Source organism: Ochotona princeps, chromosome 17 (assembly GCF_030435755.1).
Source record: "Ochotona princeps isolate mOchPri1 chromosome 17, mOchPri1.hap1, whole genome shotgun sequence".
Taxonomy (NCBI): Eukaryota; Metazoa; Chordata; class Mammalia; order Lagomorpha; family Ochotonidae; genus Ochotona; species Ochotona princeps.
The window spans coordinates 4832805-5115854 of record NC_080848.1 but is presented as its reverse complement, the minus strand read 5'-3'; the positions used below and the strand labels follow the sequence as shown (position 1 = coordinate 5115854).

The window sequence follows — 283050 nt, the reverse complement described above, 5'->3', positions numbered from 1 at the left end:
ACCCCCTTCCCCGGTGTCTACCTCCTCTTCCTCCTCCGCACAGCCCTCCCCAGCGAGCGCCTTTTTCACAGGGCTGGATGAGAGGCTCTTGGGCAGTTTGCCAGAGCCCTTCTCAGCTGCCTCCTTCTCATTGAGCTGGGGCAGGGACATGGCGTTCTTGACGAAGAGGGCTGAGTCCCGCAGGGAGCCCAGCATGTCCCTCTGCTCCCGGTCTCCTCGGGTCACCGACTGGGACCGCTTGCTGCCACGGAATTTCCGCGACAGGAGGCTGCGCTTGGAAGACGTCGAGGAGGAGGAGGCCTGTTCGTCCAGGGACTCCCCATCTGGCTCACCCGTCTTGCTGTTGAGGAAGGAGGTATCACCAAAGGCGTCCCCAGCCCGGCCCACGTGCATGGTGTGGCGGAAGTCGCCCAGTGGGGCGCTGATCATCTCAGCCGTGAGGTCCACGCGGGAGCGGCGCTTGGAGTGCACGGAGCTCGACACCAGCTGCTTGAGGATGGGCATCTTGCTGCACGGGAAGGGAGGCGGTCCTCCCCAGCGAGCAGATGGGTCCGGGGTCAGCAATCGCGTGGGCTCACGGGGCTGCAATCAGAAAACAAGGACCAGGGGGTCAGCGTGAGCTGTCTGCACTGCACGAAAGTGTAAGGACTGAGCACTGAGCTAAGAGTCCATTTCCTCACAGCCCACAGCTTGACTCTCAGACTCTCAGCAGGGGTGGGAAGAGGGGGGAAGATTTTGCACACCTGGTCAGGACTCCAGGAGCCACAGACACGCACTTCTGTCCCAGACAGAAAGGCTCCTTCTTGTAACTGACAGGGCTTCTTCAGACTCCACACCCTAGGATGCTGTTGCAACAAACAGGAAGGTGCAATGCCAGGGAGCAAGAGGGGACAGAGGCTGTAAGTTCTTCTTGCTGTCTAACCTCGATCCTTATAGACTTAGTGGCCACCTCAATCCGAGCGGCAGTCCTCAGAAAGAAAAGGGCAGACAGGACGTGGGCACTGGGAAGACGAGGATGCTGTTGGGCTCCTCCACAGGTGGAGGCTGTCCAGCTTTCCCTCTCTGAATCAGAGCTGGGATGTGGCTGCTGGGACCCACAGAACCAGCTCCCCAGCCTTGCAGCTCTGCAGAGTGTCCCACATACAGGGATTCCAACTGTGACACCTCTCCATCACGAGGCTCCAAGCTGTTTGTTGGAGGACCCACCCGCTCTAGGGAGGAGGTTGCGACAGTCCTCCCTGTAGACCCCGGGAGTCCAGGAGAGCCTCAAGGTGCCACCCACGCAGCAGCAACCAGCAAGGATCAAGCTCAAGGTCAGTGCTGGGAGTCAAACCAGAGAGGATTTCATCAAGAATGGGTGAGGGTGGCCCTGGGGGTACCCTCCCCATCCCTAGCCCATACCCCCGTGGCTAGCTGCTGCCCCAAGTTAGGCTACCATGTGCCACCTGACCCCTTGAGATATCCCTAAGATCTCTCTGCCCTCACCCTCCACCTCCAAGTTAAGCCCCTGCCTCCCTCCTCACTGCTCCCTGTCCCACTGACGCCCAGCCACCTGCCCTCTTCCTCCGCTGCACCCCAGCATCCTCGGGACCCATTGGCACACTGCTCCCAAGAAGCTCCACAGCCAGGGCGTCTTCCCAGCCACCTTCCCTTCCCCGCCCCATCCCCGGCCCATTGGGCTGTTGCCTCTGCCTACAGGTACCAGCTATATTGTTCTATCCCTGCATTCTAACAATGAATGGCATAATTGGCCTTCAAACACCCCCAAAAGCCAAACCCTCCCTGCTCTTCTGTCCTCCCCTTTTGCCTTCATCTTGCACAGAGCTCAGCTCCAGGGCTCCACTGCCCCAGTTCCGTCCACTCCTGACCACCCCCACACAAAACAAGTGCCGCCCCTCCCAGTCAGACAGCTTTTTCTCCCATCAAGTGCCTCCCTCCCCAGGCCATCCAACAATATTCTCAGGCAGGTGCAGGCATCTGCTGCACAGGTGACATGGGCTGGCCCAGAGCCGGGCGGCACTCTCCAGGGAGGCCTTGAACTGATCCTGCCCTGGTACAATCTGTCCCTCTTCCCTCACTAACCGCTCGGGGGAGTTAACTTCCCCTAACCCTAACTGTTCAGGCACCTCCCTGGTTCCTCCCCATTCTCTCCCAAACAACCTGACATTGAACTGGCCTGGCCAGGGGTCGGCAAGGGCTAGAGAGCAAATCTTCTAAGCTTTGCAGCCAACAGGTACTTTGCCACAGTGCCTTGATTCTCTCCTTAGCATGAGAACACTGGCTGGGCTATGCACACTACTGGACATGGCTGCATTTCAATAAACTCCTTTTAAAAAAAAAGATTTATTTTATTTTTATTACACAGAGGAGGAGAGACAGAGAGGAAGATTCCAATAAACTCTTGACTGAGAGCTTCCAGGGAGGTGCACCTGTCCCCTACCCCTGTACCTCTTCTCCTTGGCTGTGGCCTATTTATAACACACCAAAGGAAAACATCACCTTTCTTTACACCAACAGAGGACAGGCTGGACTTGGACCCAGAGCTGCACCTGCAGAGCCCTGAACAGCAGCCTATATGGCCTTCTGGACCAGCTGTGGGTTCCCAGGACAAAAAAAAACCAAGGAAGGAAGGAAGACAGGCAGGCAGGCAAGCAGGGCTCAGCCATGCTGGGCTCGGAAGGAAGTGAAATGGCACAGTCCCGGCCATGTCCTCTGATTTATGCTGTCCCCACAGTGCACAGTGAGGCAGGAAGGAGGGCCATGATTTCTGCCTGCCTGTGACCGGCTCCTGGCTCTGCTCAGAACGTGCCAGAACGCACACCTACTGCTGCGCCACGCCCAGCTTATAACCCAGAGGACAACTCTGGCCTAGAAACCGACACCCTGGCCCGGGTCCTTTGCCGACCTTGCCTGGGGGGCAGTGCTGCTCAGTGGACATCACTAACGTGTGGCTCCTTGTCCTTCTCTGCCCCACTCCTGCTGCCACTCTTGGCCAAGGCACAAGGCTGTTGCTCCCAGACAGCTCTTGCTGGAAGCCAGTCTGAGTCCCACCTGCTCCACTTCCCATCCAGCTTCCTGCTCCTGCCCCTGGGAAGGCAACAGAAGATGGTCCCAAGTGCTGGGAGACCAGAATGGAGATCCTGGCTGCTGGTTTTGACCTAGCTTAGATCCAGCTGCTGTAGCCATGTGGGAAGTAAACCAGCAGACAGAACATGTCTGTCTCTCCCTCTCTCGGTCAAATAATAAATTGTAAAACAAATAGAACAACAAGAACAATAGCAGAGCAGATTCCAGTGCCCGCTGAGGCTGCTGGTCAGGTCATCTTTATCACAGGAAGCTTAGCAGCACCCCTGGCCTCGACCCACTGTACCTCAGTGCCCCAAGTCATGACAAACAACACGGTCTGGAGCACATAGTCCAATGTCCCCCAGGAGGCAAAGCCCAAGGGAGAACTCCCCAGGTGACTACAAAGCATATAAACCCACCACGGAAGCAGAAAGAGGCAGTAGGGCGGGGGGCAGGTTAGGAGGGGTGGGGTGGGAGAGCCATCAAGCGACGGCGACCTCCTGCACCTCCCTTCCGCCAGGATTCCCCCACTGGGAGATGCTGCGCTCTGTGGAGTGGTGAGCAGAAACAAGCTTTGGAAAACCACAGACCCAGTGGCCCAGTACCCCTGCCTGGGTGCACCCAGGGGAGAGGGGTCCCCACCACCCTAGGGCCCCCTCTCTCCTGACAGCCTTGCAATCTAAAGTCCCCAGGGGGCACTGCGGTGCTCATCCACTGCCACCTTGGCCAGCCCCCTGGCCATGTGCTTCTTCCTGCGGTCTGGTTCCCTGGGGCCTGGGAGACCCCACCCTCAGCGTCCAGCTGAGAGGGGGTTGCAGTAACCGGCAGGGCTGGCCCTCTGGGGTCTCAGAGTCCCAGCTCAGACTGGACAGATACAAGAGGCAGGCTCAGGGCTGCTGACCCCTTACCTTTGGGGTGCTGGGTCCCCGGTCTTGTGGCTTCTAACAGAGAATGATTGGGGGTGAGGATACAGAACAACCTTATAGCAAACAAGTTTGGTGGGGAGGGACTCGCTCTGGCCAGAAGCCTGGGATGCTCCAGGGAGCAGCTGCATGTTCTGGGAGACCTTGAGCGCCCACCCAGAAGGGAATCCTGCCATCGGGAGCTATGGCTTTGGGAGGAGTGTTACAGGTGGCCACACCCACAGCCTATCCCGGACGTGACCCCCCCACACCACACCATGCCATGCTACCCCACCCCGGAAGCCACATCCTACTTTCCCAGCAGGGCAAGGGACAATGGAGCCGGCTCTCCCAGGGACCCCTGAGCTCTGGAGGGCTAGACAACTCTATCCTCTCTCAGCCTCATGCCTGGGACAATAAGGGGACACTGCTGGCCTGGACCCCACAGCCAGCCTTTCTGGCAAGATACACAGACCACAGGACAGACTGGACCAATGCAGGCCACTCGAAATGCCCAGGCAGTAGCCTGGCATAACGGCCAGCCTAGCCCAAGGCAGATGCCAGCCCCAAGCTCTCCTGGAGCAGTTACACAGGACTGCCATCCTGCAGCTGATCCGCAGCTCACCCCGGAACACAGAGTGCCCACTGCCATGGGCAGCCAGCCTCTCACTCCATCAGCCCTGCCCCATCCACCTGAGCCCAACTCCAGGCTCCCGGGCTGGACAGTAGGCGCCCTATGGTGCAGGATGACTCGTCGTGGTCTGGGCTGGCTACAAGAGGCTCTGCTTACTGGCCAGTCACTCACTGACTCATGGATGGCATTAGAGGCTGACTTCCTGTGAACCCATCACTACTCATACTTAGCTGGTACTCACAGCCATGTGGTCTGTACCCACAGATTCTACTATAGCCTTAAGATATTAGGGCGAGTGGGGGACCCTACGTCTGCACTGATCAGAGATGCACACTTTTTTTTCTGCCACTATTCCGTAAACGAAAACAATGAAACAACTATTTGCATGGCATCTGTGTTGTGTTAGGTGCTGTAAGTCATCTACAGTATTCTAGCTAGGGGCCGGTGCCATGATGTAGCACATTAAACCTCCATCTGTGGCCCTGGCATCCCATGTGGGAGCTGATTCAAGTCCTGGCTGCCCCACTTTCAATCCAGCTCCCTGCTAAAGTGCCTGGGAAAGCAGCAATAGATGGCCCAAGCAGCCACTCAGGAAACCTGGAAGAAGCTCCTGGCTCCTGACCAGCCCAGCTCTGGCCATTATGACCAATTGGGGAGTAAATCGGTAGATGGAAGATACCTCTGTCTCTCGCCTTCTCTCTCTCTCACTCTCTCCAATGAAACTAAACAGATCTTCTAAAAAGATGGAGTATCATATCTAAAGTCTATGGGGTGGGCATTTGGCTTAGCAGCTAAGGTACTAGTTAAAATGTCCTTGACCCACATCAGAAGGCTTGGGCTTGAATCCCAGTCCCTGCTCCAAACTACAGCTTTCTGTTAATGCACACGCTGAAGGTAGTGGTGACGGCTGAAGTCCCTGGATCCCTACTACCTACGTGGGAGATGGCACTCCGCTCCCAGTGCTGACCCTGGTCCAACTCTGGACTTTGCAAGCATTTGGAGAGCGAACAAACGAAGGGGAGCGTCCCTTTCTTTCTCCCTTTTAAATTAATGCATAACTTCTAGCAATTTTTTGAAAGCATATAGGGGAGGATACATTTAGGTTAAGCAAATACTAGGCCCTTTTATTTGAGGAAGTTAAGCAAAGTGGATCTTAGATGTCTGTTTACTCAGGGCACAGCTGCAGTGCCAGGGTGGGTAGAGGGGGACCTGAGCCTGCATCCCAACAGCACATGCAGTTCTCAGCATAATAAGGGCAATGGGACCATGTGGGTGTGGGAGAGAAGGCGCTGGGTGCTATTCTCCCGGGAAGGGACATCACGAGCTGAGTACAGGCTGGGGCTGGGGAAGGGAGCTAGCCTGTCAAGCACAGCCCATGCAACAGGCCAGCTTGTGGCATTCAAGGAACAGGGGCCAGGGCCTGGGCCCCACAGGAGCCCACTCCCTCCCTGCCAGCCCAGGCAGGAGACTGGATGGATGGCACTCGCAGCACACAAGGAGACCTCGCCCACTCATTGGCAGGCATGTGACTCAATCCACCCATTGGGAAGCTCCTGGCAGGGGAGGCCTGGCCAAAGGGACCCGGCAGTTCGGTGTGGACGCTGTTGTAGGCTTTGGATAAAGAGAGGAGCTATGGTGTGAGTGAGGCAAGGGAGGAAGGGACACATCCAGGTTTGCACTGGAGGCAGAAGCACCCAGGGCTGACGAGGGCCCAGGTGCAGGTTAGGGAAAAGCGGGTACCAGGCCTTCCAGAGGTGGCTTTGAGCCTGGACCTCCCTTTTTCTTTTACGACTCATTTCTTTAAAAGGCAGAATGACCCAAAGAGAGAGGAGAGACAGATATTCCATCCACTGGTTCATTCCCCAAATGGCTGCAAATGGCGAGCGCTGGGTCCAGGTAGTCGGGAACCTCATCTGGGTCTCCCATCTCAGTGGCAGGGGTTCAAACACTCGGGCCGTCTTCCACTGCTTTCTCAGACACACTAGCAGGGAGCTGGATCAGAAGTGGACTAGCCAGGACCGAACCGGTGGCCCTATGGGGTGCCAGCATCGCAGGCAGCAGCACATGCAGAGTCCCATCAAGTCTCCCTTCGTGTAGGTTGGTCTGACCTGGGTTAGGCGAGGCCACACTCCACCCACAGGCAGCTCTGCAGAGATGGGGAGCCCCGAGAAACAGTGATGTCCTGAACTCTCATCAGCCTTGTCCTACAAAGATAAGCCACTCTTCTGCAGCCCGACAGAGAGGAGCTGATGAATGGGAGAGAACTGGGTGTCTCCCAAACATTGTTACATATTCCAAGCGGAAGTTAGACAGAGCTGCGGTGAACTTTTCACTGACTTTAGCACCACTCTGAGTATTTTAGTTCCTTCACACGTTCTGCCAAAAAAGCCCTCCCATTTGAAAGTGTGCTGTTTGTACAAAGAGGTAAAGGGGCATTTCTGAAAATATTCTCAGCCTCAATAACCACAGCGTTGTTTTTTCTCTTTAAAAAAGCTTAATTTATTTATTTGAAAGGCGGAGTTACAGAGAGAGGGGGGGACAGAGAGAGACACACAGAGCTCCTGCAGTCACTGGTTCACTCCTGCAACAGCCACAATGGCCAGGAATGGGCTAGACAGAAGCCAGGGGCTTCTTCCCGATCTTCCACGTGGGTTCAGGGATCCAGGTACTTCCCAGGCCTGCTAAGGGGAGCTAGATCAGAGGTGGAGAAGTGGATCCAAACCAGTGTCCAAATGGGATGCCAGCGTCCATTACAGCTTTACCCAATGATGCCTCAATATCAGCTCCCTCAATCAAGATGGGCATTTGGCTTCAGGGCCTAGGTCCCACATCTGAGTCTCTTGGTTTGATTTTCCAGCCTTAGACACACTCTGGGAAGCAGCAATGTGGCTCGAGCAGTCCCCATACAGAGCCCCGGACTGAGTTTCCTGTTCCCAGCTGTGGGCTGGCCCAGCCACAGGCCATTCGTTGCAAGCATCTTGGGGTATGAACTCACAGATGACAGCCTTCTTTGTAACTGCCTCTCAAATAAACAAAATTCATATTTCAAAACGTCCAGGATAGAAGTGTATTACACCACTAGCAGTACAACTCATCCCAGATAAGTATTTGGGTACCTACCTCCTTAAAACTGAATGTGCTGGGCCTGACACAGTAGCCTAGTGGTGAAAGTCCTCACCTGGCATGCACAGGCATCCCATATGGTTGCTGGTTAGTATTACAGTTGCCCTGCTTCCCATCCAGCTCCCTGCCTGAGGCCTGGGAAAGCAGTCGAGGATGGGCCAAAGCTTTGGGACCCTGTACCCGCATGGGAGACCCAAAAGAAGCCCCTGGCTCCTGGCTTCGGATCAGCTCAACTCCAGCTGTTGTAGCCGCTTGGGGAGTGAACCAGTGGATGAAGATTCTTCTCTCTGTCTCTCCTCTCTCTGTAAATCTGACTTTTCAAGAAAAATAAAAGAATCTTATCTATAAAAATAAAACCCTGAGTGTGCCCAGGTCATACTTTCAGAACAGAAAGACCAAACGAAAGGACTTGACCTTGGACATGGAGTGAAACCAGAGCCCACCTTTCAGGAATCCATCCATGAAACGAGAACCCCCATCAATAGTGTGAGGGTTTCACATACAAACACAATGTAACATATGGTTTATGCATGCATTTTTACAGATCATATATACACCTGTTGCATGCCATCTTAATAAGCTTTAGTAAGAATCTGTGGCCTAGCAAATAAGGCCACTGCCTGCAGGGCCAGTATCCCCTGTGAGTGCCGGTTCAAGTCCTGGCTGCTCCATTTCCAATCCAGCTCCCTGCTAATGCATCTGGCAAAGCAGCAGATGGCCCAACAAGGGAGACGCAGAGGAAGCTTCTGCCTCTTGGATCCAATGGGCCCATCCCCGTCCACTGCAGCCATCTGGGGAGTAAAACAGCAGAGGCGATCTCTCCATCTAGTCCTCTCCACAACTCTGTTTCTCAAAGAAGTAACAAATAAATCTTTTAAAAAACACATATCAACAGCAGTCCTGGTGGGCCCTTTGCACATCCCGGGGATTTCCTTGCATGCTCGTGGGGGGAGTGGTCCACAGTGTCCCGGCTTCCACTGACAGCACAAGACGGAACCCAGAGGCCTTGTTTAGGCTGCGAAGCCAAGGAAGTCGCTAAAGGAGGTGGGGGGGCGGGGGAGTCCTGTGAGCGACCCAGGCGGTCCTGGAGCCAAGGCTCTCACACCCCTTCCCCGGTAACACCTGCACCAAGCATCGCCAGGCATCCGGCATCTAATTGCCCAGCCGGCCAAATGAGGCTGGGAAAGGTCTGGGGGGTGCGGGGTGGGGGTGAGTTCCCTCCCAGTGAGCCAGAGGGAACTGGGAACCACCAAGGAGGGAGGAAGCTCTCCAGACCCCAGAGCTGCTCAGAATCAAATGTTCCTGCACACCTGCCTGCCATGGCAATATTTCCCAAACAAGGCTCGCAACAAGCCTACGCCCGTGACGGCGCATCTGAAAGGGGCCACACGTCCAAAACGTAGTCCCATGAAAGAAGTCCAAGTCACAGCCACAGATAAACATCCGTGGGGTACATTCAAACACGGGGGGGGGGGGGGGCGGTGCATATTCACAACGGGGCGGGATTGCTCAACCAGCAGGGAGCCCTGAGACAATAAGGAGCCATTTGCCTAAAGGCTTATCACCCAGCAAGACGGCAGCCAGCACCCTGCAGGAAGGGGGGGGAGCAAACAGGCTTGGGTGCTCACAGTGGGTGCACCCTTCATGAATGTGAAGGCCCAGTGGGCACACAGAGACAGGAACGAGCTTTGCTGGGCTTGAGGGGAACACTGACTTTTTCTTTCAATGTGGCAATGCCGTTTTATTTATAATGAATGAATTTCAGAGTAAAGGCTTAAGGAAAAGACTAACTTCCACCCTCCACAGCTCCAGCCCACTGGATGGATGGGAACTCATTGGGGATGGAGTGAAAATGGGTCCCGGTCCCAGTCATTCATGCAGCCGTGTGTGTGTGTGTGTGTGTGTGTGTGTGTGTGTGTGTGTGCGTGCATCCGCTCCTCTTGCTTGTCTCTCCCTGACACCTCCTCTCTTGCTCACCCGCATGACTCGCAGGGTGGCTGTGTTCCTCAGGTCCTTGGTTTATTCTGAGCTGTCCAGGTAGAGAAAGTGGGCAAACATCTAGCAATCTAGTATCAGAGGCTAACAGACCAGACCCTCCTCCCGCTCCTCCCTCTCCAGCAGCTGCTTCCTGAGGCTCACGCCTCCTCAGCCGAGCAGGAGAGGGGTGATAAGCATCACTCCCACCCTGCCGGAGACTGGCCTGCGTCCAGGGACACTGGAGCTCCGAGCCGGGGGCCAGCCTCCCACGCTACCCACAGCAGGATCCTCTCAGATACAGCCTGGCCGGGTGGATGGCTGGCTCCTGCCCCTTCTCCAGCTCCAGCCCAGCTTGCCAGGTCACTGCAAGGGAGCCGACAACACAGAAGGGGCAGAGGTCATCCAAGGGCAACCAGTTCCCAGCTGGCCAAGGATGAGAAAGATTGGCATTCAAAGCTTTTCCGCTCCCTTCTCATCCACATCCCATTCCCACCCTGAGAAGCCTCCTGGTGCCCTGCTGGCATGGCATGTAGCAGATGAGGAGGATCCCCCAGAAGCAGGACGGATATGGGCACAGTGCTGCTCTAGCTCCCAGAAACCCTGCTCTAAGAAGCCCAGGCTGAGCACCCATGCCACCCTCCCTGCTGGCCAGTCCACCCAGGGCACAGCCCATCTCTTCCCAGAGGCATCCTGTGCTATGGTGAGCCTTTCCTAGCAAGGACAATAAAAAGGAAAACGCAGAGGTTGGCATTGTGGTGTGGCGGGTGAGTGACAGATAACAGTTCCGGTTACTCCACTTCCCATCCAGCTCCCTGCTGGTGCGCTTAGAAGACTGTGGATGAAGGCCTCAGTGCTCGGGCTCCTCCCATCGCAGTGGAGACCCAGATGGAGTGTGGATTCCTGGTTTCAGCCTGGTGCAACCCCAGCAGCTTTGCCATTTTACTAGTCAATCAGTGGGGCCTGGCGCGATAGCATAGGGGTTAAGGTCCTTGCCTTGAACGTGCCGGGATCCCATATGGATGCCGGTTCTAATCCTGGCAGCCCTGCTTCCCATCCAGCTCCCTGCTTGTGGCCTGGGAAAGCAGTCGAGGATGGACCAGAGCATTGGGACCCTGCTCCTGCATGAGAGACCCGGAAAGAAGTTCCTGGCTCCTGGCTTTGGATCGGCGCAGCACCGGCCATTGCAGTCACTTGGGGAGTGAATCATTAGACGGAAGATCTTCCTCTCTGTCTCTCTTCCTCTCTGTATATCTGACTTTCCAATAAAATAAACAAAATCTTACAAAAAAAAGAAGTCAATTAGTAGACGAGGGATTCTTTCACTGCCTTTTACAAAATATGTTAAAAATAGAGAATGCAAACGGTCTGAATACTTTTATATTAAATAGACTCAGTTAAACATTTCACTCTTCAAAAATGTTTTCTTCTATGCCAGAGTTAATTTATCTTTGACTCTATTTTTTCCTGCATTTTGGAAGTATTCTTGCATAAACACTTTCTGTCACAGATGGAGAAAGACAGCCACTGTTCATATTTGGGTTGAAATATTTACATGGTAATAAATTATGCTACACTGTTTTAAATTAAGTCCTCACAATCTAACATTTTACAATCAGCCCCTGCTACATCTAAGTTGTTTTAATCTTGGTTTGAGACTTCCTAACTGGCCTTCGGGCAGAACATGCCCACGTCCTTAACTGTTTCCAGAAGATGCATTCTTAGTAGGAAGTTGGTTTCTTGTTGTTACCTTCTTGCAGACCCCGCAAAGGGAGGAGGGTGGCATCAAACACTAGATACTGGATATGCTTTTCTGGTTTTTTGGGGGGTTTTTTTTGTTTTTAAAGATTTATTTATTTTATTACAAAGTCAGATATACAGAGAGGAGGAGAGACAGAGAGGAAGATCTTCCATCTGATGATTCACTCCCCAAGTGAGCCGCAACGGGCCGATGCACGCCGATCTGAAGCTGGGAACCTGGAACCTCTTCCAGGTCTCCCACGTGGGTGCAGGGTCCCAATGCATTGGGCTGTCCTCAACTGCTTTCCCAGGCCACAAGCAGGGAGCTGGATGGGAAGTGGAGCTGCCGGGATTAGAACCGGTGCCCATATGGGATCCCGGGGCGTTCAAGGCAAGGACTTTAGCCACTAGGCCACACCGTTGGGTCCAAAATAAATAGGTCTTAAAAACAAAAAAGCAGGACCTTAACTGCTATGCTATCGTGCTGGGCCCGATACTGGATATTCTTTCACTGACTTGAAAACAACAAAAACACCACCACCACTACACTCAACAAACTTGTAAACAACATTTTTTGGATTACTAAGGAAGGTTAGCATTTAAAAGCAAAAAATGTACCGTTGGCACATTTCTTAAATCTTAGGAATTGCTGGGGGAAATCTTTGCCTGTTTTCATACTCGAGACATTCACTTATTCCAATGGCTTGGTATCTGTGAATCCTTCCCATGTTAAAGGGTATTTGGGGCAGTGTTCTGTGTTCACTTGTGATGCCAGCTCTGAATCCGAGCACAGGTTGGAGACTCCACTGCTTGGCTTCTCCCTCCTAATGGCCTGGGAAGAGCAGGGCTTGAGCCTCTGGACCCGTGTGCAACACGGTGAGGAAGCCCCTGGCACTGGCCTGGCCCGGGGCCAGTTACTGTGGCCATCTGGGGAATGAACCAGCAAGTAGAAGGTCTCTCTTCTCTCTCCATAACTCTCTCAAGACACATAGAAAAAAAATAGAAAATAAATATATATAATTTTAGTTACCAATTCCTTACAGAATTGAGTTTTATTTCCAGAAGTAAGCCAATCATGAAATATTACCTCTACCAAAGATTAGATTCTGGACTGATCCGAACTTCCTTTCCCGGTCTCAAGTCTGTGTTATTTCTCACCTAGATCTCCCAAGGTCACTGCATCTGACATAGTTTGAATAATTGACAGGGTCATATCCCAATTTTTTTTTTTCCAATATCCCAACTTTTTAAAAACATTTTCTTGGGCCCGGCGGCGTGGCCTAGTGGCTAAAGTCCTTGCCTTGAAAGCCCCGGGATCCCATATGGGCACCGGTTCTAATCCCGGCAGCTCCACTTCCCATCCAGTTCCCTGCTTGTGGCCTGGGAAAGCAGTTGAGGATGGCCCAAGGCTTTGGGACCCTGCACCCGCGTGGGAGACCCGGAAGAGTTTCCTGGTTCCCAGACTTGGATCGGCGTGCACCGGCCCGTTGTGGCTCACTTGGGGAGTGCTTCATCAGATGGAAGATCTTCCTCTCTGTCTCCCCTCCTCTCTGTATATCCGGCTTTCCAATAATAATGAAATCTTAAAAAAAATAAATAAATAAAATAAAAAAAAATAAAAACATTTTCTTGGCTTTTCTGATCAGATAGACTAAAGAAATATTTGATATAGTTCCAAAAAAAAAATTCCTTGGAATGATACTGGAATTGAAATAAAAAAATTAACAACTTTGGGAAGCAATGAGTTTATACAACATTAACTTTTCACAACCATGCAAGTCTTTTAGATGCCCATCACATTTTGTGCCTTTTCTATTAATCTGACCTCTCTTGTCATGTGTATTCTGGGCTGTTTCACAGTCTCTTGTTGCTATGAACAGACTTTATACCCACTTTCCTCCCCACGGCATAAAAATGACTGACTTCTCTCTTTGGGTGGCAGAGTGACACAGAGAGAAACTGACAGACACTCCTTAGAAGTGTAACCGGGGCCTGGCGTGGTGGTCCAGCAGCTAAAGGCCTCATTTTGCAGGCACCAGCATCCCATATGGGCGCCAGTTCTAATCCCAGCAGCCCCGCTTCCCATCCAGCTCCCTGCTTGTGGCCTGGGAAAGCAGTCAAGGATGGCCTAAAGCCTTGGGATGCTGCACCCGCATGGGAGACCCAGAAGAGGCTCCAGAATCCTGGCTTTGGATTGGCGCAGCACTGGCCATTGCAGCCACCTGGGGAGTGAATCATCAGCTGGAAGATCTTCCTCTCTGTCTCTCCTCTTCTCTTAGTATATCTGGAAGGTATATTTTCTGCTTTAACTTTGGATTAACATGTAACACACTTTTATGATGTATGCTTTTCTATTTTCTGATTTTTAAATGCCACTCCACTAAACCCAGGCTGCTCCACACAGTAGTCAACTTGATTATGAAGTATTTTGGGCTCCACAAGAAGACAAGCCTACAATCTGTCACTGTGCTCATTTGGCCTCCTCCATTCCTCACTGGTATCTGCTGCAGCTGCTACAGTGTTTCACACTACTACTGAAAGGAAACATCGCTGGGCTGCTTCACAGATAGGGATATTCTGAGCAGAGGACTGGTTAGTGGCTAAAATTTGTTAGTATGGCTGGGGAGCTGTGGCTTTTATTTGAGAGGCAGAGAAAGAAAGAGTTGCCCAGTCCTGGTAGGCGAACTTGGAGAACTCTCCTGACGGGCTGTACCTCCTGTTGGTGAGCTAGGGGCAGGGCAGGCCAGACTGCACAGTGCTAGAGTATTAATATGGGACAGGACTGGGGATGGGGCAGACTGGGCCAGTCCATGGCACACATTGACACAGTGAGAGGATGGGTCATAGGCCAGGCTGGGTTGGATACCAACAGTCGCCAGTTCACATGAGAGTGAGGGCTGGGGCTGCGGCTGAGCCAGGCTGGGCTATGTTGCTGCACCTGCTGGCAAGTGCTAGGACTGGGTATGAGTCATGTCAGGTTGACCACAGTGCCCCCTGGCAGGCACAAGGTCTGGGCTTAGAGCAGGCTTGATAGGGAAAACGTAAGAGCTGCCTGCTGGTGAGCGTAAGAGCCAGGGCTGGGAGCGGGCCAGGCTAGTCAAGGCCACAGCACCCATTGGCCTAAGTAGGGGCCAGGTCTGTGAGCAGGTTAGACTGAGCTAAGCTGCAGCACTCATGGGAGTACATGAGAGCCAGATGGCTTGCAGGATGGACCGGGCTAGACCTCAGCACACTCCAGCATACGCAAAGACTGGGGCTCAGGACAGGCCTGGTCAGGGTTACTGGGGGTTGCCTGTCTAGGCCCTGCAACCCACTGGTATGCGTGAAAACTGGGTCTGTGGTAGCAGCACTCATCAGTTAGTGTGAGAAATGGGGCTGAGGGTGAAACTGACCAGGTACCTGCACCCACTGGTGCAGGTGATGGACTGAACCCTGCCCTGTACTGGCTGGCACATACTGAAGTCAAGTCTGAGGTTACGCCAGGTGAGATTCTTTGGGGTTCCCCCACAACTAAATAGCCGGACTTAAACCCTGCCCACAAGGAAAATTACAAGATGTGTAGTCCAACCTTGGAGTCCATGTTATCAGAACTGGGCCTCCTCAGTTCCTGAGGATTGTGTGGTAGACAGCATGTCCAAATGCACACAGAGGACATGACAGTCAGCTCACCTCGGCCAGCAAAGGATGTCAAGTGTCTCGTCAGAGGATGAAAAACAGAACAGGTTGGACTGTCCTGGCCAAACTTGGCAACATGTTCCTGGGCCTGTGGATATCCTAAAGTGGACTTGGACGCCAATACACCTTGGGAAGATTTTCTCAACCCTAGAGCAATGAAGCCAACAACATCTCAGAACTGTCAAAACCACTCAAATAACACCCTCGGAACATTCTTTCTCACATTGGGGTCTCTGAATTCATTATCAAATGACTACCCCCCATTCCCAGGTACTGGCAACAACCCCCCTACACACATGGAAAAAAAAATAATTGAAACATTTGTCCCACCCACCTTCTTCCTGCTTCAACCCTATTTGAAGACACACATGGGTATGTATCCCTCTCGATTACATAAACAATATTTTAAAAAATCAAAAGAAAAAATAGGAAGAGAGTGAATTCCCATCTGCTGGTTCCCCTCCATCTCCTGCAGGGACGAGGCGGGAGCGGGCGAGAGGTGCAGGCCAGATGGGGCTGGGAACCAGGAACTCAACCTACATCTCCCAGCCGGGTGACGTGCAATGCCGAGGAGCTGGGGTCGGCAGCATCCAAACCCAGGCACTCGGATGTGAACTCAAATCTAATGCTAGCCCCACATCCAGCCTGGAATATTTTTTTTTTTAATTCATTTGTCGGGCCCGGCATGGTGGCCTAGCAGCTTAAGTCCTCACCTTGAACATGCCGGGATCCCATGTGGGCGCCGGTTCTAATCCCAGCGGCTCACTTCCCATCCAGTTCCCTGCCTGTGGCCTGGGAAAGCAGCGGAGGACGGCCCAAGGCTTTGGGACCTTGCACCCGCGTGGGAGACCCGGAAGAAGCTCCTGGCTCCTGGCTTCGGATTGGCTCAGCTCCAGCCATTGCGGCCACTTGGGGAGTGAACCTTGGATGGAAGATCTTCCTCTCTGTCTTTTCTCCTCTCTGTCTTTCCAATAAAAATAAATAAATCTTAAAAAATACACTGGGGGTGGGGGCAGCACTGTGGCACAGCAGGCAGACATTGCAGCACTGGTATCCCAGATGGGTGTTCGCTCATTTCCGGCTGCTCCACTTCCCACCCAGCTCCCCACTAACGTGCATGGGCAGGCAGCAGGGGATGCCATGCACCCCCCACCCAAGTGGGAGACCCATAGGAAGCGCCAGGCTCCTGGCTTCACACCAGCCCAGCTCTAGTCATGTGGCCATGTGGAGAGCAAACCAGAAGATGGAAAATCTCCCTCCCTCTATATCTCTGTCTTTCAAATGAATAAACATGTCTTTTTTAAAAAAAACTTTTTTTAAACATTTATTTATTTTTATTGAAAAGTCAGATATACAAAGAGGAGGAGAGAGAGAGGAAGATCTTCTATCTGATGATTCACTCCGTAAGCGGCCACAATAGCCAGAGCTGAGCCAATTTGAAGCCAGGAGCCCAGAGGCTCTTCTGGGTCTCCCATATGGGTACAGGGTCCCAAGGCTCTGGGCCGTCCCCGACTGCTTTCCCAGGCCATAAGCAGGGAGCTGGATGGGAAACGGGGCCACCAGGATTAGAACTGGAGCTCATATGGGATCCTGGTGCATGCAAGATGAGGACTTTTGCCACTAGGCTATCATGCCGGTCCCTGTATATACAGCTGAAAAAAAAATACACTGGGGCAAGTGTTGTGACTCAGTGGGTTAAGATGCTGTCTGCAATGCTGATCCCATATTGAAATGCCAGTTGGTGACCTGGCTGCTACACTTCTGATCCAGCTTCCTGCTAACGAGCCTGGGAAAGCAAAGGCGGATGACCCATGTGCTCAACCCTGATGGGAGTTCCAGGCTCCTGGATCGCAGCCCAGGGCCAGCCATTGTAGCTATCTGGGGAGTGAACAAGCAAATAGACAATCTCTCCTTCTGTCCATAACTTGAACTTCCAAATAAACAACTCTTTAAAAAATAAATAAATACAACTGTTCACCTCTCTCAAGCTTTAAAACAGGCTACTGGGAAACTGGACCACGTGACCTGTGCTATTTGTATCCCGCCTGACAGAGCAGTCCCGCAGCCCCCGCATTACTCATCAGTCAGCACTGGATTCCTGCAGGTGTTCTCCGCTGGGAAGGAATGCACACTCCTTGCAGCCTGCAGGAGGACCAGGCAAGCCTGTGCATCGTGGCCAAGCGCTAGCTCCTCCATACTTTTACCCTTCAGTTGCTGGCAGACGGAAGTGCGAGGCCAACGCACACTGTGACTTGTCAAGTAGTAGCTAAGGCTGCTGCCTACAACGTGAGCAACCCATATGGGCACCGGTTCAAGTCCCAGCTGTTCTACTTCCAACCCAAGCTCCCTGCTAACGTGTCCAGGAAAGCAGTAGAGAACGGCCCAAGTATCTGAGGCCCTGCCACCCCCACAGGATACCTGGAAGAAGCTCCCAGATCCAGTCTTTAGCGTGGCCCAGCTCTGGCCATTACAGCCACCTGGAGAGTAAGCCAGTGGGTGGAAGATCTTTCTCTTTTTCAAATAAATCTTTTAAAAAGTGAAGACAGCTCTATCATGCTGTCTCCCAGTGTGTGCCGGGACAGTTATGGTGTGCAATGCAGCCCAGTCTGAAAATGCTACTGTGGCCCTACCTGTCTCCAGCCTCAGGCATGGGCCCTTTAGGAAACAGGCTAATTCTTGGCTCACAGGTCACAGAGCAAGTATGAGAGAGAGAGAAAAAAAAAAGTCCACATGCTTAAACGGCTTCTTAAAAACAAAAATTGACAGCAATAGAAAACCTTATCTCACGCATTACTGGCTCCATTTCACAGATAAGAAAACTGAAGCCAAAGGTGGTCAATGACTCACCCAAGTCACACCAGGAGTGAGTACAGAGAAGCTAGAAAAATCCAGACCTGCCGGATTCTACACTCTGGGCCCTTGGGATCCTGAGCTAGCCCGGAGGCTGCAGGGCAGGCACCAGGATCTCTGGCTGGAACCTTGCTAGCTCCCGTACCCAGAGCAGCACCTGCCAGGAAAAACACAAATGAACTCCAGGAAGCCCAGGCTCCCGTCCCAGCCTCGGGGGCCTCGGAGGGAGTCGTTGGCCTGGCTTCCTCACCTCTGCTGTGCCAACTTCCCTCCTCACCCAAGCCCTACAGCTCAAGGCCTTGGAATTACAGGCTAAGACTCTCCTGGTACAAGGCCTTTTGAAAGCCATGAAGAGTTTTCCAGAAGTGCGTCTTCCAAGAACTCGCTGGACATCCTCTTGGGTCCTGGGCCAAAGGAAGGAAGGAGGGCAAAGGAGAAAGCTCATCTTGGGAATCAGGACAGCACACAGGAAGGAAGAGAAAGGGACCAGGATCGGGGAGTGACAGGAAGTGCGAATCAAGACGATGATGGGGCGCCCGTGACTCAAGGACGTCCACTTCCGGAGCTTTGCTTGCCTTTGGAGGGCCTTCCTGGAAAAGTGCGCTTCCTGGCGCTGCTCAGGAACCCTCCAGCAGGGAGCACAGCCCCATGCAGGGGAGGGGCCTCGCCCGACTCCGCCCAAGGTCGGCTGCTAGAAATGAGATCTGTTCAGCCTGTTTGCTTTCACTTGGTTTCTCCAGGGAGCCCAGCCACAGGAAGACACAGGCTCCAGAGGTCTTTGCTGGAGGCAGCAGCAGGGCTCCCCCGCTCCACAGCAAGCTGGCAAATCTTCCATTTTAGGTCTGCCCAGAGCTTGGGGTTCAAGTGCTGAACCCCGTGGAGTGTGGTCACAAGAGGCCCACCACACTGGGCAATTTGCCGATGCCTGGGCTTCAAGATAGCTGATAACATTATACACCTCCCAGCATCACCATGAGGATGGATGAACCAAGAAACATAAAGCACTCAGCCCAGGATGCTGGAACTGTGTGGCTGAGTGGGTGGAGTACTGCCTGTTGTGCCGGCATTCTGGTTCCAGTCCTGGCTGTTCCACTTCCAATCCAGCTCCCACTAAGGCACCTTGGGAAGGCAGTGGAGCATGGCCCAGGTCCCCGGGACCCTAGACCCACACTGGGGACCTGCAGGAAGCTCCTGGCTCCTTATCTGCCTAGCTCCAAACTGTAGTCATCTGGGGAGTGAAACAATGGATGGAGGAATCTCTCTCTGTGTATCTCTCCCTCCCTCTCTCTGTAACTCTTGTCTTTTAAACAGAATAAATAATACATCTTTTAAAAATCAATAAAGCAAGCCCGGTGCGGTAGCCAAGTCCTCACCTTGAATGCACCAGGATCCCATATGGGAGCCAGTTCTAATCCAGACAGCCCTGCTTCCCATCCAGCTCCCTGCTTGTGGCCTGGGAGAGCGGTAGAGGACAGCTCAAAACCTTGGGACCCTGCACCCGTGTGGGAGACCTGGACGGAGGAGGCTCCGGGCTCCTGGCTTTGGTTCAGCTCAGCTCTGGCCGTTTGGCCGCCTGGGGAGTGAATCATTAGACGGAGGATCTTCCTTTCTGTCTCTCCTCCTCTCTGTATATCCAACTTTCCAATAATAATAATTTTAAAAAATCAACAAAGCATTCAGCCCAGCCCTCATACTTTCCAAGGATGCCAGCAGGTGCCCTGCATGTTGGGAGGACTGAGGACACCTCCAGCATAGTCAGGGAGCACTGCCCCTGGCCACTGTCAGTCTTGCAACCTTAAACAGGACATCTCAGGCTGACGCACGTAACTGAGGGGCCCCCGTCCCTTGCAAAGTCTCAAGGGCTCTGGGTGGCGGGGGTGTTGAAGGAGCCCCCAGCTGCTGCCCCCTCTGCAGTCCCTTCTGGCACGGGGGCGGGGGCGCACAGCCATCAGATCTTATCTCCTGCTTGATCTGACCTCCTCCCACCTCCTCACCTTGGAACCTCCAATGACGCAGGATGGAGGAGCCTGGCTTTTCTCAGACAGGACTTAAGCTCCTTTGATCTCAGTTCTAGCAGGATGGGGAGGAGGAGGTAGGAAGAGACAGGCTCCCTCATTCCTGGTGCCATCAGTAGCAGCTTCACCGAGGTTACCCCCAACAACGACAGCCTGCACTTCCACATACAACTACATGCACAGCTGGCCCCCAAACTCCTCGGGGATCGGGGCTCTCCCTTCTTCCATTTCAAACGTTAAGCCCTTTCCCAGGAGGTGGGGGCAGACCTCTTTCTGAAACTGCAGGGCCAGGGGCATCCATGTAAGGGAGGCAGACCATGCCACCCCCAGTGGGGACCCAAGGCAAGAAGCCTGCATGGCAGAGGCAGAAGAGACAGGAAGAGAAGCTGGCATGTGTCTCCAAAGTTGGGCACTGGGAAGATGAGAGCCCAGGAACCCAGGCAGGGAGGCTGAAGGCTGCCCCAGCTGACCTCATGGCCATGGTGGCAGAAGTGACAGCGGTTCAGCACCAAGATGCCCAGATCCATGGCATTTCTGATGCCTCCTGCCCTGAGGATGAAGGCAGGATGGCATACGGGGTGTGCGCAGTGGCTTCTTGCAGGCTGGGATGAAGGAAACCCTTGGGTATGAGATGATGGAGAGAGGCTTGCAGCTCACTTCTTCCTGGCAAGGGAGGATATTGGATGCCAGTGCTGCCATGGTGGCACACAGCCCGCAGCTGCCAGCTGGCAGTGCCCGGGGGAGACTCCAGGGCCCGCTAGCTGGAAGGAAGCCACAGCAGAGTGTAGTCCCAACTTTCAGGAGCCGTGAGCAGCAAGGTGGGAGACTGAAGGCTCAACTTCTTTCATAGTATGTGGCTACCTGAGGTCAAACTCCAAGTCTTCCCAGCTCCGCCACGCAGTCCTGCTCAGAGGGCTGGCCTAGGTTGGCCTTCCGGGAGCATCCTGGGGACACTGGATGGAGCTGGCCCTACAGACACTCTGCCATTCACCACCCCCCCAGACACACACACAAACACACAGTTTCCCTGGCTCCAGACTTCAGTCTCCCCTCCCCCAGCCACCCAAAGTTTTTCAGAAGATCCCAGTTAAGAGCAGGTCCCGCCTCCCAGCTCCTAGGTTGCTCAACCCCTCACCCTTCGGTCTCCAGCCCCAAGCCTTATCTCTGTTTCAGCCCTGCTCCCAACTCCTCCAGGGGCCCCTCTCACCCCCTCCCCCAGCAGCAGCCAGGGAAAACCCACAGGGCTGTCTTGCAAGCTGTCCTGGACGTTGGCTCATTCTTGACCCCTCCACTCACTCCGCTTCACCTGAAGGCACTGGGGAGCTGGCATGGGGAGCAGGAAGGCAGAGAGAAGGGAGAAGCCAAAAGCAAACACCTTGCTGGCCACACCTGGGCACAGGCCCGCCCCGCCTCAGAAATCAGCCAATTTCTCAAGGGTCGGAGTTCGGAATGCCTGGGCCAACAGCCAACTCCAGGCCCCTCTAGACAAACCATGGAAAAAAGCACAACCCGGATTTCCCCTCCCAGGGCCACCTATGCCCACCCCCTGCCCCACTAATGACCCCCCCATTTGCTTGCGACTCCCCAGTCTCCAGTCCCTAGCAGCTGGGGCTGCTGGCTGGTCAGAGGCAGCAGCCACAGTAGCCTGGGTGTTATTCATCAGACTGGGACGAGCACTGCTGGGTGGGCCCCGGCAGGATGACTCAATTGGCTAATCCTCCTGCAGGCGCCAGAATCCCATATGGATGTCTGGTTGGAGTCCTGGCTTCTCCACTTCCCATCCAGCTCCCTGCTGGTGGCCTGGGAAAGCAGCAGATGACGGTCCAAAGCCTTGGGACCCTGCACCCGCATGGAAGGCCTGGAGGAAGCTCCTGGCTCCGGATCAGCTCTGGCTGTTGCGGCCACTTGGGGAGTGAACCAGCAGATGGAAGGTCTTTCTCTGTCTCTCCTCTCTGTAAATCTGCTTTTCCAATCAAAATAAATAAATCTTAAAAGAGAGGAGGGGGTGAAAAAGGGCAGAAGCACCCCCATTCCCTGGTCTCCACCGGAAAAACACAAAAATAGAAGAAATGCTCAAGAATAGCGGAAGCTGAGCAACGGGGCGCTCAGCGAGTGGGGATTCCACAAACTCAAGGAGGGAGCAGGGTCGGCTATGACTCACCGCCAAGCGCCCCCCTCACTCGGAAGGAACCTCCTCCCACGGCCCCCTCTTGGTCCCTGCAGGGACCACCAGACCCAGGGAGGAGCTCACTGGTGTCTCAGCCCTTGAACTTCCCCCTCGGTGGGAAGCAGCAGCTGTTCTCAGGGATGGGACAGGCGAAGTCCAAGTTCAGAGGAGATAAGCCACGCTAATCAGTCACCTGGGGGGTGACAGCCCACACAGCACCCCATACTCAGCAACCGCACGTCTCCCCGACACCCAGTAGGGATGGGGGCCTCCCTGGATGGCGGTGGCTGCCCCTAGACTGCCGGAAGCCTGCTTGGGCCTGGCTTGGCTCCAGCCAAGTCCCCATTTCTGCGAGAAATCCACAGCTCCACTCCCCCTTCCTTTGTGCCCTGTTCTTTGTTTCTCTTAAAATTCAGTCCATCCTGCCGGTGGTCCCCTCCTCCATCCTGCTCAGACAGGGGGCGGGGGCTCCGGGGAGTTATTAGAAACCCAGGCCACGCAGAAGTTGCCTAGCGGAGGGAGGCCCTGCTGGCTCACATTCTCCCCCACCCCCTGACGGAGGAGAGAGCCCGCTCTGGGCAGGACTCCTCCATCGGGTTCGGGATGGGGAGAGTCTCCCCTCCAGCAAGCCAGCTCCCTATGTCCTACTAGACAAAGTCCACACCAAGGAACTCCTCCCGAAGTGGCTTCCCAGGATCCGGGACAAGGGTGGACTCCATGGATCTCCAGGAGGGAGGCGCGGGGACGCGTTGATCAGATGGCAAGGGGCAGAGCCCAAGAGGACAAGTTCCCGGACAACAGGGCAAGGAAAATCGCCGTGTTCCTGCGGCTCCTCGGCAGGCACCAGGGACCTGGTGTGGGTTAGGAGCGCGCCCCTCCCCCCAGGCAGTCCCACACAGTGACACACATACGCACAGTCCCACACTGTCCTCTCCCGGCCCTACCAGCCTGCGTCCCCGGTTCCCTCCAAGCACTCGGCCCTGGCGGGTGGGCGCACTCACCCGCGGCGGCCAGGGTCCCCCAGCAAGCAGGAGAGCAGCTCCTGCGGACGCACCCGGGGTCTGCGGGGCAGTTCGGTAGCTCTGGCTGGGGGGCGCTCCAGGGAGGGGGTGGAGCCGGCCGATCCCCAAGCCCCGCGGGCCCGAGCGGGCGGTTAAACCATTAAGCGGCCGCTCCCAGCCGGACACCGGGAACGCTTCGCTGGGGCGCAAGCCGGTGCGCGGGTTCCGGAGGGCGAGAAGCCGGCTGCGAAGGGGCCACGGCGCGCCCCGCCCCGCCAAGAGGAGCCTGGGCCTCTCCCGGCCTTGGCCTCCAAGTCTTCCGAGCAAGGCGGGCGGGGCGGGCGCCCGGCAAGGGAGGGAAGGGCTGGCGGGGAGGAGAAGGGGGGCGGAGAGTGTCGGTTCCCTGGGCCATTCCCTTCCAGACAACCCGGTCGCTCCTTTCTCCACGATGGGGCCACACTCGGCGGCGTGTGCCACGGCGCGTGGACGAGGGAGGGCGTGCGCGGCCGCCACGATTCTGGTCTTATTCACCGGGACTCAGGGCGCACACGCCCCCCTCGGGGAGGCCACACCGCCACACACCCCGATTCCTGTGCCGGGGAAAGGGGGTGTTGCCCGAGAAGAGGGTGCCCGGGGCAGAGCCAGAACCCTGAGTCCCGCGACGCTGAGCTGGGGTGTGTCTCCCTCTTCTCCCCAAAGCGCGCTCTACTGGTACGCGCGGTGCGTGGTCCCGGGTCCCAGGCACGCGAGCCTCCCCGGGGCGGCGTGGAGACGTCCTGCGCCCTTCTCCCCGCCCGACGCCCCCCCCCCCACTCACGGCTTCCTCAAGCCCCTTAAGCGGGGCTCGAGCCCTTTGGTGCCTCGCAGGGCGCAGGCGGCCAGGGCGGCTGGCGAGTCGCCTACCTCGGTTCCCGGAGACCCGAGCGCGGGGCGACTGCGCTGTCCGGTCCGTGGGCTCGGCGCGGCGGCGGGGCTGGCGGCCCATGTCAGCGCCGGCGCTGCTTTCCCTCTCGGCCCGGGGCTGTCCGGGCTGGAGCCGCTCGGACACTCCCCTTCCAGGCTCCTCCCGCGCTCCCGCCCGCGCCCTCCGCGCTGATGTCACGGGGCTGCCGCAGCCAATGGCCGACCGGCCGCCCGGCCTCCCCCGTTCAAATCAGAAGCCAGAGACTCTTGGAGCTTCAAGCGGGGCAACCCAAGATCGGAGGGAAGGGGGTGCAGGGAGCACCCGCACCCCGCGCCACCTGGCTTCCCCAGCATCGAGAGCGGCTCTCTTTCCGAGGGCCCAGCGCGAGGTCCCTTTAAGGCTCTGCCCCAAGGCCGGCGCCGACCCGAAACCTGAACGCCCCGCCCGCTCCACCCGCCCCGCGCCGGGCCCCAGGACCCACGGGAGACCCCAGCGGGAGGGCGGGCGCCGCCAGGTTTACGGGTTCTTCCCGGCTCCCACCGCAGGCGGCAAGGGCTGGCCGCGGTGGCAGGAGATGGGGGCTGCGGGGCGACTGTCTCCGACTGGCCTGCTCCCCCAAACAGGACCCGCTGAGGCCGCGGGGCTCCTTGGCAAGCCCTAAAGGGGATTAACGCCGAGTTCCCTGGACTCTGTTCTTGGAATAGTTTCGGCTTGTGAGACGAGAGCGTTACCAAAGTAATAAATGTGGGCGGTGCACCGGTCAACAAAACGAAAGTGGACGCTGCGCAAAGCGCAAAGTTCCCTGGCAAAGGCAAAGGCTTGGGGGTGCAGACATGCCACGCCCCCAGATCCCTCCCAGCGCTGCACCTCTGCTTGGGGCCCCAAGGGCCCACGGAGATCTGAACCCCGCAAGCTCGCCCCTCCTATCTGGCCCTTCTGTGCCCAAGGAGCATGAACGCATCAAGAAGTGCAGATGTGAAGGGGGTTTAAAGACAGTCAGGAGCTTGTGGCATGGTCCAGTAACACACAGCTTGTAATTGCTGGTATCCCATATCTGAGCACCTGGTATGTCTCCCTGCTCCTGCACCTTGTCAGGCCAGCAGAAGATGGCCTGTTTGCTTGGGCCACTGTCACCCTGTTGGAAGTTCCTGGCTCCTGGCTTCAGACCTGACAGTTGCAGCCATTCAGGAGAGTGAACCCACAGATGGAAGATATGGCCAGCACTGGGCCAGGCTGAAGGCAGAAACCAGGAGCTTCATTGGGACAGCCCACACGTGTAGCAGGACCCCCAGCACTACAGCCATCTTCCACTGCTTCTCCCAGACCACGAGCAGGGAGTCAGATCAGAAATGCAGCAGGGGCGGGCACTAGGACTCCACTGGCTAATCATCCGCCTCCAGATGCCAGCATCTCCTAGGGCACTAGTCTTGGCTGCTCCAGGAAGGAAGAAATGGAGCAGCCAGGACACAAACCAGCGTCCTTATTGGATGTTCATATTGCAGGCAATGGCTGGACTCAACTATGGCACAGCACCAATCAGCCTTTACAAAAAGCAATGTGCAAACTGGAGTAGGCGGCGGTCATTATGACCTGGGGAGGGGCAGGGGCAGAACTCAGGAAAGGACGGGTTGGAGGAGGTTTTCAGGCACCTCTGGTTTGGAATTCCAGTTCTGCCCCCTGGAAGTTGACAGAATGTCCACCAGCTGCCCATGTGTAATATGGGAAAAGCAGTCCCTGGCTGGGCCACGGACGCTCCAGTGCCTGCCCCCAGGCGGACGGACCTCGGAGTCCTGAGCTACCAAGTACCTTCTCCTCCAGAGGTCCCAGCTTAAGTCTTACCAATTCCCCGAAGACTTTTCTGATGTTTCTAGAAACGCCTTCTCCCCTGCGTCTTTTCTTTTTTTTTTTTTTAAGATTTATTTATTTTTTATTACAAAGTCAGATATACAGAGAGGAAGAGGGACAGAGAGGAAGATCTTCCGCAACGGGCCGGTACGCGCCGATCCGAAGCCAGGAACCTGGAACCTCTTCCGGGTTTCCCGCATGGGTGCAGGGTCCCAATGCATTGGGCCATCCTCGACTGCTTTCCCAGGCCACAAGCAGGGAGCTGGATGGGAAGTGGAACTACCGGGATTAGAACCAGCGCCCATATGGGATTCCAGCGCATTCAAGGCAAGGACTTGAGCCGCTAGGCCACACCGCCGGGCCCCCCTGCGTCTTTTCTTCTTGGGGACTATGTATTAGTCGTTTCTTTTCCTTTTGACGAGTTTCTTGAGTTTGGTCTACATTAGATTCTTTCTCCCAAAAGCATACCCCCAGGACAAACACTTTAGGTCCCTTTGTCATTCTGCTGCCCCTTATTCAAATTCAGGCTCCTTTGGCCAATGCTGAACGGTCGGTGGAAGTTTGTCATTGGGGACAGAGAAACTCGAGAAGTCCCAGCTCTGGGCCCTGGGAGGCCTGCCACCCTTTAGGAAGAAGCTGGGGCCTGCAGCTGCCCCTGGCCCCGCATCCTAGAATCCTGGGGGACCGGCTGAGAGGGACAAGCTGTTCATCTTCCCTGGTGCGTGGACTCCCACTCCTGTGAAGCGCTCAAGAAGTTTCCAGGTAAGGTTCTGCTCCAACCTTTTAGGCCAGAGCTGCCCGTGGCTAATCAGAATAAATTAGTCAAATGGAAAAAAACAAAGAAAGAAAGAAAAAAAAACCCAAGGAGGCTTGGATATCTACCTTGAATTTTCTGGGCAAGCTTCAGACTTTGGGGATGGATTTGAAGTCTTAGCTGAACCTGGGGTGTAACTTGACCTACAAGCCTTTAGGCCTGGGCGTGTGTCTCTGCCTGTCTGGGGAAGCCTGGACCTGCCTCTCAGCCCTGGGGTGCCTGTTATCCTGGCAATTCTGTTGGGCCTCCCCTGCTGATGTGGCCCCTCCCCTTCCAGGATGACCCCGCCCCTCTCAATGGGGCCCCTCTCCTTCCATTGTGCCCCTTCTGTCAATGCTTTCTTCCTGGGGTTGGTTCACACTAGTTTCTGGGCACTTTTGTTCTCATTCTTCTGTCCTAGCCGTAAGGAGATTGAGTTGGCAACCCCAGTCCTGCTCTGCTCCTAGCCTCCAAGTGTGACCCTGGGCAGGTCACGTGATCTCCAAGGGCCCTCTCCATTCCTGTCCCCAGTCCCCTACCGAAGTGGACACACGAGAGAGATGCAATGGACACTTCAAGGTATGAGCAGAACCTCCAGACAGCAGGGTTTGGTCACTGGAAACTTACTCTGCAAGCTTGAAGGTGGAACTCTGGAAGGTGGTTCGTATTAAATGAGGTTCCCAGGGCGGTGCCCACTGTGATGTTAGTGGCTTTATGGGAAGAAGAGAGAAGCAAGCTGGCGGCGGCAGCCTGCTCTGTATCCTGTGTGACGGCTGCACAGTCCCACCCTGCCAGCCAGAAGCCCCTCCCCACATGCAGCCCCTTGACCTTGGACCCTCAGCACCTAGAGCTGAATGAACCCTTACTCTGTCAGTCACCCAGATGTCGGGTCAGTTTCAACAATAGCAGATGGAGGAGCGGCCTATCCCTCGCCTGCCGACCTGGCCTCGGGCTAGCTACTCCCAGTCTCCCTCTGTGCTGCCCAGCTCTTGGAGACCATCTGAGGTCCTTCCCTGGGGCTGGGCCAATCTCTGGTGAGCATCTGGAAAAATCCCAAGAAGATCTTGGCGCTCAGGAGCAGACCCATTGCACCACCCTGGTGGAAAAGTACCCCCATCTGGGGACTCATGGCCCAGGCTTCAGGTGCATGGATGCAGCCACAGAGACACTCTTTACCTGCCTGGGAATTCTCTGGGGATGGGAAGTGGGAGACGATGGAGAAGATGGATGAGTGGGCTGTGGCAGAGCAGAGAGACCACGGATGCTCATCAGAAATAGAAGGGTCCAGCACGGTAACCTAGTGGCTAAAGTCCTCACCTTGCATGTGCCTGAAGGCCATATGAGCACTGGTTTGTGTCCTGAATGCTCCACTTCCCTTCCACCTCCCTGCTGGTGACCTGGGAAAGCAGTAAAGGATGGTCCAAAGCCTTGGGACCCTGCATCAGCATGGAAGATCCAGAGGAAGCTCCTGGCTTCGAATCAGCTCAGCTCTGGCCATTGTGGCCACTTGAGGATTGAACCAACGGATGGAAGATCTTCCTCTCTGTCTCCTTCCCTGTAAATCTGATGTTCCAATAAAAATAAATAAATCCCCCCCCCCAAAAAAAGGACAGAACACCTGGGGGTCCTGCCTAGCGTGTCACCTTAGGGGAGTCTAGATCATGCTGCTTTCCCGGGCACATTGGCAGACAGCTGAAGCGGAAGTGGAACAGCCAAGACTGAAACCAGTGTCCCAATGGGATGCCAGTGTGGCAAGCTTTACCCGCTATACCACACCACAGCACTGGTCCCTCTCGCTCCTGTTGTCATTCGGGTATTGCCAGGTCGAGCTCTCAGCTCCTGGTTGCCATGGTTCCCTCTGTCTCTCCTCCAGGAAAAGGACAGATGGCTGAGACAGTCATGCCTCTCACTGTGGCCCCTACACCCCAGTTCATGACAGACTGCCCCTTTTTCTCTCACTTCTTAGAACCCAGAGCTTCCCTGACCAGCAGCCCTGTGAGGAGTGGCAGAGGTCAGCGTGGCCCTGGGTGCTCCAAAGGCCTACGGGGCTGGGTCAGGAGCACAGGCCCTGTGGCCAGACAATGGATTCGAATTCTGACCCTCACTGTGTGACCCAAGTCACTCGTGTTCCCCTGGGCTTGGTTTTCTCATGTGTACATTGGAGACCACACGGGTCCCCACCTCATGGCGTTTGGCATGACGTTGCTAGATAAGGTGCACCCAGCTCAGTGGAACTGGGGCCACAGGGACAGCTCACTGTGCCAGCCGGCCAGCCGGCCCTGAGCAGCCACCCTCACACAGAACAGGCCTGTCCCTGCTGGTGGTTCCCAGAATTTAACCAACAGAAAAAAAAAAATGACCAGCATTATCTGCAAAAGGCTGTCTGGGGTTTCCGATAAAGGACTTTTGTCAGGCTCTGGGTGGGGCAGGGAGGGGGGCTTACCCAGAGGGGCCACGCCTGAGTCATTGTCCCAGCAGGGAGAGAATGCACAGGTCGAGCTCTGCTGGGTCTTCCCCAGGCATGCCAGAATCCCTGCTGCGCTCCCAGAGGAACGGAGGGGACAAAAGGAGGTGAGTGGGGTGCACTTCTGTGTGCCTCCAGTCCCAGCCTTTCTCCTCCCAGCTGGGTGGCCAGTGTGGCTTATCTGCAAGGTAGAGTGACAGGGGCGGGGAGAGAGACAGGAGAGAGATTGTCCATCCACCGATTTGCTCCCCAAATGGCTGCAACATCCGGGGCTGGGAAGCAGGCACCCATGCCCTGAGCCAGTGTGGCTGCCTCCAGGGTCTGCTCTCGGGCAAGCTGGAGTCAGGATTGGAACTAGATATTGAAGCTGACCGCTCTAGTTTGGGCTGTGGGCAGAGTCACCGCTGAACTGAACACCGGCCTGCTAGGGAACTGTTTGAAGAGGCCATTGTTCTCCTCCTACTTCTCTGATAAATACCCTCAAATTACATAGTTGCTCGCTCAAGGTTCCACACAAGTCTGGACTCTGGGACAGAGAAAACCAGGCAGCTGGGCCCTCCAGGCCAGCTCAGCCTGGACAGTGAGCCACGGTGGACATGAGCAGCTCCAGTGGGCAGATGGCTTTCTGCCCAGGGAGCCTCTCCGTTATTTCCAGGAGGACGAGCTTGCCCTCCTTGAGGGTGATGGTAATGATTCAAACCCCTCCACATTCCCTCTTACCCTTGTGCCCCCCAAGCCTCTGCGCACACTTCATTAAGTCCCTTCCTTGAAGCTCAGTGCGTGGCCCAAGGGTGAAGAGCAGGAAGATGGGAACTGCAGGTGTCACTCAGCATCCTCTGGATCCAAATGTGACGTGACACCTCAGCCCAGATGTTCCATGTGCTTAAAGCGACAGCCTCCTCAAAGCAGGGGGCTCCCATGCCTGGGCCTTCTCTTTGGGGTGTGCCTACCTTCTCCCTCCCTTGGTATAGAGTCCCCATCCACCCAGCATCTGGGCCCTGGCAAGAACCTCTGCCCCTAGGGTTCCCCCTGCACCTTCCTAAAGCACCTGACATGGAAAGGGAGGCCCCTCTGGAAGAAAGGGGCTTCTAGAAACCTCTGTCTTGCCTCCCTGGCTATACAAATCTTTCCCCTGAACTCAAGCCAATGAGTCTGCGCTGTGAGTAGCTGCCCTGAGGGGCGAGGCGAGAAGGGGCCGGCAGCTCCGTGGCCCTTCATGGTGGCGAGAGCAGGGGAGAGGTTCCAAAAGGTGCTCGGAGGCACAGCTTGCTATGGTGGCTACAGGGTTTGTTCATTTCAGTTTCTCAGTTTTCTAAGCGTTGATGTGTGTGTGTGTGTGTGTGTGTGTGTGTGTGTGTGTGTGTATGCGCGTGCACGCTCGTATGCATGCACACACTTTTGTCCCAGGAAGCCTTCGAGTCATAATAATAACTCAACCTCGTATGATGTCAAGGCCAATTCACACTTCCCATCATGATGGCTCGATCCTGCAGGACACTGTCCCTGTCCGCTCCCTGAGTCCTCTGTCACCTGTAGTTGTTCCCCAGAATGTAGCTGTAGTTGAAGGGAAGTGACGCAGGAGGCAGGCTAAGGGAGCAGATGGCCCCAGGGCCTAGGCTCCCAGCCCAAACCACAGTATTTCTCTGAGTTGCCAGTGAAATTCCCAAGAATCTTCCAGCAAAGCAAAACTTGGCTCATCCCAGGTCACTGAGAGCAATCAGGGAGCCAGAGCGAGGAGGAAGATGCTGAGAGGGGACAGGAAAAACTGCAACAGAAGGCATTTCCCCTTTGGCTTTGAGCAGGTTGTGTGGCTACTATAAGCAGAATGATACAAGGTGAGCGATCGCCCACCCGAACAGAAAAGTCCAGAGAAGTGAAATGATTTGTCCAAGGGCACACAGCCAACAGCTGGCTGGATCTGGGAGGAGACGGCTAACTGGGGTAGTTCTCCAACCTGGGTGGTCTCCACACTTTCTGCTTGTGGAAGTAGGGGGTCCTACCCCCGACTCTGCTGCGCAAGGTGGTGCTGCTGAGTTTGGGGTTAAGGGAGAGGCTGGCAACCCCGTCAGCTCTGTGCCCTGGAGACCCTGGGGAAGTCACGGTGCTAGCTGAAGCGTGAGGGAGGCCCCAGTTCCTGGCAGCTTCGCTAAGAGGTGGGGTACTGATAGTTGTACCTATGGGAGCTCACTGGGGTCCCCAGAAAACCTGTGAGATCCACACCAGTGGCGAGTTCTCTCTGCTCGCCATCACACACTTCAGTCGCCACATGACCTTCTCTCGCCGCGTCCCATTGCCTTGTGTCTGTGCACATCCACCTCTGCCACAGGTGTAGGAGCCATCCAACAACCCTATTTTTCTTTCTTTTTTTAAAAAAAATTTTTTTTATTTTTATTGAAAAGTCAGATTTACAGAGAGAAGGAGAGACAGAAAGATCTTCCATCCAGTGATTCACTCCCCAAGTGGCCACAATGGCTGGAACTGAGCCAATCTGAAGCCAGGAGCCAGAAGTCTTTTCTGGGTCTCCCTCATGAGTGCAAGGTCCCAAGGCTTTGGGCCATCCTCCATTGCTTTCTCAGGTCACAAGCAGAAAGCTAGATGGAAAGTGGAGCTGCCGGGATTAGAACCGATGCACATATGGGATTCTGGCGCATACAAGGTGAGGACTTTAGCCGCTAGGCTACTATGATGGGCCCCAGCAACTCATCTTAACCTGATCATCTAACCACCCCTCCCCCAATCCAATTAGCATTATATTCACAGATACGGGATTGGGAACTCAACCTCTCTCTTGGTTTTTTTTGTTTGTTTGTTCGTTTTTTTAAGTGGGAGACAATTCAACTCGTGATGGTGACCTTGCCTTGAGACTCACAGAGCTCACTTCGTGGACCACCCTGGGGGTGCAAGGGGAAGGGACACAGACCTAGCGTGGATGGGAAGAGAGCAGAGGACAAGATGGGAGGTGCTACTGCAGCCACTTTGAGAAGCTCCAATCTGCCTCAACCCTGCTTTCAGGTGAATTGCTGGCATTGAAGCATAGGGGAATTTACCTAAATTTGACTCTGGTGCTTGAAACATGGCTAGAGGCTAACTCGTTTCCCATGAGAGCTGCCTGTTTAGAAGGCTGGCAGGGTCTCCAGCCGAGCCACATCCTGGGTCTCCCTCTTCCAGAGCCACTTGTCTATGGCCATCCCGTCACCATGAGGAGTGCTGGTCTCCCATGTGCGCAGCCTGCTTCTCTCCTGCAGGTCCTAGTCGCTGGCTCCCTGAGCATCTGAGGATGACTCCCCCAGGCTGGGGAAGCTCTCTGGGGCAGAACCCCAGGAACTCCCCCTCAGGTGAGTTCATCCTGTCTGGACCAGAACAAGCCTGCCCGGGGAAGCCACAGGAGACAGCAGCCATGAGGCCTGCTTCCCTCTGATTCACAGCCAAGTGTCTCCAGGACTGGTCCAGGCAGGAGCCAGAGGCCGGACAAGCACAGGCAGCTGGCTGATTACAGAGCGAAGGACTGGGCAGGAGTGGGGAGGCTGCCTGGAGCCTGCAAACAGATGTGGTCATCACATCCACGCGTGTGCCGCCCGTCCCACCCCCGAAGGTCTCCTTCCAAGACATGACATCAGGGGCTACTCCAGAGGAGATTCCCTGCAGCTGCCATTGGCCTCCACCCACAGCTTCTAGCAGCTTCCCGGGTCTTCCCTGCTATTGGCCAAATCCCTTTGTGATGAACGCCCCACAGTAGGTGAGGCCCTGATGACTTCCATGTCACCTCATGAGCCATGATGGAGAGCAGTCCTCCTTCCCCACCGTGGAGCCCGCCTGGCCTTCAAGAGTGTGGGAAGTCCCCTGGGCCCCAGGAGCCACAGCTTCTTCCAGCTCAGACCTACGCAGTGGTGGCCCTCGGGCTGGAACAGTCCCCAGGGGGTGGGGATTTTGTGGGAGATCCCAGCTCTGCCCCCTTGGGCAGGTCACTTGCCCTCTCTATGCACCTCCCTCCCACGTCTGTGACAAAGGCCTTGGGTCATGCATGCAAAGTGCTTACAGGTGAGCTCTGGCTCATATTTGCATGTGCCCTGGGGGTGTCCAGGGTTGCCCCTCTAGTGCTGAACTCAGGGGGCTCCCACTGAGGTTGGTGGACTTGGAACCTGGCTGCAGAGCAGTGTGCCATTGGTGAGGACAGAAGCCTGACCTGCCCCAGGCCAGGCTGGGATGGCATAGGACCTGCCTCTCCTGCTGCAGCCTGGCTACGCCCTCCCTGCTCCCCATTATCAGTGCACCTAGTATGTCCCTGGTCCCCAACCTGCACGCAGAGAGCAGCACGAAGGACGCGAGGTCCCAGCCCTCCAGCCTCAGTAATTAGTGGTAGACCAGAAGGGCCTTTATGGAACATAGGAAAGGCCCATCATTTGCTTCTTGGTGAGGAGTGCAAGCAATTTATCAAGTGGGGCTGTTAGCAGAGAAACAGGAAAGCCAGCGTCCCGTGGTCGCCAAGTTGATTCTGTGAGGGCTGGCTGCCTACAGAAAGCCGACATGGCTAGGGGCGAGGGCGGAAGAGAGGCAGTGCTACGCCTTCCGTGGCGTGCGTGTGTGTGTGTGTGCGCCTGCCTGTCCCTGCTGGGGTGTGTTTATGTGTGGCGGGTGTCTGACCCTGGGATGCTACTGGGCTCTGCGAGTTTATCATCCATCCAGCGATGCAGGACGCACATCGGGGCTGCTACTCACTTCGAGACCTACCTCCACACTTCACAGGGCTGGTGGCTTGGACACTCCGGTCCTGGTGGCCAGAAGTCCACTGCCCAGGTCTGGGGGAGTGGCCTTCCTCCCCTCCTCCAGTTCCTAAGCTGGCATCAACATCACTCCAGGCCCCGCCTGTGTCTTCTCACGGCCTCTCCCCTCTGTGGGTGGCTTTGTGTTCTCTAAGTTTCCTAGAAAAACACCCGTCTTTGCACTTGGCCTCCACCTTCCCCCCAGCGCAATGTGGCTTCATGTTAAGTAATGTCACCTGCAAAGGTGCCGTTTCCCAATCAGGTCACGGGCTGAGGTTCTGGGTGAGTGTGAACTTTTGTGAGGGTGTGGTTCAGCCTACATCACTATACGTGACTTCCTGATCTGAGGTCGCTGCTGAATCCCACAAGGGTGCACTTGACCCCCAAGGCACTTTAGACCAGGGGTGAGCAAGCGCCTGGCCTGCTGGTTTCTGCCATGGCCGCATGAGCTGAGGCAGTTGTCAGTGTTTGAAATGGTTCATGAAAATTTAAAAACCAGAATGTCGTGTTCCATGACATACAACTCTGGTTTCAGTGTCTATAAATATGATTTGTCAGGCGCATTGCATTTATGCCCTGTCTGGCTGCTGCCATGTTAGGGAGACGGGGGTGCCATGCCAGAGTCAGACATATTTATTCTTTCACCCTTAAGGAAACGCGGCTGACCCCTGAGGACATTGCTAACTGTGTTTTACACCTGGGTCAGCCACCTGCCCAGAGAGTTTGTTTATTTATTTATTATTTAAAATATTTATTATTTTTATAATTTTAAAATATTTATTTATTTTTATTAGAAAGGCGGATATACAGAGAGGAGGAGAGACAGAGAGGAAGATCTTCCGTCCAATGGTTCACTCCCCAAGTGGCCGCAATGGCCGGAGCTGAGCCATCTGAAGCCAGGATCCAGGAGCCTCTTCTGGGTCTCCCATGCAGGTGTAGGGTCCCAAGGCTTTGGGCCGTCCTCAACTGCTTGATTGAATGCGTCCCTGAGATCCCTGTTGGGAAAATTTGCCTGGGGGATGGCACAAACCCTTAAGTTGCATGACCCAAGCTTTGAAGAAACCTCAAGAGGGTGGCCACCCTGTGACCTTGGACTCACCCTACAGGAGAAACAGCACTGGGGAAAATGGACTCACACCTCTTCCCTGCCAGCCCCTCACCCCAAATCCCAGATGCATCCAGGAACTGCTAGCTGGTCCTCTCTCAACACCCCAGTGTCACAGGCCCCAGCGTTTGGCTGTGGGAGGAACATAATGCTGGGCTGGCAGCCTGCTCAGGCTCACAGGAGGAAGAGATAGTTTGTGGATCCATGGGCAAGGGAGCTTATGAATAATTACAGTGGGACAGTAGCTTGGTGCTCGGTGAAGGCACGCAGCAGTCAAGGTGCGTGGTGCCTGCTGGACCTGCTGAGCTGATCCCGAACCGAAGAGCCGCCTGGCGGTGCGGTGCTGCAGGCAGGTGGAGGGGCGGGTGCAACTGGCCCAGCCCCCTGCGGAGCCGGTCCTCTGCTTCCCAAGGACCATCATTCAATGAATGAGGGGCATCATTCCGTTGTCTTCTGAGTCATGCTAATGCCAGCTCAGGCACACAGCTGTGTGCGTGTACCCAAACCCCAGGGCAGATTTCAGGGCTTGACAGCCAAAGATATCAGTTTTCTCAGATCTCTCTGGAGCAATGGGTGACTAACATTCTCTGGACCTCGACTCCCCATGCCCGGTGCAGCCTGCAATTCTGGTAGGGTATTATTAATAAAACCTGAACCCAGAGGGCCTGGCAGTCAATTCTGAGAGTTGTCTAGCTATTTCCAATCTGGTTTCCTGGAATCCAGCTCAACTTTCAAGCAACTGACTCTATGCAGCCCAAAGAGTCTCTAAATGGGAGGTGAGAACACTCCTGGACAGCCATGCATGGGGGGCTGCAGAGCATGTCAGGAGCCTGGGTGCAGGTGCTGGGAGCAGCCCTGCTCGGGTCTGCTAGAGCCACACAGGCCTGAGAAGCTTGCAGCCCACTGCTTGAATCCCCTTGGGAGCCCCCTCTAGCTTGTGCCTTAACAAGCCTCTACCCATAACCTACAACTGTAGCTTCAGCGTCTCCGCCTTGCAAGAGCTGAGCCGTCAGAGAGACAGAGAACAATCCTTGACCATCAAAGTGTGAAGGAAGACAGAAGGAAGCTCTGGTGGTTTGGGGTTTGTCCTTCCACACACCAGACAGGGGGCGAAGGTCAGCTCTGTCTAGAACGCAGATACCAGGCCACAGGGAGGGTCATGGAGGCTGGAGGAGTTGACTGCTAGCTCAAAAGGAAGCCCAAGGTGTGGGGTGGGGTGGGCAGCAGCATCGTGGAGTAATAAGCTAAGCCTCCATCCTATATGGACACTGGTTCCAGTCCCGGCTGCTCCACTTGATCCAGCTTCCTGCTGGTGTACCTGCAGGGAGCAGCAGAGGATGGCCCCAAATCCCTGGGCTCCCACACCCCCAAGGGAGACCCAGAGAAAGCTCTTGGCTCCTGGCTGTGGGCCAGCCCAGTTCCGGACATTTCAGCCATTTGGGAAATTAACTGGCAGATGAAAGATTTCTCTTTCAGTCTCTCCTCACTCTGTAATTTTGCCTTTCAAATAAAAATAAATAAATCAGAAGAAGAGGAGGAGGAAGAAGAAACCTAGAACTAGTGGGGTCCACAGTGTGTCAACCTGAGGCTATGTTTGGTGATCAAAGTTACATGAAATTGTGTTTCCCAGGTAGCAACTCTGAGAGCTTTGAGAAGCTCCGTGCATTCTGGAAGAACTCCCTGATGTCTTCCGGGGAGGGCAGCTTCTGTGAGAGGAGGGGGTCGCGCGGTGTTCTCCAACCATCCAGCCCAGGGTGCTGTCTCCACGCCGATCTCTGCATCTCCTCAGATCTGCCTCTCTCTCTCTCTTTCTCTCTCTTTCCCTCTGTGCATTGCCTGTTGCCCCATGCCTTGCCCACCCTGCAGTGTAACTGACCGTGGCAAAAAAGGCTGTAGGTGGCTAAGGTCCATGCATATGGGGGCTTCGACTGGGGAGGGGCCCGGCCTGGGATTCGAACATGAATTTGGAAGGAGGCGGCAATTCAGAAGGCTTCTCCTGGTCTAGAACAAAAGTGCTTTGTGTGCGCTGCCTCTTGGAGGGTCCAAAAGCCTTTCTGGCAAATTCTGTGCTTGTCATTGATGTTTGCCTCGGCCACCAGCGCCAGATCCAGATCACTTTCTTCCCCTGGGGACACCACAGGGCACTCTGTTGTCTCCCTTTGACAAGGGACCATTCTAGAATCAGAGGCCAGGCCCAGAACGGCTTCCTAGTTATTTTCTTTGAAATAAACATCTCCCAGGGCATTGGACCCGGAGTGACTTCTAATGAAGGCGTGGGATTCCAAATTATGTGTAAGATAAAAATGACTCTTGAAAACCCCTTAATCAACTTGACAATTGTTGACCAAGTACAGTGCATATGGTTTGTACTGTAATGTGGACAGAAGTTCTCTGAACTGACCTCCAGTTAACCGCCCGGTCATGGTGACTGATGCCCCATGTTCCTCCTCTGGTCTCGGGATACCCTAAAAGCCGGTGGTAGGAGGCTGCTTCTCCTCAGCCTGAGCACCTCCGCTCCTAGGGAACCACACTGCGTGTTTACCAAGTTATCCCAAACTTGTTTATGCCAGTTGGACTTTTTCTAGTAATTGCATGATTTTGTAAACTATGATGTAAGTGGATAAGTGTGGGGAAGCAGAATCGCTATTCCTCTCAAAATTATGGTGAATTCTTTGGAAGAGGAATGCTTGGGTAAAGGAAAGTTGCAAAAAATTAAAGACTGTGGAAGAGTCGGGGGGCAAGAGCTGAGAAATACAGGGGAAAAAAGAAAATGCAGGATTTGTTTTTCTGGAATCTGAAATTCTGATATATGCTCGTTTTATTTTAGAGGATCTGGGATGAGCTGGCGATGCATTACAAGTGTGATTTATGCAAAGCAGATGGTAATTCTTGGAACCAATCTTTGAAAAAAAAGAAGAAATGCATAGTGCCAGGGACCCATGTCAAGGCCTTGGTGAATTAACACTTGCTTCGGAGGTGAAAATGGGGCATTTCATAGATGTGTAAATACCTCTGCTTTGTATTGGCTGAGCAGTCTGTGTGGATGGCATCCGCCCGGCACTAAACAACAGTGCAGAGTATGTTGCACAAATGGACTCATGAGTGGCACCACATACACTATTCAACTGTTTTTTTCCTTTCCTCCTCTTCCTTGAGTAATGCATGCAAGATACACGTAGTAGCACACAACATCTCACTAGTGTAAGCCCCAGCTCTATCCTAGAGGAACGGCCAGGGTTAGGTGCACCTGATAACACCGCCTTTCTTGGCTTTGGAACTCACTGGGGCTCCAAGGGGCAGGGGCTTGCCTGGGTGTCTGGAACCAGATTGCTTTGGGAGGAAATCGCAGCCGCCCACCCTACCCCAGGGCTAGTCTTACACTCTCACTGCACAGCCAGGTGCTGTGCCCTGGGGCTGTTGCAAGGAAGGCAGCAGTCATAGGGCTGGGAATGTGTGTCAGGGGAGGCTGCTGCTACTGTTATCACGGACCATCACTACCACTTCCTTGATGCAGACTCTGATCAGGGCAAAGTTTACAATAAACAAGACCACAGAGCTCACCTGGAAGCACAGGTGTCCACCCATCTGTGAATAAGGGCCGATAGGCCAGCCCTTCAGCTTTCCCTGTCAAAAGTGTGATGTGGCTAGAAATAGGTGTTTAGGGAGCGGATGGGTTGGGTGTGCCACGGGGACAGGGATGTCTGTCTGCCTTTGCAGAGTGAAACAATGACTCCTGCTTCAGAACTTCCAAAAAAAAAAAAAAGTTTATTTATAAAATACTGACAGTTCAACAGGACACGGGACTTCTCATTGTATATATTTCAAATCAATTTCTCACCTTTCATTTAAAAAATAAACCTGCTAACAAGCTATAGGACATATATATATATATATTTTTTCTCACAGATCAGACACCTGCCATAACGAATTCTCTCTCCATAATTTTTTATTATATATCTTTTAAATCAAAAAAATAAACATTTGTGTCGAGAGTCTCTTCTTTTTGGAGTCTCTGCGGGTGACAAAAAGGTAACTCACTGCAATACTTTTGGTTTTTCTCATGGAAATGGACATGGGGTCCCCAGCCTGTGCCCAGGTTTCCCTGGGGGCATGCCTGGGGGTGCACCGGGTAGGACAGCACAGAAGCACTCAGAAGCTGGCAGAGCTGCTCCGAAGGCCTCCCCTCCACCCTCCCGCCCTTTAGATGGGTACATCAGGGAGGCAGGAGGCGCCCTGGCCTATGCGAGGCCCTGGCACCTTTAGAAGCACCACCCAGGGAGGCACGGGCAGTGGCGAAATGCCTCAAGGAGCATGCGCCAGATGGGGCGGTCCTGCTGTGCCCCTCTGAGTCACGGCAGTGTCTGGTTTAGGGTTGGGGAAGGGAGGGAGGGCGGAAGGGGGAGCGGTTCAAGCCGGCTAAACCCACGGGGCCCCGGGAGGAATATATTTCTGGAAGCCACAGCATGTTTTTGGTTCGTCGGCCGTCTGGGTGTGGAGCGCCTGGGAACGCAGGGGGCATAAGCAGGCAGGCGGTGAAAGGCCAGCCCCAGAGTGCCAAGTGTGGGTTCCTGAGCATGATGCCAGGAGCTGTCCCCAGGGCAAAGCCAGTCCACACCCAATGGGCCAGGTATGTCCCTGTGTGACCCCTCTCCCTGTGGGGTCACCGGAGCAGGAGCCCTAACAGGTGCAGGAGCTTCCTGTCTCCCATGGGCAGTGCCTGTCATGCCCTTCAAGTGTGGCCAGGAGTCTGGCAGGAGGGCTGGGCACCTCCACTGCCCCAGGATATGTAAACAAGGACAGGGAGATGTCTTCTTAAAGAAGCCAGGTTCCACAACCGGGTGCCGGGGCTTCCAGGCGTGGCTGGGATCGTGATCCAGATGGGCAAGTATTGATGAAGGGCGAGGTGGGCCCAGCCTGGCCTCCTGGGCTCATCTAGGGATTGGCACAGTGTCCTCCTTGCCTTAGACAGCAGACGCCAGCTACACCCCAGGTGCAAGTCAGCCAGGTCACCTGTGCCTTACAAGGCAGCAGCGTAGGCCCAGAGGGGCTGCAGGAGCCTGTTGCTACACATACACACACGGATGTGCTCCTGTGCATATGTGTGCATGCCCATGTGTGCGTGGGTCAGCTTGAGTGTGCATGAGCAGGGCGGGTGGGGCAGCGCGGGGGCGAGCTCAGTGCACCCCGTGACTCACAGAACATGGGTCCCTTGTGTAGTACATACAGATGACTCCCAGGCCGGGTCTGCTCAGCCCTGCTTCCTTCTGCAAAAACCCCAATGGGCTGGACTTCAGTAATCCCCCCCATGCAAACTGAGAACTTCCTTAAATGGTGAAATAGCAGAGAGGAAAGGATGAAGCTGTTACCAGAAAAAGACAAACAAAAAGCAAAGCAAACAAAACCAAGAAGGTGAGAAGGGAGGGAACAGCACAGCGGCAGGCCCTGCGGCAGCCAGATGTGCAGCCGGGCAGGGGGAGGGAGTCTGCAGAGGGCCCAGCATCCTGCTTCCTGCGGGCTCCACCTCAGCCCAGTGTTCTCTCAAGGGGAGGGATGGTGGTGCTTCCTTCCAACACCCCCTTGGTAGGGTCCCCACCATTCCTAGGGGTGCTGGGGCAGCCTGCCTGCTGAGCCACCTTCCATCTTCCCCCTTGACATTTCCCAGGGGTTAACAGCATGGCAAGGAATCCTGGTCCTGACATCCCCCCATCCCCATAACCAGAGTTAAGGACTGTGGCAGGTGTGGAGTGGAGTACAGCCTCAAATTCCCTAACTCTTCTCCTCACCCCCAAAGTAGGGTATCGCCTTCCTGCTGGTAGGACCACTAAGGGCTCCACAAAGGGCACCCCCATCCCCAGCTCTCTGCACTGGAGGGAGGTACCTGGCCACCCCAGAGTCGGGTGTGGTCTCAGGGAGGTGGTCTCAGGGAGGTTTCTCAGGGCTGACTGGGGTCCCCAGGGGGTTACAAAGGCCTCTTCTGAAACCTCTGCCCTGGTAATCCCAAGCTAATGGCAAGGCCAAGGTCATCCAAAGCAGCTTTTTCCACATCAGTCTTCGTGGCTGCCCCCCTCCTGGCCGTGAGTAGATTTGGGTGGCATCTTCCCATAGGCTGAACCTGGCTCGGAAAACACTACAGGAGTCACAGGTGCCCTGGGCTCTAGACAGAGGGGCCGCCCGCCCATCTGGGCTGCGAGAGGCAGGGGCTGGGATGGGCAGGGGGTGCAGCCAGGTTCTCTCTAGGAGGACAGGAGCCATAGACCCCTTTCTTGCAAATTTACAGGAGGCGTGCATGTGTTAGGAGCAAGCAGGTGCTACCTGGATTGGAAGAGAATAAAGCTTTGTTCTTTCACACTCGATTTCCCGCTAAGCCTCAGCGCTTAGCACCCACCCAGCGCCTGTGCTCCAGGACGGGCCTCTCCTTGTCTGTGCTTGCGAAAATGGCTTCCAACACAGGGGGTGGCGGGGCTCCCAGGCTGGGGGGCCTCTTCCTTGCATTCCTAATCAAAAAAATACGCAGGAACAAGGAAGTTGCCAAGCAAATTCTCACCCTATAGGTTTTTTCCCCCTCTTCTTCTGTTTTCCTTTCTTTCTAAATGAACCAAATGTCTGGTGGGGTGGTGGAGAGGTTGAGCAAGAGGGTGGGCTGTGGATGTGGGCGAGGCTGGGCAGGGGCTGGGCAAGGGCTTCATCAGGGGCAAGGGGATGGTGGGCACCCTCTGGGCCGGGGATCCTACATGTGTGGGAAGAGGACAGTCCTCTAGACATCTAGAAGCTTCCCAGCAAGCTCCAGGCTGGGAAATTAGGCCCCCACACATCCCTTCAGCACCTGCCTCTCCTCCTGGACACCCAGCTTGGCTGGCCCTGGGATCCCTGGAAAAATAAACTAGGGAGGTGAAAAGTCGACTTGGGTTCTTGGTTGATTTTGCTTTCCGGCAGGTGCTGCAGGAAGCAGTCGGTCCCAGGGTTGCTTCTCCTTCGTTCCTCTGCCGACGTCAAACAAACGATGAAAAGCCCGCGATGGGAGCCCGGGAGCCGGGGGCCAGGCTGCTCGGGGGGCGGTAGAGGGTGCTCTGCTGACTCGGGGGGTTCGGGGCGTTCTGGGGCGTTGGAGTCCGGCTGCCCTTGGGCCGGAAGAGGCTGCCCTGTGGGCCAGCGCTGTTGCTGTTGGCGACAGCGGGGTGGTCGGGTTCGCCGGAGTCGCTCTCGGTGTAGCTGTAGGCCTGGGCCCGTGAGATGTCCTTCCGCTGGCGCCTCCACGAGTTGTAATAGGTGGGGTCACTGATGTAGTGGTTGACGAAGGAGTGGGCCTTCTGGGGGTTCTGGTCGACCTCGTACTCACTGTCACTTCCCTGGGGAGAGATCCGGGGGTGGGGCAGGTTAGCAGAATGCTTGGGACAGGAGCCCCAATGTGTTGGGTAGCTTACCATCTGACCAGGTCCTGTCCACTTCCTGCAGAGGGAATCCTGAGGGTGGAGGGTCTACCATAGCTTTGGAAAAGACCCTGAAGACACGGCAGGCCCCTTGCCCATGGGGGACTCCCCCCAGACCTCCAGGGGATGTGTGAGCCTGCTCAAGGCATCAAGCCCACCCGAAGCATCTGGTGTTACTCCCTTAGGATAAAGTGTAACATCTAGACCAGGCAGAGGAAGGGAAAGTGGTAACAAGGAAAGAGAAACTGGCACCGAGTATTCCGAGGTACTGTGTTGGTGGTTACAGGAATGTGGGCTCTCCATTTATTTCAGGCATTTTCCATCTAATCCTTTTAACGGTGTGGTGACTTCAGGTAATGGAAGGTGGAGGAGGGCTAGCAGAGTTGATATGGCAGATGCTGTCCCCAGGGCTCGGGCCCTTGCCATCTGGAGCCCCTGGCTTCAGTTCAGCCCCACCTAGGCCGTGTGGCCCTTGGGGCATGAAGCGGCCAATGGAAGAGCTCTCTAGCTGGGTCTCTCCCAGTCACTCTGCCTTTCAAACAGCTAAAATCAATATTAAAACTTTCTGGAGGCTAAAGCCAATGAAATGGTTCTGCTGGCTAATCCTCTGCCTCCGAGTGCCAGGATCCCACATGGGCACCGGTCTGTGTCCCAGCAGCTCCACTTCCCATCCAGCTCCCTGCCTGTGGCCTGGGAAAGTGGTCGAGGACGGCCCAAAGCCTTGGGACCCTGCACCCATGTGGGAGACCTAGAAGAAACTCCGGGCTCCTAACTTTAGATTGGCTTAGCTCTCTCTGCAAATTTGTCTTTCCAATAAAAATGTGAATAAATATTTATTAAAAAAAAAAAACTTTTGGCAGGGATGATGCTGTGGTGTAGTGGGTAAAGCCACTACCCGAGACTCCAGCATCCTGGATTAGCGTTGGCTTGTGTCCCAGCTGCTCCAGTTCTGATCCAGCTCCCTGCTAATGCGACCGGGAAAGCAGTGGAAGACGGCCCAAGGGGTCCCTGCACCCACGTGGGAAACTGGTATTAGATTGGCCCAGGTCCTGTGGCTGTAGCCTTTGCGGGGATGGAAGATTTTTTCCCCTGCCCCGTTTCCCTGCCTCCCTCCCCCCAAAAAGACATTCTGCTGAGTTCTTCAGGGTCCTGGGCACACTCTTCCTCCGCCTGCGGGGCAATCAGCCAGAATCTGTTCACCCTGAAAGTTGAAACCTGCATCTAAAAATAGCATGAACCCCTCCCCCAGCCAGGCTCCCAGCTCTGTTTAGAGAGGGAGTTAAAGATACCAGATGGGAACTTTCTGGAAGACTCTGTGCTCTGATCTGAGTGGAAAGAAAACTTCTGCATGACCCTCCCCAGGCTTCCTGCCCGGCTCATGTAGGGGGCCAGCATTACTTGCAAGAGCCCTGGGAGCTCCAGGTGCGAGAGCCTGGGGAGGGGCGTTGGTGCGAGGTGACCTTGACCAAAAGGCCAACAGTGGGCTCACAGAGAGGTGAGAGCAGAGTGGGAAAGGCCCCTGGCAGAGTGTGAAGCGCTGGTTTGCAAGGCTGCCCAACGAGAGCTCGCAGGCCTGCCTGTGCACCCCAGGAACGCAAAGGGAAGGAGGTGGCTGGGCCTGGTCGGCTCACCCCAGGCCCAGGGACTCAGCACTTTCTGGCTCCTGCCCACCTGCTCCTCTCCCCAGTGCACACCCACCTCCCAGGACCTCACCCCTCCTCTTGCAGGGCAGGGCAGGGCAGGGCAAGGCCACCCAAGACAATGGAAAGTCCCTGGGCCAGGTCTCCCATTATGTAACGCAGCACAATGCCAGCCCCTTTTGCGGCCTGCTGCCCAGCTGTCAGTTGGCCGGCCTCAGCACACAGGGGACTTACGGCGGGTGGGCGGGTTCCATCTGCCGAGAGCTGGGCACCCGGCGGAAGCAGCCACATTAAGGACCAGGAGGTAGGAGCTGGGTCCTCCCCTCCTGGGACCTAGGGACGCCCCAAGGTTTTCCCTAAAGGATTAGTCTCTCTGGCCACTCCCACAAACTGGCTTTAATAGCTGCTGGCAGCATCTCCAGGGGTTCGAGAATTTCTGCCCAGCCCCTCCCCCCAGGACTTGGACCCAAAGTCTCTGGGGGTCCCTCGGTGAGTGAACCAGTCTTGGGGTGAAAGGGGATGGAGGCCCAGGCTGGTGCTGAGGTTGGAGGGGGGCAATTTAAGAGCCTCTCTCAGTCTCAGCATCCTGGTCCGTGAACTGCGCAGAGTCCCAGGGGTCACAGGGGAGACGCGTTAATAGAGTGAATGCTGTAAAAGGTATTAACAGGGGAAGACAGGGCTCAGCCTATGTCCCCTAACTCCTCACCCAGGAGAGGGGCGTGGGGGGTGCCTGACTCTCCTCCCACTAAATGCAGCTCCTCCTGGGGGTCCTCTTCCGGCCCTCCTCTGGCTGCTAGGCTGGCCGCCCCTCCCCCACTGGCCCTAGCCAAGGTGGTGGTGAAGGAGGGGCTGGAGGATCTCTCCACTGGGGTTCCCGCCTCCCTCTCCCTGAACATCTGTTTCTTTTCGGGATGGGGGTGGGGTGAGAAGAAAGCCAGCAAGGGGGGCCCAGGGGCTCCTATTGCAGCTTTCAACTCTCCCGCGGCCTGGGTAATTGAATGCAGCTTCCCAGGGCTGGGCCCAGCACAAAGCGGCCCTTTCAGGGACTGCTGGGCAGGTCGGCCAGCGGCTGCCTGCGCTGCTCAAAGCCACTCAGTCAGCAATTAACGGGGACCAGGCAGGGGAAGCACAGCCTGCAGGTTTGACGGCGGGCATGGGGAGGGAGCAGCAGGACCAACCCCCATCTCCAGGAGACAGCAACAAGGGGCAGGAGCAAACAAAGCCAAGGCTTTTTGGGTCACAGCCTGTCCCAGCTGGTAACTACACCGAGGACAAGGGGTCCTTATCTTGCTAGATCTCCCAAAGCTGTTGCCACAGATGGCAGGAAAGCCACCCTGGGCAGCCTCCTCGAGCCTGGAACCTGGGTGGGAGGCCCATCCCACATGTGTGGCCCCAGGGGCTCCAGCCTGGAGTCCTGTGTGCCTGAGCCTGGTTCCCCTGTGCCAGGTGGGATGTGGGTGATGCATCTCTGAACAACCTGGCTTGCTGTCCCTGGGCTGGGGTGGAGGGCACAGGGGCCCTGACTTGGCACTCCCTGGGCTGGGACAGCTGGAAATCGCTCAGCTCAGGCACAGTTTCATTGTGGCACTACCGGAGCCCAGGTAGTGTGACTGTGCCCTCCCCTCGGCTGTGGGAGGCATCTAGGTGGGGCTGTGGTCAGCCTCTCCCATCCACCTCTGCCCGCTGCGGGAGGCCAAACCTACACCTGAACCTGAACCCCAGTCCTCCTGAGGGCTCCTGTGAGCCTCAGTTTTCCAAGCTGTTAAATGGAAATTATCCTGAGCTTCTATCTGGGTGTGTGGGTAAAACCACCGCCTGTCATGCTTGTATTCCATAGGGACACTGGTTTGAGTCCTGGCTCCTCTACTTCCAGTCCAGCTGGCTGCTACTGCACTTGCAGAAGCAGCAGAAGCTGGCCCAAGTGAGAGACCAGATAAAGTACCTGGCTTTGGGCCTGGCACAGCCCTGGCTGTTACAGCCATCTGGGGGGTGGGAGCAGGTGCCCAGTGTGGATCTCTGCCTCCCACCCCCAGACTCTGTGCTCTGCCCTCCCCGTCTCTCACTCAGCACAGCCTGGGTAGCCAGGATCCCTGTGGGCCAGGCTCAGGAGAAGGAGATGGGCACCCTGGCTCAGCCTGCAAGAACGAAGCAGAGGATAAAAGCCCAGAGACAACAGGAGGACACACAGCACAGGATCTTCCCTGTAGCCAGCTCTGTGCAGAACCCTATCCTGCCTACTGTCAGCTAAACGCCACCTCCCCCAGGCAGCCCTCTCAGCCTCCGGGGTGGGGGGTGGCCGGGCTTTCCTGAAGACTTCTCCCAATGTTTTCTCTGCCCCAGTGCCACAAGATGCAAAACAAAACCACGTGCTGACCCACTGCCACATGGCCTGACACACTGCAGTGTCACCGTGGGAAGGGTCTGTCCCTGCTGGAGCCACAGCATGCAAACGGGGTCTGTTACCACTGCTTAGCTGGCGCACAACGAATGGCGGTGGAACCTGCTGAACCAACACTCCAAGGAATGAACAAATGAGCCCTAGAGTTGGGGGACAGACCTAATGCTCACACTCCCAAGTGCCCTACAAGGCCTGCCCATGCATGGCACCTAGAAGGTTGCAGGATGTGCGTGACGGGGGGAGGGTGTTGCAGGTGGCTCTGTCATTCACTCTTCCTTGTCATCAGTCTGAGAAGGGTCATGACAGCCCCAGTGCCTCAAACACTGCCACTCACAAACACTCCTGGGGGTCCGCCCTGGCTTGTTGTTGACTGGTGATGGATACGTCAGTGGGCGCCATACGCTTTGTCCCCTCTCATCTTCTGCTGCAGGCTGAATTCCAATGAGCTGCGAGGGGCCCCACATACGACGCTGCCAAGGGCTGAGTATGGAGAAGATCTACATGCTGCGTACATTTATTCCCCTTCCAAACTCGCACTCTTATTTTGCAAGTGGAATCTACAGGCAGCCACACTGCATGTCTGCAAGGTCCATCCCTTAGGCCGCGGACTCGCTGCCTCTCCCGTCTCTTCCTCGCCTCTGTCGGCAGCCCCCTTCCCCACTGTCCCTCCAGCAGCCCTGCTATGGCCTGTCTCCTACGGTGTGCCGTGCGTGTTTGTTTTGAAGTTAGATGGGCTGTGTTTACAGCCACCACACAGGAAAACAGCTGCAGACGGAGTGAGCTTTGGGTGGTCTGACTTGCAACATAAAGCAGGCGACATAGGCAACCCTCACTCTTGGGAAATCTGGAGTGTGGGGTGGGAGGGCGCCCCTGCAGGGGCAGGGCCCTGGCTTTGGGGAGCTGCTGGCTTCCAGGGACACTTCGTGCAGATGCTTGGTCGCCCCCACATATGCTTTGTTGCAGGCTTGACCACGTGTGTCACAGGGGCATCGGAGGGACAGCCAGGCTTGTCTCTTCCAGCCCTGGGGAACTCCTGGGGAACAGAATCCCTTCTCTGTCACCTCTGGGAACTCAGTACACTTAAGAAATGAGCATTGTTGGGCCCGGTGCGTAGCCCAGTAGCTAAATCTTAGCCTTGCAAGCACTGGGATCCCAAGAGAGCGCTGGTTCATGTCCTTTCTGCCTCACTTCCCATCCAGCTCCCTATTTGTGGCCTGGGAAAGCAGTTAAGGACAGCAGAAAGCCTTGGGACCCTGCACCCATGTGGGAGACCCAGAAGAGGCTCCTGGATCCTGGCTTCAGATCAGCTCTGGCCGTTGTGGCCACTTGTGGAGTGAACCAGCGGATAGAAAATCTTCCTCTGTATCTCCTTCTCTGTAAATCTGCCTTTCCAATAAAAATAAATAAATCTTTAAAAGGGGGAAAAATAAGCCCTGTGGAGGGCCAGTGTGGTGGCCTGACATGTTAATCCTCTACCTACAACACCAGCATCCCATACAGGCACTGGTTCAAGTCCTGGCTGCTCCAATTCCCTGCTAATGGCTTAGGAAAACAGCAGAGGATGGCTTGAATCTTTGGGCCCCTGCATCCACATGGGTGACATGGAAAAAAGCTCTTGGCTCCTAGCTATGGACTGACCCAACTCCAGCCACCTGCAGTCATTTGGGGAGTAAACCAGTGGTTAGGAGATTCTTTCTCTCTCTCTGTACCTCCAACTTTCAAGTAAAAATAAATATATCTTTCAAAAAACAAAGAAGTTTGGAGGAACCAGCATCTGTCCCTCCCCCCCTGCACCTTAGGAAGACGTCCAGGCCCTGTGAGCTGTTAAGGCACAAATTCACATCTATTGCCAGAAGCCCAGGGCAAACATGTCCAGCTGCAGCGATGTCCCCAGGTACCCCTTACAGGGCTGGGCAGAGCCCCAAAGTTGCTGGATGGTGGCGCAAGCTACCCGGGATCCTCTTGGTGACACTTGAGGACTCAGGGTTGGGCTATCTGTCAACAGATATATGCAAGCGATATACCCTTTGGACAGTGGCTTCCAAATGACAGTGCCCTGGGGTTGGAGGATGGGGTGGCCAATGCCATACCTATAAGCTGATGCTGTCCCAAATAGCCTCCCGGGACCAACAGCCCCAACTTACCCTAGAGGCTCCTCTGCATGGCACCCCACTTAATGCACTGCTCAGATAGCCCTTGGCACAGACGGGCTGGTGTGGAGAAAGGACTGGCAAGGCCCTTAGGGCCTGGGGCAGAGCTGAGATACAAACCCAAGCCTCTTGCCCCAACTCACAGCCACCCACTGCTGTGCCAATGGTGTCTCCCAGTCCAAGCAGCCCTGTGAAGATGGTGGTGATCACCCCAGGGACTCACACATAGCTGTTTGGGGTGGGCTGGGGAGGTCTTCAGGAACAACTTCACTGCCAGTATCACTGTCCTCCGAGTGTCTTTCTCTGCTCTTTGAACCAACCCCCACCCTTCTGGGCAGAGCTTGTCCTGCTGGGATGGTCAGTGACCCCAGCAAGGAGCAGGTGCTGCCAGGAGTGCAGGTTCCAAGTTGGTATGGAAACAGTCTCTGAGGGATGGACTCCCTCCCATTACACCAGACCCTATGGCTCAGCCAGGTTCCTTGCCCTGGGGAGTAACTTCAGAAATAGGAGGATCTTGCCCAGTGGGGTTCCTTTTCAAGGCTAGGAGGCTCTGGCACGGCCTCATGGCCATAGGACAACTCTGGGTGCTCCCCACCCCCTGCCCCTGCAAGGATCCAGATTCACAGGGGAGCGGTAACATGGGGTTCCCTGGAGGATCCAGATGAGAAGGAGGCCCAAGGAGCCTATGCCACAGCCTGGTGGGGAACCCGGACCTCTGCTGTCTATGCTGAGTGGTACCTGCACGCTGTTACTGGCCATCTTGGGGAGGAAGAGGCATGCTTCTGGAAAGGTCCCCAATGGCCATGGGCCTGCACCATGGACCCCACGTCACGGTGGTGCTGAGGGCCACATGCCCGGAACAAGGGGCCAGTAGTGAATCCTAAGAAGCCGAGGCAGCTGTGTCCCACACCAAGCCCCTGGATAAGCCAGGTGAGGGGCTCTGCACATGCCAATTTAGGGCCACAGAGAGTTGGGGCAAGGCTGTCTGGCTCTGTCATGCCCAGCAGTGACTCTGCAGCTGAGCCAAACCTTAGCCAGCCAAGTCCCTCAGTCCACAGGGCCCATAACCAGCTCTCTGGCTTCCTGACACCTGCTGCCCACCTCAGCAGCCCCACTCCCTGCTGGCACCTCTTCCCTTCCTCTCCCAGGGCATGGACACAGTTCCCTTTCATGGTCCCCTTCTTCAGCGACAACGGTCCGGCCAGGGCCGAGGGCGTGGTAACACTGTCTCACTAGAAAGTTCTCAGGCCCTCCCATTTGTGACCGGGGACAGTGTCCTGCCTGAGCCACCCACGGCCACTCTCTCACGCTCTGTCTTCCTGAGGCCTTAGCCCGGCTCGCACTAGGAAAGCTGACGTTTGCAGATGGGTTGCAGCACGCCTGGCCCTCGGCTCAGCCTCCGTGGACCTGACCTCCGAGAGCTGCTTCCACAGCCCCAGCGCCAAGCCTGCTGGTGCTACAGAGACACCGAGGTGCCTGAGACCACACATACCCAGGACACCCCGGCTCCCAGGTAGCAACGCCGGATGGGCCCAGGACTTGCTTGTGGGGTCCCATCCTTGGGGGTCCGAGGAGCTCAGCCCTCCATCTCTGCAGCGTGTTCTGATCCCATGTAGCCCTCTGCACAAGGTTGTTCAGGCCTTGGCCTCTGATTCTTGGGGGTCCCCCAGTTTTTGGGTGCCTCCCCCTGCAGGTGCAGCTGCTGGGCGGCTGAGCATATAAGGGTGGCTCCTGCAGGCTCCCGGGGCCTCAGTCATCCAGTATACACTCTGAGCTGAACAAGGCAGGTGGCCCCAGGGCCCTGTGATGCTGGGGGTTTGGGCATACCCCCTGAATCTTCAGGGCCCCAGGAAGGTAAGGCAGGGAGGAACGCTGTGTGATGCAGCCGCCCCCCCTACCCCAGTAGGCCCATGATCAGCTCGGGAGCCATGGTCTCCTCTGCCTTCCTCAGGGCCAGGCCAGCTCCCCGCCCTGCTCTCCTCTCCTGCTCACACCTCACCTGAGAGTCGGAGATTTCCGAGGGCTTCTCGGTCAGGCTGCTGCTCTCAGCCGGGATGAGGTCATTGTACTTGGTGACGTCTTCATCGGAGTAGTGGAGGCTGCCAGGGCTGGGCCTGGGAGGGGACCTGTGGGCAGTGGAGGAAACAGGTCGAAGCAGGTCAGGGGGCCGGGGTCGGGGGGACCCTGACTGGGGAGGCCACAGCGAGACAGGGAGAAGCACCGCTCACAGCATCTCTCCAGCCTGTCTTCCTCCTCCTTCCTGCTTCTGCTCTGGAAGGCCTGGGCCCTGCACAGAGGGGCTTGGAGGAGGAGGAAGGGGAGCAGAGGCAGGAACAGGGGCTGGAGGGCCACGGAGGGGGCCCTGCGGCAGTGCCTGGGCCCGGGGCTATGGACCCACACGAGAAATTTCTTTTGGCATAGGGTGTTTGCACAATCCACACATAGTTTTCCTCAACATACATTTTCCATGAACTTGTGGAAACCTCCTGGTACATGGGGAGACACACAGGAGCCGTGTGCATATGCGTGTGTGTGTACACGCACGCGCACACAAGCATGTGGAACAGGGTAGGTGAGGTCATACTGCCCTCTTGTTCCATGAGGCATGGGCCCTGGAGCCAGCCTGGCGGGGCTGTTGTGACCATGCTGGGCCCAGCTGGCTCTGCCACTGCTGTCTCAAACGGCTCTTTCTTTCCAGGCTGGATTTGGCGGGGGATGAGAGCAAGCGCCTGCCCCTCACTCCTCACCCCTCCCATGAACACACACGTAGCTTCCTCCCTCCCTGACCAGACAGAGGGCAGCTTTGTGAGTTACCAGCGGAGGCTCTGCTAGCTGGGAATGTTAATCGGGCTCAGGCTGGAGACGGGAGCCCCTCTGGCTGCTGTCCCCCTGGGCCTTTACTTACTTCGGCTGCATCCCACTGCCACCTCTGATCAGCCAGGGCTGGGAGGTCCCGACAACTGCCCCGGGTCCTTGGAGGTGGGCAGCCTAGTGGCCACAGGGAAGGGGCCCTTAGCAGGGGTGGGAAAGTGGGGGCTAGGCTAGGAGAGAAGCCAGGAGCAAACACAGAGGCAAGCACCCACCAGCTCCAGCCTTCCCTGGCAGGCTGCCTTTGAGAATGACCATGGCTGAGCTTGTCCCTGTTGAGTATAAACAAGGACCGCGGTGGCTGGGCACTTCCTGTACACACAGGATGTAGGGAAGACACAGCAGCCACCGGCGAGCACTTGGCCATCTGTCCTTGGTCCTGGACTGCAAAGTAGCCATATTCTGTCCTTGCAGGGACACCCAGGACCCACCTCTCAGTGAATTTCTCCTCATGGTGGTCGGATCTGGCGCGACCCAACCCAAGCAACCCCTGGGCTGTGCCACCTGGCCCTGCCCTGTCTTCTCCAGGACAGCTGAAGGCCAGGTGGCATTGCTAGGAGCACCCCAGGACCCCCCACTTCTGGCCGCCGTGCACAGGGCCCTCTGCTACCTGGTGTACAGGCCGTTCTTCCGGCAGAAGGAGTTCTTGACAGACAGGCGTCGGTTGTTGAGTTCCAGAGCAGGGAAACTGCTTTCATCCAAGCTCATCATCTCCCCATGGCCCAGGGCTCCAGACTTGGCACTGTTCCCTGGCAGCAGGGCGAAGGGAGGACTCAATCATACCTTTAGACCACATGGCCACTCCTGCTGGCCTCCCAATTCCTTCCTTCCTGCCCCCAACCCTGCTGGACTCTCTCCATCTCTCTTATTAGAGTTGAGACCAGGTTAAGAGGTGGAGACTCTGTAGGTCTCCTAGGCCGGCCCACATGCCTGTGTGTAGGTACCCTAGGCCGGCCCACTTGTCAGAACAGGTACATTGCAAGAAACATTCCCTGGCCAGCAGGGAGGCAGGCAGTAGGACTAGGGGCCAGTTCACTCACCTGAGTCCGTCTTCTTGGAGTACTTCTTGCTCTGGCCACGGATGATGAGCACGAAGACGAGAAGCAGGATGAAGATAAGGCCCACGAGGGCGATGACCACCAGGAACCACCACTCCTCGTAGAAGGGGTTAGCTTTCTGGGCTGAGGCACACAGGCAGGTGTCAGAGCCAGGAGCTCAGCCCCTCCCTGCCTCACCCCTAGGTCCCCCTTGCCTAGAGGCATCCTAGGCAGGTGGGGCCAGAATAAAGGTGCTTTTCTGGCCTCCAGTGGCCTGAGAAAGCCTTCTCCCCAGGGTCTGCTTGGATTGAACCTTGGTGATAGGATGCAGGGGCAGCTGGGAGGAAAGCTGTGTCATTAGAAGGCCTCCCCTCTTTCAAGCCCCCCACTGCTGGGCTTTCTACACCCAGCACAGCTAAGCCACATGGTTGGCTCTTCCACATCGGTGCTGTTTGGGCCCATGAATCTGGGCACGGGGTGGGTAGGGGGTAGGGAAGGGACCTGTTCAATGGAGCAGCTGTTTTAGAGTTGCACCTGTGCCTTGGTGGTGGGGTTCCAGCAGGCAGAGTAGTTAGTCATGGGATTTGGGGTCCAGGGGTTAGAGAATTGAAGCCTCTGAGGTATCAGGAGTCCCGGAAGGGATACCCCAAAGATCTGAGGTCCCCAACTGGCTCTGGTCCCAACCTCAACACTCATTGCTTCTGAGCATCGGGAGACACTGCATTGGTGCTCCAATGTCTCAACTGCTCCAGGGCCACTCCTCTACCCCCTCCCCAGAGGCTGGTATACCTGGCACGGACTGGGAGGGGCTGCTGGGGGTGCCAAAGCCGTAGTCGTTGACCGCGATGACCCGGAAGTCGTAGCTCACCCCCGGCTTCAGGATGTCCATGCTGAACGTGTAGGAGCTCACCTCCTTGGGGATGTCTTTGATGAGGATGTCCCACAGGCCTTCATCTGTCAGGTCATAGAAGTGGGGTCTCGAGTCCCACCCCAAGCTTGCAGTTCCCCGAGGGCAGGGCTGCTCAGGTCTGCCCGGCGGGACACCTAAACGCTCACTAAGCCTCAGTTCCAAAGTCAACACCTCTGTATGGTCCACTTGAAGCTTTTTAAAAATGAATACCTGTGTTGTATTTAAAAATATTCACCGTGCAGAAGATGCTATAATCGCCAGCCCAGTCAAGGCTGAGCCTGTCTAGCCTAAACGTCTGAAAGGACCACACTGCCAAACCCATGAAGCCACCAACAGCAAACGCCACGCCGAGAAACCAATTCCTACACTGTGCGAGTAACAGCTGATGACCCAGTGCTGTGTCCCCTCGCCGAGACCTCTCACCACGCCTGCGGACATACTCCACAGTCCCAAAGACTCTGGAATTTCAGTCACTTTTGGACATGTCGGGATGTGTCACCTGTCCACCGCCCAGGGCAGCTGACTCAACGCTTGAGCTAGGCGTGGCCAGCTTGGTGCGTTCCGCTGCCTCCTGGTGTCACTGAGAACGAATGGGAGGCTAAGTGGCTGCCTGAGGTTCTATCACAGGGGCAGGCCCTCTTGTCGCCTCACCCAGGCCTCTGTCTTACTCTTTTTTTGTACTCAAAACATACCGAGCAGTAGCATCAGCTCAAAACAACGGGTCTTCTCCCATCTCTTTTGTAAAGTAAGAATTTCAAATTGGTCAAACTCCCTGGATTTGGTGGGGCCATTGTCAGCTCCTTCCTCTCAGAGGAGTGTGGGGGCCCCTCTTGTGTGTTCTCGCCTTCACCCCCACTTCCCCAGACCCCATCTGTGGAACTCAGAGCTTCCCTTCAGCCCCCTCCCCTCCTTGTCCATCCCTAGATCTCTGGACCTTGTCTGGGGGTGGGGTGTTGCCTGTGCAAGAGAAGATGTAGCATCGTCATCAGGGTACAGTAGTGTTGCCATGGTGACAGGGAGGCTGAGGGACCCTCACCAGGTGCTCCAGGAGGATCCTGAAGAGCCCAGCCCTGGACCCTGAGAGGGGGTGGGACTTTCTGTTGGTGCTCGTGGAGTTTAGGGTCAGCCACCCTGGGCCTGGGTCCAGTGTCTTCTTGATGGGTTCCAGGAGACAGAGTCCCATGGGGACTGCCCCCTCATCACCATGGAGGTCCTTTCCATGGGCTGCTACTACCAGGGAACAGAAAGTCCCTACCACCCTGCAGGATATACCTTCCCACCCCTTCCCCCATACGAGCCCTGGTTTGAGTCCTGGCTGCTCTACTTCCAATCAAGCTCTCTGCTAATAGCCCGAGGAAGCAATGGGGGATAGCCCAAGTGATTGGGCCCCTGCACCCACACAGAAGACCTGGAAGAGCTCCTGGCTTCAGACAGACCCAGCTCTGGCTGTTGCAGTCACTTGGGAAATAAAGCAGTGGATGGAAGACTGCCTGCTCTGTCTGTAACTCTGCCTTTCAAATAAATAAATATCTGTTTTTGTATGTACAATACACCTATTTATTAAATATACAGTGAAAGCAGGTGTTTCAAGTCAAGGATCTTTCCAGAACGAAATGACTCCAGGCCCAAAAAGAAAATCGTTCAGAGGGATGTTTAGCTCCAAAGGGCAGGAACATGAATGGTTTAATAAATATCTTTTAAAATGTATTATACTGACCTTGCAAAAACAGTTGTTTAAGAAAAAAAGGAGGAATTACTGTCCCCTCTTACAGATGAGAAAGCCAAGGTCCTGAGAGCACCTAATGTCTTCCCAGGCTCGCACTGCTCCAAGGGGCAGAGCCGGCGTTTCCAAGTAAGGCTGGCTGGCTCTCTGAACTCTCCCTGAGTGCCTGGTCCAGTGCTGTGTACAACTGGGAGCTGAACTGGAATTTCCCAGATGGGCTCAGCCCATTGAAGACCCTGCTGCTACTTTCCAGAAGCTGGGACTTCCTGCCTGCTGTTTAACAAACACCTCCCTGCTCCCACACACCACCCACACTCATTCCACCCCACACAAAGGGTGAAGCTGGGGCAACAGCAGGGCTAGGCCAGAAGCTGCTGGAATGCCCTGCTGGGGCCCTGGGGTTAGCTGATGTGTGGGACAGTTTTCATGGACCTGCAAATCCCAGGCAGATCCCTGGCTGCGCCCCAGAGGGCATGTTGAGTTTGCTTCACGCAGCACCAAGCACAAACAACGCAGGACACAGAGCTGGACAAGAGCTCCTCACCCAGACATGAGGCTGTGCAGCCATGGGGATGGGAGGGGCACAAAGGAAGCAGTGGGGGCCCAGAGGGGATGGCCCACAGGCCCACCGACCTCTCCTCACTGCCTTCCTTCCCCTGTCCTTGTCGCTAACTCCTGGCCCTTCCTGGCTTGGTCCTTCCTTCTATGCTGTCTTGATCCCGCCTGTGTAGACCAAGCCATGGTTCCCAAGCTTGTTGGCACACACTTGTTGGTCTCACGTGGTGGTGTGGGCAGGGTGGGGGAGAACTGGGAAAAAAAATCAAGAGTGCTATGGTCTGAGGCCAACATTCCACAGCCTGCCACCTGCTCGGCCAGCTCGGAGCACGGGCCTGGCTGGGAGAAGCATACGGTGGTCTCCTGGCCAACTGGGCAGCCGGGCCTGGGAGGCTGGGCAGTGACCATCTGGAGAAGGCGCATGCCAGCCCTGCCCACAAACCTCCGGCCGCAAGGCACTAGGTGGATGAGGGATTTGCAATGGTAGGGGTTAGAGCAAGGTGCCAGCAATGGCCACCAGGAGTGACTACAGCCATGAACTGCCATGGCGACAAGCAGTCCAGCCCCCCCAGAGAATCAAGCTGACACACAAGGGGGGCGTTGGCATTTTCTCCATCAGAACCATGAGCCACTCACTGCTTCCCATTACCATTATGATTTGTTACTGGGATTAGAGACAAAGTCTTCATTTATCCCCCAACTACATCTCAATTGCCTAACCACAGAGCTGTGGAATACACGGACCACGCCTCCAGCTCCTTGCTGGCGGAGTAAGCAGAGCTGGAGAACAGGTGTCAGGAAGATGGGCTGGGGTGTGGGAGCAGGAGTGGAGAGTGGCCTCCGAGTGACTTATCGGTCACCCGACTCCTAATGACCTTGGATCTCTAGTGATTAGATCCCAGCTGTGACAGGGAAGGTGGGTACAGTTATGGGAACTGTGCGGACAGCATGAAGGCAGCTTGAGGCCTAAAGAGGTGGCTGAGAGTGCTGGCTGCTTCGGGCATCTTGAGCTGTGCCCCCACAGCGGATGTGGTGCTCCACTGGAGTGTACCACCCCGGGCATTCCCTCTGGCTTCTGGAGTATCCTCCACTCCAGCTGGCCCTCACCTGGCCCCTCCGGGAGCCTTGTGGGGGTGCCTTGACCCAGACAGCATCCCGGCCCTGTTTCTCACTGCCTACTGGGGCCACCTCCTGTTCCATCTGCAGTGTCACAGGCTTGCTGAGGCACCATGCTCCATCCTTCCCCACTCCCACGTGAGGACTTGGGAAGCAGTGGGGGCTTGGGGTGGGGAGTGACCAGGGGGAGTTGCTGCTTTGCCAGGGTGGGGCACACGCACCTGAGGGCCGGGCCTCTATGACGTAGCGGGTGATGGGCCCCTTGCCGGGGTCTCCGCTGGACCAGTGGATGGCAATGGCAGAGCTGTACCGCACGATGATGGGCACTCCTGGAGGTCCTGGGGCCCCTGCACACATGGGACACGGTGGGCAAGGCATGGGTAGGGATCCAGGAAGTCCATGCCGTCAGTCAGCCTGTTCCTGACACGCCCAGAAGTGAGTCTCAATGGAGTATGCCTGGATCTGGCTGTTGCTTTCTCCGGGTCAATCAACAGTCTCCAAGTCCCAGGGTGATGGCTCCAGGATGAAGTCTGGGTGAGCCAGGGGACCTGGAGCCATTAGACCTGGTGCTCCATGCATGGGGACTTCTAGTACCTCAGTGTCCCCATCTGGGAGGCACACTGGGATGGCAGGGCTTGAAGGATGCACCACAGGGCAGTGAGGTGGCTGTGAGGATAGCAGATGGGCCCACAGATGCGGGACATATTATAGGGGCTTCTGAAGGGTCCCCCCAATCTCTCTCCTGTCTCAACTGCAAAGATGAGAGCAGGGCTCAGGCCCCGAGAGCCTCACGGGAGCACAGGGAGGCAGGACTGGGCTTCGGGCCAGCCAGGTCAGTGGGTATGGAAGCACGGGCAGGTAGTAGCCTGGGCAGCGGGCCAGCAGAGGAGCTGGGCACCACAAGGGGGCAGCAGAGGAAGTAGTGAAGCATTAGCCAGGTTCCAATTTACACAGGGACCTGGTCCCTTCTAGTTTATGGTGGTACCTGGCCAGTGCCAGCCTGGCACTCCCTCCCCCACCCTGGACCCTTGCTGCCCCCAGAGCTGCACCTGCATGCCATCTCCCACTGTTCCTGCTTCCCAGAACACAGCAGACATTCCCACGGCCCAGCACAGCAAGTGCTTCTGGAGCCAGTCGCCAGGGAGCAGGCAGCCAAGGTGCCTTCTGGGAAGACAGCCGGGTCCAGCACCCCCTCTGAAGCCCCTCTGGGCTCATGGCCTTGGGAGGGCCTCAACCTCTTTCCTTTCTTCTCTCAAGAATCCTGCCCACAGGCTTGGGGCAAAGGAGAGGTTGGGTAGACAGGGAAGCCTGGAGGGGGAGGGGAGGCCCATTGTACCCTGGACAAGACTCAGAGCTGGGGGAGGGGGTAGCTGCCATCCCCTCCTGGACCGGAAGCCTCCATGGTGTCCAGCTGCTGTAGACCCCGCCTGGCTACACTTGAATGCCCGCTACTTCCTCTTCCATGCTTCCTGCCCCCCTCTCTCCTTCCTCCCTCATCGCTTCCAGCCCAGCCTGGGGCACTGCCAGTCTGGAGTGAGAACAGCTTGTCCCCTGGCAACCCTCTCCTGTGCCCCTAAGCGCTGCCAAGGGCCAGCCCTCTCTTCCTGCTTTTGTCTCACAGGGAAGTCAGCTCAGGTGAATGGCGCAGGGGCAGGTGCAAGGCAGGCCCAAGGCAAGCTTCCCAGGCATTGTTTCTGTGGCTTCTGTGCCCAACCAGAGGCTGGCAACAGAAAGTGACCAGAAAGGGAAAGTGAGGTGTGGCCAGTCTGGCAGCAGGTGGAGGCAAGGAGAGGCATTTGAACCAGAGCTGAGGGGGCGTGCCCTGAGCCACAGGGAGAACCAGGACTGGGGAGGCAGAGGGAGGGGTGAGCTGGGCACATTCCCACCCACACTGTGCCCTCAGGGTCCACGGCTGCTCTGGATGCCTAGGCCATGCTCCCGACTCACAGCGCCCCCTACCTTCTCCTGGGCCCGTGGTGACGTTGGCCTCGACTTCCGGCCCGTAGGTGAAGGTCTTGGCCCTGATGCGGAACCTGTAGGTCATGCCCTCTGCCAGGTCCTTCACCTTCAGCCACAGAGGGCCGCTTCCCTTCACGTCCACTGTCACGATCTTGCTGACCCCTGGGGCAAACACAGCGAGGGGGTCCGTAAGGGAGGGGTCCTGGGGGAGGGGCCTCCCTGCAGGAGCCCACATAGCTGAGCTGTCCACACCGAGTGCAGAATGGGGTCCCAGAAGCTGTTCGCAGGGACTGCTGGTTATAGGCTAAGATGAGCTGTACCCTGGGCACTGTCTCCCCTCCAGCTGCCCCTTTGCCCTGCATGACCAGGCTTACGCAGGCAAAGTGGGGAGAACCCCAACACCCAGCGAGAGGGGATTACCTGGAGGGCTTCCAGGAGGTGGAGCTTGCACTGCGCCTCAGGATCCCAACCCATCCTACCACAACCTGCCCTGGGACCGGGATTTGAGTCCCCTGTCTGCAGGGTGCACGCGCCACCAGGAGAGGTACAATCAGGCTTTGAGGGTGGGGTCAGGGGTGCCGAGGGTTCTGGATCCCAGGGGGCTTCAAGCACGGCTCTTCCTTCACCTGCTGGCAGGTGGCAGGAGCAAGGGCACGGGTGACAGCTGCTGCAGAGGCAGGGTGCCTGGGCAACAGGGACTCTGGGCACCTGCTCCTTTCTGTCTCGTCTCTCAAGGCAGGGAGGTGTCCAGAACTCTGCCTTGCCCAGTGTCCCTGTGACCTTGGGCCGAGGCCCTGGACCTGTCCGCTCCCTCTCAGCATGGGGAACTGAGGGTCATTGCTTCCTTGGCTGGCCCAGAACGGTGGCCAGGACCACCTCCCTGGGACTCTGCCCCTGCTCTTGGGGGCAGGCTGAGGAGAGGAGGTCCTGTCCCCAAGGTCGGGTCATCTCTTACTCTCAGGGCACCCCTTGGGGACTGGCTGCACCCCAGTGCCTACAGCAGTTCATAACCAGCAGCTATGGCTGGGCAGCCCTTTGGGGTAGAAAGATGGGGAAGGCCTGATGTCCCAGGCTGGGAGCCTGGACGTGGTGATGGCCTGGAGGAAGGGGTGAGGAAGAGGGCTCAAGGAAGGGAAGCCCACTTGCAGAGCATCCTGCTTGAGAGCTTTGTAGCACAGTGAATTATGCCAACTCACCGTCCACGGGGGTGCACGGCTCATATACCAGCCTGTAGCCCTCCAGGATGCCATTGGGGAACTGCGGGGCCTCCCAGGACACGTTCACGGATGTGGTGGTCAGCTCGCTGAACTTGACTGAGCTGGGAGCACTCGGGGCTGCAGAAACAGTGAGGGATTTTTGTTTGTCTCTCAAAGAAAGGCTTGGGTTCTGCTCCAAGGAGCCAGCAGGAGTGTCCGGGCCTAGGCCCAGAATGAACAAGAGAGCAGATTTTCCTACAAGAAGAGGCCAGTGGGAGGGGGTCACTGCAGTCATGGGGGGCCATTCTCCCACTCCCTTGGGGTCAGCACACTCATCATGCCACAGTCTGTAGAGCCAGGAGGCAAGGATGTGGCATTTCTCCATGAGCTGCAGGATTCAGACTTCCTACTGCTCAGTGGCCCTGGCTGGTGGGACAAGCTCTAATACCCCCAGGGTCACAGTAGGTCAAGGCCATTTCCTGGCTACGCTGGAGTCCATCTTTTGGCTCCCCTGTGTGGGCAGGGGGAAGGCAGGAGGTGTCTGGACCGCGGAATGTCAGGTGGGCACACAAGGAGTTGCAGGGAACATGGCCCACATGGGAGCCACAGTCACAGGCAGCCAGAACCTGCTGGATGGTGTGGGGAGAGAGGGCCCTGACACGTGGGACATGGGGCAGCACCCCTCCTAGGGGTCCCACTGAGAGTAAGGGGAGGCAGCGGCCTCTGGCAGAGAGGCTGGCCTATTCCTGCCCAGTTTTGCCTCTTTGCGGGGACAAAGGCGATCTAGACCCGCTTCCGGCTCCAGCCTGGGGGCAGTGTTAGCTGACTTTGAAGGCCCAGGGAAGTGGGGGGCAGGGGGCGGTTTCTAGGGACGTGGGACAGAACACACTGTCCTGTTGCCACAGTGACAGAAACTTTCAGACCCCCAGGGGCTCACGTCCAGGCGCAGACGTTGCTGGAGCGGGCTCCCGCCAGCCCCAGCAGGACCCTGGTGGGTGGGTGGGCTCCCGCCAGCCCCAGCAGGACCCTGGTGGGTGGGTGGGCTCCCGCCAGCCCCAGCAGAACCCTGGTGGGTGGGTGGGTGGGTTCCCGCCAGCCCCAGCAGAACCCTGGTGGGCTCCCGCCAGCCCCAGCAGGACCTGGTGGGTGGGTGGGTGGGTTTCCGTTAGCCCCAGCAGGAGCCTGGTGGGTGTGTGGCCCAGGAAGCAGGGCTTGCTCGGAGCCCCTCCTCTGTCCATCCCTCTCCCCTCCTGCTCCGTCTTCTGCCACCAGATCCTGCTACTCGGTCACTCACATTCCGTTTAACCCCAGGCCCTCGGTGGCCCGATTTCCTGTCCCACTTCCTTGCAAGCCCCCCTGGCCTCAACTGGCCTCTCTAAGCTCCTCTGGCATCCAGGCCTTGGGCACCTCTTGGTCCCGGCTGCCCAGAACACTCCCCTACCTGCATGTCATTTTAGAACTTTCCACAGCCAGCCTCTCCTCCTCACTTAAACCTCAGCTCTGAAATCGTGGTCTTGATGGGGTCTTTGTGGGTAAATCTACCCGGAGCCACCCTCCGCCCCCTCCGCCCCACTCTCTCCCCCTTCTCCGACCGACCCCCACGCCCTCACCGTCTGCACATTCCGTACAGTGGGATGTTCTTCAGTGCTCTGTCCCCAGCGTGAAGCTGGGTGGGCTCTCAGAGGACCCTCAGGAGGGTCCTGAATAGTCAGGGAGGAGAGGTGGGCTGGCGGGCGGGCAGGGGGCTGGTGTGGCTGGCCTGCTTGGGTGCTTTCACGCACTTGGCCGTCCTGCCAGCTGCACTGTCCCTCTCCTGGGGTCTCTGGTGTGTGGAGGGGTGAGGGGACGGGGACCCAGCCCTCTTCAGCACCCCGCCCTCCTCAGCACCCCGCCCTCCTCAGCACCCCTACCGCACCTGCTTGCTGGGTCTGTCCCCGGGCAGGGGCGCTCAGCGGCCCGTCCCCCGCAGCATTGAAGGCTGCCACGCTGACCATGTAGGTTGTGTAGCCGGTCAGATTCTTGAGCTTGATGCTGTTCTCGGCTAGGAAGAGTGTCTTCACCCGCTCTGTGAGGTTCCGCCGCTCGGCCTCCCAGAAGTAAATCTGTGGGGGCAGAGGGCATGGGGGTGAGTGGCAAGGAGACACCCTGTCCATTCCCTCTTCCCTCCTGCCTCTGTGCAGGCTGGGTCTCGGAGTCATCGCTGCTGTGAGGTTTACAAGCCCTTCCAGAAACTTCCTTCCCCCAGCAAAGGCCATGGGGCGATGCCCGTGGGTCAGCACAGTATGGGGGCCATCAGCCCTCACCCCAGAGCTCCTGGGGGAACCCACAGGTCCTGTCCCATTGGGCTCTTAACACAAGAAATGAAACCTGTTGGTCCCAGACCCGGTAGGGGAATGGGAGGTCATTTGGCGCCATCTGCTGGCCGTGGAGGTTTCTGCACATTACTTGCTTTTCAGTTTCTTGGAAGATAACCTGGGTGAGAAGTGATGAAGTGGCCTGGCAGGTGTAATCCACCTTGCTTTCTCTCACTAACCCTGTTAATGACAGACGGCTCCTGTGCGTAGGTGAGAGCTGGGGGTAACTCACTCGTTTCCTCCCTTGGCTTTGGTGCACAGGAGCAAGGTCAAGGCCAACCCAAAATCTGGTGGTTGAGGGTGTGCAGTGGTATCTGGTGAGTGTATTCATTGAAGCTGAAGAGGGTGTCGAGGGTGGAATCCTGGGATCTTCAGCGTGATGGGGTGGAGGGAGGAGGGAGACCCATGTGTCAAACACTGTCTCAGGTCAGCGGGATGGGGCCTGGCACCGGATGGTGGGCAGGCAAAGGGGAACTGATGACCTGGGCAGAGGCGGCTTCTTGGGTCGGGTTTGAGAAGAGGAGGACGGAACTGGAGGTGGTGAGCACAGAGTCTGTTGAGAACCGACCACAGACAAGGGGACAACGCGAGGATGGGTTAAGTGACAAGGCTTCTCTGCTATGCTCATGAGAGGGATCCTCTACCAGGCAGGGGCGTGGTAAGGGCCTGGGACCCAGGCAGAAGGTACATGAGCAAGATGCTGTTAGCAGGTGCATCCTGACTGCCCCGAGTCCAGGAGGCCTTTGTGAGATGGTGATCAACAGTTCGGGGTTCTGTGCCAAGTGTACGGAGGGGCTGAGCCCAGACCCCAAGCTGCCAGGGCCCTGCAGCGTGGACACCCGCCTGGCACACTGTTGGTGCTGAAGAACTGAGCATTTGCTGGGAGAATGGATGTCCTGCATAGCATTACAATCACTACGTGGCATCCACTGCGGTCCACCCGCTGCCCTTCTTCCAGGACTCCCATGCGGGTGCAGGGTCCCAAGCACTTGGGCCACCCCCCACTGCTGTCCCAGGAGCATCAGCAGGGGGCTGCATCATTAGTGGAGTGGCTAGGACTTGAACCTGTGTCCACATGGGTTTCCAGCATCTCATTTGGTGGCTTAACCTGCTGCACCACAGCGCTGGCCCCTATGAGGTTTAACTGACTGATCTTGTCCATTTAAGACACACCCCTTGGTGTTTCTGACATACACGGGCACCACGAAATGACAGCCACCATCAAGGCCCTGGGCACATCTACCCCCTCATTTTGTGGGCGTGTGGGATGAGAACATTCAAGGTCCATTCCCTCCTCAGCAAGAGTCCAGGCACAGCGCCCGCTTGGTCACCACACTGGCCGGCAAGCTTCAGACACGCTTATCTGGTGTGAACAAACCGCAGCCCCCTTTAGTCCCCATCTCCCCCAGCCCCCCAGGCCCCAGCAACCACCCTTTCTGCTCTCTTCGAGTCTCACTAGTTTAGCCTTCATATGTACGTGATGTCATCCCCCAGCTGCCTCTCTGGGTCATGGAGTAGGGGAGGGGCTGGTGGGGGTGCATTGCTCAGACATGGCCAGGTCTCTGTATCCAACAGCCCACCTTGGAGAGGCAGGGGTGAGGAGGGGGGGCAGTGTGGCTACAGGTACAGTCCTTCTGTGCCTTGTGTTCCAGCAGCGAAGCCCGAGTGGCTACCTCTCCCGCCCATCACCCACGGGTTCCACAGCTGCCGAGCGCCCCTACTGAACCCCTCATACCTTATACCCCTGGATGTCTCCATTCTGGTTTTCCAGTGGTGGTGGCTCCCACGTCACATCTAACTGTGTGGCCGTGGCACTGTGGACAGCCACGCTGCGGGGTGCTGCCGTGGGGACTGGAGGGTAGAAGGGTGACAGGTGACTGAGGGACCCAGGAGAGAGGTAGGAGAGGGGGCGGGAGGGTGACCTGAACAAGCCTCTTTCCTGCAGGACTCACCGGCTTCCCCGACAAAGACCTCCTGGGGAGGACTGAGGGGTCCCTCGCCCACCGCGTTGTACACACTCATCCGGATCTCATAGCGCTGGTGTTTGTTCAGGTCTGTGGGTGACAGCGGGCACACACAGGTTACTGTCTCAGCCTGCTCAGGTGTGAGTGACAGTGGGGGGGTACACACACAGATCACTGTCCATGCTGGGCAGAGCCACCTGGGAGGGCAGACGTATTTGCTAAGCTTGGGCACACGCATAAGGACGCTTGGCAAGACGTTGGAGTGGGCAGCTGCATGCCCTGGACGGGAAGGTGGCGAGGTCCCTTCCATCTCTGCTCGCCTCTCTGGGGGCCTCTTCCTGCTGCTTCCCCTGGCAGGAGGGAGCCCCAACTAGGGGGTGGGGAGTCCCACCCCAGCTTATTCAGAAGGCATGTGCAGGAGGCCAAATGAGATCCAGCCAGTACAGCTTCTATCTGCGCACAGGGCCACATCTGGGAGCCAGGAGAGCTATGTCTCATAAGAACTGGCACCAGATGCCCTGGGACAGCCAGGCTGCCAAAATGGGGAGCCAGAGCCGGGCTGTGGCCCGCCCACCTGCCCTGTGGCACCGCCCCTCTGCTGTCACCATCCCCAGTGACCGACCCTAGCACAAGGCTGCACTCCCACACTCAGGACGCTGGTCACCACCTGCTTCTTCATGCCACTGGGCAAAGTCCCATGGGTTAAGGGTGGCTGCGTTCTCTGGGCACCCTGGGGTGAGGACAGCAGGGCAAGAGGGGCGGGGCTTAGGTGTCCCGGTGCCCTCTCTCCATCCCTACAGTGGCGGGGACCTGGGCCGCCATGCAAGGAGACTTACTGTCCAACTCGTACTGGGTGAGGCCAGGTCGGCTCAGGTTCCGCGTGGAGTACAGGGCTAAGGGGGCAGGGAGGCGGAGGGGCCGGGAGACAGCAGACAGAGGAGGTTAGTGTGACACCCTCCCTGGCCCCCCAACAAAGACCCCCCAAGCAAGGGGGAGGGGCAGGCAGAGGGAGGCCTGGGCAGGAGCAGAGAAGGGCAGGTTATGGGTGTCTGGAGGCCCTGGGGAGCCTGGCATCATTGGGGCCAGCTCTGGAGGCCACTTGTTTTGAGTGGCACTCCTGGAAAAAGCCACCATGAAACACCAGGGTCGTGAACATCCTCCAAGAAGTTAGAAACCACAAGGAGATAGTACAGCTGGCTGCACGACTCACAGGCGGCAGGAAGCCACCAGCATGAGCAGGTGTTGTAACGACGCGGCCTGTGGACCACTCCCACAGCTGGTCCTACAAGCCCATTTCGCATCCCTGCTCTCCTGGCTGCCTGCCGGGAAACCAGGCCCAGGAGGCCAGGGGTGGCCAGGGAGGAGGCGTCAAGGGTACAGGAACGACTGACTCCCTCTCGTCCCTGGGCACCCAACCTTCCGGACCCTCCCTCCATCCTGCCTGCTACCCTCTCTCCTCCACAAACCAGGACTATGCCCCCTCCTCTCATTCCCCCTGACTGCCCTGCAGCCATGTCACCTGTCACCCTTGCCCAAGTGGCCCTCCTGACCCTGAGTCACTGACTCCGCTGTGCAGCCTAACCCCAGGGCCTCCTCACCCTTAGCCTTGGTAGCACTGAGGCCAATGCCAAGGCCACAGAGGCCTGTCTTGACTCTGGTCTAGACTGCACTACATCTCCTTTCTCTCCCGCTGCCTAATGCCATGGGGGTCTGTCCATATATTTCAGGGTCCAAGAGGGCAGGCAGGGGTCCTTGGGTCCCTCAGTGACTTGGGGAACAAGGGCGGCGCTCTGGCAGCAGCACCCAATGGAGAGAGGTACATACAGGAGCAGGGGTTCAGGTTAGAGGATTCCAGCAAGCCGGCAGGAGGGGGGGCAAGAGATTTCAGAGTAGGGAGGGGAGAGTGTCTGTCCCCGCCCTAAGCCCATCCTCTCCCCCAGATGTCACTCACAGGTGAGCTCCGCCCACTTGGCTGCCGGGTTGTTGATGCCTCGAAGTGTGAAGCCCCTGAGACCTTCGTAGAGCAGCTCCCTATACCGGATCCGGAAGCCCAGGAGGATGCCGTTGATCTTGTCCTCAGCTGGTGGCTGTGGGAGAAGCGGCAGGGACTGGCGAGGGGTCCTGGCCTCAGCCCCTCTCCATCCCTGCATGCCTCCAGCACAGAGCTGTGTTTCACGGCAAGAACAGGAACCACCATAACGGAGGCATTTGCAAAGTACGTGCAGCGAGTGTTTCATCCGTGCAGTGGGCGTGAGGCCGGGAAGGGCAGAAGCCCCCAAGGCCATCGCCCTGTACCGGGGGCTCAGAGAGGTTAAGGACCCTGTGCGAGGTCACAGAGCCCTGTGGAGGCCTGAAGCCCCATCAGGACGCTCAGTAGTCCCAGGAGGTGTCCTCCCCACACCTGCCTCCTTGCCCGGGATCTCTCCACAGGCCCTACAATGGCAAGTGCATCTGTTGGGGGGGCTGCTGTTCCCAGCGCCCTCATCACTTTGCCCTTGGCTTCTGCTCACATCCCCGGCTGAGCGGGAGAGCTGACTGGCTCTTTTACAGCTCTGCAGGACCAGCGTAGCCCTGGATGAGCTCTGACCGCTGCCAGTGGCACCTCCTTGCCAGCCTGGCCCTGATCTGCCCACAGCGCCTGGGGCATTTTCATAGCCTGGGGGGGAGGGCGGGAAACTAAGTGACTAAAGGCACGTGCTTACCCCTGGACCCCCAAAAATTCAGACATGGATAGGGTGGCCTGCTGAAGCCCAGGCTAGACTTTGGTGAGCACAGAAGGGTGTTGAAAGTCAAGACAAGGGACAGCCTGGCCTCTGAGGGTCCCCTGTGAGGGTCCCAGGGCCACAGCAGAACAGCTGGAGGTGCAGTGGCGAGCGGCTGTTTTCTCTGTGCCAGGAAGTGGTATGGCTCCTGGTGAAGAGTACACTGACTTTATGGGAGTCCCAAAAACCCTGGAGGCCCCACACAGCAGATCAGAAGTTAATAAACTCGCCCTGCGGCCGGTGCTGTGGCTCAACATTCTAATTCTCCACCATCAATATCAGCATCCCACGTGGGTGCCAGTTCACATCCTGGCTGTTCCAGCTCCCTGCCTGTGGCCTGGAAAAGCAGTAGAGGACGGCCCAGAGTATTGGGACCCTGTCTCCTTGTGGGAGACCCGAAAGAGGCTCCTGGCTCCTGGCTTTGGATCTGCTCAGCTCCGGCTGTTGTGGCTACTTGGGGAGTAAACCAGCACATGGAAGACCTTTCTCTGTCTCTCCTTCTCTCTGCAAATCTGCCTTTCCAATAATAAGTAGGTCTTAAAAAAACAAAAGATAAACTAGACCGTGGCGCTCACAAGCTGTGTGGCCACTCCTGGGGCTCGGGCCTCCTCTGCAGCAAGTGGCCCCTGGTCAGTGGGATGAGGGGTGAGCATGTGTGTGCCTAGAATGTTCTGTGACAAGCACATGCCTGGAGCCCCTGCTCTGTCCCAGGTGCTTCTGGGGGCAGAGGCAGACCTGGGGGAGGCAGGCGGCCTTGCCCCCAGCGTGAAGCTTATTGGGGGGCCTGTGGGAGTCGGATCATACCTGCCAGCGGATTAGCACAGAGGTGGTGGTGTGCGGCATCACCGAGAGGATGGTGGGGGCTTCGTCGGGAGCTGCGGAGAGAGGCAGGCAGGTGGGCTCCAGGATGCCGGGGAGCCCACGGGCACGGAGCCTGCAGACTCTGGAAGGCAGGGCAGGTGCCGCCTAAGCCCCCCTCCACACAGACTGTCCCCCTTCTGCAGGCCCCAGGGCTCCGACCTGACCCAAGCCAAACCCAAGGACTAGAGTCCCCACAGCTGTCCCCAGAGCTGCAGGCCTGCTCAACTGCCGTGGCCCCGCCACAGCCCCGTTCACTTGTGTGGTCTCAGCATGGAGGGGACTCTGGTGCCTGGGCCCTGTGCTAGATCCTTCTTCTGACCCAGCCTCCCCTCCCTACTCCCAGGATGCTGCCCGGGGAGCCAGAGGTGCCTGCAGGCTGGGTGCTCCCTCTGAAGAGAACGCCCAGGGGCCCAGGAAAGAGCTCCAGGGTGTGAGGGACTGACCGGCCTGCAGGGTGGTCAGAGACTCAGACTCCTCGCTGAACTCGCTGTCCCCAATGTCGTTGGTGGCCTTCACTCGGAACTTGTAGGAAGTGAAGGGCTTGAGCCTGGGTGTGGAGAGGACGGCAGTGGGAGGAGGGTTAAGAACCGAGTGTCCCCCGAGGACCTCTCCCCGTGCCTCCACCACAGGGCCTCACAGTCCAGGTCCCTCCTTGTGTCGGGAGAGAGACAAGGTGCCAACCCAACACACAGACAGGAAGATGGAGGCTCAGACAGAAACTCTGCAATGAAGGGGGCCATCTGGGACTCTATCCCCGGGAGGTGCTTACAGATGGTCCATCTCAGAGGGCCGAGCAGGCATTCAAAGCTCCAGCCTGCCCCTCTCCCAGCACGCCCCTAGCTGCTGGTCCTTGCCATCCCTGCCTCCTCCTTTTTGATTTGCTGGAGGCAGGGGTGGGGACAGAGAACAAGGTCACAACCACAATGGACAGGGCCACAAGATTCTTAGCCAGCCCCGCTGTCCTGTACAAGACGGCAAGGACGGTGCCACCTGCTGGCTGGACTCTTGAGGGACAGCAGAACGCGTGCTGCTCTCAGGGGGCCGTCGGGGTCCCAGAAACAGGTAAACAGAGGCGGCCCTGACAGAGTTCCAGAGGGAGAGAAGGTAGGAGTGACAGAGCTGGAAGGGACCAGTGAACAGGCGCCTCTTGCGCAGCGCCAGCTCTGGAAGACCGCTCTGGGGTGGGCTGTTCTCTGTCCCCCTCCCCCGGCACCCACCTGGGACCCCTCGATGGAGCTGCCCAAGCTGCGAGGGGCCGGGTGAGGGGCTGGTGCAGACCTGCCTCACCTGTCCACGAGGAAGGTGGAGGCGTTGTGGCTCACGGAGGCCGAGTGCAGTGCCCACGGGCCGCTGGGCAGCTCCCGCGTCTGGACGGTGTAGTAGCGCACAGGAGACAGCCCGTCGCTGCCCGGCTCCCATGACAGCAGCACGCTGCGCGCCCGGACGTCCTCCTGCTGCACCACGGGCTTGCTAGGAGGTTGCGGCCGGTCTAGAGGGGTGGCGGCAGGAGAAGGGGAGTCAGGCCCCTCCCTTCCAGGGCGAGGAAGGATTTGGGGAGCGGTGCTGGGGGGCGGGGCGGGGCTGGGCTGGGCTGGGCGCTGCACTTGCTCAAGAAGCAAGACGTGCTGTGGGCCCAGGCCTGGTGCCTCCTGTCTGCCCTGATCCCATGCTGCTTGGAGGCTCAACCTGGCACTTCACCGAGGGGTGCAGACACCAGGGCGCCAGTGCTGCTGCACAGGTGTGGCCCAGCCTTGATGGAGTGGCTGGCACCTCTGCTTTCCTCTGTGGGCAGTCTCTACTTCACCCAACTCCACCCCCGCGTTTTGTCTCTCATCATTTTCCATCTGCTCTCCTGCAGGTTTCCCAAACTCAGCCACTCTGGGCCTGTTGGGGTGAAGTCCCCGTTATGGCCTTGACCTCTGGTGTCAGCGGCACCACCCCGTCTCCCTGCTGGTCGCTCTGTGCTGGGTGCAGGTTCTCAGAAATCACTTGCACACCTGTCTGTTGGATAGAGTCAGACAGCGGGTTGCTCTGGGGCCAGAGGATTGGTCAAGGGCTGGTGGGGTGGGGAAAACCAGAGTGGATGAGGGTCCTTAGGAGGGTCAGCTCGGCTCTGCCGGTCCACTTGACCCCTTGCTGCTGTGACTTCAAGAGTGGATGCCACCCAGGCAATGTGCCTTGTGGCTACTGTTCTCCCACACCTGTCATGCCTGGTTGCCTTGGGGTGCCCCTGCCCTGCCCCTCGCCCCCTCCCTGTGGCAGGCAGTCACCTCTCTTTTCCGTGGTCACCACCAGAGCCTCGGCGGCTTCCCCCCAGCCCTTGCGGGTCTGGGCCGTGATGCGGAACAGGTACACAGACTCAGGCTTGAGGCCGGTGGCTGTGTACTGGCGGGCACTGGGTGCTAGCACTTCCACCGTGGCAGTGTTGGCCGTGGTGGTGTTGAGCCGGTGTGTGATTTGGTAAGCTGTGGGGAGGGGAAGCAGACAGGTGTGCTGGAGGGCAGGGCAGGTTGCCCCCAGCATTCCGAGAGGGGGTCACTCATCCCTCGGCCCACATGGTACCTGGGCCATCTTAGCTGCTCCAACCCTCTTGGTCACTCCCCAGACCTCAGCTGCCATAAGGCACTGAGGCCCAAGGGATCCCACTACTAGCCCCATGTGGGGAAACTGAGGCAGGGAGAGGTCCAGGTTTCCCTGGTCGTAAGGTCTTGTCCTTCCCAGCTTCGCTGTGTCTTGGGCTGCATGGTTGTTTGGGGTAGGTGGTGGATGCAGGCACATGGGTGGCCTGGAACTAGCAAATTGTCCAAGCCCCCATTTTCAAGGTCAGGGGGCTGAGGCCATGCGGGACACAGACTTGCTCAAGTTCATGCAGCTGCTGTGGACCCTGGATGTGACAGGCAGCTTCCCTGTTCTGATGTCCAGCAGTGAGCACAGCTGTGCTGAGCCGGCTCATGCGCCCTCACTTGGCCACACTGAGAACAGCAGCGGACAGCTACCACGTGGCTGTTTGGTAAGTACAAAGCCAATCATGGGTCCTTGGGGGACCCAAACCCTCCCTGGGCCTACTGTGCCTCTTGCTGACACTGCATTTGCCTCGTTCACACCCTCCTGCAGCCAGGCCACGGGAGCAGGTGCAGGCTTACCAAGAATGATGCCGTTGGGCGCTGCTGGGGGCTGCCAGATCAACCTCACCGATGTGGTCCTCACCTCGGGGAACAGGATGCCCATGGGGGGTCCTGGGACTGGAGGGGGACAGAGGAGAAGGAGCCGGTGGTGAGGTTGCCACGTGGCCATGAGCCAGGGCAGCCCAGTGGGTGAGGAGGAGGATGGAGCCAGGCAGCTCAGGGAGTGAGCGTGCAGGACCCAGCACCAGGCTGGGTACCAGGGATGAGAAAATGCGATCCATGAGGTTCCTATTTTCAAACGGTGTCTTCTGGCATTAACAGAAAGCGGAATGAGTTGTCAACCTCAAAGCAAGTGTCACTAGCAGAGCTCTCCTTGGTGCGGTGTCTGTGGGCTCTGGGTCTGTTCTGGGGAAGCTCCCGGCTTCCTCTGCCTAGGGGATGAGGAGCTGCCAGGCAACAGAAAGGACACCCGGAGGAGTTCCCCTGACATCCTGGAGGCTCCTTTCTGGAGCCACCTTTCCAAGGACAGGATAGGCCAAGGGATAGCTGTTGTGCAGGTGTGGGGCAGAGGATGGGACGGGGTGGGGATGACTCTGTGTGTGTGTGTGTGTGTGTGTGTGTGTGTAGGGCGAATGCTGGGACCAAATGCTTAGAAACCTTGAGATTTCTGAACTTGAACTCGGTCTTACAGGCCATGGTGGGGGCTACTTGTCCAAGCAGGAGGAAGGAATGTATTTAGCTCCATTAGATCGGTTTCTAACTGGAGGAGGTACAGAACATGGTATGTGGTGGGCAGAGGATGGATTGGGTAGCTCTGGGTAGGGAGCTTCACAGCAGGGGTGGGGGCTGGGCCTGGATGGTGTCTCTGGCGCCTGCAATCAGGGCCAGGAGGCTCTGGGGAACAGCAAGACCTCTTTCTAGAAGTTTGCTCAGAACACCCTGGGCCAAATGGGAACCAGAGTCCCACTCACTCGGACTAAGAGCAGGATAACAGATTGGAATCCTGTGGCCCTCAAGAGTCACTTCCCCCTCGGGGATACCCGGGCGTGACTAGCATCCTGGGCAGAGGGGTCTAGAGTGCCCCCCACCTCAGGGCCAGCTGAGGCCATGGCTGGCCTTGCAGCGAGTGCACCCCGGGGAGAGTGAGGCTGGGTGGGCGGGAGCAGGGAGCACCCCCAGAGGTGCGGACTCACCGTCATCCAGTGTGCGCTCCAGGATCGGGGGGTGGCTGGGGCTGCCGTCGCCGATGCGCGTGAAGGCCAGCACCTGCACCTGGTACAGCACGTACTTGCCCAGGCCTGTGAGCTGTGCGCTGCGTGACGAATTGCCTTCCACCAGCCAGAACCGGGGCTGTGAGTCCGAGTCCTTCTCCTTATACATCACCTGCCGGCACAGGTGAGGGCTGTGGGCAGGATTGGGTCTCTGGGGGCCAGCACAGGTGAGGGCTGTGGGCAGGATTGGGTCTCTGGGGGCCAGCACAGGTGAGGGCTGTGGGCAGGATTGGGTCTCTGGGGGCCAGCACAGGTGAGGGCTGTGGGCAGGATTGGGTCTCTGGGGGTCAATGCAGGTGAAGGCTGTGGCCCTGGGCCTCTTCGTCCCCAAGGGCAGGCAGGCAGGAATGGGATGGGTGGACCTGGGCTCCTGGGAGTGGCTTGGCCCCCAACGGGACACAGGGCAATGAACACAGCTCATGTTCCCCAGGACTGGGCACCATAAAGATGGACTTGATCTCAGAACAGGAAGGGTCCTTAGAGAGGACAGGCCAAGTGAGGGACTGTGGCTTGCTCTGGGCCACACAGCTAGGAATGACAGAGATCAACCTAATTCCTGGCAGTGAGGCAATGTTTAAAAGAAAAATTCTTTGGGCCAGCATATTGGCTCAACTGGCTAATCCTCCACCTCCAAGTATCAGTATCCCATCCAGCTCCCTGCTTGTGGCCTGGGAAAGCAGTCGAGGACGGCCCAAAGCCTTGGGACCCTGCACCCGCATGGGAGACCTGGGTGAAACCCTTGACTCCTGGCTTTGGATTGATTCATCTCCGGTCATTGTGGCCATTTGGGGAGTGAACCAGCAGATGGAAGATCTTTTTCTCTATCTCCTCTCTGTAAGTCTGCCTTTCTAATAAAAATAAATAAATAAAGTATATATTAAAAAAAAAAAGAAAAAAGAGAGAGGGCCCGGCATAGTAGCTTAGCAGCTGAAGTCCTCGCTTTGCAAGCGCTGGGATCCCATGTGGATGCTGGTTCTAATTTCAGCAGCCCCACTTCCCATCCAGTGTGGGGAGCGCAGTGCCGAAGCAGCTCCAAGGAACAGCAAAGGCTGTTGCAGCATGGCGGCTGGCCCAGGGCCAGGAGGCGGGGTTGGTCTCGCCAGCAGGTAAACAGGAAGTCACAGGGATAGGCTAATGCCCTCGCTGCGATTATGTCATTGCTAGTGGCCTATCAGGTGGCGCCAAGTGGACCCACGGGGAGAAGTGATTGGTGGAGAGCGGTATAAAAGCGGCCGGTAAAAGCAATAAGAGGGAGAGGAGGAGAAAGATGGGGAGAAGAATGACGGACGAACGAGAAGACCGGGGCAGCAGAGAGGGGTAGAAAAGCTAAGGCGTATGGGGAGAAAAAGCGGAGAGGGGTACAAAAGCAATAATACCTACGGGGACAAGGATGGGGAGAAAAGCAGCGGAGAGAGGGGATATAAGGCAAACAGGGAGAAGAACGGGGAAAAGCGGCAGAGAGGGGTACAAAAGCAATAAGGCCTACGGGGAGAAGGATGGGGAGAAAAGTAGCGGAGAGAGGGCTAGAGAAGCAGGGAGAAAAACTAAGACCAACGGGGGAAAAGGCAGCGGAGAGAAGGGTATAAGCGCAGCAGCTTTTGGCAATAAGGGGTCCAGTTGTGGTTCCAGCTTTTCCCAGACCCTTAAGAGTGTGCCTTGTAGGTAGTATCGCTGCGGGTCGGTGACAATCCAGCTCCCTGCCTGTGGCCTGGGAAAACAGTCGAGGATGACCCAAAGCCTTGGGACCCTACGCCTGTGTGGGAGACCTGGAAGGCGCTCTGGGCTCCTGGCTTCGGATTGGTGCAGCTCCGGCCGTTGTGGCCACTTAGGGAGTGAATCATCTGATGGAAGATATTCCTGTCTCTCTTCCTGTCTGTATATCTGACTTTCCAACAAAAGTAAGTCTTAGGGAGGGAGACAGAAATTCCAGGAGCTAATGGAAACCCCAACTGTGAGTTTGGGGTCACCTAGGTGGTCTCCTGGGAGAGGACCCTGGGACTGCCGGACACCTCTCCACTGGAGGAAGAGGAGGCTCCCTGGTTGCCAAGGTGACTGATAGGAAGTGAGGGAGACACTGAGGGGGTGACAAAAACAGGGTGCCAGGGGTGGACAAGGCAGTAGTCTTACCTTGTAGCCCAACACCAGCCCATTGCGGTCAGCCTCTGGGACTTGGTTCCAGCGCACCAGCATGCTGCTGGACGTGGTGGCCAGCGCAGACACATTGGTGGGGCCAGACGATGGGACTGGGGTGGAGGAGGGGAGAGAAGGCACTCGGGATCTGATGTCAACCCCGCGGGGAAAACACATGGCAAGTTATCCTGCATGGTACCCCTGATTTTGGAAGTTGGTACATATGCTGTTTCTGGCGTCAGGGTTGTTAGCATGGCAAAGGGAGTGGGATGAGAAGGGGGCCCCAGGGAGGTCTCAGAAGGCTGGCTATCCTTTAAAAGGTAGCGGATCACGTGTGAATGACAAGGGTTTCCTACCAGCCAGGGTTCCTGTTCTGTGTGCAACCCTCTTTGCCAAGCCCTGGGAAGCTTGTTGACTGTGTGTCTAGAATGTTCCTAAAGCTAACTCCTTCCCTGAGCCCCCACTGCAGGCGCTCTCAGGGTTCCAGCATCAAAGCTGAGGGCAGGGGCCTGGCCATTCGGGACAGCTGAGCCTGCTTAGCCCTCCCACCGTGACGGGATCCCGGGGTCACCCACTGCCCCAGTCACAGGGTAGGGCAGGTGCTGGGAGAGGGATGAGGTAATGTGGCAGGTGCACTGTGATGAGGCTGAGCGCAGATAGGACGGTGGCCCCAGCCTGCTGCGGGCAGGGTACCTGACTCCCGGGTCCGGCCCAGCACCGGCTGGCTCCAGGGCCCGCTCCCGATGGCGTTGAAGGCCTGCACCTGCACGCGGTACTCGGTCCACTCCTCTAGGCCCTCGATGGTGTACTCCCGCTCCACGCGGTCCTGCACCATGTGGCTCAGTGTCTTGCCATGGCCATCCGACCTGCTGTACTTGATCTTGTAGCCCACGGAATCGGCGTTCCCATTGTATTCCATCTCTGGGAGGGGCTGTGGCAAGGCAGGGGCAGGCCAGGCTGCTGTGAGGCAGAAGAACCACGTCCTCTTCCAGAGAGCCCACCATCCAAGCTCTGGGTGCCCACCCCTGGTTGTGGCCTTGCCTGTCTCTACGTCTGAGGGTCCCCATGCCCCTGTGCATTCATTCCAGGCCCTGAGGAGGAGCAGTGGCCATTCTTGTTGGCGTACCTGCTCTGCTGGGGACCCGCCAAGACTCTATGGCCAATCCGCCCATGCACGTGGCCATCGCTGGCTCTGATTATATGTCTTGCTCAGTGACATCCCACGCTCCATTTAACTGCCACTCCTGATCTTGGCTCATGCCTGCCCTTGGGGAAGCGAGCAGGAGGACGGATGGGGCCGCGTCTCCTGTCTGCAGACCTCGGTCTCTCCTGCTGCAGTCCCCAGACTCCCACTTCCTCTCTGGTCTTCGCTGAAAAGACAGATTTCTTTCCTGCGCCTTAGGACTAGGCTGGTGGGGCTGTGTGTGCTGGTTCAAGGTTGTTCGGATGAACTTAACTGGCAAGGAAAGTGGGGGCAGCTGGTGTTGGAAGCAGCTGTGAGCAGGGCCCTTTTGATTCCTTTCGTGAGGGGGGCGGCGCAGCTATGGCCCCCACCTCCCTGAGTCTGCCTCTCACGTGCGGCCCACAGTCCACAGCTGACCACAAGTGATCCACTGCCGTCGGCTTCTCTTGAGCTCAGTGCATGCCCCCACCTTCCGCGGGCATGCAGCAAAAAAGCAGGCCAGAAGCTATTACGGGATCTGACACAGGTCCCTCGCCTGCTAAGCGAGGTAGCCGGCTATGCACCATGAAGCAGGTCAGAGAGAGGCGTTGGGGCCCCTCCTGGCCTGGTCACTGCCTTCCCATGTCCTTCTGCAGTCCCACTGGACACTGCGTGTGGCCCTGCCTGGCCTGGCCACTTCCTTCCCCCTTCACTCTGTAGTCCCTCTGGACACGGTCCTCTAACCTTTCTGGTTTGGAACCTTAAGATGTGATGTGCGAGGGAGGAGGCAACACAGGGACTGAAGGTTACTGGCCATGGGGCCCTGGGCTGGAGAAGGCTGCAGGGAAGACAGCTCTGTGTTGGTCCCGGCCTCTCTGGGAGGGGAGTCATAAATAGCCACCAAAGTATACACAGGGCTGACAGTGTCATATGTTTTTAAGGCAGGAAGGGACTTGCTTGTGGGGGACAGTTTGCAAGGTGCATTTGGCGCTAAGTTTCTGCCAGGCAAAGGAAGGAGGTGAAAGGGTGAGCAGGCCTAGGGAAGTGTTGGAGCTAGCGTTTTCTGCCACCCATGAGGTGTGCAGGGCTGCTTCCCAGAAGGTGCTTGGGTAAGAATTCAAGCTTGCTCCATGCTTTCCTCAGTTTGCTACCTGTGGCACCTGCACTGGGAAATAGCACCCGGGGAGGGTGGGCTTCTCAACTCCCCAGAGGGGCCAGTGTGCTCAGCGGTAAGGGTGGATTTGAGGGTAGGTGGGAGCGGAAGATTTGGGGAGTCCTGGGCACACTACCTGAGCTCTCTGTGCACTCTCTTATTGGGCAAACAGGGAGCAGGGGGGTTCCAGACCATGGCTTTGAGAGCGTGCAGGTTTGATGCATGCAGGAAAACCTCAGACGCGAGCCAGGTGGGACACTCAACCAATCATGGCTGGAAAGTTTTCGGTGGGAAAAACTGTGTGCTAAGCAGGGCTGGGCCTCTTACAGGTCCCTATTCATCAAGCACTACAATACTGCAGCTGTGTACACAGCACTTTGATGGGATTAGGTCTTGCAAAGCACTTGTGTCCAGGAGAGCGTACAGACATTATGTGCAACACCATGGTGTCTCATAAAAGGGACGGGAGCATCCGGGGATTTGGGTTTCAGCGGGTGGGGGGGGCGCGTAGGATGTCTGGAGGGAGGATGGCTTACAACCCTGACCTGTGGGGCAGGACCTGGAGGCCAACAGACCCCTCCCTTGCCTCCTAGCTGGTCCCTGAATCCTGCCAGTGAGCCACGGGGCCAGGGGCAAGCTCCTAAGCTGTGAATTGGCACGAAGATGAGTCCTCTGAGGTTACCCAGAGGATGAAACGGGATATGAGAGTCAAATGCCTGCTGCTGCCGCCTCCCTGGCTGCTCCCTAGCCCCCTCAGCAGCTCAGCACAGAGCAGGACTTCAAGAGGGATGTGCCGTCATACTCTAAGATGAGCCCTGGGGAGGCTTACCATCCAGCGGAGCCATAAGCTGGTCTCACTGGCTGTGCGCAGCGTCACGTTGGCCGGGGCCATGTCGGGGGGCGCCTGCAGAGTCTGGATCTTTCTAGAAGGCTGGCTGGGCGGGCTGGTGCCAACAATGTTGACCTGGCGCATGCGGAAGCTGGGGGTGGGGAAGAAGAGCATGAGTGAGACGGTGAGGGGCTGCGCCCCTCCCCCGAGCTCAAGCGGCATCGCCCACCCCGAGCCCGTCTGGTTACCTGTAATAGGTGAAGGGGTTCAGGTCGGGCACCTCCATGGAACGGGCATCAGGCTCGTTGGCGAGCTGGTGGATCAGGAGCCACTCCTCTCCCTCCCCAATCACGCCCACCTGGGAAAGGGAGGCACCCTTGGGCTCAAGCCCTTGCACAACTCCCACGGCTCCTGCAAGGCGCCCAAGGGGGCCACCATCCATCCTGGCTCTTGACCTTGGCTCCAGGGAAGATTTGCAGACGGCTTGTGTTAGAATGCCACCTGAAGCCCCTGGCCCTACCCTAGACCCCAATGAGCTGAATAGTGGGGGTGGTGCCGAGCAGTGGGGTTCTTCCAGTGAGGCTCATGAACACCCCGGGGTGTGGCTAACGCCCCCTGCTGGCACCCAAATCAGCAAAGCACCAATAGGCACTGTGGGTGGCTAGGCTGCCCTCAGCATCCAGGGTGCAGGCACAGCTTAGAACCAGGGCTTGCAAAGGGCTGTAGGCAGGCCCGGTTCTGGGGCAGCCACTCTCCCCCCAGGCTCAGGAAGGCACGAGTGAGGGGTGGGACCCCCACGCACAGGAGAAGTGTAGGGGAGCGGGCATTGCAGACACAGCTGGTCCCCAGCTTCCAGTGTGTCTAATCAAAGGACTTCTCAGAGACTGCGAAAGTGATATGCACTTGGATTTGATGCCTTTTTAATATTGACACTCCCCACTCCCCAGCAATGCTATCTTGAGATGTTCAGTGTAGGCCAGTGTGCATATTCTGAGCACAGCTAAGGCAGGTGAGGCTGGGCTAGCTTGCTTGACAGGTTGGGTGTCCTAACGTGTTTTAGGTTTATGATATTTTCGACTTATACGAGTCGTTTTTTTAACCAAGTGGCCTGCATGTACTCGGCTCACCTGCACTCGGCCATCGATAGTTGTGTGTGGAAATGCAAACTTCAACATGCATGGGGCTCTGCCTTGGAGAATTTGGGGCTGTCCAAGGCCAGGCTAGCGGGCATGTGAGTCATAGGGCACCTGCCGGCCCCCTCGCTGCCCTCCAGCGGGGTCTTACCTGGGCTTCCACCAGCCAGCGGGAGATGGAGGTTTTCCCATCGTAGCCGGGCCTGAACTGCAAGGTCACAGAACGAGGACCGATGTTGGAAATGCCCAGGTTGGTGGGGGCTCCTGGGAGTTCTGGAAGAGGAGAGGGTGGAATAAGAGGTCGGGGGGGAGTTCAGGTGAGAGCAGGGGTTGGTGAGAATGTCTTCCCCTACTATCAGTTGCAAAAGAATGCCTATAAACAATAGAGGCCCGAGGGACGTGGAGCTAGAGAGGACCTCAAGGGCCAAGTAATGGGCCCTGATTTCCTTGGGACAGGTGGGGACCTGTGTAGGTCTCTCCTGACAGAGCAGGCTGCTCCAAACCAAGTAGGGCTCAGTGACCTGGGTGGGATTCAATCCCCCCTTCCCTCAGCACAGCCCCCCATGCTGCTCCCCTGCCCACCAGAATTCAATACCCCCTTCCCTGAGCACAGCCCCCCACGCTGTTCCTCTGCCCACCAAGGCTGAGGGAGGCCATGGTGGGCAGCGACAGGGAACAGTTCTTGCTTGCCAACCAGCAACTTGGGGCTCCTGAAGGCAAGGCGAGCAGAAAGAGCCGAGATTCTGGGCTCAGTCAGGCCCTGTCCTGCCTTTCTCTGTAGCTCCAAACTTCTGAACTTCCACACCACAGTGTCCTCCTTGGAGATGGACATGGCAGTGACCACACCTGCCTCGGGCTGGTAGTGAGGCCTCATGAGTCCCTGTGCGCGAGGCACTCAGCTCCAGGCCTGGTGGGCACGACAGCAACTTGAGAAGTTTCTAGAAAGTTTCTAGAAAGTGTGAATTGGGAATAAAGGATGTGCGGATTTGAAATCTTTCCAACCAAGTAAACCTTTTTTTCCCTAATTATTTTCATCTTATTTGAAAGGGAGGGCAGGTGAGAAAAGCTAGTGGTGTGGTGTAGTAAGTAAACCCACTGCTTGAAATGTCAGTGTCTCACGGATACCGGTTCCAGTCCTGGCTGCTCTTTTTCTTTTGTAAAGATTTATGTATTTTTATTGCAAAGTCAGATATACAGAGAAAAAGAGAGGAAGATCCTCCATCCGTTGATTCACTCCCCAAGCAGCTGCAACAGCAGGAGCTGAGCCAATCCAGAGCCAGGAGCCTCTTCTGGGTCTCCCATGCGGGCACAGAGTCCCAAGGCTTTGGGCTGTTTCTGACTGCTTCCCCGGGCCACAGGCAGGGAGCTGGATGGGAAGCAGGGCCACTGAGATTAGAACCGGCTCCTATATGAGATCCTGGCACCTGCAAGGTGAGGACTTCAGCCACTAGGCTACCATGCTGGGCTGTGCTCCACTTTTGATCCAGCTCCCTGCTAATGGTCCTGGGAAAGCAGTTGAGGATGGTTGGGCCATTGCATCTACATGCGAGGCCCAGCAGAAGCTCCTGGTTTTGGTTTGGCCCGGTCTTGGCCATTGTGATCATCTGTAGAGTGAACCAGCAGATGGACGATCTTTCTCTGTCTCTAACCACTGTTCAAATAAAGCTTGAGATGGGAGAGAGGAAGAATTCTCTCACACCCCACATTCCTGGGATAGCTGGGGCTGGATCAGGACGAAGTCACGAGCCTGGGATTCAAGCCTGGTCTCTCACATGGGAGACAGGGACCCTAGCACTTGAGCCCTCAAAGCTGGAACTGGGAGTAGAATATGGGGGTCTTAAGTGGGAATTTAGCCCATATGAAAAGCGCCTGCCCTCACACTTCGGACTTTGAACACTTTCTTAAGTCTCCCCGTGTTTATCCTGTGATGGACTGGTCAAGCTCAGGGTCCCGAACCGTCTCGAAGGCAGGAGGAGGGAAGCTGGCCAGTACCCTCTCGGGAGCACAGCCTGAACAGGGCTACATGGCTATCCAATGCAACTCCCCACAGGTGTCGACGGGGAAATGGAGACCCTATTCTTGTCTGAGGTCGCGGAGCCTGACAGGAGCACAGCTAGGCCAGGAGCCCCGTTCTGAGAGGGTCACGCACCTGGAGGCACCCCCGAGGAGATGGTGGAGGCGGACACCTGGCCCTGGCCTTTGGATGTCATGGCGGCCACCTCGATGGTGTATGTGGTGAGCGCCGTGAGGCCGGTGACGCGGTACTCCAGGGTCACGTTGGGCAGGTAGTGGGTCACGCGGGTGTTGGTTCTGTTGTACTCTTCCCAGGAAATCCGGTACCCTGGTGAGAGGCACCCCCACCCCCGGAAGTGGCATGAGCTTGGCTGGGATCACGAGCTGGCCTTGACCCTTGCTCTACTTCTTACCTTTTCACCAAGGCAACAGGTGAGCACAGGGAGCCAGTGGCCAGGGGAAGTGGGACCTGCAGGTCCTGCCAGGGCTGCAGGTGTAACCTCTGTGTGATACCGCCCTCCCGTGGGCATCCCGGCTAGAGACCCAGGGACGCGGCTCAGAGCACAGGTGCCACTGGCGCCCCCACAAGGTGCCTAAGAAGTAGGGGTTGTTGAGGGGTTGGGATGACACTCGCTGGAAGGCAGGGGAATGGGCCTTCCTGTTCTCGCCCTGTCCCACCCTTGGTTGGGAGCAACACCGCGGGCCTGCCTACCTGGGAGGGTGCCCACCTGTGAGGATGCCGTTCTTCTCGCCCGGCTCCTGCCAGCTGACCTTCAGCGAGGTGTCCAGGATGTCACTGAAGCTCAGGTGTCCCACTGGCCCAGGCACTGTACCCCAAAAGGGCCCCACCCAACACCAGTTAGAGCCTCAGACAAAGACCACTGTCCACAAGGCAGCTTGGGGTGATCCTGGGATGACTGGGTGTGGGAACCAAGCCCAGGGCTGCCCTATGCCTGCAGCATCCAGCGGGCCAGGGGCAGGTGGGGCGGGGAGCTGCTTACCGTCCTCGTGGGTGCGCACCAGCTGGGGGGTGCTGCGGGGCCCGTCTCCCGGGGTGGTGAAGCAGAGCACAGAGGTGAAGTAGTCGGTGAACTTCTTCAGGCCGGACATGAAGCCCACGTGGATGCTGTCTTGGAAGTTGGGCCTGGCGGTCACCATGGTGGCCTCCTCTTCCTGTTCCGGCTCCCAGGCAATCAGCTAGAGGGAGGTCGGCAGTTCAGGTAGCGCAGTGAGAAAGTTCCAGGAGAGGTCACACTGCTTTCTGCTGGACCAGTGGGCAGACTCCTCCCGGGGAGAGGGGAGGCAGTGCAGGTGACGCAGAGTCCCTCCTGCAGACCCTCTGGTGTGTGCCACGAACTGGGCACTGTCCCGATTTCCACAGTGACCCCAGGACTGGCTACAACCTGGCAAACCCAGTGCAATATTTATTAAGGATGACAAGAGATGTGCATTTGAGCAAGCCTGGGACCCATCGGAGTCCCTGGGTGAGGGCCCAAGCTGTGAGGGAGTCAGCATGCTGGCCCTGTATTTGACAAATCGGAAACTGCGGCTCAGGGAGGCCGAGCCACCTCTGTCACACAGCTAAGGGGAGGGCGACCTCAGCCTTTGTACTTGTCTCCCTAGGGATGGGGCAGCTTCCTAAAGATCACTTCCTGTCTGCGTGGGAAGTTGCATCTGTGTACACAGGGTGTGAGTTAGCGTTCCCGGCTCAAACATCACCTCATGGTGGGTATGGGCAGGAAACGCCCACCTGGAAACTCGCTCCTTCTTCACGCTCACCTCTGCATGCTGCTCCTGCCTGGTGGTCTAAACCCCGCTTCCCCCCAGTGGAGTCTTCCTCCTCCTATTTCCTGGGCCCATCATGTGTCTCCAACAATGACAGCTGGTCATGGCGATTTCCTCATTTATTTGAAGTTGATTAAATAGCAATTAATGGTGAAAAGCAACACTTGATGAGTTTTAATAAGCACGGATATTTATAGCTATAAAACAATGGCACGCCAATGTTCCCTGATTAACTCAGTCCCTAACAATGCTTAATCTTCTATTTCTCACGGCCGGGTGTTTATAACGGATGTTTTGAAATTTAATTGGTATTGTGAAAAGATAGCCTATAGCAAGTTAATTAGGCACTAATTAGACCCTCAAAAATACTAATCAGAAATACTAAGTGGTATTTAATAAGTATGTTAAATATCCTCCTTATTTTGGTTATCTTGTTTCACAGCAATTAAATTACCCAACTTCTTTGCAGTAGATTAAGAAACAAGTTTCATGTTTTCATTTTGTTTAATTAATGTAAATTTGAATTAATTATGCTGTTAGAATTAATTGTGTGGTGTGTTCCCCAGCAAGTGTAAAAATCTGGGTAAATATTAGTGGTGCTTGGCTTAGGCCAATGACAATTGCTACTTTGGTTTTTTTGTTGTTGTTGTTAAAGATTTATTTATTTTTATTACAAAGATGTACAGAGGAGGAGAGACAGAGAGGAACACCTTCTGTCTGACGATTCACTCCCCAAGTGAGTGCAACGGCTGGTGCTGCACCAATCCGAAGCTGGGAACCAGGAACCTCTTCCAGGTCTCCCATGCGGGTGCAGGGTCCCAAGGTGTTGGGCCGTCCTTAACTGCTTTCCCAGGCCACAAGCAGGGAGCTGGATGGGAAGTGAAGCTGCCAGGATTAAAACCGGCACCCATATGGGATTCCGGCGCATTCAAGGCGAGGACTTTAGCCGCTAGGCCACGGCGCCAGACCTGCTAATTTGTTTTCAAAAAATACGGAGAAAAGGTATCTTGGCAGGTAAAACAATGTCACTAGAGTTTGCTGAGACAGTGAGAGAGAGATGAGAGAAGGCCCCAACAGCTTACAATGCCTAGGTGGGCACACACAGGACTCTGGCCATGTCAGGTGCAAGTGCTGGCCAAGCCCCTCCGGGCCACGCCCACGGCTTGCTGCAGTGAGCACCGGCTAGCAGTTGCTGCCTTGTGATCTAACCAGGAGGGAAGCTGAGCTCTGCAAGGTGGGGCATTTCTGCACGTGCCTGCCAGCAGCCTGCTCTAGCTCCATGCCGATGCCCTTGGCTCCCCCTGAATGGTACTGACAGCATGGTGTGCCCCCTGTTTGAGGTCACCTTTGCAAGTCTCTGTCTTGGATTCTAAGCATCATGGGGGCTGAGGTTTGAGGGTCAGCTCCCCTGCGGACAGCACAGGGAGGTAGATGACAGCAAGTGACCCTGGGAAAGTCGCCAGGCCTCAGGCTGTCACCAGGAGCAGCAACAGCAGCCTGGCTGGACAGAGGTAGCGATGTGCCTCTTGCTTCCAGCGCAGGTAGCACTCCCAGAGCTGCAAAGGATGTGTGTGGCTACAAAGCCTCTGGTTACGGCAGAGAAAAACCGCACCGGAATTGGGAGGACCTCCTCCCTCACCGGCTTCTCTCTGCCCATGGGGCTGGGGGACGGAGGTGGAGTGCAGGCCGTTACTGCTGCACAGTTATTTACTTACTACATGGTTCTGCTCTTGACTCACGTATATACACTTTCTCTTTAAACCTAAATAAATGGGGAGAATGTATCTCTCGGGATTTGGCAATGTATAAAAATTATATATACACATCAATCCTTTGACCCAAGAATGCCATGGCTAAGCAACATCTACTCCAAACTGTGATGGTGAAAATACAGAAAAGATGCACGAGCCACTTCCTAAACAAGACTGGAAGAATGGCAAAGGGGGTTGCCTGGCGATATGACGGGAGACCCCCCAAAGTGAATCATGACATGGACTGCAAACACACCCACTGCTCTCCAGAGCTGTTAAATAAGAGCGAGATGGAGACGGTGCAGAAGGTCCGTGCCATTTCACGTGTCAAAGGAGAGGGGCTGCTTACCGACACGCACGAGCTGGCTTGCGGAAGAGACATGGCAGGGAAAAGCAGTACCCCAGAAAGCTACTGGGGCTGCAAGGGGAGTGGAAGGGAGCGGAGGGGAGTGGGATGGAGGGGAAGTTTTCTTTATTTTTTTTGGAATTTGCTTTGCAGATTTGGAGCTGTGTAAATAGTCTATGTAATTACAAGCCAAAATTAAATTAAAAAAATCAATCCCTAAAAATTGAAAGCAGAATAAAGAAAATGAACCTAATTGTGCATTGAGCTGTGGCGAAATAACACCAAGAGAAAATCTTTCAAGGACTTCGGAACCCGGTCATTGGCAGTTCAGCCCCAGCGGGACAGACCCGCTGGAATAAAACCAACTGCAAGCAAGCCACAGTGGCTGCCGGCGACTGTCTATTGACGCCACCACCCCCAAACCGGTGTGCGGCTTGGTGGGACAAAGTCAACGGGTGAATTTGGAGGATACAGAAAACAGACCAAAAGACCAAGGAACCGTGGAGGAACTTGCAGGCTTGAATAGCAAGTATCAATCCATTGTTTGTCTTCAGGAATAGTATTTCTGGGGCTGGCGATGTGGTTAGCAGGCTGGACTGCTCCTGCGACACCAGCATCCCCTTGTAGATGCTGGTTCAAGTCCCACCTGCTCCGAATCTGAGCCAGCTCCTTGCTCATGTGCCTGGGAGAGCTTGGGCTCCTGCACCCATGTGGGAGTCTGAGAAAGCTCCTGGCTCCTGGCTTTAGCTTGGCCAAGCCCTAGCCATGGTAGCCATCTGGGGAGTAAACTAGCAAATGGAAGATCTGTCTCTATCACTCTCCCTTCCAAATAAATAAAAAAAAATCATTAAAAATGAGAATAATACTTCGGAGCTGTCCATTGGGGCCTGGAAACACCCGCTATTCCTGGAGTAAGGAGCTCTCTCCCTGAGGCCAGGTTGGGCAGTTGATCTGTCACTTCTGACGAGAAGGAGCAAGGACTCCTTCAGGGAATGGCTGATCCAGGTGCCACAAGGGAAAGAGGCCCAGCCTGGGACATCTGGTCACTCCGATGGTCAGGAAGCTACCGAGCACTGCTGAGCCATGTTAGTAAGAAACGTGGAGCAGTGGGTTAAGCTGCTGCCTTCAAGGCTGGCACCCCATAGGAGTGTTGGTTTGCGTCTTGGCTGCTCTGTTTCTGATCCAGCTCCCTGCTAATGCGCCTGGGAAAGCAGTGCTTGGGCCCTCTTACCCACACTGGTGACCTAGCTGAAGCTCCTGGTGCCTGGCTATGGCATAGTTCAGTCCTGGCTGTTGCAGCCGTTTGGGAAGTGAACCTGTACATGGAAGATTGTTTCTCTGACTGTAACTCTGCCTTTCAAGTAAATATATCTTTAAAAATACAAGGAACTTGAAACTTACCAGACATATTAATAAATCCTTAAGTACATGGTGTAATACTAGGAAAACCCAACCAAAATCAACCCACATCACTGGACCTCCAACCTCCACTGAGCTCCTCAGGTATGACAGCAGGTGTGTGGAGGCCAGCACTGTGGCTCAACAAGCTAATCCTCCATCTTCAAACGCCGGCATCCCATATGGGTTTTCGAGTCCCAGCTGTTCCACTTCCCATCCAGCTCCCTGCTTGTGGTCTGGGAAAGCAGTAGAGCATGAGCCAAAGTCTTGGGCCTCTGAACCCATGAGGGGGACCTGAAAGAGGCTCCTGGCTCCTGGTTTTAGACTGGCCCAGCTCCAGGGTCATTAAAGTGATTTGGGCAGTGAACCAGCGGATGGAAGATCTCTAACTCTGCCTTTCAAATAATGAAATAAATCTAAAAAAAAAAAGGTGCTGAAGAACCAATTCTTTAGACTAAAAATTGCCAAGCCATGGGAAAGAACTCAGCATTTACCTCACATTTCCTGGATAAACTGGAGTGTCAGGTGACACAAAGATTGACATAAACATTTTTTCAAAGCACCTCAGCTAATCAAGGTGGAATGAAGGTGTTCAGCCACCACCATTTCCACGTCCTGTGGCGACAACAGCACACACAAGGATTGCTGGTGGCACCTTGGGAAGTGTGACAGCCAGACCCGGCGCCTTCTGATGGAAAACCATAGCCCCATCCAGGAAGTGATCTTTTGAGAAGAAGAAGAAGAAAAAAAAAGACCAGAGTCTGAGCGGCCTCCAGTGCCAGGTTCTAATTCACTGCAAAGGCAAGTGTGAGCGGCGTTCATGAATAGCAGAATGACCCCACGGGTGTGCAGTCAGAAAAGGCAGACGGTGCAACGGCCTGTGGGAGGAATGCTGCTACTGCTTCACAGGAGAGAAAGGGAGGAAGGGGCCAGAGAAGCTGCAGCTCAGCTGAGACCTCACACAGCCCTGACGGCGGCAGGCGTGGGGACTTCATCCAGATCCTGGGGCAGACACACCCCCAGCAGAGGCAAACACTCAGCGAGTCAGACTGAAAACTGAGGGGTGCCAGGAGGGGCTGTTGGGAGAGAGAGAGAGAGATCTCCCATTTGCTAGTTTACTCCCCAGATGGCTGCCATGGCCAGGGCTTGGCCAAGCTAAAGCCAGAAGCCAGGAGCTTTCTCTTAGTGTCCCACGTGAGTGCAGGAGCCCAAGCTCTCCCAGGCACATGAGCAAGGAGCTGGCTTTGGTTTACAGAAACATGTACAGGATCAGCTATAGAATGTTCCATGGGAGAGACAGAGGGCTGGGGATGGATGGACGCATCCTTGCTGGCAGCTGACGACGAAGTTGGTGCTCGTCACTGTCCTCCCTCCATTTCGACAGACAACTGAACATCCTCACAGTTTAAACAGGAAGAGGCAGGTATTGTAGGACAGTGCATTAAGGAGCGTCCCATAGGAGCATGGGTTTGAACCCTGGCTGCTCCATTTCTGATCCAGCTCCTTACTGATGCACTTGGAAAACCAGTAGAAAATGCTTGGGCCCTAGGCACCCACATGGGAGATGTGGGTGGGTTTCACGTTCCTGGAACCCAGGTACTCTGTGAGGGTCGGCATGTGGGTATCTGCACTGCTAGGCTAACACCTGCTCTTGTTTCTCTGCATGCAAGAAGCAACGCAGTCCTGTTTACTGACCTCCCTCCAGTGCCTCAGTTTCGCCACTGTAAGACGGGGTGGTGACGGGGTTTGTGTGCAGGCTGCAAGAGGCACTTCATGTGCTGCCTGGCACTTGCAAAGAGTTCCACCCCTCCCTCCCACCTGCTGTCGCGAACAGCATCTACACAGCCCTTTCCCCGCAGACCTGTGTGGGGATTTGGGGGACCCTCCACAGCCTCCTGGTGCTCTGGGTCCCATGGGCCATTGTTCTAGCTGTCCTGGACACTGACTGGCTTTCCGTTCCCCTGCCCCCAAGCCGGGGGAGGACTGACTGCGTTTGAAGTACAGAGCGTAGTGCTTCCCCAGGCAGGACATAGAATTGCAGCAGGCAGCTAACTGGTCCTGGCTCAGCTCTGCTCCTCAGCCAGGCTGGCGTCCTGCAGTCCTCTCCGGCCTCCCCACAGAGACCCCATTAGGAGATTTTCCTAGGCAACCAGTCAGCTGTAGCCTGCCCTCATCATATCCCTCCCATCCTCTCCGGGGAAAGCTTAGCTGGCCTTGGCTTCTCGGCTGTGGTCAGGGTGGAGCTGGCCTGGACCACCACCCCCTCCTTTGCTTACAACATCAGCAGGATTATTCCCTGTGCCCGGGCAATCTCAGCCCCTTCCGGTCCAGCCTCCCGCACTGTGCAGGAATTGGGGTGAAGGCTGTTAGCTCTAGAACTCACTCAGTGGCGCAGGCGCAGAGCAGAGGATACGTGAGAACCCTGCTGGTTGTGTCAGTAAGCGTCTCAAGATTACCAGACGCCCAGACTGAAAGCCTGTAGCCTTCTGTCCCTTCCACAGCTGGCTTCAGGCCCCTCACATGCTCTGCTCCCCCCGTCCCCAGGAGGAGCCATGGCCAAAGGCACTTGCCCTGAGCAGCTGGGGACAGGCACCACCCTGTGAAACCACAGCGGGGATCACAGAAGGCACGGGCTGCCTTCAGGTCCTGAAGGTGTGCCACTCCTCGTGGGAGGAGAGCTCTAGAGGGGATCGTGGGAAGTCCTGACGGGTAAGGTGTAGTCACGCACTGGCTAAGTCACGCTGACCCCATTAGTGCTTGCTATGGGCTAAACTGTGTCTCTGCAAAAGCCACGTATGCCCATTTCACAGCCAGAACCCCGGCAAGTGTCTCAGTCACAGAGTGTCATCCCAAGAGGCAACTGAAGCCAAGGAGCTCGCTGAGCTGACAGCCAATCCTGATGACCCAAGTCCTTATGGAAAAGGGCACTCAGGACCCGCCCCCCCCACACACAGGGGGTCTGGGAGACAGCTCTAAGGCCAGCAAGAGGGGCTGTGGGAGGGGTAAGGCTGGCTGGCACCTGGATCTGGGCCTTCTGTGGCCCAGAAGTGAGAGAAAATAAGTGCCCGTGGCTAGGTGTCCCGGGCCACGGGGTGGAGTCATGTGCTGTGACAATGACGGAGCCCCTTCTCCGAGTGCTCACTGTACATGTATCCTCATGTCAGGGAAATGCACGGAAGGGCTCACGCCTCGCACCAGCCACAGGACGGGGCTGTCTCCCTGTGCAGCTGAGGAAACTGAGGGGTTCAGCTCCTGGCTGTCTGCTGCAGCGTCCAAAATGTCATTTATCGATGGACCACAGCTCCAATACTGAAGAACATGTCCGGGACAACAGAAGGAGGTGGTGCTGGGACTTTCCCCTCTGAGTTCTATCCCTGTGTCTCTAACCTCTGTGGGGTCAAGGGCAAGTTGCCTAGCAAGCTGTCCCTGAAAGCCAGTGTCACACGGGCTGGGTGTTTTACACGAGGCTGGGGCCATACCTGGGGATCCCTGAGTCTGAAATCAACTTGGTGCTGCTCAGACCTCAGTGCCCGAGAACGGCCCCTGTACTGGGCCTCTGTCAGGGCTGTCTACGTGCTTCCAGGAGCTGGACGTGGCCTTGGACGTGGCTGTGAGTTCATCCCCTTCATTGTACCACCTCTGTGTGGCTGGAGTCCCTGCCTGCCCTCCCACTTACCCCTCACCTTCTCTCTGCCCTTGCCAGCCTCCGGCCTCCCTAGGGGACTTTCTTGGGGCAAGGGCAGGTCCGAGGTACCTTGTAGCCCTGGTTGATGCCATTGATGAACTGGGGGCTGGGGGCGTTCCAGGTGAAGCGGATGGTGGTGGAGTTGGTGGCTTCTGCATGCACGTTGCCGGGGGGAACCGTGGGCACTAGAGATGGAGAGAAGGGGAGAGGAGGGCCCGGTGAGTGCATCTCATCCAGGTTGGTAGAGAAATCTGGATGCAGGGGTCCAGGGTCTGTGCTGGCCAGTGCCCCTCGACTCCTCCCTCACTGCCTTCCTGGGTGCATCTAGGTTTCACGGACCTGCCTGCCTCACCTCACAGGGCATGGTACATAAAAGCAGGTGGATACAAAAGAGGCTTTTGTCAGCAGGAGGGTTTCTGGTGGAGCACGCAGTGTGAATTGTTTCAGGACCCAGCTCATGCGAACGTCATAGAAGGTCCCATGTTCCCAGCCCAGCATCCTCCTCCCCTCCCTTCTGTCCTCCCACCCTGCAAGGGAGCCGAGGACACGGCAGGGATCCTGCCTCCAAGGGCAAGAGCGAAGGGTCTGGGTAACACAGCAAAGGCTGAGCCTCCCAGGACAGGATAGGTATCCGACCCGGCAGGTGCAGCGCCAGTGGGCAGGCAGGGGACCGGGAGAAAGGTCCTTCCAGGGTCAGAGACTCCACCCACCTCCCTGCAGCGTCCACTCAGTGACCTTGCTGCTGTAGACACCCAGGCCTGCGCTGTTATAGGCGGCCACCTCGATCTCATAGTTGGTCCAGATGATGAGGTCTTCCAGCAGCAGGTTGTTGACGTCGGCGTCCGTGATGTTCTTAAACTGGTACCCAACTGGCAGCCCCGCCAGGCAATACCTGAGAGGAAAACACAGGGACATGTCTTACCCCGAGTCAAACCGGCTCAGCCTTGGCCTCTGCCCGGCTGTCCAGTTGGGGGAGTCCCCGGCATGGGGGCCTGCTTGGAGCAGGAGCTGATGTCCTAAACTCAACAGCCACAGGTGCTGGAGGCTGACTCACTGGATAGCACAGGTCCAGAGCGTGCATGATTCTACTAGAGGAATGGGATTCAAGCAGGCTAGCCCTGGGAGTTCTGGGAGGGAGGGGGTATTGGGAAAGTCCTTGAAGAGTCGGGGAAATCCCAGCTACACCTCGACACCCCACAGCAGCAGCAGTAGCAAACTTTCTAAACCCTCTCATGCTCATTCAAGCCCAGGGGCACTGAACCATCCTCAAGGAGTTTGATCCTGAAGAAGCTGCATTGCTCACCTGTGTACAGGTGCTGCTGAGGACGCTGGTCCAGGGACCATACTCGGAGAAGCACCACCCTGCAGCAGGAACCGCCAGCCCAGCACGAATGAGCTAATCATGAAGTGTCTTCAAGTGTGGGGTGGCCCAGTGCAGTGAGGGCGTTCAGACAAGGTCATGAGGAGCTGTTCCCTGTGCTTCCCAGCCAGAATTGAGTCCCTGAGAGTCCCTGCTCACTCTAAACAACACACTGCTCTTCCTATCGCAAGCCTATCAAGCTCTCCCAGATGTCTTAGTGCCCTTAAGGACTCTTCCAGGTCAGCGGGGCCAACATATAAGGCCTGTCCATGGGGCCTGAAGGAGCCGACGCTGCATTTTTTCCGGGAAGCACTCCTGAAGTATCTAAGGCTCTTGTTGCTGGAAGTCCCACTAGATGTCTAACCTAAGTCCTTCCTACCGTGGCACAGGCATTTCCTGGTGCCTGGTCCTCATGAGGTGGAGAAAGGCTGGCCGTGGGTGGACCTGCCCTGTGCTCTGGTCCACGCCCCAGCCTCTGCCGTGCCTCCTGCCCTGGTTCCCCAGGCTCACCTGATGATGTAACCTTTGAGCAGCCCATTCTGGTGGCTCTCAGGGGGTGGCTGCCACTGGATCATGATGGACTGGTTGGTCCGGCCGCTGGCGATCACATTTTGGGGAGGTGCGGTGGGGGGCTCCTCAGGGAGGGAGACCCTGGATGGAAAAACGCCAAGAGTGAGCAGACCTTTCTTCCCTGCTCTGTCGGGCCAATACAGGGAGGGGCCCTGCCCTGGCTGTTTCTGGAAGGTTCTGCACAATTGCTACGTGCCTCCAGGTAAGGCACTTGCACTCTGAGCCTGTTTCTGAGGCAAGTTTCACTTGCCAGCCTTGCGAAACTAGGTAAAGAGCAAATGAGTGTGTCCTAGGTGCGTCTGAGGTTGGGGGCTCTGTCTCCCATTTTTCCAAGAAGTGGCTGTTGGAGCTGATGGGTCACAGCTGCTTAAGCATTTGAATTTTTTTCATTCAAGAGGCAGAAGAATGAGACACAGGGAGAGAGAAGAGCTCTCATTCACGGATTCACCCCTTGTCTGCAATGACTGGACCTGGGCCAGGAGCTGGGAACTCAGTCCAGCGCCCTGCCTTGAGTGGTGGGAACCTGCCAGTTGGGCCATTGGTACTGCCTCTCAGGCTGGGCATTAGCAGGAAGCTGGAGTCCGAAGCTGGAAGTGAGAATCAAACCCAGACACTTGGTCTGGCCTTGAGCTGGGGTGGCGCGGGGGGCGTGCGGGGGCATGCCTTCTCCCGCAGCCCAGAGCACAGTGCGCTCTTGTGTCTAAGCTATGTGTTCACATGACGGACAGGTGTCCAGCAGAAACCGGAGTTAATGATTTCTGATGGATGACTTTCCCTTTCAGTCTGTTTTCCTGGTGCGTCTTTTCTGATGGACAGCTTTCTAAAACACACAGCTCACTCCCTCGTGACTGCGAAGGAAGACCCGAGGGAGGCAGATGGCGCCCAGCTCACGGTGGTGACTCAGGCGCGTTGGGAAGATGAGTCAGCGCCACACCGCCACACCGAGGGGAACCCGCACCTACCACCTCCCCACCCGCAGGTCCTGGGGATTCAGGGGCTCGGTGCCCCCTGTATGGGGGTAAGCCATGGCCCCCTGCCTGCTCCCCACACTGGCTGCCCCTGTCGCCTCCCTCTCTTGCTGCTTCTGTCAAACCCAGTCAGGCTCTCACTAAACCGGCAACAAAATCGCAACGATTGATTTCAGCCTGGAGCATCTCCATACGCATCACAGGGAGTCTTTTTAGAAAAGCCGATCGCACATCAGATCGGCGCCGTGGGGCAGTGGCCCTGCGAGGCCAACATCCCCCGACAGGGCACCGGTTCAAATCCTGACCGTGTGTTCTCCTGCTAATTTAGCTCCCTGTTAAAGGTGCCCAGAAAGGCAGCAGAGGACGGCCTAAGCACCTGGGCCCCTGCCACCCGGGCGGGGGGCCTGGCTGCAGCTCCTGTTTCTGGGCTTCGGCATAGGTGTTTGGACTGCGGGAGGGAACCACATCGGCAGATGGGGTCCCTCTCTCACCCTGTCCTTCCTCTTCCTCAGCCACTCTGCCTTTCAAGTAAATAAGATAAATCTTAATAATAATAAAAAGCCAACTACACAATGATCTGTGTGGAAGTTATCCCGGCCACTGACCTCCCTCAACACCTGCTTCTGCACCAGAGGTGCAGCTACGGTGTAGCATGCATGTCTGACAGGAATGGGTGATGCCAGGTGATGCCTTAAAATAAAATACCTTTTGCTTTTATCCAAATCTCATTCCTTTTATACAAGCATGGTGGGGTGGGGCTGGCACGGTTGGGTAATCCTTGCCCTGCGAGTGCCAGAATCCTGTACGAGTGCTGGTTCGTGTCCCGGCAGCCCCGCTTCCCTCATCCAGCTCCCTGCTTGTGATCTGGGAAAGCAGTGGAGGAAGGCCCAAAGCCTTGGGACCCTGTACCTGTGTGGAGACCTAGAAAAAGCTCCTGGCTCCTGGCTCAGCTCTGGCCATTATGGTCATTTGGGGAGTGAACAGCAGATGAAAAATCTTTCTCTATAAATCTGTCTTTCCCATAAAAGTCAGCCCTAACAGGGCCTAGTGAGGGAGTACAAACCCTGCGGGATCTGGATTCCTCCAGAACCCTGTACCTGTTTAACAGTAAGGGAACCCCCAGGGGCCTGCCAGGAAGGATGAGCCATGACTGTGACCTTATGTGGCTCATGGCTGGTGAGCAGTTGGTTCTGGTGAGTGGTGAGCGGTTGGGGGATTGGTTTAGTCAGGCCCATTACATGACTACTACCCATTATTCATTCAGGTAGCCTTTGTGCCTTCTCTCAGAAGGGATAGCACTGTTATGCCCATTCCACAGAAGTGGAGACTGAGGCCCTGGCAGCTTGTGCCACTCACCTTTCTGTGTCCCTGCTGAACTGGCCTTTTCCCACGTCATTGACGGCACATAGTCGGAACTGGTAGGAGCGAGCGGGAACCAAACCCTTGACGGTGACCGAGGTGGCTTCAGGGTCCACGTTGGCCAGGAGGACCGTCCAGGGGGCATCTGCAGGGACAGAGATGGACAACTGCACTTCTTACCCTCCATCCCGAGCGGGGAGCCAGCTGGTCAGGGCTGGCAGAAGAGTGCCCCACCATTGCCCCCAGCCCATAGAGGCCTGTGTGTGATTTTCCCGGATTCCTGCAGCCCACAGGATACTGAGAAGCTGGAGCGGGAGTCACTGGAAGGAAGCAAAGGCTCATGGGCACGGAGATGCTTTCTTCTTTCCCTCCCTCCAACTGATGAGCTGGAAGCTAAATGTACTGAAAACGTCATCCCAACTGCACCTGCTAATTTTCAACTTCTCAGCATGGGGACTTAGAGAATGCAAATACGAAGGGAAATAAGAGCTCTTAGGGGCAGCTGCTGTGTCAGGCTCAGAGGGACACACCCCTTGGGCACGACCATCTTCAGGTGTCCCGAGGGCCTGATGGGGCAGGCAGGAGGCAGTTGAGGCTGCCCGTGGGGCAGGATGAGACGAGGCATGGGGGACTCGTGCCCAGGCCTGGCTTACACCCCCAAGTGTGCACCTGCTCAGCTGTGGTGGAGGTGGAGGTACAGGAAGGTGTGGGGACACTCACTGTTCTCAGACATCTCCAGAATGTAGCGGAGCAGTGGGCTGTTGCCATCGAAGGGCTTGGCCCAGGTCAGGTTGACGGCCCGCTTCTCTGCTGTGCTGAGGGTGGCCACAGGCCGCTCAGGGGCATGCGGCAGTTGCCTGTGAGACAGAGAAGTCCAGTGTGTGGGGCTGGGCCCCCAGGTGGCCTGGTGCCTTGATGAAAGGGGACAGCAGCCATCTCTGCTTTCTAACTGCCCCTGTGGCCTCCGGCACCTTCCAGCGTCCAGGCAGGCAGGTTGGCCACCCTTACCTGACACGCAGGTGGGCCCCACGGGAGTCGTTTCCCCCGGCCGAGAGCACCCGGCAGGTGTAGGTGCCAATGTCCCCCGACCAAGTCTGCGAGATGTGCAGGGAGCCATTTCTGTCCAGGCGGATCCGGGGGTTGTTGTCCGTGGCCAGCGTGGCTCCATCCTTCTCCCAGACATACCTGGGAATCAGAAATGCCAGTTAAGAGGAAAGAAGGGGCAATGGGCAGTGGGCAGAGGGGACGGGCTCAGCCCAAAGCTTGTCCTGAGTCTCCCAGGTGGGCAGGGGCGACACCAGGCCCCAGCGGGCTTGTGCAAGGCTGGCCGTTTAGGCATCCAGCAGATGGCACATCAAGTCACAATGGCTCCTTCGTGGCCAGGGTTCAAGGTTGGGGCACAGCACTTACTTCTGGCCAGAAGTCAGCACCAAAAACAGGCAGTGCAAAAAGCGTCTTTTAAAAGGGGTGAGAAGACCTGGGTTGGGAAAGGAAGCTTCCAGCACAGGCAACATCTCGGAGTGAGGTTTATGAAGGGAATGACTCGATCGATGCATTGCTGTGACAAACTGACTTCAATGTCCAAGATAAACAAATAAATAAAAACAAAGATGGAGGGGCCTGGAGAGTTCAGGCGCAGCTTGCTGTTTGATGAGGAGTAGCTAGAGGAAGCACAGGTGTGTCATTGTGGTCACCCCCAGGGAGGGCTGGCCTGGGTGTCCATCCCCCCAGTCCATCAGGGTGGCCGGGGACAGGGCAGGAGCCCAGGCCTACGAGAGGCTCTTAGGACTGCCAGGAGTTACAGTGTGTCAGGGAGAGGGAGTGGGCAGTGTTCCAACCTAAACCTGGCAAGAAAAGCCAGCAGGAAGGTGGCAAGTACCAGTACGGCAGGAGAACACAGGACGAAGGGAAAGGAGGAGAAAACGCTACACTTTCCCTACAACCCTGCCCTCCCCGCAGAGTCGGGGTCCGGCATGAGGGCAGACCCCAGTGGGGCGGGGCAAGTGGATCAATGTGGCCCCTGCAGCTTCAGGTTCCCAATCAAGTTCATCTCGCCTGGCTTGGCCTCGGTTCCTACTCTAACTTGGGTAGGTGATGGTACCCACTTGCTAGGGTTGCACGATGGGTGGTGCGAGCCAGCTCCTCAGCGCCTTACTTATGGGGTGGGCTCAGGCATTCCCTGCCAGAGCTGACTAACACCCATGACGTCACGGACACCCCTTTCCGGCTTTCCAAGCTGTCCGTTTCCATCTGACACAACACTATGCACTCTTCCTTTGAAAGGGAGGATTTTTGACTTTTTATTAAAGACACACACACAGAGGGATCTACCATCTGCTGGTTCACTCCTCAAATGAACAAGAGCCGGAGAGGAGCCAGCAGCCCTGAACTCCATCCAGGTCTGCCCTGTGGGTGACGGGGGTCCAGGCACCTGGAGGGCATCTCCCCTAGCTTTCCCAGGTGCATCAGCAGGGAGCTGGATCAGGAGTAGAGTAGCCGGACGGGAAGCAGCACTTTACTCTGACACGGGATGCCAGGGTTGCCGGCTGTGTCTTAGCCGCAGCACTGACCCCCATGTGGCTTTTATCAGGTGCAGGGTGTGTGAACACATTTGCAGGTGTATGGCGCGTGAACAGTTGCCTTGCAATTAGACTCCTGCTGTTCAGATGTCTGGGTCAGTTTCTCATTTTCTGACACTATGGCTACTGCTGCGATGGACAGCCTGTAGCCAAGCATTTTACCTATGTTCCCCACCACTTCCTCAAGGACAAATAAATTCTCAGCGGCAAGACTGCTGAGCTAATTTTCAAGGCTTCTGGTGCCTGTTTACAAATCAAGCTCGGCAATCACTGTCAATTCATTGTGCTAACAGAGCCATTCCTGCCAGGACGCACGGGTGGGTAGAGTTTTTACTTAACAGCAAGTCTGCCTGTGGAAAGCTATTCTAGCAGCTAGCCTTTGCTTCCGGCTACAGGGCTTTGGGAAGCAGGTAGTAGCTGAACTCATATCTAATTAGCAGTTACTTGGATCTAACCAGGCACCCAGGGATAGAAGAATAAGGTAACGACACCGTGAGACCGCAGCTAGGCAAATCCAGAAGGGTGGGACCATCTCAGGCAGGACCAGCATACGGCCCACTATCTGCTGGTATGAATAAAGTTTTATTGGGACGCACACATCCATCGGTTGACACATTGTGGTTCCACTGGCACTGCAGCAGCAGAGCCGAGTCACTCTGAAAATGACCAAAGCCTAAAACACTCAAGCCCTGGGCCCTTTCAGAACCAACTGGCAGGGGTGAGTGCCTTGCTTGGCACTGAAGAAGCCACTGGGGATCCGCACGTCCCAAATCAGGCTCCATCCCCAGCTTCCCTTGCAATGCAGCTTGATGTTAACGCACCCCCTGGAGGCAGCAGATGGCAGCTGCAATAGCTGAGTCCCTGCCAGCCATGTGAGCGACCTCAAGTGGACGGAGTTTCTGATGCCCAGACTCTCAGCTGTGGCTGGTCTAACGGATGGGAGAGCTCTCTCCTCTCTCGGCCTCTCCAATAACTAAAATAAACACAGCTTCTGAGCTTGACCAGTAACGGGAATGGAGAATGGTCCTCATGCTTCCTACCAGCCCCACACTGCTGGCCTAGCTACCATTACACTGTGCAAAGAGGTACAGCTGCCACAGCTGACCTGGTCACCACCGCCACCACGAACTGTGAGACCAAGACCCAGCAGCCGTGCCCTGCCCCCATCCAACTCTAAGCGCTCCCAGAACCAAGCCCTGCACCGTGGGTAGCAGCATGCATGGAGCTGCGACCCAGGGCAACCTCACGGCAGCAGCACCTGCCAGCAGGGCCAAGAAGGTCACGGCCATGAAGGGAACTGGTTCAGCCTCAGAAATGGATACGGCTGCTTTAACAGGCACAGCACCAAGGAAGTGGTGTTTGTATATCAGACAGCCACTAAGTGAGCGACAACCCCACCGAGCGCCTTCACAGTGTGGGAGATGGAGAGATGGGGGAATGATGGCACAGAAGGAAAAAATGGTGAGCAGTGAGCCAGCTGGCCCCAGGGGAGCTGCAGGGCAAGGCAGTGAACACAGCAGGTGTCACCATTACAGATGCTGTCCACATCCTAGGGGTCCTCCATGAATGACCAGAATCACCACCATAGTGACAGCGGGGGAAGGAACAGGGGGTCAGAGAGCACCCCCAAAGCCAGGCCTGACCACGCTGGCCCTACCACAGGTGGGCAGTCCCAACTTACTACCTGTGGGCAGTGACCACATTACCCCCAGCTTTCTTTGGCAGCACCGCCCACCCCTGCTCTCTGCAATCAGGGTGCCAGAGAGCAAGACAGGGACCCTCCTGCCAAAGACAGCCTGGAGAGGAAGGAAAATCCAGGACATGAGCCCCAGGTTGGCAGCCACCTTCACGTGGGCACAGCCCAGAGGACCCTAAACCACAGGAGGGCAAAGAGACCAGAGCAGCCGATCCAGCGGGCGAGCATCCGTCCATCCCCATCCACTCCCGAGGCTGCGCAGGGCGGGGTCGGTCAGTGCCAGTTCAGCATCTCCACTGTCTCAAGCGGCTTAGTCATCCAGCAAGAAGAAATGAACGGAGAATTGGAGCTGAAGACCTTAAGTGCTCGCTTTTGCCGCTTGACCAGGTCGCTAGAACCAGCTGCATTCTCAATGCAACGCTGGCCTTTGACTACTGTTACCAGAGATGTCTCTTTTCGGTAATAACAAACGTGTTTTATTTTCAAAGCCTGGGCTTTCTTAATGTGCCTTTAAAGGTTTTAAAAATTGTTTCATATCTGGTCAAGTTGAGTTTTTTTCTTAAATTTCCCATTTAAAATGTTTAAAGTTTACAATTTTTTTCCCCCCTCCCAAACAGTAGACATACTCTACGCACCTATACATAAAGATCTTTAATAATAACACTAATAAACTAGCTTTCTGACCTCAGTCTCCTAGAATCTGGGTTCTCTAAGAAATCTACTCTTGGAAATCAAGCAAAAAAGGAAACATGAAAAAAACAGATGCTGTTTTCTTTTTTTTTTTTTAAGATTTATTATTTATTTTATTACAGTCAGATATACAGAGAGGAGGAGAGACAGAGGAAGATCTTCTGTCCGATGTTTCACTCCCCAAGTGAGCCACAACGGGCCGGTGCTGTGCCAATCTGATGCCGGGAACCAGGAACCTCTTCCGGGTCTCCCACGCAGGTGCAGGGTCCCAAAGCTTTGGGCCGTCCTCAACTGCTTTCCCAGGCCACAAGCAGGGAGCTGGATGGGAAGTGGAGCTGCCGGGATTAGAACCGGCGCCCATATGGGATCCCGGGGCGTTCAAGGCGAGGACTTTAGCCGCTAGGCCACGCCGCTGGGCCCCAGATGCTGTTTTCAACAAAGGATGCCAGGACAACTGGGCATCCGGAAACAAAGAACCCAGCTACCGATCCAAACCCACCACAAAAAGCAACCCAATGCAGACCACAGGCTAAGTGAGAGGTGAGACTACACAACTCCAGGAAGCCAGCGAGAGAATCAGAGTGACCAAGGCTCGGTGATAACCTCCACGCAGCACCAGGTGCACGCCTCATAGAGGAAAGAGACTGCATTTGATTAAGATTTAAAAAAATTCTTCTTTGATAAGATACTACCAAGAAAATAAACATAGAAGCCTCAAGCTGGGGAGAAATCTTTGCCAAAGAAATATCTGATATGACACTGCTATTCAAAATATACAAACAACTCTTAAAACTCAAGCAGAAGAAAAGCAACCACCTGATTAAAACGGGGCCAAATCCTTGATAGACATTTCTTGGAAGCAAGTGCACAGATCACAAGGAGGCTCATGGGAGGATGGCCCACATACCAGTCAGTAGGGCAAGGTGCTGCTGCACAGCTGAGAGCATGCCCAAACCCACAGCACCCAGCACCCAGCGCTGCCCACACTCTGCTGGGGCCAACCCCACAATGGTACAATCTTCTGGCAAGGTGGTGATTTCTTATAAAACCAACATGCTTACCATTATTTTTCCTAACAAAGAGTCCATTCAACATAAGGTAGAGATTTTCTAAAATAACATAACCTGCATACTAATTGTTACTTTGATAAACACGTATTTCTTGGAAAGACAAATTTAACAGATAGAGGAAGAGACAGAGAAAGCTGACCTTCATCTGCTGCTCCACTCCCTGAGTGGCTTAAATGGCGGGGGTTGAAGCCAGGAGCCACGTGGGTCTCCCACGTGGGTGGCAGGGGCTTAAGGACCTGAGCCATCCTCTGTTCCTTTCCCAGGAGTATCTGCAGGGAACTGGATTGGAAGTGGAGCAGCAGGGACCAGAGCCAGCACTCATGTGAAAGGCAGGAATTGCAGGCATAGTTTAACGCACTGCACCACAATACCAGCCTTACAGATAACTGATTAAGCAAATCTTGATGGGTTCCTCTCAGCTTTATTTAATGTTAGACAGTCCACAGACAATCAAGATGCTGGCGTCGTGGCATAGTGGCTAAAGCTGCAACCTCTGATGCCAGGGTCCCATATAGGCACCGGTTTGTGTCATGGCTGCTCTGCTTCCAATCCAGATTCCTGCTAATGCCAGGGAAAAGTTGTGGAAGATGGTGCAAAAACTTGGGTCCCTGGCACTCAAATGAAGCTCCTGGCTCCTGGATGGAACCTGGCCACGCGTGGCTGCTGCGACCATGTGTGGAGTGAACCAGCAGGTGGACAATCTGTTTTCCTCCCTCTGTAACTCTGAGTTTTGAAAATAATTCAATCTTTTGAAAAAAGATTTGCAACATTTAATTGCAAGGACATTCATAATATTTCTGTTTTTCATAGAATTAAATACAGTTATGATGGTTTTGGATAATACTTGAGAAAAAATCGGACAGTCAGTGCTAGAGAACTGGTAACATAAATGATGCCACACCCACAAAAGGGACAGGCCAGAGTAACTGTGTAACTGACTGTATAAAAAGATACTCAGGGCCCGGCGGAGTGGCCTAGCGGCTAAAGTCCTCGCCTTGAAAGCCCCGGGATCCCATATGGGCGCCAGTTCTAATCCCGGCAGCTCCACTTCCCATCCAGCTCCCTGCTTGTGGCCTGGGAAAGCAGTCGAGGATGGCCCAAAGCTTTGGGACCCTGCACCCGCGTGGGAGACCTGGAAGAGGTTCCTGGTTCCCGGTATCGGATTGGCGTGTACCAGCCCGTTGCGGCTCACTTGGGGAGTGAAACATCGGATGGAAGATCTTCCTCTCTGTCTCTCCTCTCTGTATATCCGGCTTTCCAATAACAATAAAATCTCTTAAAAAAAAAAAAAAAGATACTCAGTGACAGGACAAGAGCATCACAGAAAAAAGCCAAGCAGGAAACACTTTTTTGACTGGCACTCATATCTTAATGCAATGGTTTCTAATGAAGGGGAAGAGATCTGTCCACAACTTTTCTCTTCTACCCATTTTGCCCATTTGCACCTCCTATGTTTTTCTTCCCAAACAGAATGGATTGGTTGTTCAAGAACATAACAATGTTTATTTTTCTTAGTCACAACTAGAGATGAACGCTCAGCCTCGCTCTTGGTCTGAGTTCCAGTACCAAACAAACACTTCCCTCTGCACCTGCTGGGGCCTCACTCTGGGCCCCCTGCTCTGTCCTGAGAACCTGCAGCTGCCCGTATGGGGGCCTTAATTTCAACTCTTCAACTAATTATATATTGGAGGGAGGGAGAGAGAAAGAATGCCCATTGACTGCTGGCTCACTCCCTAAATGCTTGTCAAGGCCAAAGCTGGGAGCCAGGAACTCAATGCAGCTCTTCCACATGGGTGCCCAGGAGGGACCTAGCTACTACACCTTCACAGCTGTCTACCAGGCTCTGCCTTCGCAGTTCATCCATACCCAGGTGCTAATGTGGGACACAGAGGTCTTGGCCTCTTGCTTGGCTAAGTGCCCAGGCCATACCTGCCCATTCCCCAACTGCCAAGTCCGTTTGGTGGCTCAGGTCCTTCCTAGTTTGTCCGCTAGGGGACTTTCTGTGGGGTGGGTGGACTAGCACACGGTGCTGGAGATGTAGTAGAACCACCCAGAGCCTCTGGAACCTGCCTTGGTGCGGGGGGAGTTCCGTTCCCTGTAATGAGCCGGACCGCTAGCAGGTGGAAGGAGTAGGGAAGCACCTGCCCCCACAGTCCCTGGAAGAAGCCTTGGCTGGAAGACATGGGTGGTCCTGGCCATGCATTTTACCAATCCGGGGGCACAAGGGGCCAGTTCCACTCTCCATCCCTACCCCTCACCCATCCCCCACTCTCAGACCTGGCAAAGATGGTTCCATGTGGCTAACTTCGTTCTGTGGCAGAACCCCTTTCAGGAATCCAGGACAGGAGACCGCTGAGCCCCTCTGCTCCTCACAAAATGCCCAGAGAAGGAGTCAAACATACAAGTCTTTCCCAAAAATTCGGCGGCATTTTAATGAACAATACACTACTTTAAACTGCTAGGAAACTTCTTAGCTTTTCAGCTAAGGAATGCTGAGCATATGATCTGAGAATCACCACAGGGCTTGCTTCCCTCGGAGGACATTCTTTCTAGCTGGTATAATTTCATAATATATTTTTTTCCAGAAGAATCTTTAAACAGCCCAGAAATATGGCTATATTCTGCATAATTCCAAGGCTCGCGTGCTGGCGACTGCTCTGCACGTTTATCGAGGCATCTCTTAAAACCCAGGCCGGTGAAGTCGTCACCCACAACTGGTCGAAAGGCTACAGACTCCTAAGCTCACCTTGGCCGGGGTCTCACTTGGTAGGGGTGCGTGTGTTGGGGGCGGGGTGGGGTAAAGACGGTCATATTCCCAATGAACACCAGATGGCACCCCAGCCTGCCACTAAGCTGGGGACAGAGGCGTGCCTGCCAGGGAGACGCAGCCCAAGAAAGCAGGGGTCTGAGCGTCTGGCACACCTGCAGTCCAGCGGAAAGAACAAAGGGGGACCTCTGCGAGTGGGGGGGCGGCGTTCCCAGCCGTGGGAAGGGTCGTGCTCTCCTTGCCTTCCCCTCTACTTCCACCTCCCTGGAGGGGCGGGCATTCCTGTGGCTGCTCTTGGCTCCACTTCACCCACATTAAACCAAGAAGCCTGTTTAAGTGAATTCTTGATCCAAGTATAAAATCAGCCTAAGGGAGAAGACTTGGGTGGGTTGGGACGAGGCCAGGGGTCCTGCTGGGGTGCTGGAGAGCAACTCCAGTGCTTGTGCCTCCCTCTTCTTGCCTCCCAATCCCTCCCTCCTTCTCCTCACCTTCTTTCTCTTCCCCTGCCCCCAGCTCACTGCCTCAGCTGATGGTAGCTCAGTTCCCCAGGCCCTTAGGACTTATTATTTGATACTTTCAAAGGTTTTCATTCTCTCTCTCTTTCTCTCTTTCTCTCTCTCTTTCTCTCTCTCTCTCTCTCTCTCTTACACACACACACACACACACACACACACACACACACACACACACAGAGTTTTCATCCACTGGTTCCTCCCCACCAAATGCCAACAGCCAGGGTTGAGCTTAAGGCCAATGACACAGTCCTGTTCTCCCACTGGATGTCCCAGGACTCGAACCATTTAACCATTTCGCCTGCTGCCTCCCAGGGTGCACACGAGTGGGGATTCAGACCCAGAAGTGGAGCCAACCGATGTGGGTTTCCTGAGTGGCATCCCTATGAGGTCCCTCCCCAGGCATGGAGTCCACAGTGTCCGTGTGTCAGCCTGGACATGGCCCCCTCCCTCCACAGCACTGACACCTGCCCAACTACAAGTGACAACACTGATATCATCCGGCCGGGCACCAGGGCATCAGCAGAGACAGTACCTGATAGTCACTCGGGGGTCATGGGTCACTCCGCACACCATGGATGCCTGGGTGCCCTTGATGACACTCTGGTCCTGAGGGGGCTTGGTGATGCGGGTCCGGGCTGGAAGACACGGCGGGGGAAAGCCTGGTGAGCAGGGAGGTGGGCCCAGGTGCCCAGGTGCCCAGGTGCCCAGGTGTGCTGCAGGTGCAGGGGACAGGTGCATGCGTTGGGTAATGGCTGGAGAACACAGAGCTGGGCAGTGGAGTCCCAGGAGGCTCACACAGACAAGGGGGCTTCCCTCTGACTTCCAGTCTGCCAGCCCACGTGTGTGAGGGAAGAGGGGGTGGAATCAGGATATGATCACATAGGTGGACAGAGGAACTTCTGTCTCCTGGTTTATTGCTCCACCCTTGAGCCGTTCTGGGCTTGGGACAGGTGGTGCACAGGTGGGCATGTCTTGGGCGCTGGAGCAGTGATTAGCGAGGCTGGGGCCTGTACGTGGCAAGTGGCTGAGTAAGTAAGCTCCACGGAAGCCCTGCCAGGCCTGTGAACTCCATCCTGCCTACAACCGCCGCCTCCACATGACACAAGTTGGTCATGTAACCCTGCAAACCCCCAAATGCCTCCCACGCCTGGCTGATGTCATTGTGGCCATGTAAGCCAGGTCCCTGGCCTCTGAATTCGGTTGCCATTGATTCTGTGTAAGAACACCTGGCAGGGACAGACCCACAGAAGGGCAGGCAGGCAGGTAGCAGTGGCCAGGTAACAGTGAGCCTCGCACACTCACCCCATACCACCAGGTCGGCTGAGGCTTCATCAACACCCCGTGAGTTGGTGGCCAAGCAGGTGTAGGTCCCGGCGTCCGAGATGTGCGTGGGGCTGACAAGCAGGCTGCCCGACTCGAGCAGCGTGAAGCGGGGCAGCTGCACGGAGCCACTGGCTAGGATGCGCTCCCCTGTGGGTCACACAGGATGGGGAGGGGCTCACCCTGCAGCCCACCACCATGCTGCCCGCCCTCAGCCACAGAAGGCCATGAGCTGTCTCCTGGCGGCTGTGGGCGGTGACCAGGTACAGCCCTTGGGACTAGATAGTGACAGGCCAGAGTCACCTACTGGGGAGTGGGGCAAAGTGAAGGGAAGAAGGCAGGTGGGGGAGAGCGAGCAAGCATCACATAGGCACAGAGGCCGGGCAGGGCAGGTTTTTCTTGCTGCATTTATGTTAAAGGAACCCCTGTCTCCATGCAGCAGGCTCCCCCCAGCTGTCTGCAGGTCTGTGCGTCCATGTGCCTACATAGGCAAACACACCAAGAGTGAGCCGAGTGGATTGGACTTGTGCCTACAGTCACCCCACACACATGTGCTGAGTGCCTAATGTGTGCCTAACTGGTTTAGGTGCTACTCTGGTGGACAGATGGAGAGTGTGTAACTCGCTCAGGGCTGCAGGTCTTGGAAGACACAGGGCTGGGCTTCAGGTCCAGGGAGGCTGCTGGCGGTCAAGACCTGGCTTGCACAGTGCACTGCCTCTGGACCTGGGAGCTCTCCACGCCTGGCTGCTGAGCTCAGTTCTGAAGACTTCCTTCACCTGGCCACGCCTCAGGGGGCGTTCCTCCTGCTTACCTTTCTGCCACGTGATGGCTGGCCGGGGTGCGCCCGAGGTCTCACACGCCAGCACCACTGACATGCCGTCGATCACGGTGCTATCCAGGGGCCCCCTGGTGATGTTGGGGGCAATGCCTGCAGACAGACACAGTGGAACCCTTTGGCTTCAACCCGGGAGATGCTGTGGTGGGGAGGCCTGAGCCATTAAGGAGCCAGCAGCCTCATCCTCCTGCCCTGGGGTGTCATGGGATGGGAAGAAGCCAGGGCCAGGGCTCCCAAACACCTGCCCCGCGCAGGGACCAGTGACGCCTGGGGAGGGCACAGCTCAGGGATTGGTTGGAATTCGTTTGTCCCGCTTCTTTAGAGGGACAAGCACGGATAACCAAGGGGATTCAGGCTTTCCCTCCCAGGCCCGGAGGGAGAATCCAGTCTGATGGCTGCAGGATGGGGGCCCACACAAAACGAGGACCTGTAGCCAGGGGACCCAAGACACAAGCCATCCTTTTCTGCTTTAGAGTAGGGACAGCTGGAAACTGATTTTGTAAAGCTCCTTTCCTCAAAGCACCTGTGGTCCCAGGACATGGGGGAGGACCAGCAACCCCGAAGGTCACCCAGACAGCGCATGCGCAGTTCCCGAGGGGGGGGCCAGCTTACTGGTGACGGCCAGGTAGGTGGAGGTTTGTGCCTCGCCGGCTGCGTTGCGGGCAAAGCATTGAAACATGCCAGTGTCGTCGGGCACCAGGCCGCTGATCTGCAGACCCCCATCCCCGCGCTGCCTGAAGCGGGCCAGCTTTTCCACTTCCACCACAGCCGCATCCTTGTACCACGTGATTGAGGGTGATGGCACGCCTGTGGGCGACAACAGAGCATCAGCCGCCCCTCCGACAGGTGCCAGAGACCTGCATGCACGTGTGTGGATGCTGCAGTGAGAGGTGCGAGGTTCCTGGTGCGCGAATCGCGAATGCTGTGGGCGCTGGGTGGGTGTTACAAAGGAGCAAAGCCCCCCAGCATCCCTTGGGCTCAGATACGCAGGACTGGACAAACCAGCTGTGGATACTTGCTGTGAGCAGCAATGCCTAAGTGGGAAGCTGCAAGTTGGGGTGTCACTCAGATGCACGTGGTTCCGGCACCGTGCAGAGTGGGCCACATCCTCATCCTGAACTAGGTTTCCCCTCACCTTGGCCCTGCCTGGGCCACCCTCAGGCTGCCAAGCTCTTCTCAGAAGGGACTTCCCCCCCCTGCCAGGTGTCTGCCTCCCAGCATGACACGGGACACGGAGTCTCATGCATTCCGTGCCACAAGTGCACTCTCCCACTGCGATGTCCGACAGCCCCAGTGCATCCCTAACTCGGTGGGACAAATGACCAGGCTGCATCCTGCAGCCCCAGCATTTCAGAAGACGGGACAAGGGTTGGCATTTGTCTGTGGTCTGCTCTTTGCCCGAGAACACCGTGGGTCCTCAGGAAGCTGTAACGAGAACTGCCTGGAGTATGGCCGTCACCCAGCCCCATGGTGTTTTGGTGGTACAAGCATTCTTCATCCCACTCCATGTACCCCACTCTTCCCCACTGTCCTGCATGCTCAGGGCTGCGTTGGGCACCTTTGCTCAGTGTCAGGCCATGGCCCATGGTGGTACACGTCCTTCTCTCTCTGTCACCCTAGATTTTCCCCCCAGCTGTGGGCTGTCCTTGGCTCAGCTGCAGCAGGAGGGTGGGTGGGTGGGGACACATGGTCCTTTCTCAGGTGCAGTGCCCAAGGTGGTGGTTGAGCAGCAGGAGCCAGGCCTCAGGTCTGGTGGCCCTGACTCTGAAGTGACCGGGTACTGCAGATGCCACACACGACGGGCCATCTGGGGCTGCTCCCTGTCCATGACCCCCTCTGCCCACACTGCAGTTACCTTTAGCTCGGCAAGGGATGTCCACCACCTTCTCCATCTCGGCTGTGATGTGTCTCTCGGGCTCCTTGGTGAACTGAGGCGGTTCTGTGGGGAGGAGAGCCCAAGGTGGGGGGTGGTCAGAGCCCTGTGGTGCATGTAGGGGCGCAGTGGGGTCCTCCAGGGGTGAGCCCCAACCTGTGCACCCTGCCTCACCCAACACGGAGAGGTAGGCGCCCCGCACGACAGGTGCCACGCTGCTGCTACGCAGGACGGCCTCGCACTCGTAGTAGCCAGCGTCGCGGCTGCTGGGGTTGGCGATGGTGAGTCGGCGGTTGTAGTCGCTGACGCCACCGGACACCAGCACCCCATCCTTTTTCCAGAGCAGGTGCAGCTTGATCAGGGGCCTGTAGGGTAGAAGGGGAGGCAGGGGCTGGCTCATAGGTACTCTCGGGGTCCTCAGAGGGCGGGGCTTCCTGGATGCAGCCTCCTGAGTAACTGATCTCCGCTGTCTTCTCACATGTTGGCTCTGCCCAAGGGGGTCTGTGCTAACCCCAGGGGGAGTGTGGAGGGACCTCCCGCAAAAGGGGCTTTGTGGTTTCAAGCATCTGGGTAGCCTAGGACTGTGTGTGTGTGTCTGCTCTGCCACCTGGTTAGCGGTGGGAGAAGGGGAGGGTGTGCCAGGAAGGGGAGGCAGTGGTACCTGACCCATCACTGTCCCGTAAAGATGCTCATGGCCACAGTGTGAATCATCTCCCGTGCACACTTCCCTCTTACACAACCTGTGTGCAAGGGGGCTCTGCTCTGGAAGGACTGCTCAGGGTGCCCAGGGCGAGTCCAAGTGTCCTGGGCTGGGCTCTGTCTCCCTGTAATCCTGACGCCACCCACACTCCTCCAGGGCCAGTTCCTCTGGGGCCACGCAGAACGAGGCAGCCCTGCCCTGCAAGCACAGTTGGCTGCCCGCGTCTCTCCTCTGCTCTCCCAGCCCCCGGGCAGTGTGATTTCTGGGCCTTTCTGGATCCTCTGCCCTCCTCAGAGCCAGGAGTACTAGGGCCAAGGGCGGGAGATACCACCCACCTGGCATTGGCCACACACTCCATGGTCACTTCGGAGGTCCCGGCCACCACGCTGGTGTTCTTGGGAGGGATGATGATGGTGGGAGCGATGGGGTCAGCAGGGCCCCCCACATCTGGGGAGAATCAGAGGTTAGAGATCCCATTCCTGTCTGGCCCCACGGAGGCTAAGGCCATGGGAGACGTCTGCCATCACAGTGTGTAGCAGGCAGCCACTGGACATGGACAGGGAGTGAGTGTCCAGGAAGACACTGCTGACCGCGAAGGCCTTCCAGCCTCCTCTTCTCCCCACCTTGTCCATTCTAGCACCTTCGAAACCCAGCCGGATGCCTGCATTTACTTCACTGGCTTGTTTGCTGTTGGCCTCCTGTTCCATGATACAGCTCTCCTGCTCGGTTGGGCAATGTTCCCGCCCCACCCCGAGATGCCTGTGTACCTACTACCGAGCAGGTGACCTTGTCTGAAACCAGAGTCTTTGCCGATGTGTCTAGTTCAGGCGAGAACTGGATAGGGGTGGGCTCTAGACTCAGACACAGACACACAGGGCAGAAGGCTGCAGGAACACGGGGCCCAGCCTGGAGCATGCCAGCAGCTGCTGACCACTACTGGAAGTGGGCAGGGGCCTTCCCTGCTGCTTCCCGAGGACGGGATCTAGATTTCTGGCCTCTGGGAAAGAAACTGTGGTCAGTGTCCTCTGTCACGGCAGGCAGACAGATCCCAGGCCGGTCCTACATGCCTGCATGGATCCCTGAGCTGGAAATTCCACAATGGGATTCGTGTCTCAAGAGGAAGCCACCACAACCTGCCTGCCTCCCCCTCCTCACAGTGAGGACCCACGAAGGAGGTAGCCTGGAGGCCAAGGAGATGGCTCTCACTAGAGCCCAACCTTGGACTTCAGCTCCCAGAACGTGGAGGACAAGAATGTCTGGTGCTGAAGTCCGTACTGTGGGTGCCCACAGAGTGGCCATGGCTGGTGCCTCTGGCACAAAGAATGAGTGCCTGGTACCCAGCAGGAGCTCCCGGGCACCCATGAAGGGAACAAACAGAACTCCCGCAGTCAGTGACCCAAGCCAGGGAGCTGCCCATGGCCGAGGTGGGAATTCTTCTTGAAAGAAACTTGGGGTTGGCATGGTACAGTGGGTTCAGCCACTGCTGTGACACCCGCACCCCATTTGAGCTCTGGCCAAGTCCTGACTGCTGCACTTGCAATCCAGTTCCCTGATGATGCTCCTGGGAAAGCAGCAGACGATGGTTCAAGCACTCAAGCCCCTGCCACCTGCATGGGAGACCCAGATGGAGTTCTGGGTTCTAGCTTTCAGCCTGGCACAGCCTGGGCTCTCGCAGCTATTTGGAGAGTAAACCAGAGAACTCACAAAAGCTGTCTCTCTCTGCCTTACTTTGTCACTCTTTCAGATAAATAAGAAATCTTTTTAAAAAATAAACACCCTCTTCTCACAGAGGCGATGCCATGGTCCCCCTTCTTTTTTTTGATGAGCACTATAAGAGTGGCTATAATTTCGCAGCAGTGGTCAGCATGTGCCCAGGACTGGCTCTTATGCACCTGCTCTCCAGCTCTTGAAAATACAACCTCTGAGGACCTATTTCTCATGCCACAAATCTAGCCAGTTGGCCCATTTCCAGGTGGTGCTGCAGGGAGCCAGCCCAAACGACAGGCATGACCCTGGGGTGGCAGCCGTTGGACATCCTTGGGAAGCCAGGAGTGGGGTGGGGGTGGAGAGAAGCCCCCTTGCCGCTCTGAGCTGCCAAGGCTAGCCTTGGGCAGATCTTCCTACTTGGCTCCAAGAAGAATGAGAGTCAAATGTGAAAAATAAAGGAAAATGAAGGCAGCAGGAAAGGAAGCATAAAAAGTAAAATAATTGCAACAATATAAAGGCCTCGTGTAGATGCCATAAAGAGTGATCGGATTGAAAGCTGCTGATATAGCTGAATCCATAAAAGCGTGCTCTAAGTTGTTTATTACATGCTGGGGCGAGCAGGTAGCATGGCCCAGATTAATGAGCCGCAAGGCAGAGGCAGACATTTAAGGCCCAAGCAGGAGCTGGGCTCCAAGGAACTACAGCATACACAGAGGGCCCGGGAGGAAGGCTGGAGCTCCGGGCACAGCGTGTGACAAGTGAGGGCTGCCCAGGCCAGGGACAGAGGGTGCCAAACGCCTTGCAATGTCCCAGCGAGGGTCCTTGGAGAAGCGGTCTCTGCTGGGGAGGGCCCCACGCTCCTGGGCAGATGCACCCAAGGCAGCATGGAGCCTGGATTGGTGGGGAGGGGAGGGTAGCTCTGAGCTGTGAGCAGGACAGCCTTGTTCAGCCACTTGGAGACCAAGCAAAGGCTCTCGTGCTTCGTGGGGGTGAGGGTGGGGAGCTGGAGTGGGATGGCAGTGAGAAGCAGAAAGGGGCTGTGGGACAGACGCAGTGGCAGAGTGGCCCTCAGGGCACTGGGTCACAGGAAGGAGGCAGCTTAGGGGAAAGGGTTTGGATTTTGAACAGCAGGATGCAAGGCTAGTCAAGAGAGGAGGTGGAGCCCCAAATAGGTACAGCTGTGCAGGCAACAGTGGGACATGGTAGGAGAGTGGGCAGAGACCAAGGGCTGAGGCCTGGATGCTGGACTCGGTCACCTCACGGGCAGGATGTGGACAGGACCTGCGCTGTTAGAATGGCAGGTGCCAGAGGGACTGGTGGAGCGGAGTGCCCAGCAGATAGGACACAGGACAGAGATGGAGAGGAAGGGGAGGGGCTGGTAGCCCTGCCTGAGACCATGAGGGCAGTAGCTGCTGGTCGGGTCTCTGCAGCAGGAAGTCGGGGTTCCAGTGCTGGCTTCACCACTTACCAGCGGAGGCTGCAGGCAGAGAGGACATAACCCTTCGGGTCCAGTTTTCCCAGCTTTCCTACCATGGCTTTCCCATCCCCTGCCTGCCTTGGTTATTGCAGAGTTGGCCCTCATGGGCTCCTTGGAGGGCTTGTCCTGTGGGACCCCTGGGTGCGTGTTAGAGTTGGGTGAGGCCTGAGGGCAGAGCGACACATGAGCTGGCCTGGGGATGTTACAGCACCAACGCGCCAGTTGCAGGACACACCGGGCTGTCAGGTGCTCTCCGGCGTGAGGGCTGTGCACAGCCATCCACCCCTCTAACTATGTTTCTAGGACTGGCCACATGTGCAGTGTTGCCCTGCACCTGTGCTCTGTGACAGCATGCACAGTCATGGTCCTTGGGGCTGCCAGGGCCAGGAGGATCCGGTGGGGATGAGGTGGGGAGTGTTCAGAGAGCCCAGCGAGGGTCCTTCTCCCACTGGCCCCTGCCTTAGGGTCCCCACCACCAGTAGCCCTAGGTTGTGGCCCAGACCCAAGTCAGTGTGGCAGATCTGCTACCAATGTAGCTTGCTTCAGCCCAGCCAAGTGGGATTTAGGGGACAATGAATCCCCAGGGGTCAATGAAAACCACAGGAAGCCACAGTGAGGGAGAGGGACAGGAGGCAGAAGGGGACAGCCCCCTACTCCCCTCAATGCCCAGGACAGCTTTCATAATGGCCAATCTAAGGGATGCTCACGGGCATCCATCCCTCTGAATCACCTGGCTGACTTCTCCAGGTCACTGGCAGCACGTGACAAGTGAGCAGGTGACGTACGTGGGCCACAAGTTCCATGAGTAGAGGCAGGGACGCCAGTGGCCAAGCCTCAGGTGCTCAGGCCCTAACACCGGCATCTCCCCACACCCGGCCAGGGCCACACATGCCTGCTGGGCTCCTGCTGCCCTGCTGATTGAGTGTCATTTAATTCCTGCTGATTCACATTTAATTAAAAACAGATCCCCAGTTTGGTTATTAGAAGATTTTTAAGCGTATGTGGGATGGCTTGCGCATGCGATGCTACCTTTTCAGCTGTAAATTTCACGAAATCTAAACACGGATCACGTCTCTCTGATGGAAGCTGAGCAATCCGATTGGGCTGGACGGCAAGTATAAAATGCACACAGATTTCAAAGACTTCATGAGTGAAAAACCAGCATAACAGATCTCAGGAATACTTTTTTAGATGATGATATGTTAAGGGAATGCGATTTGGAACATAGGTTGAATTAATCAGAATGTATGCATAAAATTAATCTCACTTCTTTGTTTTGACTTTGCAAAAATAGGGGGCCCCAGGGAGATTGAGCATGACTTCCGTGGTTCACATCGTATTTCTAAGGCACACTGGAGCTCTGACCCCCAAAGTGTGGCTTTGTGAAGTGTCCAGGGCCACCCTGGGGTCACTGGTCTTGCTCCCTCCTTCTGTTTCTCTGCTACACAGCAGATGAGACTTGGGTAGGGGGAGGCTGGAGTCTGGCTTGGGGGCGACCAGGGAAGGAACTGGGGCTGGTGGCGGCAGCAGCGGTGGCGAGACTGTGAGGCAGGTTTGCGCTCTGTGGCAGCGTCGGGAACAGGGTTCTGAAGTGCAATCACTCGTGGGAGGAGAAATTAGCGCCCAATGAGTCGGTTCTGCTCTCAATTCAGCACAGATCACGGCAGAGAGAGGCAGAGCTGGGGCAGGGGCCGGGGAGAAGGGGTGGGAGAGGCAGGTGGCGGAGGAGGAAGCCGGGGGGCTGGGTGGGAGATGGCTGGAGGGCTATTGCCAGCCAGGAGGGCAGTGAGCCTCACTCCTCGGCCAAGGAGCAGGTGCTAGAGGAGGGGCATGGGTTAAAGGTGCCCTGACCTCAACTCGCAGGGTAAACTGAGGCAGCCAAGGAGATGCCCTGCTATAACACAGATCATGGAGTGCCCTCAGATCTCTGGCTCTGCCTCTTGCCAAATGACCAGACCTACAAGCTTCTTGGACAGCCCCCCTGCCTCCCACCAGAACAGTTGTAGGAGAAAACAGCTCCCTCAGATGCTGCTGTAATTCCTCTTCCAGTAAGAAACAGCAGCCCTAAGCCTTGGGCTGTGCCAGGCTGCTCATGTTTGATTGAGACCCTGAGTTGGGGTTGGGGTCAAAGGTTGCAAAGGGACCCCAGTGGGTCTTTCTCAGGGAAGGAATCCTCCTCCCTGCCATCCAAGTTTGGGCATGAGAAAGACTGGGAAGATGGCGGGGCCCTGTGGGAGCTTGGTCAGCCCAGGAATGGCATGGCAGGAGCTGGGATGTGCCAACCATCTGGGCACTGGCAGATGAGGCTGGGATCAGAGGCAGGAGACAGGCTTGCTGCCGGTGAGTGCATACAGGTGTGACCATGGATGATGGATGAGACAGCTGTGCAAAGATACAAACATCTGTTCCCCTCCCACACGGTGGCTCAGCCACTGCAGGAAGCCTGGCATCTCGGCCTGTGCTCTGGGTGATGCCTGCCCCGGGCTGCAACACCCCAACTCCAACTCTCTCTCTTTCCTGGCCACAGAACCTGGAGGAAGGGGACAATCTAGTCAGGAGGGACAAGCAAGCAGCTCTGTCGCTGCTAAGCTGGCTGGCTCCAGGCTGGCTGGTCAGTGTCTGTACTAAAGGACAGCCAGGGGTCACCTAGCCACCTGCTGCTTGCTGGCTCTGTGCTGTGTAGGTGGGGGACATTGGTCTGGGGAGCACTGGGAGCCAGGGAGTAGAGGCCACTTCTCAGTGGGAGTCTGTGTCCCCATCAGTGAGGGCCACCTGGCTTGGGATGGAAATCATGCTTTTTAGATGCCCACTGAGCAGAGGTGGGCAACTTCCTGTCCTGCAAGACTTCAGCCCCTGCACCCAAGAGTGTCTGCAACCGGCACCCGGCTCCAAAGCACCGCCTCTCTAAGTCCTTGTGCAGCCGACACCTGTACACTCCATCTCCCTGCCCTCACCCCTCTGCAGTCCTGGTGGCCCTGCTAACAGCCATGCTTATCGTCCCCTCTCCTGCTGCAGGCTCTCAACGTGTCACAGGAGTAGGCTGCAGGCACTCCCACCCCCAGCCCTGCCTGTCTCTTGCTCCTCCTCCTTGGGAGGCTGCCCCCAGCCCACGTGCTTCCCCATCCTCCCCCACTCCCCTCAGGAGCACCTTTCTGAGATTTAATGACCCACTCCATGACAGTCCTGGGCCCTGCTGCCAACTTACTCCCAACAGCAAGTGTGATGGGTTGACTGGTCTTGTTATCCCCATTCTTGTCGTTAACCGCCTGCACATAGTAGCGACCGGCATCGGGAGCCACAGTGGACAGGATGACGAGGGTATTGTCCAGCGTGATGGCTCTGCAAGGTGGAAAAGGATTCTGTTGGCAGGGGGCCCCAGAAGTGGGAGCAGGTACCTGGGGCAAGGGCTGGCTTACCTCCTCCTTTGCCATGCTCGGAAAGAGGCTACCTGGCCCCAGCCCCAACCCGTGACTCCAACCCTTGAGGGCCTGACCCCCAGCCGCATTGGATTTGCTAAGATCCCAGCACCTGTTGGCAGCACCGGTCACCGACTCAGCTCTGAGAAGTGCCAGAGGCCTCGGGAAGCTGTCCTGGCCCCTCCTCTGCGTTGCAGCCCCCACAAGGGATATGGGACAGATGAGTGAGGATTACCCCAAGGAGAAGTGAAGTGACAGATTCAGAAAGAAACTCAGAAATCAGCCCAGGCTGACTCCAGGGTCACAGTTGCCAGCCACACAGATTTCCCCGGGCAAGGTCCTGTCTGTTTTGGTTCCCCTGCCCTGAAGCTGGGCTGGGTCAGAGGGACAAGGGGGGCTGGTTGTGCTGTGGGGAGTGAGGCTGGGCCAACTGCCTCTGCCCCACTTCCCGCCAGCTGGTACTCCTTGCTGGGACCCCTATCCTGCAGCCTGGTGGGGGGAGAGAAGGGCTTATCCAAGCAAGAGTGCCCCTTGAATATGGGTGAGATGGTGCTGGGAGCCTTGCTCACACTGCCTAGCATGCCCCCGCAGCTCCCACATTCTCCCGATGATGAACAAAACCATTAGTTTGTCAAGTGGATCTCAGGATTGTAATGCAATGTGCCCGAGACAGCTGTTAAACACCCTTAATGTTAGTTTAACAAGGACAAATCCAGTTGAATTCTTTTCAAATTTTCCCATTAGGTGACTGTTACAGTTTCAACAGGCACTCAAATGAACATCCGGCAGATGCTGCTGGCCAATGCCGGCCAACCTGGGCGTGGCCATCCCATGAGAGCTTCTGCAGCCACTTGGCTCTCACCGGCCAGGCTGGACTGGGCGCTTCCTCCTTCTCTCTTTGGTTTTGGGCTTCATTCTCCCCCTGACACCCTCACCAGAGCCGGGTTAGGAGGAAAGCAGGCCCTTCTGCTCCCCCATTTTTGGGTACTCTAATGATGCCCCCTTTCTCCTGGAGAATTCTTTTATCCTCCAGCTAAGAAGGCTGAGGGACAGGAGCCAGGCTGGGACATTTAAAAGGGACTGGATGGAGTAGGTGTGGTGATTATTTGGGCAGTCTTCTGCAGGCTCCCTTGTCTTCAGGAGGAGGGGAGCCTGGGCTGCCCACTGCACGTGCAGGGAGGGCTCTGGTTGGGGGAAGCCCCAGGATGGAGTGGCCTGGGATTTTTCTCCAGTTCTTAGGCTAAGGGATTCAGTCACTGCCTTTCCATCGGTCAGAGGCTGCCCAGCAGCTGCCATCTCCCCCTCGTCCCCATTGTGTCCCTCACCTGATGCAATGCCAGCTTCAGGGTGAACACGTTCCCACGAGCAGTGAGCCCGGGGGCTGTGCAGCTGCCAGCTTGCCCAGCTACTCCCAGGCCACAGGGAGCACAGGGTGGGGTCACAAGCCCCCAGGTGGCCCTTGTCTGTTTCATGCCAGGGCAGAGGGCTCCTGGCTCCAGCCTCATCTCGCGTTTGCTGATACTTCATCCACTCTCCTGTATCAGTGGGTCCCAGCCGGGGCAACTTTGCCCTCCAGGGGATGCATGACAATCTCACCACAACATCTGGTTGCCACGCTGGCTAGGATCTTGTGACAGAGGCCGCAGCCAGGCACTGTGGCTGAGTGAGCATCTGACAGTGTGATGGGGCCTCAGCTGGCAACAGTGGGCGAGAAAATTGCCCTTGGGGGAGTGGACCCTGGGGCTGGCAACGGTGTCAGTGGCCCATGTCCATATCAGCATCTTCTGCACGGGGCGGCTGCTGCTGGGAACCGGGGCCACGCTTCACGGCTCCCTGCATCCAGGTGTTACTGAGCTGGTGGGGGAGAAGCCGGGACATGCAGTGGCCCCTGGGCATCCCCTGCAGGGCGCCCTGCTCCTGCTCTCCCTTAGCCCGTGGAATGTGGAGGGCAGCCTCCCTCCCACCCCTGTCCTGGCCTGTCCTGGCAAGGGGATTTGGTGGGTAAGCAGCCAGCCCCCTGGGTGTGCCATCAGCAGATCTGAAGGCTGACATTGCCCAGGGCCTGAATAGAAACACAGGGAGAGGCAGAGAAGTCAGCAGGGAAGGGTGTATGTGTGATGACTGCCCCTCGACAGGGTCGCAGATACCCCTGCACCCACATGCAGAGTGCACCCAGCTTTGTCTGCAACCCAGGAGGGCTCCCTGTCGGTGACACCTACTGAACCTGCTTGGAAGAGGGATGCCTGGGAGGCGTGGGCAGCTGGACTGGGGGCTGTGTCCCAAAAGCCTTTCCTACTCCTTCGATTCTCCCTCCCAACCTGCCACACATGCTCACAGACATGCATGCACAGTTCCTAGGCAGCCAGCCAGCCCACTTCTCTGAGTTCCACAGGCCTCAATGGCTAATTCAATTACAAATAAAATGAATCACCCGCAAATGAGCCCAAAGGCCCCCAGCATGCATCTCTGTTAAGAATCTTGTCTCTTTCCCAACAATGAACAGGAGGCCTGGGGGAGGTGTCGCTAATCTCCCCCTGCCCCACCCGCTCCCCCCTCCAGCTTTCTCTACTGCTAGCGCTCAGCAGCAATTATGCAGCTCTGGCAAGCAAGCACACCAGGATTCTGCGTCCAGGGGTCCTTGCCATGCATATTAATCTGCTGTAGTTGCCGAGCTAAATCCACCCCAGAGTTCTAGTGTGTATTGGAAGAGTGTGGCAGAGGGATGTGTGTGTGTGTGTGTGTGTGTGTAAGAGGGACAGACTGGGAGGGGTGCAGGTGTATGCAGGATGTACTGTTCTGTCCTGGAGTTAGACACTGTTGGGAATGAGGGCAGAGGCTGGAGGTGAACAGAAGAGGGAAAGGGATTATGGGCATGAGGCGGGGGCCAGGGTTTCAGCTGCCCTAGCAAATGCAGTAGGGAGATGCCAACCGGCCCCATCCTGCTTCATGGCAGACATTGCTAATCGATCCTGATGCTCTTCCCCCTTTGAGTCTGGATGAAGTGTCAGAATCCTTCTCAATACAGTGTTCTGGGCAGTCACTATCAGTGATGACAACCTCAGTTCGGGCCTCTCAGGCACAGTAGTCCCCCTCTGGGACATTCTCAGTGTCCACGTGCAGGGGGCACACTGACTCCCACAGCCTGAGTCCCCCTGTTGGTCAGGGTGCCCCTGCCATCTTTCACTCCATTATGGGCTCACACCCTCCCTCCAGGTACAGGGATGTTTCCCTGCCTATTATTCTGCTTCTGTCATGTCCTTGCTCTGGCCAATGGGCTGCCATCAGAGACCTGACACATGCTTCTTCCAGTGTGGCAAGTGGATGGGGACGTGGGGTGCCCAGCTGAGTCACTCAGTCATGTAGCACAAGGCCCCTCCTGTCCGCCAACAGCCAGGTGACCGCAGCCCAGTCTAAATCTCCACCCTGCAGGCTCAGGAGCAGCCTAGTGGCTTCCTCTTGTAAGCTACTACGATGTTTTGTTACGTGGCAGTGGGTCCCGACCATGAGATGGCTGCATGTCAAAATTGCATCTGATGTCGCAGACTTTGGGAATTTTTAAAAAATCCTGATCCCCTCCAGGGGTGTCACGACATAGTAGGCTAAGCCTCTGCCTGCAACGCCAGCATTCCATATGGGCTCCTGTTACAGTCCTGCTACTCCATTCTGATCCAGCTCCCTGCTTATGGCCTGGGAAAGCAGCGACTGATGCTTGGGCCCCTGCATCCACATGGAAGACCTAGAGGAAGCTCTTGGCTCCTGGCTTTGGATCAGCTTAGCTCTGGCTGTTGTGGCCATCTTAGGGGGAGAAACTAGCAGACACAAGGCTTCTGTTTCTCCTTTCTGTGTAACTCTGCCTTCCAAATATAAATAAATACATGTTTAAAAAAATCACAATGTCCGCATCACGCAGATTTGAACAAGATGGGCACACCTTGGGATAGTCTAGGTCAGCATGTTTCAAAACTCCCAGCAACATTCAGCAGGTGAGAATCTGTCGACAAAGCGAGCGACAGGTGTGCTCACCATGCCCCGCCTCGGTGTCCGCTCTCAGATGGACATCAGCCTCATTGCTTTCCTGCCATTGTCTGTAAAATGGGCTGACCCCAGCCACCTCAGAGTTACTGTGAGGACTGCACAATGATGCTGTGAGCATGTGCTCTGGGGACAGGGAAGAAGGATGCCACAACGAGTGTCTCTGTCCCCCTGGATTGGGGCCGGGGACACTTATAGTGAGCCTGGGGCCTCTGGAGGACACAGCAGCCCCTCTGGGCCAGCAACTCCGATTAGCACGATGCCATTGTGTCAGCGCTACCATGTTCCTCTTGCCACACTGAACGTGCCCAAAGGCCAGATCTGCCCATCTGCTCCTCCACTCCCTGCACAGGCCAGGACAGACCCGGGCCAGCGTGCACGGGTGGTGGGACAAGTGGGTCGGGAGAAGGCTGGCCGGCTGGGGTCACAAAGAAAAAGTATTAGAGGGCTCGGGGTGTGGGCTGCAGGCTGCCTCGCTCCTGCCCACCAGCCAGGTCCTGCATGTCACACCCAGGGTCTTTGCACACAGGGTAAGGGGCTGTGTCTCTCTCATGCCTGTAGACCTCCCCTGGCCACATCTCCCTGTGGCTAAAACACACAGCCCTCACACCCCAATCATCTCCAGGCCTTGTCCTGTCTGCCTGAGTCTTCGGCTTGTCACCATGTGACAGGGCCCCTGTAGGTCCCTGTTAAGGTGTTAGAGGTAGTATTACTCTTTAATGGAAAGCAGAGCTGTCTCCAGGACTTCCCCAGAAAAGGGACCCAGCTACCCAAGTATGGTCCCGAGTCCTCCCAGGCACTTGGCAAGGAAGCCCTTTGTAAGCCCAACTTCTGCACCCACCCTAGGACAGCTCCAGGCTGCTGTGTCCCCAAAGGGCTGCAGGAGGCTTCTGCAGACAGGGCAGTGCCCTCCCACTACCCCGCCCAACCCCGTCCCACCCAGGGCAGGCCTCCCTCAGGGTGTTCCCGGAGCCGGTGCTCACATGCGGCTGCTGGGCGGGATCTTGCGGCCATCCCGGAACCACGTCACCTGTGGCCGGGGGAAGCTGGCGATACGTGGGGCGCGGATGACGGCAGCTTCTCCGTGGGAGACACTTTGGTACTTCTCTCCTTCCTCGAAGCTCCCCATGTCTGTAGGGGTGAGAGGGTGAGTAGGGCAGGGCAGGGGTGGTCAGCCCAGCTCCAGGCTGGGGTGTGGTGGCAGCTGATGGAGGAGGGAGGAGCAGACAGGGTGACCACAGGGAGAGGCCACCATGTCAGCCCTCCCCTATCCTCTGACCCGGCCCTTGGATCTGCCCAGTTTCAGGCTTTGGAGCCACGGACTCCTACAACAACCTCACATTTTACAATCAAAGCAGCTGCTCATAGGTGCTCCAACAGGTTGTTTCACTTAGCCAGGAAGGGTCAGAATCAGGATTTGAACTCAGATCTCAATCCAGGCAGCCTTTGCTGTCCTGTAGACACCACAGGGGTTTAGGTGTGAGGTCAGGGGCGCATCTTGGGGCCACGATGCTGTACCCTGAAGGAGAGGCCAGTGTGGGCATGCTGGAGAGAGGGGTGTCATGGGTACCTACGAGCAGAGGGCCGTTCCCTCCTGTGTGATTGCATGGCTGCAGGTGGAGGAACGCAAGGCCCACCTGTCCTTCGCCCCGCCCTGCTCCAGGTAGAGTATGCCCACTCCTTGGCAGGTGGCTTTGATGTTTCGCCAGTTAGGGAGGCAGAAAGCCGGGCAGAAACCTGCAGGAAACCCTGTTGGCTGCCGGCCTGTGTGCTCGGCTGGAGTGAGGGGTGGGTGGGAAGAGGTTCTGAAGCCTAGAGCAGCAGCTTGGAGATGGGATTCAGGAAGCAAACTTGCATTTCTTTCACAGAGGGTAACTGCACAAAATGAAGGTAGTTGCTGGCAGCATCCCTCAGGCAGTCTTGGGCCCACAGCACCCCAGATTTGCTTGATCAGAAACAGGGTTCCAGCAAGACACAGGGCACAGTGAAGTGTGTCCGCACGAGGCAGCCCTTGCTGGCAGCTTGGTCGGAATCCACCGAAGACTTAGCTCATGTGTTAAGGCCCAGGACTGCACCAGTGCAGGTGTGGGGAGGGAAGGCAGCATGTTCAGGCCACTCCTCTCACCAACTGCCCTGGGTGGGTCCAGAAGGCCCTTGGGCAGCGAGGCTCCGGGCCTTCGACTCACAGGCCACAGTGTGCCCCCTGCCCAGAGCCCCTGCCCTGAACTTGTGGCCACATCCTAAGCCACATGGCTCTCATGTTTCAACACTGACACCCCCACATCTCCCCCTCCTTCCAGCAGGAGCCCCTTAACCATCTGCATCTTGGGAATCCCGCAGGCGCCTTAACCCCTGCCCCTCCCCATGGTGAGAATATTTCAGCTGGGGATGGAGCCTGTCCTGCGTCTGCCCAGGACTGCTCCAAGGCTGCCCAGGCTGCCCAGGCTGCTCCAAGGGGAGCCCAGGTTGCAAGCTGCTACCTGCAGACGCCACGGCACATGGCTCCTATGCCTGAGCCCGTCTCAGGTTGTGCCCGGCCCCATCCTGGGTACAGCAAGGCCCTGCTTACACACACCTGCTCTCCTGACTTGGAGCTTCTCATGCACACCCACTTTGAGACCCACGCACTGCCCTGAGGCCTGGGCTTGGTTCTCGTTTGGGTCATACTCTAATCCCATGGCCTTTGAACATAATCCCACTACAAGGAACCCTCATGGCTCCAGGGCTGGTCCTTCCTTGAGCTCCCAGAAACCATTTCCCATAACCTTTGAGGGCATTTCTGCCAGGGGGCACTCTTGTTGAGTCCTTGCCAGGTCCCTTTGATGATATCACCACCCTGTCTCGACCATCTGAGCTCAAAGCCTTGGGGTCTTTGTGGTACTCCCCTTCCTGTCCAGTGTTCTGGCTCTTGGGACTAACATGCTCCGTTATCAAGGCTCCTCTCCTCCCACAGCCCTATGCCAGTCCCCGTGCCTGGGCTACTGATGGCCTGCATGGTCTCTCGGGCCTGGGTCCCACTCCATCATTCTCACACACTGCTCTTAATGTTCTCTTCTGACCTGCTTAGAGCCCTTTTCTAAATTCCCACGCCAGGCTCCCTCATCTCAGTCCGACCAGCCTTCCCTGCCTACCCCAGCACTTTGTGTTATGTAAACCAGAGGCCTCTGTGTTTGCCGGGGACCTGTCCAGAATGCCACCAGCACAGATCGTGGCTCCCACACACACCTGGGTATCACATGGCCAAGTGACACTGGCTGCAGCCACTCCTACTGTAAATTTCATAGGCAGCACATGTGATGTCAGTGGCCTGGAGGTCTTTGGGATTCCAGTCCAAATCTGACCCCCATGGCTGACCAGCTATGATGCTGGGCAAAATGTGCGACCTTGCTGAGCCTGGATTTCCTGTCCTTCAAGATGGAGAAGGAAGAGAACCTTTCACTGCACCGGGCCGAGGGTTATCTGCATCTTCCAAGGCTGTCAGGGTCACAGTTTCTTGCTCTGGTGCTCTTGGCGCTCCTCCCACCGACAGCTCTCTATTTCTAAAGATTTATTTATTTATTAGCAAGGCCAAGGTACAGAAATGGAAAGACAGAGAGGGGAGGGAGGGAGACAGGGAGGGAAGGAGAAAGCTCCCTCTTGAACCTGGGGGGCTTATGACAACAGGACCGATAGAATATTCTAGAAGCTAATGCCATGACAAGGTAGGTCATCACAGGGATGCAGCTACCCCTCAGCTCTCCTACACACACTCGCCATATTGGGAGGAAGCCCAGTGCAGCCCAAGCAGAGAAGGGAACGGCCTCCCACAGTCAGGAACTGAGGCTCTCACCAGGTGACAGCCGGCCCCAAGCCAAGACAAATGTGTGTGCGTGACGGAGCACCTGAGTCCCCAGCTCCCACAGGGTCTTCCTCTGAGACCTCGGCCCAGACATACTCTCTCCCCACGCCCTGGGCAGTTTCTAAAATCACAAGGTCTGGGGGCACAGGAAGTGGTTCCTGTACCCCACTGTGCTTTGGGAGTGACCTATAGCCACAGAACCCAGAAGAGCACACGAGAGTGCCGAAAATTCTAGTAGCTGCAGTCTTAAAGCACTGGATGGTACACATTTTTCACCGTTTAGTTTAAATATCACCTCCTCAGCCAAGATTACCTCAGACCGTCCAAACGGAGTTAAGGAAACAAAGATTTGTTGAAAGTCGACTGCAGCCTTCCCGCCTATTATCTCACTTAATCCTCGCCGTAACACAGCGAGCTCCGTTTTCATGAATACACATTTTTCATTGTTTATTAATTTCTATTACTTGGCTCTGTCTATAAAAAATTGCATCAATAAATCACCTGGGTTTCAGTCCTTACAATAATTTTTATCTATTTCAAAGATTTCTTTCCACAGAAGTCAGAAGATGTATTTGAACAATTTAAAGCAATTTCATGGCAATCGTGTTTATTTCTCCCCCTCTCTAGTTTTATTAGTTTCATTTTGCTGGGGAGGAAATTAAGGTTCATGAAGACAGAGCGGCATAGCCGATGCTAAGCAGCTAGGGCTGGGCCTACGCGGGACCTTGCTCCGCCTTCCTCCCACCCCTTTCCCAAATCAGGCCTTGAATGCAAATTACCTCCTTCTGCTAGGCAGTAGGCCTTCAGAGGTGGTGCCGTCCAGTTCTGTAAGACACCTGCCATCAGGAGGTCCCCTCTGAACCCGCACAATGCCACCACCATTGCTTAGCTCCCTGTGGAAGCCCGTCCACGGAGCAGGCACTGAAGACAGACCTGGCCCCTTGTCCCCTTGGGAACTGCAGTCTGGCCAGGGGGACAGGCAGAGCAAACAGACATGCATGGGAACACTTGGTGACATCTGCAGGCACCTGCTGAAGAGGCAGAATAGGGTTCTCCCTGGAGAAGCTGCCAGCCCAAGGGGCTGCAGCCTGGGAGGTGGGAGGCTTCCTGTCAGCACCCACAAGGGAGACCTGCATGGAGTTCTGGCTGCTGGCTCTGGGCTGGCTCAGCCGTGGCTGGGGGAGTGAATCAACAGGTGGAATACAGACGACCAGGTCTGTCTTCAGTGCCGATTCCAGAGCCTGCCTGCCCATGGTGGGACTCCAACAAAGAGCTGTGGGGCCCTGCACAGTGCCTAGCAGCTAAAATTCTCGCCTTGAACATGCCGGTATCCCATATGGGCACTGGTTCTAATCCCGGCAGCTCCACTTCCCATCCAGCTCCTTGCCTGTGGCCTGGGAAAGCAGTGGAGGACGGCCCAAAGCCTTGGGACCCTGCACCCGTACGGGAGATCTAGAGGAATCCTGGCTTTGGATCGGCGCAGCACCAGCCGTTGCGGCTCACTTGGGGAGTGAATCATTGGACGGAAGATCTTCCTCTCTGTCTCTCCTCCTCTCTGTATATCTGACTTTGCAATTACAAAAAAAATAAATCAAAAAAACAACAAAGAGCTGTGGAATGGTGGTGGTCCTGGGTGGACTCAGAGACTTGCTGTGTGCAGGTTTCTCGCAAGGAGCTGCTGGGTCTGTGCGTGGGGTGTCAGGGCCATAGGGAAGAACGTATGTGAAGGCCAGTGGGTAGGAGAGGAGGGATGGTCAGAGGAAACAGAAGTCCTTCAGGGCAGTTGGGACGGGTCGTGGGTGTGCCTGGTGGGCGGCAGGAAGGATGGGTTGTGGAGGGATGGGTGCTTGCTCTGCTTTTGTGGTTTCTGCCTGGCTTGCTTGGCTGGTGGCTGTGTGAACTCCAGGCCTGACAGTCCACGTGACACCTGGCAGGACACGCAGGCAGAGCATTCCTCAGGAAGGAGACCCCTGGTGTTGTTGTTAGATAAGTCGCTCACTACTCTATAGCCCACCAGCTTGCACTTTTTGAAAGTACAAACCCACCAATAGAAGCCTGCCAACTTGCTTTTTTAAAAAAAGTTAACAGTTAAACTGACCAATCATGACTGTATAATTATATGGAATTGGCCTGAAATGTATAAGAACCCTGTGCTCTTCGACCTGGCTCTTTTTCTTCTGCTCCTGCTGTTTCTGCTGCAGCCTCGGCTGCAGCCGTGCCCTACCCCTGCCCAGCCTTGCTGGGCTGGGGTGACGGCTGGGAACCTAGGTTAACCTCAATAAACTGCCCTTATGTGTATGCACTGACTTCAGTCTCCTGAAGATTTTCTGGGGATTGCAAAATCTGGGCACAAGACTTGTGTGTCCTCGAATGTTTATGTGGTGACGGCCTGATGGGATCAACGGGGAAGGCAGGCAGAGACGGCCTCGGTCCAGCCTCCAGCTGATTCCCTCCCCCTTTGCAGTGTGGCTCTGAGGTCCCCAGTGTCGTCCACTCTCTGTTCTTTGTCCCAGGGCTCTCTGGGTGTTCCAGGGAGCCCCTTGCTGGAGCACAGTCTGTACTGCCTGCACTGCGTGGTAAGCAGCTGCTAAGAGGGAGCCCCTGCTGCCAGATGACACAGGGAGGCCCGTGGTGCCAGGGGGTCCCGGGTGCCTTGGGAAAACTCAATCCCACTGCAGCAACAGGAAGAGATGAAAGTTCACTCTGACACTGACAGGTGCATGCTTTGTTCACACGCCAGGATATATCCCAAGGACAGAGACAGCTTTTCGAAGAAAATTCAACCTGGAAACCAAGAAGGCTCGACCTGGGGGCAGAGCGGTGGCCTAGAGAGGTCCCAGTGTCTGTGTCGTACCCTGAAGGTCTCATTCCACTTCTGGATGGAAAGCATTTAGCAATGAGGGGACCGTAACACATGCAAAAGAGCAAACATAAATTACCCAAAGACAACAACGAGCATTCTTGCCAGCCAGCCAAGGCCCGGGCCCCTCCCACCCCGGCTCCTCCCTGTGGCTCCACTCTCCCTGCAGTCAGTTTCCCTCCTGGATGCTGGGGGTGGGGGGACTGTGCCACTGTTCCTCTGCTACCTCTCCTTTTACACAGGTGTAGATTTGCAGGATTGAGGGCCTTTAGTATGTGGGGGCCCTCTGACCTAGGCTTGCTTGTTCTGCAATATTTTTCCCCTGTGCAGCTTCATCAAGATCTGGCTCATCATTTAGGCACTCTCAGGGCTGTGTAGAAGGTTCTAGATGCAACAGCGCAGGGCTGCCGACATGGGGGTCTGTTCTCTGTCCCTCAGTATCCTGCTAAGAACAGCCTCCCGAGGACCTCCTGACACACAAGGCTAAGAGTTCCACCCAGGGCTTGTGCTGAAAACGCAATTGTTGGGGGCTGACGCCATGACATAGCAGGTTAGGCTGCTGCCTGTAGTGCCAGCAGCCCATAAGGACGCTGGTTCAAGTTCTGGTTGTTCCACTTCTGATTCAGCTCCCTGCTAATGTGCCTGGGAAGGCAGCAGAGGATGGTCCAAGTGCACTAGGATGGAGTTCTAGGCTTGTCGTTTCATCCTGGCAGAGGGGAGATCCTCCCTCCTGCCTTCCCTTCTTTCTCTTTCTTGTCTCTCCTGTCTGTATTCTGTCAAATAAACCTATTTTTAAGAAAAGGCAATGGGGGGGGGTGGCTGAGCTGCGGGTTATGCACGTTACTTTTGACTAACAATGCCAGCCATTTCCCAAATCTGGACCAATTTCCTGTTTCTGCTTCCATCAGCAGGGATCTGGGCCCCACCAGCACATGATCTGGTTACCCTGTTGGTTCCGGCCACTCTGGGAGGTGTGGAAAAGCATTTCTTACATGTCTTCTTACCATGACAACAAGGTCTCTCCCCAGTCCCCGTCAAGCTCATAGTGAACCTGCCCTGGCCCACCTGTGACTTCTGTCGCATTAGGAGTAACATTCAAAGTGCCCACTCCACGGTCCCACCTCCCGATCCACCTCTTCCACTGTCTACTTCCCCTTGCTGCCCCAGCCGCCCTGGCCTCAGACACCCAAGTCCACTCAGCAGTACCGGCCCACGTACCTGGGGCCTTGCATCCACGTGGGAGACCCGGAAGAAGCTCTTAGCTTCTGGTTTAACCTGGCCCAGGCCCAGCCATGTGTCCGTCTGGAACATCTCTCTGTGTCTCTCCTGCTCTCTTACTGTAACTCTGCCTTTCAAATAAATAAAAAATAAAAATCTTTGAAAAAGAAACCAGCACTCATTAACATCCCCACACTGTTGTCCTGAACAGCCTACACTTGCTTTCCTATTCCAGGACTCGAGAAAGCCACTCTTACTGCTGGCATCTCAGCCGTAAACCCCAGCCACATGACTCAACCATATGTTGTAGGCATGGCTGCCACACTGTCTGGTAGTAGGCCGCCTCCAGGCCGAGACACACAGGGCCCTTCTGCTGCCCTGTGGTGGCTCATGGGCGTGTGTGTGCCCTGCTGAGGGCTGGAGTCCTGCAGGACCCAGAGGACGGAAGCTGCTGCAGGACGTCTCATCCTGGCAGGCTCTCCCAACCCTCCCAGCCACTCCTTCCTCTCCCCTGATGCCAGAAACGTACGGTGACTTTAAAAACACACATATTCCTGGAGGGGAAAGGAAGGGCGCTGGGTGTGGGGGGCGGGTGTGTGTGTCTTATTGACTTCTCCCTAATTGCTGTAATTAAAAACACGTAAAGAATCTTTTTTTAACGACTTTGTCGTTATCATTAGCTGGTAGCACAGCTGCCGTATTAATTTCTCATTAGAACCCAATTCACAGCCCCTCTTTGGGAAGAAGCGTAGGAAGCAGGGGTGGGCCCGGCCTGGTTTAGCATCCCTGGTGAGGGGATAATAGGGCTGTGTGGGGCAGAGAGGGCCAAGGAGGGGAGGGGTGCAGCAGAAGCAGTGTAATGGGGGTTCCCTCCCCACATCCTTTCACCTGCAGCTTTGTCTCAATCATGGCCCGTGCTTGAGCCTCACTGGTGCGTCTGGGGTCTGGGACACTCAGAATGTGCAGTGTGGGGGCTGGGGAGAGCTCAGGGTAACCCCTCCCTCTCTGGGGGTGCTGAGCCCGGGTAGAGTCAGGGTATCAGGCAACACTAGTCCCCTCCAGCTGCTTCTCCCCCAACTCCCAGACCGGGAGTCCTCAGAGGGCAGGCCTGCGGCAGCCCACTGCCTTCTCAAGGAAGATGCTGGGTGCCCCCGGGGGTCCTTACTTATTGAGGGTTTCTGTTCATGGCAGATGCACCTGTGCAGGGGTCCGCCATCCTCATCCTCCAGCCCGGGGCAGGAGGGTATGTGTAGGGTGGAAGCAGAGATCAGGCCCGTCTCTGAGCTGGTGTCGGCAGAGTCCCTCCTGTGCAGGGTCTGTGTGCTGTGAGTCATCAGGGGCCCTTGAATCCCTGTCACCATCTGGGTGGGAAGCACCAGAGCCACGTGGACACTGACCTCCCTGTCCTCTTTTGTGCAATGCAGGAAGTCAGTGTCATCTCACCTTGGGGTGTTCAACTCCCCCAAATTCCCTGTTTTACCTGAGCCAAGCGCCCCCCATTTCCTTCCCCTCTGCCCAGCTCAGGTGGAGAACGGGAACTGCAGTGCTGCCTGATGTGCTAACCTCACACGCACACGTTCACAGGTGTGCGAACAGCAGACCAATCCAGACACATCTATGCCTGTGTGCACACACGTGTGAGCACACCTAGACATGTGCACGTGTACACCCCTGCCCATACCTACACACTTGTTCTCTCCCCTCCCAACATGAACAAAGAGGCACTCTGACTCAGGCACGCACTACTGCACGCAGGTGTGCACACGCACTCTCTGCCCCCCACCCCGGGCTCTCACGCCCAGCTACGAGCAGCTCCGCAGGAGGCCTCCGAAGCCATCAGCTTCATTGATGTTGGTTTGCCGAAAGTCCCTCCCCTGCTCCAATCATAAACACTCTACTTCATCCGAGATTTCTTTTCAGCTCCCTTTCTCACCTGCCTCTCCCAGAAGCAAGCTTACCCCTGTCCTGAGCCAGTGCCTGCCCCAGAGGCCTGGATAAGCATGAAGGTGAGGGGCTTACCAAGGATGCCCACATCCCTGAGACTCACAGCATATCCTGGCCCTCTCCCTGTGGGAAATCCTGCAGGGAAGGGCCCGCCATGGGTCTTGTTTCTGGCACACGCAGCTACAATAAAAATGGTGGTGGGCAGCTACTTTGGGACCCTGGTACCTCCTTCCTCGGACAGTCCCAGGTGGCGACTGGGGCCACTGGCAGAGCTCCAGGAAGGTCTCCTACAAGGCTCTCTGTCCAGGTGGCCCCACAGACAGGCATCATTCCCCTTTCACACCGTGGGCTCCTGCACCTGCCGAGGACCACGGGACCCTGCACACTCAGGCTGAGGGGGCTGGAGAAACCAGGGCATGAAGCTCCGGCAGGCTGATGTGGCTGGGAAGGTCGTGGCTGCCGTGTCAATGTGTGACCTCAGGGGAGACCCTTAAGACAGGCGGCAAGACCCCCTCTGAGACACAAGTTACCCTCTCCTGGAATGAAGGGCACCTGGGATATTCTGGCCACATCACAGAGACACAGAACCATCTGAAGTGCAAAGCACTGACCAGCTGGTAACCCTGGTAGCTCTTGCCACTTCTAGGTCTTGGTTCCAGCAACCACAAAATGTGGGTGAGGAGAAGGGGCACCCAGTGGTGTGGGTGACTCTGGCTTTGCCCAGGGTGTGACCCCTGCCCGGGCCCCTCCCGCCTGCATGCGTGGGGTTCCACAATACTCACAGGCCACCTGCACTTCGGTTTGCCGCTGCAGCAGTGCCCCCATTCGGTTCCGCACGATGCAGCGGTAGAAGCCGGCGTGGGTGCGGTCCAGGCTGGAGATCATGTACCTAGGAGACGGGAGCAGAGGGCCAGTGAGCAGCGCGCAGAGGTCACCCTGGGTTCTGGTGTCAGAGGTCATGAAGTCACCCCCTTCTGGAATGATACCATCATTATCTACATCCTCACATCATGATATTTATTTTATTGGGTACTGACACAATTGTCAATATTCTACTATGCCAAGATCATTAAAACCAACCAACCAAAAAGCAAACAAACATCGAAGCGACTCAAGCTGAGATTTTTTTTTCCAAAAGACTAAAATTAAAAAATACCAGAGAAAGAACACATAGAAATCATCAACATTTTATTTAAAAAGAGCATTTTTGAGAAGACAAAAAGAGACCTCATCACGGCACAGAGGCAATTTTACCGATCTCCTAAAATCAAATTTGATCAAAGTCCACTGTGAGAGCCCGACTCTTCTCATTCTAGGTGCACGGCTGCCAAGTGCTGAGCCGAGCATGGCAGAGCCTATGGCTTACTCCCGACACTAACCCCCTGGCAGAGTTTCTTTCTTAGAGGTACAGAAGCTGAAGCTGAGAAATACCCTGATGTTGAACTGTAGTTCCCTTCCCTACCCTTCCCCTCTGCCCTGGGGAGGCAGCTGGGCCAAGATCCCAGAGTCCTTCTGATAGCCAGGCTGGTGGCAGGCCACTTTAGACTGGGACCACACCCCCCAGTCCCTACCTGCCTTCTTGGCCTGCATGTGTCTGTGCAGAGCTGGGCACATGTGGATGTGTCCTGGTCCCACTCTGTGATCCAGAACTCGCTGGCAGCTGGGCGTCTTATCTCTGCCCAGCTCTTATCTGTTCCTCGCCACTGCACGCAGCGCGAAGATGCCAGGATAGCAGGTGCACCAGTCCTGAAATCCTGTTTCCTCTTCTCCAGTCTTCCTCAGAGCCATCCCAAGTGCTCCTGCCTTTATCTCTCCCTTGGTGAGGGGAGGCAATCTGGAGGGGAAACTGCTTCTTTGAAGCTGTGCTGGTAACCAGAGAGGAGACGGAAAGTGGGCTGGGCTGGGAAATCTCGCTAGCTTTGAAGAGACCTCTTTACTAGGCGTCAAAGAGAAGAAAATGAATAAAAATGGCTGAAAAAAACCAGGAAAAGCTGCACAACTTCTGTCTCATGAAAGCAATTCATGCCATCCTTGCATGTCAGACTGCCCAAGACTTCCAGGTCTGGTCAAACCTGGTGTTGGCAAGCAGGGAGGGGGACTGGAGGCATGCTCTCAGCTCTGTTGGTGGTACTGCAAATTGGTCTAACCCTGGGGGAAAATCTGTCAGAATTAGAATATGCATGCTTTCTGACCCAGGAGTCACACTCTTGGGAGTTGGCCTTTTTGATAACACTTGCAACAATGTGGAAAAAAAAAAATAAGATACATTCTAGGATGTTCACTGTAGCATTGCTTGTAATTGCCGAGGTCAACGGATTAAAAACTGGGATCAACGGAAAAGTGCATCAGAACGGGACTGGATCAATACATGATGCTGCCGCCACAGACTGAAGGAGAAAGCCTGCCGGGGGTGGAAGAGGAGCTTCTCTGGGACACAAAGAAAACGCAAGGCCATGGCCATGGGGTGGCGGGAGGAGGCGAGGAGGGAGAGATGTAGGAGGGATGAGGATGGGGGGTAAGTTTTATGAATAAATACAAAGTAGCCAGAGGCTGAACAGTATTATAGCAGATTGCTCAGGCCAAGAATGATAACACAAGCTGTTAATGATACAAGCCACCAAATCCTCAACTACGCTTTAGAGCACGCAAATGAAGCCAACAGAAATCACTCGCTTGTTGCAACAAAGGCAGTGTCGGTGGGTGGTGTGATGACATGACAGTGTTTGGTATGCTATGATTTGTGTAAACTGAGATACCATATATACTTATATGTGTAGGTATACAAAGCCACACGTGCAAATACATAGCAAGGTGGATTCATACACATGTTGGTATGTACAGAGCATGTTTTAAGAAGATAGATTGATTTATTGGAAAGGCAGAGTTAGAGGCAGACAGAGAGAGAAAGAGCTCCCATCTGCCGGTTTACTCCACACACATCCACAGTGGTCGAAGACTAGGTTAGCCAGAAACAACAGCTGGGTCTCCCACATGGGTGGCAGGGGCCTAAGCACCTAGGTCATCTTCTGTTGCCTTCTCAGGTGCAGCAACAGGAAACTGGTTGGGAAGTGGAGCAGTGGGTGGGACCTGAACCGATACTCCAATATGGGATGCTGGCGTCACAGGTAGTGGCTTATCCCGCTGTACCACAACACAGGCCCGCCTCCATGTAACATTTTTGGGGACAGACACTCCAGAACCCGATGTCCTCTCTGGGAGAGGAATCGGGCTGGGTGGAGTGGGGGACATCTGCTTCTTGAGTTTATGCCTTTCCGTGCCCTCAGGATTTTCTTTATTGTATGCATATATTGCTTTTATTTTAAAAATAAAATTAAAAAAAATGCACTTTGTGCATATAATTTAAGTACACATTCTAAAGAATGCTCCAGAGACTCATCAGATCTGAATTTGTCTGCAGATGTTAGTGGTATGTTGCGAGACAAAAACTTTAATAAGAACGCCCATCTTCTACACAAGGCTCCTTGCCCATGGGCTCCAGCCAGGGTCCCCTCCACCCCCAGACCCGCCAACGGGTCACGAGCAAGGCTGCTGGGCTGCTGGCCTGTCCCCACTCTGGCCAGCATCAGGATGGTCCTCGTTGTCTGTTGGGCTTGTCCCTGGGCTGCTTTTGGCCCTCCTGGGAAGACTATTTCTGGTGTGTAGGCAACATTATTTAAAGTAACAGTTCTGCCCACTGCCTTTCTCTCAGGGAAACCCGCTCCACTCCACCCAGCCTGCAGCCCTAGGCTCCCCTCCTCCCAGGCCTCCCAGACAGCGTGAGAGGCAGTTGGCTAGTGTCTCGGCTTGCAACTCCAGCCCACTGCAGGCTTCCCCGAGGGTGATAGTCACAGCACTCATTATTCCCATGGTGGTCTCTATCTACCAGGACACACTCGGCTCACAGCTCTGCCTGTCCCATCCACCATGGCTGCCAGCCCAGCGGGGAACCAGATGAGCCCAGCCCTGCCCGGGTCTTCACCAGGGACAGAACAAATGACTTCTGGAGGAAGCACGGGCTCTTACCTGCCTCATCCAAGGGCAAATGTGGTGTTGGAGAAAGTTCCTGGGCTTGGCAGCCGGGGAGATGTAGACTTGACTTTCACTCATGCTGGGCAAGTGTGGGAACCTGACCAACCTTGGTCTCTTCCTCTGTCACAGGGAGGCCATGATGAACATCTTGGATGCCAAGTGCCATGTGAGGCCCTGGTCACTGTTGGGGTCCGTGCAGTGGATGTTGGGACAGGAAGGTGTGAAGAGTATTGTTCCATTGCAGGCAGGGCCACAAGGAACTTCCCGCTGTGAGGCAGGGCCCAGAGGATGTCTCTACAACCACCTGAGTGCAGCTCCACCTTCCTTTGCATGGACACCGGACCACCCTGCGGGAGAATTCTAATCCATTCAGGCATTGTTTGCTGCTGTGGAGTTGGCTTTTTACTCAATGTGAGCTTGGAGGTTAATGTCAATAATAATGTCTTGCAAAAGGGCCTTCTATTATTCGTACTGTCTTGGCTGTCCCCATTGACCTTATGCTAATCAAGGGACCTATATTTAGGGTTTCATTCCTTCCTTGATCTTTAGGTTCTCCTTTTCTTTGTGATACATTTCTCCCCTTATGCTAATCAAAGGACCTGTATTTAGGGTTTCATTCTTTCCTCCATCTTTAGGGTCTCCTTTTCTTTGATACAAGATGAAGTTGTAGAATAAGAATTGTTGTTGGAACTTCTATTGTTTTTAGGTAAAACAAATGGAAGAATTATCCTTGGAAACACCCACCTGACCATGACGTAAAAACTCTGAGCCAGAATTTGACCGTTTCTGTATAAGTGAAGCGGACAGCTTTCTCGCACTGTCCGTTATGATCATGAAATCATAGTGGTCCGTTTCTTTCCCCTTTACGCCTCATCCACGCACCCTTCTCGAGTTCCGAACTCAGCTGGAGCTGGACTTCGGCAGGTCACCAACAGCTGGTCCGCAGCAGGTGCCACAAAATGCTTGTGCAAATGGGTGCAGGTGCACAAGGCCGTGGGGGAGAGGTCAGGAGATTCAGATAGGAGGGCAGAAGGGCACAGCTGAGGCTTCCCCAGAGCGGGCACGCAGCACAGACTCCAAGTCAAGCACCAGAGAGCAGGGACTCCCTTCCCTGGCACATTTTTTCACCCCCCCACCTGCAAGGCCCCTTGCCTTCTGCAACCTGCAGTTACAATGGCCCAAGCCTGGATCTTCCCCAGGGATAACGAGCAAGGAGTGGGGACAAGCAGCCCCTGCCTGGTTAACCGCTCCAGTGAGGAACAGTTGCAGGGGCTGCTACTGCACATGGGCGCTCGGCACATCCAGGTCCTTCGTAAAGAGCCACGTTATTTGCATAGTCACTGTAGGACATATAGTCATGTGATTGAAAACATAAGCCATCCAAGAAGAAGGACACAGCGGCCTGCCTGCCTCCTTAGTGCCTCCGCAACCTCCCCAACCTCCCCAACCTCCAACTCCTGGGGAAACCTCTGCTCTTAGTTCCTTGGATATCTTTCCAGAATTTTTTTTAAAGATTTATTTTTATTTTAAAGGCAGAGTCACAGAGAAGAGACAGATAGGTCTTTCATCCGCTGGTTCACTACCCAAATGCCCGCATGGCAGAAGCTGAGCTGATAGGAAGCCACGAGCCTGGAGCTTCCTTCGGGTCTCCCATGTAGGTGCAGAGGTCCAAGGCTTTGGGCCATCCTCTGCTGCTTTCCCAGGTGCATTAGTAAGGAGCTGGATTGGAAGTGGAGCCACGGGACTCAAGCCAGTGCCCATGTGGGGTGTTGGTGCCACAAGAAGAGGCTTAGCTTGCTACACCATGACATCGGCCCCCAGAACTTCTTTATGCAGATGCCAAGCAAGCTCAAATTTCTAATCCCTCCCACTGGCCCTTTATAAGCAGGGGACAGGGCCTCTTCATGCCAGGCTCTGCGCCTTGTGCTCTGCAGTGATCCCGGAGAGCCTTCCCAGGGCCTCACGAGCTTTCCTCAGCTCTCTGACAAATCCAGGGAATGTAGGAAGGGTGAAGGCAGCTCTGTCCAGTGGGCAATGAGCAGGAGGCAGTGTGAAGCCTTAAAGGCAGGGCTGGGAACTAGGGCAGCCAGAGGACGGAAAGGGATGACACTGAGAGCCCACACCGTCCTCCCTACTCCCATCCCTTGGCAAGGGGCCCCACCCATCCATTCTACCCAGGCCAAGACAGGGTCCCTGGGCGGGGAGCACAGGCTCAGTGTGGGGAGACTCCCTGGGACAGATAATTGGATTTTTAGAGACAAGAGGAGAGCAGGGGAGAAAATAACTGCCTAACAAATGTGGCCTCGTCTGCGGTACCCGGGAGACACGTACTGCCCTTTGTGGTTGGAGTCCTTGAGTGTCACAGTTGATATTTAAAATGATTCTTACTCACATTAAATAAGATATTTCAATTCCACGAAGCTGTCAGGAGCTGATGCGGACACCAGAAATAATAGGCACCCTCTCCTTGTGTTGTCCTCGTTAATAAATCAGATGCCTAGAGACACGCACGGCGATGCTCGTGTGGACAAAGGGGTTTTGGGGACACACACACAGCCCACGGATGTACACCACCCAGGTGTACATTCATGCACACTTCTGTGCATACACATGTACACTCATAAAACCTACCCAATGAAAGCTCACACACACATGAGGCATGTGTGAACACACCTACCAGCAAGCACACAGGCACACAGAGCCAACATACATACACCACTCACACACACACCATGACATACACACACCTGCCAGCCTGCATGTGTATGCACACATCACATGGATGTGCACACACCCACACACATGCATGCGTAATATAAGCACACACATGCCCACATGAACACAAATGCACATATGAGTACAATCCACACAAAGGTATGCACCCATATATACAAGAGTACACACACCTACACACATGTACACACTCATACACATGTGCTTGCACTAGGCTTCTCTTCAAGTGAACTGTGTTAAGGGACAGAAGACAGCTGAGTAGCCACCTCCCCTGGGGGCTCTGCCTGCTACGTGCAGGTGACATGCACACAGCTAAGGCCATCGCAGAGGTAGGCCATGGGTACAGGCTCCCTTCTCTCATCCCCTGGAGACTCTGCCAGCCAGTGTGGGGGCGTGTGTGCACCCACGTGTGCCTCCCCTCAGACACCTGTGGCCATACCCTGAACTCCTTCCTGCACCAGCAGACCTAGGTGGGGCTCACAGAACTGGCCAGTGTGGAGGTGGCTGGTGAGAGGAGGATGCCTCTGCCCTGTGTGTCAGCTTTTACTAAGACCCTTCAGAGAGATGTCAGGGGAAAAGAACATGTGTCAGATAATAAATAACAGCAATGACACATGCCCGGAGTGAACGTAATCACTATTCTAAGAAACGGCACCCATCCTAAGTGCTTTGACATACAATATCACACAATACCAGACGAGAAAACCGGTGTTCAGAGATAGGAAGGAACTTGCCCGAGCCCTTTCTTAAGAAGGGCAGCTTGGCTTCCACTCTGCCCCCCACTTGTGCATGTGATAGAGGCCACCAGGGGACTGGACAGTCCGGTCACAGTGGGCAGAGACTCCAGAAGAGGAAGCCCAGACCTAGCCTGCAGCGACTTCTTGGGTTGTGGGTGGGGACAGGGGCACCTGTGGCACACCCCCCTTGCAGCAGCCCTAAGGATCTGAGCTTACAACAGATGCAGAGAATGCCAGAAGGGGCAGGGACGGGGAGAGAGAGAGGGGGAGGGCAGGCAAGGATGGTGGTGGTGGTGGTGAAGAAGGCCACCCATTGGCACAGGAAATCAGGAAGTCTGGGAGCCCCAGGGATGACGTCAGGATTCCCCCTGTGGTGAGGTGTGGTGCAGGGAGTCCAGGAACAGTGATTTCTGCTCTTCTATTTTCAGCACTTCTTGTCCTGAGCTCTAATTTCCTTCCCACACCTTTGCTGAGAGTGTGACCTGCACACAGCCGACTTCCTCTGGCTTGGGGCCCTGGAGAGCAGCTGGCTGAGGAGGTGGAGGGGCAGGGCTGAGAGAGGACTGGACAGGGATGCTGGAAGGAGACAGGGTGGGGGAACAGGGTTGTGAGGGAACCTAGCAGAGAGAAGCAGCCTCTCCCAGAGTCCCTGCAGCTCTGGGAAGGGGGTGTGGGCATGGTGAGCTCTGCACTCAGCCTCCTGGAGGACTGCAGGCTGCAGGGGTGCCCTATGGTGGGCAGAATGGAGAGGAGCCTGGTGCAGTCAGTTTGAGGAATCAGCCTGGCTGAGCTCGGTGCCCTGAGTGCTGCTGACAAGGACGTTTCGTGTATCTGAGAGTGTGCTTCTAGCAGGTGAATCCGTGGGCTCAATACAGCACTCTCGCAATGTGTGGGTGAGGTACCCCAATCTGCTGCACGCCTTGATGAAACTTAAAGTCCCATGAAGGAGGAAGCTGTGCTGTCCTGGGCTGGGGACATCCATCTTCTGCTCTGAACCTGGGCCTTGGGCTTCTAGGACCTCAGCTTTGAAAACACTGGGCCCACTGACACCACTGGCCTTCATGGGCCCTCTGCTTGCAGATGGCAGATGGTGAGACTCGGGGCCTCTGCAGGCTCGGGAGCAGTTCTTACAACCAGCCTTGGACCTGTAGTTCCCACGGACTGTGTCTCCTGAGAACTCTGGCCCCTGTGCTGATTCTAGGACCTGGAGGGCCTAGCTGTGTGTCTGTCCACACGCAGGCCTAGAGGAGCCAGAGTTCTGAGGGCTGGCATGGATGAGAAGGGAGGTGGTGTAGGTACAACCAGGATGTGGCATGGCACAGGGACTAGGCTGGCCAAGGATGCTCCTCTGTTTCACTCCTCAGCTCCACCAAACTTCAGGCAGGCCTTTTTTTTTTTCTTTTGAAAAAACAATCGTTTATTTATTTCACAGGCAGCAGGATAGAGAGTGAATGAATGCCCAATACTGTTCACCCCTCCCATGCCCACAAAGTCTAGGACTGGGCAGAGGTGCAGGCCAGGAGCCAGGAATACAATCCAGATTTCCCATGTGGGCAGCAGGAACCCAACAGCACAAGTCGTGGCAACAGCCTCCTAGGAAGTGCACTGGCCAGAAGCCAGAGCCAGACCTGAACCCAGGCCCTCTGATGGGGGGCCTTGTGTCTTTTTTTTTTAATTAAGATTTATTTATTTTTATTGGAAAGTCAGATTTATAGAGAAGGAGAGACAGAGAGAAAGATCTTCCATCCACTGGTCCACGCCTCAAGTGGTCACAACTGCCGGAGCTGTGCCGACACAAAGCCATGAGCCAGAAGCTTCTTCGGGTCTCCCACACAGGTGCAGAGTCTCAAGGTTGTGGGCCATCCTCTGCTGCTTTCCCAGGCCACAAGCAGGGAGCTGGACGGGAAGTGGAGCTGCCAGAATATGAACCGAAGCCCATATGGGATCCCGGTGGATGCAAGGCGAGGACCTTAGCCACTAGGCTACCATGCTGGGCTAAGGACCCAGTGTCTTTTACTGCTAGGCCAAATGCTGGCCTTTCCCGTCTCAGTATGCTGCCCACAGGGCTCTACTCCTCCCTGCTTAGAGCCTGGAGCCTTTATCTAATCCTGGAGCCACTGGGATTCTCTCCTGCATTTAACTAAATATCCTATGAGGCTACTCACGTCCCCTGGGGCTGTGGCTTCACCTGTTATGCCACAGTGCCACCTCTCTGCTTGGATTTTTTTAAAAAAGGATTTACCTATTTTTACTGTAAAATCAGTTATACAGAGGAGGAGAGACAGAGAGGAAAATCTTCCGTCCAACGATTCACTCCCCAAGTGAGCACAATGGCCAGAACTGAGCCGATCCGAAGTCAGGAACCAGGAGTTTCCTCTGGGTTTCCCATGTGGGTGCAGGGGCCCAAGGCCTTGGGCCATCCTCTCCTTTCCCAGGCCTCAAGCAGGGAGATAGATGGGAAGCAGGGCTGCTGAGACATGAACTGGTGCCTACATGGCTTCCTGGTGCATGCAAGGTGAGGATTCTAGCTACTAGGCCATGAAAAATAAATAAATTAAAAAAAAAAAAAAACAGCCAGGCAAGGAGAAACCTGGAGGCTAATTGTCCAGAAACAAGGGGGAAGTGGGACACCAGGAACTGCCTCGCCCTCCAAAGGCAGCTGTGGTTGGGAATGTCCCCAGCGCATCCTGCTCACTCCCACGAGGGAGCTCTTTCCTTCCGGGCTCTCCACTTCAGGCGCCATGAAGGGGTCCTGGTTCTGAGCTCCTGGCACCCAGCTGAAATTCATTATGGTCTTTACTGTGCTAAGGGACATCAGAAAGAGGCCAAATGAGAAGCAGCCAATGAGAGCTGGAGGTCAGGCCTTGGAACCCCAGTGGCCTGGGTTTTGTGGTCTCCTCCGGGAGGGTGGACTGGCAGGCAGGTAGAGCTGCCTCCTGCGCGGCTGGACAGAGAGCTGCACCGTGTTCAGGGTGCACAGGGCCATGGCTGGTGGCTTCCCTGATGGCCCAGCTTGCTCAGGGGGCATGCGGCATGGAAGCTGCTGGAAGGAAGTGCCATGAACCAGGTGGCTTTCACAGAAGCAGTGTCAGGCAACTGTGCGGGTCTGAAAGCCGACACTATAGAGGTGATGGTGGCAGGGTTCTCTGCAGTGGCTCTGGGGGTGGGAAGGTGGATCCTGCCTCCATAATCCCAGCCCAGGTGGCCGCAGGCATCCCTCCAAGCTCTGCCTCCACGGTCAGTGGTGGCTCCCTTTGCAAGGCTGTCCACTCCTCTTTTATCTTTATCTCCCTCCTCTTCTTCTCAGGATACCACCTGGTTGGATTTAGGGTCCATCCTACTCTAGGAGGGCCTCATCTTAGCAAATGACATCAACCAATCCCTAAAAATCCAAATCACTACACTAAGGCCCCCAGGGTTAGACCTGAGTTTATATTTTTGAGTATAATGCGACACACAGCAGGGGATCCCCAAGGATGCCCTCCAGCTCATGGCTCAGTCTTGCACACAGAGGGAGAAGGCAGTCTGTCCTAGAGGAGCGGGTGGACGTGAACACTCGTGCAGGTGGAGGCTAGAAGAGCTGAGGGCAGCAAAGGCTGCCGAAGGTGGTGGTAAGAAGAAGGCATGATGAGTGGATGTCAGAGACAGCGATTGCTAAAACAGTGACCCACTGAATGTGGCGCTGAGCACAGCTTGGAAACAGGAGCCTTGGGAAAAGGCCCAGGTGAGATCAGGACCTCGGACAGTTCTCATCAGCAAGGCCTGGCAGCCTTCTAGAACTAGGCAAGGGAGGAGCTGGGGCTGGCACCAGGCTGGGGTTCCTCCAAGGACCCCAAGGCAAGGTAGCTGAAGGCACTGGTAGGACAGTAGCTGAGCTGGTGTTGCCCTGGTCCACTAGAGAGGGAACAAGTACATCCCAGCTGGAGCTGACATGGGTCATTGAGTCAGGGGCTGGTGGCTTTCCAAAGCTTTGTCAATAAAGTGTGGCATGGGTGCTACAGGCTGGGATTCCTGCAGACAGCAGGCAGAATCTTGGGCTCCTCATCGGCTGAGCTAGGATCTGTACTGAACACACTGCTACGTGCACCAAAGGATGCTTTCTCACACACGTGCCCATCTGATGAAAGGGACACTGATGGGAGCTGGGGACCCTAGGGGTGTGGTCAGAGGGAGCTCAGAATCAAGGTTTCCCAGGTGATGACCTGGGGCAGGGTGCTGGCCCTTCCCCCACAGTGCTCAGTTTCCCTGTCTGTGACACGACACTGATCATGCTCATACCACATGGTCAAGGCCCCAGAGAATCCACTGTGGCCTCAGATGACCTGCCAGCTCCACTGGATCCCGAGCAGGGGGCCTCAGGCATTTCTTCTGTGGAATGGGCAGAGGGAGCGTGCCTGCCCTCCAGACAAGCCAAGCATAGGCCTATCCGCTGTGATGTTTCACTTGCAAACACACCTTTGTTCAGTGTGCCGGATGTACCAGAGGATGGCAGGCGCACATGTGAATTTTGCCTTTGCTTATGCACAATGTGCCTGCCGCAAACCCAGGTCAGGGCAGCAAACAGCATCCAGATGGGCAGCGCAGCACAACAGGTGGCAGGGAGTGAGGGGGTGATCGACACAGGAGGCACTCCCCCACCCCCACAGTGTCCCCTCGGGCCCTCATGTCACAACTGCTTTCCGATGGCAGACAAACATCCCCTTAACAATAATTCACAAGTGGCAATCCTTCCCACGCGCACTTCTGCAAGCGGGCGGCAGGCCTCTTCCACAGCAGAGCGACAGGGACCTCGGTGCTTACGCACTTTCTTGCCGTGGGACAGGCACCCAATCGTGCAACCGTCATTGTATGTTTCTCTCTTCCTTACGGGTCACCATAGAAGTTTCTGGGTAGTATTTCTCCCCACAAGCTCTCAGAGGTTTTTTGATTTATAATTTACAGAATTTATTTGAGAGAAAGAGAGGAGAGTAAGTAGGAGAGGAGAGTAAGTAGGAGAGGGAGGGATGGAGGGGGAGAGAGAGAGAGAGAGAGAGAGAGACAGAATATCCATTAACAGGGGCTGGGGGCCAGGGCAAAACTGAACGCCAGAGACATAATCCAGGCCTCCCCCTTGGGTGGCAGGGACCCAGCTGCCTGAGCCGTTGCTGCTGCTTCCCAGGGTGTTCTTGAGCAGGAAGCTGCAGTCAGGAGCAGAGCTGGGGCTCCAACCCAGGCACCCCGATACAGCACCCGAGTATTGTAGGTGGTGTCTTAACCAATAACCTCACAGTGCCCCACCCCTCCCCCACCCCCACTGCTGCTCTTCCCTCCCTCCCCCGCCCGCGGCTCCGAGGTTCCCACTGGTGTGATGTTGTATAGCTCGGTGACATTTGTGAACGTATGTGTCGCAGCAAAGCTGACTGCCAAAGTACTGAGCATGTGTGACATGCCTCTGGGTTGTGTGCTTAGATGTCTATGAGCAATTGGCGCAAGGCAGGGGCGCGGGTGGCTGCCAGGCAGCAGGTACTGTATCAGGCTGTCAGTCTCAACGGTGACAATAACGCCTGCACCATCAGCTCCATGGATGGCACTGCCTTCAGCACCTGATTGCTGGACAGAATGTCAGTGCCATGGCCATGCTTGGCTTAGAACCTGCTCATGCTCAGCTCCTCTTCCAGCCCACCCATGCATTGCCCTTCGCTGCCCACCAGGGCAACAGTGGTGTCTTCCCTGGAAGCAGTGGGGAAGGTGGAAAACATCGGGCCCCTCAGCATCTCCACAACCCAGGAGCTGCAGAGAAAGAGGACCTGGGCTTGTCTGTGCAGCAGTGACCTTGGCGTGGCCACTTGAATGCCCACACAGCATAATGGCTAATTAAAAGGTGGGTTGTAGGGGTCGGATGTGCACTGGAAGCAAGCACCTGGAGGCAGGTAACAGGTGGGCACTTAGTGAGCTGTGATGGTTTGGACCCAGCCAACTCCTGCCCAGCTGGCCTGAGCTTCCTGTTGGTTAAATTCTACTCCCTGATCTGCCCCAGGCAGATGTTTGGGGAATTTATGAATACTAATGAGGCATTGGGGTTTCCTGTATCTCAATGGCTCCAGCAACCTGCCCTGAAGGTCAAGGGAAGCGGGGATGAACCCCCCCCACAACTTCTCGTAGGCTGCCTCAGGAGGTGGTGTTGTAGGACTGTGCCAGGAAATGCCCCTACCCTGTCCAGGGCACACCTGACTCCAAATTAGCTCTGGCCCTCTCTCTCTATGCAGCTTCATGTGTGGCTGAGTTTGTGTCCCCCAGAATTTGGCAGTGTATATCACCTGTGTTTACGTGTCAGCATCAACACCATCTCTGTGCCTTATATGTTTACATTCCCTATATCCGTGCCCGGCCCCATAGTCTCTCCACCTGTACTCTAGGTCTACCATAGAATCTACAAGGCCTGTATCATATATACCTGTCTATGTGTCTATTCCCATGCCAACTGGATTTATATGTCTATATCATGTATATTTATATGCCTAAGTCTCTAATGTATGTTTATATGCCTAGGTCTCTGTCATCCAAATCTACATGTGTACATGTCTATTTGTCTATCTCCATGTGTGAATATTTATTTTTCTATCATCCACATCTTCATGTACATCTACAAAGGCACTTCAACAGTTCACACAAAAGGAAACTAAAAGAAAACTTGGAGTGCAAGATTTGTAAAAACCCATGCATACAAGGAATCTTCAAAAAGTTCACGAAAAATCTGCATTATGCAGAAAAAAATGTGGGCTTCAATTTTTTTGCACCCAGATAAATTGATTTTTGAATTTCTCTTTTTTGGCAAATTCTTGATGCACCCTCATCTATCATCTAATTTACATCATTTTTATCATTTCACACGTAGGTTGGATGGTTAGCTGTAATTTGGCCAACACAGATGCAAAACTACAAAAACAAAAGCCTCTCATGTCGATTCCATGTTCCCTTTCTAAAAAGGCATTTCTTTTACCAAAAGGGGCCGAGAAAGCAGAGTCTGGTGGCTGAAGGGGTTAGGTCGGCGGGACCTGGCTCACTGCCCAGCTTTGGCCCAGTCCCAGCAGCCCTGTCCCAATGCCAGCCCCGCGACTGAGCACCAAGTCCTGGAGACGCACATGCTCACTCTGAGTACCTCTCTTGCTGGGGTCCTGGCTCTCCTGGGGGCCTGTCGTACCCTCCCTAAGGTGGTGGCCTGCTCTGTATGCACCTTGGCAAACTGATGCTTTGCCAAACACACCGCAGGTGTGCAGCGAACCTGGGTAAGGTGGGAGCTTGCACAGTTCCAGGGACCCCAGATGAGCGGGAACGGGGTCAAATGACCCAAGGAGGTGTGCCCCAGGCATGGACGCAGGTCCAGGAAGGAAGGGCCTGGATTGTGTGTTTTACACGCTGAGTGGCCTTGGACAGGCTGGGCTGCCTGCTCTCTCCATCTCATTGCCTCGTGTGTGAGACAGGAGTGATAGCCACTAGCTGTCCATGTGGGCCAGACACCTCACATTTGATGATGCACTGACTTCTCATTAAACACCATGAGGTCAGATTTAATTATCTCCAATTCTGGTGGATGAGGAAATAAAAGCACAGAGGAGTTAACGTGCAGAAGGTCACAGCAACTAGTACGGCCCCCACCGGCTGCCTGTCAACTTTGTGTTCCCAGCTTCCATCCGATGGGTCCTGTCTGCAGGCCCATGGTGAGCCTCAACTGAGACCGCGGAGATGTGCGTTCATGCTCTTGGCGGGAGGCATGCATGCAGCATACGCTCTCTGCATTAGCTGCTCCTGTTACTACCAGTGTCGATGTTCGCCTGCTCATCTAACCTCTCCAAAGAGCGCCCACTGATCCAGGACAGCTCTTGTCCAGAAAACTAGCCTGAGGGCAGAGCCTGGGCGCGGGCAGAGCCTGGGCGCGGGCAGCCTCGGGCACAGGGACTCAGATGGAAGATGCAGATGGGAGCTTCTGGAGCCGGGGCAGACTCCGCTCTCTGCTGCGCTGAACACCTGCTCGGACCCTGGTGGCCACGCCCCCAGCATCAGCCGCACCAGCTCTGACCTTTTGGGTCCTTGTCCTGCACTGCCCTCGCCTCCAGCCCCTGCCCATGCTCTCACAGGTGACTTCAGACACCTTGTGGGAGAATGAGACTAGAACGGCGCTAATGAGGCCCTGGGGAGCCGCCATCTGGAACAGGTGATGGTGTGGGCAGCTGGGCACTGGCCAGACCCGAGTGCAGTCCTCCGTCGGCAGCGGCTACTGTGAGAATGTGGTGCCTCTTTCATTCCCTAAACCCAGGCTGTCCTTGTGACTCACGTTCACCCAGTGAGTGTGGTAGGACCTTCTGAAGCCCAGGCTGCGAGAGCTTTGCCCCTTCTATGTTTGCCCGGAGGTCAGCAGGGAGGTGATGTGTTGTGGCTGATGATGCTATTGCTTTTCAGGGAGGTTTCCCAGGCAGCGCTCAGTGACTGACCAGCGGCTGCAGCTGACACAAGGCTGGGCATCCCACTATGGTTCTAAGGGTCAAGGGTGAAAGGTCAGCCTGGTGTGGGAGCCTGCAGAGGTGCTGGGGCAGGCCGCCACAGGGCTTATGTCCTAGCTTCTTTGGGGGATCCTTGGTTGCTGCTCCCCATTCAACAGGAAGCAGGGCCTCTCCCTGCAGGTGCTCACTCCCCACCTGCATGCCTTGCTCAGGCTGAGGGGGCGACTGTCTGCTGTCCTCCAGCCCTCAGAGGTTGCCAGTAGGAATCTAAACTCCTTCTTGCAACCCACTTCTCTCTGTCCAACCCCAGGGGTCTCTGAGCCTTGGACTTAGGGGCAGCTTCTGGGAGAGCGTGGAGTTGTGGGGTGGGAGACAGGGTTCAGAGTCACAGCCAGCAAGCCCACAAGTTGGAGGGCAGCAGGGTGGGCGGGCAGATTCCTTTGAGGGCACAGAGACGCAGGGAAGAGGCATTTGAGCCCTCAGAGGTCTTGTGGTCCCAGGAATGGGCTTGAGGGGTCCCAGCAGGGGGAGGGGAAACCAGCATGAAGACAGCTCCTAGGGAACAGGAGGTCATACCCCACTCCCCAGGCATCTGTCTCAACCATCTGCCTGCCCAGCAGGCAACTGAGTCAGGATCTAATTAGGCTTTGTGCCCTGGCTGGGAGCCAGGGGCTGGGGGCACAGGCAGACCTGGGAGGAGGGAGATCCCCAGGCTGCACATGGAGAGAGGATAAATATGTTACCACCACCCCTTGAAGTGGTCCAGAGGAGAAGCATATGGGCCTCTGATGGGGCCCACCTCTCCCGCCTCCCCAGGCACCGGGTGCCTCGTGCGCCCCACGCCCACCTCTGTGCACGGCTTATGAGATCCAGGCCAAATGCGAATATGTCAATTTCAGGTGATGAATGATCAAAGCCTTCCCAATTTGCATGTTAAATTTCCTTATGGTGGAAATAAATAGCCTCTGTTCACCAGGGAAGAGCTTTCCTCCCAGCCCTTCATTACAGGCAGCAGCGAGCACCTCGTTTGCATGTCCCACGCGTACTCCTTGGAGTCTGGGCGGACTCAGCTCAGCTGCTGCTCCCCAGAGGCTGCTGGGACTCGTGAGTGGGAGGAGTTGAGAGACGAGAGGGAAGGTGTACCGGGTATGGCTGGGTGGGCACATCTGTGCATTCCAGACTGTTCCATGCAGTAGAGCTTCTGGTGGATCCCCATCTCCAGCATCATCCTAGTTTGCTGGGTCCCCTTATGTCTCCAGGCCTCAGTGTGTGCATCTATAAAATGGGGGACCTAACTGCCTATCAACTTCTGAAGCTGCTCTATGGGAAGAAAATGTGTTAGCACTAATCATGGGGTCCTAACAGGGTGCCCCTGGTGGCCTCTGTGTGGACACGAGGCTGCTCTGGATAGCAGCAGCTCCCTGGCCTCGGCGCCCCTGCCCTGAGCTGGGTTCCAGCCTACAGGCCCCTCCATGCAGCTCGGGCTTCCTCTCCGGCCTGGGCCCATGAAGGAATGGTGGTAAGGGGTTGTCATGGAAACACAGCCAGGATTTGGGAGGCCTGGCTTCTCCCCCTGCCCCTCCCCTTCCACTTTGGACCTACTGGTCCTCACTGACACATTCACGGCTCACCAGTCGCGGCCCAGGAACCAGCCACACCTCGGCCTCTCTGGCGCTTCGTGCCCCCTGCCCACCTATGGATGCTGAAGCCTGGCCTGGCCCTGCCTTCTGTGCTTAAGTGGGAGGAGGCCTCCAAAGCCATGGGGCCTACTGGGCTTTGGGTCAAGTGTGTAGATATATCTGTGGGAAGGGGACGGGGCTGCTGCAGGTGGCATCAGGCACACCTCCGTCCTCTCTACCAAGAGCCTCCAGCTCGCAACAGCACCCCCCAGAGGAGCTGAAGAGAATTACAAGTACTTGGGTCCCTACAACCCACATGGGAGATACAGATGGAATTCCAAGTTCCTGGCTTCAGTCTGGCCCAGTCTTGGCTGCTACAACCATTTGAGGAGTCAACCAGTGGATGGAAATCTCTGTGTTATTTTGACTTTCAAATAAACAAAACCTTTAAAAAAGCAGGCAAGAGGGAGCAGGCGATGACCAGCCGCCGGTCAGCTTTGTTCTCCACCCCTCCTGGGTCAGGCCAGTGGTGCCCATGCCACGCTGCACCTGCATGACCCCCAGTCTGGCAGGACAACTGGGCACAGGAAGGCATCCTCCAGCTGGGAGATTCTGTGGATGCCAGAGCCACAGGACGCAGGCACCTGCAGCGGCTGATGCCCTCCCAGCCCCCTTGGCCATGTCTGAGTGGTCACATTTGGAGCGAGAGGCTCCCCACAGCCCAAGGTTAAGGGTCCATGGCACAGGAGAGCCCCCACAACGTGTCCCGGGACCCTTCTTGCTGCACCGGCAGATGGAGGCCTGCCTGGAGGCGTGCTGCCAGGCCTCTATGAGCAGGCTTGCCTTCCCCCAGAGCCTCAGGTGCGGGAGCAGGTCAGAGGAAGGACAGTTTACCCTCTGAGGGGGACCCCTTCCTCCTCCTTGGGCCCACCTCCTCCAGCCTCCCCGAAGACTTCACCATTGCTAAACTCGTTAACTTTTAATTACTACCTTCCCTCTGCCTGAGTACACTGGCTCCATGCCACGTACATCTCTATTAAAATTCAATTTATGCCCATCATAACTGATGCCAGCACTTTAGCTTCCTCACCTGCAGCCTTCACTTTGCAGACAAGATGTCCAAACTCAAGCCAAAGGGGAGTCAGTCTCCACAGAGGCTCAGAGCCGGTGGATGGGAACCGGCTTCATGGAGGAGGCCCTGGAGGAGGAATCAGGTCTTCAGGGAAGGTAGAAATGAGCCCATGGCCAGGGACAGGGAATGAGGTTGGAGAGCCTGCTTTGCAGCTGGAGAACATGGGGAAGTGTGAAGTTCTTGTCTTGGTGGCTTTCAGACCCGCTGTGCACTTGACTCCACAGGACACGCACGGCCTCCCTCGGAGGGAGCTACTGGCTTGTCTTTCCATTTACAAATTAGGAAACTGGGGCAAGGACTGAATCATTTAGCCAAAGGCTCTCAGTGGGTGCGGGACAGGAGCTGGGCCAGGCTGGTGCTAGACCTTGGGAGACACGCAAGCATTTGCCAGATAGCACAGGTACATATGGACAGGGCAGGTGGAGGAGGGAGAAGAGGTTGGAGGGCAGCAGACAGCCTGTTCCCCTGGGAGCCAAGGGAGTTGGCAAGAGAGGATCAGGAAAGAGAGGGACAGAGAGAGAGAGACTATCTCTTATTATTTGGTTTACTCCCCAAATGATCATCACGGTAGAGACTGGCATCAGCGGAAGTCAGAAGCTGGAATTCTACCTGGATCTCTCACTCGAGTGGTAGAGGTTCACATGTCTGGGCCACCTTCTGCCTGGACCTTCCACTCGGATGGCACAGGCCCACATGTCTGGCCATCCTCCGCTGCGTTCCCAGATGAATTAGCCAGGAACCAGATCAGAAGTGGAGCAGTCACCACTAAGACTAATGCTCTGCTGTGACATGCCAGGGTTGCAGGCGGTGGCTTAGCCCACTGTGCCATGATGCAGTTCTGCAAACCCGACCTCCCTCTCTGCCTTCTCGCTTTGCGGGGCTGCTTTTCACCTGCTCTGTGTATTACCCATTGGGCCCTTTGCTTAGTCGCCTGCCTTGGTCATCTTGCCCACGCCAACAAGGTGATGAACACATTGGTATTGGGGGCTCCTACATCAAATAACGCCGACTACAAACAAAGCTGTGTCTAGATTTTGGAAAAGCTTTTGCACCAAAATCCGCTTCTGTCTCAGCTCCATTCTCCCTAAAGCTGTGGAAGCACCATCTCCCACTCAGCCCAGACCTTCCTTCCCGCTGCCTGCTGCACATCTGCACCCACACAGCCCCTTTTGCACAAAGCCCCTTCTCTCCACCCACCCCTCAGCCCTTCCTTCCTCTCTCCACCCAAGGCCAGGTGACCACCAACTCTCACCAATCCTAAACAGGCCTCAGACCCACCATCCTCTCCTCTCCACTCTCCCCAAGATGGACCCAACCCCCACTCACTGCCCCCAATTCCACCTCATCCCCAGCTGTCCCCAGGACCTATTTTTGTTTAAAGTGCATCTGATCCTGTCTTTTTCCAAGGAAAGGCAACTCAAGGCCCTACAGAGCTTTTGGCAAAAACCACAAGATCCCAAGACAACCTCTGAGTCCCCACTGGATGGGCCCCGTCAGCCCCCCAACAGGCGTTCTTCTAGCTCCTCCCACCCAATGCCTCTGCACACAGCTCCCACCACATCCTCCTACCCTCCAACCCCCATCTGGACAGCTCCACACATCTTCCAAGGTTCACTGTTGCTGGTGGAGTGCGGCTAACCTCTACGTTCCCTTGGAAGCACGTATCTAAGCTGGCATCCTCAGTCCGTGCCTCACTCTCGGTTATGCCTGTGCTCTTGGGGGAAGGGGCTACATTGTTTTAACAGCTCTGACCAGCAGCCCCCAGAGATGGCTCAGCCGGGTGGCAAGCCAGTGGTGCCACCTCCTTCTCTCACTGCCTGTCCACATCCAGTAGCTCCTCCTCATTTAGTTCAAGTTCTGAGTTCTCCAGAGGATGTCCCACCTGCATAACATCACTTCCTGCCCCTTCCTGGAATTCCAATGTTCATTTGGCCTTAGGGTGGCACCTGTGCACAGGGAGCGACTTGGTGACAACAAAGAAATCCAAAGGGCAGCAGGAAGGGCGGGGCTGGCATCCCCTTGCACAGGTCTCCCCTGCCCAGCTGTTTTGGGTGGGTAGAAGGCTCCAGGTCATCACCCTAGGAATAAGCCAATGTTGGCTCTTCCTGATGCCCGTCATAAAATGACTGATGCCTGGGCCTGGCACGACGGCTTGACTGGCTAATCCTCCCCCTTCAAGCTCTGGGATCCCATATGGGTGCCAATTCATATCCTGGTTTCTGCATTCCTTAAGCTCCCTACTTATGACCTGGTAATGCAGCAGAGGATGGCCCAAAGCCTTGTGGAAGACCCAGAAGAAACTTCTGGCTTCAGATCAGCTCAGCTCCGGTTGTTGTGACCACTTGTGGAGTGAACCAACAGATGGAAGACCTCTTTCTCTGTCTCTTCTTTTCTGTAGATCTGCTTTTCCAGTAAAAATAAATAAATAAACCATCTAAAGTAAAAACCAAAAGCCTGATGCAGGTCTCGCCCTACGATAATGTCAAACCTATCATTCCTCAAGCACCAAGACACCTCCTCTATAGGTGGTGCTGCGGTCAACAGATGAAGGAGGTGAAGGGAGGGAGAGCAGCCAGCAGGTGCACACCCAAGGTCAAAGTCAGGGAACATATGCAGTATGCATCGCTAGATCTAAGCTCTATGTATGTGTCAATCCCGAGTGTTTCTCCATGATGGGTCATCTGACTGGCTGGGCCCTGCACACAGGTGCCCTGGGTAGGATCATGCCAGGCATCAGGGACAGAGCCAGGATCACAGGCTGCAGCCAGAAGACCGTGGGTACAGCCTAACTGGGCGTCCAGGCTGTGTGACTATGGGAGGGCTCTTAAACGTCTTTGAGCTGTGGTTCCTAGAAAGGAAGCAGGCATTTAAAAAAAACCTGCATCAGTCTCCCAGAGCTGCTGCCAGCAGGGACTGGCTCTCTAGTTGTTGGCATGGCTTCAGTGCCCTCTGGGGAGGCCGTAGGCCCCTGCTCTCCTGCCCGCTCACACTTGCAGGGGTCAGGGCTGGAGAAGAAGCCCATGACAAAGCAGCCAGCCTGGGCACGCTTCTCTTCATCCTGTGCTCAGGGCTCTTTCAAAGACTGCCAGCGGCTCTGCAGCCATGTCCTGCCTTTATGTCCCTCACCAGGGTCTCACAGCCCCAGGGCTCCCTGGTTGGCATGGCTTCTGCTCCCTGCACACTCCACAGCTCTACTGCGGGGACACCAGCTGGGCACGGGCTCATAGACCCAGCTGCAAGCCGGCCAGCAGCCCACCTGGCTCTGCCGGCCCTTTCTCTCTGAACCTGCTATTCTGTCCACCAAGCAGGGTGGGGACACTGGCTTCCTGCCCCATGGGATAAAAGTGTCCAGCAGTGACGGCAGGGACAGAGGTGCCTGACAGGGAAGGCCGTGTGTTTATGCATAAAAGACAGCTTGGTTGGACCGGACCTCTGGGACCTGCCACCTGCTGTCTGGATGACTCTGGTATGTTCTAGAACTTCAAGGTCCTCATTTGCAAAATGAAGGTAACACCACACTCTCAGTGTGACTGCCATGCAGGATGGACAGTGCCTGGCATGGAGTGAGCCTCCACAGGCACGAGTTCTCTGCTGTGTGTGCCTCTTATCACACGTGGGAGTCTGTGTGTGTGCAGGTGTGTGCTCCACCTGCCTCCCATGAATGGAGGCACACATGGAGAGTGATTGCGGGATAGAGTATTTCCAAAGCAGCCAAAATAATCTGCCTGATGACTTCACCTGGACAGGGTGATCAGAACAGAGAACAGTGACCACAGCAGCCCTTGCCAGGGCAGGGGGTGTAAACCAGGCTGCACTGGTTGCCTGAACATGGGTGGCGTTGCCACAGGTGGGGAGAGAGCCCAGAGGAGGTTGCCCAAGGGTGTGGTCTGATGGAAGCAGCTGTGAGGGCAGCTCTGAGGGGCCCAGCCTTAGGCACTTTCCTGCCAACTTAGAAAGTTACCCAAGGACGCCTGCAGCTGCACACAGACAGGCTGGGACCTCTGAACATGGGCCAGGGCTATGAGGGACACACATGCTTCTGCACTGATCATCTCCCCTGACAACAGTCACCGTGTGAGACTGTCCCCTGTTCCAAGGCAATGTCCACACCTTGGGAGGGTCTTGCAGTGGCCCACCCCATGAGATGAGGGACCTAGAGCTTGCATGGTACCCTATGTGCCCTCCCCAACCATCCCAACCACCACAGCCTCTTAATTTCTTAAATCGGAAGTGCAAGGCTGGGATCAGAAGGGATAAAGCCTTGTCACCCACACAGGGCTCTCACAGCACTTGCCAAAGAGGGTGCTGGGCTACAACAGGGCCATTGGTACAGGTAGGCACAACTTCAGATGGCCACGGGCAGAAGACAGGTTCATTTGCCCAGGTGGCTTCTACAATGCTTGTTATCCCCATATGCCTCATGATGCTGTCCTAACAGGTACTATTCACTTCATGCCTGTGGCACCAGGGACTGGGCTGGACCCACAGACATGTCATCCTTACAGTAACCCCCCCCCATCCCGGGCCATGGCATGGGCATTCCTGTGCCAGCTCCAAGTACAGGAAGCAAACTCAAGGTGCCAATCATGCTGCCCAAGGGTAACAGTGGAAGTTGTAGGGGACATGACCCTACATGAGTGCCCCAGGACTGGGATGTTCCTCTCTGCCCCCAGCAATGGGTATGAAGCACACCCACCAATGTAATATGTACCAGAAGGATGTGCGGGCTGGTCTTCCTGTAGGCACACACACCAGATTACACAGCCCACCATTAGACTGGATGTAAACTTCTTTGGAATCCAGCAGGGGAAACATGGTGGATTTATGACCGTCCTTCTAATCTGATTTCCTCTCAACTTGCTGAGTAAATGGAGCCATTTTTCTACCTGAAAATCAGATATAATCACCCTATTCAAGGCCTGGAGTTAGAGACAGTAAGTCCTCGGTGCCGGCCACACTCCTTCATAAAGCAATATCCAGTTTGCATTTATTTAAAAAGGTGAACTCGGGACATTCTGTGGCGCCAAAGCCAAGGAATGCTTAAAACCAACAGGGATGCATCTAGAGGACCCTAGGGGTCAGCTCGAAGGAGCAAACATTGGCCACACCTGGGTTCATGACCATTGAAACAAGTGACGGTGTGCACAGAGAACATATGGAGCAGAAACGCCATCCGTGAGTTCACACTGGTGCTGAAGGATCTTAGCCAGGGCAGGAAGTAGGAGCTCTTTTTAACAGCATGCCAGCTACTCTCCTTGGCCCTGCCAGGGTGATAACAGAGCCAGGCAAGGCTCACACAAATGGAGATCTCTCCAGGAGGGAACTTCTGCAGAAGTGGATGGCTCACAAATGCCCACGCCGGAAGTAGGGGGACTCAACGAGAAAGGGTTCTAGGCTGCGAGAGTAGAAACTGGGTCATGGCAATGAAGTGTAATGGTGTTGGATGCTGTGTCCAGCCAAACACTGGGCCGGATACATCTCCATGGAGACTAGTGGGGAGCTCTGAATATCGACTATGTCCTAGGTAGCAGTGTGGCATCAACGCTGGCATTCCAAGTGTTGGGGCCCAGCTCTGGCTTGATAGGGAAAGCTGCTGCCTGCGCCACTGGCATCCCATATGGGCACTGGTTCTAGTCTCAGCTGCTCAACTTCAGATCCAGCTCCTGGCTAATGGCCTGGGAAAGCAGTGGAAGATGGCCCAAGACCTTGGGCCTCTGAATCCAACATGGGAGACCTAGAAGCTGTTGTGGCACCTGGCCCTGGGTATTGTGGCTGTTTGAGGAGTGAACCAGTGGTTAGAAGATATCTCTTTCTCTCTCTCCCCGCCCCTCTCTCTGTAACTGCATTTCAAATATATATATGTATTTTTAAAGCAAAGAATTCTATGTGTGGAAACGGCTGTGGTTCTGCGGGCAAATGTGTGGTTCTGTTCTTAAGGAATAAAGGCATATGATGTCTGAACAAACACTACTTAGCTTCAACAAAAATAGCACCTGGATAATCTACACCCATGGGAAGAGTAAACGAAAGTGAAACAAACAAAATGATAACAACGGGGATGGCCAAATGTATGGGTATACCAATGTATACTAAAGTGTACTATCTAGTGTAGCATACTGAAACATACAAATTCTGCTAATAGTTGGAAAGGCTTAAAAATTAAAATACAGGAACGGAGGGAGAGAAGGCCAAAGTGCCTTAGACCAGACCTCCGTGGGGACAGGGACAGGCAACAGTGGACACAATGGTTTCTCTCCAGCCACCCACCTTCTGCCTTCTTCTGGTAACAATGTTAGCCCTTCTGCTTTATCATGTGACTGTGGGGTACAGGTTGGCTCTGGAGTAGACACCTAATGCCAGTTTGGCCAATCAGGGTGCTTCTGGTGGATACTCATCTGGGATTGGTCAGGGATGACCTGAGCTGGGCCAATCCAAATCCTTCCCGGGGACTTTCTAAGGGAGACTTCCCAGAAGAGTCAATCTCTGGGGAAGTCAGGTGCCTGTGGGGTCGGCCATATCTGTACCTCTGCTTCACTGGCCACAAGAGAATGAGGTCTGTGTGCAGAGGAGGCCATGGCTGAGCTGCCTGGGTGAGGTGCCAGTGGCGGCTGGCCCTGGAGCAGATACGTGTTGCCAGTCTGGCCAATCGTTGGGGTTTCTAAGTATAAGTTTGCATACCTGTGCAAAGGAGCGAAGAGAACTGATTCCTTCCCACCCCCACGGGGTTGCCGGCAACGCTGAGTGCCCTCACTACACAGCACACATGGTGTACAACTTTATTATTATCACCACAGTCAACGGCTGGATCCTGATCTTGACCTAGATGCCCCCAGGAGCCAGAGTCAGCAGTGTCCAAAGGCTGCACTGGGCCCCTGTGAGCCTGCTGTGGGGCCAGACTCTGCCCCTGTGTCTTGCCCATCCCATACCCTGGCAGTACAGGGTGCCAAGGAGTGGCTCTCCCTTCCTGGGTCTTGCCAGGCGTCAAGGGCAGGCAGCACTGGGACGCCATCCATCTGCTCCTGATGCCCATTCAGGCATGACCACGGTTCAAGGGGACATAGGGGCACTTCACAGACTCTGTAAACTGCTTCCCCAGTCGGCATCGGGGCAGGTGGCCATCAGCAAGGGTTCCGGGTCGCCAGCTGAGCTCAGGGTGGCCCCTTTGGTCTCCCTGCCCGCACCTGCTCCAGGAGGACAATGTGACCACATCACACCAGCCAGTGTGGTCCAGAGTCTTGGGGGGGGGGTGGGGGTTATCCTCACCCCCCTTCCAAATTCTGTTTCCTAAAGGAAAGGAGTGGTGCTCCCAGGAAGGACAAATCCTGCAGCAATTAAATGCCCCTCCTCTCATTTGCATTCCCTTGGTCCCTGGCGGCAGATTGGTATCAACATCCCCAGGGCAAGACAATCTTGTTTCCCCAACAAAACCGATTATGCACAACAGGCCCAGGGATTAATCACCAGCCACAGGGCCGGGAGCCAATAAAATAGGCAGAGATGGGAGGATAAGAGGGGAGGGAAGGAGGCAGGGAAGGAGGGAGTGACGGGGCTCTCTCCTTCCTCTGCCTCCCTGGTTGGCAGTGGCCGTGACCTGGGGAGGGCAAAGCTGGCTGGACTTAGTGCTCTGGCATCTGGGTATCCCCACAGAGCAAAAAGAAGCCCTGGCTAAATTGACCCCCAAAGAGAAGATGACCCTCCCTTATGCACCCCAGGGTGCCATGTGCCTGACCCCTCCACTGGGCCCAGAGACTTCTGGAGAGTAGGTGAGGAAGAGGCTCCAGTTGCTGGGAGATAGTGGGCCACCCTGCTCCCAGCCTTCACCTGTGGCCTGTCCACTGTCATTTGAGCCAGTGTCTGGGTGGTGCTTTTGCCCAGCTCCTGGGAACCTTGTGCAGAACAAGGGCATCTCAAGAGCACTGGAGTGGGAGCCTGAGTCCTTGTCTCCCCCCCCCCCCCCCCGCCACACACACACACACACACACACACACACACACACACACACACACACCAGGACTCCATCAGGCAGGGCAGTGGCCCCAGCAGCCAGAACAAGGAGGGGTGTGACTTGCCTGTACTCCAGGGAGAACTTGGTCAGCTCCCTGTTGTTGTGCAGCCACTTGAACTCCAGCGGCCAGCTGCCCTCAGCCATGCACGTAAGTACCAGGCGATTCCCCTCCAGGTGCACCTGCGTCCTCACTGGCTCTGTCTTGAAATATGGGGGCACATCATCTGCAGGAGATAGGAGGGGTACAAAGCTGTTGGTTACAGTTGGCCCACCTACAGGCAGTGGTCAGTTTGGTACCCCAGACAGACAGGGCAGGTGCAGCCAGGTCCACTGCCCAAGGCCAGGGGGAGCTTGGGTCAGAATGAAGCCAAGAGCTGCCCACCAACCAGAGCTCTGCGGCCCTCCTCCCAGCCTACACCAGACTCCTGCCTCTGCTGCCATGCTTACATTCTGGCACCTTCTCTCTCTTACCCCTCGACATCCCTGTCCATTTCTTACCCTTGTGGATGGCACCTTTTTGTGCCTCAGCCAAAAACCATGTAATTTAATAAGTAAACAAGGAGGCAAGGTCCCCATGTTCTGCTCCCCAAGGCGCAAGGAACCCTTTGAAGACATCCACAGTGGAGTCCAGTGGCAGCTGGGAACTCAGACCCCAGATGGCTAGATCCAGTCCACGAACCCTCCATTAATCATACTGCTCTCAGCAGTGTGGACAGGCTCAAAGACAGACATGAAGCTGCTGGTAGGGCAGGCAGTGAATATCCTGCACTACCAGGCCCACGGTGGGGATCCCAGTGTCTACAGACCCGTTCATGTTCACATGGGTGTGGACACATGGCACCTTTCCTGAGACTCCGTGTCTCTATGGGTGGTGAAGAAGAGTTGCCTCAACTGTCATAAACAAGAATGAGAGGGCCATGGTCAAAGTGCCAGGCACTCCTTGGCCAGGGAGCTAACTTCCCCATGGACTGCCTTTTGGTTTAAGACTGGGAAGAAGTCAAAGAAGGGAGATGATAAGGGCCAGGGCTAGGGGGGTGTGCTGACTGATAGATAGATAGGGATTTCCCCAAGACACCATGGCTGGCAGGTCAGCCGGCTGGGGCTGCGTGACCAGGGACCCCTCGATACCCTAGGTTGAGCTCTGGGATCATGGGGGGAGAAGGTATGGAGTCCAGGAGCCTAGACTTCCTTTCTCCCATAGATCCCTCAAGTCTGGGGCACCCCCATCTTCAGACGGGACTGGCACTGATTTGGCACTGATTTGCAGATGTTGCTGGGGTCCAAGCAGGTGTTCACAACTCCAAACACGTGACCATGTACTCTCAGAATCCAGCCTACTGACAAGGCACCAAAGCACCCTCCCACTGCGTACCCCACCTCCACCCCCGAGGCATCCATCTCCCAAGCCGCATAACTTGTGGGATGATTTGGGGGGCCTTCCTTCAACACCCCTTTAACCCTGCTCCTAAGCCTCACCAGTGGCTGCCACCTGAGGCTGCTGGGAGCTCTGAGAGCCAGTGTCGGTTCTTTCTGGTCTGAGGTTTGCTGGTATTTGCTTGTGATCCTCTGGCCACTTGCATGCGCTTGTCTTGCCATTGCTCTTAACCACTGTCATGTCAAGAATCCTGCCTTACCAGCAGAGAAAAAGGAGCGCCCCTCCTTCGGGGCACGCACTAGGGACTAACCTTCATCCCAAGGTCCCTCCTTCCCTTGAGGGCTCCCAGCTCACCTTCCGCAGTGGGACCAGGGGAAGGGACGGGGTTGGTGGGCACCCATTTGCCAAGGAAAGCAACAGGCCGCCCCCTGAGAGCAGCCAGCCCAGCCAGCCCAGCCCTCAGCTTAACCACCAGGCTGGCTCCCCCTTCAAAGGCACATTCAGATTCTCTAATGGCTTTCAAGAGCCCTCTGCATGGCATTGTTAAAAACCCTCTGTTCTGAGCTGTCATCGCTCGTTTGTTTTGAAACAATAACATTCCCAGCCCCCGAGTGATTAAATCTCTTTCTTGGATGTGGGGCTGACGCAGAGTCACAGCAGGCAGATCAGTGGGCGTGTGCACACACACATGTATGCACACACACACTCTGCACCCAGACCTCCCCAGCCCTGCGCCTGACTCATGGGTAACCGGCTCCCTGGACTGCACAGGCCAGGCCATTCCCCAGGTTCCCCAGATGCCAGCCTGGAGCCCGGTGGCTTCCCCTTGGATGAGTTTCTTCCAGAGGTTGTGGGAGACATCGATACTGGGGAGGAGGGAAGGAAGGGAGAGGGGATGTGACCCTGAGCAGGGCGCTCTGCACCTGTTATCTCATGTCACCTCGCAGGGTGGCATGGGAGAGACCAAGCCACTTCCTCCCACATGTCCCTGCCCTCAGATGCAGTGACAGCTGAGGCAGGATGGCAGTCAGGAACCCCAGGGCGGGGGGGGGGGGGGAGATGCAGATGGACATAACCCTGAACATGTGTCTGTATGCATGTCCACATGTGTACCGTGAGTGCCAGTGTGTCCGTGCATGTCTGTGTGTACCGTGAGTGCCACTGTGTGCCTGTGTGCACACCCGTGTGTTTAAGTATGCACATCTGTGGGTCTAAGTGTGTTTACATCCAGGAATGGATGTTTGTATGACAGGTGCACAGGGTAACAGAAGTCACTGGCCGTGGGAAAGTGGCTTACCTTCACCACTTCAGCTTCTCGAAGCGCAAACAGAACACAAATGTCATGGAGGTTACATACTAACGTGTTGGCAGCAGATTCTGATACATGCTATGCAGACGTCAGTTTTACTGCCGCTGATCATATGTGTAGATGGGCAGATTAACCAGCAAACAGGAACCAGCAGTGCTGGATGGTGCAGCCCTGTTACATGCCCTCTCAGTAGGATGGGACACCTGAGAATGTAGAATTGTGGCTAGAAGGAACAATTTTCTTAAACTTGTCTTCATTTCCAAAATAAATACACCCAGAAGTTTTTTTTTTTTTTAAAAACTAAACAGAGTAGCTTTGAAGTGCACATAAAAAAAACCAATGATCATGAAAGAACAGCCAAGAGAATTCTGGAAAAGAATGGCCAATAAGAGACTAGCATAGACACTGAAGTATATTCTAAAGCTACAACAGCTAAAACAATGTGTTCTTGTAGGAACAGGCGGATGAAGGAATCATCTAGAAGTCTGGAAATAGATCTAAAGACATATGGGGATATTTATTATGTGATGGAAGTAGAATTTCAAATCAATGAGGAAAAGATCAATTATTCAACAAACAGTTTTGGAATGGTGGCAGAGCCATTTGGGGATTAAAAAATAGAGTTGAATCTCTTCCTTACGCTTTGCCTCAAAATAAATGCTGGCTGGATCAATGTTTTAAACATGAAAAATGAAATCCTGAAAGAGCTAGAAAAAAGAAGTCACTGAGGTTTAAAAATATGCAATCCTGGCAAAGCCAAGTCCTTGCCAAATGCTTTCTAAGTACACAAAACCTGGAGGTCAGGACACTCTCTCCAGCTTCTGCACGGAAAAGCCAACAACCCATCAACACGAAGCTACAGAGGACAAACTGGGGGGGCACGCATTGGCACCTCTTATCACGGTTCGCAAAAAGCTCATTTCCCTGCTGTACGAAACGTTTCCCCAGATCAATAAGAGAAAGATTAGCAAACCAACAGAAGATTGGGGCAGAGGATATGAACAGTTCACAGAAAAGATTTACAAATGATGCTGGAACGCACGCAGCCACGCTCAGCCTCAAGATAAGAGAAAGGCAAGCGGAAACTCAATAAGACACCGGTTTTGTGGTGTGTTATTCTTTTTTTGTTCCCTATCGCATCGGCCAAGATGCAGAGTGTGATAATTAGGGTGGCCTGCCTGCCAAGCAGCTGGGATGCACGCACGTAGCTTGGTGGAGCTAGAGTTTACACACCATCTAGAGAGCAATTTGGCATACTCGCCAGTCCTCTGTCTCTTCAAGGAACTAACCATCCTCAGGCACTCGGGGACCCGTGCCAGACAGGAGCATTTCAGGGTTGCAGGACTTGTAACAGCCAAACCTTGGAAACCACCGGAACACCTGTCACAGGGTCCCTGCATCTCCGGGGGACACAGATGCACCCCGCCCCACGACACAGACAGCTTTAGGAAAATTGCTGAGTGCAGCTGTGCAGCGACAAGAGCAAGACACGGAAGGGAAGTGCAACCTGTCACCTTTTGTGCTGAAGTTTTCAGTTTTTCCTCAAGCATAGAACGGTACGAGGGGACTTGAGAAAATTCACGTAAAGTGGAAGAGAAAGATTTATTTATTTTGGTGAAAATATTTTGAAATCCAGACATTGTGTTTTCATCAAGCACATTTCCCATAAGTGTGTAGATCCCCTGTGTCTGTGGGTAGAGGCTCTTTCTACAAGATGACGCAAGAGCTGACTCTGTGGCTGTCTTAGGGACTGTGGGTAGTTGGGAGCTCTGGGCCGGAGGGGGCGGGGTGGGGACCATCTTTTCATTCTATACCTCTGTATTGCTTTTATTTAATATTTTTATTTGTTTTTTTTTTTTATTTTATTTCAAAGACAGAGACAAACAGAAAAAGCATGACAAAGAAAGATCTTCCATCTAGCGGTTCACTCACCGAATCTCCACACCAACCAGGGATGCCCCAGGTCAAAGTGAGAAGCCTTTGGTGGAGCAGCTGGGATGCCCATGTGGCATATGGGTGTCTTAAGTGGTGACTAGAGCCATTAGACAGCAAGGACCGTCCCTGAGCTAACTTTATTGTGTGGGCCCCAGATAGGAATTGGTCACTGAAGTCAGAACTGCAACGATACTTTGCCTTTCAAATAAAATGAAAAACCAAGTTGCTTCCAGGAGGTTCACATTTCCCCTCACAGGTCAAGGGTCACTGATTGCCATCTCCCCCTTGTTGTGCCCCCTGAATGCCCCCCATTGTCAGCCTGATTCTGGCCTCCAGGCTAAACTCTGAACTTGAACTTCTCCCCACCAGGCAGAATAAAGTCACCTTTCTCCCTGTTGCAGCCAAGCTCCTTGTGCCTCCCTGAATGGGGAGGGGAGAGGAGCTGACTTCCCATCAGCCCATCCCTGGGAACTTGCCTGCTGGGAAGACCAGTCAGGGAGTGGAGGGTGAAGGTGAAGGCCTCTGCCAGCTGTCTAATTGACCAAGCGACGTGCACCAGCCCTGCCAGGGCTACTGAGCCTGTACCACGTCCCTGCCTGGCTCAGAAGCCTCGCCAGATCTCCCTTTCAGCAGCTCCCTCGGGAGCATCTAAGAACAGTGCTGCCAACTGAAAGGCCTTCTCTGGAGGGCTCTGGAAGGTTCTGCAAGGGGCTGCAATTCTGGACTCCCAAACTTCTCCCCTCCATGTCTCCTACACCCTCCCAGCACCCCCTGCTTTCTCTTGGATGGATCCCCAAGGCCTCCCAACAAGTGCTCCACTTAGTCTGTGCTCCCAACATCTGGCTGGCCACACCCCTGAGCGGGCCAGGCCCTGGAGCGTTGGGAGTGGAGGTTCAGGGCACGCCCCCTCACTAACCTCCACGTCAGGCCTCTCCTCCACACTATTCATAGAGCCCTCTAGCTACAGAGCACTGCATGCCCCTCATCTCAGTTAAGCAATGTTAGCATTTCCATGGTTGCAAGGTGCAAAAATGGACACGCAGGTGGCTCTCTGCGAGACCCTGCCACGCATACATGAACTGGGCTGAACGGCGCCCAGGTCTCTGTGTTGCTGACCTAGGACTCCCTGAGGCCATGTGCCCATTCATGCCCTGAGCTGTAGCACTGCAGGCATGGGCCTCAAGCGAGAGCGCTGGCCAGGGCGGTGGGAACGGGCTTGGGGGACATTCCCGGTGCTCAGGGGGCCCCTCCTGAGGGTCTGTCCCAAGCAGAGGCCACAGAGCATCCCCCTCCTTAGCCTGCAGATCCAGAGCTAAAACGAGAGGCAGGCGGGGAAGGGCAGGGGGCAGCTGGGAGGAGGGTGAGCAGGGGGTGCAGGGCTCAGAGGGATGGGCCAACGTCTGTGGGGAGACGATCCGAAGACACAAGTCAAAGGCATAGGTGTCAGGATGGGGGGAGGAACAGGAAAAAGGAAGCAGAAGCTAGAGGTGTGGGGGTGTCTAGGGCAGAAGACCCCACCCCATAGCTCTATTCAGCTGGAAAGCTCCAAGGGACCACCACTCTCAGGGGGCTGGCTTGCAGGTCCCAGTGGGAGACAATGGGTGGGTTGATATCCCATTGTCTCCTACTGCCAGCCTGATTTATAAGTCAGATGGGATCCCCCACCCCAGAGGCTGCTAGAAGATGTGAAGAGCTGCCCCTTGGTGCCAGGCAATCCTAGGGGCAAGGAGATGGGGAAGGGGCGCAGGCACCACTAGGATCCTGCACCTGCTTCCTGTATTTCAGGACCACCTGTCTAGGAGCTCCCAACCTCTGGAATCTTCTCCACTCGGCTCTCTTGAGGCCACTGCTGGCCACTGACCTGCCCGGGGGGCTGTGAGTGCTCAGGCTGGAGACAGTCCCGGCTTCATGAGGGTCTGCTGGCTTCTCTGTGGATCTGTCCCACTGTGTCTGTGGCACCTGTGGGCTCCTCCGGACCAAATTCGGGTGGGGGATGGCCCTAAGCCTGGAAAGCTGTCTGCGGAGGGGACTTGGCAATACAGCACCGCAGGCTCAGACAGAGGTGGCCAGGTTCCTCTATGGCCCCACCTTCCAGGAGAAACATTCAGGATTGGGACACACACAGACACAGATGACAGCCAGCTTAGCAGGTGCCACCCACATAGGAGCCAGGAAGCCCACCTGGACCTTCTCCCTCTTATCCTGGAGGGAGCCTGGCCTGCCTACTCCTCTCTCTCTCCTCCTCCCTCCCTAGCGAGCCTCCTGCCCTCTAGCCCCCTTCCTCCTGCCCCTCTCCTCAAGGCGGCTTCCACAAATGAGATGCTAATTTATGCATCTCCCCTGCCTCCCGTCTCCTGGCAGATGCCTGGCCCAGCTCGCCCGGTGCTGCCTGCATGCCAAGTGCTTCATTAGCCAGCAAGGGAGCCTCTCGCCCTCCTTAATCTAATCCCTGCCAGTGACCTTCAGGAGCCAGGCCCCTTCTGATGTCGGGTTGGGGGTGGGGCCCCTGGAGGTGCAACAGTCAATTATGCGGCGGCCTCCACAGCTGCTGCTGCTAAAACAGATTTCTCGCTCAGAAAAGCATGTTCAAAGGCGTCTCACAGAACGGATCACCAATTTGTTTGAATACACGTCTAATCTGATTAGGGGGGGCTGGCCATGAGGGCAGCCACTGTGAGTGAGCCTCCACGTGGCCCTGGGGAATCAAGAGAGTGATGGTGAGGGGGGCCAGGCCTGAGGAAGGGAGCATGTGTGTGCCCTGAGCCCACCACCACCACCACCATCACCACCACCATCCCGGCCTTCTGCAGGCTTGGCCCAACAGAAGACAGGCAGGTATAAAGGCACAGAGAAAAGAGGAATGCATCCCACAGCAGTCAGGTGGGCTGGGTCCTTGTGCCTTCTGTCTTCCAGGAGCCCTGGCACTGGGCACAGAACCTAGGGCACAGTTGGGGTCATGAGACATGGGGGAAGTACACGACAAGAAGGCCATGTCCAGACAGGACTAATTGGTGCCCTTTGGATGATGTCCCCTCAAAAATGAGGACCTCCTCGGAACCTCTGGATGGCTCAGAAACCGGTCACTGAGGATGCAACTTGGTGCGATGAGTTTTTACTGCAGCAGACACAGCTGGTGTCCTTGGAAGGCCAGGAGAGATGAGAGAGACCCATGCAGATGGTAGCATTGTCTCCATAAGCTAGGAGTGCAGGACCCACAGGGAGCAGCTGAAGCCACCAGGGGGCAAGGACCGTCTCCTTGGGTCGTCGTAGAGAGTACCCTGAGAGCATGTGCAGGCACCATGAGCTCAGATGCAGAGACTGCAACTGGCTGGAGCTGCTCGGGCTAGAGGGACTCATCACTGGCCACCGGGGGACACTGACCCAATGCCTCTTGGAGTCTTCATTCATCCTTCCTAGGAGGGAGCCTGGAGGGCAAGTCCTTCCTGGCTGGACCACAGCCGATCTCCCCCCAGACACATCCTGTCTGCCAGTCCCAGGCCCCAGGACCTCTGCCCAAGCATTCCCTTCCCCTGGGAAGCTGGGACAGTATAGGCATCCCAGCCTTCCCAGCTCTGGGGATCCCTCACTGCCCCTCCCCTCACTGCGGAGCACCCACCCCACCTCTCCATCCCCCAGCCCTGCCCAGGCATCCAGCATGGTCCAAATCCATGTGACTGCAGAAGAGGACAAGCAAACGTGCTATGGAACTCAGTCACTCGCACCCTTCTTGAGTGTTGACTAAGTCAGGAACCCTGCTGTTAATTCCTTTCACGCTGGGATGCGGTAAGATCCGAGTGTGAGTGATGACTTCACTGGGCCCTGGAATAGGACCACGTGAGTGCAAATTCAGTGAGTTCTGCCACTCCCCGCCTACGTCACCCAGGAGCACCTATGTCTCCTCGTCTGAGAAATGGAACAACAGCGGTGGCTGCCCACCATTCAGGCCCGTGCTTGGGCAGTGCCCGGTGCAGGGAAGAGCCCACACAAAGCGGCTGTGCTGACCCCTTCAGCATGCTCGAGGCTGCCCCTGCGAACCTTCCCCAGCAGCCGGGGTCTCCTCCTGAAGTGCGCACATAAACAATACCAAGCCTTGCATGGAAAAAAGATGGTTCTCATTTCCCCGGGGTTTATTTTGCAATTAACAGGGGCAGGGAGTCCTTCCCTGTTGCAGTTGGAGGGCTCAAAGATTAAACATATACCATTGATCAGAATGTCTTTGCCTAACGGTGCTATTATCAGTTTAGCATATTCAGATTCATTTGTACTATAAAAGTGGTGAGAATAAAAATAAAATTCCTGCCAACTCCTGCCACTCCGCCCCAGCAGCTAACCGACCGAGTCCTCTGTCCCCTCTCAGGACGACCCACTGGAAGCAATGCTTTGGTTTTACAGCTGGAACCTGAGAAAGGAATGACAAACCTGGGGCAAAGGCAAACTCTGGCGTCAGCTGTGTGGCCTGGCCTGGACGTGTCCCCACCTGGCACCTGCCATCCTCCCAGCTGCTGGTGCTCCTGGCAGGTGAATTCATGGTACCGCACCTCAAACCTAGGGCCTGGACACTCTGGAAAGGATGACAGGGGTCTCTCACAGGACCCAGAGGCCCAAGGATGCTTCTGAGACACCACAGCCTGAGGAGTGGTCTCCAAGGTCCACTGTCTTGGCCAACCATGGTACTGGGTCAGTAATCCAGGCCGTGGCTGGCACCATTAGCAGGGGTGACCCCTTTGCCTCCTCTTGCCTAGCCTAGGAGGAGGGTCCTACCGAGCAGAAGAAGATGGTCCGTGGAGCTGGATGAGAGAGTGGGAGCAGTGGGACGGGGGAGGTGGCTCTTCTTTCAAACCACTGGTGTCAACAGGTGTCTTCACAGGCTCCCTGCTGGGCTGCACTTCCATGCTAGGGCAGAGCCTTGCACCTAAGTTTAGGGGCCTCTTCCCCACTCCACCCCCTCTTGCCTGGAGTGGGGCAGCTGGACCCAGGAAGGAGGGCCAAGAGAGGAAAGGCTGTGTGGGTGGGCCAAGTCCCAAGCTCCGTGGATTTTCTCCTTTACTCCCCCTTGGCGAGGAGTCTTGATCCTGCCTGTCCCTTTTCCTCCTCTGAGCTTACAGAAAGCAGGGTGGGTTGAGTCCTGACACCCCTGGCCTCCACCTTTTGTTGGTGGGGGAAGTGGGGGAGGTGGGACGAGAGGAGGCAAAGCTAGCAGTTGTAGCGGAGCCAGGCACAGGGAGGCTGAGCAATGGGGCTGCTGAGCAGGCGCACGCATCCATCAGGCGGCTGACCCCACTGTACCGGCGCTTTGTGGCGTGTAACGAAGACTGCAGAGCAGAAAATTGGAGTTCAATTTGCCGTCCATCCCATGCACAGTGTTCAGCCCGTCTCAATCCCTGGCAGGCGCTTCTGCGCTTTATCATAAATAATAACTGTGGCTCTGCAGCCCTTCCCGCAGCTGTGGTTCCGAGCAACTAAGTCAGGGCACACACACACATGCATGCATGCACACAAACTACATGTACCTGCCGCTGCCATACCCTGTCCCACCCTGGGGGTCACCCAAGCCCAGGTGGAGAGAGGCAGGCTCTGTCTGCCCATTGGACGTTGGACACAGCTCCTGCCCCACCCAGCTTGCCTGTCCCTATCCCTGGCACAGCAGGAAACCCTCCTGGTTTTGTTCCTTCCATATTATAAAGAGTATAAGGGGGCTGGTGTTGTGGCACAGGGCATTAAACCACTGCTTGGGACACCCACGTCCCATATGAGTGCTTATTTGAGTACTGGATGCTCCACTTCTGATCCAGTTCCCTGATAAGGCATCTTGGAAAACAGAGAAAGATGGCTCAAGAGCTTGGACCACTGTCCGCACGTGGGAGAGTCGGAGAAACTCCTGGCTCTTAGCTTCTGCCTGCAGCCATCGAGGGAGCGCACTGGGAGTTGCGAAGCTCTATTTGCCTTTTGCACAAATAAGTGAATCTTTAAAAAATAAAATAGTTTCCAGCGCCCCGCCCCGCCCCTTGGATCCACAGGTCGCTCTGTCACTTTCAGAAGCCACATCTCTCTCCTCCCACATTCATGGAAGACTTGGGGTTGTGTTATGGTCACTGCCACCAGCCATCTCAACCCTTCACTTCATGGAACAGCTGCCCTAAGAGTCTGCAACAGCCAGTGGGCAGGGACAGAAGCCTGGGAGAGCCATGAGGGGTAACAGGCGGAGACAGACTGGGCCACAGCCGGCCTGGATACCCCACCCCCAAACCCAGACAGGGGCTCTCACGGCAGCCTGTTGCCCTCCTGCTGTCAAACAAGTTCAACCAAGGTCGCACACTGTGGACAGCATGTCTGCAGCACGTGCACTTCGGGGACAGATTGGCGGCGGCCAGGTGGTTGGGAGAAGGTGGAATGGGCAGTGACCGCTTAATGGATGTGGGGACTCCTTCTGGGGCCATGAACGTGTTCCAGAGCCAAGCAGAAGCCAAGCTACTGTCATTCAACTGTTCACACCAATGTGTTCATTTAGGTCACATGATTCTTGCCTTAATCCAAAGCAAAAAGCAAAATTCGTGCAAGCCCTTGTCCTGGCTGTGGGATGGGGTGTGGGGAGGTTTGGAAGACACACCCCCTTCTTTGCCCCACACAGTTCCTAAGAAGTCCCCAGGGCACCTTCTTGTCCTAAGAGGTGATCTGGCTCCAGCCTTAACTGCCTGGAGCCAGGAGGGTTTCCCAAGAGTCAGGTTCTAGATCCGCTGGGAGATCTCCTGCCAATCAGTCCCAGGAGGCACAGGGCTAGAAGCCCATTCCTGTCCAAAGTGGAGGCTCCCCTTCTTAAAGCTACTGCTCGAGTGGACACTGCATTTGTGGGGAGGACAAGGCCGTGGTTTTGCAGGTGCACAGTAGGGCCCGATGCTGTGTTGGCACCTAGGTATGCTGAGGCACAGTCTCCTGGCTGATCCCCGGGGGGCCTGCCACCCCTTCTGTGCTGGGCTTTGCTAGGGTTCAATGCTAAAGAATGCCAACAAGACAACTGGGGAGCAGCAGACTTGACTATGAGCCTGGCACACAGAGACCACGTGAACCCTACTCCGAGCCAGGCCAGGTGTGGTGCCTTGGAAACGAACCTCTGAGTCAGGCTGCTCTGGAATGAGGTGGGGTAGGAGCTGCCGGTGACCCCACTTCACAGAGGGGGATGAGGTCTGCCCAGCGGAGTCAGTCCCGGAGTTGCAGAACGGGAAGTGATCTTGATAAGAACTAGTCTTCCTGCCTCTCCACAATCCCAGTGTCTTCGAGACCACACAGAGCATGCGACCCCAGGAAGAAGCACGTCACAGAGGTGGGGCTTTGCTGCCGCAGAGCCCCTGGGGTGGGCAGGTGGACTGAGCCCAGCCTGGCCCAGCCTGCAGCTGTCCCGGCTGCCCGCTTTGCCTTGGCCATGCTGTCCCTGTCCTCATGCCCTGGTGGCAGGTGCTTTTGCACACAGCAGCCTAGGCTGCCCACATGGAGAAGGACAGGAGGCCAGCTGCAGGTGGAGAGAGGGTGGGGGCCTTTCTGATCCTGGGGGCTGCATTTACTACTGTTACCTGGGAACCGCCGTAGTGTCATGCCCTGCCGATGCTGCAAAGAAGACAGCAACAGTCCCTGGACTCTGCTCCTGGCCCTCAAAGGTCAGCTGTCCTGCTGTGTCTCATGATCTAACAGGCTCCTCTGTGTAGAGCAGCTTAGGCCTGAAGGTTACCACTGGGGAAAATGAGAGAGACGCAAGCACAGGAAACAAGTGCAGTGAGTGAGCATGCCCAGGTTTACCTGGACCACATCCATGGGGCTGCAGGGGGATGTGCTTGTGTCTCTGGCCCCCAGCCCAGGAGGCACTGGCTGAGACTGCACATCAGGGAAGGCTCTGGACTGCAAGCCAACCCTGGGCTCATCTCTGCCTGTGATGGCTGTGACACCTGCAGGCCCCAGAGTCCCTCATCTTCTCTAGCGCTGGAGAGCTAACCCATCTCCTCTTGTTGAACGATGGAGAAACTGAGGCTCAGAGGAAGGATTTGAGGTCAGATTTCCTGACAAGTCACCCAATGCACTGGAGAGCTCCTGACTTGCTTATTTTGTCTGTAATATAGGCCAAGAGTTTCATGCATGGTCCCTACCCTCTTTTGAGTCTCTGCCCTGGACCAAGGTTTCCTGGGGATGCTTGGGTCTTCTCCAAGAGCCTCAGCTCCTCAAGACAGCTCTTCCCAAGGGAGGTGGGACTGCACTTCTTGGTGGGCACTGTGGGCTCCTACTGTGGCCTATATTGCGGATGGTTTGTGTTCATCACAAAAATATAGCAAAGTCTAGGCCCTGGGCATCTGGGAATGTAGCCCTATTTGGAAACAAGGTGTTTGCAGACATAATTCAGTTAAAGCGAGGTCACAGATGGGTTGGGGAGAAGGGTCCTGTCGCCATTGTCCTCACAGGGGAGATGTAGAAGATGGCTTGGAGATAGCAGCAGAACACAGATTGCAGAAGAATCAAGGAAATGAGCAAACATGGCCCTGCCCACACCTTGATTTGGACCCCAGTCTCCTGAAAGTGTGGGACAGGACGTTTGCGCTGTGGCAAGCCACCCAGCATGTGCTATTTCGATACGGTAGTCCATCCCTGCACACTGTTGCACATCCTTGCCACATTTCCAGACACTGAGGCCACACCATGCAATGCTCCTTCCCCTGGAAAGGCTTTCCAGCGGAAGCGAGCCCCTGCCGGTGTGTGCGCCTGTCTGTTACCATGCTGACTTGTGACTTCTGAGTGCCCTGTGGGCACATCCTGTATAGCGTGTCCCTCTGGGCCCTGACTGGGTTTCCTGTGTGGGGTGGGAGCCATGGAGGTACCACCAGAAGGAAGAGCAGGAGTTTTGTTTCCAGGGGTTTCCCTGAACTCTGCCCCCGGCCTGTCATTTCCTATCCTGGCACCTGTCAGTTCCTGCACGCCAGCCTCGACTTGCCCTCTCTGGCCCAAGGGGTGTGGAGCCTGGCTAATGGTGACTGACGACGTGGGGTGTGACATGGAGCCTGCAGGCGGTGTGATTGGCATGTTGGCAGAAGGCTCCGGCATGATTGATGGCTGTGCAGGGCAACAGCCCATTTCCAATTCATTCCCTTTCTGGGAAGCAGCAAGCCCAGCCCCACTCCCTGGCCCCAGGCCCCGTCCTTCCCCCTGTGTCCTCTCCTCTCCTTCCCAGGACTGAAGCCCCGCCCCAGCCTTCCCCTGCTGGCTTGGCGGTAGAGGAGGGTGGGATGCTCCATGCTCCAGGGTTCAGGATGTGGGGGACAGGCTGCTCCTGTGTCCCCTCTCTTGCGTCAGAAACCCAGAGAGAGAGTGACGTGAGAGTCCGGTGAGTGGCGCGCACCTGTCTCCCTGGCTCAGCTTTCGATGTGGTCCTTGGTCAGTTCCCTCCTTCCTAGGGCCTCTGCCCAGGGTCTGAGGGCCCAGCTGGCTCTGTGCTCTCTGAGCCCAGGCGGCAGAAGGCCCCAGTCTACAGATGAGAAAACTGACGCACAAGGAGCACTCTAACCCAGGTGGCACACGAGCCCGGGTGGGGGGTTCTGGGTTTGCAGGCAGGGCTGCGTGTGTCTACAGGCAGGCCCCTCACGGCCATCTCTGGGTGCTCATCCCCAAATGCACCAGTCTCATAGAGGCAAAGACAAAGAGTCCCCACAGGGACCCAGAGAGCCAGGGTAGACCATGCCTCAGCGGAAGCCAAAGTCTTAACCCCAACACAGAGCTGGGCCTGGATGGCTGTCACCAGAGGCTGGGCTGCCTCTGGGGCCGCCTTTCCCTTGTAGGTCACAGCCAGACTCCACCACTCAACCGTGTCCAGGCACTGAGGCGGCTGGGGGTAGCAGGGCTCCTGCCCCCAGCACTGTGTGCCTGAGACACGGCGCTCTCCATGGGGCATCGACACTGAGAGGGGGCAGAGGCCAAGAAAACCCTAGGTCCCTGAGCTCAGCCTGCAGCCTGGCCCAGGTGTGGGAGGCAGAGGGCAGGCCTCAAGGCTGTGGTTTAGGCAGTGGGCAGACCAGCCTGGGGAAGGGAAGGGAAGGGTAAGGAAGGCTTCCGGGAAGGCGCTCAGTTCCTGGAAAGGACAATAAATTCCCCAAACAGGGCTTTTTGGCTGGTGACAAGGGATGAAGCACGTGGTTCAGAAACAGCCCCTGTGAGATTGTCAAAGCGATGGATGAGGAGCGAGGGAGAGAGCCGAGAACGGCTGTGGATCCACCCAGGCAGTGGGGGAGGGCAGCTGCCTCAAATGCACCCAAACCACTTAGCCCCATCCAAGAACCTGCTTCTGTTCTCATGGGCACCTGCATCCCCACCTGCCCACTTGGTCCCTCACCCCCCACTCACCGGCTCCAGGTCCTGAGCTCTGATACAGAGCATGCACTTGCTTCACTTGCTCCCTCCCACTCGGCTCATGCATGCCTTTGTAGCCCCTGGCGCTACGATGGGTGCCTGCCCTGGGGACAACCCCAGGCACACCGGGGGCGCGGGGAACAGCTGAGGGATGTCAAGAGTGGTCGGGGAGGGCACTCCTAAGCCGCGTGCTAACAGAGAGGCAGACAGGAGTACGCCCAGGGAGGCAGTGACTCTTGGGCCAGAAGGTGCCTCCCACACAAAGCCAGGATGCTGTAGCTACCAGGCCTGCTGGGCCGGAGGGTGCAGAGAGGGGCCACATGGTAGGCAGAGGGGGTCTGGATGGGGTGGACTGGGGCTCGCTGCCTGGCTTCCCTAGTGAGGAGTGACACAGACTGGGGCAAATCCGCTGGCTTCTTACAGCTCTCGGGGCAGAGAATGAGACGGGACAGGAGGATCGGCCTCACAGGAGCCGAGGCAGGGGTGTCTCCCAGGAGTCTCTGGGCTTGGAATGAATGTGTGAACTGGGGAATGAATGTGAGAGTTGGGGCTTCCAGAGAATGAAGGGCTTATAAATTATGCTAAGGGGCTTTGCGTCCACGTGAGTTTGTGTATCAGTATGTGTAGGAGTGTGTATGTACACATACATATGAGCATGAGTACATATGTGAGCATGTGTGGGTGTACATGCATGTATGCGTGACCATGCATGTGTGTCTGCATGTACATGTCCAAATGTATGTGTATGTGTGTGAATTTGTGTGCACATATATGTGTATCTGAGTTATATGAACATGTATGTGTATGTGCACCGAACACACAAGCACACACATGTATATGTGAACATTCGCACACGTGTATATGTGTGTGTATAAGCATACGCATGAGTACACATGTTTGTATATGTGGTGAGTGTGCACATGAATGCACATGGACACGGAGGGCCTGTTTGGGCGGCAGGGTCAACCCAGGGCCCTACAGCTGGCTGTTGTCCCTCCAGGGAGTGGCAGAGGCAGCTAGAGGATGGTGGCATGGCCGGTGGGGACATGGATGGTGGACCCGCTGCTGTGTAGCACTGTGACTCACTTCCTGCTCGAGGAATACCAGTCCCGGGAGCACAGAGACATGCATTGGTGGCTGTATCCCAGCCTCCAGAGCTGGCGACAGAGACAGGATTCACTGGGCAGGAGGTGACTCATGGCGGGCCAGGGTGAGGGTCTTTTCCATGCTCTGGGTCCCTGGGCAGAGTTCACAGCCAGAGTTAACTTGTAATAAGAGTGGTACCAGGTAGCAAGGCCTTGCAAAGTACCAGATGTCTCACGTGCGTTGGCTGCACCAAAACCACACGTCCACTCTTCAAGGTCACCATTGCTCCTCCAGCAGATGGGGAAGCTGCAGTGCCATGAGGCACAGGATCTGCCCAAGCTTACGTGGGAGGGGCAGCAGAGGCCTGGCAGGCGCTTGGCTCGGGCTCTTGTCCCAGGCGTGCCAACAGCCCCGCTGGGGTCCTGGTGTGCAGGCGCAGGGCTGCCTGCCTGGGCTCTCCCATGAGACCGGTGGCTGGGGCTGGGTGCTCCCACCCCTCCTTCCCTCTCCCACCCTCCGTGGACTCGATGCTGCGGGGCAGTCATCTGCAACAGAGGATCAATCTCTCAGCAGCTTATCCACTCACACTGCATTCATGCCCTGAAGGTCAAAGCTTTTATTTCCGGGTGAGAAGAGGGGTGAGAGGAGAGTGCCTTGGCCCATCACCAATCACGGATAAGTTATGGACCAATCAATACGTCCATTACCCTCTGGACCAGGACTCTGGCGCAGGTGCAAGGAGCCAGGGCAGCTGGCCTCACCCCCACACCTTTGCCTTCTCCAGGGGTCCCTGAACTCTCCCCCTTACCTCTAGCTTCTTTAGCGGGGGCGCCCTCTGGGGCTCTCGCCTCCCTTCCTTTTTCTTGAGTCCTTTTTAAATCATTCTGGTGACTCGAGCTTCCTGTAAATACCTCCTGTTGGGGATTTAGCTTTCTTTTCAGTCATACGGGGGAAAATATTTCCCTGTCCAGAAGAAACATGGTTCTGGGGAGAAATGAGGCGGTTTAGCTGGTAGCGAACAGCACTTGTGAGCAGGCCCCGGGGAGCCCCAGGATGAGTAATGGGGATGCTGGCGGCCACGGCGCAGCAGAGGGAGGCTGGGGCTGCAGAGCAGAGACCATGCCTGCTCCAGCAGGCTGATCCCAGGGGACTTTGCAAAATTCTCTGCACCCCTCCTGGGCCTCAATTTTCTTGTCTGAAAAATGGGAGTGGTTGTAGTGTCAGTTTGAAGATGGGAAGGCTGTTTGGCAAGACAGGTGACAAGGCTCTCGCTGGGCCAGCTTATCTTCAGGAACAGCTGAGTGAAGTCAAGACCAAATTTAACGGTGTCCCCACAAGTTCATGTGCACCTGGAGCCTCCCAACATGGCTTCTGGCTGGAAACAGTGTTCTTGCAGGTGTAATGGGTTAAGATGAGGTCCTAATGGATCAAGATGGGCCTGGCAACCTCATCTGAAGGTCACGCAAGGACACAGACACACGGGGCGGGAGGCCGTGTGGGGACAAGTGGCAGGGGAGCACATCAGGGGTTCCCAGCTGCCCCCGTGAGCCCCCCATGAGGTCTAGAACAGGCTTCTCCTGGGCCCCAGCAAGGGCCTTCCCTGTGGGCTTCTGTGGTCCTCAGCTTTAAGACAGCACAAGAACAAACAAGACTAGGTCTGAGCTCCCACTGGGCCACGTGAGAGCTAAGTCAGGGCATGGACTCAGTGTGGTTGGGCTGTAACACCCAACAGTGAGAACCGGATCAGGTGTGGGGCGGTTGGACAGGCAGGACAGGAGGGGGACTAAATCAGCCCAGGCCAAGGACCCACCAGTGTGTGCAAGATCTGCCACTGGGAAGAGACCCAATAGAGGAGCTTGGGGAACTTCTCTGTTAGGACGTAGACCCTGCAGGTGAGCACAAGAGCCAAGACAAGAAGCAGCCCAGACCAGACCAGGTTACAGTACCTGCTGGCATTCGTGTGACTCAGGTATGGAGACAGGCCAGGCTGGACCAGTCTGTAACACCCACTAGCAATTCTATGAACACATTGGTTTGCAGAGGAAGGAGAGCAGAACAAATTGATCACCTACCCTAGGGAAGCCTGACAGCAAACTTCTGGGCAAGTGGAGGCTGCAGGGGACTATGTCAGCCAATTGACCTTGGAAGGATTTTCTCATCCTCGGAGCAGCGATCACAACAGCATCTCAGAACTATGGAAAGCACTTGAGTGGAACCCTCAGAACAGTACGACATCGCGTACGGGGAGGCTGGGCGTGGTCTCTCCCATTGCACGCCTCCTCCCCCAGATACAAGAAAAAAGGCAAATGGGTAAACAATGGTCTCACCCATTTTCCTCTGATCCTCGACCCTTCCCATCCTGATCAACCATGTAAACATCATCAAAAGTAAAATTAAAAGAAAAAGATGGCACAGTAGCCCCCAGCAGAGGTGCCCCAGGACCCTCCATGACTGCCTATAACCACACATACTGAACTCTGCAGCGTACACTGTTTTTCCTTTACACATATTTAAGATGAAGTTCAACTCCCAGACAAGACACAGTGAGAGAGCCACAGCAACCAGCAATAAGAACAATCAGACTGAAACAAAAGTTACACGCCGTCTCCCTGTCTAAGGGTGCTATGGTATAGTGCATGAAGCTGCCACCTGCAGTGCCAGCAATCCCAGAGGGGTGTCAGTTCATGTGTGGGCCACTCCACTTCCAATTCAGCTCCCCGCTATTAAATCTGAGAAAGCAGTGCAGGTCAACCCGCCCAAGTGCTTGGATCCCTGCACCCAAGTGGGAGACTGCAAGAAGCTCCAGCCTCCTGGTTTGGCCTGGCTCAGCCCTAGCAGTTACAGACATTTGGGGAGTGAATCAGCAATGAAAGAACTCTCTCTCTCTCTTACCCTGTGTAACTGTGACCTTCAAATAAACTAACTTTGCTTTTAAAAGTCAAGATCAACTTTAGCATTTGTGAACTAACTACACCTCACCATGGGTAATGGCAAGTGTGGATTTGTGAAACCATGGAGATTAGAGCAGTGGCTTCGGAGAGGCGACCACAGGAGTGGCCTGGGAAGTACACAGAATGTGCCTAGTGTCTGCCACCCTGAGCACGTCACACATGTCTGCCGTGTGAGCCCCAGCAGGTGGTCATCTGCTATAGCAACAACAAGAAGCTAATGATCAGAGACACTTCTGACACTGAGCTGGGACCCTGCAGCTGAGCGAGGGCGACAGGCTCGGGGATCCGGAGCAGGGGGCAGAGGCATCCCTCCACGTATCATTCTTGCTGTACCTTTGTATCTTTTTTTTTTTTTAAAGATTTATTTATCTTATTGGAAAGGCAGATATACAGAGAGGAGGAGAGACAGAGAGGAAGATCCTCCATCCGATGATTCACTCCCCAAGTGGCTGCAATGGCCGGTGCTGCGCTGACCTTAAGCCGGGAACCTGGAACTTCCTTCTGGGTCTCCCACGGGTGCAGGAACCCAAAGCTTTGGTCCATCCTTGACTGGTTTCCCAGGCCACAAGCAGGGAGCTGGATGGGAAGTGGAGCTACCGGGACTAGAACCGGCGCCCATGAGATCCTGGCACGTTCAAGGCGAGGACCTTAACCACTACGCTATTGCGCTGGGCCCTGCACCTTTGTTTGAGGCAGGCTTCTCTACACTTCTTGGCCCACTTCTGGGGTCCCCATGCGACACTCCTTGCCCCAGGCTCCAGCGACACCAGCAGCTACACATGGCAGTGGGCGCTGTGTGCCAGCAGGGCTGGTGTCCCTGGCACCTGGGTCTCCCACTCTTGTTCCCATCTAGTTCTGTGGCACTTTCCTCCTATTATGGACTTAACAAAGGTAACGGTGGCATATCTCCTACCAGGAGGGAAGCAATTTTCACAACCGCCAGTGGGACCAGCTGACTTCCATGATTCTCTTGCCATGTTCCAGCCCCCCTCGCCCCTCATAAATAAATAAATAACACCATGGACCAAGATGCTTCTGTCTGTTCTCTGACAAGGTGTACCAGAACTTTTTCTCTTTAAAAACTGTTCTCTGGGGCCTGGCACGGTAGCCTAGTGGCTAAAGTCCTTGCCTTGTACCTGCCGGCGATCCCATATGGATACCGGTTCTAATCCCGGCAGCTCTGCTTCCCATCCAGCTCCCTGCTCACAACCTGGGAAAGCAGTCGAGGACAGCCCTGAACCTTGGGATCCTGCACTCGCGTGGGAGACCTGGAGGAGGCTCCAGGCTCCTGGCTTCAGATCGGCTCAGCTCCAGCCGTTGTGGCTGCTTGGGAAGTGAATCATCGGACGGAAGATCTTGCTCTCTGTCTCTCCTCCTCTTTGTATATTTTACCCTCCAATAAAAATTTAAAAACTGTACTCTGTACTTCTTCGCTTGAGACCATCAGGCAGGGAGAGCGTCTATATATGTTGGTTCACTCCCTAAGTGCCTGCAGCAGCGGAGGCTGAGGCAGGCTAAACTTTAGTTAGGTCCCCCAGGTGTGCACAGAGACCCAAGGACCCTGCTGCTTTCCAGAGTGCGCACACCCAGGAAGCTGGCACCGGGAGGAAAGCCAGGACTCGGCGAGGCCCTGGGATGGGAGGTGCGCAGGGCTCCCAAGCAACATGGTAACCACCATGTCAGACTCCTGTCCTTAACCTCCTCTGTCACCAGCCCCATGGATGCCTGCTGGATCCTGGAAGAACCCTGCCCTCTCGATTCGAGTTTCAGCAGCAGGTGCATGCTCGGGTCTCCCAGGTCCTTCACACTGACCCCTGCACGTCCACATCCACAGTCCCCCCACACCTGGGTCTCTGCAAACCTCTTGGGGTCTCCTCCTCTTCCAGTGCAGCGATGGGCACTTTTCATACAGTCATCCCAGCCAGGTCCAGCAGGGGCCTTCCTTGGTCTTTCTCTTCCCTCGCCTGTCGCCCCCATCCCTGATGCCTGTTCCAGCCCTGGTACTTCACACAGCGTCCAGGGCACAGTTGGCAAGCTGGTAAATATTTTTTTGAACAAATTAGTCCTGCTAATACCTCCTAAGCAGTCCGTCAACTGGCGAGCCACCTCCCCCCCTTCTCCCCTCGTCTCTGATCGGGATGCCATCTGCCAGGCTGGCTGGTATTGGTTTCTGGCCATCCACCGTGGGTCTGATCTCTTTAAGGAAGTGGATGTCTTGCCATGTGCTTTCTGTTTGAATTCCTTCAACGGCACCATGTGGTACACAGAGAAAATCCTCAGCAAGCTGGGCATTGCCCTTTTGGTCACTGCATCAGTCAAGCAAAGGATGTTCTAGATAGCTCCACAAAACCATGCAACCTTACCCTGGGGCCTGCTGTTGACTCACCTACTACCGGAAGCCTCCCCCAGACATGGCCAACCGAGCCACAGATGCTGCACCATTGATTTCCGCATCCGCTTCTTTCTCCTCTCTGACATGGGTGGTTCTCAGCGGACTGATTTGGGACCCTTTCTACGCCTGGGAAGCTCTCAGTCATGTTTGGGGAAGTTTTTGATCATCATGATTAGGGAGATGAGGATGTTACTGGCAACCACTGGGTGAGTGGGGGGTACTGACGCTGCTAAACAGCCCACAGGATATGGGCCAGCCCCACAGAAAGAACACCAGACACGACACAGGAAGTGAACATTGCTAGGGCTAAGGCGCCCCGGGTGAGCCTCTCCATTCCCGTATTCCATCCGGGCCTTCGCCACCACCACCACTGTTTGCAGAGTGGCTCTCCCACCTGGCTCTGGAAGGAGAGCCACGCCTTTCCCCAAACAGGAGGCCTGGGTTGCAAAACAGAGGCTGCAGGCCATTCCCTAGGACACAGAGGCACATGACGGGCGCAGGTACCTGACAGCTTCCACCTGAAGAGAGCAGTTGGCACCTTAGAGGAGCCAGGGCGAGCACAACCACTTTAGTTAATGGGCTCCCAGGTTGTAATCGCTTTGCCAGATGGGGACACTGCCCTTAGCACTAACCCTGCTGGGCCGATCAGACAAGCGGGGCTGTTGATTAGGCCTGGAAGGGAGCAGACATGAGGACAATCCTCTCCCAGGGGTGGGTGGAGGAGAGGGCCTGAGGCCTCTCCCTTGTTCCCTTAGCACTGCGGCTAACCAGGCGGGAAGGCTCCAGAGTGTCAGTGTTGCCCATCGGGCCTGGCTTCTCTGCAGCCACAAAACTCCCCATCGGAGGTGCTTTGTGTTCCTGGTCAGTGACCCTTCTCCTGGAGCAACCCCACACTGAGTAGATTGGGGACTTGGCCCAGGGTCAGGCTGGAACCTCCCCTGCAGACTCCGCTGTGCCGTTGGCAGGAGGGGCTCCTCCAGCCGTCCTCCAGCTCCATCAAGGAAGTGCCTGTCTTTGCAACGCTGCCCCTAAAGAAGGGTCATTATTGCTGATGCCTTTCCTCCCCCATCTGTTGTAATCGTTTACACTCCACTTGCTAATTAGAGACTAATTAGCTGGTGCTGAAATTCATCACTTTCCAAACACAACGCGGCAGCAGGAAGCGCACAGCGAGGCGGCCAACAGCTGCACCTCCGTTTGCTGGGAGCCAGGCGCCACTCTGCCCCTCCTTCCCTCCTCCTCCTGCCCGCCTCTTCCTCCTCCTCCTCTTCCTCCTTCTCCTTCTCCTCCAACTCCAGAGCACAGACCTAAGGCATTCTCACTGAATGAATGAAGGCATGTAAGAGTGAATGAAGGATGACTGGTCCAGGAGCACCTGCAGCGGAAGCTGTGTTGCTGGGGAGATGGGAGTGGATTGTATGAGACACAAAGCCGCCCATCAGCTGGGGGAGCAATGTGTTGGATGGGTCACTCCCGTCCTGGAATGGGGAGGGCAGGACCAAACAGGTGCCCCAAGCACAGTGACTGATGTGGAGTGGGGCCTTCAGGTACGGGGCTCAACAGATAAGAGAGTAAGAAACAGAAAGCTGGGAGATTGAGGGAGACGGACAGGCCAGCAGAGAGGAGGCAGCGGCCTTGACAGCCCAGGAGGTGGCGCTGGCCAGGGTGAGAGGTGTGATTGCAACGTGGAGACCCTCTGTGGCCCTGGATTGAAACCATCCATTTGCATGACAGCTGGGAGCTGAGCAGGCCCCAGGCCCCGACCTTGCAGCTGCGTATCAGGGAAAGCCTCTGATTATCCAAAGCTGCGTCTTGTCATTAGGCCACGGGCAGCAGTGTTTTCAGCCTGGCACTGGGACCTCCGTTTGGATGTGTTGAATGAATGGAAGGTGTGCATCCTGTGGTCGGGCAGCCTCCCGGGGACGTAGGTGGCCACCTCCTGCTGCCCTCCAGGCCTAGTCTGGTGGTGTGTGGTGAATATTTGCCATCTGCTTTTCAGAAAAGATGGGGAAGTCTGATTGGCTGCCTTGATCGAGGCCCCTGGTGTAAGCACTCCAACTCGAAGGGGTGATAGGAGATGCCAGACACCCCTGCTGGGAAGACAAATGCACCCACTGCACGTGCTGGCATCAGAACCTCTGGCTCCAGTTGCAACTGCTTGGTTAAGAACTGGGGCCACAGGCCTGGCACGATGGCTCAATGGCTAAACCCTCACCTTGTGAGCACCAAGATCCCATATGTATGCCGGTTCATATCCCGGCTACTCCACTTCCCTTCCAGCTCCCTGCTTATGGCCTGAAAAAGCAGTGAAGGATGGCTTAAAGCCTTGGGATCTTGCATCTGCTTGGAAGACTCGGAAGAGGCCCCTGGCTTTAGATTGCCTTAACTCTAGCTGTTGTGACCATTTGGGGAGTGAACCAGCAGATGGAAGATTTTTTTCTTTGCAAATCTGAGCTGCCTTTCCAATACAAATAAATACATTTTATTTATATCTATATGGAACTGGGATCAGGCCAGTGGAGTTCCTAGGACACAAAGCTACTGTGTTCCTGTTCACTGTGTGGGCTGCAGGGGTGGAGCGGGGCAGCTGGGGCAGCCACACCCCCTGTAAGGACCACAGCACCCCCATAAATCCATAGACTCTTCCTGGCCCCTCCTTTCCTATTTTAGCACCTTCCACCTGCCTTCCCTTCTCAGCGACGCTGGGCCCAGGCTGGCAAACATGCCCAGTCCCCGCCGTAAAGCATTTAATGGGTCACAGCACACCTGGTCTCCCATGCTCACTGCCTGTACACCTGACAGCCAGCTCCCCCAAGCCCACCCCACAGGGTGGGCTGCACCACAGCAGGGGTGGGGGTGAGGCCCAAGAAGGTGAGTTTCAGGCAAGCTGCTGGGATGGCATTTTAAGAGACCTAGATAGAGAGGCTGGCTCAGCAGGCCGACACTGGGATGCAGAGGTGGGCATATTACTGGGGTGCTGGGGGAATGGGGGCTCTTGCCCACCCCCAGGCAGGGCTGCAGTGGGATCACAGTTGCCACGGCACCCAGACACCCTCCCCAATCTGGTTACAGTATAGTCCTGAACCTCGGTGGGGGGTGGTGCAGGGGTAAGGTTTCCACGCCCCTCCTCTCTCCAAGCTCCCCAGCTGTTCACCTGGGAGCACCCCCAACCTGTTTTGTCACAGGGCTAACTGTGCCAGCACCTTTGAAGTCAGGGGAGGCAATGGAGGCACAGCTGGGGCTCTGGCTGTTGTCCTGGGGCCACAGAACTCCCCCCCACCCCAAATCAACTCTGCCCCAGACTTCCGCCCTCCTGGCTCCTTCCTCCCAGCCCCACTGAGTGCCCCTCCACTGGCCAGCATTGTGCCTCCCACATACCGGGGTCTGAGCAGGGAGGCCAGCAGTGGTGTAGGAGGGTGAGGCTGCTGCACAGCCCCCTCCCCTCACTGGAGCCCACCTCCCCTTGCTGCGAAGATTCTAATCTCCCACACATTGATCCCCTCTAATAGGATCACTATGTCTGTAGTCCCAGCTCTTTATTTACAGAATGGGGACAGGACAGCTCTGAAAGGCCTGGAGGGAAACCGGGGGCCGGAGTACAAGCAGGGGACCACTCTGAGGCTTTGGGGATTGTGAGGGCTCATTCGGGTACTATGCTTATGTGTGGCAGCGGCCCAGGACACTGACACGTGTGCGTGGGGTGTGCATACACACATGCGTGGGGTGTGCACACACACATGTGCATCTCAGCGCTCCGTGGGTATGTGCTCACAGATATTAATCCCTTTTTATGCAAAGAGATGAGGGATTGTAAACCTGGGGAAATCAAGCTGGAAACTGGGCCAGGCCTCTCTTCCCCTCCTCCCTGCCCCACCTTTTGCTCCCCTCACCCCTGCCAAATGGATCCGACTGATAACAAGGAAGATGAACAGACGGGGGGGCTGTCAGAGCTGGATCTCAATGTGGCGATTTCGCTCTGCAGCCTTTAGAACCCAGTTTCTGGCCTGCCCCTCCTGCCCTGGGCTTCCCTTTCCCGCCTTGTGCCTCAACCCCCACGCTTTTATCTTCCAAGCTGGGTCTATTGACTTCTCCCGGGGTTCCTGGGCTGCTAATGGAGGGGCAGGCAGCAGGGAGGCAGGGATAGAGGCGGGCTCTGCAGGGGAGCATGGGTGGTGGGCAGGAGGGAGGCATCAGGGCCTGAGCAGGTGTGGAGGGGCATGGGTGACACTGGACACACATGGAGAACGTGCTGGGTGACAGAGGCAGAGATGGGAGTCATGTGGCTGTAAACCAGGGATTGCGAAGACTGTCACCAGAGGCAGCGAGGGCCCTGGCTAGGGTTTCAAAGGGAGTGGGCCCCTCCTTGGACTTGAACATAAGAGCTCCAGCCTCCAGGACTGTGAGTCTGGTCTGGCACTTCCGGCCATCTGAGGCCACTGGCTTGGGATGCTTTGTTATTGCAGTTCTCAGACATCAATGTAAGTCTCTGAGTGAATTCCATCCTGGGGCTCCCTAGTGATCCCCAAACCTTCTCACATGCACGCACACACACATTCTCTCTCTCTTACAAGGGCACACATGTACAATGCACACATACGTACACTCATGCTTGCACACAACCCACACAATTCACTGTCACATGTACATATTTATGCCCAGGCATGTGTTGCATATTTGTACACACATGTACACAGTCATACGTGCATGCACAATAACCCGTGCAGGTGGCACACACACCACCCCATCTGCCCTCATCCATCCATCCCGGGTTCTGCATCTGCGAATTCAACCAATCTTGAATTAAAACTGACACAAAGTAAGCAGGCACAGCCGTAGCTTCTCCCTGCTTCTCCCTCATCTACAAGATTCAGAGCCCTTCCATCACATGAGGCACCCAGAGACATCCAGGGATGGACCAGAGTACACGGAGCATTCTCTGTGCACACCCCACAGCACTTCACACACAGCCCTTGGGGGCTTGGCGTCTGCAGGGGGACCCTGGATCCAGTCCCCCACAGATGCAGAGGGACGGTTACCTAATCAAGTTCCTTTGTGTCTAACTTCAGCCCTTCCTGCTTTTACGAACAGAGCTTAGAGATGCCACTGACTTTGTAGCATCTCCCTGATGCTGCTGACAGAACACGGGGAGGCATGGCATTTATTATTGTACCCATTTGGTAAACAGGGGGATCTAGGCCGGCTGGGAAGGCCAGAGTCAGGACATGCATCAGCCAACGGTGGAGTCCCTTCCGGGGCCTCTCCCCCCCTCATGTCACCTGTCTGGTGGGCAGGCGAGTGACCAGATCTAAGCTGGTGGTCCAGCATTTGCACTGAAGGAGGGTGAGGGCCAGGCCCCTAAAGGGCGCCAACATGGCATGCCCCAGCCTCCAATACCAGGCTTCAGGCATTCTTGGCCTGCCAGGGCTCACCTCGCAAACATGGTCTCCGTCAGCAAGCAGCTGTGGGATGGGCCAGGTGCCCTGTGCGCTAGCCTCTGCTGGCTACTGCCCAGCCCTCACTGTGGCAATGTTGCTCTCCGTGTGCAGGCACTCTCAGAGCAGCAGTGTGGAGGAAAGCACCAACTGGGGGGAAGCAGCTGGGCCTGGGAGTCTGCAGGGGGTAGGCTGCATCGTGTGGACAGGGTCACCTGCCAAAAGATGGCATGGCACCAGCCCTCAGCTCTCCCTGCAGGCGGCAGAGATAATCCCCAGCTCGTGTGTGACAGCAGGACTAAGGCCAGCTCCAAGGCGGCATTTGGCATGAGGGAGCCGTGCTGAGTTCCATCTCATCAACTCTGGGTTTGTGTTGTGCTCATTCCACAGGTGGGAACGCTGAGACCTATGGACTGATGAGGCTACCTGTTGCTATGGACCCCCCAAGTCCCCTTCAGGCTGGAGCAGTTGCAGCCCCCCTCTGCCTCTCCCTGCTGGCTGTCTGTCTCCTGGCATGTTTACCTTTCTGATTTGGGCAGCTTTTGTTTGGCTTGATATGAAAATGGACTTACCCAGAGGGCAGAGCAGCAGAAGGAAGGGGTTGCGGGATAGAGCTGCCCCGGGCAGGGGGTGGGCATCACCCATGGAAAATTCAGACTGCAGACAGATGCCTGGGTTAAGATGCTTATCAGCCAGGTCTGCTGTTTAGGGGAAGGGTGTGGGGCTGAGGGCCAGGCTGCTCCTGTCTGTGCATCCCCCGGGACAGCCCCCAGTCTCTCTGAGCCTGATAGACAGCGACCAGCACACTTCCTGGCCGGGGGTTACACCAGGTAGTGTTGCTGTATTGTGCACTGCACCTGTCCAATGTCAGCCCATGGGGAGGCTGCAACTTGGAATTCTGAGCTACCAGAGGCTCCTAAGGCGCAGAGTAGGCTGGACCACCACAGTGGAGGTGCAGAATGGCCCCACAACCAGAGCCAAAGCCTCCTCGGGTTTTGAGACCAGCAGACTAGGTGGAAGGCCTGGCTGAGGCTAAGACTTGAAGCTGTTGATGTAAGGGCTGCCCCATGGGGTGCGGGTGGGAGCAGGCCAGGGATGAAGGGAAGCCACGGGCAGGCTTATGGCAGTGAGGGGAGGGGCCCCGGTAAGCGCAGGTCAAGGCCAGAGATGCTGGGCTTCATTCATCCCCATGTCTGAAGCTTACAGGATCAGGATGCCTTCCCCAGAAATACAAATATCTGCTGTTTATCCAGGACAAGGGTGGTACGAGCAGGAGGGGCTGGGTGAAGAGACCCTGAAACTTCATGGGTGAGCCCCAAAGTGACAGGAAGTGACTGCAGTCCCACAGATACTACCAAGTCAGGAAACACATCAGAAAGCCCTCTGTGCAGCCCCAAACACAGGACTCCGGGTCCAGCCAGGGCGCTCCAGCTAGGCCACAACCTGCTCCTCCCCCTCCTCCAGAGATCAGTGGAGAGACTGGAACGCCTGTCGCTGTCCACTGCCTGAGCCACTTCAGGGCTGGAGTTGGCTCCCTCCAGAACCCCTGCCACTATAGGAATATGGACAAGTGCTTGCAGCCTGCCATTTCCTCAGGGTGCTGGGGAGGGGGAAGGGTCAAGGTGCAGGGGACACAGTGCTCTCCTCGGGAGCCGAGGCAGGGACTGAGCCCTGAGGGTCGACTCCCGCTTCCCTCCCAGCTGCAGTGTACGTCAGTGCAGGGGCCACTGGCCAGGCACCTACCATGCTCAGCTCTTCCCCTGCCCACCCAAGTCCTTGCTGTAGACCAGAATGTTTAAACAACAGCTCCATTCTGTCTCCCCTGTGTCCCTGCACAGAGCTTGCCCTCCGGAGGAAACCAGCAGTCCCTCGAGCCGTCCTTTCCTACAATCAGTGCTGGTGTTGTGACTGCAAAACTCTGTGAGGCTCAGTCAAGTAAACCTTGCCATAGAGGCGGCCATGAATCCATGCCCAGGAAAAGCTGGTGACCCAGGCGTGAGCATGCGCAGAGGCTATGGATCGGGGAGGCTAGCCTCCTGACCTCTTCTAGAGTCCAGCCTGACCAGCTTCCAGCTGGGAGGGACATGACGCTGGGTCTGTCCATTCAGCAAGTGTAGACAGAGCCCTTCTGGGATGAAGCCAGCTGTGTGACCCAGATGTTAAGCACGGATGTGTACCTGGAATCTGCCAGCAGAGGGACATCTAGGGGATGCAGTGAAGGAAGTGGTACTTCAAGCACGGTCTTCAAGATGAGCAGGAAGGCAGGGGAAGAAGAGAAGGGAGCATGACATGTCTGGGGAACAGACATGGTGGAGGCTGGTGCACCTGAACGCATGGTGACATTCACGGTCTGTGCGGCAATGAACTCACTGATATTCCTGCAACCAAGTGTGAGGTCTGCTTGGCACCCGCAGAGGGCAGCCTTGGTGACTTGCCCTAAGGAAGCAGGTAGGAGCAGTCTGGGTGTGTGCTCTCAAAGCTCCTCTGCTCCACAGGGCATCACTGCAATCGCCCGCCGGTGTCCCTGAGCCGCTCTGAACTTCCCCAGGACAGACCCCTGCCTGGCTCGTCCTTCGCTGTGTCATCATCGGGGTCTGCAGGAGAATCTGGCACGTAGGCAGTACTTTACTTAAAAGATGCATGGAAGGAAGGAAGAAAGGAAGAGAGGGAGGAAGGAAGAAAGGGAGCGAGGAAGGGCAGATAGATGGATGCGTTGGAAGGATGGATGAGCACATGGATGGATGGATGGATTGGTGGGAGAATGGATGGAGGGATGGATGCATAGAGGGATTAATATATGGAATAATTCACGGATGGATGCACAAAGGCAGGGATATATGGATGATGGATGGATTAATGGGTGGATAAGTGGCTGGAACAATCGACCAACAGAGGGATGGATATATGGATGCCGGGTGGATTAACGGATGGATTAACGGATGGATGGATGATTGACACACCTGACAGCCCCATAATCATCATTAGACCAAGACTTGTCTCGGCAAACATCTCTGCTAACCCATGCACTGCCTCGGTGGGGAATGAAGGCTCATGGTAGGAAAACGGCTCCCAGGAGACTTCAGAAAAGAATAGGGGAGTGGTCAGGTTGTAGCATGGCCTGGCCATCACCCAGGCTGCTGGAAAGCAGGTCCCTGGCTGGCAGATCAGTGCAGCCTTCCCACACTCTTGTTGAGGTACTCCTCCCTGCCCCCCACCTGGATGTCACAGCCTCTGTCTTCTAGGACTTCCCTGTCCCAGCACCTTGTCCTTGGAGAGTCACCCCACGTATCACTCTAGCCCTCCTCCAGCTTCCCAGCCTGTGCCCCCGGGGCTCCCCTCTGTATGCAGGTTGGGGGACCCTGTGTAGAGCTGATTTGCTACCCTCCCAGTGAGACTTTATCTTTAATCAACTAATGCAAGTGCAGGAGAGGCAGTAGGTGAGGGCAGGTGCAGGAATAGGGCTCTGGGCAAGAGACAGAAAAGGGATGGGATGAAAAGGCTTTGAAGGAAAGACAAGTGTGGACACCCCCTGCCTGGCACCATCTGACACCCCTCTCCTGCCAGGGCTGACCGTGCACATCACACTGGCAAGGGTCATGCTGGCAAGCGACTGGGGCAGCACTGCCACTCCCAGCTGCTGCCTAGCCTGATGGATGGCAATTAGTGGGAAGCCCACTGGGCTGGACCAGGCACCACCAGCTGCTCTCAGGGGCATCCCTGAAGCTGCCCCAGGCTCTGCTCTCACACTCCTGCCTGCCCGCCTCACAGTGTGCACAGGGCAAGAAGCTGCCTCCTCCCACGGGGCCCCAGCAGCCTCCTGCCTTCTCACATGGCTGGGGACTTCCTTAAGAGCCTCTCGGGGAGTGGGCAGGGGATGCCCACCTGGGGGACTCTTAAGAGGCGATATTGGGGGTTCTTATCCCTGTGCTGTCATTTAGAGTTGGTGTGGCAGGGTGGGAGGATAGAGAGGCTGTGGAAGAGCAGGCTGGCAGAGCTAAGCAGCAAACTGAGGCTAAAGGCCACGGGAGAGACTTCCTCACACTCCAAAGAGGGGACTGGGAGAGGTGGGGGGATGCAGCCCAAAGGGCTTGGTAGGTGAGGGTAAGGGGAGCAGTACAGGGGGAGAGAGGGAGAGAGAGGAGGAGGGGGAAGAGGAGAAGCCTGGATGGGCTCCTGCTGCCCCCTCTGCCACTGCCCTCCACCCAGGCTATGGCAGGGCAGGCTGAGGCCCACTCTTGCCCCCTCCTGCAGGCCAAGGCAGAAAGAATCAATTAATTCATTAGGCTGCCGTGGAGGGACCATCACTCCCGGCACTGTGGCGGGCCTGGCAGCCGATGGCGCTTTAATGGGCACTTTTGCTCTGAGATGACACCTGGGCCAGCTGCTTCCTCACGGCGTGGGATGCACTTAACGATGGAGGAGCCACAGGCGGGCAGAGGAGGGGGAAGAGCGGGGACAACCTCCAGCCTGGCTGGCGGCTCACCCTGGAAGGACTCTGCATGGGCCACAGCCCTTTCATTCTTGTCTGACCTCTGGGGTCTGCAGCTTAGCTCAAGGACAGCAGGTGTGACAGGCATGCGTGGTGAGGCGCTCTCACTTCCTGTTTCCAGGTTTGGGGGCCCTTGTTGCTCTGTGTATGTGTGGCTAAGGGCAGGGTGGCTCTAGAAGGGGCACAGCCCAGCCCCAGCAAGGCCAAGACACAAACGCAGATGCCCTGGGCCCTACAGGTGCACCCCGCCACACCACTGGGGTACTGAGGAAGCTGGGCTTGGCACAGAACCGGACACAAAGGGTGCCGGGTGCAGGTGCCAGCTCCCATCCCTGCATGTGCTTCCTGGAGGCAGGCTCCAGGGTGACACGGTCAGTACCCACATGGTGTCCAGCCCCTAGGGGCCTGGACAGGTTGTGGGATGGCCACTGTGCCCAGAGGACCAACCGCTCTGTGCCTGACTCTGATTCAGGAATACGACCCTGGCCACTGCCCAGGCTTTGGCCACTGTCTGAGGAATGGCAGCAGGGAGTGGCCAGTACTTGTTTTCTCTGGCCAAAGCGTTAGTCTCTGGTGGTTTGCAGCCATGACCTGGACACTCGTGTGTGTCCCCCGTAATGAGGGGCACGCGCGTCCAGCAGGTGGCTTCCCTGAGGGACCGTCCAGGCTCCTGCTGGCCACGCTGCTGCTCTGTGCCTCCAGGCACGGCCTCCGTGTCCACCACTGCCACTGTCAGCTGTATCCTCTGCACAGCTCTGAGGTTCGGGAGCAACCCCAGCTGCCTCCTAAAGAGATGTGTCAAGGACTCCTGTCACTTGTCACTATGACATTGCTGGCTTTCTCCCCTGCCCTGGCCTGCTTCTGGCTGATAAAGGTGCTGCTTCCCTGCCAGAGGCAAAAATCAGCAAGCAGCCATCTCGACTTTGAGGCTGACAAAGCAGAGAGAAAAGCTGGCTTAGCAGAGGATAGGATTGGGAAGGGAGAAGTTGACTTTCTCCTCCAAGCAGCCTTCTGTGGTTGCCTCTAAGCAGGAGCCCAGTCCCTGGGACTGCTCGCTGTAGAAGAAAGCTAGTCCCAGTTTCCTCTTTACTATGGCTCAGTGGGTGCTCTGTGCCTTACAGTTGGTACTTGAGTTAACTGCTAGTTAAATCTGATTCTTCATCCATTTCCCTAGAAATCCTTACTTAGATTCCCAGCCCTGCCAAGGAGTCTGCTCATAGACCAAGGGACAGAAAGAGGACAAACCCAGGACTTGCTTGCCTCAGGCCCTAGGAAATCTGCTCAAGGGAGCAGGAGGTGGGGCAAATCTGGCCTGGAGGGTCAGGGCAGGCTTCCTGGAGGAGAGGGCATGTGAACTGAGACCTGCAAGGAAGACAGAAGGGTGGAGGGCACACATGCCATGCGATCTGGAGGGCAAAGGTCAGGGGAGGGTCAGGCCCAAGAGATACACAAGGGATGGGCTCTCAGCAGGGGGCACTTGGCGGGAGACAGGTCCAATTTTGGAGTCCCTGAGAGATCAATTTGGCTGCTGGAGGAGGAGGTGACAGATGAATCAGGAACACTGCTGTCCACATATCCCCACCTGCGTGGGCTCTGTGGTCGGCAGCTGTCAGGCTGCACCCCAAAGCCATGCTACCCGTTGCTCCCCTCCCCTGGGACCGCCCCATGCTCCCTGGTGGGGGCAGGGCAGGGGATGGCAAGCTGGAGGGGCAGGCAGCCCTGGCTTCCCGCCGGCGCCTCCCAGCCTTCTACAGCAAGGGCCCCTCACCTGCTGACCTCTGTCCCGCTGGGAAAATGACTCAATTACTATAAAAATGAGGAGCCGTCCCGGCTGGATGGGTCAGCATCAAAGATGATTAGAACAGGCAGGGACAAGAGCATCCACCTGCTTGCCGAGGGGAGAGGCAGTGGCAGAGACCTGCTGGGCACCGAGTGCATAATTTTCTCCCAGCCTACTCCACACCCGGGCAGCATCTCTTTCCCCAGGCCCTCAGCATGACAGGTGCATGGCCAGAGACCAGCTAGGAAAAGACAAACAGCCTGGTGTCCTACCACAGAAGGAATCTGCTACAGGTGATAACAGCCAGGTGTCCCAGCGTTTAGCCACTTAGCAGTCTCTATCATACACCTAGGCTGGGGGCAGAAGGAGCACCAGGGAGGAAGTGGGGTTCTTAGAGTCCAGGCAAGTTGCTTGCCCATCGGCAGCCCCTTCCAAGGAGGGCCAACAGAGACAGTCACAAAACAGAAATACCTGGACAATTTTTCTCTTCCTCCCACTCCCATTTCTAGCCAGTGCCTCCTGTCGGCCAGCCTGAGCCCGAAGCCGGCTGAGCTTGGAAGCCTCCTCCCACAATACAGGGGGGCAGGCTGGCTTGTGGACCGGGGGGACACGGGGATCATCCTACAAGGCTGGACAATGGTGTCTGGCTCCTGGCGCCCGTGATAAATGCCTGAGACTCTCCCTCCCGCCTGATTCATCAAGTTCCCAGCGGCACGCTGCACAGCCCGAGACCTTGCCTGCCGGGGAGCTTAATCTCCCAGCCACAAAACAGACAGGCAGCTGCGTGCGGAGAGGCGTGTAACACACCAAAGGCAGCCCCTGATGGGCTAGGTCAAGCTGGGGCTCTGCCTTAGCGTTGCTTCCATCTGCCAGCTCCTCTGCTGCTCCAGGAAGAAGATCCCAGGCACTTCCAGGCTGTTCTCTACCTCCCCCCACCTCCCTCTGACTCCACCCGGAGCATAGCAATGTACAGAGAGCAAGGCAAGCATGGGCCCTACCCTCACTCACCATGCTTACACACAGCAGTTGTCACCTCCTTCCTCAACTACCCCACGTGGCCAGTTTTACCCCAGCCCACCTGCTACACTGTTTCGACCCACGTGCCCACAACAGCCAAGGCATCCCCAGTCCTAACCCTGGCCTGCCCCTCTCCCTGCAATAACTTCTAAAAGAGTGGGTGGTCAGAGAAGAGTGGCGGGGCGGGCATGGCACACAGAAGTCTGTGATTGGATGCTACCAGGCTTACAGACGGGTGAAACGACCAATCAAGACTGGTGGACAGCTAGGGAGACAGGCAACCTTAGTACAGCGAGGCAGATGCTGCTGCAGTGCCCCCCGCTGGCCCCCCACCCTGGGCCAGCTTCTCCTCCCCGCCGCCCCGGTCTGGAGCACAGTTCTAAATCTCTTTGACATAAAATACTGTCAGAGAGCCGCAGCACAGAGAGATTAAAAAACAATAAAGAGAATGCGAAACTCTAGACTATAATTACCAACCTCTAGCCGGCAGCAGCAAAAACGCACTAAAATTTTAATAGGAACCACTGCATTTAATTTAACGACACATTTTTTCAATTACCAGAATAATTGTTTTATTCATAAAATGAGTTTCAATAAAGAGGGTAATTTTCCTTTGTTTTTATTATTCATTTGTGCAACATATTTGAGAGAGAATTCCCTCATGTTACGGCAACTTGGCAGGGACTCAGGACATCTGTGTCATGGGTTGAGACCAGAGCGTGCAGGAGACCCATGGACGTGGTCATCTGCATTGCACGGGCTGGTAAGTGGGGTGGGATGAGGGTGTGAGACCCAGCCTGAGGCCCTGGGCCAGACCTCCCGGGCTCCACCCCCAGTACACCTTTCTCCCCCAGCTCAGCCAACCTCTGCCGCCTGCTGCCTCCACTTGCTCAGAGGCTCTCATCAGCCCCCAAGGAAGATGAGGCTGGGAAGGAACAGCAGTGGGAGGGAAGCAGCAGCTCAGATCCCTGGGGCAGTCACACCAAGGCCAGGATTCTCGAAGCGAAGAGGGTGGCAGTCAGCAGGTGTCAGCAGGATGACTGTTGCTCAGGCCCCGGGAGCAGCCTGCAGCCTTGCCAGCATCCGCTGAGATCGCTAAGGATGGACATGTGTTGGGCACCCAGCGCAGGCTGCCTGGATCTGCACCCAAAGAAGTGGGGATCAATGTTACAACTACTCAATTTTTGTTTAAAGATTTATCTATGTATTTGAAAGGCAGAGAGAGAGAGAGAGAAAGAGAAAGAGAAAGAGAGAGAGAGAGAGAGAGAAAGCAAGCAATCTTGCACCTGCTGGTTCACTTTCCAAATGTCCACAACATCCACGGGTGACCTGGTCCCCAGCCAGAAGTCCAGAACTCCATCCCAGGCTCCAACGTGGGCAGCAGCCATCATCGCCCCCTCCAAGGTGTGTTTGTGGAGGGTTGGTTTGGAAGCAGAGCAGCCGGGACTTGAAGTGGTGCTCTGGTGTGGGCATCTGAAGCAACAACTTAACCAATGCTGGCCCCTCTACTCACGTTAAAGATGAGCGACTAAGCATAGTTCCGTGTCTTGGATCACACTGGCAGGGCATGGGAGATGGGTTTGCACCCTGCCCGGCTGACCGCACAGCCAGGGGATGCGGAGCTCCTATAGGGCCAGTCAGTCTCGGCATGGGTTCGTTTCATGACTCGGCTTTGAAGCTGCTCATCTGGCACTTCTTGCTCTGGCTTCGTTTACACTGCACTCTAAACTCTCTCCCTGGCAAGCTCTCAACTCAAGAGCTCTCACCCTGAGCCCCTGGCTGGTGCTCAGAGCTAGCCGGGCCTTCGGGACGATGGTGCAGAAAGGAGCACCTCGGCCTGGTTTCCAGCTTCTCCACACGTCCCTGCCCCAGCCCTAGGGGACTGGGGGCGGCACTCCGGCCAGCGGGGGTGGAAGGCAGGACCACCATGCAGCCTCTCTGGGCAGGTGAAACAGAAGGCTGAGGGGGTGAAGAGCCGGGGATGAGGGGAGCGCCTGGTCCTCACTCTGGGCATAGAGATGACAAGGACTATGGACACACCCCCTGGGAGTGTGTCATGTGGAACGCCAGAGGGGAGGAGGCAGGGCTGGTGCAGGAGCCTGCGGCTGCTTTCATCCTGCTCAGGGACCACAGGGTGGGAGGGAGGACATGTGGAGGAGGTGACCACGGACTCACAGAGGACAGGCCCACAGAGGACACTGACCCAGCTGACACCATGGTCCTCTAGGCATAGGCCCCAGAATTGCATAACTCCCATGGTCTTTCAGTCAGTCCCCCAATTTCACATTTGCACAGAAACCCTGGTACAGGAACACTTAGGCTTTTGCACATCGTCTTCCCTGCCCCGGAGTCTGTCTTCCTCCTTCCTCACCAGCGTTGAGTTCTGTGCCTCCCATCCCAGAGCAGAGGCCTCCTTCTCCAGGAAGTCTGCTGGGATTGTACCCACTCTTCCCCCTTGCAGCTCTCGCGTGTCCTGGGGATGGACTACCAGTTTGTACGTACTCTCATGGGTTATTCTGTAAACATCACTACGTGACTTGAGTGTGAGTGTTACTACAGGATTGAAACGGTGAGCTCTCCATGCCTAAGGTGGCCTGTTGTATCTGCAGGGCCTGTCCGCAGTTCCTCCTACAGCCCCAGTCGTCAGCTGTGTTCCTGGCCCAGAGCTGGGAGCCACAGACACATGGTCTTGGTCCCTAGGAAGATCAGAATCAAGCAGGTGCCACTGGGAGAAATGGAGGCTGTAGAATACGTGGAAGAGCTGAGACTTAACAGGGCAGGGAAGGATGCAGGGTTTGCGCTGGTTGTGGCAGAAGGAAGCCCAGTCCAGGTGGGCAGGGCATCTCCTACGTGCTGTAGCTTGTGAATGGCACTGTGGCAGACTGCCTGGAGGAGGTGTTTGGGGGGTACACTGGGCACCAGACTACTTGAGCTCGTCTCCTCCTTTGCTTGTTTTGGGGGTACCGAGGCTGACAGCCCAGCTCACATGAGGCCTAGAGGTTGCTGTTCTAGCTCCTGACATCAGGCAGGCACGACTAGACTCAGCCCATGTCTCCCTCCGCCTCCTTCTTTGCTTTCGTGTCCCAGGGCACAAGTGGGGAGGGCCGGGGAGGGCCCAGGTCGTTGTGGGGAGGTGGGGAGTGGGGCTGCCAGGCGCCAGGATCACAGATGCAGCAGATGTTGCTGGCTTAGCAGCTCTGCCTCCCAGAGCCGCCTCAGCCACTTAATATTCCGCGGATGGGATCACTTCCCTTTCATAAAAAGCAAACACGGAAACGCCGCAGGCTCTCAACACCTGCAGAGGGTCTGGGTCTCCAGGAAGCCATGTACCTCAGGAAAGGGGGTGGGTCCCAGAAATAAGCAAAAGGGAGCCAGAGCAGGAGGCAAGATGGAGGAGGGCTCTGGCATGCACAGGGGCTTCGGGAAGTGTCTGCAGCTTTACGGGACACAGAGGTACTTGGGGGAAGCTGCCACCAGGAAGTGGCCCACTCAGGCACCCTCCTGCCACCACAGGCAGAGGGAGACAGAGTTGGAGGCCACTTCCTAAGATAGGAAGTAGCAAGTTCTCCCCAAACACATCATGAGAACAAACCAGCCCACAACCTTACTCTCGCCTAATGAGCATGTCAGTTTAATTAAATGAAGAATTGCCCTGGACCAGGCAGTGTCCATCTTATCCAAGTGGGTCAGGAATAGAACTGGGCTCTCCCTGGTGCCATCTGAGCTAGCAAGGCCCAGTGGTCCCTACAGAAGAAGCATCCTGAGGTCACACAGCCACTGCCCTGGGCCACCTGTCCCTTTTGATAGTGACGTTTGTGTTTGACTTATGCCGTATATGTTTCTCTTAAGAATTTGCTTTACAGAAAATATTTTCCTTAAGTCTTACACAGCTGCTGCCCTTGTAGAGTCGCTATCATTTCTGGACCCTGGAGACCCTCACTCCTGAGCAATGTTGGGAACTAGGCCAACCCCGGGCTCTGCTGCCTTAGAGACCACAGCAGCAGGGAAAGTTCCAAGCCTCAGTTTCATCATCTGTAAAATGGGGTGACGATCTGCAAGAACATAGCACCAGCCCTCACTGTGTCGGCTTGCTGGGGGTTATTACTGAGAAGGGAGTCGGACCTCAGCACCCGGCAGTGCCGGCAGCTAGGAAAAGGCCCCATCAGCAAGTGGGCAGTGTAAATATCGGAGTCAGCCTGCGAGGGGCCAAACTCTCCAGAATATTCTCCAGAATATTCGGGGTCATTCAGCTTCTCTGGGCTCTGACTTCCTCATCTGTGCTACTAGAACGAGTGGGAGAGAGGCCTGATCTTGCCAAGGCTTAGGTCAAAAGCCTTGCAGAAGCTGTTAGATCTTAAAAAAGCATAAGACAATTTCCTCCCTCTCTTTCTTCTCTTTAATGCGTATCCGTGATCCACTTTCAAGGAAGCGAAGGAGTGGGAGATCATTCACCTGCTGGTTCACTCCCCCAATGCCCACAGCAGCCACTGGGGAGCCAGGCCCAAGCCGGGCACCCAGAGCTCCACCTGGTGTCCCACGTGAGTGGCTGAGTGCCTGGCTCTGCGGTTGTCACTTGCTGTTGCCCTGAAAGCATTAGCAGGAAGCTGACATGAATGGGAGTAGTAACCACTCTAACCGGATCTCTGGACCTCCGATAGGGTGATCTGGGTGTCCCAGGCCATGGTTTAACCCCTGAACTGCCTGGCCAGCTTTCTTTCTTTCTGGCTGAAGCTTGTCTTTCAACAGAGAGCAGAGAGGCCCAGGCTGCTGCCAATTGCCTTTCCCAGGACAGAATGATCCTGGAACTCTTGGAAGTCCTGCCTGCAGCCATTTCAGGAGGACGATGGTGGGCAGCCTGGGAACTCTCCCTGGCCACAGCAGCCAGCCTCAACCCAGCTGGGCACATTCTCTCCCCGTCCTCAGCCCCAGGGCCACTGAGCTACCAAGCCAGTCACCTGCCTCCCGTCCTGTCCCCATCACCGCGAGGCTTGGGAGCCTCTGAGTGTATGAGGGGAATTCCTTCTCTCCGTGCAACAAGGAATGCAGGCCCATGGTACAAGGCCAAGGGCTCAGAGGCCTGCCCGGAGGGTGACAGGGCGTGAAGACTAGCTCATAGCCTCATGGTGAAGGTCGGAAGAGCCAGCCTCTGTGAGAGCCTGGCATGTGGACGTGGTTAGCACTGCACCATTTCTACTAGCGTCTCTCCAGAACGTTCTAGAATTTCTCTATTAGTGACAACAACCCTAGCCAGGCAGAGACAGAAAGAGATTCAGATGCCCTGATTCTGAAACTAATTTCAGCTGGAAGGAAGGAGAGGGAGCTGGGGGTGGGGTAGGAGAATACTGGACAAGACAGTTCTTCCACCTTTGTGCCACTTGTAAAAAGCTCCTGACACTTGGACAAGAGTCTCCTTTCATCACAGGTCGGACACCATCAGCCCATTAGGCAGATGGAGAAACTGAGGCCCAATCAGGAAAAGCATCCTTGCCATGCTGCATGGGACCCTTTCCTTGGCCTTGGCGCAGGAGTCCTGGGTGTCCAGCTCCCTGTCCAAAGGGAAGAGGGGTCCCAGCAAGCAGACCCTAACCACCCAGTTCTGGGGAAGCCCCTGGCTTTCTCTAGGCCTGGGGTTGGCTCCCAGGTCACAGAGTGGGTGTAAAGGCAGGTGGCAAGGAGCAGGGTGTCGACAGATGGAAACAATTATATGAAATAACAGTCCTTACATCATAACGTGTGTCATGATTCGTTGTGTGGGCTCCTGAGGATGAGAACTCTGTGCTGAGAACAGGAGGGGGTGGCTAGGAAGGACAGGAGGAGGACGGCTAAGTTCTGCACCAGGACCAAGGACAGGATGGGGTGCCACGGGATCCCAGCCTTCTGCTGGCCCCGCCCTGTCCCATCCCCTGCTGGCCACACCCCCTCACCACCCTGGGGGTCTGTGTGCAGCCATGGCTGCTGTCCTCCTTGCCAGCTGCTGCCCAGTCAGGTGGGGCAGCCAGGGAAGGCAGGACAGGGCAGGTAACAGCAGCTGCTTGCCTGGTGTTTTGTTCCCACCTCTGTCCTGCTAGACACAAGTGTCCACAATGCCTATGTTCCAGGGCCCCAACTTTGCTGAGGGGCTCAAAGGACTCCAAGCCTTCCGGCAGCACCCAGGCTCCGTCTCCTCCCGCTGGACCCTGATGGCGGGTGTGGCCCTGAGCAAGGCATGCTGGACTTGGTGTGGCAGCTCTAGGCTGGAAGAGCAGATTGTGTGAAGCTAGTGAAGTATGTGGATATGACCCGGGCCCCCCATTTCTCAGCTGCCTGCCCACTGAGCTCCTGGGGACTCTGGTGTGCGCTGATATTCCCGGCTGTGGCCAGGACGGGGCTGAGGGAGGGGCTGGTGGAGCTATTCTGGGTCTGCAGAAAGAGCTGTGGTGGGCATGAGAGGTGGATGATGACAGGGCTGGTGGGGCTGGGCACCTTCCTGTCGCCCAGCCCACACACTCTGCTGTGGTCAGCCCTCTGTAAGCTCAGGCAGCAACCAGTCGTGGGTGGTGGAGAGGCGAGACAGAGTCCATGGTAGGGAGTAGTGATGTCAGCCCAGGAGATCCCGAAGGGTGGTGTGGCTCCAGAAAAGCGGTCAAGAAGGGTGCCACAGGGAGGGGCCGTCAGCTTCCTGCTACAGGCCATGCTGTGTGGTTGTTGTAATGGTGTGCTCAGGATCACAGAGCCTGGACTGCCTTCATCCTGCATGTGGCTCAGGCCTCTCCTCGGCTCCATCCCAGCCTTCAGTGGCCACAGGGTGGGACGACGTGCAAGTGGAGGAGTGGCTGGGGTTGGGTGGGACCAACCCGGTCATCAGGAGAGATGCTATCAAAAGTTCCAGATCCCTAGCAGACATTCCATAGCGGCCACAATATCCAAATGCGAATACAGATTGCAGGAGGCCAGTGGAACCCGAGTGGAACATTAGCTGTTTTCATTCATGATGGGATTTCTGCCTTAATCGGACTCTTCAAATGTTGTGTGAGGGATGGGCACTTGGTGCAATGGTGAAGATATTGTTTGACACATCTGTATCCCACACAGCTCTGTTTTTGATTCCAGCTTGCACGGATGTGATGTTCAGCTTTGTCGCCTATGTAGGGGACCTGGATCAAGTCCCGGGCTGCTGTGTTTAGCCTGGTCCAGCCTGGCTGTTGGGGCATTTGGAGAGTTATCTAGTAGATTGGAACTCTTGTCTTTACTTTTCAGATAAAATATTACATTAGTGTTGCTGAATCAGTGTTTACATTTCATATCTAGTTTTGCTCTGTGCTCTTTTTAGATCTATGTGCCCCCTGCTCGCCAAGCAACAGGCCAGGCGAAGACATGCGAGAGCCACACCCACAGAAAAGCTAGGGTATTATGAAGCCAGCTGCTGCTACAAGGAGAAAGGGATGAGGGGCAGGCAGGTGCAGGAGGGAGCTGGGCACAACACTCTGAGGGTCAGTGCAGGGCGCTGGCCGAGACGTGGGCACGTGGGAGATCAGGGTGGGCTTGGGGTTTGGACAGAAAGGGGAGGAGCTGAACTTGGAGGAGGGAGCAAGAAAGCAAGAGAAATATCCACCAAGATGCACTGGGCAGACTGTGCCCACAGCCGCTGTCCTTGCCATGGGTGGGTTTCCTTCGCTCTTTCAGCAAATCTTTCTGAAAACTCTTGCATTTGCCCAGCTTTGTGTGTGTCTATACATTTGGATTTGGAGCTGTTGGGTTTGCTTAGAGTTGAGCTGTCCAATATGGTAGCTAGCCATTCACCGCAGGTGGCTGAATGTAAACTCTAACCTCCATTAAATAAATCTGAATGTTGTACTTTCTCGGGTGCATTGGTCACATGTGGCTACTGGCTACCCTGCAGGCACCACAGCATCCATCACACAGAGAGGCCGCCAGTGCTGGGCACACCGTAAAGGTCCTCCCACCCGGCCTGCCTGCTTCACATGAGGCATGCCTGTATTCTCTGCTGGGCCTGGTTCCACAGGTCCCAGCTGATGCACATGCAACCCACAGAGGCGCCGGCTCCCACAGCTTGAGGGGCTAACCTGCCAGCTTTACACTTCTGGTCAAGATGCAGAGGTGGCCATCAGACTGACCCCCTCCCACGGGGTCCACTGGGTCCACTGTAAGTGACTGTGGGAGGCGGCAGAGATAAACCAAAGACAGCAGACTCAATTCTCAATAAGCAAGAATAGGACGGGTGCACTTCCTCCGTAGAAGGGTTTTTGCTTGAAGTTGGGTGAAACTCCAGCTGGAAACCCTGCAGTCTTTATTGACTTGAAGAACCAGAGGACACAGTTTGGGGCAACTGCAACAGTTGGAAAGTGAGGGCTGGTATTCTGGAAACAGAAGAGCCCGAGGGAGGAGACCCACACTCTCTCTCCACATGAACTCTTATATCCAGAATACAGTCCCAAATTTCTAGGCATGCAAAGAGGCAAGAGAAAAGGCAGTCAATGGGGAATTGTTTCACAACAGCAACAGTCCAGTTAAGATATGGGCAAATGGGACCTGCGCGGTGGCCTTGCAGCTAAGTCCTCATCTTAAATGCGCTGGGATCCCATATGGGCACTGGTACTAATCTTGGCGTCCCCGCTTCCCATCCGGCTCCCTGCTTGTGGGCTGGGAAAGCAGCCGAGGATGGCCCAAAGCTTTGGGCCCCTGCACCTGCAATGGGAAGACCTGGAGGAGGCTCCGGGCTCTAGGCTTCAGATGGGCTCAGCTCCAGCTGTTGCGGCTGCTTGGGGAGTGAATCAATGGACAGAAGAGCTTCCTCTCTGTCTCTCTTCCTTTGAGTATATGTGACTTTGCAATAAAAATAGCCAAATCTTTTTAAAAAAAGATATGGGCAAAAGATACGAACAGGCATTTGTTTTAAAAGTATGAAATACAGGGCCCGGTACAATGGCTCAGTGGCTAAATACTCACTTTGAACATGCCAGGATCCCATGTGGATATCAGTGTGTATCCCAGCTGTTTCACTTCTCATCCAGCTCCCTGGCTGCGGCCTGAGAAAGCAGTGGCAGATGGCCCAAAGCCTTGGGGCCCTGAACCTGTGTGGGAGACCTAGAAGAAGCTCCTGGCGGGCCTGGTGGCGTGGCCTAGCGGCTAAAGTCCTCACCTTGAATGCGCTGGGATCCCATATGGGCGCCGGTTCCCTGCTTGTGGCCTGGGAAAGCAATCGAGGACGGCCCAAAGCTTTGGGACTCTGCACCCGCATGGGAGACCTGGAAGAAGTTCCTGGATCCTGGCTTTGGATCAGCATAGCACTGGCCGTTGCGCTCACTTGGGGAGTGAATCATCGGACGAAAGATCTTTCTGTCTCTCCTCTCTGTATATCTGGCTTTCCAATAAAAAGTAAAATAAATCTTAAAAAAAAAAGAAGCAGCTCCTGGCTTCGGATTGGCTCAGCTCCTACTGTTATGGCCAGTTGGGGATTGAACTGGCAGATGGGAGATTTTAAAATATATAAAAAACCAAAATAAAACAACAAAACAGAACAAAAGTATGAAATACAAATGGCTACAAACAATGCAGAAAAAAAATATGGAGATGGCTCAGAAAACTAAACAGAGATCTGCCATATGACCAGCCATCCACTGCTGTGAAGCTGGCATCGTGGAGAGCCACCTGCATGTCCACGCTACTCACCTGAACTCCCAATACCTAAGACATGGAATCTCCCCAGATGACTGTGGGAGGAAATGTGCTCTGTACACACAATGGTGAGTATTACTCAGCGGCCAAAAGACAGAAACCCTGACATTTACAAGCACGTGGCTGCGGGAGATCATTATGTTAAGTGAAGTAAGTCAGGGGCAAAAGACAAATAGCACATGTTTTCTCTTAGCTGTGAGAGCTATTACATAGAGCATAAAAATGGTGTGGGTATCAACCATGAATCTTGCTTCGCTGAATCACACTATGCGATAGACAACACACTTTTTCCCCCCACATTCAGAGAAAACGGAGGGGAGGAGAGGCGGGGATTCACAGGGTACTAGGAATGCTTTGTTCTTCATTTGCGTGTTGGTTACTGAGTGTGATCAGAGGACAAAAGCATGTTAATCATACACTTATGTGCCTTTCTTGGTCTGCATATTATATTTCAATAAAATGAAAACAAAATCCACAGCAATGGTAAATATCCTCAAGGACAAGAAGGAAGACACACGTCCAATGAATGAACAAACAGGAAACCTCATTAGGGAAATACAGACCGTTTAAAAGAAGACCCTAATACAATGCTAGAATTAGAAAATGCAAGATCAGATGTGAAAAACTCACTGGTTGGGCTTTGTAACAGATGAAAAAGAAGAAGAGGGCATGTGAAGACAGATCAATAGACAACATCTCATCTGAGCAGAAAAAGAGACCCAAAAAAGCCCTGCACTCCAAGGCTGTACACAAAAGTTCGACACATACATAGACTGTAAATGTTCTAGAAAAGGCTGAGAGTCAATGAGGGCAGAAGAAGTCCTTCAAGGAAAAAGGAGACTTTTTCTAGATGTGAAGACAAATGGCAGGAGAAATACCAGGAATACAGAGCTGTGACTTAAGCCAATGACCCACAGGAAGGGCGACCAACATGCTTGATCGCTGGGCAGCAGGACCCGTCTCTCTACAGGCCACACGCAGCCCTGGGAACACATTACACTGTGATGCTAACCTCCGCACCTGCCCAAGGGGGGCACGGAGCAGGGCAAGGCTGCAGAGGCACCTTGTGGCTGCCAAGCGCCTTGCTGCACATTTTCTTAGCTTACAGTCATGACTGGCTCTCTGAGAATCCAGAACCCTCAGTATCCAATATGTGCTGCTGTGAATCGACAATCTGTTTAAAAACCAAAGTCAACTCGGAGGTGTTTGGTAACTCCCCTAAAATCACACAGCTTGCAGTCCTGGGTGTCGGTCCAGCCAGGGAAGTCCCAGGCCATTTTCTCTGCTGGAGGGCCCTGCTAACCCTGGTTGCTGGCAGCACACACAGGCAGGGCTTTCCAAGATCCAAGGTAAGCCCTGCCCAGGGGAAGCCAGCTGACCTCAGAGGGGGCAGACCCTGGCATTAGAGTTTTATAAGGGTCCCCATTCATGTGACCTCAGGTGCAGCATGGCGTGGAAAATTCTGTGGTGCACTAGGCTGTAGGCTGGAATTTACCAGGCGAGAGAAGGAAGCTGTTGTCATGTTCTCGCTGGTGGCTGACAGGTGAGAATTCTACACAAGGCCCTGGCCAAGCCCATCCTTCTCCCAGGCCCCTCCAAGCTCTAGGAGCCTCTCCACAGATGCCCAGCCACCCTCTCTGGGTGAGGGCTGAATAGGGAGTGGTCTCAGCCCTGCGTCTTTCAACTTTGATACCGGAAGAAGACACAGATGGCTCCAGCCCATTGCCCCAGACACCAGGGCTGTCCAAGTCTTGCCCGGTGGGGCAGACAGGAAGCCTCTGCCCCAACATTCCACCTCTGTCTCTCCTCAGTCCCGACCCCGACCCCGACCTCAGAAACTGCACCAGCTAGACCAGAGCTCCTGGCGCTGTCTCCCCAAATTCCAGCAGAGCAGGTGCTCAAGAACTGCTTGCGAACGCTGCAGGGATGAATAAAGTGGCTCCCTCTGATAACAGTGATGATGGTGATGGTGGTGGTGGTGGTGGTGGTGATCATGCAGCCCTAACAAACTGGAGGACACTTACCACACACTATCCCCTCTATGTCTTCACAACCACCCCATTTTAACAGAACAGGAAACTGTGGCAAGAACGGCCATGTTCCAGCCCATGGCAGAGCGGACAGCACAGGCAAGTCTGTGGTGTCGGAACCCTGAGGTGCAGCCCTACTCTTCCCAGGCCTCTCCGTGCTGCTGTAACCCTTGCGGTACTCAGCTGACTTCAGCACTGAATGGTCTCCCCCTGTCAGGCAGGGCCAAGGCTCTCTGGGACATGGCTGACACCCTCCCACCACACTTCAGGTCCCTCTCAAACTTCATTCTGTCAGGAGCTCCCCGCTGGGCCATGGCCCTTGGTGTGGTCCCCAGAGGCGGCCTGTGCTTGGGGACCTCAAGGGTCCATCCCTGGAATGTGGATCTGGGCCCTCGGGGAGCAGGTGGATGCCCGTCTCAGCGGTCCCCGAGCCTCCAGGCAGCTGTATCTAACAGCCGCAGACAGCCATTAGAACCCACTTAGCCATAAACTGCTCCCAGCAGCTCTCTCACCCGGGTCCTCGGCGCTGAGTGGAGGTGTGTGTGTGTGTGTGTGTGTGTGTGTGTGTGTGTGTGCACGTACCCAGCAGGACACGCCTTCTTACTGGAAGGGCTGCTTCCCGTCCTGCCCATCTTCCAGGAAAGGTGAGCTGGGCTGGGTGCAGACAGCATGCCCCTGGACCACAGGGCCTCACCCACCACCACGGCTCTTTCCTCTAGGGGACATTTTTCAACTTGTAGGGGTAGGAAAAGGTGGAGGAATGGGTCAGAGAGGGCCCAGCTGCCTCTGTGACTACTGGCCCAGGCTTTCCATGCCCAAGGTCAGCCTTATATTCAACCAGGAAAGAGGACACCCCGGGGTGTGCCCAGTGTCCTCGATACAGCACCCTTCCCCTCTGTGATGGGGACATCCCAGCCACTGCTCAGAGTGGGTGGGGGGCAGGGGGACCCACAATTCAGGCAGGTAAGAACACAAGAGTCCAGTTGGGGGTCCTGTCTCCCCCACTTGGAGCTTTCCTAAGCCTCCTCCACAAAATCCCAGCCTGGTCTCGACAGAAAAAACAGCAAATGGACAGCCACCCTCATTCACGTGGGGAGTGAGGTGGGGCTCCAAGGGCTGAGACATTCCTATAGAATTGTGGGTTCCAGGGGACCCCATTTAACAATCACTGACCTGAGCCCCATGTCATGACACAGTGGGTTAAGCCTGTTTGCATGTGCATGTGTGTGCATGGGATGTAACCCTCAATGCTTGCATCCCACAGGAGCGCTGGCTGGAGTCCTGGTTGCTCTACTTCCCAGCCAGCTCCCTGCTCATGCAACTGGGACCCAGCAGGAGATGGCCCAAAGGCTTGAGCCCCTGTCACCCAGGTAGGGGACTTGCACAGAGTTCCAGGTCCCTGGCTTTGACCTGGCCCAGTTTTGGCTGTTGCAGCAATTTGGGGAGTGAATCAGCAGGTGGAATGTCTGTTACTCTGCCTCGCAACCAAACAAATCTTAAAACAAACAAACAAACAAACAAACCAAAACCAACCAAGCAAACCAGCACACTGAGCTGCTCACACACTGCTGCTGCTTCCTTTCTCTCTGAAGGGCTCCCACTCACTCCTTGCAGCCAGCTCCATTCTCCACTGCACCCGCATCTCGAGGCCACCCCCTCCTCCCACCCTCGCCCCCCATCTTAGTGCTGAAGGTGTTCCGTTGGCGCATGCGTCACATTTTCTGACTGAGGTTTTGTCTATGCACTAATTTGCCTACTGAATATCTTTCCTTCTGCTTCAGGAGTCCTGGGCAGCCAGGCACATTGTAGGCAGTGGTCAAGACCCAAAAGATGAGTGACCCGAGCAGGTGACAGCTGGCTGGCTTCCACCTAGCAGGGGTAGTTTGTGTCTCCTTGTCATTGACTGTGCCTATGTCTACAACCTTCATGGACAACACTGTGCTATCTGCTTCCTCCCAGAGGGTCTCCCCACGCCCCCAGTCCAACACCTGAAATGCTCTTTTGTAATATCAACGACTTCTCTCTCCCCTGCAGCTTCAGCAGGGAACAGCTCCTCTAATGGTGACCCTTGCCTCGGGACCCAACATGTGCTCAATGAATGAATGAACAATGATGATGGCCACACAGCCCTGATACAACAGGCACTCCTCTGGTAAGGGGCTGACCTCTGGCCACGAGCCAGCCCCTTCCCATCCTGCCTTTAGGAGGGCCTTAACGCCTTCTCAGTGCCTGAGCAGAAACTCCTCGGAGAACCAACCAGGGTTGGCCAGGCAAGAGGTGACAGTGCTGAGGCTAAGCAAGTGGCAAGGGGGGCCCTGGGTGCAACCATCAGGTTTCCACCTCACTGCTGCACCCTTCTGAAGACCTGGACACTCAGCCCCAGCAACTCCAAGGGCCAGGAGGCTAGCCAAACTGCCCGCCCATCCCACTGCCCCATAGTCATTCAGGGTCACCTCCTCCAAGCCTTCTCTATCTCAGGAATAGGCCATCCCCCCACTACTGTAAGGGCCCCAAACTTTGGGCTTTGGAACCAGGCTTGCTCTCACATCTCACTCCTCAGTTCTGCCTTCATGAAGCTTGCCCTGGACACGCAGGCCTGCACTACAACCCCTCACAGATACTATGGCTCCCTCTGTGCCCTGCACCATACCCCTCCACCCCTGTGGCAGCCAGGAGCAGAGCTGTGCAGACACTGGACCACAACCACTGCCACTTGGTGGGAAGCTTCCCAGGGCTTGCACCTCCAGTCCATGCTGCAACCATCACAGCCCTACTGGGCTGCCCACCAGCCATGCTCCCCTGCACATGGCCCCTCTGTGGCTCCCAGTACACCCCATGCTCAGTCCATTTTCACCTTGTTCTTAAGGTGCTTTGTGTCCAATCATCCAGGTCATTGCCCAAACGGCCCTTCTTTGGAGAGGCGCTCCACCACAAGGGCTACCCCCAGTCTTCCCCACCCCCACTCAGCTTCCGCATGACCGCGTCCTTTCCTGAGGCCACCTCTCACAGTCATGTGCTTCCTGCTCCTTGGAGATGAAGACTTCTGTCTACATAGCCTCGCTCCTGTTCCTTCAGCCCCCAGACCATGCCCGGTACACACAAGGGGCTCAACAAGTAACTGCTGAGTGATGAAACATTTTTAAAACTTCATGATCTCGAGTGGCCTAGTAGGGAATCCTGACAACCTCTTAACAGGAGGTCATGTGCGTGGAGCAAGGGGGCACTCCAGAGTGGAGCAGGTGGTAAGGAGGAAGCTTGGATCCCAACCATGAAGACTCTCAGACCTTCACCATAAACTATTAATACGAGCAACAAGGACTATATCCCAACTGCCAAGCAGGCCACAGGGAATTGGATGCCCTCGGAGGCCGAGTACTCTGAGGTCACCCACCCCCAACCGGAGCTTCCGCAGGGGATGGAAGAACTCCAAACACTACCGCGCAGAAACCAACGTCATCGGAAAGACAACCAGAAGCCCTGAGCGGTCCGCAGAAACAGAAGAACAATAAATGTCCTTCGGGACCAGGGAGGAGAGCTTTCTCTGGTCCGAGCCTGGCTCCACCTCTGGACACCCGCCCTCCCTCGCAATGACCATCGGGATTGCTTCGAAAACCCCTCACAGCAAACAAACATACAAACTAAAAAAAAAAAACCTAAAATAAATAGACAACAGAAAGTAGAGCTTGAAATCTGACAGGAAAGAGCTGGCGTGGATTGGCTCATGCCTCGCTGGGTGGGACACAAAGATTAGTTACTCCTCACCGTGGTGTTGAGGATTTTCCTGCACACCCCCCCAAAAAAAAATGTGTTCTGCACCTTAAATGTCAACAAATATCTTGTTAGAGTTACAAGCCAGCCTAGATTATCCTAAAATCTGCCAAGATCAGCAAAATTATACTAAACACAACAAATGGCTAAATACTAAAATGAAATAGACATGAGACAGCTGAATGGTACCTTACAGCCATTTTAAGGTATATAGCAGCCGGTCCTGAATATAAACTAAAATTGAAATGTCAATGAGCTAATCATAGGTTGTGGTTAGGACTTGCTTTTTTTTTTTTTTTTTTAACATACTGGTTACTCAAAACCATGTCAATTCCATAATATTGCAAATTGCTGTTGATGTTATATTGGGACTCTTAATAGACTAGGATGATATTCTACCAGCTCTAACTTCGGACCAGAAATGGTCTCCCCAAGAAACTGTTCAACCCATCTGGACAATAAGTAGCTGGACTCTATGCTTGGTATATGTTTGCAAGGAAAGAATCTTGATTGAATTTGAACTGTAATACTGCATCAAGGTGGAGGAACCCACCTTGGAGGGGAGGGAGAGGGGAGGGGGAGGGGTGGGGGGATTCCCAGAGCCTATGAAACTGTCACATAATGCAAAATAATTAATTAAAAAAAAAAAACTTCATGATTTGTGAAGCAATCCGTTCCCTTGCTCAAATTCATCTACACAGCACAAAAAGGCTTAACAATGACCACACCTCATATCACAGTGTGCACACACATGTCCACACGTGTGCACGCACTTGGTATGCACACACAGCACATACATGTACACATACAGACCAACATGGAGAAACATGCATTAGCACACATGCACACACCAGCATGCACATGCCAGGACAGGCACCACACACACTGAAAACACACAAGCTTACATGAGGACACACAGGAACACAGGCACACGCAAGCACCCCCTCTCCTCCCTCTTAGAGCCGCCTGCATGACCACCTTGTGTGTTCCTCTCTTATTTCCCAGCAGCGCCACGGCAGGGTAACCACCTGTGTGTGTATGTCAGGTGTGCGCTGCAGCTGTCACAAAGGCGAGTCCCTCGCCACCCAGGGGCAACAGCCAGCAGACAGCATTCCCTGCGCCTCCTCTGAACCCTCAGACCAGCCCAGTAAACACTCCCCACCATGCTGGCCTCCCTGCATCTGCATGTGGCTACTGCTGGAAGGTCAGGTGCCTGAATGTCATGACCCCAGAGGCAAGTTCTGGGTCTTGGGAAGGGCTAATACACCTCGCCAATGGACACCCAATACAGTCCCTGGAGGCTGGGGGGACACCGCCAGACTGGTACCCGTGCCCAGCCCAGCTGTGGCACCTAGGGATGCAACTTGACCTCTAGTGGGAGCCTGGGATCCACTGCATACCAGCAGCAAATCAGACCGTCTCGACTGTGCTGTGGACCCTCAGGATGACCCCAGATGGGCTACCGAGGCTTGCGGCCCGAGGTGCCTCATTCACTTGACAAGACGGAGTGCCTTCCTGCCGGCTAAGGTTGAAGTCACCCCGGTAGATCTCACTTGACCTTGGCCACTCTGTGAGCATTCCCGGTGCCCGTGTCCCTCTGAATCAGCCCCTAGTCCCCACAGGGTTCTCAGAAGACGTCATCCATTAATTCACCCACTCATTCATTCACTGGAGTCTTGGGGGGCCCGTGCTAGGCTGTGAAAAGTCATGTGATAATTGTGGGGGAGAACTCCAGGAACAGAAGCACCGCCTCTCACATACCACACGACCTGAGCCAAAGCCAGACATCTCCCAGTCCCTCTGGAGTCTCCATTGTGTGTCTCTCTGCGGGGTGGCATCAGGGTTAAAAGCAAGCTCATGAGCAGAAGGCATTTAGGACTGAGCCTGGCACTTGACTAAGACTGTTGTCTTTGTAATTATGGAAGCAGATGTGAACAGAAGATCTTGGGGTATGTCACATCTTGAGAAAGCACAACTTCAGGTGTGAGGAAGAGGACCCCCAAGGAGGTCAGGGGTGAGGGGCTCCCCACAGAGCCTCCAGCTGCTCCTGCTCTTTTGGGGGGGGGCAGATGGAAAGGCGGGTGTAACTGCTGGGATCCATCGGCGCAGAGACCTCAAAGGAAGGTCTACTGAGTGCAGAGCCTCAGGGCCCAGCTTTGTTGGACCGCCTGTAGGTGGTGTCCAATGGCAGAGACTGCACTGTGACCTCTGTCCAGGGGCTTGGTCTCGTGGGGGTGAGGGATGAGAACGGATAATCAGCAGGTTGGGGGGACCTTGCCTCTTGTGTCACCCAGACACAGCATGACCCCTCAAGGACAATTCACCCAGGGTGGACTCAGGGGCGTTGGGCTCCAGGCACCCGCTGGGTGACTTTGTGCTGCTGTCCTCACCCTCTGGGTGGCAGAAACGAGTGGACATGCTCTTCTTGATGGCCGCTGGCAAGTTAAGGAGTGTGGACCTGGTAACATTTGGCTTTCAGATGCCCGTACGGGGAAGAGAGCAGTGTCTGTATTTCTGATCTGCTGCCCAGCAGACGGCCCCAGGATCCCTCTGTGTGCCTGAGGAAGGGTGGGCTCCCCTTCTCATGGAATATTCCATCTCATCCTGCCCTCCCTTGTCACTTGCTGACCTTGCATCCTTGATGCCTGACTCACATCCCCATTCACTCTATGGGTGAGCTTTGCCCTCTGAGTTGAGACCTGCAATGCCCACAGCTGGGCATCAGCCTCCCTCTTCAGTGTGACCCCTGCATCTCTGGCCTGGCTGCTGAGTGGGGACCGAGAGCTGTCCCCGCCCATCTCACGTCTCTGCAACACTGCGGCTCTCAGAGCTGGCCTTGTACATGAGGCCTCATGACGCATGCCCCTGGGGTCACCCTGAGCTGAAGGTGTGTGTGCACTGGGTTTTATGGTGCCTTGCCCCAGCACATACACACAGAGCAGGGAAAAGCTTGCTGCCCTCAAGCCCTGAGCAGCCCCTGTACCTGCTTTACATGCCAGGACCCCATGTGTTTGCTCAGTACAGACCCAAATGTAGACGCTCCCTGGGGTCAGCTTTCTGCCAATGCCGCCAAGGTCAGTCTCAGCCAATCACCTACGTCTCCATTGTCCCAGAGGCGACCTGAACTCATTCTGGCCTGCACACACCTGCCCAGTTCTCACAGGTGCACCTTCAGCCACCAATAGAAGCGGACAGAAGAGACCCTGGAACCCACCCATTAGCCAGTGGCCCAGGACAAGCCACCACCTGTCCTTGGTCAGATGTGGAAGCAGTACCCTCTCCTGCTGCAGGAGACACCCTTTCCAGCCTGCCCCAACCTTCAGTAGTTTCTCAGACAGCCAGGGTCCCCCTGAGTGCCACAGTACTGGTCTCAGGGTAGGGTGTGGGTGGTACAATTTGGGGAGGGGGCAGCATAGCCATTGGTAGTGCTCTCTGAGGAGCCATCTTCTCTTAATGCTCCCTGCACCTCGCAGGGAGGAGCTGGGAGTGGGGGTCAGCCCCTGCTCTACATTCCTGATCACCTGCTTTGGGCTGGACAAGGGCAGGGTAGAGGGTACATGGCATGCCAACGGCAGGGTTTGGGGGAGCAGCCTGCACACGCCTGAGCATTCTGCCCTCCCTTTTTTCCTGCTGGCAACAGCTGGTGCTGAGGCTCGGCGCCTGTGGCTGTGACAATTATCAAAATGTTTACTATGTGTCACTATTAATAATGGAGAAGCCCCACTCACCTCCCAGTCAGCAAGAGCGCAATAAGAGCGTGAGCAACCAAGTGAGCTAGCCAGCAAGGGGCCAGGCTCCCATCAAGCACCCTGCTCTCCACCCCCTTCCCCCTGGGTCAGTGCAGGTGGAGGTCGTGCCCTTGACTGGGAGTCTGCAGGTTCTGCTCTGGTCCAACTGGCCCCTCCAGAGAACCCCTTCCCCTCCTGGATGTGCCTCAGACACGGATGCCGGAGCTGGGGCTTCACTCCTGGATCTGCCGCTGACATGTAGCCTGAGCCCAGGCAGTTTGTGTGTCTCCCCCGGGGTCTCAGTGTCCTTGACTGTGAGATGCAGGACTCTGTGCTCTAGGGGCTCTCCCAGCTGGGCCTCTTCCCCACCTGGTCTCCCAATGACTCTGAACTGGAAGGCATGTGGTCAGTGTCATGGCGCAGCAGCAGCAGGCTGAGCCGTCACCTTTGGCACTGGCGCTCTGCATCAGGGGGCTGGTTCGAGTCCTGGCTGCTCCACTTCTGAGCCAGCTCTCTGCTGGCGCCCTGGGCAGGCAGCAGAGGACTGGCCCAAGTGCTTAGGCCCCTGTCACCCTCAAGGGAGACCCAGATGGAGTTGCTGGCTCTTGACTTCAGCCTTGGCCATTATGGCCCTTGTAGAGTGAACCAGTGGATGGAAAATGTCTCTTCCTCTCCCTCCAGCACTGCCTTCTCCTGCTCTGTGTGACTTTGTCTTTCCAAATAAATAAATGTATCTTTGAAAGAGGCAGAGCACGAAGAGTCAGAGACTGAGGCCCGTGATACAATCTGGGGATGGGTGCCGAGGGCCACCTCCCATCTGCAGTGGCTGCTGACTAGAGACTGGGGTACAGGAAGTGCCATGGATACCCTGGGGGCAAGTTCCCACAGTTCCCATGTTAGCAGTGGGGGAGGGCAGAGCTGGGCAGGGAAGATGGTGCTGCCCTCAGAGCTATGAAGAGCAAACACTCAGAGAGGTTAAGGAACCAGCCAGGGCCACACAGTCAGAGGTGCAGCCAGGATTTGAACCCAGATCTGCTGTGCACATCCTGTCTTCCAGGCTTCTCACCGTAGGGGCCAGCAGCCAGTGCCAGGGTGACCTGAGAAAAAGGATCCCAAGCCGGGAGTCAGAAGGCCATCCAAGGTCAGCCCCAGCCCCATCTCCCAGCTAGATGTCCTCGGACCCTTCAGGCCTTCAGTTTCCCAGTCTGTGAAATGGGTGATCAGTGTTTTTCCAGCTAACGCCACTGGGCACAGTTTAGGGTCTGGAGCAGCCTCTTGTTCCAGAGGTAGATGCTGTGCTATGGTCCATGGACACCTCCCAACACAGCCTTTGGAGCCTCTTGGATCTCAGACCTTGCTGAAGGCCTGCTGTGGAGGAGGAGGCAGGTAGGCAGGCAAGCAGGAGGCCAAGACAACCCAAACCTCCACTTTCTCCCCCAAATCTCCACGTACAACTCTCTCCATGCAACTCTGCATGGGAGCTTACAGAGGGTGCTGGTGAGAAGGGGCCATGACATGGGGCAGTCCCCAGAACTGAGCTCTAACACCACATGCTAACCCTGACCTGCCTCTGTCTGCTGGCCCGCCACCCAGAGACTCCACCAACTAACCACAGACCACAAATACTCAGCAGCACAGCACTGTGCCTATACCAGACACGCAGACTTCAGGGTTGTGGGTCTCAACAACACGGGTTGTCAGCTGTTTACACAGCATTTGCATTGCCTGAAGTCTTGCAGGGACAGTGATCTAGAGGTGAGAAGTGACCACGAGGACTGCACAGATTGCACATGAAGATGACACCAGAAATTCGGGCATCCCCGTCGGCCAGGGGACCTATGACCCATTCCCCAGAAGCAGCAGGACACAGCTGCACACCTGGCCAACTCCATACCTACACTCACCCAGCCCCACCACTTACACTGGATGTCCCAGAAGAAAGATGAGAAATGAATGGCTAGGACTCCAGTGGGAAGACCCCCCCCCCCCCGCCGTCGCTAGGTACCCTTTTGGGACGTTTGCATTTCTGAGTGCTTGAATTATTTATTCTCTCCAAAATGATTTCCTACTTGCTTTGTGGGGCTTCTGGCAGACCAGGAAGGAGCAGGGGGAAGTGATGCCTACAGAGGTTTAGCCTAACTATGCCTGGCCAGAGTGAGCACCCGGTAACATGTTTGTCCTTGTCCTCCTTCGCCTCCCCTGCCCACCTGCCACGCTCTGCCTCTCTCCTGCCCATCACCCTTTAGTTATTTATGTCTTCTTCCCAACGAAGGTGCGTGTACAAGCTGGATCGATTCATCTACATCCCTCGCTCGCTCCCTGAGCCCCTCCTCCCAGCCCACTCCCCCTTGCCGAGACCAGGCGTGTAAATTCCTCCTGGCTATTAATTAAAAGCGGCTTCTCCCTCAGTGCCAGGGTACTTGCCATAAATTAATAGCAGTCTTCTTAATCAAATCTTATCTCCTCCTCGAGCCATAAACACATGGCGCTCCAGTCAGTATCTCTGGGCACCCGGCCGTGAAATTTAATTTCTGAGGCTTCGACAGGCTGCGTAGGGTGGGTGGGCACCTGTCGGGGGGCTGCCCTGACTCGAGACCCCTGGCTGAGTAGCTGGGCTGGCGGAACCACCTCCAGTCATGTCTGCGGGCAGAGCGAGTCTGCATCTTCAACTCCTGCAAGGTGCAGACCTGTGGGGGGCATGATAATCATGTCTGTGCCATGAGGACATCTTTTTGATGCTATTTCCAGCTCCGTGAGGGGATGGGTTGGGATTATGGTCCCATTTCACGGAGTGAAACACCGAGTCTCAGGTCTTCCACAGTGTCAGCTCTGGATGGAATCCTTGCTCTGCCACTAGGACCCTCCCTGTTCTAGGGAGAAGGGCATACCTACTGCAGCCGGCAGGTGACAATGGCACAAAATGTCGCATACAACAGGCCAGGCACAGCGGCCACGGAGGGCGGGACCTTTACTAGGTGACCTGACCACTGTGCATCCTGCTACAAAAGCTGGTGGGATCTGGATCCAGAACCCGACTCCACTTCCCTGGAACTCCATCTCCAGGCTTTGGGGTCTTGAGGCTAGGTCCTTTGGGCATGCTCTGTTAGACTGCCCCCCCCACCCCGATTCCACTCAGCCTGTGGAACGCCCCCCTATGTGGTGTGTGCCAATGCAACAGCAACAGGGCTGAGGTGGAGCCTGCAGTTGTGTGTCTGGAGTGGGCAGGGCAGAACCTGGGCCCAGCCACTATTGTTAAGCGGCTCTGAGCCGCCACCATCGCTTCAGGATACTTCTGGTCACCTGTCTCCCCCAGGCTGCTCTGCACTACCCCCCTCACACCTGGCTTCACAGCTCAGGTTCCTTTGGCCCTGGGGAACCTGAGGCCAGCTCCCCTCACTGTCTGCTCCTGGGGCTGTGAGTCCCACGGCCCAGCACACATGTTTGTGGAGATAACTCGTGGCCACTTCAGTGCTGTGCACCTCCCGGGTTCCCAGCGTTTCCACCCACCCCCCCACTCCTGGGCAAGAGCCGTGCCTATCTTTACAACTGTCACACTCACAGCCCCGCCTCTCAGCCCCGTGCCCACTGGGCTTCTCCTTTCCAAGCCTACCCCTGGCTCTGCAAGTTGCCTCAGGATGGCCCCAGGCAGCTGTCCCCCTGGCCCTACAATCTCTTCCTTTCACTACAGCAGCTGACAGTCCACCATCCAAAGTCAGTCCTGCTCACAGGACCCCTGCCCAGTGGCTCTCAAAGCAGGGTGGAGGTGATGGGGGAGTCCCTGGGACAGCTGGGAGCTTGTAGCACCTGGGACCTCCTTAGACTCACACGCTGTGGTGCTTGCCCAGACCTGAGCAGTCGGGGGTCCTGAGAGAGGGGTTTCACCGTCTAAGGAGGCTTCCAAGGCTTGTTCACCTTGGAGGGCCCTGGCTGCAGGCCAGAAAGTCTCATCAGGATGACTCGGACCCCTGGCCATGTTTCCCAGATATAGCTGGCTGACTCTGACACCCCCCTCCCCACAAAGGTCCTACAGCGCAGAAGAGCCAGCTCCAAGGGCCCACAGGATGCAGGCTGAGAGCTCTTGCTGAAGACCTGGCTAGCCCTGGTGCCTGGAAGGATCACCCAGAGAAGGCTGGGCAGGTCAGAGCGCCCCTTACGGTCCCCTGGGGCCAGAGGAGTCCACTCCCAGGAGCTCTTGGTGATGACGGGAAGGCAGGTGCTGCGTGCACCTGACCCCTCCTCTCCCACCACAGCCCTCGGAGGCACACCCCACTCTTACGGCCCACTGTGCAGATGCGGAATCCGTGTGACACAGATCCCAGACCTCAGGAAGTGTGAGCAGCAGCAAGGTGGGAGAAGGACCCAGAGGAACAGAAATCGACTTCTGGAGAAATAGAGCAAGCGAGCCAGGCTTCAAGATGTGGATCAGACCTGCAGATCCAGGGAAAGGAGGTCAGTAAGACCCAGGGATGAGCACATGGCAAGCCAGGGAGATGCAGCCATGGCACCTGCTCCATCATCATCAGCAGCAGCAGCGTGAACCTTGTACTGCACAAGCCTTAGTTTCCCAATCTGTAAAATGGGGACACTGCTACCAGCCAGGCAGCTTTGGGCAGACTGAGAAGGGAAAGCACTTAGCGCTCACAGTGTCCCAGTGTCAGCACTGGCCAGGGTGAAGCTGGGAAATTTCCAGCCTGGTCACTGGAAGCAGGACCGAACGGGGCAATGGTGCAGGACTGGCAGCAAAGAGAGCAGTGGCAGCCTGGTCCTTGCAGCCCCAGCCTGCTTCCGGAGCAGTCCTGCAGAGCCACTGGGATTAGCAGGTGCTGCAGAGGTGCTAAATGCCATTAGCACCTAATTATGCCTTTGTCCTTGCTGTAATCAGCCGAAGTGGAGAAGGACTGGGGAGGGCATTAAAGAGAAAGCAGGCAGCTCTCTGCAGGAGGGGACTCCATACCTGTATGGTTCCCCTCTTTCCAACAACCGGAGGGTCTGAGGGTAGACCAGGTGGCCAGAAAGGAGGCTGTGCTTGCAAGCTCCTAAGCCCAGGGCAAGACTTGGTTAAGCAGCGAACACGGAGCAAGCAGAAGCTGTGATGAAAGAGTACACCTAGCCAGACAGGTCAGACGGCTTGGACAGAGAGCACAAGGGGGGCCCAAGGGCCAGGGGTACCCCTGCGGTGGTCACTGTAACCTGGGGCTGCACCACTGCCACTGAGTTCCCAGAACACACCTTGGAATGACACCACTTCTCTTGCTGGAGATGATGCTCCAAGGCCCGACAGTCCCATGAGAAACAGTTATGACTTAAGCTGGCCTTGCCCGTGCTGAACACATGGGCCGAGGCCCAGCAGCTCCACCCTCTGTCTTTCAGACCCTGGCCACTGGGAGTTTCCCATGATGCATCAGTGAAGATGATGGGGGGCCTAGGCTCTAAATCTCAGGGGTCAGGAGACCCAGCCACAGCCTGGCAAAGCTGTTCTTTCCCACTGTGGTCATCTGGCCAGTGATTTCTTGCCAGGGTGTGGTGGGTGCTTAAGAGAGTGTCCAGAGAGCAGGGCAGGCCCTGCTGAGATGCACACCAGTGACCAGGAGTGGTTAGAATGTTATGCCAGGGCTTCTTGTCACCCCAAAGCCACCTCTGCTCTGCTGGGCCCCAGCACACTCCCCTCACGGGCTCCAAGACGCGAAGCCAGGTTTGGCAAAACCCACATGCAGGACTCCTGGTACAAGCTGACCACAACTGCTGGAACTCCTGTTTCAACAGTCCACACCTGCAGAATGTACCCTGGACACCCCCAGGGTACCTCCCTGCAGCTGAGATCCACACTTCCCTGGGTGGTCCCATCTCTTACCTGGCACCTCCCACCTGGAGCTCCCAGGTGCATAGGTGAGCACCCCTGGGTCTCTGCCCGCTACCTGGTGGGCGTGGCTTACAGCCTACCTACACGTGACCTGAGGCACAGCTTCCAGCTTCCAGTGTGCAGAAGTGACTTCTGACATGACCAGGGGGTCAAGGGGAACAGACATGCCTTCTAGCCAATTACAGCGTCACTGTTGGGAGGAGGGACACACTGTTGGAAGACGTCCTCCTGCCCTCTCCCTCCTTACCCTTTATAAACTTGGAATTTGTGTGGAATAAATGAACATCCCTCACCAGTTTGTCTCTGGTGACTCTCGTGGCCAAAGAGCACTGTCGCCTCACCCTCGGTGGCCTCGGGGCCTGCTGGCAGGTTTCCTTGAGACAGAGGAGCAGGAGAAAAAATACGGGGGCTGCCAAGGTCCTTTGTGTTGCCTTCTGCTCCATGGGCATACAGGCAAGCTCTGCAGAGGCCACGGGGCTATGAAACGAGCCAACACACCTGGCCACCAGGAAGCTGCACAGGTGAAAAGCACCCAGCGCTAAGCAGGCAAGAGGGGTGGCACAGAGGGGGCTTAGCTGGTGACTAAGAACACACACAGAGCCCTTGCTGCCAGCCCACCCAGCTCAGGCTCGCACCTGTGAGAGGAGCAGGCCTGACCTCCAGTCCCCTCCTCAAGCTGAAATACCTGCTGATGATGCCTGGCTTGGCCACTAAGGATGCAGTTGGAGAACTGCAAGTTGTGCTGCCAGAGTAGCCCCCACAACACAGCTGGGAGAGTGCGGAACTGCCGCCCACAGCCACATCTCTCCAAGCCTGGCACCACCCACCCATCAAGGCCTCTGTCCCCTATCACGCCAGAATTAGAGCCTGGCTCCCTGTGGCTGCCCCCGTACCTACTGGCGGGATTACACCTGGATGAGCAGAATGTGTAAGAGCAGATTTTATTGATGTCATAAAAATAAAAATGATCAAAATAGAGTCGGAGCCCAGCCAAACAGGTGATGTTAGAGCGAAAGTCTGCCACCGCCAGCCTCTAGCCATCTGTTCCCCATCAGCCCCCTGGCCTGGTCAGCCAGACTCCTGAGACACATTCTAACCACGGTGCCCTAGGAGCTGCCACCCTGCATCACGAAGGACGCTGGCCAAGGACACTCAGATCTAAAAGGAAGCCTGGCTGGGCAATGGGGCCCCAGTGGCTTCCAGACAAATACCCAGGGATGGCTACCACCAGCCGTGCCCGGTACCCAGAGCCCTGGGGAACAGAATCCAAGGGCTCCCCAAAGCACGGCCTGGGCGCATGCCCTTCACCCAGGCAGTGCTGCTGCTGTGTTTGCAGCAAACGGTGGGGTCCATGGCACAGCAGGCCTCCCGGGACTCCTGCAGAGCCAAGTGTGAAGAACGTTCCACATCCAGCTGTCCACCTGCCACCTGCTCTTTCTCTATGGAGTGCCCCCTGCTGCCCTATCCACAGAGGATGTATTCCAGGCTGCCAGGGCATGCTGGGACCTCGGGGAGTCCCGAATCTAACACGGACACCATGTCCTCCCTAATCTGCTTTGGGCATAGGAGAAGAGCAACAGCAGAAAGTTAGAACAAGTACAACCACAGGCAGACGAGCAACTATCAAAAATGTATGAATGGCTGACTTCCAGAAGTTTCCATTTAGCATCCTCAGACCTTGGAAAGTGGATAAGGGGAGAACCACTGGGCTGTGAACGAGAGACCCAGCAAGGAGGTGGTGGGAGATAGTGGGACAGGGGTGTGAGGGACAAGAACTTTCAACACTCACAGCCCAAATGCCCTCCCCTTGCCTGCTATTGCATAGCCCTTGATGGCTTTGCCCACTGCCCAGGTCAGCATCCACACAGAGGCTCCTGAGGCCCTGCCATGGGCTCTGGCTTCAGAGCTGCCCCAGAGGTCCACACGGGCCAGGAGACAGCGCCTTTTGTAAGTCCAGTGCCACACAACTCTGAAGACAAAAGTCTTGGTGACAGGCCAGTTCTCAGCACTTGCCCCTCCCACCCTGTCCTTGCTACCAAGCATAATTCTCCCTTCTTATGCAGGCAGGCCATACCCACAGGACCACTGTCGTGGTCAAGGTCAGGGGAGGGGGTGTTCCCAGAGGCCAGGGGCACAAGCTAAGGCCCCGGCCTACTGGAGACAGAGTGCTCTCATCGGGGTAGATAAGGATGGCCAGGACCTTGAGCGTGGTGGCAGACACCCAGCATGGAAGGGCCAGAGCAGATGGCACCCAAAGTGGAACCCCCAAGCGAACTGCTCACGTGCTGCCTTGCTGATGAGATCTGAGGTTTCTTACATGGAGTAATCAGAGTAATCGGATCACGGGAGGTGTTAACTGGATTAGGCAGAAGGCTTCCAAGAAACATCGGCTCCAAGTGACTATCAGCTAGCACCCGGGCTGGGCACGTGACAAGGACCAGTGCCAGCTTTGTCGTCCGTCCTTTGGGCACCACTAGTGAAAACGGACCTGCATGGCACTCTGCAGGTGCGCTGGCTCCTGTAATCCGCATGGGGAATTCAAAAGCATCCTCACAGAAATCCCGAGGCTTGGAGGGGAGGTGGAAAAATCCCCCTAGAACTCAGAACTACAAGGAAGTCTTGTCCCATCAAGCCTCTCTGATGAGGGGCCCAGCTGGGGCACTCCCCACCCTCACCAGCCTGGGCGAAGGCCAAGAAGCTCAGGGGCATTTGTGGGTTCCAGCAGGTGGTCAGGCAGCCCCCTCAGCCTTCTACAGCCAGAGTGCTGTCCTTGCCTACTGGGCAGCACAGGGTCCCGTCCTCAGCCGCTGCCATGCTGGGTATAAAGGTGCTCTCACTCCCACCTCCTGCCTGGTACTGCTTACTCTGACCACTGCAGAGACAGTATCTTGACCACACCCACCAGAGGTGGCAGTGGGAATACGGCAGGCATGGCAGAGGTAAGCAGGAGCTCCTGCTCTAACTCCCTGCTCTGTCAAGATGCCCTGCCTTCCCCTGTAGGTTAGATGTGTGCACGCACATAATACATACATGTGCACATGGGTGCATGTACACACATGCACAAATATACATGTACACAGGCATGCACAGTAACATGCACATATAAATGTGCACACACACATGCAAACAGGTCTCCTCCTTCTGCCCACTTCACTCTCCCTCTAGGCCTCTCAGCCTCCCACGTCCACACATTTTCCTCATCTTGGCTTGGGCGCATCTCCCTGGTCAGCGTGTAAAGCCAAGAGGCTCTGCTGGCCTCTTGCTCCTGTTGCCGCACCCTCACTCCCACCTGAAGGATAGCAGCACGCAGTTAGGATCTGTTCATTGGGTGAATTCCTGAGAGCATAAGTGGGGTGGCGGCAGCACTAGGAAGGCGGGAGCTGGGGAAGGCGTAAGATCAGCACAGGACGCAGGCCTGGGGGACAGGGTGTGTGTGCGCAGAGGGTTCCTGTATAGACAGCACAGGGGTGTGTGTGTGCATGTGTGTGTATGTGCGCACACAGGTATGTGCGTACGCACGCACAGGGGGTGCCCTCATATGTATATAGGGCATCCCATGCATATGTGTGCATGGACAAAAACAGTTCCACACAGGGAAGACACAAGCAAGTGGCAGTGGGTATGGCTGGAGGACCAGGACAGGGATGTGGGGAGCACACTTCCTTTACACTGTTTGCTGTGAGATCCTCTTATCCTGTGGCTCCTGACTTGGGATGAGGGGACCTCATGGGCAGTTGTGGGGGGCATATGAGACTCAAAACAGAGGAGTCTGTGGGGCCTAGGTATGTCATCCCTGTGCCCAGCACCAGTGTCCCTCAGGGCCTGCAGCTCGTGTCTGGGCATCACTCCAGGAAGTGCCCATGCCATGTGCTGCTGCAGGGTCCCCGGGGGATAGGGAGTGAGCAGGCCTGTCACCCAGGCCCCCCTGGATGGCTCTAGCTTTTCACTACAGCCCCAGGGACAGGCCAGGAAGCTGGGGAATAGGGGTTCCAGCTGATGGGGTGCCAGGTAGAGGGATGCAGAGCAGGCCTGGTACCACCTCCTCCCCTGTCTTCCCAGGAATGCTTGGGGGCAGCCAGGAGGGCAGTGAGGCAGGGCATGGGGGTGAGAGGGACAGACCCATCCTGTTGGGCTCCCTGTCACTTGACACAGCCGCCAAGCAGCCTGAGGGGTTGGTAGATGTGGCCCAGGCTGGGTGAGGGGGAAATCTCTCAGATGGAAATCAGGATTGCTGCACCAAGGCCACCGAGTTAGAGGCTCCAGCAGCTGCCCTTTCTGATCAAGGCCGGGATATACAGGTCAGAGGAAAGCCTGCAAACAGAGCAACTGGCTGGGGCAATGGGGCAGGTGGGGAGGGACCCAGGGGTGGCCCTGGGGTCAGGAAACAGAGAGGGGAGCCAGCATACGGGAGGGGGGCGCTAGTGTGAAGCGTGAAAGCCTGAGTACTACACCTGGCCTGGGGCCCCAGGTAGGTGGCAACACTCAACTTGCAGAAGTCTCACTTTGCCTATCCATCAGGTGGGTTTCCATGGCTCTGAAGCGAGGTGCCTCACAGGGAAGCACCTCCTGCCGCGATGCTCTGTGCTTCAACTGGAAAGTGGTGCTACCTGGTCTGCACGGCTGCTGTTCAGCATCCCTACAGGCCCCAGCAGTGGGGGCCCCGTGGAGGAGGAGGAGGAGGAGGAGGAGGAGGAGGAGGGATGGAAAGCCCTGGGCCAAGATGATGGGCTTCTGCATTCATTCCATAACCTTCGCAGGTGGCAGCTCCCCTGCTGTATGCAACAAGTGAACAACCCAGGCAGAGGGAGCAGACAGGGCTTGGTGGGCTTCTCAGGTCAGCTCTTGTGTGTCAGGTCACCCTGCCACCCCAGGCTTCATGCCCTGGTTCGTACCATGCAGATCTGGGCCCACGCCGCCTCCTCCTGGAAGCCCTCCTTCCCTCATCAGCACTCACACCCAAGGGTCCATCCAGCCTGGGACTTGAAGGAGACTCTGGCCTGCAGGGCTTGCACAGGGAGGTTCTGGGCAGATGCTGGCCACCAGTGTGCCCAGGGGGACAGCAAGTGCAGTAGTGAGTGGAGTCTGGTTGTCAGAGCATGCCAAGACCAAACCGAGGGGTGGGAGCTGACCCCACAATGAGGCTCACTGGGGTCCTGGCGTCAGCTGGTGGCCAAGTGCACCTGCTGCCAGGGCCCCACAATCTCGGGCCTTCTGTATCACATCTTCCTGCGGCAGGGGCTGGAGGTGGGGAACAGCAGTTCCAAACCCCAATCCTGGCCCTCCCAGGCCAGGCCTCCGGGTCACTGGAGGGCAGCCACATGGGACCATGCCGGCTGGCTCAGTCAACACGGAGTGCCCTGACAGCCAGCTGGCCAAGCAGCCCCAGGCCCCAGCCAATTTTAATCATTGATGCCCCAGCCTTGTTTACGACTCTATAAAACCTGTAACAAAGATACTGCCTGTCTTTCCTGCTCCCTCCACCCCACCCCAACTGCCATCCAGCCTGGCTCTTGCTCCCTCATATGCCACTTGGCTTGCTAAGAGGAACCACTGTGAACAGGCACTGTTGGCCAAAGGGTAGAGGGAATGTCTTTTATCAGGGGCTCCCTGCAGTGCTGCTAGGAGCAGCAGATTCCAGCCCAGCACACCCCCAGACCTCGCCTTGTGGAAAGTAGCCCTGGACTATTGAGTAGTCCTGGGAGCTGAGGAAGCGGCCCTAGGCCACTCCCAGCCCCTCTATCCCTTCCGCTTCCACAGTGAATCTTTTCTCTAACTGTGGTGGCTAAGCAAACAGCCTGAAGCATAAGGGGAGGTCCCGTGTCATCTTCTTTGGCAAGGGGGCCCTGTTGGGCCGGAAAAAGCTAGGGAAGGGGGCGGGGGAGACTGGCCCTGTGGCCTGAGCCCCAGGGGCCTGACCCTTCCCTGGCCATAGCACACTCCCCCCACCGCCCCAGTCTACTCATCCACGCGCTCAGCCGCTCTGGGATTCTCCCCAAGAGCCCAGGGGTGGCAGCTGTGCACCGGGGCCAGAGGCCACATCTGGAACACATGCTCTTCACTGAATTAGTGGCTCAGTCCCAAGCCCTAGCTCCCTTGATCCCCCCAAAGCCCTGTCCATACTGCTAACAAGGATGGTAATTTGTTCATTAAGAACGAGAGGCCTGCTGGGAGGCCTCCTGCCCACCCAGAGCCCAGCCAGGGGGCAGGAGGGGGAGCTGAAGGGCAGGCGGAGTGGGGGGGAGAACAGCCTCTCCCAGGCCCAGGGTCAGAGCTGTGAGCCTCGGGGGTAGGGCCCCACCTGCTCTGCTCACTCGGCCTGTGACTACCTGGAAGTGGGGATGCTTTGAGGACAGGACCACCCGGCAGCCCCAAGCCAGCTCTTTTGCTCTGTGACAAGCCTTTGCGGCCACACAATCGATGCAGACAACTCGATCTGGCATCAAGTCCCGGTGCAAACCACAGCCCATCAAGAGGCATTTATTGTCCTGAAAACAAACAGTCCCCTCCCCCAGGGCTGGTCCCATCTCCACTCCCCCGCCCTGGTATCCTTTGCCTGTCCTTGGAGCAGCTCAGAGCCACTAATCCAGGCCATTCACTCCTTTGCATTCCAATCTCTGCCCGAGCTGGTCCAAGCTAGTCCAGCTCCCACAGGGGACAGGAAACCAGCGACAGGGTTTAGGGATAGGTGGGGGAGGGGCAGGCCTCTTTGTGCAGGGACCCACCTGACAGAAACCTGCACCGTTTAACCACACAGAGCTCACAGGGTCAGGTCTTGGGTTGAACAGTGTCCCCCCACTCTATGCTCATTTGGAACCTCCAGATGTGAGTTTAGTTGGAAGCTAGGTGGCTGCAGGGGTAACAAAGCTAACGTGAGATCATTGTCCACGACTTGTCCTTCTAAGAGGATGTTTTAGACATAGGGATGGGCATGCAGAGAGAAGTACACAGGAGACACAGAGCGCCGGGGAAGGCCACGTGATGAGGGAGGTAGAGATGGGAGCTGTGCACCTGCCAGCCAAGGGATGCTCCCACACATCCAGCACCTCACACCCCCAAGCAGGAAGAGGCCTGGGACACAGAGCCACCCAATGTATTCTGGGTAAGCTTTGCTGGGGGCAGCCACAGCAGTACAGGTAGGCAAAAGGGTTGGGCAGCTTTGGCAAATAGTGGTCTACAAGTAGGAGTGGCATACAACAAAGTCTCAAGACCAAGGCAGCAGAGCCCCCCATCAGTGCTGCAAAGGCATGCCCCCATGAGCTGCAGAGAGGTAGAGGAAGCCAGGCTCTGCATGGAAGACACCCAGCCAGAAGGGAGGCCGGGGCTGGAGGGGCCACCTCTCTCACAAGCACCCCAGCATGAGCCATGGCCCCAGCCACCAGGCCCTCAAGATGCTGACCTGCACCAGTCCCGGCAGTCTCTGGTTTCAGGCCAATCCAGGAGGACGTGGACCCAAGGGGGCCAGCCCTGTGGTGTGTCATAGTCCTTGGCCCAGCATGCTTTCAGGGAGGCCAGATGAAAATAAGGTTGAATGGCTTCCCCTTCCCCCGCCCCATTTTCGGTCCCTTCCATCTTAGGAAGACCAAAAAGGAGCACAAGGCACTCTGTGTTCAGGTCTGGGCGCCGCCTCCAGGCAGGGCTGCTGACTTAGAGGTTCTCAACTCTGGCTTCACTCCCCGCCTGGGTCAGATCATCCCTTCCCCTGGGGCCGTCTGTGTACCATGGGATGCTCAGCCGCATCCGGCCCTCTGTCTGCTGGCTGGCCACCGGGAGGTACTCCCCTCTACCTCCCCAGGGTGTGACAACCTCCTCGTGTCTGCAGGCCTTGTCACATGTCACCCAGGGATTTGGGCATCCATGGAGGCCAGCTCAGGCTCTCCTCCAGATGTCTCCCCTTTGAGGGGGCAGTGAGGGCCAGGAGAGACAGAGAATATGTGGGAAATGGAATTAAAGAGGAGTTTATTTTGGAGCAAAAGAAAAAAAATCTTGTGAAATCTATGCATTCCAAGGTCCTTTAAGAAGCTCATGAAAAGGCCTATTATAAAAAAAACTGCTTAAGTTCAAAAATTTTTTTGTACTCACCAAAGCATATATCGTTCTCTGTGAACTTTTTTGAAATCTCCTCTTGCCCATGCAGCCTGAAAAAGGGGAGGCCTTTTCTCCCAGGGGTCCCTTGCTAAGGGCAGCCCCCTCACCCACTTATTTTTTTTAAAGATGTATTTATCAGAAAGGCAGATTTACAGATTTACAGAGAGAAGGAGAGACACAGAGAAAGATCTTCTGTCTGCTGGTTCACTTCCCAAGTGGCCACAACAGCTGAAATTGAGCCAATCTGAAGCCAGGAGTTTCTTCCGGGTCTCCCACATGGGTGCAGGGTCCCAAGGCTTTGGGTCATCTTCTGCTGTTTTCTCAGGGCACAAGCAGGGATCAGGGTGGGAAGTGGAACAGCTGAGTTACGAACTGGCACCCACATAAGATTATAGCACATGTAAGTTGAGGATTTAGCCACTGGGCCATTGTGCCAGGCCCTTTTCATGTGGAAGACTAGAATGTTCTGTGCACCTGCCGTGGCAGGCAAATGAAGAAAGGATTCCCTTCTTATGTGAAATGTGGCTGCTTCTGGTTTTCAGGATGATCCACACATCAGGGTGGCTGGGGTGCTACCGTAGGCAGGGCAGTCCTCCCAGAAAGTGGGGAGCTCTGGCCCTAACTCTGAATGCATAAGCAGGGCCACAAGCCCCCCACTCCTTGACCCCAGCTTTGTATTTCCTGCAGATCATTTCCAAATGCTCTTTCATTCTCCTATCTCCACAAAGCTATCAGAGAAGCAGGATTCGCCCCCTTTTTTAAAGAAAGAAAATAGTAAGGTTCTGAGAGGTTCTGGAAGCTGCCAGGAGTCACATAGCTCATGAGTGTTGGATCTGCATTCCCCCTAGGTCTGGCTCCCGGCACAGCACAGGCCCTGGGGTCCCCTGCACACGGTCCACTTCCTGGGGTGCTACCAGTGGTCACAGCAGATGTCTCTCAAGAGGAGCCCCAGGAAGGAGGTGTCAGAGAGAGGAGCGCAGTGAGGGGGACAGCAGGAGGACAGGACCCACGAACAACCTGGCTGGGTGTGAGGAAAATGCCCAACTTAGAAGCCATGGCTAACCAGGCAGCAGTCACCCCCGCCCCACCAAGCCTCCATCCAACCCTGGCGACGCCACACGCAGGGAACGCCCGGCGGGCAGCTCCTAGATGTGGGCAGCTCCTGGACATGGGCAGCTCCTGGACACAGGCGCCACCACGTCAGTGTCCCTGGCCCCAGGAGTGTTTGTTTCCAGGGCGAGGCTGGTAGGGGGCCCAGGTGGGGGTCGGCGGAAAGAACACGCTGACAGCCAGCACTGGGGGTTTGAGGGGTGGGGTGGGGGGAACAGAGCTCCATTCACAGCTTTCCAGAAAGGCTGGAAAAGTCAACTCAACAAGAGACGCCTGCTTGGAGCCACCCTTCTCCTCTAACTGGCACGCCCCAAGTCTTCCCAGAGGGAGCACACAGCACACACAGGCCCTGGGAAAGGGGCCCAGCATTCCCCCAAGGAGCTGCAGCATTGTGTGGCCAGCTGCCTTCAGGGAGTGAGCACCAATACCCCTTCTTGTGCCAGCAGGGGCAGCCAGCAGATTCGACCCCAGTTTGAGGAACTCCCCGAGCCGCTGACCACTGTAGGGTGCAGGAGAGAGAAGGGCAATTCCAGGGCTTCAGGTCCTAGCCCTCTCGTGGATAGAGATGAGCCAGGCTCTGCCCAGGAGGTGCTGCCAAGGGCAGGACCGGGTGACCCTGGGGCTGGCCAGGAGGTCTGCACTCATCGCTGGAACACTTCCGCAAGAGCCATGGAGGGAAAGGACACGGGAGGAACAGCTGTCCGGGTCCGGCAAGTGACGCCTCCAACAAGGACACACCCACCCTAGAGCAGAGCGCTGCTTCCAATACAGGCCCTGGTGCTGCTGACCAGATCCCTGATAACACAGCCTGGGAGGCAACGGATGATGATTCATGCACTCCAGCCCTACCACCTGTGTGGGACACCAGGCTGGAGTTCCAGGCTCCTGGCTTCAGGCTGGCCCAGCCCTGGCTGGAGGGGCCATGCGGGGAGTGAACCAGCAGATGGAAGATCTCTCTCTTTTTCTGCCTTTCAAGTAGATTCAAACTCTTTTAAAAAAGCATGAAATAGACTCAGCAATGGGACCTGCAGCCATGGGGGTGGGATAGGAAACACCGGCAAACACTTGCGATTGGTGGATATTGTGTTAGGAAGGAAGAAGCCACCGGGCAGGCTCAGGAGAGAGCAGGAGTGTCAGGACACTCCTGGGAGAGTTCTGGGCAGTAGCCAGGAGAGGCTGCCACCAGGCAAGAGAGGGGCAGTCCCCACAGCCAGTGGACCTGTTACCATGGAGATCACAGGCCTCTTCTGGGAGCAGGGGGCTGGTGGCCGTGGGAGTGAGCGGGCACAGCTTCCAGGAACACAGAGTGAAGGTGGGAAGGCCCCGGTGAGACAGGGCACCAGGCAGGGGGCGGGGTCCTGGCTAGGGCAGAGGAGGGGCTGGCCTCCATCAGCAGAGTGGGCTGGAGAAGCAGACACAGCAGGCTGTGGCTTCCTAGAGCAATGGAATCCAGAAGGTTCTTGGGGGAGGGACTTCTTGGGGCCACGGCTGGGGCTGGCTGGGGGGAAGGGTGGAGGTGGCAGAGGAAGATTTCTGGTCTCCTCCCTGAATCACCACCACTTCCAGCTACCAAGTTCCCATCACTCCTGCATGCTTGGGTGACAGCCAGGGCTCCTTTGCGTATGCTATGATGCTCTGTTAGGGTGTTCGGGTCCCTCTCCGATGCCTGAGCACCTGCCAACAGATGCACTCATGCCCAGCACATCCTCCTGCTGGGTGTTCAAAGCACCCGACGGTCTCTTCTTTTGATCTATGCACCCCGAGGCTTGGTGTTCCCAGAGCCTGAGAAAGCTGACCTCCCACTTTCCTGCCAATCCAGAGACCAGAGAAAACTGCGGTGTTGGAGTTTTTTCCTAATTCCTGTGTTTAAAAAAATAAATAAATAAAGAGGGAAAAAGAAAAAAATCCACTCAGGCCAAACAGAATGAGGTGGCCTTGGAGGGCTGATGAGCTCCAGTGAGCAGATTCAGGGGTTCTTTGCCAGCACCCCATTTCTTTGTGGGGTACCAGGAAGTAGGCATCTCATGTAAGAATCTGAGGTTCTCAGAGGCAGCAGTGGGAGCCCTGGATGCTAGAGGTGGTTCTTTGAACCCCTCTGCTGAGACAGGAGGATGGGGGGTGCTGGCAGGGGAGGGCACTGATAAGAGAAAAGCCCCTTTAAGGGGGGCTTCCAGGGAGCCACGAAGATAAACACGGCTATCAGGTATGGGTGCCCGCGGGCCTGGCCTTCTGCTCCAGCATGGCCACTGTCACTAAGTCCCAAAGCCAGGAGGCAGGCCTTGCTGTTTCTGTTCCACAGACAGAGCTCAGCCAGGCTTCAAACTGGCCAAGGTGACACGGCCGGGAGCAGCTGCTTTTGATGGTGCGTTCAGCTCACACCAGAACCTGTACTACTTTTGTGTAAAGCCACTAGCTACTCCGTCCTCTGTGGATCTTCCAATGCCACAAAAGGGCAGGGACAAGCCTCTCAATAGAAACTAGTAGTAATGGGCATTGCATGCTTTGCTCCGGGAGTGTCGAGGCCGAGGGTTAGAGAAGGGCCTGGGTGAGGGGAAGACAGAGCAGTAACAGGTCAAAGGTTACACTTCCAGGCCATTCTCCAGGTTGCCCAGGTGGTGAAGCTTTGGAACGGCCCAGCAACCAGTGGCTTTGAGGGTCTCCAACGACCCAGATTCTGAGCGAGGACACAGGACCACACCAGTAGGGTGGGGTGTTCAGTGGAATCTTCTGCTCTCCCTAATTCTTTGCCCCAGTCTCTAAGAAGCAAAGAAATCACCCCATGAAGAGGCAACTCCTGACGTAAGTGCCCAAGAGGTATGGACAATGATCAGGAGCATTCCATCAAGTCTTCCAGAGCTTCCGAAAGAGCGGGCAGTGCCGGCCTCCATCCTGGGGTGAGCTCCCAGGAACAAACCCCAGCAGGAAGCAGCTGAGGCTGCCACGTGCAATGGTGGGACTGGCACATCCTAACTGTCACCCAGCCCCAGTGCAGGGGCAGGCCCACATGCTACACATTCAGTTATTCATTCAACAAACCTGGACCTGACCAGCAACCACCGTGGCCTGGGCTTGGCACCTGGGCTCCTCCTTTTCCACCTGGGAAACCACTCAGACAAAGATGGCTGCCCTCAGCGTGGTGATACTCCAATAGGAAGAGGAGGATGTGGCGTAACAGACACGGTCGATGGATGAGCAGCCCTGGGAGGCGATGTGAGATGGGGGGGGCGGTGATAGATATGCAGGTGCCAGACGGCAGATACTTCCCACCCCCCAGGAAGTCATACTCCAAGAGCGTCCCTGAGTGACCTGGGGTGGCCTGGCCTTCTGGGCAGTGGGCAGCCAACCCCAAGGGTCTATAGTGGGGACTGCATGCTGGGTTTAGAGCACACAGCAGGGGCTTAGAGAGTTAGCCCTCAGGGACTCCTGAACCACCATGAAGTAAACAATGGCTTTTAGTCTTAGGATCCTATTCTGTAACCTGTGGGCACAGGACACCGCTCTGGTTTGTGTAGTCAACGTTCGTCTTTTTCCATCAGCCCGGATTCAGATTATAGAACAGTTGCAAAGGAACAATGAAGCAGCCCCACAAATCCCATCACCCAGTTTCCCATTGGCTTATCACTCAGTACACACCATGGTCCATTTGTCACAGCTAAAGAAGCAGCACAGGCTGTACCTCACAGAACCTGAGACACCCCCAGTCTCCTCGTGTCTTTTACTGGCCTGGGGTGCAGCCAGGGTCCCCACAGCTTGTTCTGCCGTCCCCTTTCCTTTAGACCCTGTGCAGTGTGACAGCTTTTCAGATCTGCCTGTTGTTTTGGTGACCCAGAGCGTTGGATGTCACTCCAGTGAGGTGCCTCTGGCTGGGCCAAGGGAGGAAGATCACAAAGGTGAGGTGTCCCACTCAGCCTGTCCCCTCTGGACACGTGCTGCCAGCATGACTCACCACAGATGGCACCAACCGTGATCACAGGGAGGAGACAGGCGCTGCCCGGCTCCTCCACTGGCAAGCATCTTGTCAGACGGTCCTGGCTGCAGCTTCTATAGAAAAACTCTGCTTCTCCTTGCAGGTGCATCTAACGCCGCCCACACTCAGAGGAAAGGGACTGTGTCTATTTTTGATGGATCACAGTGACTACTGCCGGGAGTTGGGGGCTACTGAGCCACTCAGGGCATACAGCATGGTGGCTGGGACTGAGGCAAAGGTAGGCAGAGGAGGGCTCTACGCAAACTCCTAGGGTTCATTCAGCTGACCAGGTGGTTCTTCTGTACTGGATGTGGACATAAGAGAAAGTAGAATCAAGGGTTTAAAAGCTGCACCTTGAAAAATGTATTTGAAAGGCAGAATTACAGACAAAGAAGGAAAGATAGAAGCAGGGATCTTCCATATGCTGGCTCACTCCTCAAATGGCCTCATTAAATCCCTCATGGTACAGGGATCCAAGCACTTGGGTCATCTGCTGCTGCTTTCCCAGGCACATCAGCAGGGAGCTGGAAGTGGAGTAGCTGAAACTTGAACCGGCACCCATGTGGATTGCTGGTGCTACAGAGAGACCGTGGGCTTAACCGGCTGCACCACACAGTCAGCTGCATCTTGATATCACCATCAATGAACAGCATTTCAGGGTGTGATCAGGAGTCTGTGAGCTCTTGAGCAACTTAGGCCAGCAGAGCCCATGGACAGTTAGTCAGTCAGTCTGGGTTCAAAGAGACAAGTCTGGGCTGGAGGAAAATGTGGACACTTATGGAAATACAGACTGGATGAGCTCACCAAGGACGGGCAAGAGGCAAGCGAGAGCCAGAACTGAGTCCTGTGAGGCTCTGACACCAAAGGCTGGACCAGGAGGAGGAGCAGGGACGGAGATGCCAAAGCAAGAGCAGAGAGGGCCAAGCCGACGGCAGATGGGGACCAGGCACCAAAAAGCCTCCCATGGGCAGCTTCAGCTGATGCCCAGAGAGGGTTTAAGCAGTGAACAATCAGAGTTGGGAGCAGCACACACAATCCTTCAAGACATTTTGTTCCCAACAGGAGCAAGAACATGGGGTGAACGAACTTGTTGGGGCTAGCCTAAGAGAAGGCTGATTTGTAAGATGGCAAAGGAGGGGCTCAGTGCCACTGGGACCCTCGAGCGCCCCTGCAGGTGGGAGCACACCTCCAGCAGGCAGTTGGGAGGAGGTAAGAGTAGCCCCCATTGCAGGACCCCAGGAACGAGGGCTGGGGCTGGAGTGCGCCAGCCCAGGCAGGTGCATGGAAGCAACTGCCCAGACAGCTGTCTCCAACTCCAGGCCTGGAAGATGCCTGCCCATCCCAGATACCACAGAAAGGAGGAAATCAGCCAAGCAGCCATTCTGTTCCCAGCCCAAAGGTTGTGTCTTTCCAAAGAAGACCATCATCCTCTCTCTCTTTCCCCCTCTCTCTCTCCTCGACAGGGACAGGGACAAGGACAAGGTTAAGGCATGACACAGCACAGCCAGGCTGGGGCTGGCACCCCGACCCTTGCACTGCCCTGCCTCTGCCCAGTGTCTCCTCCCTGCCAAATGCCCCTGCTACTGGGACAGGTATGCTGTACAACTTGAATGTCGGTCCTGGCTCCCACTAGTGTTTCCCCAATTCCCCACAGCACCCCTGGCCACATCTTCTGCTCTCGTGGTCAGCAGCATATATGGAGCGCAGCACCTCTGCCTCTGCTGGGAGTTGACCAGTGGTTGAGAGTTACAGTGCCGTAGTGTTGAAGGCTGGGGGATTGGACAGAGTCCCCAGACCCTTCACACATGAGGATTTAGTTAGAGGACGACTTCAGGCCCCACTTTACCTCTGGGGCAGGGGAGTTCCCATCCCTTCCGCACCCTCCCATGCAGATCCACATCCTTGCCAACCTTGAAGGGGCCTGACTCATTGCTGTCAGATTCAGTCCTCTGTCTGCCCCTGCAGTATATGTGTGAGGGGACATTACCAAGTGGCCGGGGACAGGTGACACTGACCCTGGCCCTGGGCTGGCACAGGGACCAGGCCTGGCTAAGTGTTGCTGGTCACAGTTAAGTACCACGGACTCTTGCCGGCTCAGGAGGAAGTCCACATTACCCGTCAGCCACCAGGGAAGTCTCCCCACAGCACGGCTGTGAATTAAACATGCAGCCTAATGAGTTGATTTTATTAGTTTGCAAACGCACTGAGAACTCGTTATCAAAATAAACATTAGTGCCTTTCACCCCGGCGCGGCCGCCTCAAGTGAGGGAAGAGAAACGGAGACAAGAGGCGGCTGCCTGGCGCCGACCCCATGTGTGTGGGCTGCAGGTCCCCGTGTGACCCTTTGGGGGTGGCAGTGGAAGGACAGGCCAAGGGAGAGGGCTTATGTGGCCCTCACTGCAGGCTAGGGCGTGAGGTAGGGGGGGATCCCAAGAGCTTCCCCCACAATCATGGCAGCACTTGCTGATCTGACGCCTTGGTCGTCCGACCACCTTCTGGGGTAGGAATTGCTACCCCATGTCTGGAGGAAGACACAGGTGCACCTGTCCCAGGTCACGCTGCGGGGCCTTGCAAAGTGCAGTGGCATCCAAAGGCACTCAGCCACTCCTGAGAGTCGGAGAAGCTAAGCAAGACCAGATTCTAAGGCAGCCAGCCTCATCCTCCCTGGAAAAATTGCCAGCCCTCCAGAGTCTGGACAGGGGGCAGGAAGATGGACAAGGCAACCAACATTCAGACAGGCCTTCTGAGCCTGTCTCCCTGGAGACGCCAATGAATGGCCTGCTCACCTCACCCTACCCCCCAGGCCCCTGGAGAGAGATGGTTCCAGGCTGGCGGAATTAGCTGAGAAGCCAGCAGGACAGGGACAGTATTGTCATGCTCTGTGGTCATGCTGTCTTTGGAAAGGATGTTCTAATCCCATTTCATCCGCTTTCCACGGCTGTCAGCTGTTTGTGGGCATTTGGGAGGCAGGTTTCTGAAATCAGAGCGGGGGTGCGGCCCTTCCCCCCGCATGTGCTTGTCCATCCATCATGCTGTCCCGGACGCTTTGTTGGCCAGCCCCAACCCCCTTCCAGTGGCATCCCAGCTGCCCCATCTTCCCTTCTATTTTGGGCCCACAGCAGGACAGGGCTGGGATGCACCAGCCAGGCCCCCAGCATGAGGCTGGGGTAAGGGAGGGTTGGGAAAGGGGGGTTTTAAAGGTTCCAAAGACAGGGAAAGGAGGAACTTTCGGCTGCCATCTGTCTGTGCAAGAGAAGCAGCGCTCTGAAAAGTCAGGGGACCTGCACTTGCTCTTTTTCATTTTAATATTTATTTATAGGAAGCGCAAGAGACAGAGTAAGAGAGAAAGTCAAACAGACACAGAGAAATTTTCCACCTGCTTGGTTCATGCTCCCCATCCCATCCTCGCCCAAACCAGCTACAGCCTCTGGTGAAACCAGAAGCCAGGAACCTCCTGGGTTGGTGGCAGAGACCCAACTTGTGGGGCCATCACCTGCTGCCTACCAAGGTCTGTGTCTTAGGAGGAGGCCGCAATTGGATGCAGACGGAGCTAGAACTTGAGGTGTCTTAGCTGCTGCGCCCTGAACCTGTACTTCTTAATTAAATGTATCGCTCATTGAGCAGCCAGAGAGAGACCTAGCGTGTGTGTGTGTGTGTGTGTGTGTGTGTGTGCGTGTGTGTACGATAGAGCGAGAGAAAGAGAGAGAGAGGAGGTAAGCCCTACTTTCCAACCCCTTGGCTGCATCAGACCCTTACGATCAAGTCCAGCTTTCCCAGCCTGCCCCTGAGGCCTCCACGCCAACTACTGCCCTTTTCCTGCTTCCTGCCCCTGTCCCAACATCACCATCCTTTATCCTCAGCTTCTTGGAGCATCCCTGGCTGGATCCTAGCTCAGGGAGCTTTCCAGAAGCCTGGGAGGAAGCATGTGCCCATTTTCCTGAAGAATCCTGACACACGGTCCTTGGTGCCTGGAAAGGTGGGACCTGTTGGATGGTCCTACCCCACTAGACAGACTCAGCTTGCTTGGAGGGCAGGGCCTTAACAGGTGTCTGTCCCCAAACTCCCCTTCTCCGGGCATCTCAGAAAGGCTGCTCCCATGAGCTGTGCCTGACGGGGAGATGTGCATGACAAGCCCCGCCCACATCCATCATTATTATTCTTGAGACTGCTATTACTCACCAGCCCTTGGAGCCACGCCTGGCACGCTGTGAATATGTGACACTAACACCGTAGACTCAAGAGTGTGGGACCAGCACTGCGACACAGTGGCTTAAGCTGTGCTTGCGACACCAGCATCCCACAGGGGCACCAGTTTGCTCTGCTTCCCATCCAGCTCAGTTAATGCAGCTGAGAAAGCAGCAGAAGACGGCCCAAGTGCTTGGGACCCTGCCACCAACATAGGAGACCGGATGGAGTTCCTGGCTCCTGGTTTCCATGGAGCCCAGCACTGACTATTGTGGCCATTTGGGGAGTGAGCCAGTGGACAAAAGCTCTCTGAGGCTCTACCTTTCAAATAAACAAATCCTTCAGCTGCGGCATGGGGTTCCAGTCTCAGGAAAATGCAGCAAGAAGCTAACCTAAATCTCCTTGGTTTTATGTTCTCCTGTTGCTGATAATGAACTGGAGGTCCCAGAATCACAGGGTCATGTCTGAAGCCCCTCAACATCTAAGCAATGTCCTACCTCCTGTGCACCAGTCCCAGGGCAGTGTGGGACCCCATGCTCTGGGGAACAGAGGTGGTCTCCATTGAGTTCTCAGCAGAACACAGGCCTCTGCATGCACCCCAGGCCGTGGAGTGAGGCAAGAAAGGGGAGAACCCATACATACGCCTCAGCTCTGTTGTGCTGTCCACCCCCGTCTCAGTCCTGTCAACCATGTGGGGCCTTACGGTGGGCATTGCTCCGATGGAAACTCCTGGCCTGGTGATGAGCAAGAAGGGCCGGATTCCAGGTTTCAGAGGCCCAGGGGCCCCTTTTGCACTGGGGACAGCTGAGAATGGCGAGGACAACTGGGGTGGGTAGAGAATCAGTTGTCCCAGGAGACATGGAAAGACAGGGAGGCCTGGGCTGGGGGTTGAGGCAGGGCGTCAGTGGGCTCTCCACACAGCCACACAGAGGTGATGGAAAACAGTTAGCAACAAGTGAAGGGAGCCAGTGGCCACAGTGGGCTAAAGTAGCCAAAAGGGGTAAAGGGTACACACTGGGGACAACTTGGCAGCAGCAAGGACCTTGGTGGTCCTCAGATGGCATTCCTCATTGTAGGACCTGGAGCTGTTAGGGGCTTGTCTCAGAGAAGCCCTTGGGAGGGCTACATTTTTTTTTAAGACCTTCTGTCTGCTGATTCATTCCTCAAGCAGCCGCAACGGCAGCAGCTGAGCCAATCCGAAGCCAGGGGCCTGGAGCTTCTTCCGGGTTTCCCATGCGGGTGCAGGGGCCCAAGGTTTGGGCCGTCCTCGACTGCTTTCCCAGGCCACAAGCAGGGAGCTGGATGGGAAGTGGGGCTGCCATGATTAGAATCGGTGCCCATGTGGGATCCCAGCATGTGCAAGGTGAGGGCTTTAGCTGCTAGATTATTGCACTGAGGCCCTACTTTTTTTGTTAAAGATTGAGTGTGTGTGTGTGTGTGTGATCTCTTATCTGCTCCTTCACTCCACAAACGGCTGCAATGTTTGGGGATAGCTCAAGCTGAGGAGTCAAGAGCTCATTCCTGGTCTCCCATGTGGATGCAGGGGCCTGAGTGTGAGGGCCATCTTTTGTTGTCCTCCCACGTGTATTAGCAGGGAGATCGATCGGAAGTAGAGCAGCCAGGGCTCACCCAGCACTCCGACATGGGGTACTGGCATCCCGGGCAGCAGCTCTGCTTCTTGTGCAACACCAGTCTCTCTGGGACATTCTGAGTGGCAGTTTTGCGTGAAGTTTTGCTCTAAAGCAGAGCAGGAGAGGAGAAGCGCTGTGAATCCACACCTATGGAGTTTTCTTTCTGGCTTTCTTTCTGGGTTTGAACCCCCGAGAGGATGGCTGCAGGCAGGGCCAGCTGTGGAGCCCATCCACCTGACTCCAGAGCTGTCTCATCCCAGGCTTGCCCAGCTGAGAGTCCCCAGGGAACAGGGAGTTTATGTCAGGGGCGGGCGGAGGGTTGTCCCTGCTATTTTTGTTCTCCTGAATGATTTAGCAACCCCTACCCCCACCCATACAACCCTTCTTCTGGTGAATTAACTGGCTCCCCCGAAATCATGAATAATTAGTGAGCCGGTTCTCGATCATGCCACTTAACAGCTTGTGTTCTGAAAGCACTTTATGCCCATTAGCAAAAGGACTCCTGATCCAACCCAGGAGGAAGAGAGAGGCTGCAGCACCCCAGGAGGTCACCTCACGCAGCCCCCTGAACCCACCCTGACCCCTGGCCTCTGGGACAGGGCAAGGCTAAACCAGCAAGCCTCCCTGTTTGGAGAAAACATCGAGGTGGAGATGCCTTGAAACCAACTGGTGTTAAGTTTGAGACCCAGCCAGCCCAGTAGGCTGAGGAGTCAGGCCAGGCGGCTCCACCCAGTGTGGGCACATTCAGGGGGGAGCAGCAGCAGCTGACTTAACCCAAGGCCCACAGGACGCAGCGTGAACTGACAGGGTTCTTCTCCAGTCTCTGGGAGGCAGATGACATAGGTCTGACACTTGGAAAAGTCCCTCTCAATGAGCCCCACCTCCTCTCATCTCCACTGCTCCTCTGGTCTCTGGCTTGGGGCACAGTTGGCCATCTGTGCCAGTGTGCCACCCCTTGTAGATTCTATGACAGAGTCGTCACAGCAAGACACCCCAGGCAGGAGGTCCTGGCCTGACCCCACCGGCTCTGGAGCCAGACGTCATGGGAACAGGGCTCCTCCACCTCTCTCAATTATTCAAGGAGAAACTATAGAGAACCTATTTATTCAGAATGAGGCTAAGAAAGCATCATGAAAAGGAGTTTCTGTTTCCATCCTACAAAGAGGAAGGGCAGTGACCTCTGAGACCAACTATCCACTTGGTGCCCAGTGACACAGGGGGGCATGGAGAAAATTCCTGGGAAATATGAGTGAGGGTCTGTTTCTGGGACAGCTCCTCTCAGAGCACCCACATCTCACAGTTCCAGGCACTGGACAGGACATGGAAAGCAGCCATCTGCAGGTGTTGCTGAGTGAGTTGCAGCAGGTGGATTCTGGGCGGGACATCCTGGTTGGGAAACACGAGCACTACAAGGTCAATCTCCTGATTTTTGTTGTTGTTGTTGGCTGTTGTTGGTTGGTTGTTTCTTGTGTGAGGGAGATGGCCCCTGGATCTCCAACTGCCTAGTCCATATGGGTGGCCACAGGCACATGGCACACTGAGCCCTTGGCTAATAGACCCCAACATGGCCTGTTTACTGGGCATGCAACAAGAGTAGTGGGCTGCACCCCAGTCTCTCTTCTCTACTCTGCTAGGACTTCCTTTAACAACTCTAGGACCTTAAATATTACATTCACCCTGCTTTTCAGCAGGTAATTAGTCTGCCCTGAGATACAATTTCCTGTGCTTCCTGACCTTTAACTTCATTGGAGGGTCCAGAGAGAGACATATCTGTTAGCCAGTCACAATGTTGTTGTACTGTGGAGACTGCCCTTCTGCCTGCCCCCTTCTCCTATATAAGCTTGTGATTTCTCTCAAATAAACAGACATTCTTCACCATCAGTTTAATCTCCAGTGTTTCTGCTACGGGACAGCACTGTTGTGGTCTCGGGGCCTGCTGGACAGAAGACCCCCAAGAACTGGTGCTTAACGTGGGGCTTAAACCCACAACTAACCCTGGGATTAGTCCCATACTCTACCGACTGAGAGACGTGTGTGTGTGTTTTAACTTGAGGGTAAGTGGAAGTCAGTATAGCATGTACAGCTAAAACTCCAAAAGAACAAAGCTATGGTAATCAAAACAGCATGGTACCACCATCAGGACAGACATAGAGACCAATAGATAGAAAATTCAGAAAAAAAAAAAAAATCCCCTGCACCTACACCCTGTCATAAGCCTAAATGAAGAAAAATAATCTTTAAGAACTGGTACCATAATAATTGGATATTCTTATATTAGAGTATTGACCCCATACTCCATACCATATATAAAAAATAATTCAAAATGGATCAACAGCCCAAATATAAACCTCAAAACGCTTAGAAGAAAACATCCCATTAAGTCTTGATTACCTTGTACTTAGCAGTAGATTCTTAGATACAACAATAATAAAAAAGCATTATATTAGACTTCATCCCAATTAAAAATCTGTGTGTCTTGAAGGGTATTATAAAAAAAATGAAAAGACAATGAATGGGACAGGAGAAAACACTTTCAAAATCACGTACCCAACAAGACTCTCATCCCTACAACACAAAAAGAACTCTCAGCATTCAACAACAACAAACAACATAAATCAAAATATAAAGGGTTCAAAAGACATTTCTCCAGAGACGATATCTAAACAGACAATAAGCCCATGGCAAGGTGGTCAGGGCTGGCGCTGCGGGTAACTGCCAGTGATGCCAACTGCAACCTGGCTATTCCACTTTGGATCCTACTTTCTGCAAGCGCTTCTGGGAAGGTAGGAGAGGGTTGGCACAAGTGCATGGGCCCCTATCATCCATGTGGGATGCCAGGACGGAGTTCTTGGCTCCTGGCTTCAGCTCCCTGGCTGATGCGGGCATTCTGGGAGTGAGCCAGAACACGGGAGATCTCCTCCCCTCAGTCCCACTCCCAGTTACTCTGCCTGTGAAGTAAATAAATCTTTAAAAAGGAAAATATATTTCTTTAACAGTTGGTAAAACTTGTTAGTCATTAGGGAACTACAAATCAAACCCCACAATGAGGTGTTACTTCACACCCACCAGGACAGCTATAATTAAGCACGTGGAAAATCAATGTGGATGTGAAGAAATGGAGGCTTCCACAGCTCCAGTGAGGCTGTACAACGGCTCGCTATGGCTGAAAACGGTTCCTGGTACTTCAAACAGTTAACATGGAATTGCCACATGGCTCAACAATTCTACTCTTAAGCAAATGCCCAAATGAGTTGAGAACTGTAGCAAATACATGTATACACATATTCACAACAACAACAAAAAAGGGGGGAGGGGCTGCTAACCGCCATTAAAAATAAGTTCAGAAATGAACTAAGGAATATACATACCTTGGAGTACTCTTCAGCTATTCAAAGGAATCAAAGTGCTACTAAGTGGTACAATCTCAGAAATGTTATGCCAGACACAAAAGAGAGGTGTCCACTTATATAAAACATCTCTAGCAGGTAAATCACAGAGGCAGGTGGTAAACTGTGGTTGTCCAATGCTGGAGAGACAGGTAGCAGGGGACTTCCTTCAGTGGGGAGAAATACTTTGAAACAACACAGCAAGGGTGGCCTCACAATGTTGTGTCCCTTGAAATGTCACTGAATTGTTCATTTAAAAATGGTTAATGGTGCATAGGGACCTTTGGGCATGCAAGTTGAGACACCACGGCCCGCATAAGAGTAGTTGGATTTGTTTTCCAGCTCCACTTCCAATTCCAGCTTTCTGCTACCGCACCCCATGGGAGGAGGCAGGAGATTTCTCCTGCAGTTAGGGCCATCCAAACGGGAGACCCAGATTCAGCCCAGGTTCCTGGCTATGGCCTGATCCGGTCTTGGCCAGGAATGGATCAGCAGGTGGGAGCTCATTCTTTCTGTCATCCTTCCATCTCTCCAACTCTGCCAAATAATCTAAGTAGTTACTTTTGTGTCAGGTGAGTTTTACCTCACTTTTTTTTTTTTTAAAAAGTAGGTCGAATCCTAGAAAGGAGAAAGCCCAACTCCCAGATCCTTTAAAAAACGTATTTCTAAGATGTGTTAATTTGAAAGGTAGAACAACAGGCGGGGGGAGGGCAGGATGGAAAGAGTGAACTTCCACCTGCTGGTTCATGCCCCCAAATGGCTGCAGGAGCTGGCCCTGGGCCAGGTCACAATCAGCATGTCCAGATCTCCATCACCTGGGCCATCTTCTGCTGCTTCCCCAGGTGCATTAGCCGGGAGCTATATCAGAACTGGAGCAGCCGGGACTTGAACCAGTGCCCTAAGATTGCCAGTGTCACAAGCAATGGCTTAACTTGCTGTGCCACAGAGGTCGCCTTTCTGTCTGACCCAAGAACTGTGTGTGCTCAGGGCAGACTGCCAGGCACCCTGAGGATGAAGGAACTGAGATTTGGGCTACTGATGAGACACAGCTAATCAACCTAGCTCCTGCTAAACCCCAAACACCATCAATACTCTGAAGAAACAAAGCAGAGTCTAGTTTGCTATACTCTGCAAAGCACATTGCAATGCTCAGGATACACTCAAAATTCCTTCCTATACAAAGAGCCAGGGAAACAGAACCCTCCTCCAATGATAGTAACCTTAACTAGATGTGCCAGAAAGCATCTAACACAGCTGATAAGTTACAGCATGGTCATAATGGATGAGAGGGCAGGAAGTCTCGAAAGATAGCAATGATCTAGTTGGAAATTTCAGAACTGAAAAACTAAGATACACAAAATTCAAAAATCTTTCAGGGGACTGGCTTGATAGCTCAACTGGCATCCCATACGGACACCAGTTCACTTCCCGGCTGCTCCATTCCCCATTCAGCGTAGCAGCAAAGGATGGCCCAAAGCCACCTGGCTCTTGATTGGTTCAGGTCAGCTGTTGCAGTCATTTGAAGAGAGAACCAGTGGATGGGAGATCTTTCTCCTTGTTTCTCCTCTCTGGAAATTTGCCTTTCTGATAAAAATAAAAATCCCTAGACACATTCACAAAAGGATAAAGATAATAAAGGAAACAATGACAAATGCCACTCCATCCAAAAGACAGACTAAACAAGTCAAGAGGAACTGTCAGTCCCTGACACAGATGCTAGCGAGAGACCCAAGGAGGAAGCAGCAGGAAGCTAGAACACAAAACAAAGCCAAAGGAACAGTGGTTATTTCCCCAAATCTGATCAAAGACAGAACTGTACAGAGACAAGATGGCCGGCAAACCCTAAGTGAGGCAAATCCCAAGACGCTCAGGTCTAGATATAGCACATTCAAAGATACAGGGACAAAGAATGCCGGGCCTCCTTCTCAGGAGCTGTTCTCTGTGTCCCTGCCCCACACCACAAGGACAGGCCTGGCAAAGATCTGAGGGCAATTCACACAGCTGCTAGAGTCACCTCCCACCATCTGGTGTCCAAATATCCAACCTTCAGAAGGCACTGCCCATACCCATTCCTACTGAGCCTTGCCTGAAAGGCAACTTCCATTGGACAGGTGTGATTAGCTAAAGAGGGTGGGAGGTCCTTTTGGTTCTGGGTTCCAGAAAGGCAGGCACAATCAGAAAGGAGACCTAGAACTATGTCCACCCCATGCCTGTCTTCATTGCATTTTTAGGCTGATTCCCAAAGCCCTTACAGGGGGTCTCCGCTCCCTTGGAGCATCCTCTCCCCAAGCCCAACCAACCTACAGCTTGGCCCTTCTGGGTTCCAGAAGCAGGGGTTGTTTTCATGATTCTCAGACTTTCCTCCTCTTGCCCATGGTTCAGTGTTTGGATAGGGAGGGAGGTTCTGGTGCTAAAATACACTCATTGCCTCACCGGGGGTGGGGGGGAGTGATGTGGCAAAGGGGAGGTGACCTTCTTCTCCCCCGCCTCACATAGTTCCTCCAAGAGACAAGGACCCCAGGGGAAGCACCTGTTTTTCATGACATCCCCTTGATCTAGCATGACCCAGAGCCTGGGCGGCGCTACATCACATACCACGATGTCCAAAACTCACTCAAAACTGCATTATACACAGCAGCAGGAAAACATGCCATGACTTCAAAACGAAAAGCAATCAGGAGACTGACCCTGGAACAGCTGGATGCTGGCTGTGTGGGCACACACGGGAAAGCAGCTGGCATGGAGCCCTGGGTCCAAGGGTCACCACCCCTGCCCTATCCTCTTCCTTCCCTGGAGAGCAATCAGGGCCTGTCCTGCACATGATGAACCGACAGTCTGCAGCCATAGCCATTGCTCGTGCCCTGCCTGAACCCTTCTCCCACGCCTGCATCTCCACCTTCACCCACCACAGAGCTCCATGTGCCCGGTCCATCCAATGCCTTTATCTTCTGTCCCGTGTCTCCAGCAGGAAGCTGTACTCCACGCTCCATTCTGAACATGGCTTGCTATCTTATTTGGACTTATTCGACATCTGTTTCCGTAATGCTCACTGCATGCCAGAAGCTATTCTTTGAAGGCCTTTTCCATTTAACTTGGTTAATCATCACAACTATGTCATGACTTGCTCGCCTTCATGTCCAATGTACAGGCTCAAAGAGGCCAAGCTATCTGTCCAAGGCCACAGACACAGGCTGGCTCCAGGGTCTCCTGTTCATCAACTGGCTGAATAGAGGAACAGGGAACCCTAACCCTTTGCCTAAGGCCTTGGGGTAGCAGGCCTTCTCACGGACTCACTTCCCCCAAATGACCTAAAGAGCATGAGCAGGTGGACAGGAGGGTTTCAGAGCTGTGCCTTAACCCTGTGCAAATGCAGCGAGGGGACAAGGAGAGCAAAGCTGACGCCTGATCTCACCTACTCCCAATCTCACCTGAAGCTGGACCTGTGGCCCCCCCGAGGGTTAATTCCCCAGCACGACCCTGGATCCTCGCCTGCAGGTCCAGCCTGGGCTGCTGTGTGCTTTTTCTCTGGAAGCTGAACGGATCCACACTGTGTAAGGACTCACCCTTAAATAAGTGATGAGCTCACACAAGAGCCCTCTCACTTGTCCCCTGGAGAATGCTCGGCTATGTTGATTTAAGGGGTCAATTCCTTTTCATGTGCTCCCTCCTGCATCACAGACTGCGCCGCAGACACGCAGGTGGCCTGCCCAGGAGCAGAACGACTGGGCAGCTGGGTGGCTCAGCCTCTGGGGTTCCCTCCCAGGGCCTCACAGCTGGGGCAGGGGAGTGCAAAGGAAGGAGACGTAAAACATAGTGGTGCAAGGCTGACTCCAGAAAGCAGATGGAGCCAGGGGCTCGGGTGGGGAGGAGTCTCCAAAACTCCCAAACCTGAAGACAACTACAGCAGCCAAAGAATCACGGCAGCCTCCCTCCCCAGTGAGCACACCTGTCACATGCGGACGCTGATTCAGCAGGGCTGGTTTGGGCCTGGGATTCTGCATTTCAAACCAACTGTGAGTGATGTTATGTTGCCAGTGTAGGAGTCCTCAGCCACTGGTTGCCACCATACTCTCTCCCTCCCCCACCAAGCCCTGAATTAACCAGGCTCACCCACAGGAGGGAGTTCACTGTCCATGGCCCTGGGGTATTTGCTAAGCACCTGCTGTGTGCCCAGAGTCCCGAGCAGTGCTACAGTAGATGGCTGCCTCTGGGCCTGCAGGATCTTCCTGTGAACCCACAGGGAAGCAGAACACAGGGGATTCACATTTTCTGAGCTGTGTGCACCTGAGCCCCACATCCCAGAGAGGAAACAGAGGCTGGAAAAGCTGCCGTCTTACTGAGGTCTTGCTGCTGCGTGGCAGCAGGGCCAGGACCCCAGGCAAGGTGTGTGCTCCAGGCTCAGAGGCGGAGGTGTTTCGTGCACGGGCTCTCACCAGGTTAGCAGCCAAAGGCGGTAAGAGAAGCACATACCAGGCAAGACCAGGCAGGCCCCCGAGATACTGAATGCCAGATCTACCCCTCCATTCCTCCGCCGGCCTGCCATGGTCCAGGTGAGCTCCTAGAAGAGCCTGGAGAAGTTTCTAGGCTTTGATCAGCGTTTTCTTAATCCTCGGCTCTAAGATAAGGGGGTCACGCTTAGAGGGAGAAGAGCCCACGGACCCTAGAGGACCCTTGACAGAGCAGGAAACTCAGGCCTGCAGAGGTAGGCGGGCAGGGCGGCTCCCTGGGCCCACGACCTGTGTGCTGAGACCAGCGGCACACTGACAAGGACTGCCCCTTGGGCTGACTCTTCCCACCTAGTGGCTTGAAAGACTGCACAATTTTCTAACAGGAGACTTGCATCTCCTTTTGTACTGGATCCTATCAACTGCAACTGTGGTCCAGTCAGGGGTCAGGGAACATGCCAGGGCTGGCCCATGTTTCAGAGCAGTTCCTGCAGCGCTGCACTAAGCAGGGCTGAGCTAAGCAGCGCTGGGTTTGTGGGGCAGGCTGGTGCAGGCCCCTACCTTCATGGCAGCCAAAGCTGGGGGCCCTGGAAAACTCCAGGAGACACCGGAGTGAGGCAGGGGGACCTGTGCGGACTGGGTCCACACGGTCCACATGGCCTCCCCCCATGTGCGGGGACAGACGCAGGGCGTGACTGGGGCTGGCAGGGGAGGACAGGGGCCAGCTGTCCTCAGAGTCTTGACTTTTCCAGGGAAACCTCTACCCCCAACAATACTCAACCCTGAAGGGCTGGGCAAATGTGTGGTGCTCAGCTGTGCCAGTCTGTCCCCTGGGTCCCCATGCAACCTGAGCCAAGCCCTCGCATTGCTTCTGGGATTGGCTGAAAAGACGGGCAAAGCCAAGTGGACTTCACCCGGGAGACCTGGCCTGGGTGGAAGCCGCCTCCTGTGCCCCTTCCCTGGCCTCTTCGTTGCTCAGGGCTGGTGCAGGGATCACAGCCAGCATTCTAGCCTCTGGGGGGCCACCATCCCCCTGGAGACAGGTGCTGGCACCAGGCAGGGCTGAGGAAGGAATGTGGAGCCTGGGGCACAATGACACAGAGCCAGGAGGCCTCTAGCAGGCTCAGGAAGTTGGGCATGGAGCCTTGGGGGTCTCGGCCCAGGGGTCTAGTCTAAGGCAGGGACATTGACAGGGCTTCTGATTTATGCATCAGCTTACTTAACATCGTGCACTGGGGCCAGACAAGCTGTGCTGGGTGTGCTGCAGGGGCCTCTTCTCCACACAGAAGCCAGGCCGGCAGGGGACACAGGATCTGAGACCATCTTCGTGTTACCAGACAACAGGTGCACCTTATGTGTCATGCTTTCACACCTGCGCCACTGTCCCATTTTTGCTTTGGCAGCTGGGATGTTCCAATCCAGACTCCTGGAGCCAATGGCAGATTTCAATGCCAAATACAAGGGGAGACACCTGAACAGAGCCAAGTCAATGGCCATTGCTGTGGCGTCTTTCCCAACGCCCCCTCCTCCAAGGTCTCCCTGGAATAAGGGGGGTTTGAACACGCAGCCCTTGCAGGTCAGGGCGGCAGGAGCGAACAGCCTGGAACTAGCCACTAAAGCAGCACAGACGGCCACTTCTGTCCTCTGGCCCCGGCACCAACAGTTGGAGTCGGGAAGAAGCTCCCTGGCCATCTCCCAGACATTTACACGAGGCCGCCAGTTAGGCCTGGAGCCTCTGGCTTGCCCCCTGGAGAAGTAGCTTCAGCAGCTTTGCTGGCGGTGGCAGTGGGGGTGCTGCTCCCCAGGAAATTGCAATCTAACAACCCATTTAGGAGACCCATGTCAGCTCAAACATGAGCTCACTTGTCCCATGCTACCCTCTCATCGCCAGCACCAGTGAATTATATCTGGGCTCCAGGAATGCAGTTCCTGAGGCCCCAGACGGAAGGTTGTCCTCTTGCCCCTCCCTTTACCCTCTCCTTCAATCCTGGGAGCCCCCCAAAGCCCAGCACTGTGATGTGCCTGGGTCTCCTCTGTCCTCCCCGTCCATCAGCCCCAGGGTGTAGATCTTGGCTGTTTGACTCAGTCCAGGCTCCAAGGCCCCAGGCGCCCAGCAGAGGCAAGGGCACAATCAGACCTCCTCCCCCTGACACCCGAGGCTGGGCATTCCAAGTTCTTGGAGAGACAATAAGTTCTAACATCGCGGGTGAGGTGCAGGCAAGCAGGCGCAGACAATGGGCCTTGTGTGTCTCCCCACGCCTTCCTGCTCTGGAACCAAGACCCACAAGGGACTCTGGAGCCATCAAAAGCAGCACTGTCCGTCTGCCAGCCCGGTCCCATCCGCCTCGGCACCCCCTGGTCCTCCCCGGGGCCAGAACCATGTGCCTCTCTGCACAAGGTCTCCTGCACCTCCTACACTTCTCATCCACCATGGCTGGCCTTGGGGCAGAGGAGTTCAACGCCAGCACTTCCCTTCTTGCAGTCCCTGGGGCAGTGGACAGAGCTCTCCGTGGCCAGGAGCAGCTCCTCTCCCGGTGGCTGATTTCTCTTCATTAGTGCAATCACATCAACAATGACAGCCGCATATTTATTACTGTCCTGACGACAAGCATTTTTCACCCAGCGATGCGCATACTGATAATGAGCTTGGAGCAGAGCTAATGAGGAGCTCCCCTCGGCCCTGCTCGGCAGCTCCAGCAGCTCCGGGCCCCCAAGATGCCTGCCTGCCAAGCCGGTGCCTGCCTGTGGATGCCTGACCAGGGTGGGGAGAAGGTACTCCAAGGGTGAGGTCAAGGGTCACCAGGCCATGCAGGCCAGAACTGTCCAAAGCCAACAAGGGTGCCGCCCCCTCACCTCCATGCCCCCCTGGTGGAGGAGACTTCAGGATTAACTGAGCAACAAGACATAAACTGTGGGCACTGTCTCGGAGGCAGGTCCATTTCCTCCATTCTGGGTTCTGAGTTCGTGAGCCCTGATGGTGGGAAACTAAAACTACGGGAAAGGAGAAGGCTGGCCACACAGCGGGAACCTGCGAGGCCAGATAGAAGCTGCAGGGTCTGGAATCTGAAGCACAAGAACCTCTTCCTCTCCTGGGAGGAAGAGACTGAGCCCTAACTAGGAACGTACAACAGGGGCCAGCATTGTGGCACAGCCGGTAGAGCCGCTTCCTGGTACCAGTTCATATCCCAGCTCCTCCACTTGTGCTCCAACTCCCTGCGAGTGCACCTGGGAAAAGCAGTGAGAGACAGCCCAAGTGCTTGTGCCTTTGCACCCATGTGGGAGATCCAGATGAAGTTTCTGGTTCCTGGTGTCAGTTTGGCTCAGTGATGGTCATTGTGGCCATCTTAAGAGTGAGTCAGCTGCTCTCCCCATCTCCTCTCCCCCATCTGTCTCCAAACTCTTTCAAATAAGTAAATAAGTCTTAAAAAAAAAAATACAGGTCCGGTGCAGTAGCCTAGTGGCTAAAGTCCTCACCATGCACACACTGGGATTCCATATGGGCACTGGTTCTAATCGTGGCAGCCCTGCTTCCCATCCAGCTCCCTGCTTGTGGCCTGGGAAAGCAGTCGAGGACAGCCCCAAGCCTTGGGACCCTGTACACGCATGGGAGACCTGGAAGAGGCTCTGGGCGCCTAGCTTTGGATTGGCACAGCTCTGGCCAATGTGGCCACTTGGGGAGTGAATCATCAGATGGAAGATCTATTTCTCTGTTTCTCCTCCTCTCTGTATATCCAACTTTCCAATAAAAAAAAAAAAAAAAAAAAAAAAAACACCACCACACATGCTCAGTAGACTTTGGGGAAGGAGCTCTGAGCTACGGTAGGGACCTTAAGTAATAAGCTTAGCCCCTAACATTCTCAGAGCGAGAGCTTCAACAGAATTTGGTTCCCAAACTTTTGCAGAACTTTTAATTAATTTACTTATTTGAGAGGCAGGATTACAGAGAAAGAGAGAGAGAGAGAGAAATCTTCCATCCACTGGTCTACTCCCCAGATGGCTGCAACAGCCAGAGCTGGGCTGGGCTGAAGACAGGATCAGGCAGTACGTTGGATCCCACCCCCTTAAGTCAGTGACACTAGCAGGGCGATCAAGTTAATCCAATCACAGAGTTTCAGAGGTGGGCTCAGTGGTTATGTCACCTGTGGCCTGCCCTTTGCAAGCTGGTTCTTGCAGGAGTGCTGGCTAGCAAAGCCTGAGTCGGACCCAGTCTGTCCATCTCTCTCTCTCCTGGCCCCCTTCCTGGCTTGTCACGTGATCTTCCCTCCACATTAGCTGCATCACTGCCAGCCACCACCTTCACAGGGGACAAAGTGATGGGGCTGTTTGATCTTGGACTCGAACCTCTAAAACTGTAAGCTCCATTCTCTGAGTCATCTGCGTCAGGTGTTTCATTGCAGTAACAGAGCACTAACCCCCTCCACTCTTCCAGAGGGAGCTCCTAATTAGAAAAAAAGGGAGGGCCTTATTGTGGACATAGTTACCCCAGAGCCCAACACCTTCGACCAGCATCTGCCTGGACAATTCCTGAAACATCTCCACGGGAGGGGACGACGGACTTGCCCAAAGCAAGAGGAGGTGGCAACAGGTTCCAGGGAGAAGCCAGGAGATGGGTCCTCTACCGGGATTTAGCCTGGGAACACACAAATATAGGTATGTCACCCAGGGGGGCATCAGCAATAGCTGCAGTGGCCAGGGTACAATTGCTTCAGAAGCCAGGCAGATAAGTAAGCGAGACCTGCTAGAAAACTTTAAGCAAAAACGGTTGGAGTGTGTGTGCGTGTAGCATTTCAGAATCCTACAGAGATGTGGCCCAGGAGATCATCTCAGCTCAGGTCTTCAAAGCAGCTTTTCTGGCATCTTTCCCAGGGCGGTCCACGAAGCCTTGGGGAAGACACGCCACGTCTTCTAGCAGGCCCCGTTTGCTTTCAAACTACGCTTTGTCTGTTAAAATAGAAGTCGTGCCGACTACAGAATGGAATGCAAATTTCTACCACATATTTAAAAAATAAAATATGAAAAAAGGAAAAGGTCGCGTGGGTAGCAGGCAGCTTCAAGCAGTACAGCCAGGTCCCCCAGGGCACACGTCCACTCTGCTCCACCATTAAGCACTGGTGTGGAAGGAGACCGGAAAAACGGTATTTATGCCTCCAGCTTTTCACAGTGAACTTTGAGCCACATAGGATGAGAGCCCAGCCCAAGGGGAACCCAGCAAATATTGCAGTGGCAGCCTGGACGCCCGCACAGGTTACGTTGGCTCTAATTTCTCCATCACCCCTACGGCACCTTTCTTTCAAGAGTTCAGTTAATTAATTGGGGAAGATCATTTATGTCTAATACCTTCATCCTTGTGGATGGAGGATTATTAGCTGCACTCAAGGGGTTTATAATTAGAGGAATCAGTCACACATGCACATTAAAAGATCTTTCAGAATCAACAAGGTCACAGTGCCCAGTGAGTCGTGTGCACCTGCGGACAACCTGAGAGGGTGGGACATTCCAGAGGGAGGGCAGGCTATATCCCCGGTGGCCAGGACAGCTTCACGTTGCACTCTCTGGGGGACAATGGCATCTGGGTCAGTGGATGGGGAGGAAGAAGGGAGAAAGGAACTGATGCTGGGCTTCGGGGGTGAGTCTGGCAGAGGGGCAGGGGAAGGTGGCAAGGCAGCAGTGCAGGGACATGGCGGAGGGTGTGGCATTGGCAGCACAGCTCTGGGCAAGCTGCAGAAATGGGAATGGGAAGATGACCATGGTCTCACCAGGTTGATGGGCAAACAGGATACTAGAAGAGGGCTTCAAGTCTCAGGACCCTGCCCTCATGCCCACCCAAGCAGGGAAAACAGCTGTGGACAAAGGCGACAATGACGGTCAGACACCCTGGGGCCCACGCTGTTGAGGGGCTCCTGAGTGTAGCAGTTTGACCAGATCAAACGCAACCGTCCAAGACGCGCCTGGCCAGCGTCCATCCTCTCACAGGAGTCAAGTGATCTCGGCAAGTCACCTAACAGCTCTGACTCCATCAATAACAATACTGTTTCACAAAGGGTCACACTTCCTGGCCAACCTCCTGGGGTGCACAGCAGATGGGACACCTGCAAGAGCCACTCCACCTGGGCTTGAGGTTTCACCAAAGGATCCAGTAGATCTGCTTTCCTTAACATCCAAACAGCCAATTAGAATTCACCCTGCGAGTTCTCTGTGGAGATAGAGGACATCTCAGCCAAACAAGAAAAGTCCCTAATAGCAAAAGACTGGGTGCTTCTGGCAGATCTGGGGAGCAGCTGTATTGTTAGAAACCAGTGCACCTGTCAAATTGCAGGCCCATTGCTGATCTAGCTTCATAGCACCAAGATGAACATGATCCTGATGGTGACAAGACAAGCACTAACCCGGCGTTTACTATACACTAAGCACAGTCCTAAGGAACCCAAGAACCCCAGCCACGACCCAACGGGAGACTCCCCCCACTTCACAGACACAAAGACCAAGGCACAGTGAGGCTGTGTGACTCGGCCAAGGCTACTCAAGCGGCAGATGAGAGGAAGAGTGGGAACCCAAGGAGTCATCTGTTTTCCAGGGTTTCCAGTGGCTGTGCCATCCCATTTGGGCCCCCAATATCACCTTCTGCAAAGGGGGCCAGGCACTGTAGTACGAGGTGATGGTTGTCACCTCACTAGGCACTGCAGTATGAGGTGCCTATATTTCGACAACCACAACTCAGGTCTGGACAACTCAACCACAGCTACTCTGGCTGGCACCTCGAGAGAGGGACTGTGGACGAAATGTTGGCATCCAGCAGGCCCCTGACAGTGGCGAGTCTTTCCTGGAAGTTGAATTCTCCCAAATAATGGCAATAACAGAAGGTTCCTTCCCTTCATGAAAATGTCATCACCCTCTGGGTCACTACCAGCTTCCCATGAGGCATCAGCCGTTGCCTGTCTTCCTTCTTTCTTCCTCCAGTCCTCATCCCATTCCATTTGGAGGTTTCCTGTGGGAGGCAGCACTGTGGTGTGCCAGGTGAAGCTGCTGCCTGCAACACTGGCTTCCCATATGAGTTTCAATGTGTGTCCCAACTGCTCCGCTTCCATATTAGGGCTAATGCACCTGGGAAAGTGTGGAAGATAAGTCTGCTTGGGATTTGGTCACTGGCAAACCAACCAGGAATGCTTGGAGTGACCTTAAAGAGACCCTCAAATAGCTTGGGACACCCCAATTCCAGGGAGGGGACAGATGGAGGACAAGAAGGTTTTGCTAAGGCTGAGTGAGGACACAACAAAGGTAGAAGCAAGAGCTGGGAGGACGGGGTGGGAGGAGGAGGAGGAAGAGGGGAGTGGGATTCCAAGTCTCTTCTCCAAGCACTCCTGGGTTCCCAGGTCTTAGAACAGCAGCACCGTGCGGCATCCTGCTGATGAGCGGGGGCGGGGGGGGTGTCCTTGAGTACTCGAAAGAGTGCTGGAAAAGGCAGCAACAGGACGAGGGTGAATGCTAAACCACAGAATCCAGATCCAAATCCCGACTGCCCATCAGGAGGACTCGGGCCAGAACCAGTGCGAGCCTCAGTTTACCCACACATGAGTCACAGGCTGGGGAACACCAATGCAGATGATAGCTGTGACACACCTAGAAAAGGTTACCCAGAGAAGGGGCAGTGCCCCGTGCTGTGAGCCCAAGGGCAAAGGATGCTCCCTAGGGAGGAAGTGCAGTCAGAAGACACAGGTGGATGACAGGAGATCCCAGGGCTGAAGATCTGCACACCAGAAGCAGCTGAGGGTTCTGCGGTAAGCAGAGAGGAAGAGCCACAGCAAGCCCACAGTGGGCAGGGGAGCCCACAGCAAGCCCACAGCGGGCAGGGTGCCTTCGCCACACAGGGACCTGCACACAGGCAAGAGTCATGAGAATCCAGTCCCGGTGGGAGCCAGATGGGGCTGTGAAGACAGGAGGGGCGTGGATACAACCATGGGCATGGGAGGAGCTCCCACAGCCAGGGGACTGCCTAGTGGGGCCCAAGAACACTGAGGTTTCTGGGAGTAATGGGACGTGGTGGCGGACAAGGGAACAAAGACTGTGCAAGGGGACAGGAAGGCCAGTGGTTAGGACATCATTGTGGCCTTGACACCGTGTAACACAAACCATGTAACACTAACAGCACTTTTGAGGAACCCGGATGCTCATTATCCAGACGATGCCACCTGATGGCTAACAATCACTCTGTGCTCCGTCTTCTTTGGCAGGCCAGAAAACTCACGCTCAGAGCAGCAGCGCCCAGGGGAGGGCAGAGGCCAGGCTGGCCCGTCACCCATCTGTTGGCCTCCTCCTGGCTCAGTGGGTATGTTGCACTCCAGACACCTGGCCCCCTGGAGTCTGGTGGTATGGGCTCAGCAGCATCCCTGCCTCCTCCCTGTTGCCCAGGATCCTGCGTGGCCCTGGACAGTCACTCGCTCATCCTGCCTGTGCCCAGCGTGTGGATGGCAGGGGTAGGAGGGTAGAATGTCTCGGCAACGGGTTTGTTTCCTTTCCATCACAGGCAGTGGTTGCCGCAGGCGCTTGCTGCTGGCCCATTTGTTGCTATTGGCATCCCAAGGTCCTGAATTACATACGATGACTAATTCCCACCGCCTGTAGGCAGCTCTGTGGCTGGCCGTCTGCAGCCACGTGCTCTGGGGGTGGGGTGGGGGAGGGGTGGGGGTGGGGGAAGGAGGGATGGCAATGCCCCAGGCAAAGCAATACCCAACATCAGTTCCATCCCAGTCTCCTGCCTCCCTGAGGGGCCAGCTGGTGAGGACAGGGGGCCCCAGCCTTCCGGAGAACCCTTTCATCACAACAGCTGTATCCCAGGACGACCAGCCTGCTGAACATAAAACTAAGCAAGCACCCAGGAGTAAGACCTCCATCACCAAGGGGGATGCAAGCGAGACCAGAGGGTGACTTGCTTGTGGACCCAGGGCAAGCACTTAGGATGCTCCCCAAACACTTTAAGGGCAAGGGCAGGCTCCCATTCGTTCTTAGCCCAGGGGACAGGCCTGTTCCCTCTGACTGTAGAGCCTCCCATGGTACAAAGTCAAATGCATGGCAACACTCAGTTAAACACATCGCTTTGCAGTCGCCCTGCTTAAACAGAGGGTTGCTGTAAAGGATTTGGCCTCCTTCCCAGCCTCCCTTTCCTCATCAAACGCGGTACCCGGCCCCCCTCTGGCCTCCCAGCCGAGGACATCACGGAGAGCCCGTCGATAAATATTTGCGGAACAAATGCATGCAAGCAAGGGTCTTGAGGCGGGTGTCTGGCCGTGCGTGTGATGTGGGCTCTCGGGTGGGTATCATGACCCTGTTCCCCCAGGCACAGAGACCTTCTACAGCCACAGGATGCATCCTACTGCTCATCCAACCACAACCAGAGGGTTAGAGACTGCCCCAGCTAAGGCCAGTGGGCACTGGGGGGTCGGGATGGGAGACGGACCATGCAGCAGGGGAGAACAGAGCACACGGAAACCCCCCCTCCTTCGACCCCACGTCTGTGCAGGACTCTCCACAGTGCAGCCCAAGGCAAGCTCGACACTCGCCCTCCTGGTAATTAGCAAGAGGCCCTGATCAATAAGTTATTTTTTGCTGTCAGTAATTAATAATTACAGCTTAGCCACACCATGTAATTAAACTTTCATCCCGCTCCCTCATGAGCTGTTGGGCTTTTATTGTGATTAGCTCCCAGCACTAAACTTTCTCCCCTCGGAGCCCTCCAGAGCCGAGGTTTTTCCAGCTCTCCTTCAGGGTTCTCCCTCTACTGGGCTTACTCAGAGCAGACTGTTGTTCTTCTAACCCAGGCATGGTTCTTCTGGAAAAGCTGGCTAGACTGCTGTCGCTGTTGCTGCCGCCCTCCTTACAGCCCACCGGGGGCCGAGCTCCAGCAGTCAGCAAGCTTCCAGAACAAGGAAAAAAAAATCGAGGTGCTTAGTTAAAATGCAGACTTCTAGATTCACCCAGACCTTGGCAATCAGAGCACGCAGGAGTGGGGCCCAAGAATCTGCATTGCGCCAAGTGCTTGGGGGTCAAGAGCTCAGGGCTGGGACTTTGAGACACAGTCATGGAACCGTGGAAGTAAGAGCTTGAGTGAGACACAGGAATTCAAGCTCTAAGGTGGGTGGCAGGGACCACTCTGCAAGGGGTCCTGGCTGCTCACGGTATTAAAACAATTCTATTGGGTACCAGCACTGTGGCATACTAGGCTAGGCCTCCGCCTGCAGCACTGGCATCCGGGTACCAGTTCGAGTCCCAGCTGTTCCACTTCCCATCCAGTTCCCTGCTGATGCACCTGGGAAAGCAGCCGAGGATGGCTTAAGTGCATGGGTACACACTTGGGTGACCCGAAGAAAACTCCTAGCTCCTGGCTTTGAATCAGCTTAGCTGTGGCCATTGCAGCCATTTGGGAGTAAACCAGTGGATGGAAGATTTTTCTTGCTTGCTCGAGCTCTACCCTTCTTTCTGTAACTCTGCCTTTCAAATAAAAAGAAAATAAATCTTATAAAAAATTCTCTCAGGACTGCCAGGTCCCTGTGTCTGCCCTCCCACAGTCCTGGAATGTCTCACATCTCCAGATGAACTCTGATGGACAGGAGCTCGTGTTCCCAATGTACGGAAAGGAACACCGAGGTTCTGGTGGCTGAAATCCTTGTCAGGAGTCTGTCTGGCTAAGCAGCAAAGCCAGATCCAAGAACCTGTCCTGCCTCCTGCCAAGAGCAAGGATCTTTCTGCCACATCCAACCTGCTTTAGGAGAAGACATGGTGGGAGGTGAACTGGCTCGCACCACCTTTCTCTACAACCAGGTGATAGAGCTGGAAAAAAAAGAGTCGGCTCTGTCTGGGTGGGAATGGGCCACCGTGGTGCACTGGCATTCTCATTGGGGCTAGGAGGTGGCAGCACTGGGCACTGTTCTTAGGGGACCAAGGGCATGGTTCCAGACTCCAAGAAACGTGCTCTCTGATCCCAAAGCAGCTAGTTTAGACCTTACATCCTAACTCCATGGGCTGCAACACACAATCCTGGACCTGGAGACGGCCCCTTCCCACAGTCCCCTGCAAAGTTCACTCTTGGAGGAAAAATGACAGGTGAGCCCCACCCCCGCAACACAAACAGAGCAGCCCAACCCTCCAAATGAAGGCATGTATAGCAGAAAGACTCCCAGTTCTTCTGACAGGGGCATGCAGCTGGGGACAGGAGGAGCCTTACACATGCCGGGTGGGATTTGGGCCTCAGGAGTATGGAAGGCCAAGCAGGTGCCCCAGGGACCCTACAGGGCCGGGTCCTGCATCGGGCAAGCATTGGTGAGTCACCTGTAGGTAGAGGAGCTTCAGGGCTGGGTGATGAGGGCAAGGTTTTAGACAAGGGCTGGGAGCCCTTTGGAGCATCCTCCTCCCATGCCCGTGGGCAGCTTGGGACAAACCTGCAAGGCAGCCAGGCAGGCACACTGTAGCCCACTCCTGCTGTGCCAGGGCACCGTGCCCCCTGGAACCATAGAAAGCTGGGTCCCACACCAGGAGACAGGGCTGCTCCAGCTGCTCCTGGTGCCAGGGATGGGGGCTTAGAAGTCTCGGGATCCCAGTCCTGTTGGTGCCTGGGGGTGGAGGGAGGGACCACAGAATGGACCCGCGGCTCATTGTACCCTCTGTGGAATGGCCACTAGAATAAGATGACCTCCCAGGTCCTCACCTCCTGAAATATTTTACGATGACCATAAAAACAATAACTTTTACGACCTTACATTTGTAGAGCTCATTATGGAATTTCTAAATGCTTTTCCGTAAATTACCTCGTAAAACACCCTCGACTCTGCCCTGGGAAGAACTGAGCGTTTTCAAGTCCCACGTCCTCCATCTGGGCACTCACACTCGAGCTCACGGGGTCTCCCCAGTCCGCGACCCCGAGCCCCGTCCGTCCCCAGGCAGGGTCGCGGACGCTGGAGCTCAGGACTGGCTTCGTCTCCCTTCCTCCCCCAGCAGGCGCCGCTCCGACTCCGCCGGCTCCACGGCTCCACCGGCGCGATCTGCCGCGAGCCTCAAGCAAGCCAGCGCCGGTGCCACCGCCCTACCCCGCCAGGACCTGAGCGGGCACCGGGGAGACGTCTGGGTCCTCGCTGCGGGAGGGGGCAACGCCGATCCCACCCGCTGCTTCCTCCATCCCAACCCCCGCGGCCGCAGACCACCGGCCTCCATCGCTCCAGGCTGCTCCCCGCTGGCGCCGGCCAGCGCCGCAGTAGCCCAGACAGCCGAGCGACCTGTGGAGGCGGCAGCCAGGGGCGGGGCGCTGGGTGTGTCTGGGGGGCGGGAGGGGAGGCCGCAGACCCTCCCTCCCCAGCCACCGCCCCATCCCGAGCGCCCCTGGAGGGGTGGGATGCGCGGCTGCGCTCGCGACCCCCGCTCTAGGCCCGCGCAGCGAAGCGCCCCCAGCCCCAGCAGCCGGGCGGGTAGCCAGCCGGCGCAGTCCCCCGGTGGTACGTGGCCAAGCCGAGCCAGGGCGCCCCACCCGCTCCCTCGTCCCCGGGCGGTCAGCGCCTGCCCGGCAGGGCCTTGCTCGTCCCCGCGGACACCGACCCGGGAATCGGGCGCCCGGCCTGGGGAGCTCCGAGGAGCAGAACGCGAAGCCGGCCACGGACCGGAGCGGTTCTCTCACGCCGGCCAGGGGGGCACCATCTCCCCTCCGAGCGAGCGGCTCTCCTCCCCTCCGCGTCCCCCCACACACACCAACACCCAGGACGACCCCCGCCTCACCGCCTCTCGCCCCTCCCCCAGTTTAGAAGCCACAGGTCTCGAGAGCCTGCCCTACCCAGAGAGACGCCCCCACCCCAAACTCGGGGGAGGGGTCTTGAAACACCCCGAAGGGGGCTCATTCAAGCCTAAGCCCAGGGTCCAGGAAGCCGCGGCCGCCCCTTCCCCACGCGCCCCCTCCCCGCCCTCAAATGGCATCGCCTCGCCGTACCTTGGGCTCCGGCCCCGGGGATCCGATGCAAAGCCAGCAGGGTCCCAAGCAGCAGCCGCCACATGGTGGCCAGTCTGGAGAGGGGGCCTCCGGGGTCTCAGTCACCCCCTCCGCTTTGTTTTATAATCCGGTTGGGGTCCGGTGCCCCGCGGCTTGGTCCGGGAGTCCACGCAGCTCGGGCTCGCGGCAGCTTGGGCCACTCCAGTCCTCTTCTCTTCTGTCCCAGTCGGCCGGAAGGCGAGGGGCGAGCGAAGAGAAAAAGGCGAGTCTCCGTCTCGGACTCGGGGCGCCTCTCTCCTTCGGCGCCCCGACTCTGACTTCTTTCCCCAGTCAGGGCGGTCTTGGCGGTCCGGCCGGGTCGCTGGCAGCGCTCCGGAAAAAACGGACAACTTCGGGAAACTTCCTCCCGCGGCCACGTTCCCCGCCCTCCGCCCCCTCCCCGCCCCCTAGTCGGGTTCTCCGGGCAGTCGCAGTCACCACCGTTCCAGGCGCCGGGCCCCCAAGACCCAGCCCGAGCGGAGCGCTGCGGCCGAGGACGAGGATGTGGGGGTCCCTTCAGAGGTGCCAATTTCGGGGGTCGCAGCTAGCATAACGGGCAGGGTCTCCCTGGAGCTGAAGTTTTCTTCTCGAACTTTGCCACCCCGTCTTGCCTCGCGCCGAAGCTGGACGCGCCCGGAGACGCTGAGGGGACTAGGCGCACCCTCGACTCCTCGCCCAGCCGCCTAGCAAACTTTGCGGGTCCCGCGGCTCGGCGCGCAGCTCCGCTCGCCCATGTCCGCGCCGGCGGCCGGGCGGCGGGGGCGGCTGCTGGGCTGGGCAGCCCTGGCAGGCTTCGGCGCTCGGGCGCTGAGCCTCCAGCCGCTCCGAGGATGAGGCTCCGCGGCTCTGCCCTCCGCCGCACCCTGGCCGGTGCTCTCGGAGAGACGCGCGGAGAGAGCCCGGCGGCGAGCAGCTCCGGCTCCGGGGGCGCGGAGCCTCCACGGCCGCCCCCACGCTCGCCGACCGAGCTCGGTCTGGAGAAGCCGCGGCGGCCCCCAGCGCGCCTCGGCCGCACCGCCGCCGCCCACCTCGGCGGCCGCCGCTTGCCGAGCCCGCCGCCCTCCCTCCGCTTTCCGCGGGCTCGGCGACCAGAGAGCCGCTGCTGCCTGCGCCGAGCCGGAGCTGCGGGGGCAGCGTGAGCCGGGGACGAGCGCGGCGGAGGCGGAGACGCGGAGAGAGGGGGGCCGAGCGCTACCCCGTGGCCGCGACTGGAGCGCAGCCTGCGCGCCGGCGGCGGGTGGGGGGAGCGGCGGCGGCCCCGCGCCAGGCCCGGGAGCGAGCCCCGCAAGAAACACAGCCGCCTGTGCCGCCGCGACCGCCCTGTGTCACCGGGCCCCGCCGGAGGGCAGCAGTGCCGGCCGCGCGCCAGCCGGGGACGGATGCCCACGGAAAACCTCGGCTCCCCTCACCAGCCTGGACCTGCCCTCCTCTCTCAGAGGCCTCTCCCGGGAACCCCCAGCACCCTTCCGGGACTTGGGGCGGGGAGGGCAGGAGTAGGGGGGCGGGTGGGGAGAGACGGGTCCCCTTCCCCCAGGTCAGGCGCGCCAAAGTCTGGAAACACTGAGGGCGGAGAGCAGGACAAAAGGGAGGCCCGGGGGCTCACAGAAGGCCGTAGAAGTGGAGCCGGTGCCAAGACATATGCATTCTTTTTCTTTCTTCCACCTCCCCCCTCCCGCCCCCTTCTTCTGAGCTCACTTGTCTAAGAAGGGGAGGTTTAATGGAGAGAGAGACACAAAGGAGGGAGGCTGAGGTTTCCTCCCTCTGGGGTCCCAGAGGAGCCAGCCGCCCAGCCTCTGATCACCAGAGCCGGGCCATCTTCCCTGGGTACGTTGGACCCTCCTCCACTTGAAAAAAAAAAAAAAACTTTATTGATGTGCACACATACACAAATGGTACTAACGTTCCCTAGCAAAAACAGTTAAAAGTTGAGACTTTTCCCCTACAAGACGGGGGGCCCCAGGCTTGGGACCTGCTGAACTCGGAGCCTCTCTGGTTTCCTGGGCCCGCCTCAGACCCTTTGCTTGCTGTTGCCTCCCCCTCCTGGCTGGTGGTCATGGCTGGCTCTGTTCCAGGTCCACCTCCACCAGGAGGCCACCCCACTGAAGGCTGCTTTTATTCCGTTTCATTTCTGTTGCTTTGAAAGACCTGGAGGCATTTTGGGGAAACATCTGAGATGCTGGCCTGCATTCCCTTATGGCCCATCGCCCCCTCCTCCAAGAATGGGAGGGATAGAAGCCTGGGACGTGGCCAGCTCTCCCGTCCTCACGGGGGCCACACCAGGCACACCTGCTTGAGTGGGGCATACATGTGTCCTCCCACACCCGCCACATGCTCCGATGGTCCAAGCAAGAGCAGCTGGTCTACGGGGTGCTGTTACTCGGCTGGCTCCCAGAGGGGGCCTGAGAGCCAGGTTTGTAGGGACTTCTCAGCCTTGGAGGCAGCAGTGGGAAGGCTGTGCCGCTGTTTGCAAGGGGTGTGTGTCGGTTCAGGAGGATGCCAAGGTCTGAAACCTGGTGGGCTGCTCATCTACCCCTCACCCCCATTCCTGCCAATGCTCAGGATGTCCAGGTTACCCTGCATCTGTTCCTGTCTTGAGAGGAGGCCTCTCGGACAACCACATGTCACCCTCTAAGTCTTCCAGAGGCCAGGATAGGGGACCCACCAGGGGCTGGGGCAAGGTGGGCTTTGCTTGTTTGCAAGCTGGTTCCCAGGGCAAGTCTGTGCAAGTCTATGGGAGATGGAGACAAGGATGGAGTGCTTTGTGAACTCAGCCGACACACACACACACACACACACCTGGAGTTTCGCTGGCTTAGGAGGAGGCTGAGCCAGGAGCCTAACACTTTGAGAGGGGCTCGCTCCCAGGAAGCCTACTGCAAACACCGTGACCCCCTTCTTGCCAACAGCCGTGTAATTAGAAGGCTGTAACTAGACAGGGTAGCTGTGCAGGTGTTCCTCAGAAGGGGCTGCATGGCTCACACAGGCTCCACGCAGCCACTGTCCCCTGGTGTACAATCCTACTTCTTGTGGTTACAGTCTGAGCATCCAACCCTCTCCATGGGCCACGCAGGGACAGGCTCTGTGTCAATCCCCTCTGCTCTTCTGCCCCAGGGCTACCTCTTGTAGAAGATGCTTGTAAGAGACCAGACCCTGGAAGCTTGAGGGGGAAGGCCGGGCTGTGCCCCCCCATCCTGTGTGCCTTATGCCAGAGCAGGGCCAGGGGAGGTCCCCATCGTTCCTAGGTCTGGTTCTGCCAAGGCAGGACTCGAAATGCAATAAATCTACAGCAGACTTTTTTTTTTCAGTTGCTCGTTTTGTACAGCCCTCGAATGATGTTATAAAGATCCAAATGGCCCTGGGCGAGAGAAAAGCTCCCCCGCCCTGGGTAGCGCAAACATTCTCTGACCCTATATAACAAGGCAGATGGCCAGGGAAATGGGCCTGGAGGTAACCCCTCCTCGCCCAGCCTGTCCCCATGTCCCAGCCGAGGGATAGAAGGAAGACAAACCCTGGGCAGGTGGAGGGAGGCGTGTAAGCTCAAAGAAGGTCATGATCCTTCTGACCCTGTCGTCCTTGCCCATCAAACCTAGGCAGGGCTAGCATCAGCTTGTCAACACAGTTACTGTGTATTTATGTCCTGTTTTCAGCCTGCAATGTAACAGCCAGTGGAACAGAGCGTCCAGTGGCAGGGTCAGACTACAGTGCCTTCCTGCAGCATTGGGTAGCATGGGGCTTATGCCCAGCCCAGCAGGGCACGATCAGTGCCTGAGACCAGAAGAGCCCAAGGCAGGCACTTCAGATGCCTGCCCTCTTCCTGGTCCCCAGCCCCTGCCTCCTGCACTGCCCAGCTGGAGACCAGGCAGAGAGAGCGATTGGCTTGCACACATCCTAGCCCGGAAGGGAAGAAAGAAAGAGTCCAAAAGGAGCCTCGGGGCAGAAGCCCCAAGCAGGGGCTACCATTAAATAATGATGGCATTCCTCAAAACAGGGACCTACCTGCCTTGTGGCACCGCAAGTTAAGCCACTGCCCAAGACTCTAGCTTCTCATATGAGCAACAGCTCAATGACCAGCTGCTCCATTTCTGATCCAGGTCCCTGCCAATGCACCTGGGAAAGCAGCAGAATGTGACCACGTGCTTGGGTACCACATGGGAGATCCTGTTCAGCCTGCCCTAATCCTAGTCTTGTGTCCATCTGGGGGAGCGGACCAGCAGATGGAAGACCTCTCTCTCTTCCTCTCTCTCTCTCTCTCTCTCTCTCTCTCTCTCTCTCGTCTCTCCCTCTGTAGTTCTGCCTTACAAATAAATAAATCTTTTCTTTTTAACTAGTTGTGCATTCTCTCTTTGGCTTTGCTGATTGAGGATGGCAGTGAGGAGGGGTCCTGGGGCCCTGTCTCAGCTTGGGTTGCTGTAAGGAAATACCATGGCAGCCTTGCAAACACACTGTCATTTCTCTCAGTTCTGGAGGCCAGGATCAAGGTGCTGGGTAAAGGCTGTCTCCCCAGCCTGTAGGTACTACGTGCTCTCCGGCACCCCATATGGCAGAGAGAAGGAATTCTACCTTTTTGCCTGCTCCCTAGGGTATCAGGCCCCACACGTGGGCCCCACTCCCAGGAGCTCATCTAAATGTGCCCCAAGGGACATTGGGCATCAGCAGAGGGTGTTTGCAGGGGACACACTCCCTCCCCGATCCCACCCCCAGCCTTCATTACCCACAAACATTTCATCCAATCAGGAGAATGAGTTTGACAGGATTGTGTACAAAGGGTTGGCGCATTGGCTCAACTGGCTAATCCTTCGCCTTCAAACGCCAGCATCCTATATGCACATTAGTTCATATACTGGCTGCTCCACTTCCCATCTACTTCCTTACCTATGGGCTGGGAAAGCAGTGGAAGATTAGCCAAGGCCTTGGGACTCTGCACCCACATGGGAAACCCGGAAAAAGCTGCAGGGTCCTAGCTTCGTGTTGCCTCAGCTCTGGCTGTTGTGGCCACTTGGCAGAGTGAACCAGCAGACAGAAGCTCTTTCTTCTTCTGTGTGTAAACCTGCCTTCTCAAGAAAAATAAACAAATCTTTTTTTTAAAAAAAGTGTTACGCGCACATCCACAGCTGAGCTGGGGCAGCTTCCCCGCCCCAGTGTCTGGTTGGCTGGTGAGTGGGTTCCAGTTCCTGTGGTGCTTCTTGCTTGGTGCTTGCGCTTGTCATGAGAGGCTGGGGGAGCCAGTGCATGGGGAAACCCCAGAATTTTGCATTTGCCTGGGACCTTCAGGTACTCTGAGCCCCAGACACAGGGTTGGGAAGCGACCCTGCCAGCCACTGGAAAGCATGGAGCTATCACCAACCACAGGGAGTGCTACGTGCCTGCTGCTGGGTGAACCCAGGAAGCAAGAAGCTGGCTAGGCTGGAATGCACACTTGGTGGCAGTCTCAAGACTGAAAAGGTAGCTGTTTTATATCTTGTGTCTGTCATCAAGGACATCAGCGCCTCAGAGAACCTGGTGCTGGATGGCTGGGACATGGGCCTTTGAATTGGACAAGAATTTAGAATCTTTTAGGGCTGTTCAGAATCACACGGTGATGAACTCTAACTTGATCAAGGCGACTTTCATCTGTCTAGTACAAGAGGAGACAGACGGATCTGCCTTTCAGAGTCCTCAGAGCTAAATTCTTCCAACTGAAAGGGCAAGCACTAAGACCTGGTAGCATGTAAGCCAGCCCAGCTGTCCTTGTCGCTGCTCTGTGTTCCTGCCCTATGCAGGCAACCTTGCGCTTGGGCTCTTGCTGCCCGCTGTGCCTGAAATGCCCACCCTCCTAACATCCTCATCTACTCAGTGATTTGGTTAAAACTGTGCTGGACCTGTGAGATCTCCCTATCAGTCACTTGGGCCTGGTGCAATAGTCTAGTGGATATAATCCTCTCCTTGTATCTGCCAGGATCCCATATGGGCACTGGTTCATGTCCTAGCTGCTCCACTTCCCAGCCAACTGTCTGCTTGGGTCCTGGGAAAATGGCAGAGGATGGTCCAAAGACTTAGAACCCTACACCTGCATGGGGAACCCAGGAGAAGCTCCTAGCTCCTGCCTTTGGATCAGCTCAGCTCCGGCCATTGTAGCCACTTAGGGAATGACCCAGCAAATGGAAGATCTTTCCCTCTGTCTCTGTTTCTCTCCGTGTATCTGTCTTTCCAATAAAAATAAAAATAAATCTTTAACAAAAAAAAGGAAAAGAAAAGTAATACACTTACCCAACATGAGTGGCTAACTTCTGCTGGCACCAATAGGCTCCTGGGGGTCTGCAAGTGCGTGCTTGAAGGGACCTGTGGGATTGGCACCGGCAGGGGCATCCAGGGACCTGGAGGCTTGTGCCCAGGCAAAAGCCCAATGGGACGTGGGGGAGAGGAGATCCCTAGATTAGCATGCTGGTATGGTGTGCTAGTGGACCAGGCTTGGGCAACTATGAATATGCTTGGATCTTGGGTGGGTGGAGGGGTAGTAAGGTCCCAGGTCAGCATGCATGCATGCCAGAAGTTTGGGTCCCCACTGAGCAGGCAGAGCTCCAGGCCAACATACTACCCCAGTGGAAGACTGGGCTTGGAAAGATTAGGCTGGGGAACAATGCACTCCCAGGCACAGGGTGTGGATTGCTCAGAGAAGAGAATAAGAGGATGTGGGGGAGGAAAGACCGCTGAAGGAGTATATTGCAGGTGAGGAATAACTTCTGGGGGACTTCTGCCAACAAGGACACTGTACTTGCAGGTAAGCGCAAAGGCTGAGACCCAATGGTTTGGAGGAGGAAAGCTGGAGGACCTTTCTGGGTCAGACCAATGAACCTGCCTTTGTGGGAGACCTGAGCTGGTTAGCACACCCACTGGCACACACTAAAGCTAGAACTGCAAGGCCTGTCTGGTGGGGCTAGAGCACAGTATCTACCAGTGAGCATCAGAACAGGGGAGAGGTGACGCTATTAAGATGGACCATGACACTAACCAGCACATCAGAGAACCAGGTCTGGGGGCAGATACTGTGGGGGATATGTGGGCTCACTCTATGGAACTGCACTATATTGGCTTGCTCAAGAACTGGGGGTAGTGACAGGCTGAGATCGGCATGACCATGGAACCCTCCAACACTCGTGGGTACTGGGGTGGGATCAGGCTAGGCTGGTTCAGGTTGCAGCAACCATAGTCACATCTAAGAATAGGGTGTGGGGCAGGCTGCAACATCCACCAACTACACAAAGGCCGAGACAGAGGGGATAGACAATGTTGGGTAAGGGCCTAGCACGCACTGGCACATGTGAGATCTGGGTCCGGGAGTGGGCCTGTGAAGGAAATTGTGGAACTCCTTGGTGGGCTGTGGCTCCTGCTGATGAGCATGCCATTCATGCCTTGGTAATGGTCAGGCCAGGCAAGGCAGCTCCACTTGTTGGCAAGTTTGTGGGTTGGTTCTGGTGGGGACAGATCGGGCAGGGCCAGGCCAAACCTTAGCACACTGGCATGTGCAGCAGCCAGGATACAGTGTGGGCCATGCCAGGCTGGCATATCTACCAGTTTGCATGAGTCAGAGATGGGGCACTGGGCAAGTATAGGCTACAGCATTCACCAGCGAGAGTTGGAACTTGGGACAGGCCAGGCCAGGCTGTAGCATCTGAATTCAAAGGCCAAGATGGCCTATGCCAGACTGGGTCAGAGCAACCAATGGCACGTGCAAGATCTGTGGCTGGGAGCAGGTCTGGTTAGGGAGCTAAAGGGATACCCAAGCTTGGCTGAGGTTCCCACTGGTGAGCATGAGAGCTGAAATGGGGGTGGTGAACTGGGCTGGACACGACTGTAGTATATCTTGGCATGGGTGTAGACTGGGTCTGGGGTGTACCAGACTTGACTAGGCTCCATCACCTACTAGTTCTCACAGGAGCCAAAGTGAGCATAGGATGTCGGCTGAGCTAGGACTCAGCACCCGCTGAACCACATGATAACTGGGATTGGGGTTGGACCAGGAAGGGCTGGGATGTAGCACTCAACAGTGTGAGTGTGAGCTGGTCAGGCAAAGGCAGCTGTTCCTGCCAGGACAGGAGGTGGGCCAAGTCACCCTGGCCAAGCACCCACCAATGTGCATGAGATCTGCCACTGGGAAATGACCTGATATAGGAATTTGGGGAACACCTCTGTCAGTATACAGTCCCTAGAGGTGAACACAATAGCTAAGGCTTGGAGCAGCCCAGACCAGGCCAGGTTACAGTACCCACTGGTGTACATGTGGGTCGGTTCTTTGGGCAGGTCGCACCGGGCCTGTTCATAACACCCACTGGCAGATGTGAGAATCAGGATGGAAAGCAGGATGGGTCAGATTGGGTTATAATACCAGCTAGTTCACACTAGGGCTGGGACTGGGTATTAGCTGGACTGGGTTAGGTCGCAGCACCCACCAGCATGAGCTTGTACTGGGGGCAGGCCAGGCAACTGCACTTGCCAGCAAGTGCCAAGGTGAACCAGACCATGCCAGTCTGGGTCACAGCACCCATCAGCACACACAACATCCTAGGGGAAGGAAAAAGCCTTCCCCTAGGATGGGGCAGTGAGGATTCCTTTTCTGGGCCACTACCCCTGCTGGTGAATGTGAGAACTGGGACTGGGGCAGACCAGGCCAGGCTGGGCTACAATACCCTTTGGCCTATATGTGAGGCAGGTTACAGGGAGAGCCAGGCTGGGCTAAGCGACCATGTCCACTGGTGCATGCATGAAGCAGAGTAAGCACAGGCTTTGCTGCAGTATCAGCTGGCCTGTGCTGAGAATGGGAACAAGTCCTGTAAAGCTAAACTCCAGAACCATCTGGAAAGTGCAAGGTCTGGGGCTGGGAGTGAGTCTACTAGTGAAACTGATGGCTGCAGCTCCTACCAGTGAGCATGGGAACCAGGGGTGGACAGGCGGTAGCACCCACCAGCATAACTGTGGGGTGGATTGTGGGGTTCGTTGGGCTGAGCTAGGCTGCAGCACACACCGGTGTGTACAAAAGCCAAAGGGGATGCAGGATAGACCAGCCAGTCTGTTGCACATCCTGCATGCACAAGAACTATTGGCTGGGGGCTTGTCTGGAGGGAGTTCTTGGAAGTTGCTCTGACTGGACTGTAGTTCCCACTGGTGTGTGTGAGTGCTGAATGTGTGGTGGACAGGGTTGGGCTGGGCCGCAGTATCCATTGGTTTGCCTAAGAGATGGGACTGGAGACAGAACTGACCTAACAACTGCAGTTACGGGTGCGTGGCTGAGAGTGGCAAACTAAGCCAGACCCCTTAGGGCAAGCACACACAGAATCAGGTCTGGGATCACCTCAGACAAGGCTTCTTGGGAGTCCCCCTAACTGAACCACTGGACTCACAACTCCAACCATGGGGAGAATTACATGATCTGTGGTCTGACCATGGAGTGCATGTGTCAGAACTGGGCCTCCTCAGTTGCTGAAGAAAGTGCAGTGGATGGCATACTCAGATGCATATGATGAATATGGCAGTCAGTCCATTGGGGCTTGCACAGGACATCTGATACCACAGCAGAGGATGGAGGGCAGAACAAACTGGGCTACTTTTCTAGCCAAGCATTGATAGCAAGTATTTGGATGAATGGAGACTCTAAGGTGGATTATGTCAGCTGATGGACCTTGAAAGGATCTCCTCATCCTTAGAGCAATGAAATCGGCAGCATTTCAGAACTATTGAAACCATTTAAGCAGTTCCCTGGAGCATGCTCCACATCGGAGACCCTGGGATGACATCGAGTGGCCGTCCCCCATCCCCGGTACTGGGATGCTGTGTGTGGCTTCTCCCCTTCTCCCCCTCCTCCCCTGCCCGCCTTTCCAAAAGAACAGGAAGAAGAAAAAGAAAATTGGAAACAGTTGCTCCGACCAGCAGAGCCAGTAACGTGGACAGGGAGAGGGTCTGGTGACAAAGCACCAACAGGAGACCAGTGATGGTGGAAGTCTCTGCCAAGTCTCCCTTTATTGCGCCTTCACCTCTCCTTATATACTCTTGCCCCCTATTCCTAATTTAGCCAGGATATAGGATACAGATTAGTCTCATTAATCCAGGTGTTTTTAGCCACAAGCCCAGTTCCTGTTCCTGCCCATACCAACCAGTGCTAATCAACTCCTCAGCCTACAACAAGTAGTCTCATCTACTTTCCCCTATTCCTCGACCCTGCCCACCCTAATCAGAGGTCCACATGGGCCTGTATGTTTCCTAACTATGTAAACATCAAAAATAAAAAAAGAAAAACAATGCGTTTGCCTGGATGAAGCTCAAAACAATACCCAGGTGCAAAGGTGAGGTGCTGACTGACCACAGCAGCCACCGCCTGATCCCCTCCCCCAGCACACACTGCTGTGTTGGTGCAACAATCCATACATGCACGTGTATGCTCCTACACGCACACCACCCTCCCCGTCAGCACTGAGACCGCCATCTGCAATCTGTGCTGCAGGTTTTACATGTGAATTTATCCACTGCCTGTGTTCCCTCGCTAGAACACAAGGGCCTGGAAGGTAGGGACTCATCCTACCTGGCTGTATGCAGAACCTGTGCTCAAGGCTGTCCCTAGGAGGGAGGAGAGCCGCGGACAGTGAATGGCCTTGCAGCTTCTTCACTCTGCGTGTCTGTGATTTTCCTGATCTTGCAAATTAAGCTCTTTACACCTCACATGTGTATTTTCTAATATTGGGATTTACAGCAAACACTTGTTAATCCCCAAAAAGTAATCTGGTCTTGGGCTAATATCTGTGACACACACAATCACATGCATTAATCTAGTGTCTAAGAAAGAAGGTTTTGTCAAGCCAAGTGTGAGAGGCAGCCCAAGTCTCAGGCGGGAGCCTGCCTCTCAGGCAGTTGCAGAATAGGCACATCTGGATTATGCTACAAGCAAAGAGGGCCTGCTCACTTGATTTTTCTCTTTAGGAACCATTCCAGACTGTTCCAGAACCGAGACATTTAAGACATAAGTTCTTTCGTTCTAGGCCTTTAGTGTTTGGGACAAGACAGAGGCATTTTGGGGTCAGTGTGGTGCTATAGTGAGTTAAGCCATTACCTGCAATGCTGGTGTCTGATATGGGTGCTGGTTCAAGTCCCAGCTGCTCCATTTCCCATTCAGCTCCTTGCTAATGCCCCTGGCAAAGCAACAGACTATGATCTATATGTCTTGGCTCCTGTACCCAGATGAAGGTCCTGGCTTGTGGCTTTGGTCTGGCACAGCTCCTGCTATTTGGAAAACTGAACCAGTAGATATTTTCCATCTCCTTTTCTGTCTCTCCCTCTCTGTGTTAATGCTGCCTTTCAAGTAAATAAATCTCCTTAAAAAATGAATAGGGACCCAGAGTGGTAGCCTAGTGGCTAAAATCCTCACCTTGCACACACCACTGCCTGGCAACCCATGTGGGCATTGGTTCATGTCCTGGTTGCTCCATTTCCAATCCTGCTCCCTGCTCGTGTGTTCAGGAAAGCAGCAGCAGACCCCTGCACCCACGGGGAGACCCGGACGCAGCCGGGCCCAGGCCTGGTCGTTGATGCCATTTGGACAGTGGGCCAGCAGATGGTTCTTTCTCCTTTCCTCTTTCCATAACCATCCCTTTCAAATAAATGAAATTTAATAAATCTTTTTAAATAAAGATGGAACCATGTTTTCGTATGTAAGAAGGCAGAATGCAAGATTCACAAGAACTGGGACATGGAGTCTGATGGAGCTGAGCCTTCATTTCCTCTGACATAAAATGAGAATAATGAAAGCACCTGCCTTAATAGATGAAGACGAAGTGAGATAACACTTCGAGCATTGGGCATCTAATGAGCACTCAATAATATGAACCGATTCCTCCATGGTGGCTTAGAAGATTTTTACAATTCTACAGTTTCTACTTAGGATGATGGAATCAGACTTTAGGACAAAGGTTGCTATAAAGCATAGTCAGTGAAATCTGGCCCACCACCTGTTTTTTGTAGGTAAAGTTCCGTTGGAACATGCTCATGCCCGTCCGTGTGGTACACTCTCTGTGGCTACTCTCGCGAGGACTTCCACCCTGTCACTGCAAAGCTGAGTGCTGGCGGCAGAGACATTTCTAGGGAATTGATAGTGTATAGCAGACAAAGGTACCACCTGCGATGCCAGCACCCCCAGTGGCACCCATTCATGTCCTACCTGCTTTACCCATTCAACAATCACACTGTGACTGGCTAGCAGGCATGTCTATCTCTCCGGACCCTCCAGTCAAGTTATAGATCATGAAACACAGGAAGCTGTGTCTCAGAGCAAACTCATTACACACTAAAAAAAAAAAAACAACAGGATGAATTTAACATTTGACTTCCTAGAGCTGTTTACCAAGGAAGTCCTAGCACAGCTTGTCCAATAACAGAGAAGAGAGACTGGGGTGTGGGCCCAGCCCAGTAGCCTGGTGGCTGAGGTCCTTGCCTTGTGCACACCAGGATCCCATATGGGCGCTGGTTCTAATCCTGGTGGTCCCACTTCCCACCCAGCTCCCTGCTTGTGGCCTGGGAGGACAGTTGAGGATGACCCAAAGCCTTGGAACCCTGCATCCGTGTGCGAGACCTGGGAGCGCAGGTTGGGGAAGGGCTCCTGGCTTCATTTTCAGATTGGAGCTTGGCCACTTGGTAAGTGAATCAGTGAACAGAAGATCCTCTTCTCTGTATATCTGACTTTCCAATGAAAAATAATAAATATTTTAAGAAGAGAGAGAGAGAGAGACTGAGGTGCAGCCCACTGCTCTTGCTGCATGCCCAGTGAGCAGGCCAGATTGGGATCTTGGTTAGCTGAGACTCCTGTCAGGGGTTCACCAGTGGACACAGTGTACCGTGGGCTTACAGCCTTCCACGCGGGCTAGGCAGGCAGAGCTCTAGGGACAATCTCCCATGCACCTGATCTTTGGGTAACTGCAATCCCACCCAGCAGGAATTGGCATGACATCCCCCAAAAGGCAGAGAACAAGTCTCCTGTATTTGGGGAGCAGGGAGGCCAGTCCTGTCTGTGGGTGCCGCCTTCCCTGTCCCAGGGTTCTGAAGTCTGGGGTCCCCTCTCTTCCCTGCCAGCCCTCTCTGGACTCTGCCTGCTCTGCTCCCTGCAGAGCCATGCGGCCCCTCCCTCACACCTGCCACTTCTCTTTGGACCAGTGGCCTTCATGCTCCCTATGGCACTCCCTCAAGCTGGGAGGCTGGTCACTTCCTGTTACCCCTGCTCTCTGTTCCTGCTATCCTTGAGGAGCTGGGTGCTGTCCATGAAGACCAGCAGCCAGGGCATCAAGCGGCAAAGGGTTAGCAATGCAGGTTCCCAGGCCCAGCCCCAGACCTGCTGAGCGAGGGGAGAGGGTTCATCCTTGACTGAGGTCCCTGGGGGAGGTGTGCGGGCCACTTTGAGAAGGGCAGCTTTCCTGCCCTCTTCCCTCATGCCCTCATGCTGGCTTGCAATGGCCGAGGCTTCACCCCACCTCTGTCCCCATAGCCTCCCACCTCCGCAGGGTCATTTGTGTACTTGGTCCTCTCTGGCCAGCACTTCCAGTCTGTCTCCCTCTCACCCGCACTATGCAAAGCCTTTGAAGAGCAGCAGGAATCCGTGAGCTTGAAGAAAGGCTCCCCTTGACCTACTCCCTCTCCAATCCCACAGCCCAGGGCTAGCCTTGCTTTTCCTGCCAAAGTCTGGAATTCATGCCAAGCTGCCAAGCGGGCCCCGCGTCTCTCCTTAACCCCTGGAATTCTAGCTTGTAGTTCTAAAATGCTTTCATCAAAGATCACCTCTCTGCCTTCATTCTCGGGTTCCCACAGCTGCGGTGGCTAGGGCTGGCCACTGTGACCTCATGAGAAGGTCCTCCACCCCAGGCTTTCTCAGTCCCTTGGTACTGTCTTGTCCCACTGAAGACAGACTTGGGGAGATGATCATGTGGAACGAGCCTCTCTCCTGGCCCTCTCTCAATGCTCAGCCCGGGTCTGGCCCCTGCACAAGGCTCTGTCCTGACCACTGCCCTCCATGGGGACACACACACAGACAGAACAAGGTGTGGAATCCTGTAGCTATTGCCAAGGAGTCTGTCATGTCACTGCCCAGACAACAGCTTACTACAGACAAGGACACAGTCTGACCCTACTCAGAACAATGTCGTTGGCCCAAGGACAGCAGGACAAGAACAAAATTCACTCCCATCACCAGACTGTCCTGTGGCGGCCCCCAGGTGGTCTGTGGCCTCTTTGGGAAGCTGAAGGGCCGTCTGTTCCTCTGGCCTTCAGCCTGGGGCTTTTCTCACCAGAATACACTGCAGGCTTGCGGTGATCTGCAGGTAGGGAGGAAGAGAAGGCCAGGGGGGAAGGCTGCCACCTATTTATCCCAAAAGAGCTCAGGAGCAGAAAGAGGTACTCCAAGCTGAGTTCTTCACCTGCCATTCCGCCCCCCGACATTGCTGGTCACGGGGTCCCCTCTCCCTGTGTCTTGCACACTGTTGCATCTATCAATACAACTCTATACTCCCTGAGCTGCCACCCTGGCCCAGCCTCCACCGAGCTGGGTTCTTTCTGCCGCCTCCCACCTCTGGCGGCACCGCTCCTGCCCCAAGCCCGTTCTGCATGGGGCAGCCAGGAGCACCTTGCCACCCAGAGTCGCAGCTGCAGCTTCCCCCGTATCTTAATCTTCAATCTTTGGCGTGATTCTAAAGGTATTTACCCCTCAAAGCAAGTAACTGTTCTCTGGAGGAGCATGTTACACTCTTGCCACATGGACTGCTGGGATGTGTTGGCGTCTCTTCGAAGCCATGCCAGGTGGGCCAGGGACTTGGGAACATGTCTGGCTTGAAGCAAAGCACATGGGCTTTCCTTGTGCCACTCTGCATTTACTTTTTTTTATAATGAAAAGGTTACAAAACAAATGGCAGAGATTATTCATTATTCAAAAAATTAAACACACACACACACACACACACACACACACACGACCCACATCCTTTCCTGGGCCTGACCAGTCTGCTCTGTTGACCTGGCTGGAAGTACCTCCTGCCCTCCCACCCCCTTCCCTCCTTTCAACTCCCCTTCCCATCCTCCCTCCCTGTGCAAGCAGTCCTAGGCCAAGTCCACCTTCCCCAGTCCCCTGGGCTTCTCCTGCTCAACTTGCACAGCCCTTTCCAACACCTTGATTCAGACGTAACTGCCCTGGTTTGCTCCATCCTGGTGTCTGCCGTCATCTCCCCTCTGTGTGCTTCCCGCCACGCCGATCTGTCCCACCCCTGAGGCCACCAAACCGCAGAGGGCAAAGTTCATGGCTACTTTGCTCACACCAACACCCCACGTAGTGTTGCGAAATGAAATGTACAGCCACCACACACTTGGGCCTCTCTCGAGGAAATCTGTCCCAGACAAAGAAAGTAATAATTAAAATGAAGAAAAGAAAGTTTCCAGTTCTGTCTCTGCTATGGCAAGCGGTCAGCCTTTTTCTTTTTCTCTCTTTTTTTTTTTTTTTACATATTTTCTTCCCGATCTTTCCCTCTTTTGTGAAGAAAGACAATCTCAGAGATACAGGTCCAGTCCCATGTCTTCTCCATAAGCAACAAGGAAGAGTTTGCCATGTGCTTTAACGCACATATCTTGTGTTTTCGTTATGACTGTGTACAAGTATACACGTAGGTGTATGTCCATATATCCCAACATTATTTTACATTTAAAAATGCCTAGGAATGGCTTCATCTTACGTAATGTCATACAATGTATGCTCGCACTTGACACTGTCACATAGGCATATATCTTGTCAGCTGCCTCAGTCCTTGGAGCTGTCAGGGAGCAATCCGCTGTACAACACATCACAATGTATTCACCCCCTTAATGAGGTACACCTGGCTCTCCTCCAATTTTGTCTCTGTCACAAATGCCGGAAATGGTGTGTCTCCCTAGGTACATTCTCTCTCCTCACCCCCTGCCTAATTAGAGAGGCCAAAATAAATGAGAGCAAACCGGCCAGGTTGTCAGCCAATGGGGACTCTTCTGTGCACATGGCTGCTGGTGGGAGGGGGACCCACGCGATCACTTCAGAGGGCAATTTGACAATATCCCGTTAAGCTGAAAATGCTCAACCCCGTGCCCAGGCCATTCTACCTCTGTAATAAATCCTTATCACCAGAGGTAAAATATATTTCTCTTTCACACCACAGAAGGCATAAACTAGGTAATACTCCTTTAGAACTGGAAGTTCACAATGCACTTTTACATATATTATCTAACTTGACGTTCTCAACCCTGGGAGAGCAGTCGGAGCCCTGTATCATAAGTGGGGAACTGGGGTCAAACAGGAAGGAGGCTGCAAATCTATACTTGACGTTTTGCGAGTGCATTTTCTATGTCCCCACACTGCCTTGCTGTATTTTTCTTAAAGAGGTTTATTTGAAAGCATTGCAGAGATGAAAGGGAGTGGCAAGGCGGGGGCATAGGGAGAGAATGTTCTTGGTGCTGGTTCACTCCCTAGATGGCTGCAGTGACCAGGACTGGGACATGCTGAAGCCAGGAGCCAGGAGTGTCCCTCTGGTCTCTCCACATGGGTGCAGGGGTCCAAGTAGTTGGAGGTATCCTCCAGGGCTTCCCCAGGCTATTAACAAAGATCAGAAATGGAGCCGCTGGGAATTGAACTGGCATCCATATGGGATGCTGGTGTCGCACACGGGAGCTTTACTGCTGTGCGACAACACTGGTTTTTTCATAAAGTGTGAAGAGAATGAACTTGCTTGGGGTACCTTGTAGCAGTAGGTGCTGGGGGGGCCCCTGCCACCTGCCCTTTCCCAGGCTCTGTACTCATTCCCCAGGGATTCTGAGAATCGATCGTGGGCAGGGGACAGCTGCCCCTCTTCAGGGAGTTGCCCACTGCCATTTGGAGAAGCCTTGGTTGAAGATGCCTAGAAATTGTCTCCAACTGCTTCCAGCCCCCACAGCTTAAGGGAGCCTTCCCACTAATGGCTTGTGAATGCAGGTGTACAAATAAAGGCCCTACTAACTTGGGCTGGGCAGACCACTCAGGGGTGCCATGGACATGCCGGAGCTGCTGGGGCTGGGCAGAGGTTCAGCGGGACTTGCATGTTTCCTCGCTCCAGTCCCTGGCTTTTTCTGTTGTCCATGCCTCTTTCTGCCTCCCTCTTGGGAGCACGCCTGCAAGACAGTGCCGGTCCAAGGTCTCCTCTGGTAGGGCAACCATTCTGAATCTTTCACATGCATGAGAGTCACCTGCTGGGCCTCCTGTTTGGGATCTTTGTTCCAATTGGTTTAGGGGAGGGTTCAGGAATGTTCATTTTTAGAAAGTTCTCTGCAGATGCTGGTGTTGACCCAAGGTGGTGGTGCCTGGAGACGCAGCCTGCTCCCCAAGGATGGGATTCTGAAGGCAAGGGTGCTGGCTGGCAGTGAGGAGCCTGCCATGGGAATGGGGGAGAATAGATGGTCCCTGGCAGGTGCAACAGAACCGCTCTGTGACAGCCTACAGTTGGAAAGGGTGCAGCAGCTTTCGCAGTGTTTCTGGCATTTGAGCAGACAAGCAGAGACAGTAATTACGTGAACTGTGCAATGGAGTGGCTGTTTCTGAGAGCCACCGGTGCATCAAAGAAAGAAAATGACAGGCCCAAGTCCGCTAATCAGCAATTCAGAGCCCGCTGTGAGTCAGAGGGTCTCACTGGCAACGCGGTCCCTTCTGTGCTGCCAGCCTCTGTGCTGAAAACCAGGTTTGGCACCCAGGTTCAGGAGCTGTGGACTTGGGAGATATTGCAGTTCTCAGTCCCAGCCTGGGACAGCAAGGTCAGGACCCTTCTGGCCGGTTGCAGGGAAAGGGGAGTCTGCGACAGGAATGTTGTGGTATCTTTGTAGTTGAGGCCAGGACCTTAGGACCATTAGAAGAGGCCCAGTCCTCCCCCCGCACCTTCCTCCCCTTAGTGGATGGTCCTTTGTGGGTAGGCATTATGGCATTGTGAGCTAAGCCTCCACCTGCAATGCTGCCAGCCCATAGCAGTGCTGGTTCAAGTCTCAGTTGTTCTGCTTTTGCTTTGGGTCCCTGCTAATGTGTCTGGGAAAGCAGCAGAAGATGGCCCAAGTGCTTAGGCCCCTGCCACCCACTTGGGAGAATTCCAGGTGGAATTCTAAGCCCCTGGTGTCAGCCTGGCCCAGCCCTGGGTATTGTGGGCATCTGAGTGAACCCCAAATGAAGTGAAAGTGGGTGGAAGACTCTCTTTGCTTCTGCTTCTCTCTCTGCCATATAAAGAAATCTTTAAAAAGGAGATAGTCCTTGAACTTGAGCTACTATATATTAGGAAAGGAGAATCTGGTTATTTCAAGGACTTAATGGGTCCGAATTGACACCAGCATCCAGAGGCTCAAACTGCTGCTGTGTCCTCCTTGTTAGGACAGAGTCCGGCGATAATTGGAGTTCTGGCCGGGGGCCATCTCACGGCGAGCCCCCCAGTCCAAGGATCTGATAGGAGGCCATTTCCCCGGTTTATGACCGACACAGTCGCTCAAACGTATGCTAAAACTGGCATAGCCCTCAGCTTCACTCGCTGGCTTGTGTGGTGTTAGTAGGATCGGCTGTTACGGTGGATAAGGCCAAGTGGACATCCTTAAAACTGACCGCTGTTCCCTGACTCCCACACTCGCAAGCCAGCGTGTACACGCAAGAAACAGTGGAGGTGAGCACCTCAGCCACTGACCAGATCGGCTTTGTGTCACCCAGCCCCTGCACAGCCAGATGCATCATGCCAGGTGTCTGCACATCTCCCCAATTCCAGCTGCTGGATTCAGGCGACCGCTTCACTGGAACGAAGGCACGCAGCTTCTTGTACGGGGTCTACAGTTTCCCCAGCTGCCCAGAGTACTCTTTTCAAGACAGAGGACCAGAGGCAGCTTATATTTCTAGGGACACACAAGAGCACACACGTCCCAGGGCACAGTGTGCCGTCACATCTGGACGTGTGTGTGTGCGCACGTGTGTGTGTGTGGGTGCCGTCAGGGCTTGATCACATCATGCTAACCTGGTTTAATAAGCAAGAAGTCCAAGTGGTCTGGGGGCAAGGCAAGTGAGCACGGGCGACTGCCCCTCAGGATGTGGCTCACTGTGATCGTGGCGCTGTGGACTGTGTCCCCAGCAGGTAGGACACGGGGGCTCAGGAATCCAGGGCTGCGGGGATGGGGTGGTCTCACCCCCGATGGCTCGCTTAGCCAGGTTTGTGTTTTCTGGACCTGCAGCTGAGGTCTCTGTGGCTACAGGTGCAGCTCCTGGATGGAAGGTGACTCTACCAGGTGACAGGCCGAGGCCTCCCCAGTCTAAAGTGCTGGTGCTCTCTTGTCCCCTCAGTGTCTGCACTGGATTGGGGGTGTCCTTCCTAATGAACAAGAGGAGGGAGACGTATCACTGCCCCAGGGGTGCTGAACAATATACTGGGCAGTTCCGGCACCCACTGGGGAATCTCTTGTGTATCTGTGAATATATTTTTTTGGCAAATTTATTCATTTCTTAGAAATGCAGCATTCCAGAGAAAGAGATCTCCCATTTGGTGATTCATTCTCAAATGGCTGCAACAGCCAGAGCTGAGCTGATCAAAAGCCACGAGCTTCATTGGGTGTCCCACAGGGTTGCAGGGGTTCAATGCTTGGGCTGTCCTCTGCTACTTTCCCAAGTTCATCAGCAAGGAGGTGGATGGGAAATGGAGCAGCAGGTACTAGAACCAATGCCCACATGGGATGCCAGTGTGGCAGTGGCAGTGGCCCAATGGGTACAACACAGCACTGGCCTCTCTTAATATTTGAAAAAGAAAATGGGCAAGACCAACATGTATGGCCAGATAGACATGGTTCCCACGGGCTCAGGTCCCTGGGAAAAGACCACCTTGGAAAAGACCACAGGGGAGGTGCCAGAGGAGTGGGTTAGAGTGTGAACTGTGACCACAGGCATGATGGCAACAGCAGGGGAAGACCTTTGCTCCAACAACTTTGCCTTTCATGTCTTGCCAGAGTTAGGGATCAGAGAGAATTCCAGAAAGTTAGCCCAGACAAAGCTCATCAACACAGGAAGCCAGTGGGTTAGGGTTTTGTCATAGCTGAGGCTGCTTTCCATGACAAATAGGCCCTGACCATTGGCAACAGTCTGGAGACGCTGGGGGGCTTTGCGCCCTCCCCACCAGCAGTGGGCTGTCCTCTTGCCTCAAGCATGAACATCTCCCTGCTGCTCTTGACGCTCTGTGGAGCAGGTGGGGTCAGGCTGAGGCGAGGCACCAATAAATCCCATGCCCATTCTTCTTTTTGTGTCCCTCACCTCCTCCTTGCAGGATCCCCACAAAATAATCCCTTGCACAGAACCCTTGTCTGGGAAACACGGCAGAACATTCTCGTCTCTCTTTCAGTATCGGCTTGTCCAGACTCAGCCTACAGGAGTACGGGCAGACAAAGGCGGTGCTTCCCCACGGCGCCTTCTACCCCGCCAGCCCTCCCCAGGGTGCTTGCTGCCAGGAGCTGGTACCGTACTCGCTCTGTCGCCTTCCTGCGAATGTGTTTGTGTGTGTGTGTGTGTGTGTGTGTATGAAGATCTACAGACATATGCAAGGTGACACTTGACAGTAAACTGGATGCTTCTAAATACATTTTTCCGTGACTTCTTTCCTTGGGCAATGTGTCTCAGAACTCCTTCTATGATAATGCGGGAACAACTTCAGAAGGTTCATGGAGACTGTGAGCGAGGGGTGAGCGTTGGACATGGTCTGCGCTGCCTGGGATGCCTGCGTCTAGACTGCAGGGTCCGGGGTGGAGTCTGGTCTCTCCTCTGGATTCTGCACCCTGGAAGGCAGCAGTGATGGCTCCGATAACTGGGTCCCTGCCACCGGCAGGGGACTGAGTTCTTGGTTCCTGACTTCAGCCTGACCCAGCCCCAGCCTGTGTTTTAGAATAACCTTGGGAAGTGATCCAGCAGGTGGGAAATCTTATCTGTCTGCTTGTCTTTGTCTCTGTACTTTTCTAATAATAATAATAAGAAGAAGAAGAAGAAGGAGAAGAAGAAGAAGAAGAAGAAGAAGAAAAGAAGAAGAAGTAAACTTTAAAAGTGGACTTAAGATCTGGCATGGTGGTGTAGCAAGCTACTCTTCTGTCTGTGGTGCTGACATCCCAAGTGTACGCCAGTTCAAGACCTGGTTGCTCTGCTTCCTATCCAGCTCCCTGCTAATGACCTGGAAAAGCAGCAGAGACGCCCAAGGCCTTGGGTCCCTGTGCCCATGTAGGAGACTGTGAGAGACTCCTGGCTTCGGATCAGCTCAGCTCTAGCTGTTGCAGCCATCTGGGGAGTGAACCAGTGCATGGAAGATCTTTCTCTCTCAGTCTCTGCCTTTTTCCTGTAACTCTTACTTCCAAGTAAAATAGGTAAATCCTTTTTTAAAAAATAGATTTAAAAGTGAAGCTTATTTTAGTGCATTTTTAAAATCCATGCAGCTTTTTTTCGTAACACATAGTTCCATGAAGTTTTTGAAGGCCTCTTGTATCTTTAAGTCTCTTTCCCCCCCAAATGACTGTGTACCACCTATTACATAACATAGTGTACAGTGCTTCCCCAGAGGTGAACGGAGCCTTAGTGAACGCTCCAGGTTAAAGTGCCTGACACAGGGAGCTGGTGGCGGGGTGTTCGGGGATACGAGGGCTGAAGGTTATGCTGAGATAACTTGGATCTAAAACCACATTGAGGTAGAAGTCACCACACTGCTTTAACTGCATCACCACACGGCTGCAACCGTGGGTAACTGTGGGCAACAACGCCATTCCTGCAGCGGGGGACGCCAGACAGAGGGGAAGGCCCCAAAGCTCAGGGTGTGCAGGTGAGCGGGACGCACAGCCATGCATGGTCTTCATTCCACAAAACATGAGTAACTGCGTGTTACCGTGCTGTCTTCATTGCCATTGTTTACACTGGCAATTAAGGGCAAGTAGTTTGAAAAGTATTTATTAGTCATTTCCCCCTCTGAGACTAATGTATTCAGGCATTATCTCATTTTTATTGATTGTTAATTTTAGTTAGTTGGATGGCAGACACACACACGGAGGGGAGGGAGAGAGCCATCCAGCAGTTCATTTCCCAGATGTTCACAGCCCCTGAACTGGAGGAGGCTGGAGCCAGAATCCTAAAGCCTGGAGCTCTGTCAGGGCCCCCCAGGTGTGTGCCAGGGACACCAGTAGTGGGACCCTCACCTGCTGTGTCTCAGGGTGGGCACTAGCCAGAAGCTAGGCTCAGGATGGGACTCGAACCGTGGCTTCCAGCTGAAGAAACAGCTGTCCCAACCAGGGAATCACTCCTATGCCAAACACCCTCTCCATGTATCTCATTTTAAACATAGTGTTGTGACATTTTTAAAAAAAAAAAGATTTGTGCTTTCTCTATATCTATGAATTTTTCTTTTATCCTTTAACTCCCAGATATGAAATGAAAATGTCTTTTCTCCCAGATTATGTCTGTGGTTCTTTTTTGTTGTTGTTATTGTTCTTAAAGATTTATTTTGTTTTTATTGCGAAGTCAGATATACAGAGAGGAGGAGAGACAGAGAAGAAGCTCTTCTGTCCGTTGATTCACTCACCAAGCAGTCACAACAGTTGGAGCCGTGCTGATCTGAAGCCAGGAGCCAGGAGCTTCTTCTGTGTCTCCCACACAGGTGCAGGGTCCCAAGGCTTTGGGCCGTCCTTGACTGCTTTCCCAGGCCACAAGCAGGGAGCTGGATGGGAAGTGGAGCAGCCGGGACTAGAACCGGCGCCCATATGGGATCCCAGGGCGTTCAAGGCGAGGACTTTAGCTGCTAGGCCACGCCGCCGGGCCCACAAGGATGTTTTTAAAAACAGCGGATTTCGTGGAACTTGTCTTTCAAAGGTTGGGTTTTGTTTCTGTTTAGATATTTCTGGGGTTTTTTGAGTATGATAAGATGTAGCCTTAACTCCCCTACTCAGAGGGGAGACACACAATTTGCTGTCTAGTCAACCTGTACCTGCTGAAATGTCACCTAAATTATGGGGCTGGCATTGTGGCACAGCACGTAAGGCTGCCACCTGCGATGCCACCTTCATGTGTGGATGCTGGCTACCTCTCTGCTAACGCACCTGGGAAAGCAATGGCACATGGCACCCAGGCTCCTGCCTCCCCCTTGGGAGACCCAGTTGGAGTTCTAGGCTCCTGGCTTCCACCTGGCCCAGCCCTGGCTGCTGCAGCCATTTGGGCAGGGAACCAGAGAATGAAAGAGCTCTCTTCATTTCTCCCGACTCCCCTCTGCAACTCTGCCTTTCAAACACTTTTTTTTTAATAAAAAAATGAAATGCCATCTAAATCTTGAGCTAATTCACAGTGCATAGAATATCGGGTTGGGCTTCTGTTTTGTTAGTTTAAGTTGCCGACCTGTTTCCACCCCATCAGGAAGCCACACCTGCTCGTGTGTTTTGCCCTCTGCTAGGGTAAGGCTCTATTCATCGTGCCTCCTTTTAAAGAAGTCTTTGGCCATTTGTAGGCAATGCTTTTTCAGTGTGCATTTTAGGATCAATTCTCTGAGTCAGAATATCTCGTCTGGATTGTAATTGTGACATTACCTCCGTATGCCAGCACAAACGGAATTCACCTATTTTCCAGGTTGAGTCTTCCCACAGAGGAATGCTATCTAGTTCTTCTTTTGTGTTTTTCTGTGAAGTTTCGCAGTTTTCTCTCTATATGCTTTATTAGGTTTGTCTGGGTATTTTGCAGTGTCTGCTGCAATTGTTAATGGCACTCATTTTTTTAAAATAGATTCTTCTCATTGGTTATTGCCAGTGAATAGAAAGGATACTGGATTTTGTATGTTGACTTTGAATTCTGCTGCATTTCATCCAGCTGATCTTCCTGTATTCTTTTGGCTGATAATCACTGTTTGTGCATACTGTGACCGTCGGGTGTCTCCTATGCTAGCATTTATGCTTCTTCTTTTAGTTCCTATTGCATCACCCTATACCTCTACTCTAATGTAAACCCTGCACCTCTACTCCAATGTAAATGGTAGGATTTCAAGCTACTTTGAATTAAACTGTGCATGGTGAAGGAGACATTAATATGGGACGAACAAGCATATTTTGTGATTGGTTGGCTATAGCGTAACAGGAACTTTGCCAGATGGGGACAGAAAGAAAGCTGTCCCATCCCCAAATGGCTGCAATGGTCAGAGCTGAACTGATCCAAAGCCAGGAGCCAGAAGCCAGGAGCTTCTTCTGTGTCTCCCACACAGGTGCAGAGTCTCAAGGCTTTGGGCCATCCTCCACTGTTTTCCCGGGCCCCAAGCAGGGAGCTGGATGGGAAGTAGAGCAGCCAGGACAGGAACCAGCATGGGATGCTGGTGCTTGGAGATGGAGGATTAACCGGTTGAAACGTGCTGGCCCCAGAAGCGCATCTTCTGCTGTGTCATCTCATATTACTGAGATGGTACAAGGTCAGTAAGAAGTTCAGTAGAAACAGGAGACGTTGGCCTGGTAAGTCTACACATATGCCCTAACCTGTTTCAGTCTGTGTATGCCACTGTAGTAAAACACCTGAGTCTCGCTAACTCACAGCAGGTGGAGATAGCTTTGGTTCTGAAGGCTGGGAAACCCGAGCTTCTCTGGGATGCGCTCTGTGAGACGGTGTCTTCCTACACGGCAGAAGACAGAATGAGGACAAACTGCTTTCTTCAACCCCAAGTCCTTTCATCGGGGTACCAATCTGTTCAACGGACTGAGTCTTTGTGACTTAATCACCTCCGAGACATTGAGGGTTAAGTTTCAATTGGATTTTGGAGGGGACCCCATCATTTGAACCGTAGCACCTGCAGCACCTATCAGCTGCATGCTGGGATGGATGTTCATTTGTTTTTCCTCTGGGATCAGCTGAAAAATTTTCGCTCCCACAACCATCTTGTCTTCCACTAACTGAAACTTTGTCATAAGCACCAAGGTTCTATGGTGTTTTTTTTTTTTTTTCCTTGAGAAAACGTGTTGGATTTTTACCAAATCTGTCTGCGTTATCCACTGACATGATCAGAACATTTTTTGCATTAATTTGTTAATGTAAACAAGGACATTAATACATTTTCCAATATTGAACCATCCATCCTATAATTCCTAAAACAAATTAAATTTGAGTATAATATATTATTTCTTTAATACACGGATGAATTCGATTTGTACTGTATTTTTTGCCTCTAATTTCTAATAATAAAGCTGACTTTCAGTTGTGTTCTGTGCGACTCTGGGTTTGCTATCAGGTCCTGCAATTTCACAGAAATAATTCAAAACACGTTTATTTCCTTCTTTGCTCCTGCATAATTTGTGCATCAGGAATGAACTGTTCCTGGAAGGTTTAGTGCAAGTCAGCTGTGACCTGCTTGGGACCACAGCCTGGAGCTGAGCCCGGCTCTCTGCTCTGGGAACTGCCTTTGCAGGCTGCCTTGCCCTCAGGCTGGTGGGAGGCACTGACTTACAGATGGAAGAATGCAAGTAGGGAGGAGCAGGGACAGTCCCTCCCACTCCCCTGCCCACCAGTGGCAAGGGAGACCCTGGCTGGACTTCTGGCACCAGCCTCAGCCCCGCCCCCTAGGTCCAGCTCCCACAGGATTGGCTGCTGCTACAGATGACTCCTCCCCCACCGTTGCTAGGCAACCGTAGGTTTCCCAGCTTCACCATCTCCACGTGAGCAACACTCCGCATTAAATTCCCTAAGTCTGAGATACCTAGTGCGGTTTACATGTTCTGACTCAGATTTTTATCCGATACCCCTTCTTTAATCCACTTTGATCGTTTTCTTTGCAAATTATATGTTGCCAAATATTTAGAGACTGCAAGTGATGTTATGGTTTTTGAGTACAGTGTAAAATTATTGAATCCAACGGCTTAATCTATCTCTTCAAATACTTGACTTTTCCTGATGAGGACATTTAGGACTTAACTCTGGGGGATGTTGAGCATCATCACTTTGTCTGTAAGCCTCATCAGTTTCACATTGATTTTCAGATTGGTTAGATTAAAGTTGCAGGCACTATCTTATGAGTTTTTAATTCATCTTTGCTTCAGTAGTTCTATTCCCATTTCTGTTCTGAAGCATGTGTCTTAGTGTGTTTCCTGGCCAAACTCGTCAGGCCTTTGTCTCCTGGAGTAACATGCTGCTGGGAGCTGTGCATCGGTCCTTGTCCACTCCACGGCAGGGAGGAGCCTCGCACCTCCTCTGCCCACCAAGTTGCACACTTGAAACTCGAACCCAGATCTGTCTGAATTCAAAGCCCTGCCTCCTCAGATAGCCCTGGCAGACTGAGAAAGATTAGTGGGGTCCTCACAGGCCGGCTTGACATTTCTTACAGAGAACATGAATTTCCTTTGTAATTGGGAGAGAAGTTAATTAAGCCCAAACAAATAATGATAATAAAAATAACCTAGAAGGGAGAGGAAATGTCACAGCCCCAGAGAATGGCAGCTGCAGAATGCGTGTGGAAGAGAGGCTCACATCCCCAGGTGCTAGCTCGGCCTGATTTCCCTCTCCTTCGCAGCTGATGGAGACCCCCAAGCTTCTCTACCCCAACCTCAGGGGATTCCCTCTTCAGCTGAGGTTGCCCCTTTCCCAACAAAGGTGCTCCTCATGTTAATTAGCCCACAGGTGCCTCCCTGGCAAGGATGCTTCGGGGAGTTGGGCACCTCACCATGCCCATCCCGGACCATATGGTAGGAAATTCCAGTCTGCGCTTTCTCCCAAGCGTGCAGTCAGGGTGGCTTGTTGGCGGTTCAGGGACTCTCTGAGGGACCTGGGCCATCCTCCACGGCCAGGGCAAGTCAGCCACCCTCCTTGGCTGGGGTAGCCAGGGAAGGATCACTTCGCATCCGTTGTCTGCACTCTGGGGCTCCAAAGTCCTGAAACCTCCACACACGGCCTCCTGCTGCAGGCAAGTAATGTGATGCACACCACGGCACGCATATTGATTTCAATTTTTGGTTCTTATCAAGATTTATTCTTCATCCCTCCTGGTAAAATAGTGACCTTGGACACGCCGCCTTCCATATTTGCTGCCCGGGTCAATGAATCTCAGTATTGACCTCGGGGTCCATCAATAGCTGCTTATTGTTGAGATATTTCAGTGTCAATAAGTGGCCCTGTGGAGGCAGGAGGGGAGCTGCCCAGCAAACCAGCAGCTGAAAAACCGATCCCTTCTCCCCTCTCCAGTTGTCATCTTGGCGCAGAAGGGGTTGGTTTTGAAATTGATTAACTTTCCTGCAGGGAGTCTGAAAACAAACTCCCAGACAGAGCTGGAGTCCAGCAGAGGGAACCTTCTCCGAATGCATGCTTGTGATTTGGAGAGCTCTCCCTCACGTGTCTGTTTCAGTCTCTACTTCCTGTCCTCTCCTTTCCCACAGTATCAGTCCTGGAGGAACAACCAAAGGATGTGGCCAAGGGTTACCTGGTCCCTGGGGCAGCAGTTAACTTGCTCAGGCTTACCTGGTGAAAGACCAGGAAGACAGTTCGTGGACATTGGATGTTCCTGGGATGGATCTTGGTTTTGGGACCACCAGGTCGCAGCCCGTGCACCTTGCAGCATGAATCCCACTTACCCAGTGAGGATGAAAGGTGCTGTGTGCACGTGGCCAGGGTCTAGGAGATGTGCCATAAATCTCAGCTCTTGGGGTGCAAATGCTGTTGTTACACTTGCTGAGAATTGGGGCTCTCCCTTTGCACTCCTGTCTCTTGATCCCTCTGCCCCTCCCACCCTCTTGTTGTTTCCTATCTTCCCAGGAGGAAATTGAAAAACTCTTATTCTCTGACTACCGAGTCAGGTCCCGTGTTTGGGTGTCTCTATCGGCCACGCTTGCAGCTCTTGGCTCACCTATGTGCTCTAAGTGTGCTTGCCCTGGCTTGGAGGCCCTGGGGGCTGAGCTCGAACCTGGTTCTCTGGACCACCCAGAGCAGGGGCTGCAGCTGCCTAGGTCCCCTCCGCACAGTCCTGGCTCTGCTCTCTCCTGTGCTATGCTGTGCTTCAGCCCCAAGCTACTTTCTTCTCCTCCTTTCTTCATGGTTGCCTCCCAGCTCCTCCCTCCTCCAGGACTGATAAACTCTCCCAGTACACTGTCCCAGGCGCTGCTCGGCCTGGGTGCTTAGAAATGGCTGGGAAGCCCTGAGGATGATGGTGGGGGGTGGGGTGGGAGCGAGGGTGACACCACTGCAAGCTGCAATGCCTTTCAGCCCAAGTGCTGGCTTATTCCACTGCTAGGAGACATGCTCGCCCCGGGGGTCATGGACCATTCTGGCAAAGGGGAGACATGCAGTGGCCACATGCTACAAACTGGATTTCACTGTGCGGAAGGCTCTGCTGCTCCCATTTCACAGATGAAAAAGCAGAGGCGCCGGGATTTGGACTCTGTTTGATTCCAGCGCTCAGTAACTGAGCACTTGGTGGGAAGGAAGGATCCTGGGGTCAGAGGAAGACACAGCTGACATGCTGGCGTTTGACTAGGAGGTGGCATGGGGTAGATGCCATGGGCGCCCTTCCCCTGCCCTGGGCAAGACACTTCAGGTGCAGCAGCACAGCTGGAGGAGCGCTCTCTCCTCCCCCTCAGGGCAGACTCCCAGCTCCTCTGCTGCTGCCACCACTGGCTGCCAGAAAGCCCACACTTCAAGCACCCAAACTCAGTGTGCACAGGCTGAGCCCTACCTTTGCATATGCAAAGCAGCGCCTGTCCCCGCCCACACTACTCTCCTGACTCATCATCACCTGGCGTTGAGCTTCCAGAGAGGGCCAGGAGCCTG

General features: G+C 55.5%; 2 protein-coding genes across 4 annotated transcripts in view; both read right to left on the bottom strand.

Moving 5' to 3' along the window:
• CDC42EP4 (CDC42 effector protein 4) overlaps nucleotides 1-24325 on the bottom strand; it is a 25079-nt gene extending 754 nt beyond the window's left edge. The window contains exons 1-2 of one of the 2 annotated variants that reach the window (XM_058676035.1): nucleotides 24051-24325; nucleotides 1-582 (exon numbers count right to left, since the gene is read on the bottom strand). The exon at nucleotides 1-582 is cut by the window's left edge and continues 754 nt beyond it. In XM_058676035.1, coding sequence (XP_058532018.1) covers nucleotides 1-504 — 504 coding nt within the window. In that variant the 5' untranslated portion in view covers nucleotides 505-582; nucleotides 24051-24325. Of the gene's footprint in view, nucleotides 583-23147; nucleotides 23487-24050 lie in introns of those variants that run through there. The other variant, XM_004592943.2, reaches the window with a different exon arrangement.
• A 17550-nt stretch (nucleotides 24326-41875) lies between these two features.
• Nucleotides 41876-254850, bottom strand: SDK2 (sidekick cell adhesion molecule 2). Of its 2 annotated transcripts, XM_058676262.1 has the most exons (45): nucleotides 254220-254850; nucleotides 155310-155469; nucleotides 129296-129402; nucleotides 119637-119784; nucleotides 114411-114544; nucleotides 108357-108468; nucleotides 107496-107686; nucleotides 107304-107387; nucleotides 106061-106255; nucleotides 105425-105541; nucleotides 104596-104763; nucleotides 103826-103928; nucleotides 94985-95161; nucleotides 94697-94833; nucleotides 93974-94121; nucleotides 91590-91730; nucleotides 90430-90611; nucleotides 89789-89904; nucleotides 81756-81951; nucleotides 81483-81581; nucleotides 80891-81082; nucleotides 78893-79014; nucleotides 77857-77966; nucleotides 77609-77759; nucleotides 75158-75395; nucleotides 74462-74577; nucleotides 72257-72446; nucleotides 71082-71180; nucleotides 70209-70403; nucleotides 69226-69427; nucleotides 68382-68485; nucleotides 67882-67952; nucleotides 66267-66402; nucleotides 65152-65208; nucleotides 64304-64405; nucleotides 64087-64202; nucleotides 61913-62099; nucleotides 59998-60135; nucleotides 58802-58963; nucleotides 57064-57189; nucleotides 53328-53492; nucleotides 52542-52682; nucleotides 52112-52250; nucleotides 50633-50759; nucleotides 41876-42364 (listed from the first exon to the last, which is right to left on the bottom strand). In XM_058676262.1, the coding sequence occupies exons 1-45, from the start codon at nucleotides 254281-254283 to the stop codon at nucleotides 42008-42010; spliced, it is 6522 nt and encodes a 2173-aa protein (XP_058532245.1). In that variant the 5' UTR covers nucleotides 254284-254850; the 3' UTR covers nucleotides 41876-42007. The 2 variants fall into 2 exon arrangements, with proteins under 2 accessions (XP_058532245.1, XP_058532246.1); XM_058676263.1 differs by lacking the exon at nucleotides 65152-65208.
• Nucleotides 254851-283050: the final 28200 nt, after the last annotated feature.

Bases quoted from the DNA above. Each gene is read 5' to 3' on its own strand.
- SDK2 (XM_058676262.1), bottom strand. From the start codon at position 254,283: ATGTGGCGGCTGCTGCTTGGGACCCTGCTGGCTTTGCATCGGATCCCC. The intron at 104,764-105,424 runs GTAAGCAGGAGG...TGTGACCCACAG, and splicing joins AGCCATCACGTGGCAGAAAG to GGGAGCGCATCCTAGCCAGT. The intron at 66,403-67,881 runs GTATGATCCGAC...CTTCTCCCACAG, and splicing joins CTGTGCTAATCCGCTGGCAG to CCACCAGCTGAGGACAAGAT.